The sequence below is a fragment of the Phoxinus phoxinus genome (genome assembly GCF_949152265.1).
Source record: "Phoxinus phoxinus genome assembly, chromosome: 1".
NCBI lineage: Eukaryota > Metazoa > Chordata > Actinopteri > Cypriniformes > Leuciscidae > Phoxinus > Phoxinus phoxinus.
The window spans coordinates 12,213,516-12,470,968 of record NC_136876.1 but is presented as its reverse complement, the minus strand read 5'-3'; the positions used below and the strand labels follow the sequence as shown (position 1 = coordinate 12,470,968).

The window sequence follows — 257,453 nt, the reverse complement described above, 5'->3', positions numbered from 1 at the left end:
AAAGCAAACACACTTTAGCTGTAAATTTCTGTTTTATTGCTACAATAGCAGGTGAGATGTCACAGAGCAGGGGTGATGATGATACTGATGGTGTGTGTGGTGGTGACTGTCTCTCATGTTTCCCTCGTTCAGGTCGCAGATGAATGACCTGCTGACTCTGATCACACGCTTACAGCAAAACGCTGATCAGGTGGAGAAGAACGTACTACTGACCGAAGAACTGCTGGCAGAGGCAAGATACACACACACTCACTCACTCACTCACTCATGTTACACATAGACACATAGACACAGACACACACACTCACGCACACTCTCAAATACACACTCACACACAGAGGCTCACACACACACTCACGCACATTCTCACACTCACGCACATTCTCAAATACACTCACACACAGACACAGATTCTCACGCACACTCTCACACTCATGCAGACTCTTATATACACACGCACACACAGACACAAGGCGCGTTACAATTTGCACAATTTAAAGATTAATGGAAACGCGGCTGCAGTCTCACAGACTTACACGCACACTCACACACAGACACACACTCACACACACTCAAACACACACATCAGTTAGTGATTTGTAGCAGTAAATGAAGAGGCATCTCATCGATCACATGTTCAGCATGGAGTGCCTCAAGGCTCAGTACTGGGACCGTTGCTGTTCACCCTGTTCACGTGAAAGGCGTATCAGAAGCACACACACACACTGACCGGCTCTGTGTGTGTTTGTTCCTCCTCTGATCAGGATGTGGAGAACGCGCGTAAAGGCTCTCCGCTGAAGCAGCAGGGTCGGGCCGCGGAGAACCTGTGTCAGGCCGAGATCTTGCTGAAGGATCTCTTCATGGACGTCAGCAAAGCCAAGAAACACCAGCACCCGCAGACCAGCGTGATCGAGCTTGAGTGAGTGACATCACTTCCTGCGCACACACACCACTGATACATCTGCATACCTATAGACTGAACACGTGATACGCATGTGCAAGTATCATGAGCCAGCGTTTTCACAGATTCGCGTTTTTTACGTTTACGCGGAGACGATAACGCTTTTCAAAAATTTTCAACGCTTGCACCTTGTAACCGATTTCAAAGTTTACGATCTTGAGCCGCCAAACACTGTTGTGCGGATAAACGGCCAGAACACATTAAAAGTTTTAATGCACTTTATTTAAATTAGGGTATTTTACTTAAATTTTCCTCAGTAGTGATGAGGAAGGAGATAAATATCTACAACATGAATAAAATACGTGTATTTTATAAAGGCATATTAATAAAATTATGCCCCATGATAAACCAAATTAATGAAATGTTGCATGATTATGGTTAAACGATCACAGAGATTTGAATCAATTCAATATTTTTAACTGTAGTATTAAATCTTTGAAATGCCAAGTCATTATCAAACATTATCATTTCAAATGAAGTAATTGTAAATCAGCGAAGTCAACTGTAGTAAAGTTAACACTTAATCGGCTCAAGGTCTCAGTCCTGATGTGGATCAGATGATCACTGGATTGATCTGACACACACTCCTCACACCCACAGTCGTCCTCGTGTTGTTTGCCGTGATCATGCTCTGTGTGGGGGAAAGTTATGTTTGAAAGTAATGCATTACGATATAGCGTTACTCCCCAAAAAAGTAACTATATGCGCTACTTAGTTACTTTTTATGAAAAGTAATGCGTTACATTACTTTTACGTTGCTCTTCCTCACCTGTTTTTTTAATAACAACAAAAAAAAAAGTTATATATTTGGCATATGTTAAGGCCCTGTCACCAAACGTGAAATGAACAAGCCTCAGGCTGAAGGAAATGCATATTTACGCCTGTACAGTAGAAACAAACAATAGGACGCAGGAGAAGGAAGTTTAACACCCTTATTTCTAAATCTAATTTAAAGTCATTTTTGCTTATTTAGAATGGTTGAATTAGATCATTGAAGCTCAGCAGCAAAGACATTGGTTAATAAAGTGAGATTAAATACATAAATATATATATATGTAATTTAATATAGTTAATTATAAAAGTTTTGCGTATAATTCTGAGATTGCATTTCACTGTTTTTATTCATTTTGAGGAATTCTGCATGTTTTCGCGCACGTGAGATGAGTAAATGCATGTTCACATTTAGTCTAGAACTACAATAAGCATCATGTTCACACACAGCACACACACTTTATTTCTCTCAACATGAGGACAGGAGAGCTGTCAGTCAATAAATGTGAAAAATTAACTTAGATATTTTGTTGTAAATTGAAAAAGTTTTCTGATTACGGTACGTAACTCAAGTTACTTGTAATGAGTTACACACAACACCGCTGATACGCGAGCACTGAGCAGTAACGTTGTGTGTGTGTGTGTGTGTGTGTGTCTGTAGTGTGAGTAATCTGCACGAGCGCTGGTCCAAACACTGCGGCACCTACAGGGATCTTTACGGGCAGCTTCACGAGCTCTACCTGCCACCCGGCGTCGACTGGATCAAACTACTGTCTGACAAACAGGTGACAAACACACACCGCTGACAAGTGCCATGAAGAGTGTGAAAACACAAGTCTGAAGTCACAGGAGAAGCTCCTGACGGTCCTTGAAGAACAGCGTCTGCTGATCTTCTGTAGAAAAACATCATGATCTGCTGCTTTAATGCTGGGTTCAGAGAAAGAGTAAAAAAAAAAGTGTAAATAAATCAAATTTAGTAAAAAATTTTGATTAAAGTAAATAAATAAAAAATTACATTAAAACAAAAACAATTACATAGATACTTAAATATTAAGAATAAGTATTTTTTTTAAATTATTTAAATAGATAAACATTACATTAAAACACAAACATATAAATGAGAAAAAAAAGAAAAAAAGAATAATAAATATATAATCTCAATTATATAATATAATCCAAATTTATTAAATTAAATGTATTTATATTACTTAAACTTGAATATTTATATTTATATTATACTTAAATAACAAAAAAATATTAAAATAAGTACAGATTACATTTAAACACAAATCAATAAAATATATAAATTAAATAATAAATAAGTAATACAAATTTAATTTAAACAAATACTTAAGAATTCAAATAAGCAAATTAAATAAGTAAAAAAGTAAAAAAAAGTAAAAAGTAAAACACAAACAAACAAATAAATAAATAAAAAATAAAAAAAAATAGTAAATTAATAAAAATTAGATTTAAAATAAATATTGAAAATAATGAATTAATTTAAATAAATGCTTATATTGGTTATTAATAAATAACTATTTAAATATTAGTTATTCATAAATAATGAAATAAATAAATTAAAATAAATAAACATTAAATGAAGGCACAATGAAACAAATAAATAAATGAGCTAAATACAAAAATTAAATACATAATTGTTTTTTTTTTTTTTTTTAAATAAAGAAGGAAAGAAAAATAAAGAAAGAAACATTAAAACAATAAATAAATGCATGCATACTTGCATAGAGTATACCAATACAGTACTATAGCTATACTTTATTCATCTCTGTTGTTGTGAGGAGTTTGTTATGGAGTGTGTGTTTGTAACACAGTGTGTGACGTCTGTGTGTTTCAGGCGTCGATCCAGGGACACGCTTACGGTCCGACTCTGTTTGATGTGGAGAAACAGATCGCAGGCCATAATATCCTGCATAAACAGATCGAGGCGTATCGCTCGGCCCTGGAGAGCAGCAACGTCAGTGTACACACACACACACTCTCACTCTAACCCACGCTCACACACACACACTCTCACTCTAACACACCCATGTACATGCACGGACGAACACTTACTCACTCACTCACACACACACACACACACACACACACACACACACACACACACCACACACACGCACACTCACTCTCTCTCACACACACACACACACAAACACTCGCACGCACACTCACTCACTCACTCTCACACACACACCCATACAAACACAAGTACATAAACACACATGCACTAACATTTAGACGCGCTGTGTACATTGCATTCATTTTACAAATTTTACATTCAAGGTTTTATTTGAAGTTCGTAAAGTTATTATAATATTATGTGTGAGTGTATGTGAATGTGCATTATGAAGGTTTTGAATGTGTCCTCCTCTGAACAGAAGAACTCGTCTGCCCTTCAGAAGCAGTACGCAAACCTACTGGTAAGACCTTCTCAAATCTAATAACATCAACACAAATGACAAAGGTTTATATTCGTACTGCACTGTAAAAGTAAAGCTCTGCACAGTTTAATTGAGGCTGTCGGTGTGTGTGTGTGTGTGTGTGTAGGAGGCGTCTGAGAAGCGCAGGCAGCATCTGTCGTCGCTGTATGACGTGATGCAGGGCTGCAGTAAAGAGCTGCTGTATCTGACGGAGCAGCAGCAGAAGATCAGCAGCAGAGACTGGAGTGAGCGCATGATGGACAGCGCAGGAGTGCGCATGGACTACGAGGTGAGATGCTGACATATACATAGACATATATATATATAGATATCTACAGTATATACATCTACAGTATACGGTAGATATCTAAAGTGTATATACATCCACAGTATATATTTCTACAGTATAGACATCTACACTATATATTTCTACAGTATAGACTTCTGGAGTATAGGCAACTACAGTACATACACCTACAGTATAGACAGTATATGGTAGTTAGTAGATTAGTAGTAGACTGGTAGTTAGTGGATTGGTTGTAGACTGGTAGTTAGTAGATTGGTAGTAGACTGGTAGCAAACTGTAAGTAGACTGGTAGTTAGTGGATTGGTTGTAGACTGGTAGTAAACTGTTAGTAGACTGGTAGTTAGTAGATTGGTAGAAGACTGGTAGTAGATTGGTAGTAAACTGGTAGTAAACTGGTAGTAGACTGGTAGTAGACTGGTAGTTAGTAGATTGGTAGTAGACTGATAGTTAGTAGATTGGTAGTAGACTGGTAGTTAGTAGATTGGTAGTAGATTGGTAGTAAACTGGTAGTAGACTGGTAGTAGACTGGTAGTTAGTAGATTGGTAGTAGACTGATAGTTAGTAGATTGGTAGTAGACTGGTAGTTAGTAGATTAGTAGTAGACTGGTAGTTAGTGGATTGGTTGTAGACTGGTAGTTAGTAGATTGGTAGTAGACTGGTAGTAAACTGTTAGTAGACTGGTAGTTAGTAGACTGGTAGTTAGTGGATTGGTTGTAGACTGGTAGTAAACTGTTAGTAGACTGGTAGTTAGTAGATTGGTAGAAGATTGGTAGTAGATTGGTAGTAGACTGGTAGTTAGTAGACTGATAGTTAGTAGATTGGTAGTAGACTGGTAGTTGGTGGATTGGTAGTAGACTGTTAGTGGGTTGGTTGTAGACTGGTAGTTAGTAGATTGGTAGTAAACTGTTAGTAGACTGGTAGTTAGTAGATTGGTAGTAGACTGGTGGTAGATTGGTAGTAGACTGGTAGTAGACTGGTAGTAGACTGGTAGTTAGTAGATTGGTAGTAGACTGATAGTTAGTAGATTGGTAGTAGACTGGTAGTTGGTAGATTTGTAGTAGACTGTTAGTGGATTGGTTGTAGACTGGTAGTAAACTGTTATTAGACTGGTAGTTAGTAGATTGGTAGTAGACTGGTAGTTAGTAGATTGGTAGTAGACTGGTAGTTAGTGGATTGTAGTAGACTGTTAGTGGATTGGTTGTAGACTGGTAGTAAACTGTTATTAGACTGGTAGTTAGTAGATTGGTAGTAGACTGGTAGTTAGTAGATTGGTAGTAGACTGGTAGTTAGTGGATTGTAGTAGACTGTTAGTGGATTGGTTGTAGACTGGTAGTTAGTAGATTGGTAGTTGACTGTTAGTAGATTGGTAGTAGACTGTTAGTAGACTGGTAGTTAGTAGATTGGTAGTTGACTGTTAGTAGACTGGTAGTTAGTAGATTAGTAGTTGACTGTTAGTAGACTGGTAGTTAGTAGATTAGTAGTTGACTGTTAGTAGACTGGTAGTTAGTAGATTGGTAGTAGACTGATAGTTAGTAGATTGGTAGTAGACTGGTAGTTGGTAGATTGGTAGTAGACTGTTAGTGGATTGGTTGTAGACTGGTAGTTAGTAGATTGGTAGTTGACTGTTAGTAGATTGGTAGTAGACTGTTAGTAGACTGGTAGTTAGTAGATTGGTAGTTGACTGTTAGTAGACTGGTAGTTAGTAGATTAGTAGTTGACTGTTAGTAGACTGGTAGTTAGTAGATTAGTAGTTGACTGTTAGTAGACTGGTAGTTAGTAGATTGGTAGTAGACTGATAGTTAGTAGATTGGTAGTAGACTGGTAGTTGGTAGATTGGTAGTAGACTGTTAGTGGATTGGTTGTAGACTGGTAGTTAGTAGATTGGTAGTTGACTGTTAGTAGATTGGTAGTAGACTGTTAGTAGACTGGTAGTTAGTAGATTGGTAGTTGACTGTTAGTAGACTGGTAGTTAGTAGATTAGTAGTTGACTGTTAGTAGACTGGTAGTTAGTAGATTAGTAGTTGACTGTTAGTAGACTGGTAGTTAGTAGATTGGTAGTAGACTGATAGTTAGTAGATTGGTAGTAGACTGGTAGTTGGTAGATTGGTAGTAGACTGTTAGTGGATTGGTTGTAGACTGGTAGTAAACTGTTAGTAGACTGGTAGTTAGTAGATTGGTAGTAGACTGGTAGTTAGTAGATTGGTAGTAGACTGGTAGTTAGTGGATTGGTAGTAGACTGTTAGTGGATTGGTTGTAGACTGGTAGTTAGTAGATTGGTAGTTGACTGTTAGTAGATTAGTAGTTGACTGTTAGTAGACTGGTAGTTAGTAGATTGGTAGTAGACAGTTAGTAGACTGTTAGTTAGTAGATTGGTAGTAGACTGTTAGTAGACTGGTAGTTAGTAGATTGGTAGTAGACTGTTAGTAGACTGGTAGTTAGTATATTAGTAGTTGACTGTTAGTAGACTGGTAGTTAGTAGATTGGCAGTAGACTGTTAGTAGACTGGTAGTTAGTAGATTGGTAGTAGACTGTTAGTAGACTGGTAGTTAGTAGATTAGTAGTTGACTGTTAGTAGACTGGTAGTTAGTATATTAGTAGTTGACTGTTAGTAGACTGGTAGTTAGTGTATTAGTAGTAGACTGTTAGTAGACTGGTAGTTAGTAGATTGGCAGTAGACTGTTAGTAGACTGGTAGTTAGTAGATTGGTAGTAGACTGTTAGTAGACTGGTAGTTAGTAGATTGGTAGTAGACTGATAGTTAGTAGATTGGTAGTAGACTGGTAGTTGGTAGATTGGTAGTAGACTGTTAGTGGATTGGTTGTAGACTGGTAGTAAACTGTTAGTAGACTGGTAGTTAGTAGATTGGTAGTAGACTGGTAGTTAGTAGATTGGTAGTAGACTGGTAGTTAGTGGATTGGTAGTAGACTGTTAGTGGATTGGTTGTAGACTGGTAGTTAGTAGATTGGTAGTTGACTGTTAGTAGATTAGTAGTTGACTGTTAGTAGACTGGTAGTTAGTAGATTGGTAGTAGACTGTTAGTAGACTGGTAGTTAGTAGATTAGTAGTTGACTGTTAGTAGACTGGTAGTTAGTATATTAGTAGTTGACTGTTAGTAGACTGGTAGTTAGTGTATTAGTAGTAGACTGTTAGTAGACTGGTAGTTAGTAGATTGGCAGTAGACTGTTAGTAGACTGGTAGTTAGTAGATTGGTAGTAGACTGTTAGTAGACTGGTAGTTAGTATATTGGTAGTAGACTGTTAGTAGACTGGTAGTTAGTAGATTAGTAGTTGACTGTTAGTAGACTGGTAGTTAGTATATTAGTAGTTGACTGTTAGTAGACTGGTAGTTAGTAGATTGGCAGTAGACTGTTAGTAGACTGGTAGTTAGTAGATTGGTAGTAGACTGGTAGTTAGTGGATTGGTAGTTAGTAGATTGGTAGTAGACTGTTAGTAGACTGGTAGTTAGTAGATTGGTAGTAGACTGTTAGTAGACTGGTAGTTAGTAGATTGGTAGTAGACTGTTAGTAGACTGGTAGTTAGTATATTAGTAGTTGACTGTTAGTAGACTGGTAGTTAGTAGATTGGTAGTAGACTGTTAGTAGACTGGTAGTTAGTAGATTGGTAGTAGACTGTTAGTAGACTGGTAGTTAGTAGATTGGTAGTAGACTGTTAGTAGACTGGTAGTTAGTAGATTGGCAGTAGACTGTTAGTAGACTGGTAGTTAGTAGATTGGTAGTTGACTGTTAGTAGACTGGTAGTTAGTAGATTGGTAGTTAGTAGACTGGTAGTAGACTGATAGTAAACTGGTAGTTAGTAGATTGGTAGGTTCGGGTTAGTAGAATAGAAGTTGACATGTAGTGCTGAAGTTACTGATAGTCTGTTGAGGGACCATCAGAATAAAGTGTTAGCAGATATTAAGCAGACAGTTTACTAATACTCTATTGATTGATAACTGACACGTAGACGCAAAGTTACTTATAGTTAGTAGAATATTTTTACTAACCTTTTATTTTAGTTAAAATATATCTTATTTAAAGTAACAAAAGCTTTTTAAATGGTTTCAGTTTTAGTTAACTATAATGACCTGGTTAGCAGCATGACTTCTAGTATATTCAGTTGTGATTGTCATTGTGTGGCGTCTCAGAAGTAATTGAAGTAAACAGTGATGATGATGGTTGATCTGGTCTTCACACGGATCCGTTGATGAATGTGTTTCAGAGGTTTAAGAACAACAGTCTGCTGGCGCACGAGAAGGAGGTGAGAAAACTCCAGGAGGAGACCAGAGCTCTCGTTCAGGACAAACACCCGGGAGCATCCGCTGTCCAGGTCTGCACTCACTCACTCGCTCGTTCGCCCGCTCACTCACTCACTCACTCACTCACTCGCTCACTTACACAATCACTCACTCACTCGCTCACTCACTTACACACTCACTCGCTCACTTACACAATCACTCGCTCACTTACACAATCACTCACTTACACAATCACTCACTCACTTACACAATCACTCACTTACTCACTCGCTCAATCACTCACTCGTTCGCTCACTTACACAATCACTCACTCACTTACACACTCACTCACTCGCTCACTTACTCGCTCACTCACTCACTCACTCACTCACTCGTTCACTTACACAATCACTCGCTCGCTCACTCACTCACTTACACAATCACTCACTTACTCACTCGCTCAATCACTCACTCGTTCGCTCACTTACACAATCACTCGCTCACTTACACACTCACTCACTCACTCGCTCACTTACTCACTCACTCACTCACTCACTTACACACTCACACACTTACTCACTCACTCACTCACTCACTTAAACACTCACTCACTTAAACACTCACTCACTCCCTCACACACTCACTCACTCTCTCTCTCTCACTCCCTCACACACGCTCTCACACACACACACACACACTTACTCATTCACTCATTTACTCCTTGACTAACTCACTCTTTCATCGCATTTATTTGCCAAATTAACATGATTTTTATGTGTGTTTCAGTCTTACAGCGCAGATGTATCGAGAGAGTGGCAGCGATTCCTCAATCTCTGTCTGTGTCAGGACGCACACCTGGATAATGTGGATGCATACAAGAAGGTGAGCAAACACACACACACACACGACTTAACAAAACCTCATGAGACATTGACAGACTCCAACATCAGGCGCAGGAGGTTCAGACGAGTGTTTATTGAAATGTTTGTGTGTGTATTTTAATCTCAGTATCAGCTGGAATTGGAGACGTTCACTGAGTCACTGAAGAGAATCAAATCCACCACTGAACCGTCAGAGCTGAAAAACATGAGCAACCATGAGATCCTGCTGCAACTGGAGGTGAACACACACACACACACACTCTCACTCACTCACTCACGCGCACACACACACACACTGTAAAAAGTTCACAGTCTAGTATATTTAATGTGTGTGTGTGTGCAGAGTGAGGAGATGTCGGTCTTGAGGAACGAGCAGCGTCTGTCTAATCTGAGGGATCTTTGCTCCAGCGTCGCTCCTCTACACCTGCGCCGCACCGCTGACACACACACCAGTGCCATCGCCCTGTGTGACTGGACCACTGAGAAGGTAACACACATCTTCAAAGACATTAACACTTTTATTCAGCAAGGACACATTCGACTGATCACAAGTGACCGTAAATAAGGCTTGAACACCACAAAGGAAGTCAGAATTTTAAAATGCTTTGGTCTTTTATAGTGCATACATTTAAATTGCTTACTTCTGCATATGGCAGTTCAGTAAAAACAAAAGTTAAATTACAAATAAGGGACGTAATCTCAAACAGGGTTCCTCCTGGAAAACCTGAAAAAATCAGGGAATTTCACATGTGTGTGTTTTTTCCCCCGGGCCTGGAAAAGTCATGTAGATCTAAAAAAAGTCATTGAAATGACTAAAGTCAATATAATTTGTTATGCTTTGTGCATGCTATTTAATAATTTAATTATTATAGAGAGGGAACAAAGCCTGACGCGGCTACATTGGCTCAACCAATGGCGTGCGTTTGGGGGCGGGACTATCCATTTGTCTGACCAATGACACCAATGTGGAAATGTTGGTGTGGAGAAAATCTCATATGTAAAGGTCATCCAGAAATCAGCTTGAATCTTCGTAAAGTCCATGACAATAACCTGTTCCTCTGCAGGACTCTGTGAAGAGAGGCGAGAAGGTGACGCTGGTCTCCAGTCCCAGAGACGAGCTCTGGCAGGTCAAATCCAGCTCGGGAGAGACCAAGCTCATCCCAGGAGTGTGTTTCCTGATCCCTCCGCCAGATTCAGATGCCATACACAAGGTGGACAGGTAACAAAGCACCTGAGATGCTCAGTTTTATATTGTCCTTGTGTTATTGGTTTAGTCATTTTGTTGTAAAGCACATTGGTCAACTCTGGTTGTAGTAAATAGTGCTGTATAAATAAAATTGCCATTGCCAGTTCTCTCCCGGCTGCTTCCCTTTTAAACATCCCTGTGTTTCCTGTCTTGTATTCAGTCTGAGCCGGGATTTCTCGGATCTGAAGAGGACGAGGTCGGCTCTGCTGGCCCAGGCGAGGACACCCGTTGAATTTGTGCAGTTCGTCAAACAAGGTCAATACAAACACAGTTTCAAAGCAGCTTTACATAAAATCCTGTCTTTATAATTAGGGTCCAATTCTCACTATTTGACTAGTTGCTTATTATCATGCACATTACTGGCTTATTGACTGTTTATTAGTACGGTTGTTCTCTCAGAATAACCCCCGACAGGGTGATGAGGACACCTTCCATCAGCCTGAAGGGGTTTATTCTGAAATAACAACCGGCTGGATGTACAATATCCCGCTTATTACACGGCTACTTGCCACATTAATAGTTAATAATTAGACACGAAATATTGATTGATTCAATGGGCGAAGCTGTGTTTGTATGAAACGAGAGAGAGCAAGTCCACGATACTGGATGGCATAATTAAATAACTGTACACAAAATATTGATTCGACTTAGTTTTAATAATTTATTAGCTCACTAAATGCAAAACTTCCACGAAGAAAAAACATTAGTAATGTGTTTCTGTTTTGAGAGGTTGTTATCTGGGAATAATAGATATAATATATCTGAGAAAAGATGGATATGCTTACAGTAGTTGTATAATCTGTTATTAATTCATTATCTGGTTATATAGAGAATTATGAAACCTATGAGTCTGTGATGATAATTTATAACTGTGTGATGTAGTGAAGCAGCTCGACCAGCTATACTTTGAGGAAAGATTATGATTATTATATTTCTGCACAATAAGACATTTATCATATTAAATTTGAGTCGTAAATTATGTTTTTGGTTCTTCTCCCAACAGTCGCGGTGGCCACCGTTCCCGACAGCGCGAAGGCCAGCATCATTGACGGCCGGCTGGACCAGATCTACTCAGACCTGCTGAAGTTAGAGAAAGACCTGCAGACCCGGATGAGATCTCCTTTAGATCGCGCCGCTCCCGTGGGAGACCTGTCCGCCAGAATCAGAGACCACGAGGTGAGAACCGCAAATAATGATCCAAACGCGGCTCTTATTAGGGCTAATCCACAATCATAATCCATATGACAGGCAAGGATCACAACCACAGGGTAGACAATCCAAACAATAACAGAGTCCAAGATACAGGAAAATACAGGAAACCAGGCAGAAGGTCAGAACCAAAAACACAGGAGACAAGAGAGAGCGCTCAGAAATGCAGTGTGACGCATACAAGACTTCGCAATGAGAGTGTGAAAACTCAAACGAGTTCATCACACACAGGTGGAAGTAAAGAGACCATGATGGGTCCAGGAAATGGGATATGGGAAGTGTAGTTAAAGGTGCTGTATGTAACTTTTTCACTCTACTGAAGCATAAAAATACCATAGTATGTTTGCAGATGTTTAGGAAACACTTCTACAGCCAGTTGTTTTACTTTGAAATGTGCGTTCAGTGTTGGAATTTCGTTTTTTGTTTTGATCTGTGTGATGCCAGTTTGCGGGAAAAACAGCGTATTCCAGCCAGCAAATAAACTAGGTCAGAGATCGCAGATTCCACACAACCGAAAAAGCTGCGGTATCATCTAGAAATCTCTATGAACGAGAGCATATTAAAACACGGATAAATCAACTCAACTTACGTCTCCTCGGCTTTTATTGTCAATTGCACTCGCTCCTGTTGCGTGTCCTCGGACTGGCGACCCGCGTGAGCGTCGAGTCCGAGGAGGAAGGGCGAGGGAAACAAGGATCTCTGATATTCTGAATTTGCAGTACCTATTTCGACCACTAGAAGTCATTCTTACAGACCGCTCCTTTAATGATGGGAAAGCAAATGAGAAGGGAGAACGCCATCTAGTGGAAACCAAGGGCACTCCAGCTGGTGGATGTATCAGAAACAAATGCACATCTCTCTCATGTGGATAAACCTGTTGGTATAAAACATTGACAGTTGTTTGGTTTGATCGCTCTAGAGTTTTGTCGTGACTCTGAAGAATCTGGAGGCAGAGAAATCATCGGCTCAGCGGGACATCCAGCCCCTGATATCCCAGAAACCCCTGGGGCCCACCACGTCCTCACTGCCTCTGAAACTGAGCAAAGTCAACAACAAGATCGAAGACATAACCGCCCTCTCTGATCTCTACAACAAGAAGTGAGAAAAAATGCCTTTTGCAGTAAATCACAGGAATTGACACAGCGTGGTTTTACATGGGATAAACATGGGATTATTTCCTCAGGGCCGCATCTTCCATGTTCCTGGAGAAGCAGATCAAGAAGGTGAACGCCGTGCTGACGGGGTTCGAGGATCAGCTGGCTGAAGACACCGGCCTGATGAACGAACCCAACGCCATCCGCCTCCACTCCAGAGAGCTGCAGGTACACACTCTTACACACACACCTTGCATTCAAGAACATTCAGAACTGGATGACAAACATTTGAATGGTAGTGTATTATACATGCTATACTCAGTCTTCTGATTCATTACAATAGATTTGGGTGATAAACAGACCAAATTAGAAATTTAAGTCATTTTTAACTCTTTCCCCGCCAGCGTTTTGTTGTTGTTGTTTTAAGTTGCCTGCCACTGCCAGAATTTTTTTCAATAATTGTCACAACATTTTCATAGCCCCCAGAATATTTTGTTGTATGATTATGCAATACATCAAAAGAAAGCACAGCCTCTGCTTTTAAACGAAAAAATATTTTATATGAGCTTGATGCCTTCTTTTTTCATCAACACTTGATTGTGGGTAAGTTTCATTAAAAAAGCAACAAAAAAAGCTGATAAAATACAACAATTTAACAATCGTTTTTAACTAGGCTACATCCAGATCAGATTCAGAACGATGATCAAAACATAGTTGGAGTAGATCGAGTCCATCAACATCCCTAATACTTCAAAGTCCTATATATCGTATATATATATATATATATATATATATATATATATTTCATTCAGTAACATTAGGCAGTTTCGATTTATATGCTATTTAATGTTGATGATCACGTTATTTTCACATTTGCATCTGCTTACATATGAGATCGCTTGTTTCTGCGTCGTCTTCTCCTGTGTTTTGATCAGGAGATTCAGTGCTCTTTCAGAAGATGTTATAGCGCCCCCTCCTGTATAACAGTGAAAACACTGAAAGCCGGAAAATTCAGTCAATGGCGGGGAAATAGTTACCCAAACATATTCCTTTTTAGATTTAGGGTCTGTTTACATCACACCGTGTTCAACTAAAAACGTAAAACTTTTTGTGCGTTTTGGCCGTTCACAAACGGTTTGGATATGGTACAACTTTCTAAACAATCCTTTATTCAAAACATTGTAATGATGTCTGTAATTGTTTTCTCCTTAGAAAATGAGTAAAGACGTTTCCTCCAAGAAAGACGACATTCAGCAGCTGAACCGTGAGTTGGAAGTCACAGAGCAAGTGTGCAGTTCTCTGCAGAAAGGCTTTCAGGAGTTCTGCCCTGATATACGCCACCAAGAGGCCGAGGTCAAGCGCTTGAGGAATCGCTACTCCACTATCAACAGCCAGCTGCAGCAGAGGTCATAGAGAGAGCCCTTTTCTTATTGTGTACTCTGTTTGTTTATTGTTTCCTTGGGGCAAGTGCAATGCCTCAGATTTGTGAACTCCATCCGCAAACTTTTTTCTTCACAGGGCAACTCTGTTGCAAGAGGCCGTCAATAAGAACCAGGAATTTCACAGCGGTGTCCAATCGCTCAGTGCTTTCCTCATCAATATGCCCGACAACAAGGTTCGGCCTGGTGAAAGTGTGTCGCAAGTCCGTGCCAAGCAAAGCTCTCAAATGGTCAGTATTAAGTTTTATTGCCACAAGTTTTAACATTTTTAATTAATTTCAATTTTTTTTTATACATATTAACTATATACAGCATTTGTAAATATTTTAAATTATAATGAATTATTTTAACTTTTTATTTATTATTATTATTATTAGTAGTAATAATATTAATAATAATACATTTTATTTAAATGTGCCTTTCATGGCACTCAAGGACACCTTACAAAATTCATAAAAAAGACATTAAACAATCAAACCAGTACCAGCAACAAACATTAAATCACGTAAAAGCCTGCCTGAACAAATACTTAGTAGTATCTTAAATATTTATCTTAAATTATTAATATTTATTATTATTATTATTTTGATATATCTTAAAGGTGATCTCATTTACTGTAATTGTTTTGATGTGAAAAAAGTGCAGACAACTATAATTAAGTTTTTAGTATGTTGACTCTTTTTTGCAATTCTATTTAGTGACACTAGTGGTGCCGAAATGACATGCATCACCTTTAAACATCTCATATACACTGGATTTTGGGAATTTAGTGAAATACTGTACCTACTCTGTACATTTGTTTTTGATTACAGAGAGCAGTTGAAGACATCAAGAGAAAGCAGGATGATGTAAACCGGATCGTCAAACTTTCTGGTGAACTGCAGAGTCTTCTTAATGTGAGTTGGCCATCTTCAACATGGTCACACCACTGCACATTTCAAATGTCAGTTGCATTAATGCAAATAGTCTATTGTTTCTGTGTCTCCAGGAGTATGAGATGAATTCTAACAAATACCGCAGTGCATTGGGAAAGCCAGAAATAAATTCAAAAAATCGTGATTACCTAACCTTGGCTGAAGTTGTGGAGAATAAGGTACTGTAGGCTGCTTTGCCATAATGACCAGGATATACTTATTGTTTACGTACATTTTCAAATATCTGTATAATTGATTACTTTTTAGGAAAGGGATGTTGTGAACCTTTACTCTGAAGTGTCAGCGCAGAATAATCAACTCCTGAATCAAGTGATCTTAGCCAAGGACCTCATCAACAAGGTACAGAAGCTTCAACATTCAATGGAATAAAAAAGTGAATGCTTCTTACAATATTTGCAATCTGAATGGTCACCTACATTTATTGGGTGTAAAGCTACCACAAACGTCTTTATTTAATCTGAATGAATCTTTATTTGTATCCCATGAACAGAATGAAGAAATTGTGAGCCATGTGGTGGTAAAGCAGCAACTGCAGTTTCAAAGTCAGCAGAAAAGCATGGACGAATTTGACGGCCTGAAGCGAGAGCTTACTGACGAGATGTCTCGCCGCACTCATGCTGAGAATGATCTAGAGACCTACAGGAAACGGATGATGTCCCTGAAGAGTCGGAGAGGTGTGGAGCGAGTGGAAGAAAGAGAAACTGTGCATTACTACCGTGATCCGAAGCTGGAGGCCGACTTGGAAATACTGAAGAGGAGGATAACCGAAGAGATCAATAAACGATCCGAAATGCACACACAAATTGAGATTGTCAACAAAAAGATTTTCACTCGTGAACACGAGGTTATCGAAGTGAAGCCCAAGCTGGTGACAAAGGTGTTTACAGAAATTGAGCGTGATCCCAAACTGGATTTGGAAATGGCAAGGATCAGGGAGCTCATACTCAAACTAAGGGAGGAAATTCGAGTGCACGAGAGTGAAACAGTTCATATGAGAACAGAAGTTACTGTACTGGAGTCCAAGATGCCTGTGGTAAAAGAGAGAAAGATCCTGAAAGAGGTTGTGAAGCTGGAAAAGGACCCGGAAATGCTGAAAACTGTGATTAACTTGAAGAACGATATCTCGGATGAGGCTATCAGATGCAAGAACCTGAACGATCAAATATTCCAATTTAGGAGTCAGATCAATAACCTGGAGAGGATTATTCCCACCATACAACCAAAAACTATCATCAAGGAGTTGAAGAGGGTGGAGCAGGATCCCAAACTCCTACAAGAGTCCAAGACCCTCCGTGTAAGCCTGGAAGAACTTATCCACGAGAACAGTATTTTGATAAATGAGTTCTCCAGCCTTCAGCACCGCTTCAGCCAAGTGGAGACCATGAGACAAACCGTAGAGTTTAATGAGATCATCAATGAGATCTACAGAATCGACCCTGAGACGGAGGTGGAACTGAGACGTCTGAAAAAGGAACTTCTCGAAATAAGCAGACGCCGTACTAGCCTTGAGAATGAGATGACCGTGATCATGGTGGACCTGAGGACTCTGCGTGCCGAAAAGCCCAAGATCGAAGTGAAGGAGGTAACTCGAGAGGTGGTGAAAGAAGAGAAGAGCCCTGAGATCGTCAAAGAACTTAAAAGGTTGAATGAGCAACTTACCATTTTGCGGACCAACTATGACACTACTATGAGTCGGGTGACTCGTCTGCGCAAGGACAGAGATGAGTGGAAGACTGAAAGATCAAAGGTGGAGACCAAAGTGGTGACCAAAGAATTGATCAAGTATGAAAATGACCCTCTACTGGAGAAGGAAGCTGAACGTCTCAGGAGGGATGTACGTGACGAAGTTCAGCGGCGCCGAACAGTGGAGGAGAATGTGTTTGACCTTCAAAACAAGTACATTGTGATGGAGAGACACAAACCAGAGGAAAGGGTCGTGGTCAAAGAAATTGTGCGCCTCCAGACAGATCCCAGTCAGATTCTGGCTCACGAGAGGTTAGTCAAGACTTTGGAAGAGACTGTCAAGTCTCGTCGACAGCTGGAACTAGAGGTGCAGCAGTTGAGATCTCTAGTCCTGGAACTGGAGAAAAAACTGGATCTTGTGGATCGGCAGAAGAAGATCCTGGTAGAGACAGAGCTGAGACAAATCAAGGCTAGAATCTATGAACTTGAGACTTGTCCAATGCCTGTTGAGGAAAAGATTGTTATTGAGGAGGTTTTGAAAGTTGAGAGAGACCCTATAATTGACAAACGAATCATTGAGTTTCGCACTCACATGGACAACGAGGGTACCAGCATTTCCCACCTGGAGAGAGATATTCGAAACCTCAAAATCAGGATAGAGTCCCTGACCAAAGAGAAATCTGTTGAGAGGATCATCCACAAGGAGATAATCAGGGTGGAGAAGGATCCAACGGTGGAGGCAGAGAGAGAAAGCCTTAGAGCCCAAGTAGCCCAGGTAAAGAATACCAGGGCCCTCAGAGACGAAGAACTTCTGCGGCTCAGCAACAAAATAACTCGAATTCAGACAACCAGAACAAATTTCTCTCAAGAAGAAATCACCTTGATTGCTTACAGGGATAAAATCAAGAAAGAGCAAAATGAACTTATCCAGGAGTTGAAAAGACTGGAGTCTCAAAAGCAGGAGATCTCCATAACTTTCCAGCAGCAATCCAAAATCTTGAGTGAGAAGAACCAAGTCAGCAGGCAAAAAAGCATCAAGATAGAGACTGATATCCAGCGCCTGGAGAGAGAAATCCTGGAGGTGAAAGAGCTAATCAACCTGCGGGAAAGTACTATCATAAATATCCAGAAAGAAGTAAAGGCATCGCAACTTACAGAGACAAACACCAGAGAGACCAACATCTCCACCAAAATCACCATTCTGGACCCAGAGACTGGCAAAGACATGTCACCCTACGACGCCTACGTCGAGGGTCTGATTGATCGCAATCAGTACATCCACCTCCAAGAGCTTGAGTGTAGTTGGGAGGAAATCACAACCACCGGTCCTGACGGTGAGACGATGCTTCTGCAGGATCGTAAAAGTGGAAAGCAGTACTCCGTCAAGACGGCCATGGAAAATGGCAGACTGACCCAGTACGACCTTCAGCGCTACAGGGAGAGCAAAATGTCCATTTCAGAGTTTGCTCTTTTGGTTGCAGGGGAGAAGAAATCCGCACCCTTCCCTACAACACAAACACAAATAAAAACTAATCAGACGCTCCCTCCACCAAGCCCCAGCTACAACTCCTCCACTCTGACCCGCCGCTTGTCCTCCAGCACCAGCAACTTGAACTCGCACTCTCAGCTGAACACCATTGGGGATGAACTCTACCCGATTTCTGGCATTCTAGACCTCACCACAGACAGCCGCATGTCTGTCCGAAGTGCCCTAACACGCAAACTGATTGATCAAGACACCGCGATGAGGCTTCTGGAAGCTCAGGCTTCCACTGGAGGTATTGTGGACCTGAACAAGAAGGACAAGATCTCCATTCACAAGGCGGCAGAGCGTGGATTGATCGATTCCAGCCATCTTAGTAAACTCCTGAGTGCCCAAAAGGCCTTTACTGGTTTTGAAGACCCTGTGTCCAAAGAGCGGATGTCAGTGGGAGAAGCTGGTCGCCGGGGATGGATCCCTAATGACAGCGCCTTGTGGTTTATGGAGGCGCAGCTGCTGACCGGAGGACTGGTAGACCCGAAACGAGCAGGTCGGATCGCCCTGCAGAATGCCGTTGAGGCAAAACTGATCGACGCATCCATGCTCAAGAAACTTCAGGATGATTCTGCCTTTTTGAAGAATGTTCTCGACCCCATCAAGAAGGAAAAGATCACGTATAAGGAGGCCATGGCTCGATGCAAGAGGGACCACAGCACAGGGCTGCTCCTGCTCCCAGCGGCCTCCAATGACGCCGTAGACGCTCCATCCTATTCCAGCTACAACTTCTCCAAAAAATAAAACCACAACACTCAACAATGATAACAGATTTAAGTGCTGTATAGCAAGGGACTTTTGATTCTAGGGTTTTTTCCATACCCATATATATAAGATAAATAATCTCTGGAGCCTTTTATGTCATGCAGAAGTGTTTATTTTTTTTTTCCTGTCTTTGTTTTTAACATGTTTTTTTTTAGTTACTTTTTATTTTCTGATTCATCTTGATGAATGGGCGGAATTGATTTTTGGACTTCATATACAATAAAAGATACTATTTCATACCTAAAGCGACTGTCTCTGGGATGTCTATGTATTTCTAACTAGGAAATGTGAATATCTACAGTAAAAATCTATCTCTGAAAGATAGAGATAAGTCTAGTTTACTTGATGTCGACACTCTACAGTGGAGTTTGTGAACACCTGAGGGTTTGCGAGGGAACTGCAGGGGGTTTGTGAGTTTAAGCTTAAAGCTCCAGTCCGTAACTTTTTTGGGTTAAAAATGATCAAAAATAATTTTGTGAGCAAAGTACATAACCAGCCAGTGTTCAAAGCTTGTTCCGCGGGAAATTCGAGCATGTCTTTGTGTCATTACGTCACATCTGTCCACACATAAAGAAGGTGTCTTGGCTAGTAGGCTATATTGCGTGTGAGGATGTTGGAGGTGGAAATTTATAGCCTTTTCTCACAGCACTTGATATAATCAAACTTATTAATTTGATAGCAGATCCAGAAAGGTTCAAACAACAATCACCAGTGACAACTGGAGATTCACCCGTTGTAAAATGCAATGACCCATTGATGTTGTTAACATAAAAAATTTGAGAACAAATTATCATTTGCACGGTTTGACTGATAAGCGATCGTTAGATTTAATCAGAGCGATTTACTGCAAGTAAAGATGGCGACAAAGAGGAAAAACTGTGGACTGCAGCTTTAATTAAATGATCATTACATTTTTTTTATTATAAAATCAGAATACAACACTTGCAAAAAAAAGGTGATGTAGTTAAACTGCACTTTATACATCAGAGAACCATTAAAAATATGCAAATGTTGTTAAATTATTAAAATATTACTTTCAAGTAAATATTTTAGGTTAAAGGGTTTCAGGAAAAAGTTTGGGAATTGAAGAGCTAAACACAATTTTGCTACATAATAAAAGATGAAGGCCTAAACACTACATATTTTCAATCAAGAAAATGCCAAGAAACATTAATTTCCATTCCGCTCTAATAATAATCCTCTATAAAATGTACAGTATTTTTACTGATTCACATTTATGAACTTAGACATAAGGACAACACATATACACATAAATGCACACACACAAATATGTTTACCATCTGAAGTTTTGTTAATATTGTGTATCTTTATTTTTTCATACAAATGTATGACTTGGAAAAATATATTACTTATATTTATATATATCTCAAGTATACAGAGAATGCAATTTTAATATCACAGTACAGTTTTATTACAAAGCACTTTTATTCCCAATGTTTCTGCTCTCCACCGAATCCCTTCTGGTCACATATTGTGCAAAAAACAAATGTCTCTAAACAGAACAACAAAATTATCGTCCATACACAAATCAACTACACATGTTAGCAAATGTCACACTAACACAAGTTGATCATCTAAACTGAATCTGTCCATTAGCCTGCATCTGGCTGGTCCACAAGGTTGTTACAAAAGGTTCAAGTTTGTGAGGAACAGAATGCTAATTTAAATAATCGGTCACTGAAAAACCCATATTGATACTTTGTAGGCTACTACTACTAAATATAATTTATGCAAATACTTGCACTTCTAACACCCAGAGCATAACTACCAGATGAATATTATCTTAAACTCAATTTCACAATGAAGTAAAACGGGTGATTTTAAGCTCAAGCTTTGAGCTTTGATTATGATTGGATGTTTATTTAATGTTTAAACCTTTAACCAATGACATCACCCAGGAAATGACATCATCCTAGAGGAGAAACAGCAGCAAAAACATTAGTAAGTGTTATTGTATTTGGTGTATTCTGTGATGGTATTAGTTGGTTAGTTTCTCTCTAAATGTTTTATCTTGTTTGCTAAAATTACATGAATCAGTTCAAATAATATCAACATTTCAAAAGATGGTTAAACTATGAAAATGACCATCAAGTTGACGTCCTCATGCAAGCGAATGAGCAATTTCTAACTTTAGCTCGTCCTGTTGATTTACTAGTTGGTTTGCAAATAAAATTGTAATGTAATAATAATAAATGTGTCTTTTAACTTATAGAAACAAATCAAATCTGTCAAACGTAGTTTTTTTTGGTCCGGTTTCACCATTGAAAGGACATTAAGCGACTGGCAAAAAATGCTACAATTTCAACAATACAACATATTTAGTATGAATTTAGTATGTCGTTGATGTAGTGTGACAAACAAAATGTCCCATTATTCTTTGTTTTAGCACAAGAGCAATAAAATACACAGATCAACCTTACACACATGATTTGTGCTTCATTTCGTTGCATTATATCACTAAAAACCTTCCTGTATTTGTCAATCAGAGAAAGAGAAATTCCCCAATGCATGCATTTCATTCTGACCAAAATCACATGAAAGCCACAAATGTCATTATTTATGATTTAGATTTTAAGCAGGATGTAATTTCCCATGGAGGACCTGAAGGCGGCACATGACAACGCTCTCTTAAATAATAACAAACATAAAACATTTGCTTTATCATAGAAAAATAAACATGAACAGCGATATCACATGTTCAACGTTGGCACTTCTGAAAATCAAGATTGGTGCATCGCAGCAGCGCAAACTCCAGCATTACACTAATGCTCGCGCAAACTCCAGCATTACACAGATGCTCGCGCAAACTCAAGCATTACACTGATGCTCGCGCAAACTCCAGCATTACACTGATGCTCGCGCAAACTCCAGCATTACACAGATGCTCGCGCAAACTCCAGCATTACACAGATGCTCGCGCAAACTCCAGCATTACACAGATGCTCGCGCAAACTTCAGCATTACACAGATGCTCGCGCAAACTCCAGCATTACACAGATGCGCGCGCAAACTCCAGCATTACACAGATGCTCGCGCAAACTCCAGCATTACACAGATGCTCGCGCAAACTCCAGCATTACACAGATGCTCGCGCAAACTCCAGCATTACACAGATGCTCGCGCAAACTCCAGCATTACACTGATGCTCGCGCAAACTCCAGCATTACACAGATGCTCGCGCAAACTCCAGCAATACACTGATGCTCGCGCAAACTCCAGCATTACACAGATGCTCGCGCAAACTCCAGCATTACACAGATGCTCGCGCAAACTCCAGCATTACACAGATGCTCGCGCATCAGAGACCGGGAATCTCACCAGGCCTCACCCCAAAAACAGAACCAATTATATATTATATTTGCTAAAGTTTATTTTTTGATTTCAAAAGTGATAAATACATCCCAGCAAACACAGGACGTCAATGTGACGTCAGGAAGACGTTGGACTCCAACTAATCCAACGTCAGTCAGACGTCATATTTTGGTTGAAAATGAAAGTCAGGTTGACGTCTAAACCCAACGTTTGTTTGACGTCAAGCTCCAACGTCAGACAGATGTTGGATTGTGGTTGGAATAAGCACCGCAAAAAAATGTGACATGTAGCCTATGGCAGCACATTAAATCTCTGAAGATCTCAGCAGAGGAGGAGTCAACAACTCAAACAGCATTACCAGCTTCACTTATTACTAACCAGATTTACTTTATTTAATTCCCGTTTTAATGAAATCAATAGTTGTATTTTAAAGTCACCATGATGGTGGTTAGCGTTTGCTTTAGTTGGACTCTTGATCCTTAAATTTTCTCGGGCTGCCAAAACTGTGTATATACAGCACATTTGTTATGGCAAAAAAGCTTAGAGGAAATAAAATCAGGTGATGTTGGATGTTCATTGATAATGATGAAATCATCAACATGTAATTGCCTGAATCACTGAATTTGTGTCTAATTTTTAATTTTATAGGACTTGTGCTTTTAGTGTTTTTTTTTTATTTTTACCATAGAAGCCATCTAATTTTACAGCTTGAGTGCAATATTGTTGATCAATTAATATAAAGGAACATCTTTAAAACATTTAGTACATTAATTTTTTTCCTCTACATTATTACTTAGCCATCAACAGTCAGTGTATGACTCTCAACAATGGTGACAATCAATGAAATGCTTCATGCTGCAGTGCATGCTGGGTACCACCAATCAAAACTCACCCATATCTCCCAGCATGCATTGCGGCATTAATAAATTATGCAGCTGGATTTTTTTGTAGCTTGTTTTATGCTCAGAGTTGATCTGATTATCAGGATATTTTGTTTGATTTTCACCATTGTTGAGATTCATACACTGTTTCTTGATGTCTGTGTGCAACTAAGTAATGCCATAGATTAAAAGTTTTTGTGCACTAAATAGTTTTTAAAAAGCAAGTATATTATTTGATAAACAACACTGCTAGATATGCCATATAACCAAATTAATTATATTGTGAATAAAACAAAATTAAAACCACAAGTCCTACATAATCTAAGCATTAAACACTTAAAAAGATCTGGGATTCAGCCAATTTCATTATGTCAATGTCGTCGTCATCATCTGATCTCACAGCTTTTTTAACTACAACAATTATGCTTTATAAACACACAGTTATAGCAGCCACACAAAATGTTATATCTTAGAATAAAGGGTCAAGAGCACAACTAAAGCAAACGCTAACCACCATCATGGTGACTTTAAAATACAAAATAATGATTTAATTTAACCAGATTTACTTTATTTAATTTCCGGTTTGTTTTAAGTGAAGCTGGTAATAAGTGTACGGCCATGCATTTCACCTTTTGGTTTGGTTTATTCCAACCAAAATTCAACAACTGTCCAACGTTGGAGCTTGACGTCAAAAAAACATTGGATTTAGACGTCAACCCAACTTTCATTTTCAACCAAAATCCAACGTCTGACCGACATTGGAGTCTATATCCTGTGCCTGCTGGGATATGTTAATTGCTTCGTTGTAAAAAAATTCAATGAGAATTTGCAGTTAAATGGTAAAAAAAAAGGTGTATGGTTGTCTTCATTTTCTTAATGCAAAATATTATTTATTTATTTAGATTTTTTAGGGTGAAATTTGACCTGGACACGTTTTCAGACGCACAAGCATCAGAGGTGAATTTCATGAAATCTGTTCAGCTCATATTTTAAGCTCATATTTTTAGATTAGATGTGGATATTTTGTATTGTGCAGTTTTGCCATAAAAATATGGTGTTTTGTATAAAGAAGAAGTCGATCATTAGAAGTGGATCTTTTGCATTGTGCATTTTTGCAAGAAGAATTCTGGGGTTTAATAAGTTTAACGATCATGAAAAGAACGTCACAATGTAAAAACAGTCCAAAAGACAATTTCTTTTGATTTTTGGGGTGAAATATGACCTGGACATGTTTTCAAATGCTCATATTTCACCCTAAAATATAAAAGCTAAGAAATTATGTTTCTTAATACGAAACGGTAATTTCTTTTGTTTTTGGGGTGAAAACAAACCTGTGACCTGGCCATGTTTACATGGGATTCCCTCAAAGTTACAATTCTTCAATAAAAAAAAGTTCAATGAATTTCAAGTTTAGCGGTCGGGGTTGTGCTTTAATAAGAGCGCTGGAGTTCAGAGGTCACGTGGCGATGAGTCGGGCCACCCCCCTGTGCACCTGTGCCTGAACGGGCCCGTACTCGACACGCTCCCCGTCCACCGTCATCACGCCGGCCGGGCTCAGCGGCTCCAGCCTCAGCGCTCGCGCCCGCCGGTACACCAGGTGTGGGCAGCCGAGGTCCAGGTGCGTCCCGCTCTGCATGGCCCGGAAGAGTCTCAGCAGGGCGGCCCGGGAGATCCCCGCCGTCACGTAGAACAGGTGCATCGTCCCGTCATCGGAGCGGGCGTCAGGGGCCGCCGTCAGATCCTCGCTCAGGTGCGACTGGAACATGGCGAGCACCAGCACGAACTCATGCTCCTCCACGACGGTCCAGTCCTGCGGGACGGGCTGGTCAAGCGGGGCCAGCAGGTGGTCGAGAAGCTGGTTTTCGCCGGAGTGTGTTTCCGGCTGGTTTTCGGCGGGTAGGAAGGCTAGTTTTCCCTGATAGACCCGTAGGGACGCCAGGCGCACCAGCGTTCCCAGGAGGAAGCGCAGATCTCCGATCTGCCGAAACTGCTCACTCTCGATGTCCACGTCGGCCACGAAGCCCCAGGCCAGCGAGAGGAAGGAGAAGAGGCGCGCGCCGGAGGACAGGCGGATGGAGATCAGGTCGAGCGCTGAGGTCTGGCCTTTACACAGCTGAAACCCACAGCTGGTCAGCAGATCCTCACCACACACCGGAGACGCTCTACAGACACAATATTAGTAACAATATTAATGCTCAATCAGACCTGTAACTCTATAATCAGAGGTCAGTGAGGTCTGTTAATAACATTCTGTCAGATATGACCCCTCTGTCATATGGAGTTCCTCAGGGTTCAGTTTTAGGTCCTCTCTTGTTTTTATTATATATGAGTCCGCTTGGTGAAATAATCAGAAATTTTAATAATGTGTCTTATCACTTTTATGCTGATGACATTCAGTTGTACTGCTCTTTTAATGATTCTGAGTTTGAAAAATTAACGGATTTATTGGAATGTCTGTCTTGCATTAAGTCTTGGTTATATAACAATTTTCTACAACTGAATACAAAAAAGACTGAAACTATGATCATTGCTCCAGAACAAAAAATATCGCAAATTAAACAACACCTCTGTTCCTTGGACTCCTCTGTCCAGACGAGCCTAAGAAACCTTGGTGTTCTGTTTGACCAATCGATGTCCCTGGATGGTCATTCTAGACAGTTGGTCAGAAACTGTTTTTATCAATTTTTGAAATATCTCTAAATTAAGAACAATGCTGCCCAAAACTAACATGGAGATGATCATTCATGCTTTTATTTCTTCACGGTTAGATTATTGTAATTCTCTTTTTACTTGTTTTAACAATTGTTCTCTGAGGCGTCTTCAACTGGTTCAAAATGCCGCAGCCAGGCTTTTAACAGGAACAAACAGAAGGGCACACATTACTCCTATTTTATTTACTCTCAACTGGCTTCCGGTAAAATACAGAATTGATTATAACATTTTTATTTTAACTTTTAAAGCACTACATGGACAGACGCCTCAATACATCACTGACATGTTGACCCCTTACTCTTCGTCTTGTATTCTTCGCTCCTCAGGTCAAAATCTCCTGATGGTACCTAAAACCCGCCTTAAAACTCGGGGAGATCGCTCCTTCCAGGCGACTGCTCCAAAAATGTGGAATGCCCTGTCCTTGTCGTTGCGTGTGGCTGTGGCCGATTCTATTGTTTCTTTTAAAAAGCAGCTGAAGACACTACTATTTAGACAAGCTTTTAGTTGATTGTGCTTTTATGTTTTATGTATTTATGTTAGTATGATGCTTTTTAAATGGTATACTTGTTACTTGTAAAGCACTTTGTGATTCTTTCTGTGATGGGTGCTAAATAAATAAAGTTTACTTACTTACTTACAGTGATGTTAATGGGTAGAAATGATGCCTTGTTGGCTGAGGCAATTTACACTAAAGGTGTTCACACCAAGGACGATAAAGATATCGCTCTAAAAATCGTTCTCAATATCCACACCACAGCTATAACGATAACAATACAGAGAAACGATATCTTTGAGATCACTTTCAGAACGATCACTTTTTTTCAGCTGTTGAACGATAAAACACTGACAGCCAATCAGAATCCATTCTAATTCAAGGACTCGCGCATTTAAAATGGCAGACGACATTGTAGAGAAAGTAATCGCCGATTAATCGCTGAATAAATGATAAGTATTATTAACGTTACCTCAGGTATCGACAACATTGTCTTGCTTCCTTTCAATTTGATGTGAAAAAGACTAGGGGCCCTATTTTGGCGATCTAAGGACATGGTCTAAAGCGAAGTGAATCCACTTTTGCTAGTTTAACGACGGGAAAAATGGTCTGCGCTCCCGGCGCGTGGTCTAAAAGGATTGTCTCTATTCTCTTAATGAGTAATGGGTGTGTTTGGGGCTTTACGTGCGTTAAACCAAGCAGGTTAAACCATGACGGAATTTGATAGTGGAAAGACTGAACGCTTCTCTAGCGAGGAAACGGATCTGCTCGTGCGCGAGGTTAAAGCAAGCAGATCATCTACGGGACAAGCCGGATTCCACCATATCTTTATGTACACACTATTACGGTAATCTTTTACATTGTAATCCTTTTATTTTTAATATATGGCATGTTTGTGTGCTGTGCTATGTGTGTAATAAGCAGAGTGTACGCGCGTTGTGGACCCGACTATAGGCGCACATTACTGACGCACTCTTTAAATAACAAACAAAATATTGCACCATTGACCACAACTGAAACCTAGTCTAGTTTATTTCAGTTCCTCAAAATAGCAACGCGCCATCAATGTGCCTGAACACACCTGGTTTTCAGACCAGCAGCCCATGGGCGAACAGATGGGCGCAAATGCATTTGCTATTTAAACAACGTGGCACAGGACGTGAAAATGATAACTGGGTCGGGCTGAAACTAGCAAAACACACTCACGCCTAGCGGCGCTGCATTGCGCCGGGTTTATGATAGGGGCCTAGGTGTTGTTTTCATTTTACTATTCACTGTTAGATTATTAGCTCGAGTACACTAGCTTCACTCAAAGCATAGCACAAGAAAGCATGATGAGGATATGTGTGGCAGAAAGATATAAATTGAGTTTTCCCGCCTTTTGCTGAACATTCCCCCTTTCCCTACTCCCTTTTCCCATCAGATCAGAAAGGCATCTATTTTTAATACAAATTAAGAAAATTGGAAATAAAGTGTCTAACGTGTGTTTAATAATAAATTTTATCGGTTAGTTTTATTGGTTAACATTTAATAATTGTAATAATATTATAATTTACACTGTTATTATTGTATACCGTTTAATGTACAACCCCACTGAGAGGCAAACAGTCTCTGCCACTATTTATAAGTATAAATAGCATCTAACTTCTATTTACACTTATTGCAAAGAAAATACTGCTATTTTTACAGTGTAAATAACATATTGTTAAGAAAATGCTGCTATTTTCACATATGTAAATAGAATATATTTACATAGCCTATTGTAAACGAATTACAAATATTGTATTTACGCTGCCTATTCATATACCATTTTAGAAGGCTATGTATTAACATTTTAAAACAACTTTTCAGATTTCATTTTAGTTTCAGTTTTACTCATTTTGTTTTGAGCTTTTTCCCTTCAAATATTTCTATTTAGCTTTCATTTAATTTTTAATCGTAGTCAATTTTAAAATGGTATTTTTTTAAAGTTGATTTTTTTTAAGCTGATTTCTGATCTAATATGTATATTTTATTTCAGCTTTATTTAAATTACCAACTTGTAACACTGAAATCAATGATTATGAAATTAAATATTGATATTTAACAGCATACTTTTACTAAAAGTAAAGTGAACCTTATAATATTAGTGTATGTCAAAACATTCCCCATAACAGTTATTTTAGTATTGTTTCTAGGAGCTATTGTAGACCTATTTATTAATAGTAGCCTATTAATTCATAATATTTTTTTATTTCAGTTTTAGTTAACAATAATAACACTACGGATCAGTGGCGGCTGGTGAAAAATATCTTAGGTGGGGCTGTCATATTCAGCCGGTTTCAATAGTCTGGTAACCATGGGAGTATTAGGCCTACTTTCTGCCCTTGGTATGTGTATTGTGCTTTGATGTTTATCGTGTTCTATTCCTTAACCCAGTCCCAGTGGTTCTCAAACTTTTTAGAGTTGTACCCCAAGAGGCTTCTGCGTACCCCCACTCTTCAGTCACACCTTTTTCAGTAAGGGACAATATTTGCCCCCCAAGTGCATTTTTACCTTTATAAAATAAATAATGCTTTGAATAAAAAAAAAAAAAGTTAAATGGATACATTTGCAATGATGGTAAAAACGAAGTGATGCTTTTAAATATTAATTTAAAACTGCCAGTAGGTGATGAGTCATCGAGTCATTCATTCAGTAACGAAGCAAGTGCTGTATTTATGAATTAATCATTGAATCATTGACTCTAAAGATTCGTTCACAATCATTGCTGTGTGCTGCAGTTCTGCTGTGGCTTTCATTGGAGCTATTAATTTATTGTAAAAATACTGACAACTGTTTTGAAAATGAACATCACTTAATATTAATATTTTGTTTGTTGAACTGTTGTATAAAATCAATGCCACTTTTGCAATCGTGTGGATCTTCAATGTGATCATCATTAAACACAGGAACTCACACAGGGTATGTCTATGTATCGAAGAGAGTTTGAATTATATCGATCTCCATGCACAGCCTGTCTATATTTGTTCTTCATGCTAGTAAGTGCTAACTTAAATCCCTACTTTTACAAAGGTAACATACATTGTTGAGAACGGCAGTATAGCGCGATTTGCTGAGGCAGCAATCTGTACGAGACCTGTCATACACGCTGCTTAAATGCAGACAGTTTTGACCGCAAAATATGAGGTAATTTTTCATGTATTTACAGCATTTAACCTGAGAGAAATGCATGCTCAGTTTAAATCTTATTTTAAGATGAGGTAACGTTAGTATTAACGTTAAAGGAACGGCAAAATTCAGCATTTTGTTCCCGCACCACCTTCTGTCACCTCACGGTTTGAGAACCACTGCCTTTACAATTACATATCTTTGTAAAGCAAAAAATAATAATAATATTACAAATAATTATTGTTAACCACCCAAACACAAACTTAACACAAACTGCATGATACCAGTGCTCTGTGAAAAAGTCAGTAATTATTTAATGCCATATTACAAGACTGAACTTAAACAAAAACAAACAAATTGCACAAAATTTCCATTTGCATTTGAAATTTAACTCAAAAAGTTTAGTTACTTTCTCAGACAGATCCCTCACTTCGGTAACTGTCCATGTTGGATATGTCCCTGTTGTTTTAAAAAGTAATCACGGAAAGCAAAACAAGGCATTAGCATGACGCATCCAGCTAGCCAGGCGATAGACTGCTGTCTGATCGAGATAGGCCATAGGCGCGCATGAGCGCGGGCGGGCACGCGCAGCTTGGGGCGCTAAAAGCGCCCATAGCTGACTAGATTTGAGCTCGCTGATTGGCTACACTTTATGTCAAACATGTATATTTTAAATCAGCAATTGGCTAAGCTGCTCCACAGACCCGCCTTTCTGGGGCGATTTCTCCAGCGCCCCAGAGCTGATGAGACGTGCACGCAGGAAGAGGAGACGTGTTGAAAAGGCAGACATTTTTAATTTCTATCATATTTTTCACATATACTGGGTGTATTTAATATCTTAAACACACAAATACTGACAATTTGTATGTATGATTTATGTATGTATTTACTTGTTTATTTAATGAGTGTGGCTCATAAACTGTGGTCTGGCTCATGGGGGGGCGGCGCCCTAGCGCCCTCTATTGGCCAGCCGCCCCTGCTACGGATAGTAGTCAGCATAATGACTGTGTGCAGTCATCCGTCATGATTTAGCCTATCACATTCATTTCTGTACTTTCTATGTTTCTTATAAATAATGTTGAAATTAATACATCGGAAAGTAGATCAACAAAGTTATTATTGACATATGCGCAGTTCTGATGTACTAATACAAATGATCATGAAGCATGAACACTGTGCTCCATTTAATCAAGCTGTGAAACGTTATTTATGCACAGTCTAATTAATCACCAATAGGTGGCGCTTGTGCTTGAATAATAAAAGTCCAAATGAATCATGTCCTGATGAATGTCTGCGGTCTGACTGATCTTCATGAATAGAAATGACTCTATTATTGTGAGGTTTGAGTCAGCGTTTGCTCCAGAGCGAGTATTTGACCGGTTATCACCAGCTTTATTCTCCTGAATCCAGCAAACATCAGCTCTCTGACTGGATGTAAGTCATTAGCGATTCATTAATGCTTTCGTTTATTCCCCTCTCTCAGCAGAACCGAACTCTTATTCTTCTGTCGAAAGAGTTGATGAGTTTAAACCCGCAGAGATCCAGCTCTCTCGCGCTGAAACACGAGGTTAATGACTGGAATAATGACTCTTCTCTCGGTAAAGACTGCTTGCGTGGCAAACTTTAAATTGAACAGCAGAAATCCTCCATCTGAACGAGCACAGCTCAGGATTACTATAATGGCGATTACTAAACCAAATGAAGCTCTGCATGAACACTGACCTTATGGTGCGTTCAAGTCATCGCGTAAAGATCGTGTTTACGAGTTGAGTTATGCCTGGTTCAGATTACACGATTTTAGCCCGATTTTGGCACGATTCGTTTGACGCAGGGTGTCGTGGGGATTCGTAAACGACAACGGGCGTCGGGACGCAAGATTTGATCGTTTCATCTCGTATAGTGTGTCATAGTGGGCGACAACCTACGTCGCGTCTGCGATGCTTCACGACATCACGACAAAAAGACTAGCATGTTTGATTTTTTTTCGGTCCTCCACGACGAGAGTGAGTGAGTGAGCGAGCGAGACAGAGTGTGTGCTAGTGAGTGTGTGTGCTAGGGTGACCACCTGGCTATATTGCTCTGTTGCAGGTCAGACCTGATTTCGCGGGACACGAGGGAGATAACTTACTATTATTATAGGTGAATAAATATTGATTTTATATTAACGTTAGATGTCTTTGCTAGCTTTATAAAAATGTTAGTCTATGACGGCGCTGACCGGCGCTGTGAACGTCACTAATAGCCTAATATAAAACTCATTTTAACAGCACGGGTCTATTCAATCTAAATAATTAAGTGAAAATAATAATCCAATCGCTAAAAAGCACATTTCCAAATAAACACAAATTCCATTAGGAAAGACTACAGATTAAATGCGTTCTTACCGGATTCAGTAGCCTATTTTTGTGTCTTTTCCATGCGTGATGGTGAAACTTCGGTGGCTACACAGCAATCTCCTTTTTTAGGGTCACCTGTAACTGGTTTTAACCATGTATATATTTTTTTCTCCCATTCCTTACGAACAAAGGCGCTTTTTCTTCTCGGGAGCTCCGGATAGATCCATTTTTCTATTGCAGAATTTTTTTTTTTTTCTCAGTGTTTGTTTTCCCGCTCTGGCTAGAACCAATAATAACGGCTGCGCACGTTCAGTGTTTTCTTATTAACTTTTTTTTTGTATAATTGTAATTTAAAAGGACGATTAAATAAAATGATGCAGACAAAATTAAAATGTGGGACACTGCTTATGACTTGCGGGACAAAGCTTCAAACTTCGGGACTGTCCCTCACCCCAGTGTGTGTGTGTGTGTATACCATAGGTGTATACGTGTGAGAGTGAGTGCGTGTGTGCTGTGTATATGACATAGTATATGTGCGAGTGAATGTCTGCGACGGCACGCGATGACTGGTCAGAAAGCAACGTGTAGTCTGACATGTTTCTTGTCCACGACACGACAAGATTTTAGGATTCAAAATCGTGTAATCTGACACAGTGACTATCGTAACCGACAAAAAAATCGTGTAATCTGAACCAGGCATTACGCCATATGTCGTAGCCTACATACGAGTGGGAAGCTCGGGATTTTCTTTAAAGGGATACTCCACTTTTTTTGGAAATAGGCTCATTTTACAACTCCCCCAGAGTTAAACAGTTGAGTTGTACCGTTTTCGAATCCATTCAGCCGAACTCCGGTTCTGACGGTACCACTTTTAGCATAGCTTAGCATAGATCATTGATTCTGATGGGACCATTAGCATTTCTTTCCAAATGACCAACGAGTTTCAATATTTTTCCTATTTAAAACTTGACTCTTCTGTAGTTAAACCGTGTACTAAGATCGATGGAAAATGAAAAGTTGCGATTTTCCAAGCCTATATGGCTAGGAACTACTCTCATCCCGGCGTAAGAATCAAGGAACTGTGCGGCCGTACCATGGGTGCAGTAGCGTAATGATATGACGAAGCACCTGAAAATAGTCCCCAGCTCGGTAACTTCCAACATGACCGGGACTAAGTTTGTGTAGTTTTTAGGTGGCAAATTAGGTTTCCTGTGCGATTAGCCATGGTTCTGTGCGTAGTAAAGGGCTGTGATAGTAAGGCGAAGGTATATTCTACCGTAATGTTACACCGAATACCAACGAACAAAAAGAAACTAAAAAATCAATGGTTGACTGCTCTGAACATTGATCTAAAAACGCCGATAGAATCTATCAAAAAATGGCGTGTTTGCTGAAAGCATTTTGGACCAGGTGACTATAAAGAAAACACGGACAGTAAGCGTCTAAAGGATACAGCCATCCCAACAATCTTCAATGTACAGACAGGTCCAAGTGCATCATCATCATCACCCATGGCTGTAAGTACCAGCGATGCGCGGGTCAATGTATAAACAACCCGCACCCGACCGACGTTTTCAACTAACCCGCCCGCAACTCGGACCGCAAAATAAATAAAGAAAATATTGTACCTGACCCGCGTTTTTTTAAAAAGTAGCTATAGTAATGCTCATCGCGTCATGGGCCATAGACGGAGGGGTGCGCATTTTTCTGAATGCTGTATGATATCGCCTAGTGTTTTTTAATAAAGGCTTGATTTATTCATTTATTTCGTTTCATTTTCTTAACAATTAAGATGCTGCATGTGTTTATCCAGTCTAATCGAAGTGCGTCTCTCCCCCGACTTTCCCAACAAAAATCCCGCCCCCTCTCAGCAAATACATAAAACTGACATTACTGAGCTATGCGTTTAAAAGTAGCCTATTAAAATGGCACAATGGCATTGCTCAGTTCAACGCGTTGGGAAATCGGGCATTTTGTCCCGCGTCAGCTTTTATTCAAAAGTTAATAACGCGCTCAACATTCAGGTAAATAAGGATTTCCCACTGCCATCTCTGACTGAGCTCGTGCGTCATCCTCGCGCAGTTATTCAGCCAATAAAGTGTACACCTATGTATTTCATAGAACATTGAGTCTAGTACTATATAAATTACAAAGGTTTAATTTGCATCTTTATTTCAAACGACCCGACCGACCGCGACACGAATATCATTAAAAATATTTTTGGATGAATCGTAACCGCGGGTAACCACTAACCACACCCGCTAATTTTGGATCAACCCGCCCGCGCATCACTGGAAGTACTGAATAACAATTTTACTTTTTGTAAAAGCACTGCCGTTGTTATCTTCCTGTGAAATGCAATCAGTGAGTGCTATAGGTTTCCTCGATCATTCGTCTTGTACAGTATAACGTTAGTAGTTTTGTTGTAGAGTTCTGGTGAGGTAGCGTATAACCCTTGTATGGTGTTCGGGTCTGTTTAGATGTTATCTAAATCGTCTCTCACTTAATGTCTCCATGCTACAAGGCACGCTCCCTGTGCAAGCAGGTTGTCACGTTGGTTTGTTGACGGCAAGTGCTTCGTCATATCATTACGCTGCTGCACCCATGGTACGGCCGCACAGTTCCTTGATTCTTACGCCGGAATGAGAGTAGTTCCTAGCCATATAGGCTTGGAAAATCGCAACTTTTCATTTTCCGTCGATCTTAGTACACGGTTTAACTACAGAAGAGTCAAGTTTTAAATAGGAAAAATATTGAAACTCGTTGGTCATTTGGAAAGAAATGCTAATGGTCCCATCAGAATCAATGATCTATGCTAAGCTATGCTAAAAGTGGTACCGTCAGAACCGGAGTTCGGCTGAATGGATTCGAAAACGGTAAAACTCAACTGTTTAACTCTGGGGGAGTTGTAAAATGAGCTTATTTCCAAAAAAAGTGGAGTATCCCTTTAAGCCTCGATCTGTAGGCTACGAGTTGTCAGTGAGAAACATGTCGGAATACCACAATACTTAAAGGTATTTAGCAGTGATATTGTCAGGCTTTTCTAAGTAAGCTAATTACACGCACACAGAATATGATACCATTATAATAGCAATGCAATATGTAACGATAAGTGCCTCCATAAATTAATTAAAATTTATAATTTTAATTATAAAATTATATAAACATCGAATGCCTCAAACCCACAGGCTACACATATGAAGTTTGTAATATACTTTTGGTTAAAATTCCTCAATGGTTGTGTAAAACAACACAAAAAAGCGTTTTACCTCCTCAAAAACCGCTCTGTTCACAGCGACCTGTTTCGGTGCATGTCTCTTTAAATGATAATGAGCAACTGCCGAAATATGCTAATACGGGACAGTCAGTGGTCGTGGGAGCATTATGACAAAACGCTTGATTATTGAATTTTGCATCCGATGACCCCTATAAGAGAAAGATTCTTCCAGTAACATTAATAGAACGTTCGTTTTAAGTTAGCCTATCTGGGCTGCGTTTCCCAAAAGCATCGTAAGCCTAAGTTGATCGTAGAACAATAGCCACCGATGGTCTAATAGGCTTACGATGCTTTTCGGGAAACTCAGCCCTGGTCTTTAATTATGTTCCCAAAAAACAACATTTTTACATTGTTCATGGAACATTTCTTTCTGAAACGTTTTAGTTGGACGTTTAGTTGTCTTAACATTTTTTAAATGTGACTACTTCATATGCTACTACTTGTTTCAGGATGTAGGCTACAGAGAAAAACGTTTTTAAAACATTTAAATTACAGGACGACTTGAACATTGAAGAAGAAACAGCAAACCACAACCAATCAATTCCACACGAACAAAATCAAGCCCCGCCCAACATTTGTTCTCGTTCCTTACGTCACAATAGGGAAGAAAATACCAGCGCAACTTCCGTTTCATGCCGACATTATATATAAATATTCTTCAACATTGAAATCTAATTCGATCTAATCGAATTATTCGATATCGAATTATTAAATGCATGCTCGGTTTTAATAATTTTACCCTTGCTTATCATTATTATATTATATTATATCATCTTTACCCTTATGCTGTCATCTAAGCTCACATACATTTTTATTCTATCTATAGGCCCATTGTTTTTATATTTATGTTCTATATATATATTTTATTTCATATATTATATGTAATCTATAAACATGCAATCTATAATCATTTAATAACACCGTTACATGGAATTTTTAGCAAATCTCAAAATTAATATGCATTATTTTTCTTCTTATTGTACATTATAATGCAGCATTTTAAATGGCGGGTTTATTTATTTATACACATTAGTGTGGAACTGTAACATCGGCCATTACTTGTCTGCATTTAATATTAGATTTCAGATTGAATACAAATGCTGAATGTGGTTGGTCCCTTCACATGTCAATCAGAGGGTTTGTGGGCGGGTCCTGGCTGAATGAATGAATCTGATTGGCTCTGAATGCTCACCGTGTGTAGTAATGGAGGGAAGCAGCCAGTGCGTTTCCAGAACCTCCAGGCAGGATTCCCAGAGGAGTCTGGATGGCCTTTTCCCAATCCTGCCTCTCCATTAGACCGTTCACCACCTAAAACACACACACACACACACACACACATGAGCTGGATGGCCAACACGCACACACACGCACACACACACACACACACACACACACGCACGCACACACACACCTCAAACAGCAGCCCGTCTCCAGACAGAATCACTAAAGCGTCCCACTGCGTCAGGTCGGCGTTCCTCACCAGATCTCGAGCGTGATTCGGGCGCTCTGTGTGGATCATACATCATATTTCAGTCCATGAGTCAGTTAATATACTTGAGTTAATGCACTTCATGAGCAGATCCTCTCTGCTACATTAAACACGTCTATTAGACCTGATGCTCCTGCAGAGAGAGATCTGGTAACATCCTTCACAAAGCACTCTTATTCTTCTATCATTGAGGGACTGGTAGAGCTTTTATTCATATTTTGAATAAGCTATATATTTTCTGGTTTCATTTTAGTTTAAGGTTTAGAATTTATTCATTTTTATTTTATTTTATTTTTTATAGCATTTGTTCGTTCAGTCTCAGTTTGAGCTTCAGTTGACATTTAAAGTAGCTAAGTAAAATATATATTTTTTAAATGGTTTTAGTTGACTATAGTAACCATCTCAACAGTAATACCATGGTACTCTTTGATGTAAACACTACTATTATGCTTTATATACAGTGTGTGTATATATATTATTATTATTATTTTTTAAATAACACTTTTATTGCATGAAATTGATCAAAGTTGGCAGTAAAAACATTTATAATGTTTCAAAAGATTTCTGTTTCATTCTGACAAATAAAATGTATCATGTTTTCCACAAAAATATTAACTGTTTTCAACACTGATAATAATCATAAATGGAGTAATGATGCTGAAAATTCAGCTTTGATCACAGGAATACATTACATTTTAACATATATTCATAGAAAACAGCTATTTTCAATTATATTAATATTTCACAATATTAACGTTTTACAGTATTTTTGATCAAATAAATGCAGTCTTGGTGAGCAGGAGAGACTTCTTTCAAAAATAGAAATACCTTACTGACTCCAATGATACATGTTTTTTTTTACTAAACCTGCCAAATACTTTTTGAATATCATTGGCTCTTATGCAACTTGCTTGTGATGTTCCTCATTTGTAAGTTGATTTGGATATAAGCATCTGCTAAATGAAAATATGTAAATGATACAGTCGTATATACTGTAGAAATTGATTTATGAGCTCAAGAAAAATGCATGAAACTCCTATAAAAGTATCACAGTGCAAGTAAGTCAGAAGTGTGTGTGTTTGTGTGTGTGTGTGTGTGTGTGTGTGTGTGTGTGTGTGTGTGTGTGTTTGCACTTTGCATTCTCTCAGCTTTAGGCATTTCTGAATCTTGACTTCTGCCTGACACACACACACACACACACCTGTGTCCTTCCCGAAACCTAAAAACCAAGAGGAGAAATGCTGGGTGTGGATCAAGCAGTGTGGGACGCCGGCAGTTGCCCCATAACAAAAACACATATTGCTTGGAAATAGTGACGGTTCTTTGATCATAATGCATATATTTGAACGTAAAATAAAACGATTAAAGACAACAAGGAGGATCACTGATATACTTTAAAATATATTTCAGCATTTTGTTAATCGCCGGCCTACTTCCCCTGAGTAACTTTACCCCAATCCGATCGCGGCTCTCCCGGTGTTAGTGTTATTCCACAAGATTTATGGATAATATATTTGATTTATAATTATTAGATTATTTTCACATTTCACTTACCCTGCTGTGCATGAACACAGCTGTTCCTCAATTTGTGTGGAATTTTTGTCGCCAAAAATGACTAATTATCTCCTTGGGAATGTCTGACACCGGTGCATACACACTGACGTGCCAGGCGTAGCAACAGTAACCAAGGAGGGCGGGGCTTATTCACAGCATAGTGACCCATGTTACTGATCACACGCGCGCGTTTACGTTCAAACAGCAAATATCTGCTTCACAGTGATGTCATAGAAGATCTCCTTTCAGAGATCAGTTCTTAAAAGAACCATGTTTTCTAAAGAATGTCATCTAAAGTATCTTTCCAATTCACCCTCTGCAGGGAGTTTGATTGACAGGCGATCTGACCAATCATAATCCGCCCTTTTTGTCGGACAAAGCAGTCAGGAGAGTTAGTAGATTAACATGGGAGGATTTGAACTTGAGAAGCGGAGTGTACTGACGCCTTTCCGCGGTTAAAACAACATTCCTTCTGATGTTCATTCATGTTTATTTGATGCTATAAATGAACTAGAAGGAAGAGATGATCGGTTCACGAGCGGCTTTAACTGATGCTCTACAGCGATCTGTCAGACTCATTAAAGAGCCACAAAACGGTATTTATTGTTTATATTTCTTTTTAAAAATGACCAAATGTAAAAGGTGAGACTGTTTAATATCAAAAGTAACCTGGTCTGTGTCTGTCAGCGTGTTGTCAGTCTCCTCTCTGCTCCGCGATGTATTGTTCACTGCGTGAGAACATGGTGTGGTGTGAGTGGCGTAGCTTGTCGGACATAGCAACAGTAACTAAGGGGGGGCGGGTCTTTGCGAACGGTCAATTAAGAACCTTTTGTGGAATGGAAAGATTCTATGGATATTAAAGATTCTTCATGGAACCATCGATGCCAATAAAGAACCTTCATTATATCACTATATAAGTTGGAACACAAAGGGCACAGAGAGAGTAAATCATGCACACAACAAACACACACACACACAAACACTGAACATTTGACTGATGGGTGTATAAATAGATCCATCAACAGCATCAACACACACACGATCAGTCGCAGCATCACTCAAACCCCCCCCCCCCCCCCCCCCCCCCTCTCTCTCTCTCTCTCTCTCTCTCTCTCTCTCTCTCTCTCTCTCTCTCTCTCTCTGGTTACTCTGAGTTCACAGTCTGACAGTGAAGCTCTTCATCTCTTGTCATTGAGTGTTTTTCACTCATATGTGACTAATAGTGTGTTTTATGTATAAGGCAACAAACTATAGTGATGCAGGAGCTTGTGTTTTACAAGTCTATAGACTCTAAAGATGAAGAAAACATACAAAACAACTTCAGCCCCACACAGATCAACCGCTGTCATAGTGGAGCCACAGTTTGAGGAGAATATTTTTAAAAACTTCAAATCATTGAGTAAAAAAAACACGTCATACTGTGTGGAACATCATGCTTTCTGTAGATCATCTAATGCCATTCATCTAAAGAGTGAATCAGTCTCTGAGAAATCTTCTCACACTCGTGTGTGTGTGTGTGTGTGTGTGTGTGTGTGTGTGTGTGTGTGTGTGTGTGTGTGTGTGTGTGTGTGTGTGTGTGTGTGTATGTGTGAGACACACCTGTGATGACGAGTGTGTGTGGTATATCTGCCTCAGTGAGCATCCGCTGAACGTGGCCGTTATAGAGAGCCATCGCTTGGCCACGCCCACTCTGAGGATTGACCAATACCATCACGCCACACGGGCGGCCGACCTCAGAGAACAACACACCTGAGAGAGAGGGAGAGAGAGAGAGAGTCTGACAAACACATTTACATTCAGAATAAAAAATAAAGTCACTATTATCGACAATAAAGTCGATTATAAAGTAAAACAAAAATGTTTTATAAAGTAAAACATAATAAAATAAAACAATCATACAATAAATCGAAAAATACAATAATATTAATTATAAAATAAGTAAATAAATAAATAAAGATTAATGTAACCATAGCAAATATTATTTATTTATATTATATCAAATAAAACACATTGAAACCATAGAAACCTATGTAATAATAATAACAATAAACATAAAATGTAATCATAGCAAATATAAAATAAAATATTATAGAATACAATACATTAAACTGTATTTCGCTTTCTCGTGGATGTTAATAACAAATGTGGTGCCAAAAGTGTAACCCGTTGTGTGTGTGTGTGTGTGTGTGTGTGTGTGTGTGTGTGTGTGTGTGTGTGTGTGCGTGTGTGCAGAATGAAACATTTAAAACATGTTTAACTGTTTTGAGTTCAAGACGAATATCCCACGTTTTTTTCTGAGTTCCGAGGAAAACACTTATTGTATAAATAAATGTAAAAACGCAAATTAGATTTATTTTTAAATTCGGTCCCACTTTATATTAAGTGGCTTTAAGTACTATGTACTTACATCGAAAAATAATTACAATGTACTTATTGTGTTCATGTTTTATTGTAAAACACTTTTGCTGCTATTGAGGTGTGATACGGTAAGGTTAGGGACAGGTGTGGTGGTATGGTTAAGTTTAAGGGTGGGTTAAGGTGTAAGGGAAGGGTCAACTGTGTAATTACAAATGTAATTAATTAATGTAATTATGTAAATGTGATTATTAAAAATGTAATTAATTAATTTCAATGTAAGTATATAGTGCTTAAAGCCACTTAATATAAAGTGGGACCTTAAATTCTTTTATTTTATTCACATTTTTCCTTTTCACGCATTATAGTGATTTCTCTATCAGATTGAGCTAACTAATTTCCTTTTCCTCTCGGTCTGGTTGTTTTGTCCTCGGTAGGTTGTAATTGGCTGTTGAGAACATGATTTTTAATCTGTTTAATAGGTTGTGTGTGTGATACACACCGTGAGAGTAAAGAGCGTGGCCTCAGGCAGGATCACACCCCAACAGCTAAACACACACACACAGATGCGTGTGTGTGTGTGTGTGTGTGTGTGTGTGTGTGTGTGTGTGTGTGTGTGTGTGTGTGTGTGTGTGTGTGTGTGTGTGTGTGTGTGTGTGTGTGTGTGTGTGTGTGTGTGTGTGTGTGTGTGTGTGTGTGTGTGTGTGTGTGTGTGTGTGTGTGTGTGTGTGTGTGTGTGTGTGTGTGTGTTACACCCAGCCGGATCAGCTGGACGGACCTGTTTCCCCGGGAGCGGTTTACACGCGGGACATTGTGAATATGTTATTATTTTTTAAGAATATTTTATTATTCTTGGCTGTGTCTGAAATCGCCCCTGATACCCTTTTATAGAAGGAACAGCCATTTGTAGTGATGTCTGAAACCATAGTGGACGTTATCGAGTGCACTCATTCAATCCCACAATGCACTGCAATAACGAGCGTACAACTGATGTACACTCGACGGCTATAATACCCATAATGCACTGGGAGACTCGAATTAATTCCCACGTCTAACCAGAAGATGGCGCCGCAGCCGAATCATTTATTAATTTTCCAAACCGATGGTCCAATGTGGGTACAGCGTAATACCATACAGGTATAAATACATTTTTACTTTATTTATTCAATTTGGTTAATTAAGGTTTATAGATAGTTTCCACAACATAGTTCAAGATAAAAACAAAAAAATTATCTTACTACTAGAGCTGCTAAGTTTCAAATGATTATTAAACAGCACAAACTATGCAAAGCGGCGCACTCGGTTTCTGAATTCCCTCGTTCTCATTCACTCCTTCAGGGGGACGATATTAGTGGAGTAATGGGGGGGGGGGGGGGGGGGGGGATAGTGAACGCATCGGGGTGAGTAGTGCTCCTTCAGGAGGAAGAAGCACCGCGAGACACAAACCCTCAGAAAGAAACACCTTAACTGTCACAAAAGGGTTGAGTGTCTCAAACGGGTTGTGGTTCTCTAGTTTCACCGGAGCACAAATGATTCATGATCAGGTTTGGTTGCCGCTCATCTATCGGGTTAAAGGAATATAAAGTTAAATAATAAAATAAAATAAATTAAACAAAATGTAAAAAATACAATAGAACACAATACATTAAAACTGTAGCAAAACCTTTCATTTTGAGCTGATTTATGAATACTAGCGCTGCCTCTGTAACTCATGCAAACTCAGTGAGTCAGTGACAATAAATCAATAACCATTTTTTTCTTACATTTAATTAAAAACCTACATTAATCAAATTAAACTCATTTGTTAATGGAACGTTCTTTGATTCTAATGTTATTCTTGACAAATGTGTGAGAGAAAAACATTTTTCTTGTATAAAATGATTTAAAAATAAATAAAAATGAATATTATAAATAAATTCAAAAACATAGATTAAAGGGGGTGGTAAAATGCCCTTTTCACAAGATGTAAAATAAATCTCTGATGTCCCCAGAGTGTGTGTGTGAAGTTTTAGCTCAAAATACCCCACAGATATTTTTATAAAGCATGTTAAAGTTCTCACTTTTTGAGGGTTTGCATGAATGTATGTTGCTGATGTGGAGTTAACGATCTTCAATTAACATATTCTGTTATGGTAATCTATAAATCGCTCGTATAGGAACTGTTGTGAGATGCACACAGAGGGACTTTCTATTGCATGTGAAAAGACGGATGCTAAAGTTTGAGCTGACTCACAAATGTGCTCGACTACAACAACTCTTCCTCTTCTCTTCTCAACATGCAGGACTACGTGTACCAGCCGTTTGTTGTAGTCCTTTTCTTTAATAGCAAATATCTCCCTTTGCTTTGAACTTTGAGCGTTGTAACTTTGAAGATGTTGTTTAAGCTCAAACAGCAACATTACACACTAACTAAAGTTAGAAAAGTGAAATCATACTCAACCACCTTATATAAAAATAAGAGTGCTGCCAAGTTGAATAATCGCTATTAATCGCACCTAACATAAAAGTGTTATAAATAAAAGTTTGTGTTCATGTAATATATGTGTATACAGTATATTTATAATTATATATACACAAACGCAGAGGTGGACAAAGTACACCACTTTCTTACTTGAGTGAAAGTACAGATACTACTAGTCAAGTATTACGCCGTTACAAGTAAAAGTTGTAAAGACCGATTTTAACTTAAGTAAAAGTACAGAAGTACTCGTTTTTAAAAGTACTTAAGTATAAAAGTAAATGTCAATGCATTGTTTTATTATTGTTGCATGTACTGTAATACGTACAGTACCGTATGCCTCTGAAACTATCCCTGCCTGCCTACTCTCATATCAATACATTTATTTCTATAACACAGTTCCTGTAGTGGGATTGAATAAATCACTCAAGAACGTCCACAATGGTTTCGGACAAACAAACGGCTGTTTCCAGTTTTTGGGCTTTTAGTATGAATATGTTAGCCTTACTGTTATAGTGTGCTCCAAAACAATGACAAAGTCACATTTAGAAGACCAAACCCAACGTTAAAAATTTAAATCATGTTGATGTCAGAATCCGATGTCAGATTGACGTTAATCTCCAACGTTGGACAGACGTTGTATTGTGGTTGAAAATCGGTTGACGTCAGAAACCAACATCAGTCGAGTTCTGGCGTCAACCAGACTTTAATTTCCAACCAAAATGCAACCCAAATCATCCCTGACGTTACTACTCTCTCTACTCAAGGCCCTTGACAGAAATGTAGTGGAGTAAAAAGTACGATATTTGTCTTTCAAATGTAGTGAAGTTAAAGTAAAAAGTTTCCAGAAAAAATAATACTCAAGTACAGTAGGCTACAGATACTCATAAAGTGTACTTAAGTACAGTAGCCTACTCAAGTAAATATACTTTGTTACTGTCGACCTCTGCACAAACGTTTATGTTATGCGATTAATCGATTTGACCGCACTAAAATAAAATAAAATATACAAGCATTTAAATAAACTTTTTTTTATTTTTTATAAATACATTTATAAATACAATAAAATCTTAAAAAACAGACTTTCTATAAAGACAATAAGATCCTGAAAGTCTTCTGTTTTGCAGGATTTTACCACATTTACGGGGGTTTAAAGCACTCTTCTTCACACAACTGTGGTTAAATCCCTGTAACGCCTGACTTGTTGCATTAGTAAACACAATCTCTCCGCTTCCTGTGGACCGAGTCTTCGCCAGCGGGAGGCGGTTGAACCCGAGCCGCATCCGAAACCCAGAACCCTGTAATGAGCTCCTGCGGGTCAGAGAAACCTGACGAACAACAGCGCTCTGTCACACACACACACACACCCGCTGCGCTCCTTCATATCAGTCAGTGATTAACATTCACTCAGCAGCTTCACACACACATAATTAGCACTTGAGCCTCTGACTGAAATTAAAGCGGTTCAGCGTCTCAACTCAAATAACCAGCAGAGACTTTCATGATGAGAACGCCACGTTTCTAAAGCCATGAGATACTTAGACACTGCCTATGGGGAACCAAGCTGCAGAAATGAAGTTCATTCATAATGAAGACATCGCTAGCATGAACTCATTAACATGTAATCACGGGTGTTTTGGGGGTTAAATGTGATTTATTCGAGGGCTATGCTACGGATCTGAACTATCTGGAGTCTTGTAAAGTTAAAACTTAACATCCAAAACCAAAGAGCCAAAAACGAGCATGTTTGCAATTCTACAAATAGACAGAGAGAGATGTGTGTGCGTGTGTGTGTGTGTGTGTGTGTGTGTGTGTGTGTGTGTGTGTGTGTGTGTGTGTGTGTGTGTGCGCGCGCGCTTTACATTTCTTACGCTGGTAAAGCAGAATCATAGCGGCTAAACTGTGAACATATGGTGAGATACGGAGGTGTGTGTGTGTGTGTGTGTGTGAAGACGCAAATGTAAGTAAACAAAACTAGAGGTTTTTTTGCATTTCATGGAAAGAGGGCTTCCTCTTGCGTACCTTAAAACGGCTAGATCTGCTTATTTTTCAACCCTATTAGAAGAAAGTAAACAAAGCCCTAGGTATTTATTTGGTATTTATTAAATCATCTAAATTGACAACGTGTATGTTAGACCCTATACCGACTAAGCTGCTGAAAGAGATGCTTCCAGAGGTCATAGATCCTCTTCTTAATATTTAATATTATATTAAATATTATCCTCTTCTTTGTCTCTAGGATACGTACCAAATTTTTTAAGCTGGCTATGATTAAACCGCTTGTTAAAAAAACAGCAACTTGATGCTACAAAACTAGTCAATTACAAGCCGATCTCTAATCTGCCATTTCTGTCGAAGATATTAGAAAAAGCAGTATCCTCACAACTGTGTTCCTTTCTTGAAAGAAATGATATCTGCGAGGATTTTCAGTCCGGATTTAGACCGTACCATAGTACCGAGACAGCTCTCGTTAAAGTCACAAATGATTTGCTCTTATCATCCGATCGTGGTTGTATCTCTCTATTAGTATTACTTGATCTTAGTGCTGCATTTGACACCATTGACCACAACATCCTTTTAAATAGACTCGAACATTATGTTGGCATTAGTGGAATTGCACTAGCATGGTTTAAATCATACTTATCTGACCGTTACACTTTGTACACTTTGTACAGTTGTACAGTTTTTTTACAGTTTGTACACTTCCCATAAATAAAGAAGGATAGTGTCTATGCTAATATTAGTCTCTCTGTTGATCCCGAGGTTCACCGCTGTCCGCCGTATCCGGATCTGATGAAGGACCTGCGCCTCGACATGACGACAACGCAGTCCTGAAGTGTCAACTCTCTCCCCTGTGAAGGATCCCTCCCTTCCCTTCATCTCTGTACAGATAAAACGTTGTTGGGATAATTCCGGTTCACATGGATATGCGGAAGCGATAAAAAAAATTCTGTATTATACATTTTTCAAGTTTTGTGCAAATGAGCGGCCGGATCGCATTAAGGGTTTTCTGTTAGAACGGTGTCGTGTTAGCGGCTAACCCTAATAGCGGTTAAGCTAATGATCTTTGCAACAGAAGTGAATCAATCAAACTAACTTTAGCTGGACTTTTTGATTTGATTTATTCAACAATAATCATAAACTTATACAATCATGCCAGAGGCAGTTCATATACATTTGAATACAATTTGCTGAGGATAAAATACACAAAAAAGCCTCAGGTTTATTTCCATTGTGGTCCTCTACTTGCATAAAATGAAACGAACAGTTCAGTGGGAATAAAATCAAAAGCAAGCAACTCACACCTTACAAATTCTTATGGGATCCTAATTGGAAAGACATTTTTTAACTTCTCTTCTAAAGGGCCATGCCTCTTGTAATTGTTTTAAATGATCAGGCAATTCATTCCAAGCAACTGCACTCGAGTATAAAAACGAATTCTTCCCAACTACACTTTTAAACCGGTACAAATATATATTATTTATCCTTGCCCTTGTAGAAATACAATGAACATCTCTCACAAAAACATAGTAGTCATACAAGTATTTAGGGACAGTTCTCTGAATTATTTTGTACACCATCATAATTTTAATAAACATTACTCTTTTATCCACTTTTAAAATACCCAATTCCCTGAAATGGTTATTATTAAGTTGCATACGAGGATGCAACCCCAGAACGATTCTGCACAACCTGTTCTGAGCAGTCTGTAATTTATTTTTAACATGTTTTTTAGAGCCACTATACCAAAAAGTTACTGCATAATAGAAATTAGGTTTCACTAATGCACCAGCTAACATTGTCATTGTTTGTTTATCTAAATAAGCAGCCTGTCTTGCTAAAAATTTTATTCGATTATTTATTTTCGATAAAGCTACAGCTGCCATACTATCTCCAGTCATTTTGTTATCAAGAATACATCCCAAAAATGTCACTTCTTGTTTAAAAGTAAAAAACTCATCTCCCACCCTTATTTCTGAATTGGGACATTTCTTCAGTTTTGCAGCAGAACCGAATAAAATAACCTCAGTTTTCCCTAAGTGCAAAAATAGCTTATTTTGAAAACACCACTTACAATAACAATGACAATAACTTTATTCTAGAGCGGCTGTAAAGCCAAAACAATCTCTGTTACTGTAATCTCCTATTTTCACTGTAAAGGTCCTTGCACACTGAGTCCGAAATTTCTGCACGTTTAAAAAATAAATATGCACTGCCTCTGAAATTTTCATCCGTCATAAAAAAATTCGGAACGGGTTACATTTTTTTGCGTTTTTCGCATCAGAGCCACCGAATGATGGATACGGAAAAACGCATGCGGAAATTTAGTCTGCAAGCAAGGACCTTAAAGCTGCTTTGAAACAATCTATATGGGTAAAAGTGCTACATAAACGAAGGTGTGTGTGTGTGTGTGTGTGTGTGTGTGTGTGTGTGTGTGTGTGTGTGTGTGTGTGTGTGTGTGTGTGTGTGTGTGTGTGTGTGTGTGTGTGTGTGTGTGTGTGTGTGTGTGTGTGTGTGTGTGTGTGTGTGTGTGTGTGTGTGTGTGTGTGTGTGTGTGTGTGTGTGAGAGAGTGTGTGTGTGAGTGTGAGAGAGTGTGTGATTACACACCTCTGTTGTGATGTGTAATGTGTCAGTAGAAACACCTGAAACTATTCACACAAAGCCACAAGCATTCAGAAACTCTCTGAATCTCACTAAACCTGTCAGGAACACGTCCAGGTCATATTTCACCAAAAACACAAAACACCACGAGCAACAGGAAGATGCAGAAGCGGTTACATTGGTTTGCATTGCAGCATTATTTTCATGCCAGCGAAACACTACTTGATCAGGAGTGACAGTAAAGACTGTCCTGGACTAATATACAGTAAATGAACTCGGTTTAATCTTCTCAGTTATACAGTGAGATTATAAAGTCACACTGTAAAAGCAGCTTCATCCACTGTGTGTGTAACATGTTCTTAGCGTGTTCTTGCGTGTCTTTGTGTGATGAATCTCATTGTGTGTGTGTGTGACAGTTGTTCATTCATTCATCCTTCAATGGTTTAAACGACAGTCTTTAGAGAGAACGAGTGCCAGACTTGTAGAAAAATGAAGCAAGAAGGCCATTCTTTGTGTTCAAGTCTTGCTGACCTTTTTTGTAGAAGATGGAGGAGGTGAAACATCCATCATAAATCATCATCTGGAAACTCCTGAAAAGGAGAATTACTGCCTTCTGAGAACGGCACAATGCAGGAGAGCCTGAACACGCGAGTGTTGGAGAGTTCAGCACTTCATTATCACTGACGCTTGACTGACACTCGTAATTAAAGCCTCGAGACCTCAGCTCGTTAATCAAATCAATATCTCAATATTAATTATGTGGGATACTCATAATAGCGTGTGTGTGTGTGTGTGCGTGCGTGCGTGTGCGTGCGTGCGCGTGTGTGTGTGTGTGTGTTGAATGCATCATTAAGCTGCATCAAATCAATGTGTCAGCAAAATAACTGCTTTTCATAAGTCCTTATGACTGATATACATTAAAATAAAATGATTATATATAAATACATTTGAAAAATGTAAATAAATAAATAATTAAAATAAAATAATAAATTTAAATTTAATTATTTTAAATAAAGGCTAAAATATTAATAAAATAAAATAATAATTAATATAATTTTTGGCCGTCACAGTATACAACACAACACAACACACACGCACACAATGATCAACACAGTCCGGCGTCTGTTTGTGTGTGTTTAGTGAGTGTTTATCTGTTGGGGTGTGATCCTGCCTGAGGCCTCGCTCTTTGCTCACGGTGTGTGTGTGTATATATATATAACCTTCGGTTAGTGTGATTTTACTGCATTTAAGCTGTTTTTAAACACTCACTTTATCACATAATATTCCTCCTGCATCACAGCAGTGTATTGGTGACACACCGTGAGCGGATGGATGGAGTGTGTTCTGGCTGGCGGGCTCATGGGTATCTGATCAGAAGCGGCCTGACAGCATCATGCCACACAGCCGAAAGGTCAAGGGGTCAAAGGTCACCGAGATGAAACACTAGAGGACCCTTCAGGCTTTCACATAAGAAGATATAGATCCACACACACACAAAGTGCACGTGTGCCTTAGGGGATTACCATGAGAGTCAGGCTTCAGTATTCACCATCTCTCTCTCTCTCTCGCTCTCGCTCTCTCTCTCTCTCTCTCTCTACTGAAACTGTATCTAATTCAACGCACGTTCAGTCAGTTCAGCGCTAATGAAACTCTCCTGAGTTCTGCATGACTGCAAATCATTAGAGAGTCCGTCTGATTTCCTTCTGAAATTACTGAATGTGAAAAGCCTTGGAAAGTCCATGGATGTGATATTTAAATGGCATGGAACATTTCAGTTGGTTCATAAGTTATGGGTCTATCTACTCATTATTTTACACACAATAACAGAATACACAGTTCTGCTCATGGATATCTAGCGTAGGCTAATTTATACACAAGGTTTCTGTTTTACCGCTGTTAGTTTTTGTTTCCTTTGTTCCTGGTCATTAGTTGTCATGGTTTCTAGAATGTTGTTGTCATAGCGACTCCTTGTTTAATTGATTTGATCCACCTGATCCTTGTTTAGCTCTTGTGTTACTGTGTTATTATAGCCCTCAGTTTGAGTCATTCTTTGTCCGTTCTCGTCGCTGTATAGTTTGGTTGTGTTTAATCCCTCGAGGAGTGTTTTAGATCTTGCTCATTTCGTCCATTACCCAAACAATAGCCTCTGCACGTGTTTTGGGGCCATTTCGAGAATATGTGAACTGGGTGCTATTTCACTGTGGATTCCCCTTCACCATCGGTGAGAGCGAGGACGATCTAAATCCACCAGCATCTGCAGTCGACCCAGCACACTCCTCTGAACCCACCATGAGCCTAAGTCCACCGCAGACACAGACCCCGAGCCTGAGGCCATGTCCATCCTGAAGTCAATACCCGCTGTTAAGTCTGACCAGGTGTGTGAGTCGGTTCCAATGTCTGTGGAGGGATTGTTAGTGGAGCTGGATGATGAAGAGTGATGTCCTGCCCATCCTCCAGCCTCGTAACTCTGCATTCCTCTGCCTGGATTAATGGATTCTCAGATTTCCTCATATTCCCAAGCCCTTCCTCCTTCACTTGCTCCAATTCTCCTCGACTCCATCAGTCCTGCCCAGCTCCCGTTCTGGGCTGTGTTTCCCAAAAGCATCGTTAGCCAACTATGGTCGCAAGTTCCATTGAACTCTATTGATAACAGAACTTGCGACCATAGTTGGCTTTGGGAAAAGCACCTCTGCTCGTCTCCGCCGGTCCCACCAAACTTTCAAGTCTCCTAGTCCCCGTCGGTCCCATCTGACTTCCTAGTCTCTGTCAGTCCCGCCCAGCTCCAGTTCTGCTTGTCTCCGCTCATCGGGCTTCCTTGTCTCCTCCAGTCTCTTCTCTCCTGGCTTCCAAGTCTCTGCTTCATCTCTGGTTTCTCCCAGCTAAAAGGCACTTTCGTTGCCCCACCCCAATTATTATTTGTTGCTGATGGACCGCCCAGCCTCCCATTCTCTCCTCCTCGATCGACTCCATCCAGTTCCTCGGCCATATCTTTGCCCCAGCTGCTCGGAAACACCTTGGGCTTCTCAGGTGTCAGCGCCCCCTTGGTATGAGGATTTGCTTGCTCCGCTTTGGGCCTCCAAGCCCATTACTCCACCTTGGCCAATTGACCAGTGGACTCCTCCTTGGGTCCTCGTTCCCTTGGCTCCACCCGGAACCATCGTCCTTCCGGTTTCACCGGGCTCCCTCGTTCCTCCAGCTCTGCCTGGGTCACTCATCACTCTGCCTCTGCCACGGACTTTCCTCCACCCCTTCGGTTCAGTAGTCCTCCTCCTTCTCTCCGGCTCCTCATCAGTCCTCACTTCCACCGGCTCCACCTCAGTCGTCTGACACCCTGGCTCCACCTCGGCTGTTCATCACCACCGTGGATCTGCCTTGGCCTCCTTGTCCTCTGATGTCGCTAGGTCTTTCTAGCTAAGCTAGCTAGGTCTTTCTGTCCGCTAGGTCATTGGACTCTGTCTGGGTCTCCACCTCTACCGGCTTCACCTCTGTTAGGTCGGCTCATGACATCACCCTGGCTTCTCCCTCCTTCGTCTTGGATCCTCCTCCTCCTGGCCTCGATCAAGATCATCCCATGGTCTCTTCCTCCGCCTACTCCCCCATGGACCAGTAGTTTTGTTTAGCCCCCCTTCCCACCACCAGAGTTTTGGCATCCCTCCCCCCACTTCGGTAATGTGATTGCATACGGTGCCTACTGTGGAAGGGTGTAAATGTTTTACCGGTGTTAGTTCTTGTTTCCTTTGTTCCTGTTCATTAATTGTCATGGAATGTTCTCATTTGTTGTCATAGCGACTCATTGTTTAATTGATTTGCTTCACCTGCTTCTTGTTTAGCTCTTGTGCTACTGTGTGTTTATAGCCCTCAGTTTGAGTCATTCTTAGTCCATTCTCTTCGCTTTATAATTTGGTTGCTTCTCCGTTATTATATTGCTTAAGTTGTTAATAAATATGACTGCTGCGATTAGATCCGGTGTCAGCTCTGCCTTTGCTGCAACCTGATTGTGACGGTTATTAGGTGGCTCAAATTAGGGCTGTAAACAAATCCAAAATAAAAGTTTGTGTTTACATAATATATGTGTGTGTATTGTGTATCATTATTTTGTATATATAAATACACACACATGCAAGTATATATTTGAGAAATATTTGCATGTATATACTACATATATATTTTTATATGATTTATATTATATATAAATAGAACTATTTTATATATAAATAACACATTTTTCTTAAATGTATACATGCATGTGTGTGTATTTATATATACAAAATAATTATACACAATACACGCACATATATTATGTAAACACAAACTTTTATTTTGGATTCGATTAATCACGATTAATCGTTTACAGCCCTACTGTAGCTCAAATATATTTCGTAAAGTCGGCCTATCTGTTTGATGTTAGTAACCTTGCAAACTTGGGCAAATCCATTTTTTCATCCTCTAAAGCATTCGTTGTGTCGACCTGCTACCTCATTAACAGACTTTTCCACACTGACTAATACAAAAACTCATAAAATCATCCATTTAGATTGCCGATCAGCAGATCATATTTCCAGTTTAGTGTGTGATATGGATCAGACAGTTAGTGAATACTGTGAGTGGAGGATGGAAAATGGATCACAAATTTCTTTTTTTACTTTTTAATGGAAAAAGACATTAGTGGACCTACGATGATTAAATAATGCACCATATGACCGCTTTAAAATTCTCCAATACTCCCACCCACTGATTACTGTAAACTTCTAGCACAACAGAAAACAGCACGACCCAAAACCCTCCCTCCACGAAAACAGAAACTGTTTACACTGCCATCATCTTTGTGCTTTAAGCATCGTGAAAGATTCTCACGAGAGTGTCTCGGGGCATCTCAGCTTTCAGAAAGAAGAATGAATCACGTTTCGCCATTATTTTCTGGTTCATAATACAGAGCTGGACATTTTCACATGTGACAGTTCTGTGCCATACAGGAGAAGAGGCTCATTTAAAATGCATGCATTCTGTTAAATAGTGTATTATCGTCTGCTCGGGATCACACATGCTGAAACAAGCTCATCAATTAAACATGTGAATGCAGAGTGACTGAGCCAGCGAGTAGTAATGCCACGCTGTGCCCGCAGCACACACACTGCACATGCCACTATCTGAGAGCCTCAAACGGATGAGGAGTGTGTTTTATAGGATATTCAGACGGCCTCTAACCTGTCAGTTTAATGCTCAGAGTCGCTATAAACCTGACAGCAACCGGCCAGGAAGCATGTATATGTGTGTATATATATATATATATCACCAAGGTTGCATTTATTTGATCAAAAATACAGTAAAATCAGCAATATTGTGAAAAATTATTACAATTTAAAAACATGCACAACTAGTAACTCAGAGTCGCTATAAACCTGACAGCAACCGCCCATATATAAGTATATATAGGCCTAATCACCAAGGCTGCATTTATTTGATCAAATATACAGTAAAATCAGCAATATTGTGAAATATTACAATTTAAAATAGTTGTTTTCTATGTGAATATATTGTAAAATGTATCAATATTTGAATTTTTCAGCATCATCAGTCTTGAGTGTCACATGACCCTTCAGAAATCATTCTAATATGATGATTTAATGATCAAGAAACATTTCTGATTATTATCAATGTTGAAAAGAGTTGCTGTTTGATTTGTTTGTGCAAATTGTGATGCATTATTTTCCCAAAATTGTTTGATTAATATATAGTTCTAAAGAGCAGCATTTATTTGATTAATATTTCTGATTAATAGATACTACGTTTAAATCACACAAACGCTGGCAAATCTATCATCCTGAAAAGTAAGTGTACTACTAAAAATACTAATAAAAGGTATTTATTTTAGTGCTGCAGGATTTACTTGTTTACATTGACACGTGGAACTTCAATATTTATTTATAATATCTAGAATGCTGATATCGTCGTCTTTAATTTGTATAAATAGCCTACCACCGGCTTGCATGGGCTGCAGAAATACTCAGAGCTACATAGAAATCTAAAGATAACAACCATCATAAATATGCACATACGTACATGAATATGCATTGTTATGAATTCTTTGATGTCAATGGAGGGATGTTTTTTGCTGCGAGGAGTTATTTGATTTGGCTCGTTCTTTTCATCCCTAGTTCACAAAAAAACGTGTTAACCAGAACTCTGAGTAACCACGATAACAGAGTCGTCACTGAAACGACCTCACGTGTGTGTGTGTGTGTGTGTGTGTGTGTGTGTGTGTGTGTGTGTGTGTGTGTGTGTGTGTGTGTGTGTGTGTGTGTGTGTGTGTGTGTGTGTGTGTGTGTGTGTGTGTGTGTGTGTGTGTGTGTGTGTGTGTGTGTGTGTGTGTGTGTGTGTGTGTGTGTGTGTGTGTCAGAAACAGAGGATCTGTCCTGAACGGGATCTGACAAAACTCACAGGAATAGTCTGTCCTATTTTTATGCGCTCAAAGATTTAAAGAGCTGAATTGTTAATGCACGACACAATTACAGTATCTATTGCCTAAATCGTGCCAGAACTTCTTTTTTTTCAACATGCATAAAACAACAGCCCACAGTTAATATTAGTGGTGTTTGCTCATGCAAAACTTGACTTTGTTTTGTTATTTATTTTTTCAGCAGTTTTCTGGTCCGGCAAGTGAAAACGGTGCGTCTGATCGGTTAGTAAAGTAACAGGACAACAACACACTTGATATAAGGAATCACTTTAACGCTGCAGGACCAACTTTTAAAAATGCTGGGTTGTTTCTACCCAATTTTGGGTCAAATATGGACAAACCCAGCCGTTGGGTTACATTTTAAAATTACATTTTTAACTCAACGTTTGGGTTTGTCCATATTTGACCCAAAATTGGGTAGAAACAACCCAGCATTTTTTAATGCAGACAGTATTATTTTGATTAACCCTATAAATATGAAATTTGATGCACAAATTTATAAAGCCTTTAAATGATCAACATGATCAAAACAAGCTGAAAAACCTGTTGCACTACATGCCTTCTGTCGTCCGATTAATAGTTCAGACTTTATTAGCGCGTAAAAGGCCTTTTCGTGTAACTGCACAAACGTCCACCGTGTCTTTCTGCGGTCAAATCTGCACTGATTTTTATAAAGTAAACATAAAGTAACTTTTGTATTGTTAGTAATATTTCAAGACGTGCTTTTAAGCAAACTTGATTCTCCATTCATAATTTTTTTGGTAGAAAAAAACACATTCAGAGATGTGAGTCTCAAATATGATCATCAGGCTTTTGAGGAACGTTTATTAGTTCATCTGTCAATCATCATTGTATGTTTTAAAACTACAGTGCTTTGATCATAAAACGAAGTAAATATCATCTTACTAAGACCTATTGACTAATATTTATATGCATTTTATGTTAGTATCTATACACTCTAAAAATGCTGGGTTGTTTTAACCCAATTTTGGGTCAAATATGTAACTTTGGATCAAAAATGCAATTTAAAAATGTAACCCAATGGCTGGGTTTGTCCATATTTGACCCAAAATTGGTTTAAAACAACCCAGCATTTTTTAGAGTGAGATCTAACTGATTCACTTTTTGTAAAAAAAAAAGTAATTATAATTATTCACCTAGGCTACATTAAAATTGCCTATTTTCCTCCTCAATTATATATTCTAACACTTGATGTGAAACACATGATATCCGATTAAAAACACACGCACACTTTTTAAAAGGCTCAATAAACTAGTTCTGTTATTTGATAAGCCAGGCTTTTAAACCCCCTCAGTGTTGGACAGATGGGGATGGACAGTCCCATATGAGGCACCTCATGCCCTCTCAGCATCTCTCCACCTGTCCATCACGAGCCAACGAAATCAATATTACCACCACAAGATCATATCTAGCTATATCAGATGTTATTTTGGCCTTACCTAACCATTCATGATCTGACCTAATAGCCAGAAGTAAAACTACGACATGAATGGCATGAACTACAGTATAACCGTGACCCAGCAGGTCAGACTGGTTCAGTATGTGATCATCTGTCACATTTTCCTCCTGGCAAACCGTCACACATTATCCTCACACGTTAAACAGGTGAGACCGCATGTGAATGTAAGGAACACAGCCAAGTATTTACCATAGTACTGATTGATTACCATGTTCACATAGCCTACTATTTGCATTGTAGTCTGTATTTCTAGCTACTTTTTATTAGTCACTGGCTAAAGCAAGTTCTAATTGGACCTATATAATGTTTACTAAAAGTGACAGTAACACAATGAACAACACACTGACTGATTTCAATGGTATTCACAAGGAAGTTCAAAACATATCATAAAGATGTACAAACACCTGGTTTTGTCATTAAGAGTTGAGTACGTTTGTCGATGTTATTGTTACAAAGTTTCACTCTATAAAAACCTCTTTATTGAGTGAAAGAGAGTTTAACTTATGAAGAGCGAAACACCAAAGTTAGTTTCTTACCGTGCGTGTTTCCCGTGCTGCGCGCGGTGTTGTTTCTGATGGCGCGCGCCCACCGTTCCGCCTCGCGCAGGTTCACGTCCTCCTCCTCCTCATCATCATCATCGTTATTATCCTCCGTATTGAGCACCAGCCGAAAGCGACGCTCGTCCCTCTGGCGAACCGGACTTGAAGACATCCACCGGCACCGGTACGGGTAGAAATACGCGCACAGATACGCGCCCTGGTCCTCGCGCTCGCCCCGGTGCGCGCGGCTCCCCAGGCAGTCGCGCAGGTCCAGGTGCTCGGATGAGGATGATGGGGGTGATGAAGGGGGGTTGATCCTCTGGACCGTGAGGCAGCTGTCCGACAGACTGAGCGCGTACGTGAGCCGCCCGGTGTCCGCGTCCGTAAACACCCCGTGCATGCGCGTATCCGCGGCGGGCCCGTTCCGCTGCTGACGCGACGCGTCCGGTTCATCCATCCCGCGACGGGACGGTGCTGCAGTGAGTGCGCGTGCAGTGCCGCGGGACGTTGTTTAAACACGTGCGCGCGCGTGTGTGCGTGTGTGAGAGTCAGAGAGAGAGTTCACAAATCTCTCCCTAGTGACAGAAAAGCGGCATGACATTAAATTTATGGAGGCAAAGGGCGTGACCGTGTGAAGAGTCTGAAGAGCACACACTCCTCCGTCACCAAAAAGTGCTCAGATTATGACGGTGATCTCGAAAGAATACCGTTGCCATAAAAAAAACGTATATTACTTTATAGTATTCAAAAAAATCACAAGTTTGTAAGGTTATTACGTTTACTTAGATATTCGCTCGGTTACTTAAAAAACAATAATACAATGAAAAACTTAAAATAGCCTATAAAATAAAGGTTAACTGAAATAAAATTAAATTACAAACATAACTTATTTAATTTATTTCGTTTGTTTTAACAAGAATTAGGCTAATACATAACTAAAACTTATATAAAAACGATATAGACGTAGCCTATGAAAAAACATAGGCTACTAAAATGACAAAAGCTTAATGACTGTAAGAATTATTTAAACTAACAACAACAAAAAACTTGCAAAAAATATAGGCCTATATAATTAACTGAAATTTAAACCTATAATCAAAAAAGCCTATAACAGTGCAGAAATTATACTAAAAGAAAATATATATTTTTAAACAGGTAATGCATAGTGCCATTTAAAAATAAATAAAATAATAATTATATATATATATACAATTCCAGAAACTTTCCATTAAGGGATTTTATAAAGCACAAAAAATCACATTGCATTGCTCTGGCCTAGTGAACTGTATCGAGCTACAACAAAGAAAGAGAGAAGAACAACTTTTGAACCTGATGATGATATTTATGTAAAATACTTTGTCCTCCAGATAACAGTTTCCTTCAGTTCAAATCTCGCCATACTGCGTCAGAGTGTTTTATGGTGATGATCACCTGTATATCATTGAACGGTGTTTGAAACCCAAACCACTGCTGGAGAAAACAATCATTAGTGTAATTGGACATCAGACTAACACCTCTAAATAATACACAGCAAAATCCCCAGTGTTAAATCAACACTGCTCGGAGCATATATGGTCCCACTCTACAGAGTGTTAAAATAACACTGAAGCAGTGTTAAAGTTAATGAGATAATTAAGTGATTAATCAAGTGATGATTGAACATTAATGATGAACACCTGCTCTTAACAAGCAGAATCACTGAAGGAAAGAGAAACACAAGAACTACAACTGACTTTTAGTCACAGCTTTAAATTAAATCAGCTGAAGATAAAAATAAGACATTAAATCTGTGAAGATCTCAACAGTGAACGATTAAACAACTCCACAAACAGCATTACCAGCTTCACTTATTACTAACCAGGACTGACTTTATTTCTGTCAAATGTCTACAGAAGTTTTATTGAGAATTAACAGAGGTTTAGATGTTGATGTTTTTGTCACCATTTAAAAATCACCATTATGGTGAACAGTGTTGCCTTTAGTTGTGCAATTTGATTCTTTTTTTATTATTTGAGTTCATGGTCATTGTAACAGTGTTTACCAAAACACACAAAGGTTGCAAAGAAAGCCAGCAACAAAGATGGTCAGGTGATAGGCCTATAGTTTTCAACAAGTACAAATATTAAAAAATGCTATCATTTACTGAAAATGGTTATTTGGTATTAATAGATTTTCAATAACATTCATTTATTTCTATAGATCAGTCATCAAGCTGAATCTTTATTTTTAAAATATTGGGAAAATAATCTTTGGACAAACACACAGACATCAAGAATCAAAGTATGAATCTCATTAATGGTGACATGCTTTATGCCGCAATGCATTATGGGAGGCACCATAGTATAAAAATCATGGCTCCCAGCATGCATTGCAGCATGAAGCATGTCACCATTGTTGAGATTCATACTCTGATTCTTGATGTCTGTCGTTTCTAATATAAAAATAATAATTTTCAAAAAAAATCTGAAATGTATATCAAATTTTTAATTCAGGATGACTGCTCTGTGTAAAAAAAATTACTTTTATTAATAACTAATAACAACTTTTGTTTTTTGTCAGGGATAAGATTAATGAATCTTTCATCTTTATAATAATGAAAACGATAACACCAGGACATGTAATATTTTTTGCTTCTTTTGTAACATATTATGAGTTTTGGTAAATATTGTTACAAAGAGCAAAATTGCACTTAAAATCTTATGAGTCAAACTGCCCAACTAAATGAAATACTGATCTCCATAATGGTGACCTTTTTTTAACATCGACGTCTAAACTTTTGTCCATAGACATATACCAGAAATAAAGTCAGTCTGGTTAGTAATAAGTGAAGCTGGTAATGCTGTTTGTGGAGTTGTTTAATCCTCCTCTGCAGAAATCTTTAGAGATTGAATGTCTTATTTTTATCTTCAGCTGATTTAATTTAAAGCTGCGACTAAAAGTCAGTTGTAGTTCTTGTGTTTCTCTGTTCTTCAGTGATTCTGCTTGTTAACAGCAGGTGTCCATCATTAATGTTCAATCATCACTTGATTAATCACTTAATTATCTCATTAACTTTAACACTGATTCAGTGTTATTTTAACACTCTGTAGAGTGGGACCATATATGCTCTGAGCAGTGTTGATTTAACACTGGGGATTTTGCTGTGTAGTAGCTGGTTGTCTCAGCGCGTTTAGTGCGAAACTGTGCGATCGCTTCCTTATGCTTCAGTCTGGAGTATTTGTCAGCATACATTGATCATGATGTAAAACAATGGTTTGGAAAGAAATCTGTGCATCAAAACAAGGTAGTGTTAACTCATAGGCTTCTTAAAGATTTTGTGTTCATTAAATTTAACAAACGAGGTAACCGGCGCAAAACCAATATTGATAAAAATGCCCCCTCAAAATTAAGATATGAGGCAAAATGTCCCTATGAGTTTTTGTTTTTAGTATTTATGACAGATATAGTGGTGTTTCCAGAATATCAGCACAAGTGCGAATAGCAATTGTGATAGTCTATTGATTTTACAACAGTTCAATAAACAAGAAGTTAATGTAAGCTGACTTTCATTTTAGTCTTGGACGAACCTGGTCTGGTTTTTGCTCTATTTCACAAATAAATAAATCAGCAGTCTCAAAGCAACTGATGGAGTCCACGTTTTAAAGGAATCGTTTGACTGAGTGACTGACTGAATGATTGAATGACTCGCTCACTCATTCAGAGAATGATTTGCCGCCACCTACTGGCAGTTTTAGTTTCATATTTTTTTTTCCATCGCTTAATTTTCTATATTTATATCTCGCACCTGCGGCTGATGAAAGCATACATGCTGCAAGAAAGACTGTCCGCACTTTCTTAGAAGTCAATAAGTTGTCGATAAGTTTTAAACGTCAGAATTGTGTAAAACATGTATGTAGCCTATGCGCCTTAATATTGTGTTAAATCACTTAAATCCCTGTTCTCCATTTTTCATTGCTTTGCTTTCATGGTCTTGTCTTTGTCAGATGACATCCAATAACATCAACTGTTTGTTTGAGACCGCCCCCAAATTGCCAAGGCCCCCAGCTTTAATGTTGTTTATATGTAGGCTATATGTGGAGTTTTTAATACGCTTTAAGACAAACCATGTGTAAATTCATAAGTCAACACCATTGCTGAGTATTTTCTCCTTTAAACTGCAGTGAACCAAAGACAGTCTCAAAAACACGGTTAGAAATCACTGGTGTTTCTGACGTCACAAACTACCTTGTAACCAATTAGATCAACGTGTGATCGTCAACACGAGTGGATCTCTGAGCTGAGTGAGTGGAGGCGGGGCTCATTTGCATATTCATAGAACTGTGAATTCTAAATGAGAAAGGTGTTACTACATTTAAGGAAAAAAAAAAGTTTAAATGTGTAATTTTGGTGATCGAAGAGTTAAAATGATTGACGGGGAATTTTTTGACACATTTTTAGAGTTATAAATTTAAATATTAGGCCTATAATTACAATTCAATTGCATGTGATATGTATGATTGTTAAATAATTACGTTTATTGACCTTTATTTTGTAAGATTCCCAGAAAAACACAGAGAGAGATCGCCTGCATATTTGTGGGTGGATTGTTGTTGTAAAAGTTGTGAATGATAGGCCTACATTGTGAAAACCTCCAAGCTATCTATTCCACTCACAATCTAGCGTTAGCTATTAGCATTCGCTGATGAATCTGTCACGACTTGAAGTTTAAAGTTTTCTGAGTCATCATTTCAGGTCAACACATTTTATTTAGGCTATATTAATGCCTAAGGTCAGTTATATCAGTAATGCATATAAAGCTCATGCTGTAGAAATACTCTGTAGGCTATATATGCTAATGCTAGCTATGCTGAGACAGTCACATCTTGTTGTGTTGTTGATAGCCTAAAAACAATGCGATAATCAAGTTAATTATAAATTACTTAGATATTCATGACTTAAACTTATATTCATATTGGTTATTCAGCACGTGAAGGTGAAATATATGGTTTATGCTTAATTGTATATTTGCCTATAGCCTATATAGTTTTTGACTGATTAGTGTAAATTGTAGCCCAAATTACAAAAAAGTCCAGACAAATGACAAATATTTTGACACATCTTTTAAAAAGGCAGGTTAATATATGGTTAATATATTTTAAGTTGCTTATCAATATAACTATATTGAGTTGTGTGTCTGTTATATGTTTTTATGTTACCTTCTGATTCTCTCATAGTGTTTTTTTTTTAAATATTGATATTGTGGTGAAACTGTTGCCAATTTTTACGTTGTGAACCTTTCATAGCCTAGCTGTTTTTGAATATTTTATATTGTGAAATTGTTTTCTCATTGTTTTATTTTATGCTTGTGAAGCATTTCGAGTTGCATTACATGTATGAAAAGTGCTAAACAAATAAATCTTTATTATTATTATTATTAGGCTATTATTATAAATGATTAATCAAATGTGTAGCCTATGTAAAATAAAGACTAGGCTATAGGCCCCAATAGATATTGTGACAAAATTACACAAGAAAAAGTCAAAACAAAGAAGTAGCCTAGTCAACATTTTGAAGTGGATCAAAAAAAGTTAATCAAAGTTCATGTATAACTTTGATGAAAGGTTTTTTGATCCATGTCAAATGTTGACTATATGTTGTATGCGTAGTAGCCTATATACACAAATGTTGCATATCTCTATTTCTCATGATCTTGACAAAAGCTTTTTTCTCGTGATCTTAGTTGAAAAATAAATTAAAAATAATAATAATGAATCTCCTTTTAGGCTTCCGTACCTTTGGATAGTTAAAAAAAACACACCTCTCCCGTTTTGAAAACGCCCCCAAATTTGGAAACGCCCCCTTTTCGTTCAGCACGGCCCACTTGTCACGTGGTCCGTGACGCGTCCGCTGTATAAAAGCGCTCGCTCCCTCTTCCTCGCTCTCTTCCTCACCGACTCCTCGTGGATCGCGAGCTCCTCCTCGGACACAAAGAAGAGTCTATCTCCATTTAAAAGTGTTCGTAATGAATCTCACGCGAAGAAGATGCGAGCACAGCACTTCCAGACCACCTTGATTAATCATTAATGTAAGTCTGATTACTAGGGATTCATTAATCGCACTAGGTTTATTCGTGCACGCGCGCTGCAGTAATGGCGGTCAGTGTTAAACTTAGCACGTTTGTCTTCCTGCAGGCCGAGTTTAATGTGACTAGATCTGGATTTTCTGGTGGCTGTCTCACTGTGATTATGCCAAGCAGTTCCCTGAATTGGTGGGTGTTGCTTTTTTTTTTTTTTTTTTTTTTAGTATTGAGCTTTTAAATAATCATTGGATTTACATATATAACATGTAATGTTCATATGTGAAGTTGAGCGTGTTCTGTGATGAGACAGGAAGTGCCGTCTGATGCGATAACTGACGATGGCAAAACCAAAATGATCCTGAGACACAATGTGCAGATATGAAGTTCATCATCACTGCTGATCCGCTGAATCTGATCACGTGATCTCTCTCTCTCTCCTCAGGTGATCGTCTGGATCTGATTCAGTGCTGAGCAGGTAAACACCTCTTCTCAATCCTCTCACTGTACACACACACACACACGTGTGTTCGGCTGAATCTTCCCAAGATGAAAACGCTGCATTGAAAGCGGGGTCGTGGCTTGTGGTATTTTGGGGTCCCACCCCCTTCCCCCCCATGTGCTCGAGTCCCGGCCCGGCTGGAGATGCCCTCTGAACTACCCTAAACTGATGGCCAAATATTCTGAGGAAACCAGAGCCGGTGTGAACCTGCTCCTGTGATCTCTTGTGAAACTCGTCTCACTCCGGTTTTCTCTTCACAGACGGAGCAGAAACACCACGAGATCCTGATTTTCCGGGATTCTCCGCCGGTATGTATCAATCAACAGGTATAGATCTCAATTCATTACTGGTTTGAAACTCTGGGAACTGTTATTAATGATTGTATTTGTAAAATGAGTTTGTCTCCTCTTGGCCTGAGTAATCCAAACTTTCCTTAAACAAAACTTGGGCTGTCACTGTTTTTGGTAATAGTTATATATATATATATATATATATATATATACATATATATGCAATAGCCTTTAAATAACAAAAAATACACGTATAATAACAGTGAGGATGTAATTGGTTCAAATAAAGTATCAAAAGCAAGTAATCAAATGGTTTTATTGAACGCTTTTAAAGTATGTAATGTGACATACTAACTATAAAATAAATCACCTTATGGACAATGCATGTAACAAATGCCTGCAGAGGGCGCCAGCGGACTGGTGTACGCTCTACAGCAGATCGAGTCCCAGATTACTATTGGCCAAATAACATTTTAATTAAAATGTCCACTTAATCTTTAATAGTTGGCCACCTTGCTATAAATACTGCGGCTGCTGTATTTTCTTGAACTGAGTTGGATGTTTTGTCCATGTTGTTCATTGCGATTTTCAAAAGTAGTAACCCTCGCTCTGTTCGCATAATTAGAAACATTGATGTATCTTCCTGTGTAGGTTTATTAATTATTTGTGTTATATATTTGGTGCAAATATTGTTCCCAGATGAGTGTTACAGGCAACCCAGACTCGCAGAGATGCCGTTTGAGACGCTCCACGTGTGTAAATCGTCACGTCAGACTTAATATGCGCTCTCAAATGCACGTTAATGGAAACCCAAACGCACATGTGGAGACTTGAGTTCATGTGGAGCAGCGTTTACTGTGAACCGATTCGCTGAAACTCGTAACATGCACGCATGTAAATGATTAAAGCGTCGCACTTCAGAGTTCATCTATGCGCTGCTGGTTTCAATCAAACCGCAGCCTTTGTGAATTCAGTTTCACAGTAGCACTGATATATTAAAGCATTTAAAATCTGAGTATCAGTGAAGCATTAAACGGTCTGATGCGGTTCGTGGATCCTCGTGCTTTGAATGCACCGCTTCCGGTGTGTTTCCAGATAATCCACACGCTAAACTGCTATCGAGGACTTGAATTAAACCAAGGAATTGTGACCGCCGTAAACTATCAAGCACTGCAATTTAATGAAATATTGAATATTATACAGACACTTAATACTTGTTATTGCATTTTAATAAACTGCACTTTCAGTTAAACATTAGCATTTGGTTTGTGAAAGGTGTTTTTACGCAGGTTTGGACTTGCGTTTAACAGCGTTCTGACCAGCAGGGTCGAGGCGTTGAAGTGCTTTGACTCAATTGAACCGTTTGCATTGGGTTCCTAAAGCGTTGTCTCCTGATCACTGGTGTACGTCAGTCACTCCATGTTCAAAAGTGTCGTGTTTATGTGAAGTTGAGCGTGTTCTGTGATGAGACAGGAAGTGCCGTCTGATGCGATAACTGACGATGGCAAAACCAAAATGATCCTGAGACACAATGTGCAGATATGAAGTTCATCATCACTGCTGAGCCGCTGAATCTGATCACGTGATCTCTCTCTCTCTCCTCAGGTGAGCGTCTGGATCTGATTCAGTGCTGAGCAGGTAAACACCTCTTCTCAATCCTCTCACTGTTCACACACACGTTCGGCTGAATCTTCCCAAGATGAAAACGCTGCATTGAAAGCGGGGTCGTGGCTTGTGGTATTTTGGGGTCCCACCCCCTTCCCCCCCATGTGCTCGAGTCCCGGCCCGGCTGGAGATGCCCTCTGAACTCCCCTAAACTGATGGCCAAATATTCTGAGGAAACCAGAGCCGGTGTGAACCTGCTCCTGTGATCTCTTGTGAAACTCGTCTCACTCCGATTTTCTCTTCACAGACGGAGCAGAAACGCCACGAGCTCCTGATTCTCCGGGATTCACAGCGGTGCGTATAAATCAACTACATTTATAGTAACGCGAGTTTTAAGACGTGTAGGTTAATGCTTTTCTGGGGGTCAGAATTAGTTCTGATGGTTTCTGGGATTAGCAAGGAACAAATCTGACCCAAGATCAGTGTTTAGATGTTCAAGCCTGTGATGAAACAAGTTATCCCTGTCTGAAAACAACATGTTGATTTATGGTAACCTGAGGCTTAATATAAAATGGAAGAGAACTTATTTTCCGGATGCTTCTTCCGATCGTCAAAGGCCAGCAGTCGGGGAACCTTCATGCAAAACGAGATCAAAGATGGAGACACCCCAGTGAAGCTTTTTGCACTTTTTCTATTTTAGTCCCAGTCACTTAAGAAGTTCTGCAATCAACGCAATAAAGAAAATCTGCAAATGACCCCCGAAACCTCACCCACGCTCAAAATAACTACTGGGTAATTTGCTAGTCAGAGAACAAAATTAGTTTTTTTTTTTTTGGCACATGCATTAAAGGAGAACTCCGGTACAAAATGAACCTTTGGTCTAATTGCACATTGTTACCTAGTCAACCGTTATCTGAGATGTGTTTTCATGATTATCGAATGTAAATAGTTTTATCTCTAAAAACAGTTCAGCCTTTAACGCTAGTATATAGGGCATTGAGTAATGACAAATAAAAGTCGCTTGTTAATACCACTAACAAGGCTCAAAATAGCCCCACACTAACTCGGCAGCATAATGAGGGTCTCTACCTTCAACCCGAAGCATTGAGAACTTTGACATTGTCCAGACAGTTTAATAAGAAGATATTTTATACAGTCAACTTCGCGTAGCCATCTTTGAAACAGACTCGATCTAGGAACGCCGATCCAAATGCGCTGAACTGTGTAGAATCTCACATGAACCAGAACCTGCTCCTGTGATCTCTTGTGAAACTCGTCTCACTCCGGTTTTCTCTTCACAGACGGAGCAGAAACGCCACGAGCTCCTGATTCTCCGGGATTCACAGCGGTACGTATCAATCAACAGTACATTTGTAGTGAAGTGAGTTTAAGACGTGTAGGTTAATGGTGTTCTGGGGTCAGAATTGGTTCTGATGGTTTCTGGGATTAGAAAGGAACAAATCTGACCCAAGATCAGTGTTTAGACGTTCAAGCCTGTGATGAAACAAGTTATCCCTGTCTGAAAACAACATGTTGATTTATGGTAACCTGAGGCTTAATATAAAATAGAGAACTTTTATTTTTATGTAGGCCTGTAATAAACTTGACTGTTTTCTCCCACTTTCTACAGAAATGCCCATCAGTGTCTGTGAGTGTTGGAGAGTGACGACAGACCATGAGAATAACTGAAACTTGCTTTATTTGAGAATAAACATTGTAAAAGATATGAAAATGCCTCCTGTCATGAGTTGAATGATGTTTTCTTCAGTGTGTCCAGGAAGTATTGCTCCTCCTGCAGGAAGTCTCGGTCCTGTTAGAGAAACCAGCAGAAACACTTAGTGCGTGTGTGTGGGATGTTGTCCGTTTAGGGTAATAATGGCTTTCAACTTAACTCAAATATTTCCCAATTATTGTACTGGTTTAGTGATTTGTGCTGATCTCTGCAATAACTGGATTTAAAGAAGCATTTTAGAGGTTAATTTGTTTTAATATATAATTTAGATTATCTTATTGCATTATAATTAATAAAGTGTTAACTTATTTACCCACAAAAAAAAGAATTTATTGCCAATTCACCTTCACAATTGTTTATTTTGAACATTGCAATAGCAGATTAGTATATATTGCATTTTGCTTCACTTTCATCATGTTATAAAATTTAGTTTGTAATTGAATACTAGACCACTATGCAGTCTATATATTTTCTATCTGGTTGATGTGCCACAAAAGCAGTTTCATGCATGTGGATTTGTACACTGCACATTTTGGCAAATTAAATAATGAATCTGGATATGTCATGCATATGTACTGTGGAAATGGTAAGAATAGGATGGTATTTCATTGTTCTGAATGCAACCTTAAAAGGACTGTGTCTAAGGTTTATGGGTAATAGTCAGAAATCACTCATCATGGCCAAAGAAATGATGGGCCTGATCAATACCCACTCTTGTGATCTTGGGTCACTTGAGAGTTGAGTATACATGACAGTAAGACTGTCTGATGTCTTTAAAATGCCAAATTGCAGTGTCCTAAACCCACACTCTCTAATACCACTTCGAGGACAAGTGTATCCCATCATGCATCATGTTCAGGAACTCGCATGCCTCGAAATCATGAGAAGTTGAGAAACATTCCACTGTTAAATTAATTAGATATTACATATTATTTGGTGGTAAAACAAAGTTTTGTACAACATTTGCAACTGCTTTTTTATTTAATTAAAATTGTGTCCTGTTAAATATTGGACTGCTGAACAGTGCGTGCATAGTCGTATTTTTTTTTTTTCAGGTGCATTTTGCCAATTCCAAACCACATGAATCTTTTAATACTACTATTAATTTAGTATTTGATCATTTATAATTAAGTGTTCATTGTCCACGCACTGTACATTTAGAAGTCTATCTTAAAATGCTAAGTACTAAAAAAAACAAAGCTCTGTAAACACTTGCATTTTTGCAACATTGAGTGTAGGGGTGGGCGATATGGCAAAAATATATCACGATTTTTTTCAGGAAAATCACGATTCACGATTTTATCACGATTCCTTTTCATGTTGGTTTTACTATTTTGCAAGTGACTGAGCATCACAGCCAAACTAATGTCCCTATTTTAAAAACAAAGCCTTAGGTAACAAAATATAAAATAAAAAAGAATGGCAGACATTTAGGCCAAAGTGGCGAAGATAAAAAATATTTGTCATTGTCTTTGTTATTAAAAATTAAGAACAAAGATACACATACACAACTTAATATACAAATAAAAAAAACAGTGCTTTATTTTTTCAGCTACAGGTGTATTTAACAGCATTGAAGAAAGTAATTAAATGAACAAATATGAAAATAAAACACAACTTAGACTTCACTGTATAAATTTTACATTGATTCTTATTAAAGCGTCTATTAAAGTTCTCAGTCAAGAGTGAGTGAGATGCTCTTTGTATTTTGTTGTTTTATTAACAGGGATAGTTCTCCCAAAAATTTAAAACTTTGACAAGGCAGATTTTTTCTATTGTTCTTTCACTTTAGACATAACCAACTTTATGTAAACCTTGTGTGTATTTGACAGTATTAGCGCAATAAGATAACTTAGTTCAGTAACGGGTGCTGTTAGACAGGCATGTGCGCGCGTCGGGTCTATTGCGCTCAGAAAAGCGCCCGTTAGAACAGCGCATCAGCAGCGAATGACATGTTTAACCGGCAAGGCTTTAAAGCACATGCAAATAATTCATTTTTATTAACTACAGTGTCCCGTTCCTCTGCATTTCATGTGGATATACGTCGCACTGTACAGCATGTTGAGACGGAGGCGCAAGAAATGCAAACTGATAAAATGGACGATCCTACGATATTTCTTCAAAAGCAGATCGTGGAGACATTTTAATCGCCCACGATCAAAAATCGTAATATCGCACACCCCTAATTGAGTGTGTCCCATCATTGGGTAATCAAAAGTTCGACACACATTTGCAGTCTTCACGCCTACTTGAACACTTGGGCCAAATACAGGAAATACGTCATGTAAGTAGACAAGTGGTCAAGTGCAAAGACAGCGAGTGTGGGTATTTGGACAGGCCCGCAGTTTAAACATCCGTCCTGGAACGCCGGGCTGTGTTTAACTCCACGTTTTTATGCCCTTCCCTCACCAACTCTCCTCCGTCTCGTTCACTTAGAGGTACATCATTGCTTACGTTACATGAGTGCCCATGTTATACCAAATTCTGTGACTGTATAGTTGCTGTATTAACCCAATCCTGACCCCATAGTCACTACAGCACCCACTACTGGTGGAAACCTGGCAATGGATCAAGTTGCATTGTGGTCTATGGATCTGCCTGAAGTGTACATGTTGAGCACTTCCCCTGGGGGAATCCCCTCCGCCATTTTGAAGTGTGTTCAACTTTGGGAAGTTTATGTGGACAGATCGATTGTGACCGAGGGAGCGAGTCACTTTAAGCAGCTCCATATCCCACAATTCAACTTGATTGTGACGTCACAGCAGATCGCACTTAACCGAAAGTGTAGAGAGAAGGGCATAAAAATGTGGAGTTGAACGCAGCCATGGTGTCTAACCAGCCGTGAGCCTCATTTACATCAATATGGTTCCTCTGTGTCGTGCGGATTCTGGTATTCCATTAGGATTATAATTATAATAGTGTATGGTTATCTTGGTGTGAACGAGCCTTCAGTGTGTGTGATGATTGATGAACCTCAGAGACTGATTCGACCAGTTCACCTGCCAGTATAATGATGATTACACACTCCGGCCACTGGGGAGTGTGACGAGCACTCGTCCGTCTGTAGAGATTACCAGAGGAACTGAAGGCGGCCATTTTGACTTGTTGAAAGTTGTAAGATGTGCTCACTAGTTTACACTAGCTCCGATTGACTTCATTTCACGTTGAAGTGGATTGGAAATGGCATTTAATCTGGATCAACTCGTCTGATCTACTGATCATTTCATTATTGGCTTCAAAATGGATGGGAAATATAGTGAGATCTTTCCTCTTTTATTTATTTATTCATTTATTTTTGCATATTTAACTTTAGCTATTTTTTTTTATTTCGCTATGCTTGCTGAACAGCCATTTGTAGTGGTGTCTGAAACCATAATGGACGCTATGGAGTGCACTCATTCAATCCCACAATGCACTGCAATAACGAGTGTACACTCGACAGCTAGAGAATACCCATAACACACTGTGAGAGCCATGCGAGGAATGATTTCCCGCGTCTCACCAGAAGACGGCGCCGCTGCTGACTCATCCATTCATTCATTTTCCAAACCGCTTGTCCAATGTGGGTACATTACTGAGTTATGAGTGTTTTGAGTTATTCATCATTACTGTATATAATATACCGGTAGCCTGTTTAGTGCCTCTTTAATGCTGTGGTCAGTTTGATGGTCTAGTGTCAGAGCGTGTCATAACTTGGGGAAACTGGGTATTAAGTGGCCGTGTTGTGACGTTCATGGGTGTCGTACGGTACCTTCTCAGCGGTGTGTTTGATGAGGGCGAGTCGGGCGTGTAGTTCGCCGGGCAGTGGGTCGACAGCGGCGTTCAGGTGTGTGCTGGCCAGCGCTGGAGAGAAATCTAACACACACACACACACACACGTGACTCACTGTCCGAGACGCTGAACGCCTGCAGGGAATGAACAGGGACAGTGTACCTGCGATGAGAGGCGCTGACGTCACTGGATTGACCGGAAGAGTGTGTCTCAGTCGCTCCATGTCTCTGTGATGATCCGTCATCCTCAAGCGCTCCTGAGAGGTCACATGATCAGAGTTACGGTACATCAGTGCAGATTTACCAGTAACAAGCTATATCTCCATTAATAGTGGTGTAGAGTGACCAAACGGTCACGGTGTCGGTCAAACATCTGCTAAATATCCTCTCAGTGAAGCACAATGTATTTTAATCAAGTAATATTGTTTAAATGATTCATTGATTCAAATCGCTGTATGACATGATCCTTTTTTATAGTGAAAATGTATTACAAAGCTGCTGCTCATCAGTGTTTAGGGTATTTTTATAGTTTTATTGGTGGTTTCATGTAAATTCATCTGTTCAATTTGAAACTATTACCTGATATTGTGCTATTTAAATATAGCTCTGATAAAGATATATTTATTTAAAAACATTATGCTCATCCTTAAATCTCCAGAATGCTGTGTTTTGTTAGTAGCTTGTGGAGGAGATCACAACTTTTAAAGGCAACCTGCCCTATAAAATCTGATTTATTGGTTTCCATTTTAATGTATTCTTTTTGAATGGTTAATTTTTTTTTTTTTCTTCAAATGAATTAATAATTTATTAAATTTTAACAGTAACAAGGCCATATGAAATCTTTTTTTATATAATCCACTCAAATTGTGTTGATTTTTTTCTGGGTTCTGTTTAACGATTTAATACAAACGTATGATCAAAAAAAGTGAAAATCAAATGATTTTGTAAAACGTTTAAAATTTTATAATCAATGAAAAAAAATTAACAATTACGTAACAATGACACATTGCATTCTTTCTTTTTTTGCAGAATAAAAAAAAATTGTAATATAAAATGTTTTTTATACATACAAATAAAATATGGATGAAGAAGTTTCTTGATTGCGTGACATTCCATAAAATGTCATAAAAGGTTACAATTTTACGATTATGACTTTATAAAGAATTCTGTGGCATTCCGTATTATACAGTAAATTCTATTTTTATGACTGGATTCATATATAAATAAAATAAATAGAGAAATATATATTTATATATATTAAAAAATATAAATAAAAAATGTATATATATTATAATTATAAAATAAATATAGAAATATATTTTTATATAAAAATAATATATATATAATATAGAATAAACATTAATTTTTTTATTAAAAAAGAAATATATGTAAATATTTATTTTAGAATTTTAAAATAAATATTGACACAAAAATATACATATTTTATATATTTATAAAAAAAATACTAATTTATATATATCAAATTATGAAATAAATATAGAAATACACATTTCTTTTTCATTCATAATTATAAATATCAATATAGAAATATGTCTATGTCTGTATGTTGCTGTTTTCTACGGTGTTTGACCTGCTGTAAGCTGTGCTCCTGCTGTCTGAGTCGCTCCAGCTGTGCATGAATGCTGCGCAGTCTGGCCTGATGTTCGGCCTCCAGCTGCCTGGCCTCTCTCAGCGCTCGCTCGCCCTCCTCGAAGCGCTCCGACGCCAGCTGCAAACACACCAGAGCAAACGCGTCAGAGTCACGTGATCAGGTGCGTCACACGCTGACCGCTTCAGTCTTCACCTTGCTGAACGCCTCCACTTCCTGAGCGCGTGTTTTGAGCCGCAGGGCCGTGGCGCTCAGCTTCTCCTTCTCTCTGTCCAGCTCCTGTCTCTCTTTCTCCACACCGTCTCTCTCTCTCTGCAGCGACTCCTCCTTCTGCTTCATCTCTCCGGCGCGCAGCTTCACATCCGCCTGCTCCTGAGGATTACAGAGGAAAACTGGGATTGATTGCTCCGCCTCGCCTCAAGCAACCCTGAATAAAACTTTTTCTTTAAAGGAACACTCCACTTTTTTAGGAAATAGGCTCATTTTCCAACTCCCCTAGAGTTAACCAGTTGAGTTTTACCGTTTTCGAATCCATTCAGCCGATCTCCGGGTCTGGCGGTAGCACTTTTAGCATAGCTTAGCATAGTCGTTGAATCTGATTAGACCGTTAGCATCTCTCTCAAAAAAATGACCAAAGAGTTTAAATAATTTTCCTATTTAAAACGTGACTCTTCTGTAGTTACATCGTGTACTAAGAAAATGAAAAGTTGCGATTTTCTAGGCCGATATGACTAGGAACTATACTATAGGAACTATTCTATACCCAGAAAGTAGTCCCCAGCTCGGTAACTTCCAACGTGACCGGCACTAAGAGAGAGAGAGATGCTAACGGTCTAATCCGATTCAATGACTATGCTAAGCTATGCTAAAAGTGCTACCGCCAGACCCGGAGATCGGCTGAATGGATTCGAAAACGGTAAAACTCAACAGGTTAACTCTAGGGGAGCTGGAAAATGAGCCTATTTCCAAACAAAAGTGGAGTGTGCCTTTAAGTCACCTGCATTAAAACGTAGAATGGTATGATTGACAGATAAACAAAAATGGTAATTGTGACTTTACATCTTCACAATTTAGACTCTTTTCAGAGAATTTTTACATTATTTTTAGGTCTGTCGATTTAACATGTTCATTTAAAGGTATAGCGGAGGATTTTCTTTTTTTCCGGGTGGGTAGCCTATACTATTGGTCCACCTAAGTGTCAATCATTCTGGTGATATGTTTACGTAAGGCCGTTCACACGCTGGCGTGCGCTAAAAGCACATGTTGGGCTTCCCACTGATGCCGCAGTCGCGAAGATTCTACTAGACAGGTAAAGTTTGTCACGCTATTTGGAGAAATCCATTTAAAATCACTGCTAGTAGGCGTTCCCTCTCGGGAGCAAATAGAGTGTTGCGCATGTGCATTTTTAAAAAAATTGGAGAGGGCGGGTCTTTTCTAAAATTAGGAAAGATCCTCCGCTATACCTTTAATTATTTATGGGGAAAAAAAAATGTTTTGTCATATGATAGTAAAGCAATATCACGCGAGTAACGACATGTACCGCCACCTACAGGCGGTTTTAGTTTCTTATTTAGAGATATATCATTTCATATTATTCCAACCATATTAATAGAAAACCCATTAAAGGGATAGGTCATCATTTACTCACTCTCATGGCTGTCAAAGTCTAAAAGTTTGTGTAGTAAATTCTGTTGAATCAAATACAAATTTTATTTTTTTCCTAAGGCTACTTTTTGTAATGTCTCATTTAACACAATAATGACTTTGAATTATGTTTTGGGGGTAATTTCTAAGACAAATTTGATATGTGATTAATTAATCACCACATCTTGTAATTAATTAGATTAAAAACATGAATAGCTTAGCCCTAATTATTATACATCACCTAATTCTAACTATGCAACAACGTTGCACTGCATGTTTTACGGTCAAAATTGCAAAACTCGAGTCACAGTTTTGAGAAAATAATAATAAAATAATTGCGACAAACTCATAACCACAAGGAAAAGGCCAGGTCCAAATTGTGAGATTTAGTTTTTAACTCAAAATAGCAAGATACAAAGTCAGAATTGTGAGTAATAAAGTATTATTGATTATAGTAAATAATAATAGTACTGAGATATATAATTATCAATTAAACTGTGCTGTTTGTGTTGTGTTTACATGTGAACATTAGCTTATTAAATAAAATCCATCATTACTTTTAGGTTCATATATTTAAAAACATCTGGTATTATTCTCTTCATTGTTGGTCATGATTAATATCAGCTGTGAAGCATGAACATGCACGTTGAGTGTTTGTCCTGTGCTGGGATCTGCTGATACAGTAGTTATAGTTAGTGATGGCAATTTCAAAACACTGCTTCATGAAGCTTCGAAGCCTTTACAAATCTTTTGTTCCGAATCAATGGTTCGGAGTGTGAATCAAACAAGCCAGAGTCGCGTGATTTCAGTAAACGAGTCTTCATTACGTCATAACTGTTTCGAAACACTACGAAATTTCAATGGTTCACCGCTGGGGGCGATGATCTCTGTCAACCCATGAATCATGAGGAGTCACTGAGAACCAGTGAACAAGTGTCTGTGGGTTTTACCTGATCTCTGATCAGTTTTATACATTTGTAGACGTTTTAATTAGACATTAGTATAAATAAAATGAATAATGGTAGTTAGAGTCTTATTGGCCTGTTTAGCTGAGCCATTCATAGAACAAACAAAGCAAACCCTGACAATTGATAAGATACACTTGATAATCTTATAAGATGATTTAGATAATTCCAATTGAAAGGTTTTACTTTTAATAAAAAAAATTGCAATAGATTTGTAAAAATGTGTTTTATGCATGTTTGGCCCGGGTTTTTGTTGCATTTACACTGTTCTGACCACTAGGGGTCACTGTGGAGACTGGTGTTTCGAAGCCTTGACACAATACGGCACATTTGCTTCAACTGTTTCGGTGTTTCACAAAGCCTCGATCAGCCCACCCCTAGTTATAGTTATAGTGTGTGAGGTTTAGTTGGTGAGTCTCACACACACACCTGTGCCATGCTGAGGATGGATCCCTCTCTGTGCGCGTCTCTCTCCATGAGGCGGCTGGCTTCTCTCTCGACCCGCTCCTGTCGAAGCTTCTCCTGCGTGTGAAACCTGCTCCACTCGGCCGCTAGTTTCCGCCGCTCTTCAGCGCAGTGTTGCATGACGGACTGCTGCTCCTCCAGCAGAGCGCTCTGTGTGTGTGTGTGTGAGAGAGAGAGAGAGAGAGAGAGAGAGAGAGAGAGACAGAGACACACACAGAGAGAGAGAGAGAGAGACAAAAGTTATCAAAATGATTCCAGTTCGCATGGATACGTGGAAACGACTAAAAATTCTGTATTATGAATTTTTAAAACCAGACAAGTAATTTGACAATGTCAATTTGTAAAGAAAGACTACACGCCTGCGCACATATATATTCAAACGCACCTACCTATAGACTTAACACGTAATACGCATGTGCAATAACCATCAAAACACGAAAAGAGGCTGTTCTTGTAAAATATTCACATTATTTTGTATTTCGAATTTAGAAACTAAATAATGTGAATGTTTGTACAATAAATCTGGTATAAATTATGTCGTTTTTTGTGTGAATGTGAAGGCGGGCTTGTCATGTCATTTTGTGCCTGACCTTTGCCCTCTCCAGCTCCTCTCTCTCCATGCTGAAGTGTTGCGTCATGGTCCGTCTCTCCTCCTCCAGTCCTCTCAGAGAGGATTCTGCTTTGGCCTGTTCTGACGTCACACGCCAGCGCTCCTAAACACACAAACCAGCGTAACATCATCATGAGCCGCTTTTCCCGTTCTTGTTGCTCGACCGTGCCGATCCGGCCCAGCCAGTATGGATGGATATGGTTTAATTTTCCACTGTGGGGCTGATGACAGAGCTCTCGAATTAAGCAGTTTACTGATGGTATGAGATGTAAATAACGACGCGTTATGAAGGATGATCAGATCCCAGACAGCAACATAGTTAGCCTGGGTTTCCCCAGACTGCCTTTGCGCAGCGCGATTTTATTCTCGCTGAAAGGCAGTCTGGAAACCATGGACCTGATTTTCGCCTCGTTTAGGGAACCAATCACAGAACGGGGAGGGAGCAGCAAGACGATGACGACATCTTTGCGACACAACTAAGCAGTTTGTTTATATCTATGGAGTCAACATGGCAGCAGACGCGAAGCTACCTTTTGATGCAGCCTTAGATATTGTTCTAAGTAGTTTAGATCGCAATTTTATTTAAAAAAAAGAGCAGCGTTTGGCGTTAAACCATTTCTCTACATACGTCATCTGGTATAATGGAAACGATTGGCTATGAGCTACGTACAGGCGCATTTGATAGACATTCTTAGCACCCAATAAACGGCGCCGGCGCATTCGTAAACCACGCCTCAAATACGAAAAAATGCACATGTGGTTCCCAGACCCAAGTCTCAACGAGAATTGGGTCTGGCGTTAGCCAGGCTACAACATAGTCTCGGCCCAGGAACATTAGGCTGCTGTCACTTTAAGAGCTGACGCACAGATCCACTGTTACACATGCTTTCTTTCTCAACGGTTTATGTTCACTTAAGAAACATAACTTGGAATCTACATGTACCACATGCGGTGCGGATCTGGGCCGACACTGTTGCGGTCTAGAATATTTATTTTAATTGTATTATTAACTTGTTTACATTGCTCAAATGTGCGCTTGTCCAGTTAAAGGGTAACTGTTACCAAAATTGAACCTAGGCTCTTTTTGTTGATCTACCCGAGTTAAACTTTCATGTAAAAACATAATTAGAATGAAACGCCATTTGCCCGTATTTTAGTTTTCGGTCAAAATGCCTTTTGAATGGGAGTGAATGGGACACTACAATGAGAGCATTAAAATCGCTGTTTTTAAAACACTAAGGAGGCTCGACCCAGCATGAAACTGTGCTTGAAGTATCACCAGCGGCTCTACACATGAACTCCAGCATTGACTACATTGTTTGTGTTCACAGAGTTTACTAAAAAGAAAGGTTTCGAACAACTCACTGTAGCTGTTATATGAGGATCCTTTTTCAAATACAGGGTCAATATTGATTTTCATTAACGACAAATCAACAAATTATCCGTGAATTTATATGGAAACTAAGCTTTAGGCGCTTTCCATCTTTACTCTCCTCATGTTACGTTGCATTCGGAGATCGACTTCTTTTGACTGACAGAATTCCAGCCCCCGGAAACACTAACTGATAAAGAGTCGTACAAAACCTTTCTTTTTAGTAAACTCTGTGTACACAAACAATGTAGTCAATGCTGGAGTTCATGTGTAGAGCCGCTGGTGATACTTCAAGCACAGTTTCATGTTGTGTCGAGCCGCCGTAGTGTTTTAAAAAATTGCGATTTTGATGCTATCATTGTAGTGCCCCATTCACTCACATTCAAAAGGCATTTTGACCGAAAATACGGTCAATCTTAAAAGTGGCGTTTCCATTCTAATTATGCTTTTACACGAAAGTTTAACTCAGGTAGATAAACAAAAAGAGCATAGGTTCAATTTTGGCAACAGTTCCCCTTTAAGTTATTTAGCCCGATGGTGGAAAAGCGACTATGTTAATCAGTCTGATGTTTTATTCATGTTCAGAGCATATACACTGAGTGTGTGTGAGTTTCTCCACCTTCTCCAGCTGTCTCTGCTGCTCGCCCAGCTGTGTGTCCATCTTGGCGATGACCTCTTTGAGACGTGACCTCTCGTCGCTCATCTCGCGCTGCTGCTGACTCAAGCGCTCCTGCAGCACTGAGAGCCACAAACACACATCAGCTCGCCTGCTTCACTCACATTTATGAGTTACGGCTAAAAATAGATGTGTGCGAACTCTAAGAGGTGTTCAGGAACATGCGTGCGAATATGAATTAGGTCCTCGCGGGTCTTTTACAACGTCTTAAATCCAGTTTTTTTCATATTTAACCCCTTAAGCGTTTTTTTTAAATAGACATGAAAATGCACATTCCGAACTTAATTGGTTGTAATTCAAGAATGCTTTGGAGTATAGATGTAAGATTGGCCTTGTTTTAAAGAAGACATTTGGCAGATTTGAAGTGAAATAAATTAAGAAAGTTAAACAGAAAAAAAGTTATAGAAGTTTGAGTTTATGAAAATGTACAATGTTAAAAATGTAATTATTCATATTTTATATAAAATATTTATTTTCAAAACCTGGAGGACTCTAAAAATGGAGAAAAAAAAATCAAAGCCAAAAATATGAACATGTTTCAAATTTTAGGTTGATATCTGAAAAAATAAGCTTTCAGTGAGATTTTGTTTGGGCGCAGTACCAAACTTTTCCACTAGTTGACATTACTGCCCATATAAGGGCGCTCCATTTCCATATGTTGTGTGAGTGATCTGAACCATTATTTTTTTTACAATTTTCATACAATTTATGAAGTAGACATCCTATTCAGAAGTAGTATTGGAAGTTTGGCAGATTTTGAAATGAATTCAACCTCTAAGAAACACAAAAAGATAACGTATGTGCATTATAGCTCGCTGCCACATCACAAATGGTGAATCTATAATTATTTTCTTTATATTTAAAACATTTTCAGACCTTTTTTTCTAAAAGAATTGAATGGATGCTATCTTTTGAACTCTTGGCATGAAAACAAACTGAGGTTTCTACCATTCTTTCATGATTTTTCATGTTCATCACTATTTCAAAATAAAGGTCTGAACACGCCTTAGGAGTATGAAAATCTTATTGTTGCAAATTGATAAATTACGGCTCCTCTGTAATCTATTTTGAAAATCAGTCACCAAATATGTAAACTAGAGATTCTAAGCTTTTAAATGATATATAGTTCATCAAGATTAGTGTAGGTTTAGGATATTACTGTTTTAAATATGTAATGACTGTGGGTAATGGCTGCAATATAAGGGGTAAAAAAAATATCTTAATGGTATAACAAAAGTGTAAATGATCATATTAGGAGGTCTTAAATTTGAGTGTAAAACAGGAATCACAATATGGTTTAATATGATAATTGAATTTCAAAAGGCGATGTTATCATTAAATAAATATGATCGGTGTGCATTCAAAGTGAACACATGGCACTGTTGTGTGGCTTCATAGGAGTTTACAATCACTGAAGACTGCAGATTTAATGCTAATAGATTGCTTATTGATTGAATTATGAGTGTTTTCTTCATGGCGTTTAGATTGAAATGTGTTGTAGATGGTTGAAAGAGTGAATGTTTTATCTCCTTCATATGTTTGAATGAGAACAGACATTTCAAAATAAGAGTCCCGGTGTGTTTCGGGCTTGTTTATAATTAAAAGTCCAGCATTATGAAGAACACAAATGTTTCTGGTTATTATTGGAAACAAAATAAACTGTATCTGGCATTTAATATATTTTTAGACACATAATTCCATAATTAAAATTTTTTGTATTCTAATAAAATAATTGTGTCTCCTCCTATCCCTTGATTATGGAAGCTTGTTGTTTGTGTTTATGCTGTAGGTTATGTGTAGCGTGTGTGTGTGTGTGTGCACAGATGCACCTCTGAGCTGCTGGTCTCTCTGTCTGGCTCCGAGCTCGAGCCCCTGAGCCGTGTGCTCATGAGAACTCTCCACACGAGACGACAGGTCACCCAGCCTGCGGGAGAACAGCTCCATCTGCTCGATGACGGCCGTCAGGGACCTGCACACACACACACATGAAGAGAGGCGTCTGACGGGCGGGCGAGAGTCTGCTCTGTGAGTGTGTGTGATCGCCGGCGGGCTTCACCTGGTCTGGGACGTGGCGCTGGTCACGGCGTCGATCTCCTCGTCCTTCAGCTTCTTCAGGTGCTGGATCTGCTCTTCGTGATCTCTCTTCATCTCCAGGATGGACTTCCTGTCACACACACGTCGAACAAACCAGCTCGTTTTATTTCTGTTACCATCATCAAGGACTTAAACGTTTGAGAAAAAGTTATTCTTTTATTTGATGAAAAGCTAATAATTAGATCAAAATTAATACAGTAATTAAAAACATTCAAAGTAAAAGAAAGATGAAAAGAAAAAGAAAAGATGATATTTTATGTTTATCTGCATGTCATGTGACCATTAACTGACATCAGAGAACCGACATTATGAATATTTTGTTAAATTATTGACAAATAAACGTAAAATTGGCAATCCCTGTGACAAAACAGCTTATAAATCATATAGAATGTGTTTTCTCTCTGTCTCGGTCCTGCTGACTGTGTGTGTGTGTCTGTGTGTGTGTGTATGTGCGTGTGTGTGTGTGTATGTGCGTCACCTCTGCAGGTCTCGGAGTCTCTCCACCTCTCGGTCTCGGTCCCGTTGACTCAGTGTGAGAGAGTGTGTGTGTGTGTGAGTGTGTGTGTCACCTCTGCAGGTCTCGGAGTCTCTCCACCTCTCGGTCTCGGTCCCGTTGACTCAGTGTGAGAGAGAGTGTGTGTGTGTGTGTGTGTGTGTGTGTGTGTGTATGTGCGTCACCTCTGCAGGTCTCGGAGTCTCTCCACCTCTCGGTCTCGGTCCTGTTGGCTCTGTGTGAGTCTGCGCTGGTGCTGGTTCTGAATCTCGACTCGCTCCTGCTCCGCCACACGTGCGACGGCCGCCAGTCTCTCCGCCAGATCCTCGTTCTCCTGACGCGAGCGCAACTCTCGCTGAGCAGACGATTCCTCCAGCAGCTTCACACGCGCTCTGAGGCCAGAACACAGGCGTGTAAAGAACCGCCACACTCTTTTAACACAGTGTGAGTGTGTGTGAGAGTGTATATAGTAAGTGTGAGAGTGAGTGAGAGAAAGAGAGAGAGAGTGTGTGTGAGAGTAGTGTATACAGTAAGTGTGAGAGTGAGTGTGTGTGAGTTTGAGTGAGTGAGAGTGTGTGACTGTGTGAGTGTGAGAGTGAGTGAGAAAGACAGAGATGTTCTCCATGATCTGTGTGTGTGTGTGTGCGTGCGGACGTACGTGCGTGTGTGTGTGTGTTTGTGTGTGTGTCTGTCTGTGAGTGAGTGTGTGTTACCTGTGCATGTTCTCCATGATCTCAGTGTCTTGTTTGTGTCTCTGCTGAACACTCTCTAACAGCATCTGATTCTGATCTCTCTCCAGCTGTGAGCTCCTCACCTGAACACACACACACACACGAAGGCTCAGCAGTTGCATTCTGTATTAACGCATTAGTTTCACCTTATTTTGCTTGAACCATAAACATCCTTCAGCTGAACCCCTTTAAACTAAAATATTTACTTGAAGCCTCCATGAGATTTTAATAATTTAACAACAAAATCACATGTTCTCTGATGTCAGTTAATTTAATTGTAATAGTTTTTGTGATTTAAGTAGTAAAATTTTCATTTAACCCGACCTGGTAATGCAGAGTAAAGTGTCTGCTAGTTTTTTTTTTGCTTTAATGTGTGTGTGTGTGTGTACCTGTGCCTCCAGCTGAATGATGCGTTTCTGCAGTGACGTCACGTCTGCGTGCTGATGGTCCGTGTCTGTTCTGTGTCTGTGTGCGTTCACGTCCAGAGAGCCGCTCAAACCCCACAGATGAGACTGAGCCAACTACACACACACACACCTTCATTAGTCTCCTGAATATGAATCCACGTCAGAGAGTGTTTAGTGTGTGTGTGTGTGTGTGTGTGTGTGTGTGTGTGTGTGTGTGTTTGACCTGTTGCTGTAAGAGCAGCTGCTGTAGGTTGTCTGCAGGCAGAGGTGTGTGTGTTTGGGTCACAGGTACAGCGCCCTCCGCTGCTGCAAACACTGAAACAACACACATTCACATCATACACTTTTTAGCACCACTAAGATATTCTACATTAACGTGCATTTTCATGATAATTAAGAAAAGATCCCTAAATTCTCATTTATGTAATGTGAAAACATTTTAATTACTGCTAATTTAATAGATGTTATTGTATAATCATGTTCTAGAAGTAAAAAGAGCAATTTCAAGCTAACTTACATTTATATTTACTAAAACTTTAGTGACTTTTTACAGACATGGCAATCTCAAAGTTCTCCATGACTGTCCTGTACAATTCATAAGAGTTTAATAATAATATCTGAGTGAGAGCAATGTTTGACTGTACCAGGTTTCTGTTGCGTTTCTGTGCTTGTGTTGTGTTGGATAGAGATGCCAGTGGACTCTCTGCTGGAAAACACACACACACTTAGTGCCGCATGAATCACATGACCGCAGCAGTGTTAGTGTGGACTGTACCTGTGCTCTGTGTTTGGGACGGGAGGCTCGTCCGCTCGTCTTCGTGAGGCGTTTGATTTAGAGCTGCAAACACATCACACATTACAGCAAACCTTTGCATCTTGATCCAGTTCATTCACACACAAACCCTCACCTGAGAGCCACGTCCACTTCCTCAACCGGACCCGACGCTACTTCCTGTTTCCTCTCTCTCTCCTCTGATTGGCTGACGGGCTGTGTTTTCCTGCGGCTCAGCGCTCCGGAGAGCCAGTCCTGGTCCTCGTCTCTCGAGGTGGTTTTAGGAGCTGAGGGCGCGGGCGCGGGCGCTGGGTCTGCGGGCGTCTCTTCTCGAGCCGGTAATGATGGAGACGCAGGAGTCTTCAGGCTCTCTGGAACAGGTTGTCTGGGTTCCTCCTTCATCTGTTCCTCTTCCTCATCCCGCTTCAGGCCGAGCCAGTCTGACCTGGGCCGGGCGGCGCGCGCCGAGGGTTTGGGTTTGTGTTCGGGCGAGTGAGCGCTCACGTCTTCAGTCGAGAATCTGACAACAAACACATGCTTTTTAGCTTTAATGAAACTGGTTCATGCAAATAAAATGAATCAATACAGTGATAAACCAACATACAGTCAAAATATGAAAAAAAGTTATTCAATCAATTGATTTTTCACTGGTTTTGTCCGTCCTTCTGTTAGACCGTCTCACTGATGAATTATGTTGAATATCTGTCAGATGTTGAATTTAACTACACAATTATACAATACACATTTAGCTCAACCAATCACCAAGCAATGCTGAATTTAGTTCAGTCTGTGCTGTAAAAAGGTCACATTAGCAATTAAAGAAAAAACACTTAAACATGGTCAGGTCAAAGTGTCTGAATTATTTTTGGTCCCAAATGTCTATAAATTTGACAGGTAGTCACTGTATGAAGAATTTCTGGATATAATATGTCATAGTTTACTTTATTTTGCTATCCTGACTTACATAAATAAATTATAGTGTCCTGCACCCACTAGTAAAAAAAATATTTAAAGCTACACCGTGTCATTTTTTAAGTTGATTCTTAGTAAAAACCACTTTGTTCTTTCAAAATGATATGTGCTCATTAATGTATAATTACTTCCACCAACTAATCAAGTATTCTCGTAAGCGTAGAATCTGCCGTTTATAATACATACGGTGAGCTGCTTGAATGGCGGAAGCCATGTTGCGCCTCCATCTTGAAAATACATTAGCCAAAGAGGGACATACCTGGAAATTCAAGCTTCGCCTTTCGCGTTTTTACACTCAGTGGCGCCGTGACGAATGCGAGCGGGAGATTACACGCGACTGCCGGCAGATTTGAGATAATACGGCCACCGTAGGAGTTAAAGCGCACTCGGAATGGGAGGGGCTAGAAAGTAATATTCAGTTGGTAGCCATATACAATTTCACAGCTAGATGGGAGTAATTCCTACACAGTGTAGCTTTAAAAATTATATCTGGTGTATGGGTAATTTTTGGTTTGACTGTATCGGCTGGTGTAAGCAACACCCCCCCTTGCCAATGGGATCAGAAAAATAATTCAAAGGGAAGACAAGATTATTTTTCTGACTTCCTATTAAGCATAAACTACCTTCATTTTATCAGTTTCTCAGAAAATAAGACTACTTATCTTGATTTAATAAGAAAACGAGACAAAGAGCAACACATTGTGCAGTTTAACGTCTCTGTGTCGCCTCACCTGACAGACTGTCTCCGGGACTGCCGTCCCTCTGGAGTGGGACCCATCGTGGGCTGATACGAGCCGAACGTGAAGTCCTCCTCGTCCATCAGAGGCGCTGCAGACAGCAGGACCAGCGGTCAGTGCTCCTTTATTCATTTCAACCATTTATTGATCACATTCATGCATTTGGCAGATGCTTTGATGCGAAGTGACTTGTTTCGCATTCATGTACACAATCCATGAGTTCATGCATTCAATGGGAATTGCTTGATATGATCTATAACTTCAGTGCAATTGTGTGTCTGGAGACATTAACCGTCTCTGGAGAGATCTGTGGCCTTTCCAGTAATCTGAGATCCTGACCTCTTCCCGTCGAGCTCTTCTCCGCTGGTTTCTCCGTCTTCTCCCCCGTCACGGGTCTCTCCAGCAGACGAGGAGACGTCCCTCGGCCCAAGATCTCGTCCAGTTTGGTGCGAGCTCTCAGAGGAGGATCACTGGTGAGGAGGACAGACACACTGACATCAGACGCTCGCTTCTCAGTTCACACAGTCACAAACAGCAGAGAAGTAGGAGCAGTGTATACCTTAATCTAAACAAGAAACCATTTCAGGTTCATGCCTTTTCTATTTCTTAACTATGTTTTTTGTAAGATTATATAAGACAAACATTGTCTTTAAATGTTAATAAATTTAATTATGCCATCTCAAGATAAATTAATATTTTTAATGGTTTTGCACTCAAACTGACTGACTGCCTACAAAGTGAATATATATATATATATATATATATATATATATATATATATATAATTATTTTCTTTTTTTATAAAAATAAAACAATTTAATAAAATAGTTAAAATTGCTTAAGCAATGGAAAAAGTGTCACTGGTTATAGAATGAAAATAAAATAAAATGTACTTAGGCAATGGAAAAAGCAGCACTGGCTATTGAAAGAGACTAAAATAAAATAAATTAAAATAATGTAATATAAATAAAATAAAATTACAATGGAAAAAGCGCCACTGATTATAGAATGCGGTTCTGGTTCTTGAATGACCCCCAAAATAAATAAATAAATAATGATATAATGTTAATAATAATAATAATGTTTGATTTTCTGATTATTTGGATTATATATAACAGAAGTACTTAATAGTGATAATAATATTATTCATATTAGTAGTAGTTGTTGTATTAATATAAGTATTAAATACTTTTCTGTTATATATAATCCAAACATTTAGAAATGTACAAACAAAAATGGAAAAAGCAACACTCATTATTGAACGAACCTCAAAATATTTTCTGTTTGCTTGGATTATATATAATAAAAATGTATTTAATATTAATGATTGTTAATGATTTTGAATGATTTGTTATTATTATTTGCTCAATCTATACTAACAGGGTTGTTGTTTATGATTGTCCCCAGTGTCTTGAATTGTATTATTTTGATGAGGAAAGCAGCACTTTTTAGAGATTTCATCCAAAGTGAGGAAAAACTCCCAGGATTCAACAGGACACACTCTACCTCTCTTTTTTCACTGTCGGCCCGTTTCCACTTGACTTGTGTGGTTCTCCGAAGCCCAGAGCGTCCATCAGATCGTCTTCATCGCCAAACGTCAGATCGTCCCTCTTCCTCTCTGTTTTCTGAGCAACGACGGGTGAGGAAGAGCGCGGCGGCTCGCTTTTCTTCATCGTCTTCGGCTTGTGCTCCAGATCGTCCAATAAATCATCCAGCGAACTGTCCATGTCACCTGTGAAACGTGAAGAACGGGTTCTCAGTGGTTCATCTCACAGAGCTTCGTGTAAAAGCGCTGTTGGGATACCTTCATCATCAGGAGGAGGAAGAGGAGGATCAACACCCCCACCTTCATCATCTGACCCACATGTGCAGCAGGAAAATGGAGCAAATGGAGAAAATCAAAACCCTCATGAAGCCTGTAAACGCTGTCAGGCAGCCGTGGCTTCTGCTCTTACCCAGAAAGCTGAACTTCTTGTAAGCTCTCGCTGTGGAGGCCGGAGCCGAGCTGGGCTTTTTCACCGCTTCTTCTGTAAAAACACATGAAGCGATTTAAAAACAATCAGTCGCATCACGTGTTCAAATCTCACCGTGAGGAAACGCACCTGTGGTTTTGCTCTTGTCTCCTCCTTTAATAAATTCTTTCCTCTGGACCGGAGCTGAGCTCGGCTTCTTCTTCGAGCTGAACAGATCCGCGTCCATGTCGTCTATGTCCTGGAGTGAACAAAACCCGGAGTTCACACGTTTGATGACGTCACAGCTCATATTTCGGCCAATCAGAAAGCAGCTTGGTTTACCTTCATGCCGTCCAGCAGAGCGGCAGGATCGGCCTCAGAAACATCAGAGACCTGAGACACACACACACACACATTTTTTTTACATTGTGTTTATTTTTTGCTCGTAACTTTAAGTCCAGTAAAACATAAAAGGTTGCCACCATATTTTTTAAATACTGGCAACCACAGCTGTACTACAAAAACTAAAACTGAAATTAAAAAAATACATCAAATTATATATACATATAAAAAAAACAGATGAATGCAATAAAATGACCAAAACAAAATCACTAAAACTTTCAAATGAAAATGGAAAATACTTTAACTTTCGATAAAAGTTTAAATTTAGTATTGAAACCATAAAAAACATGTTCTTTGCATTAACTGAAATATTTGACCAAGCTTATTTTATTTTACTTTCCAAGGCAGCATTTCACATTTTCGTTTAGTTTAACTCGAAGTACTAAAGTAACCAAAACTGAAATAAAAATTAATAAAAAAAGTTATGCATTACTTTCCATAAAAATGTATTAGTTACTTTTTTAAAGGTAGTAACGCAATGTTGTAATGCATTACTTTTAAAAGTAACTTTCCCCAACACCACACGTATTAAAAAACAAATCTAATAAAAATGACAAAAAAATACGCACAACAAAATGAAAATAGAAAATACACAAACAAAAACTAATCCAACATTGTATTAAACACAATAATAATATATCAATGATGCTACAAGAACACTGAGTAAGTTAATCTAGACTTTCATCTGATCGATCTATCTAGAAATGAGCTGTCTGTATTATTCATTCATAATGCATTTATTAGTTTAAAGGGCACCTATTATGGAATTTTGAAATGTACCTTTCATGTAGTGTGTAACATAGATCTAAGTGAACAAAAACATCCTGCAAAGTTTGAAATATGAAAGTGCACCGTATATAAAGTTATTGTCTTTCAAAAGTGAGAGTCGACTCTGAGTCATTTTTATGAATCGTTAGAAGACCGAAGCTTTTTCTCTGACTAGATGACGTCAACTTGTCAAGTTATTTGAATACGATACGCCCACTTATTGTGCTCCAAGGCCAGCAGGGAAAGCGTCATGGCGACGAGACGCTGTGTTCTGAAGTGCGGCTCAAAAGCAAACTTTTTTCATCTGCCCGAGGAGGAGCATTTGAAGACTAAGTGGCTACAATTCACTATACCACAGAAGTACACTGTAAAAAATAAAACATAGATTTCATTTATATTTAATTAATTAAAATGAGGCAACAGATTACAAGCAATATTATTAATTAAATTTTACAAATTAGAATTGAGTAATAATTAATTAAATTAATTCCTTAAATGTTACACTGTAAAAAATAAAACATAGATGTTATTTATATTTAATTAATAAAAATGAGGCAACAGATTACAAGCAATATTATTAATTAAATTTTACAAATTAGAATTGAGTAATAATTAATCAAATTAATTCCTTAAATGTTACACTGTAAAAAATAAAACATAGATTTAATTTAAATTTAATTAATTAAAATGAGGCAACAGATTACAAGCAATATTATTAATTAAATTTTACAAATTAGAATTGAGTAATAATTAATCAAATTAATTCCTTAAATGTTAACCATTTAAAATGAGTAAAATTTACAAAATGTATGTTATTGCCAACATTGAAGACACCTGATGTTAACAAGCAGAATCACTGAAGGAGAAAACCATAATTAAAGTCACCATTATGGAGATGAGTGTGTGTTTTAGTTGGGCTCTTCACCCTTAAATTATTAACTTTAAGTTTTTGTTTGGCTGCTGTACGTGAGTTATAACAGCCAGATGAACAAACGGTGATCTGATGATGTTGGTTGTGTTTTAACATAATCATTATTTCACAATCATTTGACCTGAATCACTGAACTCGAATGGAGTACAATTTGTGACCTAAGTTAACTTTATTAACTATAGAAGTACTGGCCTTGTACACCATAATATTTTTATCTTTTACAATGTAATTCAAATAATTTCTAAAAAGTTTCTCTTGTACAAAAAACAAACAAACAGACATCATGAATCAGCCTGTGAATCTCAACAATGGTGACATTTATAAAGCATGTTGCAGTGCATTCTGGTTTGTACCAATCACAACTCATTCATGGCTCCCATCATGTATTGCTGCATGAATAAATAATGAGCTCAGAGGTTGTCACCATTGCTGAGATTCATACGCTAAATCTTGATGTCTGTGTGCGCCTAAAAAAAAAACAGATATATTTTTTATTATTATTAATTTGATCATTTGGATTCCATTGAAAAGGATAATAATATTATGCAGCTAGAATTAATAAAATAAATTTAACTCATAAATTGGACTCTACATGAGATCAGTGATTCAAGTCAAATGATTGAGAAATTATGAAACACAACCAACACCATCAGATCAACATTTCTTTTTGTTCATCTGGCTGTTATAACTCATGTACAGCAGCCACACAAAACTTAAAGTTATTATTTTAAGGGTCAAGAGCCCAACTAAAACACACACTCATCTCCATAATGGTGACTTTAATTATGGTTTTCTCCTTCCGTGATTCTGCTTGTTAACATCAGGTGTCTTCAATGTTGGCAATAACATATATTTTGTAAATTTTACTCATTTTAAATGGTTAACATTTAAGGAATTAATTTGATTAATTATTACTCAATTCTAATTTGTAAAATTTAATTAATAATATTGCTTGTAATCTGTTGCCTCATTTTAATTAATTAAATTTAAATGAAATCTATGTTTTATTTTTTACAGTGTATAGTCCGAGCCTTGTGCTTTGTTCGCGTCATTTTGAAGATGATTGCTTTTTAAATGCACTCAAACTTGGATTCGCGAGCCGGCTGATATTGAAGGAAGGTTCAGTTCCAAGTGTATTTGCATCAGCTTCCTCCTCCGTATCACAACCTGTAAGTGTTATTAATAATTGTTGCTTTTATGTTTTATGTAGCATGCTTAATAATTATTTTGTTTGTTGTGTAAGCACCGTTTAGCTTCTAGGTCTTCAATGACAATTGTATTGAGATATGTGAAGTGTTTGTCGTTGTTTTCGGAGTTGTCTAAAGAATAGAGTAATACCTCGTAGTAACGTAACTGCATTTTTTTTTTTGTAAAAACGTTATGTTTATGCATCGGGCTAACGCAAACAAAGACTGATTGTGCTTTTACAATATGAACTCTGGGCTATGCTCGCTAACATAACATTAAATTCTTTATCTTATTTTTCGTTTTTTACTACAAACTATAAAGCAGTGGACTATAATCATTATTATAATACAATTTAATTGATAAAAGCATCATTGTACTCCGTGTTAAAAATAAGTATTATCTCTGTAAACACTGCTGGGTCATCTGACCAATCAACGCAGATTAGCGTCGCGCAAAGGAGGGGTTTGAAAAACGAGTCGTTGAACGAATCATTTGGGAGTCGGTGAGCAAATCAGGTAAAAATAAATGCATATTATACGAAAACAAAAGTGTTTTTTGTCATTGCATGCATGTAAAACTGTTGTTGGGGACTCCCACAACAACATTAGGAACATTTTAAATGTCATAATAGGTGCCCTTTAATACGTCTAATAGTAAATTTTACACTAATAATTTTGGGTTACTTTATTATAATGACATTGAAATTACACATTTAAGTACTTAGCAATATTAATTAACTACATGCACTTACTATAGAGTTAAGTTTAGGTTTGTTTTAGGGTTAGTTGCATGTAATTATGCTTAATTTATAGTTATTACTACAGTAACCACATGTAACGTGTAACAAGGACACTGTAAAATAAAGCGTTACCTAAATTTTCTTTCTTTTAATTGTACAGCATTTAAGTTTACTCTGTAGTTTTTGAAGTGCTTTATCAATATGACGAGTGTGTAAAGGTGTTTGATCCGCAGCTCGTGTCTCACCTCCTCGTCTTTCTCAGCCTCTTCTGCCAGTTTACTGAAGAAATCATCGTCCAGCAGCGACCTGAACACAAACACAGCAGCTTTACGTGCCGTTACACAGGTGACGGACTCTCTCTGTGTCTCAGGTCATCTCTCACACTGTTGAGACTCATACTAGATGCTCTGTGGTGCACTATAGCAGCTCAGATGAAGCTCAATGATCATCACACACACACACACACACCTCTTCCCGCTGCGTGACGTGAGGACGGCCGAGGGTCTGCTGGACACGAGCGCTGGCGATCGCACCTTCACCGGACCTTCATCATCATCACCGCCCAGCAGATCTCCTAACACGTCATCTATAGAGCCTGAGAGGAAACACCACAGCTCACACAACAATCAAACAGAAGAGAGAAACACACACACACACCGGCTGAACCGAACTCACCTCTCAGACCCTTCTTCTGCTTTGAAGTCTGAAAAAAGATGAAGATGAGATACATGTTATACTACATTACTATCATTTTATTATTGTGCTGTATTAAATCTCAGAATATCACATGACCCAGGATTGTATAAATTGTTTTAGAACAATGATTTACAATACACTATATATTACATACACTGTATATTTAAATAGCATAGCATTAAATAGAAACAACGTTTAATTATAAGATGTCCAACATAATTACATATATACTGTTAATAAATTAACACTTATTTATTTATTACAGATTTAGTAATTAACAGATTAAACCCTATGTGGATTAAATGGTTAAGCTTTATTTGTTACAGTGTAATTATACATTTAAATACTGAGTAATAATAATTAACTACACGTACTTACTATAGGGGATTAGGTTTAGTTCCATGTAATTCATTACAAATATGATAATTTATTATTGTAATTACTATAATAACAACATGTAACTTGTGTAACAGTGAAATAGTGTTACCGATCGACCCTTTAATCTCTGTTACGAGCCTAGATCTGTAACCACCGTCGCCACGTGTTTGTTTAGTTGTACAGTGCTGTAGTATTATATTGTATTTATTACTTTTTCGTTTTACGTGTATATTGTGTTTTATATACGTAAGAGAGCTGATGTTTACCATATCTGATTCCCAGAAGGAGAAACGGAGTGTTTATGGTGAAATCTGTGCGCGTGCCCGTTACCAATAGAAACGGGACCGCAACCTCAACAAAAGCACGAGCGCTGAGACCCAGATCAGCTGATCGTCGATCAAACTTCAAATCCTGCCCTGGAGCCGATGGAGACCCGCTTCCGTCGCTGGTTCTGGTTCTGTCTGGATGATTAGGATCCAGATCTGAGGATCAAAGTGTAAAAATTAAATCCTGTCTGTGTTCTGGACGAAACGAGCTTTAGTGTTGATGAATCAGTTCCTCAGAGTCAAAGATCGTGAATATATCCGACCAGAACCGACACATAAAGCCGCACTTTAATTCTAGAGAAAGATTTATGAATAAAACACTATTATTTGTGTAATTCTGGAAACACTGATCATTCCGTGTGAGCTCTACGGGTTTGAAATTCCGTGACGGACTTCCTGTTTACAATAGGTCATTGTGGGTAGTGTAGTCCACGTGCACGCGCCAGTCAGTTCACGCAGTATAATGTTTCTGTCGTTACCATTAAAATCAGTGATTTTAATAACTACAGTGATATACAGGGTAAACTTATAGAATATTGGTTGCTTTTAAGAGTAAACAAAACAACGGGAAGTTATGAGAGTCACGAGAAGAAAATAGTTCTTGATTTACATCAATCATACGGAAATGGGATTTTAAAAGGCTATTAGTAAAATATCTGATATGAGGTTTGACCATTTAACTATTTAAATTCAATAATTTTTTAGGCTATTAAAAACCTCAATTAAAAATCACAGTTATTTATAAGTCCAGAATGGCGAGACCAAAATTAGACTTCAACAGAACATCTGAGCTTCTTGATATGACCTTTGTAAAATCTCTAAATCTTCTTTTCTAAAGACTGGGTTATCTGGCCTTTTTACTCGCAGTTCTACACAATTCTTTTGCATAACATTGCAATAACATCTCAACATATCGTCATATGTCATGATCATATGGACAATATGTTGAGATGTTGTTAGACTCAAATAAAGACACATGGGATTCATGCTACAATCAATCAATCAATCAATCAATCAATCAAAACTAACTTTGACAATAACTTTATTCTAGAGCTGTAAAGCCAAAACAATCTCTGTTACTGTAATTTCCTATTATGTAAAGCTATGAATATATATTTGGTGCAAATCACCTGAACGCCTGTGACAGTGGATAGTTGTAGAGAATATAGCCACATGTGTGAATCATTTGAAGTCACAGAGATAAAAGTTTTAATAGTTGCAAACTTGTAGACTTTTTTTCTCTTCCACAAACACAACACAACAGTTACAGAAAAATGTCCAAGTCACATTTGTTGATGCGGGTGTGTGAATGCGTTTTGCACCATATTCACTGCAGCAACTGTAGCAAAAGCTTACGAGTTTCTTAATTTGTGATGTGTAGAATAGGATTTGTGCACCTGCAATGACGAATTTGAGGTGTTGTGTTTGTGGAACAGAAAAAAGTCTACAAGTTTGCAACTCTTAAAACATTTCTCTCTGACTTCAAATTGACTGATATTTGTGGCTATTCTCTACAAATTCCACAGTCACAGGCGCTCAGTTGATTTGCACCAAATATACCTAAATAATATCTACACTGAATCAAAACATATATGTCTTGTTTGTTGTAATCTTTTTATGATCACATTTCATCACACTTCTTTGCTTGCACTCTTCCTTCGATGTCCACTCCTCCCGCCACAGGAAGTGCGGTGTTGAACCGTTTAAAACTTTGTTTCAGGAGCGAAAGTGAAAGCATCGATCGACGCGCGACTGCTTCATCTTCACACAATGCCTGTAACAACAACTTGGTCGTTCATTCACAGCAGACAGCTGAAGTGTTTTGCGTGATTTTGTGTTAAAACCAATCTCACCAAATGCGTCTATATAGCACGCAGTGTGTTTATCGTGTATTATATACGCGAAAATGAGTTTTTACGTGCATAGTATACGCATGGATAGCACATGGTTGGGTTTAGGGTGGGGTAGGGTGCGTGTGTATTATACGCTTGGGTAGGATTAGTGGTGTGGGGTGCGTGTGTATATCACGAAATTAAGTGCGTATCATATGCACGCGCAAAACTGCGTAGCCTATCATATCCACACAGCAAAATCCCCAGTGTTAAATCAACACTGCTCAGAGCATATATGGTCCCACTCTACAGAGTGTTAAAATAACACTGAATCAGTGTTAAAGTTAATGAGATAATTAAGTGATTAATCAAGTGATGATTGAACATTAATGATGGACACCTGCTGTTAACAAGCAGAATCACTGAAGAACAGAGAAACACAAGAACTACAACTGACTTTTAGTCGCAGCTTTAAATTAAATCAGCTGAAGATAAAAATAAGACATTCAATCTCTAAAGATTTCTGCAGAGGAGGATTAAACAACTCCACAAACAGCATTACCAGCTTCACTTATTACTAACCAGACTGACTTTATTTCTGGTATATGTCTATGGACAAAAGTTTAGACGTCGATGTTAAAAAAAGGTCACCATTATGGAGATCAGTATTTCATTTAGTTGGGCAGTTTGACTCATAAGATTTTAAGTGCAATTTTGCTCTTTGTAACAATATTTACCAAAACTCATAATATGTTACAAAAGAAGCAAAAAATATTACATGTCCTGGTGTTATCGTTTTCATTATTATAAAGATGAAAGATTCATTAATCTTATCCCTGACAAAAAACAAAAGTTGTTATTAGTTATTAATAAAAGTAATTTTTTTTTTACACAGAGCAGTCATCCTGAATTAAAAATTTTATATACATTTCAGATTTTTTTTGAAAATTATTATTTTTATATTAGAAACGACAGACATCAAGAATCAGAGTATGAATCTCAACAATGGTGACATGCTTCATGCTGCAATGCATGCTGGGAGCCATGATTTTTATACTATGGTGCCTCCCATAATGCATTGCGGCATAAAGCATGTCACCATTAATGAGATTCATACTTTGATTCTTGATGTCTGTGTGTTTGTCCAAAGATTATTTTCCCAATATTTTAAAAATAAAGATTCAGCTTGATGACTGATCTATAGAAATAAATGAATGTTATTGAAAATCTATTAATACCAAATAACCATTTTCAGTAAATGATAGCATTTTTTAATATTTGTACTTGTTGAAAACTATAGGCCTATCACCTGACCATCTTTGTTGCTGGCTTTCTTTGCAACCTTTGTGTGTTTTGGTAAACACTGTTACAATGACCATGAACTCAAATAATAAAAAAAGAATCAAATTGCACAACTAAATGCAACACTGTTCACCATAATGGTGATTTTTAAATGGTGACAAAAACATCAACATCTAAACCTCTGTTAATTCTCAATAAAACTTCTGTAGACATTTGACAGAAATAAAGTCAGTCCTGGTTAGTAATAAGTGAAGCTGGTAATGCTGTTTGTGGAGTTGTTTAATCGTTCACTGTTGAGATCTTCACAGATTTAATGTCTTATTTTTATCTTCAGCTGATTTAATTTAAAGCTGTGACTAAAAGTCAGTTGTAGTTCTTGTGTTTCTCTTTCCTTCAGTGATTCTGCTTGTTAAGAGCAGGTGTTCATCATTAATGTTCAATCATCACTTGATTAATCACTTAATTATCTCATTAACTTTAACACTGCTTCAGTGTTATTTTAACACTCTGTAGAGTGGGACCATATATGCTCCGAGCAGTGTTGATTTAACACTGGGGATTTTGCTGTGCACGTAAAAACTCATTTTCGCGTAAAATTGCACGATAAACACACTGCGTGCTATAGAGACGCATTTGGGTGAGAACAGGCTGGTTAAAACATGTACATACATAAATGCATGCTCGCGGCAGCACTATTTATGATCTGTGACGGTAAGTATCCTATCCATTTACGTACATATTAAGGCTATACTTGTTTAAAACTTTTAAGATGACAGGTAGGCTACTGTATACGTTTGCCAAATACAGAATGGATCGCGGAACATAGCCTTTTGACATATGGGGACTTCAAACGTAACCTTCATTTATCTCACTCTGGGTTTTTTTCTATGTTGTTTTTAGGGTTTTTAGTGAAAGGTCCCTCTGGTCCTCTGGTTGTTGCTCTGGGATCTTCAGTGGTTTTGCCCTGTTATGTTGATAAACCTTTACCATTGAAAGGACTGAAGATGATTTGGATACGAACAGATGACAATACTCTTGTGCATGTGTACCAAGATTATGAGAGTCGACCAGACGCCCAGTATCAGGATTATCACGACAGAGCTCATTTCTTCACTGATCAAATCAAACATGGAAACTTCTCCCTCAAACTGGACAATGTGAGAGCTGAAGATAAGGGTTTTTACAGATGTAAAGTTTACACTGAGCAGGAATCTGAGGAAACCCTGGTGCAAATTAAAGCAGTTGGTGAGTGAAAATCTCTGGCCAACATTTTGAAATGAATTTTACTTTATTGTGTGTTTTGATATTTTATGCGTTCTTTCAGAGTATCTGAGTGTATCCGGATCAGATGATCCCGTATCTGCGTTTGTGGGTGAAGACGTCACTCTGAACTGCTCTGTGCGCTCCCACATCCCAACTGAACACATTGAGCGGGTCTCATGGAGGAAGACGGGTGAAGATGTAAACATCCTGGTTTTTGAGAAGAATAAAACTCTACCAGTGGACGAGCGATACAGAGACAGAGTTGAGTTCTTCACCGATGAAATGCGCAAAGGAAACTTCTCTCTCAGTCTGAAGAGTGTCAGGACCGAGGATAAAGGGGTTTACATCTGTCACGTGATCGCTGGCAATTTTTCATCCAATGCGACTGTGGTACTGGAGCAACTGGGTGAGCAAAACACAGCCTGCACTGATACACGAGTTTAAGCAAATTTAGTTATCTCAAGATTTTCAATTACATGCTCAGTGCTATTTTAATGTGTTCATTTCTGATGTGCCTCATGTGATTTGCTGGATGGTAATATCGACTCATACCAATAATGGTGTGCATGTACACAAATAGGCTTTTCCAAAATGTTGTGAGCAGATAGTTACAATGTAGTGCCACAACGCTTCTGTAATTTAAAAACATTTTTTAAGCAAGAGCCAACCAATCATTAAATGCATACTTGTCTCCAAAAATAATAGGCTTTGCACAGTCTGAAAAACTGTGATTACTGAGTTTACTGGTAAAACATTTACTGGGTCATTCTGTGTTAAACCAACCAACTTTCAGAAAGTTCGCCTGCTAAAATGATTTTGTTTTTGTCAAGAAACTCTAAATGGCACAGGCTGATCCTTAACTCGGGGTACGTTTACACGACAATGATGTACTAAAAATGGAAAAGATTTTCCTTTGCATTTTTTGTTGCAACGTTGTCAAAACGATCCTCGTTCACCCGGATCCACAAAAACGACTAAGAGGCGCTGTCAGGCCAGTAGATGGCGCTGTCACTTTGTAAAGAAACACTATAGGCACCTAAAGACTGAACATGTGAAGCCAAGTTCATACTACAGGATTTAAGCCCGATTTGCAAATCGTTGAGCTCGCCGACAGGTCGGGGTTTTATCGCGTGCAAATCACGGGGGACTAGCGGCCGATGAACGCGCGCCAATCTGTTAGTATGAAAGAGCCAACAACGCATCAAAGACGCTCGCAGACGCGTCGCCGAGCCCAGAAAAATATAGCATGCTAGATATCCGGAGCTGTCGCACGACTCAACCACATGTGGTGTCATGAGCTACAGCCAATCAGAGCAAGGCATGGGTTGAGGTCACCGGGAAAATACGCGTTTTTATTTTCAGAGCAAATCATCGCGCAAACAGTATGCAGCACTAATTATTGTCTGACGTCCACATTCAAACAAAGACTCGCGTGTTGTGTTCTTCTTCGTCTTCTTCGCTGGGTAGTGGCGCGCGTGCTGTTTCGCGTCATTTCCGGTTCGTTTTATCGCGTGATTTTTCATGACATAACGTGGTTTGTAGACAAGATATAATCGTTGGGTGACAGAGTTGTTGTCAACTCGTGTAGTGCGTTACCTCGATCACGTTGTGTCGTGTGGTGTGAACAGCTCAACAACTTGAACACTCCTGATTTCACAGAGAGCAAGTCATGTAGTGTGAACCGCACAGTTCAGCCCGACGTTTTAAAATCCTGTAGTGTGAACTTGCCTTAACACACATGCGCATGACGTCACTATTTTTAGAAATTACCTTTTCGTAGTCTACGACGATACTGGTATCGTTTAAAAAACATGCACTTTGAAACCCGTTTTCAAAAGTTCGCTTTTGCAGGCCCCCAAAACGCAGTTGTCGTGTAAATGAACGGCCAAAACGCATACAAAGTTTTCTGTTCAGTTGTAACAGTTTACAGCGCACTTTCAGAAATCCCCTGAAATGATATAACTCAGCCTGTTGGGGGCAGGTGTGTGTTTTCTGTGGGACGGTGCTGTGGGCAAAGGCAAACACACTAAACCCACAAGCCTACAGATGGTTTGCTCTTTTGATGGGCTTTTAATGTTTTTGTCTGAAGAAATACTAGCATAAATAATGATGAAAGCAAAAATATTAAATGCATTTCATGACACTTGCATATAATACATTCTGCGATTGGTAACGCTTGACAAGATGATCGTAAACATTACCATTTACATTCTGTATCGTGAATTACTGAATATCTTTCACACATTTATCCATCTTGGTTAATTTCAAATTCAAAAGTTAATTGGACTAAAAGTGATTCTGAAAGAAATAAGCGCCAACTGTTTCTAGTGCAACTTTCCCACACATCTCATTGACAGATAAACCACTTTTGTTTTGGTGTTAATGTGGTGGAAAAGACACAATATGTGGAGGATGGACAGAATATGCTGATTAAATCACTTTGAGGAAGAAGAGATAGAAGTATTGCACAAGCTAACTATATATTCCTTATTCCTATAATGTTTGTTGGACTCTCAAACATCCAGACATTGCATTTATGTGAATAAATAAAGGTGCGTTTCTAGTTTCAATGTTGTTTGTTCTTCAGAAGTTCCTCTTTAAATACAAGAAGTATTCGCTGAATGCACACTCACCCACATTTAGTTTTCAACCACATTGAAATCTCTATAACCAAACCATATAGGACATAAAATAAAAAAAAGACATGTGTAAAAATAAAATAGTGATGCCACCTTTCTAAAGTCACCTTTGGCTCTAAATCTCATGGAAAAGTGTAATTATGACCTTGCAGTAATTTAGTTGTAACTCTGTTTCACAGGTTTCTCTGTGTTACACATACTTGTGTTCATTCTCTGTATCGTTGCATCTGGGTCTGCATTGCTGCTGTCATCTCTATGGTATCAAATCCACAAATTACAAAAGACAAGTATGTTTGCACAAACAAAATATTCTTGTTTATTTGTTAATAGGTACGTATACCGGTACTTTGTATGAAAGTATAATTGAATTGCACTAATATATGCTAAATAATTATTTCAACAATTGACTGAAATTGAGTTATTGTGTGTGTACTTCTCTCTAGATGCGGCCCTGCTTCTTCAGATCTCTTCAGTCTTTGTGCCAAACCTCATTATGTTTTTTGCCTTCTGGTTCTGGGGTGTCGTTGAAGGTGAGTATTGCACTGGCAGTGATTATGTATCTAATAATATAGCAGATGAGGAAGCTAGCATTGTTTAGTCATGCCAGTTTTGTAGAACAGAGTAAAACTGAACCATGGGATGATGTGGTCACGATTAGATCTTGTGTTTTTTCTTTTCCTAAGGATTTCTGAGTGAGACTGTTGCGTGTTGTGCTCATTATTTGCTGAGGCCTCTTCTGCTGTTATGGGTTTCTCCACATTCAGAACATTTCCCAGGTTTGTCCATTTTAAACCATTTTTAGTTCAGACCAGAAAGGCATTTATTTCCAATAAAAATGAAGAAAAAATTTAAATAAAGTGTCTAACGTGTGTTTAATAATAAACTGTTTATCGGTTAGGTGTAGGGAGGGCTTTATTGTCCCATTCATTTAATAATTTCAATAAAAATAATAATTTAAACACTGTTATTATTACATAACGTTTAATAGGGATACACCGATATACAAATTTGGCAGATACGATAACCGATAATTCTTTACACTTGAAAAGCAGATAGCCGATATTGGCCGATAAATTTACTCTTTATATAATTTTTGAGAGCCTGATTACAAAAACAAAAGTTTTCAAAAGTTGTGGGTCACAAACACACAATTATATTGTTCTCATTATAATTTTATGTAGCCGATATGACAATCTCGCACTGCACATACTGCTGTATTTTCCTTTTTTAAAAGTGATTCCAATCATATTTCAAGCAATTCAAACCCCTCATGTTGAACAGTGCGCATCTGAAGTGTGTCAGCTGAGGGAAATTATCTAATATTTATCGGCTCTAATATATCGGCCAAATTTTCTTATCGGGCCGATAACATTAAAAATGAAGATATATCGGCAGATACCGATACGGTGACCGATATATCGTACATCACTACCGTTTAATATACAACAACACTGAAAATAACTGTATCTGCAACCATTTATAAGTATCTAACTACTATTTACATTTATTGCAAAGAAAATACTGCTATTTTTACATAGTGTAAATAGAATATGTCAGTATTTTCACAGTGTAAATTGCAGCTATCGCTATTTGCACTTACTTCAAATATAGCCGCTGCCCATACATTTTTTTAATTATTATACAAGTATTCATAAAAATGAAATTATTAAATGAAAAGTCAATATGATGTCTTTACATGTCATAATTATGACTTACTAAGTCAAAATTGTGAGATAAAAAAATCATAATTATGAGATAAAAAGTTGAAATTATGACATGAATAGTCAATTATGAGCTAGTCAAAATTGACTAGTAAGTCAAATTTATAATATTCTAAGTTTTAAATAAAGACTTAAAAAGTTGTTCTTCTGAAATAAAGTCAAACTTGTGACATGAATCAAAAGTATGAAATACTAATTTGAAGTTATGACATAAACGGTCTAAATCATGAAATAAAGTCATAATTATGAGAAGTCATAATTTTGACGTTACTACAACTTTTTGTCATAATTTCAATTTAGTCATAATAATTCATTAGTAAATAGTTAATTAATTCATACTGTTTTTATAATATACCACAAAACATTTAGGTGCGAATAGTATCTGCCACTCTACACGTGTATGAATAGCATCTAACAACTATTTAGTCCAAATAAAATACGTCTATTTTCATTTAGTGTAAAATATCCTCTGCCTTTTTAGTTTATAAAATGAGTTAATTTGATGATTTTCAGAATTGACAGAGCAGCTTTTCTGGGCAAAAGAACAGAAAATAAATGTTTCCAAACGTGTTTATTTCTATTTTCCATTTAAATAGTTTTTGACTAAGAGTTTTTCTGTTTCGCAGGCGACCGTAAAACAGCAATGCACTGCATTGTTCATCTACAATATTCCCTCTTTGCAAACGTTGTTTATTCAGGTTGGCAAATTTATTGGACCGCTCATAATATTATCAAAGTGATATTAATAATCTCATTAACAAAACTCGAAACATTTCACTGCAAGTTAAGATCACTCTTTCTTTGTCCCAGTTCTTTTTCAGTCTTTCTGGAAAAAAAGTCTGAGTTACGAACAATCTGATCGAGTCCTGATAACAATCCTCTTTGCAATAATGATCCTGATATGCATCACGAACATCGTTTTCTGTAAGTATTTCTGTATCATATCACTTTATTCAAACTCTCATTAGAGAAATCTCAGCATTATGCATCCTTCATTGACACAGGAGGTTACTTCACTGCTGGGTTATTCTTATTGAGGATTTGTTCATTCAACCTCAAATTGTATTGTTTAGCCCGGTGTATTTCTCAGTACCTGTTGTTTTACTGTTTGTACATGATTATTTTGAATGAATATTAATCCTCCTATTGTTTGATACAGTACTGGCTGAACTGATTAGAAATAAAGAAGGCCGCATGCGTGCTGTGTTAGACCTTGTGTCTGATATCGGCCATGATGTTCTTCCTCCATTACAACTCATCTTCCTCTTCTACGCTTTTGGAGCTGCCAGCGGAGGTGAGCCGTTTTTAGACGTGCCTGAACTAGCCTACTAAATGATAGCCCATTTTTTGTATGTTTTATTGCTTATTCATTGCTAGAAAATGAATAAAAGGTAAAAGCTGAATTTAGTTTGAATTTTTTTTAAGGCTAAGCACCTCACTACTAATAGTTTAGTTGTGTTGTCTGTTTGTTTCTTAATCTCTGTGTTGTGTCTCGTCTACAGCACTTTTTGTTGTTGGAGTTTTTCCCCTGTTCCTAACTTTGACCAGATATAACTGGAAAGATACATGCGTGGAAAAACTGGAATGTAAGTATTTGATGAATCGTGTTTCAACTGCATCAATAACTGAGCATAGATAAATCATCAAGAAAAATTAATCTATCTTAATCTGTAATGAATAGCACCGTCTTTAATGATTTTAAAGGGGTCATGAACTGGCTTTAAAAAAAAAATATATTGTTGTCTGAGGTCAACTTATGACATTCGCTTGGTTTTTACATTCAAAAACATCAAAATGAATAAGTAATCGGCTATTTTCTTCCCTGGTTTTGAGCCTAGCTCCTGAAACGCTCGGTTTTTATGGGCGTGCCGCATTGAAGACTTGGAAATAAACGCCCACTGCTATGATCGGATAACAGTTTTGCATATTATAATGAGTTGTGTAATGCGCGAGTCGGTGGGCGGGGCTAAACAGGTGGCGTCGATCTTCTTCTGCGGAGGCGGTGCTTGATACCTTTTGACGTCAAAGATCCCCACTTTGAAAAACATGTCGTTCGCTGAGTCTGGTGTCAATACAAGCTTTTATTGGACTAACAGGGAAGTTTTCAGCTTTGAAACTCACAGGATATTCTTATAGTATGATGACCTCTTATATGTCAAAAGCTTTCTCAGTTCATCACCCCTTTAAATGACTTGCTGATGAATAAGAGTATGAGTTGTTTACTGAGCATTTGCTGTTAGGTCTGAGATAAACCGAAATCATATTATTCCGCCATTTTAAAATGTAATAAATAAACGTTCTCACATTTTCAGGTTTGCGCTCGGCCAGGAGAGCAGCGTGGCTAATTTTCATGATAGTGGTGAACACAATAATGGTCTATTCGTACCTCATAGCACTGAAAAAAGAAAAAGGTACAATAAAGGCCCCCAATTACATTAAAATGTAAAACTAATGTTGATACTGTTGTAAAGTGTTAATGTTTTTTTCCAGATTGTGAAGGATGGGTGTGCGTAGCTGCGTTTCTTCAAGTTCTCTGGGGAATTGTGGTCCTCAAACACTCATTTGGTGACCTAGGTACAGTATTGATTAATTTAATAGCTTCTATTTGTTGTACTATGTTTATTTATTTTTTTAAATGGCTGCAACCTTTTTATTTCATATTTATTTCTGCCTTACAGATCTTCCTTTTAGAAATATTGTGCACGTTATCGGATCAGTGGTTATTGTTCTAGTGAACTCGTTTGCATTGATGACCGAGCTGATCATGAAAATGGGTGAGTTATCGTAACCAGTTAACGTCACACTGGAGACTGAGAGAAGAAGTCTTTTCCCCAGCAAAACTGTAATGTGAATCAGAGTTCAGTCTGTAATAACAGAAGTATAAACAAGGCAATATTTACGATCTTTTGAATGTGTGTTATACCATCTCCACATTTTATAAGACTGACATCACAGCATGTTGATGAGATTTGAGTGATTATTTTTTTCACACTTTAGTTTTTTTCAGGGCGCTTCTCTAGAATTTGTGAAATATTAAAGCAAGTGCAATGATATCACAGAACAAGCATCCTTTACAAATAGAGAAGTTTGTGTGGTTTGGCCTCGATATACTCACAGCGAAGTTCTTTTCCGTTCTTCGCTTTGGGGTGAACATGAAGTTCGAAAAACGTGAGCAGCGATATACTGTTAGTGAGCATGATCCAACGCCGACACTTCTGAGAGCGACGTTTAGATGAATAATTGTGCGCTTTCCTCTCAATAACAAAATAAACATACAACAAAAATAACAGTGGTGAGAAAACATCAGTTAAGAAAGCATCTGATCTGATCTTAGTGATGTTTGCACCAGATCTACAATTCAGCACTCCAGTCAAGTCAGAGCCACGCCCACCTATTACATCATCACCACTGACCAGTGGTAGTACGAAGGTGTTTACCAGCTGAAGCAAACTTTTCCGGAAAGTGTTTCGAACTCCAAACAAACTTCGTTTCGACCTGATTTTGTTTGGAATGACGTCAAATCAGTTCGTTCTTTGATTTCGCTTGAAGTATATCAGGGCCTTTACACGTCAAAGAAGGCGGGGCCTCAGAGCCACACCCACCTATTACATCATCACCGCACGGACCAATGGTAGTTCGTAGGCGTGTACTAGCCAGGGGTGCGTTTCCCAAAAGCCTTGTTGGCCAACTATGATCAGTAGAGAACTTGTGACCATCGGCATTGGGAAAAGAGCGGGAAGCTGTTTCGAACTCCCCAAACAAACTTCGTTTGGTCTGATTGGGTTCAAAATGACGCCTCAGCACTGCAGTTCGTTCTTCAAATTCGTTTGAAGTATATCGGGGCCTTTAAAGTGATCAAACTTGGTATTTACTCTGTAACATTTTAATTTCACAGTTAATGGTGAGCGTGCGATGGGGGATCTGAGGAAAGTTGTCTTTTCCTCTGAATGCATCTTTGCCTCATTTGTGCTGCTGTTAATCATTCTCGAACCCTGTGAGTATAAACTAAACCACTAGTGTAAATAACATTGAAATCTAACCGGCTGATCTTTAGTCTCTGTATGTGCTTCTTTTTTTTTCTTTTTTTTTTCAATTTGTTGTTTTTATGCATTTATTTACTACTTCAGCCACGTGTTTTCCTGAAAATAATTGCACACACACTATTGTTGTGTTGCTCTTCTCCAATCACTCATTAATGATCCACATCTAGTCTGCTGACTGCTCACTTCAGCCCAAACCTTGAGTCTGCTCTAATGCCTGCGCTTTTGGTCGCCAAACACATTTATTAAAGACACAGAGATTTGTTGGTATTGCTTATGGCCTGTACTGATTGTGAACACCTGTGTTAATCTCGAACAAAGGGTTTTCAAATTTCATCAACATTAAAAAAGAATACTTTGTCACATTTTTGTTACAAAAAAAAAATGACTGTCTGTTTTCAAACAGGTTTCTCAAACCGCTATTTTGTACTGCAAAACTCAATTAAACAGACCCAGTGTCTTTAAAGCACCTGATTAACACTAAACCAAGAAGAAGCCAAAATGACGTTCTTCAACATAAAAAAAAATAGTAATTTTTGAAGGTGTATTTGAATTATTTGTGCTTTCTTTTCTAAATCCATGTATCAGCTAGTCTAATGCTTTAGTTGAGAATGATCAATTTCACACTGATTCACTAAATATATTTCCCCCCTTTTTTCAGTCATTAAAAAAGTTCAGCAGCGTTTTCAGGTTAGTAATACACACACATTATATATATATATATATATTTAAAGTTTCATATAATATTTAAGATATATTTGATATTGATTGATATATTATGAGATTTGTCTTTTCCCGAACACAGAATCCAGCCAGCAGATCGCCGCAGAATCACTCTTCTCAGGTGAATTTCTCATTTAATCTTGTATTTCTTTGAGATTTGTCACTAACCTGCATTATAGATGAAATTATTCTGATGCGGCTGAACTTTTAGGTTCTCCTGACAAGTAGCTTATAAGCAACAGATAACCAATGAATTAGTTTTAGTATTTATACTGCCAAAAATAGTTTTTCATCCATAGTATTTTTGTCTTGTTTTCCTTTACAAATATCTAAACATATACTCAAATCAAGATACATTTACTCCAGAATCAAAATGACTCTTGTTCTCTGAAAATTTGATCAAAATGAATTGAGTTTAAGCTTAAATGAGGAAAAATATCTGCCAAAGGGAAAACAAGATTATTTTTCTGACCCCATTGAGAGATATTTTCTCTTTTAAGTGTAAAGTCACTTAATTTTTATCATTTTTCTCAGAAAACGGCACTCATCTCATGTGATTTGGCTTCTTGTTTAGATATTTGTACTGGAAATCAGGACAGAAATACTGAGGAAGACATTAATTTAATTTAATTCACAGATGGTCTGTGAATTATTATCATTTGTGTCAGACTGACTTCTGATAATCCTGATGGAAAAGCCCAGAAAGCTGTTGGAAACAGGGAGTTTCAGCCTCACACAGAACTTTTTGTTACCTTTTTAGCTTTATTTTAATAAACTGGTTTCTGGGATGCCAGATTAAAAGCGTCACAATCAAGCGTTTGTAATTTCATCTAAGCAAACAACTTTCTTTTGAATAAAGCTGTCATTTGGATATTGTTTAACTCATGTGTCTCCTCCTGAACACAGAATGAGGCCGTGTCTGATGAACCGCCACATAACACATCAAACCAGGACCAGGACGCAGGATCGTTTGAGTTGAGACCGATGTTAGAGACTCAAGAACAAGAGGCTGATGGGAGACAGAGAGACACAGCCTGATTCTGTCCAACAATCATTACAATGAGTGAATCTGACAGATACTGTATATCCACTGTTTACTCCTCAAACATTCAGTGGTCATGCCGAGGGATCAGCTTTAAAATGCCTGAATGTCCTTGCTTTTCAAAAAGATATAAAATCAAGTATTATTTATTGTAAAAAGAAGCACAAACTCACTTTACAATCCTAACACTTGACAGACAGAAGCTTTATGCTTAAAGTGAATTATAATTCACCCAAAAATGATTATTCTGGCATCATTTACTCACCAAACCTGCACGAGTTTTTCATCTATTGAACACAAGAAGATACTTTGAAGAATGCTGGTAAGACATTGACTTTCATAATAAGAAAGAAATAGCATGGAAGTCAATTACTGTCAGCTATTTTATATTTGTATAATCTTATATACTTTATATTTATACAATATTGAATTCATACTGTACAGTGTTGTCTTGATAAGTTGCTATCATGGATGGCATGGATATGTCTCATGGTTGGGGTTTTCCTCGTGTCACTCTTATTAATATCCCTTCTGCTCTTTATTTGAGTGTTACTCATTAACCTGCAGACCACATTTCTGAACACGGAATCGGCTCGGTTAATATGTAAATATTATATACAGAAATCCAAGAATGTGCCATTGTTGAAGTTTACTTTCAGTAAATGCTGGACTGGAGCAAAAGTTTTGAGTTGTGATTGTGTTTATAGCACATTAAACTCAACGAGATCTCTACTGTATATGTATGTGTGTATATAGAGAGAGAGATTTGTTTATTTTTATTTTACATAATGAATTGTATTTAAGTTTGTTGCAAATGTTGCAAATTTACCAATGGTGCAAAATTGAATGGGTTTTTTTTGTCGCACAAATAAATTACATCAACAGTTTCATTGTGTTAACTTGCATTAGTTCACAGATTGTGTGTTTGTTTGAATCTGTTGGTGTTTTTGCACTTTTACACTGAACTGATGCTGAAGATAAGTGAGTTCATTTCTGTTATAAAGAGTCTATTTGCATATATGAATTTGCATAACATACTATCGAAGTCATAATGATTCATAATAAATGTTTTTATTTTAATTCCTCAGTGAATGGCGAGCGTACAGTGGGCGATGTAAGTATTATCTTATTTAATCTGAAAGACTCGTTGCTGATTTGCATCTAGTGTATAGCATCTAGTATAACAACTGTTGTTTAGTACAATACAATGTTGTCACTGAGATACTATTATAGTTTCTCATAAATAAGATTGGCAACTAGCTGAATTAAAATAAGTTTTATATAAATTTTATTTTAGTTAATGTTCTTTTAGCTAAAAAAATCATAAACAACGTTTTAATGACCTCTAAACGGTATACTTGCATACATTTATAGATACATATCCAATTTAAAAGAGGTTTCTGAAAACTCAATTCAGAATAAATAATAAGTCTAAACATACGGTATAAATTGTAATGTGTGACACCTTTAATATTGTGCTAAACATCTTCTTTTGTGTTTTACAGAGAAACTTTCTGAAAAGTCATTAAGCAAATTCATGGTGCCATCTTTCTGCTAGAATATACACAGAATATATATATAATCCACAGAATAACAGGAATGCAGTGAGTAAAGCCACACGACTGTAACGCTGTATAGCTGAGGATCTGGACAGGTGTGTGTCCTGTGCTGGCTGATCAGAGAGCAGTGTTACAGTGTTCAGGCCAGTGTTTCCTCAGCTCGGTGTTCATGTAGTAATAGATCCATGTGATGAAGGGAAACACAGTGATTCCCACAGCAGTGCAGATCCTCACCGAGCCGACAGCGCCTCTACAGGACACACACATGAAGGGTCACAACAGACAACACAGGTCAGTCTTATAAAGGAAAAGAACGGTGTTAAACACCATCTCTGAACATTCAAATATAAAACTTTATCAGATGGTTTACAGTACCTTCCTGAATGTCTGCACAGCAGAAGCCAGAAAACCACCAGCAGGAGTCCACCACATTCCCTAGAGACGAGATTACACCCGTGATGAAGCTTTATTTTGGGGGGAATTATTCCTTTATTTCAAAGCCATCATGTTGTTGCAAACCGGTATAACTTTTATTATTATATTTAGAAGAAGACTGTCAAGCTCCAAATTAGATAGATAGATAGATAGATAGATAGATAGATAGATAGATAGATAGATAGATAGATAGATAGATAGATGACAGACAGATGGATGATAGATGAAAGACGGATGGATGCTGGATGGATAGATGACAGACAGATAGATAGACGACATGAATTGATGATAGATAGGTGACAGACGGATGGACAGTAGATAAAAAAAAGGATGGATGGATGAAAGATGGATGGATAGATGACAGACGGATGGATGATGGATGGATAGATGACAGATAGACAGACATACAGATGGATATATGATAGATAGATGAAAAACGGATGGATGGATGGATGATAGATGGATGGATGACAGACAGATTGATGGATAGATAGATAGATAAAGATACATTGCCACAGGTGTATAAAACCAAGCAGCTTCCCATGCAGTCTGCATTTAAAAAAAAAAAAAAAAAGGGTAGTTCTGAAGAGTTCAAGAGTGGTACTGTGATAGGATTGCACCTTTGCAATTAGTCAGCAGCAATTTCATTCCTGCTAGATATTCCATGGTTAACTGTAACCAAGCGGGGTCATCGAGCACTGATGCACATGTGCGTAAAGATTTCCATCACTGCTGATTCCAGCGCTTCAGAGTTCAAAAGATCCACTGGCGTGAATATCAGCACAAAACCTGTGCGGCGGGAGCTTCGTGGAGTGGGTTTCCATGCAAGCACAATGCCAAGCGTCTGATGAAGTGATGCAAAGCACGTCGCCACTGGACTCTGGATCCGTAGAAATGAGTTCAGTGGAGGGACGGATAATGACTCTCTGTTTGCCAGTCTGATGGGAGAGTCTGTAGAGATAATGGCATGAGGCTGTGGGTTAGGCCTCTTACTCCCAGTGAAGGGAAATCTGAATGCTTCAGCAAAACCAGGACATTCTGGACAAGGCTATGCTTGCAGGTTTGCGGGAACAGTTTGGGAAGGTCCTTCTCTATTCACTGTGCTCCAGTCCACAAAGCAAGATCCATAAAGACATGCATGGATGAGTTTGGTGGCCCAGACCTCGACCCCATCCAAAAGCTTTGGGATGAATTGGGACGGAGACTGCGAGCCAGACGTTCTCATGGGCAAAAATTCCCACAAAAACACTCCAAAATCTTGTGGAAAACTGTCTCAGAGGCTCCATATTAATGTCTATCTATAATGCAATGTCATTAGAGTCGCTGTTGTTAAATACTAAAATACTTTTAGTCCATATAGTGTAGATAGATGGACCGAAAAATACCATAAAGTTACATTCATAAATCCATGTTCATTCATACTTTTATGTTCCGCAGCAGAAGAAAGAAACTCATACAACTTTGGAACGACATGAGGGTGAGCAAAAGATGAGAGTGAACATGAAATTAACTTTTACTTTAAGACAAACAAAAATTAAGTTTAAATAATAAATATCTTTATTATGCTTTTCTGTTGTTACCTTCCTTCTTCTTGCTGGAAAATGTCTGTAATTCCCTCCTTACAAAGTTTCCAGCCCAGAATGACTCCAAACGTAGAGGCTATAAGCACATGCAAATCTGCGATTCTCCTCCATAATAATGACTCTGGAAAAGACCCAGACCCAGATGTTTTTATTCACTGAAAATCTCGCATTCAACATGTTATAGTAATATATTCACAATAATATTTTCTGGAAGTTGCGCATGCGACACCACATTACACTATACACAAGTAAATTGTCAGTAAATAACCACTTAAATCTTGATTGAGGAAAACAAAATGTGTTTCTGGTGACTTGAGGGTGAGTATAAAATATTTTTTCCAATATATATTTTTTGACCAATGAAATGTATTTCTGCTTCACTGCACTAGAGGGCAGCATCGCGTCTTATTGTGATCAGTAAAAAAAACTGTTTACCTGTTATTTGTTGATGACAGCAAATCGAAAAACATAATCCAGCTGGAATAGCATAACCAACCTGCAAAATTATTATGAAAACACCCACATTAAAACATTTGTTTGTTTAATAGAAGTAGCTATAACATGTTTCTCGGTTAAAGTGAAATTCTTACCATCCACAAAACGGCATCTGGATCATTTATCTGACACAAACAAGAAGTGAATCTGATACTTAAATGACCATCTTTATTACATTAATCAAGGTTTATATTTAAAGATAATCTGCAGTTAAAACCATTATTTACCTGCACGTAAGTTGCCAACGAGAAAAACAGTGACATGAATAAATTACAAACTCTCCAGACGAGCTGAGAAGACGAAACACTGATCGTGTTCGTCATTGTTTATTAATTGCAATGAATTTATCGCAACATTTCTCTGAAACTAAACACATTTGAACTTTGTATCATTTCCAGGATATGACGCGCAGCGGTGCTCGTAGAGCATTGTGGGAAATGTAGTTTACATCACACTGCATCAGACTCGACTCATTTAACTTCAGGACAGGTAAGGTTTCAGTTTCAGTCATTTAATAAGGTCAATATATATATATATATATATATATATATATATATATGTTTTCGCATTGAACTAGTAGCCTAATATATAGCCTAAAAATAGCTTCAATTTTTGATTTCACCAGCCTAGCCTATTTCTAAAATTAAAAAGTTAAAAAAAGTTGTTGATTAAGAATAGCTGGTACTTCTACTTGCGTAAAAAAATTGTTTCTTTGTTCTTTTTACTCATAGGCCTAAATTCATATTACTTTTAAAATGTAGCTGTTAATATTCTTGGGGTTTATGATGACTGTAAGTTTTCTGAATATTTGAAAAATGAAATCTTCTGTCTTGTAATGTAATAGATCACCAGCAGATGGAGACTCCAGCTCTCTTTGTCTTTTACAGCAAGAACAAAAGCCACTTAATGAAAGTTTTAAAGGACATTCTGACCATTTTATTAGTGTGTAAACTCTTAAGGAATTATTTTTAGACATTGATTGTATGTTATAACAATAAGATGTATTTTTGAGAAGATACAAATATGTAAACATTGCATTTTTTACATTTGGAGTTTTGTACTAACAAAATGTGCATAGCCTTCTTAAATAGGCTACTAAAGTAAGCAAAAACACTGCATCACATGACATTATATGGTGAGACTCGATTACAGACGTTAAGCGGCACTTGATTTTTCAGATTTAGTTTTATATTTCACATAGAAAATAAAAAGGAAGGGTGCTTTAGGAATGTTTTAGAGATTTACCTGTGTAAGGTCTGATTTCACACACCAGACCCCGGTGTCACATTCCACTGTTTGCTTCAATAGAGAGTTAAGGGGGGGATTTGTGTTGTGAAGACACTCATAAAAACACAAAGGACCCCTGCGTCTGCTTAAACACACACACACACACACACACACACACACACACACACACACACACACACACACACACACACACACACACACACACACACACACACACACACACACACTTAGATTATCCCAAACATGATTCAGCAGTTTTATTTCAAAACCCATAGAAGGGAAAGCACAATATTTGAACACAATGGTCTGTGCGCTGAATAATAATGCTTGTGATGATTTGAGGTGTGTCATGTTGTGAATTTGCATGAATTACATGTCAATCACAGAACACCTGCGGGTTCCATTCATGAATTATGCATGTCTATTTAGTCTATTATTAACAGACCCTGCCGTTCTGCATTTCTATCTGTTCAGTGTTATACAGCAGGACAACATTAAAACCTCTCTTGAGAAACATATTACACACTCTTACAAATAAAGCTTCCAGAAGTTGTTTCTTTGCAGTGATGCCATAGAAGAACCATTTCTGGTTCCCCAAAGAACCCTTCAGTTCTTAAAATAAATGTTTTTTTCTTAGTGTGAAGAACATTTTGAAATTCAAAGAATCTTTTATGGAATGGAAAGATTTCAGATGTTAAAGGTTCTTAAAGGTGCTATAAGCGATGTCACACATTTTTTTAGGCCAAATTTTTTTTTGTCACATACAGCAAACATCCCCTCACTATCCGCTGGCTGCCTGTCCTCTGAACACACTGTAAAAAAATGTGGTCTCTGTAGACAGCTCAGTCTCACCAAACGGCAACAAAAACAAACTGGGCCAACCCGCACCACGAAACATAACAAAAAGTGTTCCAGCCAATAGCCGACAAGAAGGATTTGGGGGTGGGGTTTGGGTGGTTACCCCTCATTTACACTGCATACGTGTGCGGCGCATCACGGCTCCGACATGGTTTTATTCCGTCCTCCACGCGGTGACAACTCACACCAGGAGCATTTCAGAAGCGAAGCGACTGGATGCGCGAGACCACGTGATTTGCCTGTCCGACGTGTTTTTTCTTGATTTTTGGGTTTCTACCTTACAGTCAATGGTTTCTACCAAGGATATATTGGTGTGCAATACAATTGGGAGTCTGCAAAGGGTGTTTATTTTGAAATTGACAGGGTTTTCTTACTTTTATTTTGTATTTCCGGTGCGACTTGGACGCGCGTCCGTCAAAAATAGACTAGGCGCCTATATTTAGTGAAGCGGCGCGGAGAGAATGGGTGCGATCAGCTCCGGTAGCCGTGTCGCAGCCGTAATGCGCCGCACACGTATGCAGTGTAAATGAGGGGTTAGTGCGTGAATGAGGAGGAGGGAGGGTCTAGCTAGCCTCCATTTTGTTTGACAATACTTCGAACGTCAACAAGAAGTGACGTCACCCAACATCGCTTAGAGCACCTTTAAGCGAACAATCGATGCCAATCAAGAGCCTTTGTTTTTAAGAGTGAACCATGTCATATTTAGATCATAACTCATCTTATCGAGTGCAAACGTTTAAAACATGGAAAAATTAGTACGCAAATTTACCCTGAATTAATCACTAGTGGGGACCAAATGTTGTTTTGCAGTTGCAAGACCTTTGTCTCAAAATATATTCAATAATCGCTACTTAAATCTACAACATTTTTCATCAACTTTACGTTGCTGTCTGCGATCGTGTCAAGGATCAGACAAATTTCCATGTGCATCTAGAAAAGCGGATGTTTTGGAAAGTGCTGCGGCAAGTTATTCAGTTTTTCAGTTTTTCTGCCATCTAGTGGTTTAGAGGAAAATAAAATCAAAGGTGCCTTTTACCCCTGTGCGCCTGCAGCCCCGTTGTAAAAAAGTAGAAAGTACAACCTCTGTTGGGCCTTTTTGACAGTGGAGTCAATAGAGGCTTTCGAACTGGGTAGTTCTGGGAACTTAGTTGTAGGAACTATCCACCAGGGTGGTTCCCCAAGAACCGATGGTTCCCATAGGAACATTTTCCTGGTTGCATTCGCACCGCCAGTAGGAACTCTGAAGTGACGCAAATCATTGTTGTTGTGACTTTTATTTTGACGGCACGGTGGACCTTTATAATTACAATATGTCAATAGAGTTGGTGGAGTCAATTCTCCGTGTTCATTAGTTTACGATCTGTCTAAGGTTACATGTACATGGTTATTTTGAAAAACGGAGACATTTCCCTTCGAAAGCCTCTGAAAACGATTCTTTCTAGAAGTCCGGCCAGAGTGGAGATTTTGGAAAATTTTGTTTGCACGTTTGCATGTAAACTGAGAAAACAGAGTTTTAGGCAGCCGACGTCACAGTATGAGACTATTTTCTGGATTCTGATTGGCTAACTTGGGCTTGAGCTTCCCGTTACACTGCCACCTACAGGTTTGGCATGCTCTTGACGGCATATACACGGGTTCGTGTAATGAACACTTTTCTGAAAACTGACAGGTGTACACAATGTTATTTTCGAAAACGGAGAGGCGTGAAATGTCCGTTTATGAAAATAGCCGTCCACGTGTAAACGTAGCCTAACAGTCCTGTCTAATACGTTATTAGATAGAACTGTTATACAAAGAAAGTTAGTAGCGTATGCCGTGTGGTTGATGTCCAGTGTCGCGCTGAGCAGAAATACATTATCATGTTTCGCTAGGTCCACTCAAAGTTGTGTTGGATTTTCTCCTCAACGTTAAGGTTAAGAGGTCCATTTATCACTGTTGTCCATGTTCGTAGAGTTAGTTGGAGTAAATATGTAGGTTATAATCTGTGTGCCTTTTTAAAAATGGCGGGTGCTTGTGTTTCGCGTGCATTTGGCCAATCCGCGAACACTAACGTCACGGATAGTTCCTGTAGACCTTATGTAGCCCCGCCCCTTTTCAGCGCTGCGCTCATTGTCTTTTGTCTTCCGGTCTGTATTTTCACAGCGATCTCACGCATTTAGGAATGAACGACTCGTTTTAAAATCTTCCCAGTCTACTGATATTTGTTAAGACATCTGCTTTAAACATTACAATCCTTATGATAACTTTCGTTAACTTTCCATTAAGTAATTCCACTTCAAAAGCAAATTACTCATGGACAGCGATGCCATAGAGATATACAGAGCGACCGCAAAAAGAGAAGTTCAAAGACAATATTCTAAAGATGGAGTCGCCCTGGTTACTCTGGCGCATAAGGTCTATAGTGCTGGGTTAGACCGACTCTGAAGTACGAGCCAAAGTAGTTCCTCCAAAAGGAGCTCCTAGAACTAAAATCGTTCCTAGTTCCTTCGGTGCGAACACGCCTAAACCCGGGAACCTCCGCCAATAGTTCTAGGAACTGTGAAAAGGTGCGAAAGCCCCTGATGTGATTGTCCCACTTCAGATCCTGAGAGATGGTGGTGTCCAGAATCCTGATGCGGACTGGGAATAATGCTCTTGTTTCGCTGATAGTCCACGATCATCTCCACTGTCTTGAGTGTGTTCAGCTCCAGGTTGTTGTGACTGCATCAGACAGCCAGCTCTTTAACCCCCTGTCTGTAAGAAGACTCATCGCCGTCCTGGACGAGGCCGATGACTGTGGTGTCGCCTGCAGACTCCAGGAGCTCGACAGAGGAGGAGGTGCAGTCACTTGTGTAGAGAGAGAAGAGCAATGTCATGTGTCTCTCTAATGACTTCATGACCACAGATGTTTGGCTTTCTTTATCTACTGTTGTTTCCTAACAACCTTCCTGAATCTGAAGTTCAGGCTGAGGAGCAGTAGGATGGAGGAGTTGATGGTTGTGTGGAGAGACGAGAGGTGTGAGAACTGGCTTTAAACCCGCAGTAAAACTCGTTCAGGTTCAGCCAGTTGCTGATTCTCCACAGTGCTGGGATGGGGACGGCGTCTTGTAGACGGTGATGGCTTTTTCAGGCCCTTCCACACGGATGCAGGGTCATTAGCTGAAAACCAGGAGATCCTGATGGTGCAAGGTGGGAGTTTTCATCTCCATCTGTGTGTCTTTAGAGATTTTTCTGTGTTTCAGATCATAAACACACACTGAATGAAACTCGATCTGCGTCTCGTGTGAGTCGACGTATTCGTCTGTGGAATCTGAGCTTTCCCACTATTGTGAGACACCTGGGATTGAATGCAGAGGAATGCATATAGAGCAGATGTTTGGAGCGGGACGGTGAGGTTCGGGTTTCCTTCAAGAGTGCAGCTGTGTTTTCTGATTCTCTCCCGGGAGAGTTTGAGTCGGTCAGAACTTCAATCATAAATAATCAGCAGAGCATGAACTCTGAGGAATAATCCTCCTGTCCAGTGTTGTTAAAACATCCGGTTTTCACAATCCATGTCTTCAATTATTGCGTACACTGTTAGCCCTTACCGGGTTTTTTTACAGTAAAATACTGGCAACACTGTTGCCAGTAATTTACTGTTATTTGTACAGTTATTTACTGTATTATACAGTTCGTTACTGTAAAATGCACTAAATTAAAATTTGACTTAAAACTAATTTCACTTGCAGAAACCGACTGCCTTAAATTGACCAACTGTAATTTAAATGTGTAAAACTAAAATGTGTAATGCATTAATAATGTGAGAAAAGAGTTAAGAACTTCCATTAGAAACCATTAAAAAACTTAAGTACATAAAAAGATTTCCACTGAACCAGCAATTACATTCTGTTAAATAAAGCAACATGCGGCGTATCATCGATGTTTCTAGATCTTCTGCTGGACTGAAGCACAGGCTCTACTCTTCAGCACAATGGTGACCCAAAAAACTACATTTTACAGTAAACTACTGGCAACAGTGTTGCCAGTATAAACCTGTTTTATAACTTACAGTTTATTACTGTTAAAATACATTTTGTGGGTGTGTCTTTTTATCTTACACTGTTAACCCTTTCAACCCCACAGGAACATCCGCACTACAAAGAGTAAAAAGTAACTGACGCAGTGTTGCAGTGAGATCATTAAGATCATTAAGTGAATATGTAAGTGATTGCTGAGCATTAGTGATGAACACCTGCTGTTAACAAGCAGAATCACTGAAGGAAAGAGGAACACAAGAACAGAAAATAGAGAAACACAAGAACTACAACTGACTTCCAGCCATAACACATTATTACACGTATTATTAACCAGTTTGACTTTATTTCTGTCATCCATCAACAGAAGTAGTTATTGAGATGTTTAATTGAAAATGTTTGATTTGAAGTTACCATTATAGAGATCAGTGTTTGCTTTAGTTGGGTCGCTGATGCCAACACATTATTTTTCTCTTGCTGCTTGAGGTGTGTTTTTGCAAGTCACACTTGTGCACACACACAGTTCGTGAATGATTGTGGTTATATTCACTATCATGACAAAATCATTATGTGACCTGTCAATTGACTAAGAAGTTAGTTCTCACTCATTCAGAGTTTAATTCTCAATCAAAAGTGTTACGTTACCACCACTGTGAAACAACAGCAACAATGACTAATTTAATTATAACACAAGCATTACCTAAAACAACAGAGCTACACTGTCTTGTAGAAACACAGAAATATCACAAATTAGAACATGCATCTCAACAATGGTAGGAATATATATATGTTTAATTATTATTCATGCAGCAGAGCATGCTGGGAGTTTTATACTATCCTGGTACCCAGCATGCATTGCAACATGAAACTTTTGATCATCACCATTGTTGAGATTCATATGATGATTGTTGATGTCTGTGTGTGTCAGAGTCAAGCACGAGTTAATACAATTTTAATGCACTATATAATTTCAAAAAATTTCAGTTGACCTGATTTCAGAAATATTGCTGTATTTCATGTTGTAGATTATCAGATATATGGTATTAAACCAGAAATTCACAGCTCACATGTATTAAAAAGTAATAAATCATGTATGATTTTGAAATCACAAAACCAAAAACTCCTGATCAACTTCCCCTTGACTTTTCTTGCTGTAACAAATGTGCTTTATAAACTCACTGTTACAGCAGCCGAAAAGAGATGAATGAACGAAGTCTTTGAGTTAAGGTACAAGAGACCAACTAAAGCAAATACGGATCTCCATCATGGTGACAACAAACTTTATTATTAACTAAATCCCTGTTCATTCTCAACAAGAACTTGAAATAAATAATGCTAAACTGGTTTCACACTCAGTGTGGCTGGAAGTCAGTTGTAGTTCTTGTGTTTCTCTTTTTTCTGTTCTTGTTTCTCTGTCCTTCAGTGATTCTGCTTATCAGGTGTTCATCAGTGTCTCAATTCACTCACTTCTTTTCATTCAAGTGGACTATATTAGTGAACTAATGTAGGGAATAGTGAATGAGGGTATAGGGTGTGATTGGGAACACAGCCTCTGAGTGTCGACTTTGATTGCTGTTAATTCACAGTATATTCCTGTAGGTATATTCCTGTATATTACTGTTTTAATGGAAAATGGTATGATATTGTAAGAATTTGGGCTTTTTCTACAGTAAGGTCTAACAGTGTAGTATCTCAACATTAACATTTCATCCCATAATTATGACATCATTTTGACTCATAACTTTTTTTATCTAATTATTACTAATCTCATAATTATGATTTTGTCATATAATTATGACTTAGTATCTCAAAATGATTTTTTTTTCGACATAATTATGGCTTATCTCATCACTGTTTACTGTCATAATTTTTATCTCTTTATCTCATAATTATGACTTTGTCTTATAATTATGGATTACACTGTAAAAAATAAAACATAGATTTCATTTATATTTAATTAATTAAAATGAGGCAACAGATTACAAGCAATATTATTAATTAAATTTTACAAATTAGAATTGAGTAATAATTAATCAAATTAATTCCTTAAATGTTACACTGTAAAAAATAAAACATAGATGTTATTTATATTTAATTAATAAAAATGAGGCAACAGATTACAAGCAATATTATTAATTAAATTTAACAAATTAGAATTGAGTAATAATTAATCAAATTAATTCCTTAAATGTTACACTGTAAAAAATAAAACATAGATTTAATTTAAATTTAATTAATTAAAATGAGGCAACAGATTACAAGCAATATTATTAATTAAATTTTACAAATTAGAATTGAGTAATAATTAATCAAATTAATTCCTTAAATGTTAACCATTTAAAATGAGTAAATTTTACAAAATATATGTTATTGCCAACATTGAAGACACCTGATGTTAACAAGCAGAATCACTGAAGGAGAAAACCATAATTAAAGTCACCATTATGGAGATGAGTGTGTGTTTTAGTTGGGCTCTTCACCCTTAATTTATTAACTTTAAGTTTTTGTTTGGCTGCTGTACATGAGTTATAACAGCCAGATGAACAAACGGTGATCTGATGATGTTGGTTGTGTTTTAACATAATCATTATTTCACAATCATTTGACCTGAATCACTGAACTCAAATGGAGTACAATTTGTGACTTAAGTTAACTTTGTTAACTATAGAAGTACTGGCCTTGTACACCATAATATTTTTATCTTTTACAATGTAATTCAAATAATTTCTAAAAAGTTTCTCTTGTACAAAAAACAAACAAACAGACATCATGAATCAGCCTGTGCATCTCAACAATGGTGACATTTATAAAGCATGTTGCAGTGCATTCTGGTTTGTACCAATCACAACTCATTCATGGCTCCCATCATGTATTGCTGCATGAATAAATAATGAGCTCAGAGGTTGTCACCATTGCTGAGATTCATACGCTAAATCTTGATGTCTGTGCGCCTAAAAAAAAAAATCACATATATTTTTTATTATTATTAATTGGATCATTTGGATTTCATTGAAAAGGATAATAATATTATGCAGCTAGAATTAATAAAATAAATTTAACTCATAAATTGGACTCTACATGAGATCAGTGATTCAAGTCAAATGATTGTGAAATTATGAAACACAACCAACACCATCAGATCAACATTTCTTTTTGTTCATCTGGCTGTTATAACTCACGTTCAACAGCCAAACAAAACTTAAAGTTATTATTTTAAGGGTGAAGAGCCCAACTAAAACACACACTGATCTCCATAATGGTGACTTTAATTATGGTTTTCTCCTTCAGTGATTCTGCTTGTTAACATCAGGTGTCTTCAATGTTGGCAATAACATATATTTTGTAAATTTTACTCATTTTAAATGGTTAACATTTAAGGAATTAATTTGATTAATTATTACTCAATTCTAATTTGTTAAATTTAATTAATAATATTGCTTGTAATCTGTTGCCTCATTTTTATTAATTAAATTTAAATAAAATCTATGTTTTATTTTTTACAGTGTAGTATCTCAAAATTACAATTTTGTTCTGATAATTATAACTTATCTAATCATTTTGACTGTCATGATTTTGACTTTTTATCTCAGAATTATTATGATCTATAATTTCGACTGTCATAATTTCGACTTTTTATCTCATGACTGTCTTATAATTATAGCTTAGTATCAATTTCATTTTTTTCATGACTTATCTCATTATTTTGACTCACAATTTCAACTTTTTATCTTATAATTATGGCTTTGTCTTATTATTATGGTTTAGTATATCAAAAAAAAAATGTCCTCATAATTATTAATATCGAAATTGAGGTCAAAAGACATAATTATGGCATAAAAAGTCTAAATGAATACAAAAGACAAAATGTAGATGTCATAATTATGAACTTTTTGTCTCAATCATTATGGGTTAGTATCTCATAAATATGACTTACCAAAGAAATATATATTTTTTTTCTTATGTATCAAAAATGGGTTTCCAGAAGACTATAAGCGGCTCAAGAGACGTAACCAAAACTCTCCATTAAGTGTCATTACTAAGATTAAGATATGACTATGAAACTATTAAACTATATAAGACTATGAAAAATTATTGATTCAGCACATAGTCAAAAACGTGATATAAAATATGCATTTCATGAATATATTGTGTTAATTTCAGTAATTTTGTGCTTGCATTCATTAGACATCGGCCGTTGATTGATTGACCATTGCTTGAAACTACAGTGTACTGAGCTGAAGAACTGACCGTGTGTGTGTGTGTGTGTGTGTGTGTGTGTTTGCTGAAGCGAGGTAAATACACACTCTCATCCACAGAAAGAGCCCACATGTGAAGGCATCAATGTTTCATGCACTAAACTGCCTCCTCCAGAGTCGAGCTTCATTAAACTCTTTCAATAACGAACTCTTTCCTCGTCTTGCGTCTCGTCTCAGTGAATAACATCGATCAGGAAGGGTCCTGATGAAGATGAAGATGATGATGGTCTCTGCTGGTCCAGTCCTGCATGCAGCTGATGGACGCTTGTTGTGTATGAATGATTTACAGGACGTTCTCAGCACTTACAGCTATAAAATGGAGCAGGGCATCCCGTCCTGAAGCTCTTGAAAGCACTTTTGAAAAAAAAAGAAAAAAAAAAAGTTCTTCTTGTGTCCAGCTCAGAAATCCTCACTGTGATGCGAATGGAGTCGCCACACAAAACCCATTTCATCTCTGTGAGTTCTCTGTGTTTTCAGCGCGCTGCGCGCTTGTCGTCTTGTATCCGATCTGACAATGCTCTTAAATATTTCAGGGTGACCATTTACTTTGTGAAAGTGCGCCTGAGAAGATCCTCACAGGCTGAACCGAGTTCCTTCCACAGCTCGCAGTCCCAGTCGGTTGAGCGAATTTTCCCATAGTTATTTACTTGACGCCGTCGCATCGTTCTCACGTGGCATTTCCGTTGTCCCGTTCACTTCTGGCTGTCTGGAGATATGGGAAGAAAACAATAAGCATGTAATAAGCTCTGTTTCCAGATCCCTATAAATGGCATTTTAGTGCATCAGGACAGTCTGCTCTAAAACATGATGCTACTTTATAAGATTTTCTTCTTCTAAAGCACAATCACATGCGTTTTTCACAGTGAAAGCAATTCAGAATGCACTACATTGAGCTTCCGGTGACAAAAAAAACAAACATCCAAAATGGTGGACGATTGTGTTTGGTTAATTGTTATGCTCTTTTGAGGAGCACATTGATAGTTTATTGATAGAACATTATAATTCTGTTGGAATCATACGTTTTGCTTCTTCACGTGAGAGGAGCATGATTTATTTTGACATGCTGCCTATGTAGTGTGTTTCAAATCAGTCACTTATTAGGGTCCATGTGGGCTAGAATGCTTCCTTTAGAAGCTATCTGTCTATATAGTTATTAATATATATTTTAAGTTTTTTAAAATATATAAGTATTACATTTTTTTGAAGTATTTTACAATTCAAATATTAATATTAATAGACTTAATATATTATAATATACTATATTTTATATGTAATGTTTAATATAGGCTATATATATAATTCATATATTATATGCATATATTTGTCTAATTAATATCAAATATGTATTAATACATTCGATTTTTTTTTTTTAATGTTTACCTCCTGCACTAAAAGCATTGTTGTTTTTACGCATTTTATGTCCCCTTACAAGATTTGAACATTTGGATATTAATATAATTCATATATTATAATATATGCATATATTTGTATAATCAATATCAAATATGTATTAATACATACATAATAATTATAAAAAAAATTGTATGTGTACCTCCTGCACTAAAAGCATTGTTGTTTTTAAGCCTTTAATAGCCCCCATTTTGCAAGAATTTGATCATATTTGCACTGTTAGCCCTTACTGTAGAAAAAGCCCAAGTTCTTACAATATTATACCATTTTCCATTAAAACAGTAATATACAGGAATATACCTACAGGAATATACTGTGAATTAACAGCGCTCAAAGTCGACACTCAGAGGCTGTGTTCCCAATCACACCCTATACCCTCATTCACTATTCCCTACATTAGTTTACTAATATAGTCCACTTGACAGAGTGAATGAAAAGAAGTGAGTGAATTGAGACACTGATGAACTCCTGATAAGCAGAATCACTGAAGGACAGAGAAACAAGAACAGAAAAAAGAGAAACACAAGAAATACAACTGACTTCCAGCCACACTGAGTGTGAAACCAGTTTAACATTATTTATTTCAAGTTATTGTTGAGAATGAACAGGGATTTAGTTAATAATAAAGTTGTTGTCACCATGATGGAGATCAGTATTTGCTTTAGTTGGTATCTTGTACCTTGACTTAAAAACTTTTTCCAGTCTTCTCTGTCTGGTTGTTGTAACAATGAGTTTATAAAGCTCATTTGTTACAGCAAGAAAAAGTCTAGGGAAGTTGATCAGGTGTTTACATTTTTAGGTTTTTTGGTGATGTCATAATCATTCATGAGTTTTTGCTCTTTTTTGTATGGAAGCTATGAATTTATGGGTTTAATACCATATATCTGATAATCTACAACATGAATACCACCAGCAAGATTTCTTTAATCAGGTCAACTGAATAATTTATAAATCATATAGTGCATTAAAATTTTATTATCTCCTGTTTGTCTCAGGCACACACAGACATCAACAATCAGCGTATGAATCTCAAAAATGGTGATGATCAAAAGTTTCATGTCGCAATGCATGCTGGGTACCAGGATAGTACAAAACTCCCAGCATGCTCTGCTGCATGAATAAAAAAATTAAAAAAAACATTCCCACCATTGTTGAGATGCATGTTCTAATTTGTGATATCTCTGTGTTTCTTCAATACAGTTTAGCTCTGTTGTTTTAGGTTATGCTTGTGTTATAATTAAATTAGTCATTGTTGCTGTTTTTTCACAGTGATGGTAACATAACACTTTTGATTGACAATAAACTCTGTATGAGTGAGAATTAACTACTTAGTGAATGGACAGGCTATTTAGTGATTTTGCCATGATAGTGAATATAACCGCAATCATTCACAAACTGTGTGTGTTCACAAGTGTGACTTGCAAACACACAGTTCAAGCAGCAAGAGAAAACATAATGTTGTGGCATCAGCGACCCAACTAAAGCAAACACTGATCTCTATAATGGTAACTTCAAATCAAACATTTTAAATTAAACATCTCAATAACAACTTCTGTAGATGTATGACAGAAATAAAGTCAAACTGGTTAATAATACATGTAATAATGTGTTATGGCTGGAAGTCAGTTGTAGTTCTTGTGTTTCTCTATTTTCTGTTCTTGTGTTCCTCTTTCCTTCAGTGATTCTGCTTGTTAACAGCAGGTGTTCATCACTAATGCTCAACAATCACTTACATATTCACTTAATTATCTCACTGCGTCAATGTTACTTTTTACTCTTTGTAGTGTGGATTTTCCTGTGGGGTTGAAAGGGTTAACAGTGTAAGATAAAAAGACACACCCACGAAAAGTATTTAAACAGTAATAAACTGTAAGTTATAAAACAGGTTTATACTGGCAACACTGTTGCCAGTAGTTTACTGTAAAATGTAGTTTTTTGGGTCACCATTGTGCTGAAGAGTAGAGCCTGTGCTTCAGTCCAGCAGAAGATCTAAAAAAACGGTTGATATGCTGCATGTTGCTTTATTTAACAGGCGGTGACTGTGTAGTTGCTGGTCAAGTGGAAATCTTTTTATGTACTTAAGTTTTTTAGTGGTTTCTAATGAAAGTTCTTAACTCTTTTCTCACATTATTAATGCATTACACATTTTAGTTAATACATTTAAATGACAGTTGGTCAATTATGGCAGTCAGTTTCTGCAAGTGAAATTAGTTTTAACTCGAGTTTTAATTTAGTGCATTTTACAGTAACAAACGGTATATTACAGTAAAATACTGTAGATTACAGTAAAGAACTGTACAATTAACAGTAAATTACTGGCAACAGTGTTGCCAGTATTTTACTGTAAAAAACCCCGGTAAGGTCTAACAGTGTGTCTCTTATTTTACAATTTTAAGTGATGTTATTAAGAAGAAAAGATAATTGCATGAAATTAACTGTTTGACTAAAGAAGACAAATGTGCAATTTTCCCTTAACCTGAATCACCGGACTACATTAGGTTACACAAATCTCAGTAGTTCTTAAGGGCCAGATTAGGCAGACATGGCCCCCTTTACATAACAACAGCAGATTTGAACACCATCACCTGTGCCATATTTTGTTCTGATCTTACAGAGAACGCTGTGGACTCACGGTTTGACGCGGTTGGTGAACATCCGTCGCAGCATGAGAGCGATGGTGCTCAGGACCATGATGGTGGTGCACATGACTGCTGTACTGCAGTGAAACTCAGCGGACACAAAAACAACCCTCGGGATTCTCACCGGGCAGAGGAAGTACACAGGGGTCACACACACACTTTCACCATGCCCTGCGCGTGAGCGAGATTATGTGTCTGGATTAGCGCTAATCTCAGCCAGTATGAGTCGTGTCGGGGGGGGGATGTCGGAGCCTGCTGTTGATCGAGCGCTGATACAGCAGATTACATGATCACAACAAGACCAAAACACTCTACACATGCAACAAAACCACAGCAACATGCAGAAATATAGTCTTTACATTTCTCTGTGTTGATAGAGTGTTGCTAGGAGGTTGCTAGGGTGTATTGGGTGGCTGCAAAGTGTTTCTAGAAGGTTGTTAGGGTATTTTGGGTTGCTAGGTTGGTTTTGATGGCTGCCAGAATGTTGCTAGGAGATTCTTGGTGTGGTTTGGGTTGTTAGGTGTGTTACTAGGAGGTTGCTAGGGTATTTTGGATGAATTCCAGAGTGTTGCTAGGAGGTTGCTAGGGTGTATTGGGTGGCTGCAAAGTGTTTCTAGAAGGTTGTTAGGGTATTTTGGGTTGCTAGGTTGGTTTTGATGGCTGCCAGAATGTTGCTAGGAGATTCTTGGTGTGGTTTGGGTTGTTAGGTGTGTTACTAGGAGGTTGCTAGGGTATTTTGGATGAATTCCAGAGTGTTGCTAGGAGGTTGCTAGGGTGTATTGGGTGGCTGCAAAGTGTTTCTAGAAGGTTGTTAGGGTGTTTTGGGTTGCTAGGTTGGTTTTGATGGCTGCCAGAATGTTGCCAGGAGGTTCTTGGTGTGGTTTGGGTTGTTAGGTGTGTTAATAGGAGGTTGCTAGGGTATTTTGGATGAATGCCAGAGTGTTGCTAGGAGGTTGTTAGGGTGATTTGGGTTGCTAGGAAGTCGCTAGGGTGTTTGGGGTGTTTGGGGTGGTTGCCACAATGTTGCTAGGAGGTTCCTATGATGTTTTGGATGTAGATACGGTGTTTTGGTGGCTGTCAAAGTGTTTCTATGAAGTTAGGAGTGTTAGGAGATTATTGGTCAAGTCCAGTCCCCTTTATTTATATAGTGTTTTAATACAGATTGTTTCAAAGGCAACTTTGGGTTGCTAGGAGGTTGTTAGGGTGTTTTGGGTGGTTGCTAAGTTGTTTTGGGTGCCTGTCAAAGTGTTTCTAGTAAGTTGCTGGAAGGTTCTAAGTTTGGTTTGGATTGCTATGGTGTTTGAGGTGGTTGCCAGAGTGTTGCTAGGAGGTTCCTGTGTTGTTTTGGATTGCTAGGGTGTATTGGGTGGCTGCCAGAGTGTTGCTAGGAGGTTGTTAGGGTATTTTAGGTTGCTATGAGGTTGTTATGGTTGTTAGGGTGTTTGAAGTTGTTGCCACAGTTTTGCTAGTAGGTTCCTATGATGTTTGAAATGGCTAGTAGGTTGCTAAGGTGTTTAGGTTGGCTGCTAGAGTGTTGCTCAGAGGTTGTTAGGGTGTTTTGGGTTGCTAGGAGGTCGCTAGGGTGTTTGGGGTGGCTGCCACAAGTGCTGCTAGGAGGTTATACAATGTTTTGGGTTGCCAGGTTGTCTTGGTGGCTGTCAAATTGTTTCTAGGTGGTTTGGGTTGCTAGAAGGTTGCTAGGGTGGTTTGTGTGGCTGTCAAAGTGTTTCTAAGAGGTTATTGGTGTGGTTTGGGTTGCTTGGGGGGGGGGGGGTGCTATGGTGTTTGGGGTGGTTGTCAGAGTGTTGCTAGGAGGTTCCTATGATATTTCGGATTGCTAATGGGTTGCTAGGGGGGTTTAGGTGGCTGTCAAAGTGTAGAAAGTTGCTTGGAGGTTCCAAGTGTGCTTTGGGTTGCTAGGGTGTTTTGGTTGCTAGTATGTAGCTGGGGTATTTTTGGGAGCCTTTCAAAGTGTTTCTAGGAAGTTGCTTAGAGCTTCCTATTGTGTTTTGGGTTGCAAGGGTCTTCTGGATGACTGCTAGAGTGTTTCTAGGAAGTTGCTATGGTGATTAAGGTGTGTGTCAGAGTGTTGCTAGGAAGTTGCTAGGGGTGTTGGTTTCTAGGGTGTTGCTAGGGTGTTCTGGGTTGCAAGGGTCTTCTGAATGGCTGCCATAGTGTTGGTAGGAAGTTGCTATGGTGATTTAGGTGGCTGTCAGAGTGTTGATAAGTTGCTGGGGGTTTGGTTGCTAGGAGGTTACTAGGAAGTTGCTAGGGGGGGGGGTTGCTAGGAGGTTGCTAGGGTGTTTTGAGTGGCTGCCAAGTTGTTGACATGGAATTCATTGGGATTTTTATGCGAATAATAATCAGTGTTTCTAGGAAGTTTCTATGTTCCTATGATGTTTTGGATTGCAGGTTGCTAGGGTGTTTGGGGTTGCTAGGGCGTTTGGGGTTGCTAGGGTGTTTGGGGTTGCCAGGGTGTTTGGGGTTGCTAGGGTGTTTGGGGTTGCCAGGGTGTTTGGGGTTGCCAGGGTGTTTGGGGTTGCTAGGGTGTTTGGGGTTGCCAGGGTCTTTGGGGTTGCCAGGGTGTTTGGGGTTGCTAGGGTGTTTGGGGTTGCCAGGGTGTTTGGGGTTGCTAGGGTGTTTGGGGTTGCCAGGGTGTTTGGGGTTGCTAGGGTGTTTGGGGTTGCCAGGGTGTTTGGGGTTGCTAGGGTGTTTGGGGTTGCTAGGGTGTTTGGGGTTGCCAGGGTGTTTGGGGTTGCCAGGGTGTTTGGGGTTGCCAGGGTGTTTCGGGCGGCTGCCAGAGTCTTTATATGTGGAAAGGTATTTGTTTATGCAGATAATACTTTTGATCACTTTATGGTGTCACCAAAAAATATGATCCAGATGCAGCTCACATGTAGGGAGCTTCACCAAAATAGAATTGTTTCCTTCCTGAGTCAAATAAGAAAGATATGCAGAATTATATATATATTTTTGTCTTTTATCAGCAGTTTCTCAGCCGGAGAATGTCCTAATGTAATTTATATTTTATACAAATTGTTTTAAAGAAGTGTTCTATCACACAATACCTACCCTCTGACTCTCCTTACTGTAGTTTTGGAGTTATGAGGCTTTAATTGTGTGTGTGACAACAACTCTAGAAACACCTTCAGGGCTTAAAGGGTTAAGCAACCGCAATCACTCACAAACTCTGAAGACAGCGTTGAGATCATGTTCAGTGTGCTACGTGACCGATTTCACGGGATCGGGGATAAAGTGAACTGCACATTCATCAAACATGATGTAAATTGTGCTGAGTCACAGTACGTCTCAGCGATGTGATCGTGACTGTGACTCATGAAGCAGCGCAGATCGATCACATGATCAGATGTGTCTGTGTGTCGTTCCTTTATCTGCTTCATCTGAACGACAATAACCTTCAAACCAGAGCGCCTGTAGACCCTGCAGGAAGGAGAGATCACACACACCGGAGATTCCTGCGTTCCTCCTGACTCACCTGAGCTTCAATAACGTCTCAAACTGACCTCGGATTCGCCAACACACCCAAATCTGCCCTCAGAGATCTCAACACATTTCTCTTCTAATGATCTGAGCTGCTCTCCATGTTCATTTTAAAGCTCTGATGAGGATGATTGTTGACCCAACTGTTGTTATTTCTCAGGATTATCTGAGGCAGTTTTGCTGAGTCAGCGTGTGTCACATGTTTGCTCAACGACTGGTGTAGTGAACAGAGTTTTTAAAATCATTATTCTTCTAATATGCTGAATAAGGAATCAAACACACCTGAAGATAATTCTCCACATGGTCCTGAATGTGCTTGTGTGGTTCGGGTGTGTTTAAGGGGGTTGCAGCTCAAATCTGCAGTACAGTCTCTGTTGTTTTAGCTTATTATTCATTCATTTTTTATATTTTATAATAGCCTATAGTAGTTTTGTTATGTGCTTTTGTCATTTTTTTAACACTTTGTTGTTGTTTTATAGGCTAGTATATCGTATGTAAAAAGATATTTCTATCTCTAAAGCAACACTCTTTAAATTTTATGTTTTAGCAATAATTGTATTTTATTTAAAATAAAATAACAAGAAAACATTTCAAATTGTTGCTTTGCAAATTGTTTTTTTTTGTTTGTATGTGTGATGTTCTCTCTCTCTCTCACACACACACACACACACACACACACACACACACACACACACACACACACACACACACACACACACACTAAATATGGAAGTTCCACAGCTGGGAGTTTTAGGAATTGTATGTTCATGAAGCGGGGAAGAATGTGGCGTGTGTGAAGAGGTTTCCACTGGAGTGTGTGAGCAGCGGGTGGTCGGACTCAGATCTGTCCATCTCAAAGTGTTTGTGTGTTTTGAGTTACTTACAGATTTCAGATGCTGCAGGCCATTTCTACATCTGTGTAAACACACACACACACACACACACACACACACACACACACACACAGAGAGAGAGACACACACACACACACACACACACACACACTCTCTGTCTGTACACACACTCTCACTCTATGTCTGTACACACACACACACACACACACACAATCTCTATCTGTAGTACTCTCTCTCTCTCTCTCTCTCTCTCTCTCTCTCTCTCTCTCTCACACACACACACACACTGTCTGTAGTACACACACTCTCTCTCTCTCTCTCTCACACACACACACACACACACACACACTCAAACTAACACACACACACACACACACAATCTCTCTCTCTCTCTCTCTCTCTCTCTCACACACACACACACACACACACGTTTATAATGACATTTGTCCCACTGAGATCCGCTGATTTATCCGGCTCGTGGTTTATCTCTCTCTCTAACGCTCCTCTTATCACTCCGCTCTTGATAATGAAGTTTTCTGTCTTCCTTTGTAAAGTTTGTTGAGGTCAGAGGCTGAATGTGTGTGTGATTGGAGCCGTTCCTGTGGTTCGCAGTGGATTATCACACACACGGACACACGCTGCAGGTGAACACACTGATAAAATGACTGAATTTAATAGAGATGTAATCACGTTCAGCTCACAGTAAACAGTGTTTGCTTTCAAAACTTCAACATGGTAACCATGGCATCCGCCACAACACCACGTGTGCTGCAGTTCACGAACTTCCTGTGAAAACAATACATGTTTGGGGGCTTTCCGTGCATATCTGTCGCAAATCAAATCAATAAAATTAAAATATTAAAATAAAAAATAAAATGATACAAAATACAATTATACATTTAAATATTTATTTATATAATAATAATAATACAAGTAAAAATTTTAATGTTAAAATTGTAATAAAAATAATATATGTTATTAAAATATGATGTGTATAATACAGTTCATTTTTTTATATTAAATATATTTGTATATAATATTACAAATTAAAATGGTTACAGTTTAATAATAATCTAATAATAATAATAAAACTAAGATTTGAAGAGTAACATTTTAATAAAATATTAATAATATATTCAAATATTAAATACAAATTAAAATGTTAACATTTTAATAATAATAATAATAAAAGTAAAAATTTAAATGTTAGCATTTTAATTACATATCTAATTAAAATATGATGTATATGTAATACATAAAAAAACACGAATGAATAAATATATAGATTTATATATAATATATAATAATATTACAAATTAAAATTGTAACATTTTAATAAAATTATTCCAATATATATATATATATATATATATATAAATATATATATATATTACAACTTAAATAAAATTACAAATCTATTAATTAAAAATCAGACTTTAAACTATTGTTGGTTTCCAAAAAAAGTGTATGACCAAAAAAATAAAGTGCGAGACTCTTTAATGTTTCAGAGTTTATTTCTGAATCAGTGATTATATCACAGATACAAAACATTTGGAGAAGTACAAAAACAAAAGAGTTGATCTGCTTGAACAGTCCTTGTTATTCAGTTTTTTACACAGAGGAAAAGCACTCGTCTCTTTCAAAAACATCCGCTGCAGATGAACTGGATATTTATCTGAAACCTCCAGCAGAGTTTATTTAGACGACTGCGAGATGTTTCATCAGAAATGCACATTTTTGTATCTGACGGAGGTGGTGTTTGTGTACGAGGCCACGGTTTATCTGGAGTATGTGTAAATATTTACCGGGAGCCGGACGGCCGAGAGCTTGAGATCTCTGCACTGATTTATGCGAGTGTTTGTTATCGGAGCTGAATAACAGTTGCTAGGGATCTGACATCGATAAAGTCCAGATAAAATAGCATGTAGGGTCCATAAACATTTATAAAGTTCACTCTCTCTCTCTCTGTGTTCTTTAGTTTCATGGTGTTTTGGTTCCTGATCATTATTAGTCCTCCAGGTTGTTCATTAATTCCTGCACCTGTTGTGTTTCACCTTCATTACTCCACCTGTGTATTCAAGCCCTCAGTTTCCATTGGTCGTGTGTTAGTTTGCTCCTGCATGTTACTTTGTGGATTAATCAAGAAGAGATGCACCGATATGAAAATTTTGACCGATACCGATAACCGATATTTCTTTATATTTGAAATCCGATAACCGATATATTGGCCGATAAATCCAAATCCAAGTTTTTACATCATTTTTGAGAGCCTGATTACAAAACAAAAGTCTCACCATTAAAAGCCACGTCCCAAGCACACAATTATAATGTTCATATTATTATTTTATGTAGCCGATATGACTGCACATGTTGCGCTTTACGGTATTTTCGGTTTGTGAAGTGATTCCAATCATATTTCAAGCAATTCAAAAACCATCATGTTGAACATCTGAAGTGTCTCAGATGAAGGAAATAATACATTATTTATCGGCTTTAATATAGCGGACACATTTTCTTATCGGGCCGATACCGATAACATTATAAATGATACCGATATGGTGACCGATATATATCGTGCATCCCTAATAAAGAAGTGTTTGTTTGGATTCTCCTGCGTCGTGCGATTACAACAGCCACTATACGTGACACTCTGATTAAAATGGTTTACAGCTGTTTATATTCTACACTTGTCCTCTTTTTCTTCCAATATTTCGAATATAGAAACGAATCACATATACATGTCAAATCTGCAGTAATCTTTGGTGTGATTTGTATGATTCTGCATGAATTCTCTCCGTCACTTTGCAGAGTTTTTGATGGATTCCCAGTCGACTTCAGCGTAGACTTTGTTTATCTGCCAGTACAGGACGCCCATGAGTTTAGACCACGCCCCCTGCACCGAGGCCGGACTGAAGGATTGTGGGAAAGCTTCCACCAGCACCTCCAGGATCACTCCGGCCAGAATCTGCAGAAATGAGTTTGGGGTCAGTAAAGCGATTCATACTTTTATCCAGCAAGAACACATGATTAAATATGAATCAGCACAACTGTTTTCAACACTGATAATAATCAGAAATGTTTCTTGAGCATCAAATCATCATATTAGAAATGATTTCTGAAGGATCATGTGACACTGAAGACTGGAGTAATGATGCTGAAAATTCAGCTTTGATCACAGGAATAAATTATATTTTAACATATATTCACATAGAAAACAAATATTTTAAATTGTAATAATATTTCACAATATTACTGTATTTTTTACTAAATCAATGCGTTTAAATAAATACAGCGTAAATATATTTTAGTATAAAAAATCCCCTAAAAATACAAATTATTGAATAAAAAAACATGATCAAACTAAAATATAGTACATTCATTTCATTGACAAAAAAAAAAAAAAAAAAAAACACACGCAAAGAGCACCAGAGAACATTATGTGAGTAGATAACTAGATTAGCAACAACTCCCCTGATTGGAAGTGTCTGGTAATCCTGAAGACCTTACTATAAAAATAAAAAAAATTGTTGTTTCAACGTACAATAAGTTTTTGTGGTCATTTCATTTTAAGTTTAGTCAACTTGAAATGTGAATTTGTACTAAGTGACAACTTGGATATTTGAGTTGACTAAACTTACTTACGAATACTTACTTTTTTAAGTTGAAACCACTTTTTTACAGTGTGGATCAGATGTTTTAATTAGGGTTTGGAGCTAAACTATTGGAGTTTGAGACCACTGTTATAATGAGAGTTAGTTGACATGTAAATGCAAAGTTACTCATAGTTAGCATGCCTAAAGTGGATATCGAAATAAAGTGTTACCCTTCTTTCAAAAACATTTACAAATCTTCCCGAACCCAGAGTTGAAGCATCCTGCCGTTTGTTTCCTCATACTCACTTTGAAGTAAACGGGATCCACCTTGTGTCTGAGCGCGTGTGATTTGCCCATCTGGCTGAAGACGGTGCTGAGTTTGTCTGCGTCGCGCAGGTTTTCCACCAGCGAGTTGAGGGTGGTCATGACCCGCACGGCGTGTTTCTTCAGCTGGACGCTCTGCCGCATCTCCTCGGGATCCTGCATGTCGCGGAACTGGCTGAAGTACTGCTTCGCCGACGGGAAGTTCCCGAAGAACCTGGAGGAAACACATTTAGTTATGTTTACAACAAACATTTCCTTTCATCTGGACCTGCCATACGATTAAAAGAGGGCATACTATGCCCCTTTTTAAAGTCTTGATGTTGTTTTTGGGCTCTACTAGAACAGGTTTTCAGGCTTGAATGTTCAAAAAACACATTATTTTCCTCATATTCTCCATTGTTGCAGCGTCTCTCTTCCCAGTCTGTCAGTAACGCTCTGTTTAGTTCCTGTCTCTATGAATCCCCTCCTTCTGAAAAGCACACTGTGCTCTGATTGGTCGGCTGGATCAGTGTGTTGTGATTGGTCAACTGTTTTGAGTGTGTTTGGAAAAAGTCCCGCCCCTAATTACCAAACTGCCAGTTTCAACACACTACAAACTAACTCAACCAGGCCCCGCCCCTTTATTCTGCGTATTAATTATTTAAATGAGGAATATTGTGACGTGTTCGTTCCCGGGAGAAACTCAAGACTACATTGGAGGCGTTTCAGGGAGTTCAGAAATACTGACTCTGATGTATAGAGAAGAACTCCCGCTGGAGGGACTTTATAACTTTACAGAGTTTATTCATGCTCAAACCGCAACATTACACACTGAAGAAAGATGAACATGTACAAAAAGCTTAATAGGTCCTCTTAAAGTGATAGATCACCCAAAGATGATCATTCTGTCATCGTTTACTCGTTTACCTGTAGGATTATCTTTCTTTCTTCTAAATGTTTTTCTTGTTCATACAATATAGTCAATGGGCAATTTTATTTAGTTCCCAATGTTCGTCAAAATATCACCTTTTATGTTCCACAGATGAAAGAAATTCATACAGGCGTGATTTTTGGCTGAACTGCCCCTTTAAGAGACCCCAATAAAATGATCATGTTTCATTGAATTAAAAATATCCTTTTGTATTATTGCCCTTTCTAGCACTTCTAATCAGACTGGAAGAAAAGATCCTCGTCATCATGTGATCAAAATTAGGTTTGCAAATCTTCATTAATTTATGATCGTTTATGCATTTGATTGACTATAATAATCTCTATGGCTAGCTCTGTGGACCATAAAACGGTTAAAAGCCAAAACCAAGTTGTGTTGGTTTAAAATGTTAGATACATTTAAAGATTAAAGATTTTATTTAATTGTGATCAAATGTTTGTTGAGAAGAATGTTAAATATATTTGACTTGAATAAAACCTAGTTAATTTTTCAGTGTAGGCCTACATTTAGATATTTTAAATAAATGAAAATAACAAATGTAGCATGTAGTGGATGATATTTTTTTTTTTCCTGTTTTAACAGGAAATGCATCATGGGTCAACATACATCAACCGTTTCAGGTTACAGATAAACTTATAAAAAGTAAACTGAGGAGAGCTGTGTGTGTATGTGTGTGTGTGCGTGCGTGCATGCGTGTGTGTGTGTGTGTGTGTGTGTGTGTGTGTGTGTGTGTGGGAGAAAGTGTGTTCGGACCCAGCTGGACAGATAACCGTTCCTGAGATAATATTTAACCAACATTGCTGAAATTCCCCTCCACTTGACAAATATTGCAATAAAACTCAGGGAATGGCTTTTTTTTTTTTAACACAGCTTTGTAATGAATGAGTTCAGAAGCAGTTAAAGGGAGGTTTAGCACGCTTGACCCTATAGTGTGTGTGACTACCGTTGTGTTTGTGTTCCTCTCGTCCAGCAGAAGCAGCTCAAACACTCTTTAATGTTTAATGTTTCTGGCTGTATAAATATGATTCTGTGTTTCACCGAAACACGTCGATCTCTCTCTTCATCACATTCAGGTGTGTGTTTCTGCCTTGACTTGATAGTTTAGTATTATGTATTTAGTATTATATGTATTAATATTTCAAATAGACAGTAATAAGTCACTTTATGGTTAAATTATTAATATTACTTAAGTTTTGCATATCAATACATGCTGACATCCTAAATAATGTATTACATTTTTTTAAATAATAAAATGTTTTTGCAACAAAATTTATAGTAACCAGATGTTTGACACTGCTGATGCCGAGTGTTATGGATGGTTGCCAGGGTGTTGCCATGCAGTCACTACGGTGTTCCTATTGGTTGTTAGCATGTTGTTATGCGGTTGCTAGGCAGTTCTGAGTGTTTGCAAGGTGGTTGCTTACTAAAAAAGAATATGTAAGCATGAGCTAACAGTTCTGTGTCGATAAAGAGCGGCAGATAAAAGAGATAAATGTATAATTCAACTCCAAACATTTCTAAATATAAGGATCTGAAACATCACTAATATTCCCAGTGTTACTGTACTGACCTCTAGTCTGCAACGCTATTGTAAGTGTTTGTTCCGATGTAACACACTTCAGACGCTGGTCACTCGAAGGTCTCTGATCATGTATTTTCATCTACAGGCCTCAAACATGATGGCTTATTTCCCCATAAGAGGCTGATCGTAAATCCTGCAATCCTGAAGTTTAAGATGTCCTCAGGGAGCGAGTTTCAACACCACTGCTGAACTGTGCGACGGCCCGCAGGAGTGTTTGTTATGATTGTGTGCGTAACGGCACGTCCCGTCCTTTTAAAAACACAGACTGCTGTGTCGTCTTGCCTTCAATTTCATATAAAGTGAATTAATATGTCTTAACCTGCATTATCTGACGCTCGCAGCGTATCCCACATGTCTGAAATCCCTGTTACTAATGTAAGCGGTTAAACGTCTGACATCCGATCATCCTGAACACCAGAACAAGAGTGGACTGGTTTAAAAACTTTAAAACATTTCAGAAAACACCAAATGATTTCATAGGAGAGTCGTTTCAAGTTGCTCAACAAAAGGGAGCATTGAGATGTTATGATTTCATGTTGGCTTCCAGATTTCAGACTCCTGCATCAAATTTGCTTGATCTGATAAAGAAAAGTATTTTTGTGTGTGTTTTTACAGCCGTTCCTCTACCAGAGTGGCTCTAATGTTGATCTTACGAGTCCCACCGGCCTCTTCAACTGTATTTCACCTCAGATATGATCCTTAAATCAAACCGCAACAGGACAGGAAGATCCGTCCCCTTAATGAGACACGGAGACGAGTAAATGCCCACAGAAGAGACTCATCCTCGCATGTCGAAGTCAAACAGCAGATAAAGGGAGCCGGTGTCTGCTCTGTCCTCCTAATGTGTGTCGTAACTCATGTTTGAGTACACCAGCTCTTAACCTCTGCCATGTGTCAGCGGCTGGACGACCAACAAAGGCACTTCAAATCCCCTGGAAACGTTCAAACGATCATGGGGATCATAAACAGAGCTCGAGTTATGAAGACACTCAGTCCATATAAGACACCTTTAAAAAGCTAGATCACCCAGTCAGATCATTACAGATCACACTGGACTTGGGTTCGACGTGTGTGTGGACTGTACGATGATGACACCTATTGAATACGACGCAAGTAATAGAAGAATAAAACGTTGTCAGTATGAATCACACTTTTATTGGGAATTGTGTTTTTATGTGGGACGTAGGACCACCGTTTAGGAGCCATGAACACAGAAGTCACCATGATTGGTCATCTTTCATCTGGGACAGCCCACAATCGTACAGTGTACATGGCGTAAGGCATGTTTATAAAAGCTACTTAAATGTCCTAATTGAACTAAGGCCTAATCCTGGCTTAATTTAAACCTGTGAAACTAGGCCTTAATGTCATTATGCAAGTGTAGTTTAAATCATATGGTTTAACACCGTGTCCTAACCAGACGCGATGCGATAAGATTCAGCGACAAATAATTAGTCTGTCCACACTAGACGCGACGTGACTGAGAGATGCGTAAAAAGCAATCAAAACCCACAGCCAATCAGAACAGCGTGTGGGCGGCGGGCTCTCGCGGCGAGTGCACAGCACCAGAGTAATCTTGACGGCAATCGCAAGAAAATGGATAAGTAGCCTAGGCTACATAATCATTCACAAATATTACACCATTTAAACAGTATTCAAATACATAGGCTACTGAGTTACTAAAACCATCTTTGTCAAATATGTTTCTTCACAGTTTGAACATTCTTGTTTCCATTTGTTTAATTTCAAGATCTGAGGTGAGTTATCCATTGTTGCTTTTACAGCTGCAAAGCTGGAGCACTAAATGATATTCAAAGTCACATTACACGCTTTTAACATTAAATAAAGCACATAAACAGTGCCTGAGATTATCATTGCCTCACTTTGTGTTTGTTGTCCAAAGCCGCGACGTCGCAGAAAAGTAGAAACCGTTTCTAAAATCGTTGCGTGTCGCTGTCGCGGCTGGTTAGGACAAAAACTCTGATTAACATGGAAAATATGCTTTTATCACGTGTCGTGTGTAGTTAGGACACGGTGTAATTTGGTTTTATCTAGATTTGTCAATTTCTCTGTTTGTGTTATACAGAAAAAAATACTAACAAATGAGTTTGTTATTTGAGTAGGCCTAGTATTTATATGCTGTTTTAGTTAAAGTTTGATTTGTCTTTTTTTAACCTTTTCTGTAAGTTACTAATAGACATTTGCCTTTATTGTGATATAGGATAGAGTGGACATGAAGCGAGGCGGGACCGGATCGGGAAAGCTCCAAGAGCCGAGATTCGAACTCGTGTCGCCCAAAGCGCAACAGCGGCATAAGTCAGCGCGCTGCCCACTAGGCTATCAGTGCTGACTTTTATTTCAGTTTTAGTACTTCACCTTTTCTAATTCTAACTTTTCTAATGTTCGCTTACATTTTTTTTTTTACATAATATTCATATTTTATTAAAAAAAAATTATTTGATCATTCATCATTTTAGTCAACAATACCAACACTGTTTGTTGTTATCGCACAGTGAGTTAAGGCCTGTTAATTATAACGATAACTATAGCGTTGTAGTTATAATTATCATCTGTTGGTGTAGACATTAATATAGTCAGTTTCATTATTGTTAGTATGTCGTTATTTCTTGTTGGTGTGGACGCTAATATCATAGTTATCGTTGTTGGTGTGAATTAGTCTTAAATGATAACAGTTTTATTTGAATGCATTTTATTTTGGGGTGAATTATCCCTTTAAGACACACCGTTTCTAGTTTTTTGTCAGGTTTGTCAGGTCACACAACTAGTTTGGTAATAAAAAGACTGTAATATGATCCTGTATTTCATATTGTACAAGCAACATGAGATGTGATGTGACGAGTAACACTTAGACATTTTGATAGTTTGTCTGAACATTCCAATTGTCTTGCCTTCTCCTTTGTCTCACACTTTCTTAGCTGTTGCCGCTTAGTGTGCACACTTCATGACTGCTTATGTGAGGTGTTTTTGCCGTTTGCAACTACTTCTTGGCTGCAATCTGGTGCTTTTTGTCACCAACTACAGTCACGGACATGAAAGGGTGTCTTCTAGAGCTTCCGCGTGCGCTGGGCTTTATATAAAAGTTGATAACATCTGATTTATTCCACTGACCTGCTAAATTAAAGCATCACGGAGCTTCTCGTGTGAACGGTCTGAGACGTCCGTTTAAAGCACGTCCCCTCTGAGAAATAAGTCTAATTTCACGAGCTGAAAGAGTTTAATTATAAATCTTTATTGCAGCCCTTCAGGTGTGATCTCAGAGAAGATGTGAGCCGTTATCTTTAGAGCGAAATGACGGCAGACATCCACCACAGTCTTTAAACACGGTTATAGATGAGCACAGGTCAGGAATGAAGAAATATGAAATATGAGCTCACGTGATCGAGGCTTTCATGAGGAAAAACTTCACACTACGCCAATGAATGATCCGCTCAAATTCCTGAACATTAGAAGAACACCAGGATGTTCTTAACAAGAAGGAACGTGAGATGTAATAAAGTACAAATATGATGAGCAATAAAAGTCGTTAAATCATAAATATATTAATCTGCTATTTTTTGGGTGTGGTACTTGCACTGGTAGATCTACTGTCATGCAAACTGAGGTTAGTAGGTTTTATAATATATTGATTCGCTTTAATCGATTGCACTTTCTTTTGTTTAATGTTCATGATTTATTTATTCCAGCTGTATTATAAATGATCTTGAACTCTTTCGCGGTATTACAATCTTTTATAGTCGTGCCAGTAGATCTAGAAGAGATATTTCCGGTACATTGAATCAGTCTCTGATGAACTGATTTGAAATGAAATAACAAACTATCGTGACTCAATAGATTCAGTTTCAGATATCTGGCCTGAATTCTCTTTGATTTGCTATTTTTTTAGCTCGACATCTCTCTGTTGCTCACAAATGCATGTTAGTTTACTGAACTTTCTGCTTTTGATCGTGTCTGAACATCCAAACACACTTTTAATCACAGAGAAGTGCTGTTCAAGATTAATGTCCTGGGATTCCTGATTCAATTTGTGATTCGCTCTGATACACTGAGATTGGGTTGGGAATGAGAGTTGTGAGGACATCCTCAAACATAAACACAATGCATAAAATAAATATGGATAGTATGTAGATAGTATGGTAGAATCAACATTAGCTCTAATTTAATTAATGAAAACACGTGTGTGTGTGTGTGTGTGTGTGTGTGTGTGTGTGTGTGAGAAGAGTAGCTGGAGATCCCAACAAGGTCAGTATGTTCATCAAACCCCAGCAGTCACACCTCAGCGTTACCCACAATCCCCCTGCACCCAATTGAACTTATTTTCTTTCCATACAACATTAGTCTTTATTTATGGCAACATAAGCAGCGCCAGTGGGATTCGTTTTCACTTTTATGTTATGTCGCCATAGAGCGCTGGTCCTCCTGGAGTCACCTGACCACAGGGCCGGATTAAGAGTTCGGAGGCCCCTGCAGGGCACAATGTCTTGTAGTTTGTCCAAGGACATTTGAATTTGGCATTAAAGGGGGGGTACAATGGTGTTTCATGTATTCAGAGTTGTTTACAGTGTTAAAGAGATGGATTCTCATGCTAATAATGGCCAAAGTTTGAAAAGTTATTTTGAACGAATAACAGAGAATTTCTGTGCTGAAAATCATACTTCCGGGTTGCAACACGTTTCGGCTGGTTTTTTTCTATCGTAGATCTAATGACGTAGACCAGAGTGGAACTCCTTATATGAGCATTGCTCTCGGAAAAGCGCGTTCACGCACACGTCGACCAGAGGAGAGAAAGACCGCGCTCATCGACACGCTACTACCGGAAATCATCATCAGCAGCGCTAAATAGGAATGGTTGATGTCAAGAATGTCTCCAAAAAAGTGTGTTTTGGTATGTGAGGGAAAGTTTACCTTGTTCAGCTTCCCAACGAACCCAGTGTTACTGGAACAGTGGATGCAGTTTGTATTTCCGGGACAGCAAAGGAGTTCGGCAAGTGCGGTTTTGTGTTCTGGTCATTTCAGTGACGAATGTTTTATTAACAAGGCCCAGGCCGTCGCTGGATTTGCAAACCGGTTGCAATTAAAACCTGGCGCGGTCCCAGTGATAAAACACCCCATTCATGTAAGTACAACGGTATCACGCGCTCCCGCTTGACTCTATAGCTCCGCCCACGCCCAGAATCAAGGACCTCGGCTTTTTCCGGATAGAATCGGAAAGCTGTATTTTTATTTTATAAATATGATGAAACTAAAGACTTTTTGGAGATATGAAGGATGCACTATTACTCTATAGGTACTCAAGATTAACATGAGATTGACTGAAACTAAGTATTATACCCCCCCTTTAACAATTTTACTGACTTAAAAGTACTATGCTGGAGTAAAGTTCATAAATGATCGTTCTTTCCCATAGGAAAACTATGTTGGGTGGACCTCTGTCCCTCTAGGGTGGTTTTCGGTTTTAAGGCGGATTCGAACTCGTGTTGAACGCGTCAGAAACTGCTTTCAAGCACCTCACGCCGTACGACCTATTTAGCTATTTAGTGGCAGGCTTTTTGCTAAATATACGCTCCGTTATCGGAAATGTAAAAAATTATATATATTTTTTTTTTCTTCCCCTCGCTTGGACCCCAAGTGCGCATGGGCCCCTGGGCCCGTGCCCATAATGCCGATTGGGAAATCCGGGCTTGCCTGACCATCAGTGTTTTCATCACCAAGGATGGTTCACCACACGCTTTTGGGAGGGATTGAACCAGCAAACTTCAGATGACCAGCTCTGGACCTCTACAGCACACGTGGAAACGACTCGACTCTTCGAAAGCTGAAAGGTTTGTGTGAGAGTTTATCATCATCAGCTGAGTATGAAAACAATAGAGATCGATGGAATTGCTCTGTGTGCTTCTTTAACTCTTACTGTGGGAATACCGTACTTTGAAACACACCATGCTACTGTACTAAACGATTGCCATTCAAATAATACCTTGAAAAAAACATGGTGTTACCATGGTATATTCAACCATGAAAACACAGTAGGCTACACGTTCAAAAAACAAAAACAAGACACACATCATGTACTACAATGGTGCATATCAAAAACTATGGTATAACTATAGTAACTGTCCTAACATCCATAGTATTACCATGGTTTTTGATATGCACCATGTTAGTACATGATTTTCTTTTAAACATATACCATCGTAATACAGTGTTCCTGAACATTTACCATGATAATACCACTGTGTTTGGGCATTTATAATTGGTAATTCTGTGTAATTGGTAAAATGTACAAATTGTAACTTAAATCAAGCGTAGCGTCAGTTCTGGCAGGGCATGTTAGTCAAGCTTGCATCAGCTGACTCTCAGCTGATCCACGTCTACCTATAGGAATACAACGCAATGAAAGGCTCATTATGCGGGTCATTGTCTTCTCAGGTGTGTGAACCACTCATTATTCATGATGGTGTTGGATCATTCACGCCCCTGCGCATATTGCATTTCCAAACAAAAAGTGTCTAGCAAAATTTAAATCAATGTATTGTTTTACGTGATTGATTAGGCAGGATGATTTTCAGATCATTTTGAAGCAAGAACTCTAGGCGACCACATCCATTAATCAAAAGTCTTGTGGACACATATGTAGTATGTGTTTTGTGGCCTTATTTCAGAAATGTTAGTTTTTAGTTTTTTTTTCAATAACCATGCATAAACATTATTCTCTCAAAAATACAAACATGTACATCATGTTGCTCACATATTATGATAGCCCTGTTTGTGATAAATAGAGTTTAATTACACCTTTAATATGTTTATAAGCAACTGAAAAAAAGCACAAATGTCAGGGCATGTCAGAACATCTCAATCTCAACATCTCAACACCTTATATATATATATCATTCAAATTCAAATAAATCATTGCACCCCTATTGTGCATTTTTCAGACTATGGCATAACCGTGGTAAATGTTAAGCAACAGGGCTGAGCAAATATGGGCAGAACTCTTTACTGCCTAGTAGAAAAGTATACATGTGGATTAAACGTGGCACAATGGCCTTCATCCTCACAGTGTGCTAATGCCTATCTAGTGCAAGGGGTTAGATATGCAGATTGAGGACTGTTGGGACACTCCAGCCACGGGATGGTTCTGTCGTTTACACCTCAATGATGCACATGTGTTTTCCACTATATACTATTTATCAACTATTGTGTTCTAACATGTAACTATGCCATGTTTGGTCTCATCTGAAAGCTTATAAACTGAACTGAACGGTGGTGAACTTAACAAAGATATGAAAGTATCATAATGTGGTACTATTGCTTAAACATGCATTGAGGAGAATATGTTACTTCTTGGTTCTTGCCATCTTTGGTTTTCCGGTCAGCTGGTCAATCTTTCCTTTTATTACTGATAATGTTGAAAGCTAAAGTGATTGTAACTTTCGTTATCTAAACGTTCAGGTTAAATCCTACGTTGTCCTATCAGTTCCTATCAGAATAACAACAACTATAATGGAGTCAGATTAACTATAATGGAGTCAGATTAACTATAATGGAGTCAGATTAACTATAATGGAGTCAGATAAATAACTCAATTATGCACGTCATCCTTCAACTGATTTTTTTCCCTCTTCCGATTATTGGTTCAAAATAGCAGCGTAAGCTTCCAGCCTTACACAACCATAGTATTTACTATGATACAAGTTAAAAATAGTTTATTTGACCAATAATACAGAATTACCAATTATAAATGCCAAAACACAGTGGTATTATCATGGTAAATGTTCAAGAATACTGTAATATCATGGTATGTTAAAAAAACAATGGTACATGCTCAAGAAAGGCAAAACCATGGACCATGGTAATACTACGGATGTTTGGACATTTACCATAGTTATACATGTTCAAAATAAAACACTACAGCTATGTCATTTACCATTCATAACCATGGTAAATCCAAGCACCTTTAGTATTACCATAGTACAAGTTGGCATTACCATGGTACATTTCCAAACACTACAGAATTACAAGTTATAAATGCCAAAACACAGTGGTATTATCATGGCAAATGTTCAAAAACATGGTATCATCATGGTAAATGTTCAAATAAAATGATAATTCCATGGTCTATATCAAAAACAATGCCATACCTGTGGTAAACTGTCCAAAGAAACATAGTATTACCTTGGTACATGTTAAAAAAAAATCACTGTACCACCATTGAGCATTTTGCAAACTATGGCACAACCATGATACATGTTCTAACAACTAGTATTACAAGTTGGTACATTTCCAAAAACTACAGAATTACAAATTAAATGCCAAAACACAGTGGTATTATCATGGAAAATGTTAAAAAACATGCTGGTACCATAGTAAATGTTCAAATAAAATAATACTTCCATGGTCTAGCATAACTATGGTAAAATGTTCACACAAAAAAACATAGTATTACCTTGGTAAATGTTCAAGACATGGTGGGTAAACGTCCAAAAACTACATTATCACCATGGGACAAGTCCAAACCAATGCGGTATTACATTAATTTGGATACATGTCCAAAAGCCTTGGAATAAGCCAACTCTGGTGCATGTTCAAACAGTCACAGTGATAACACAGCACTTTCTGTGAATGACGGACGGATGAAGGCGTACCTGATGAGCACAGCGACTCCAGCGTTCTCTCGGTTCTCGTAGACGGGTCTCCACGTGTCCTGGATCACACACACGTCGTCCTCCGTGAGAGCCTCGGGACTCAGTGTGAGCTCCACTCCTCCGTCTCCCTCCATCCAGACGCTCGCTGAGAAACACTTGAGAGAGAGAGAGAGAGAGAGATGTGTTTTCTCCTCCCGCTGAGCTCTTTAGTCTGCCTGTCTCTTCAAGAGTCTGATGAAGAGTTTCTGCTGAATGAAGGAGATCCTCCCACCCTCGACCCTTTATCTCTCTCTCACTCTCTCTCTCACTCACTCACACACTAGTGTTTTTTTCCTCTTAACTCACAATCACACCTTCCCCCCCCCCCTCCTTCAGTTTGCTTGATTTTTCTCACACTCCTGCATCCGTCGCTTGCCCGCCCACAGGAAAGACATTTGTTTCTCCTGGGCAGAGAGGAGATTAGATGAAGAGCAAACAGAGGCTTTTGCTTCTCAGATGTTTCAATCCCCTGTAGAGTTTCGACTCAAATAACAAAGCCTGCAAACGCATTGTTCTGTGGTGTTTTGCCTGGTTGAATATACTGGTAAAACATCGAAACAGCCTTAAAACAAGATTCTGAGAATCAAAAGTTCTTCCAAAAAAACGTTTTTATTTCGTTCCAGATCTGTTGGATTTTCTTTCTTCTGTGGAACACAAAATTGTAGTCAATGTAGTCCAGTTTTTTTGGCGGGGATTTCAATGTTCTTCCAAACATAATTTGTGTTGCACAGAAGAAAAGTCTTAAATTTCCAGGTATGGATGGATGAAGTGTTTCTCTATGGCGTTTATCTCGTCTCTGAGGGCTTTGTAAGAGTCCACTGCTTTTGAACAAGATCTGCAAGTGAATTGAATTTAGTTGAAAAGGTGCAGAAAGAACATTTCTCATCACATGATCCACATTCATTCACTCTCTAGCACTCTAAAAAATGCTGAGTTGTTTTAACCCAATTTTGGGTCAAATATGGACAAAAACCCAAAAGAAAGTTAAAGAATTAAAGAAAGTAATTCCTTCGTTTTAATCTTGAGCAAACACGCGCACTTTGAGAGCAAACGGACCTTACATCAACACAACTGTGTGTGTGTGTCAGAGCTCAGATGAACAGCTGCTCATCCACGAGACTGTTTTATTACTCAGCTGTTGCTCTTTTATCAGCTTAACAGCGCTTTCTGTGACGATTTATTGGAGTACAAACATTGTCTCAGATGTTTCTCCTTAAAGTGCCATCAGGAGGAATACAAACGGGCTTAAATGAGTCAATGGTTGAGTATAGAGCTGTAAAACGAGATCAGAAATGTTTGAGTTCGTGTGTACTGAGTTAGCATGATGAAGCTGTTTCTTTAGTGTTTATGAGCTTTTAACTATAGACCGGTGGGTTAGAGGTGGGTGTGTGTACGTGCATATGTGTGTGTGTGTGTGTGTCACAGCAGGTCATACAGACTCTTCACACACTTTTACTCTGATGTAATCAAAGAGGGAGGGAGAGAACTCAGATCCTGAGTTCAACAGGACAAAAAGACGAACGGACGGAATAGACAGACAGATAGATAGATTGATTTGAAGGTTTAGTCAGATGTTGCTCATTTCTGGAGAACGCCACACACACACACACACACACACACACAGCAGGTGTTCACAGATCAGACGTTTTAGTCTTCTTGTGTGTTTTGTGGGGTCGTCGGGTCAGTTTGACACCTATCTATCTATCTATCTATCTATCTATCTATCTATCTATCTATCTATCTATCTATCTATCTATCTATCTATCTATCTATCTATCTATCTATCTATCTATCTATCTATCTATCTATCTATCTACGGTCAGATGATGTGTGTCACACACAGGCAATGTTAACAAAATGTCCAAAACACTGTCATTGTAAACCACGGTATTATTTGCTTTATATTGCAGTCATCCAAAACCATTGATATACTGCTGTTCAAAAGTGTTTGGTTGGTAAGATCTTCTTTAGTGTCTTTTCTGCTCAACAAGGCTGCGATTATTTGGTTCAAAAATACAGTAATACTGTGAAATATTATTACAATTTGAAAATATCTGTTTTCTATATGATAAAATGTAATTTATTCCTATGATTAAGGCTGAATATTCAGCATCATTCCTCCAGTCTTCAGTGTCACATGATCCTTCAGAAATCACTATTATGATGATTTGATGCTCAAGAAAACAGTTGTGCTTTTTTTTGTGGAAAACATGATACATATTTATTTTCAGGATTCTTTGATGGATAGGAAAATGTTGTAACATCATACGTTCTTTACTGTCACCTTTGACGAATTTAATGTCCTGGATGAATATAAAATGTTAATTTCATTTTTTTTTTTTATCTTACACCAAGATTTGAACAAATTAGATTTTTTAATAAAAGATAAATTATAATTTCATTAAATCCCCTTTGATATGAAAAAGCAATACAATTATAAGGTCTTCATCTCAATCTGAACTGCTTATGAATATCATCACTGAACATAAACACCTCAGAGAGAAATGTTGCATGAGATCATTGTAGAAAAACTCACTCAAATGTAACTCTGGCCAAAATATTTCACATACATCACATATCATTTGTGAGGGCCCTGCTTCACTGAAACATGAGTGTGTGTGGGTGTATAAGGTCAGGAATAATGAAAGGCAGATGTGTGTTTGTTGAAGACACATCCCAGCCCTGAAGCATGTGATCCATTATTACAGATTCTTTACAGTATTTATAATAATCCTTCCTTTCATACTCCGCGTCTGAAGAGCAATTATACAGTCAGTCATATTTATGCTGAATAGCTGGTTGTACAGCATGTCCTCCCGGTGTCTGTGTGGGATTCCTCCGGTGCACCCCACAAACCAAAGACACGCAGCATAAGCCAACTCTAATAAGGATAAAGTGGTGTGGATGATGGATGGATAGACGGATGTTGTTGTACTTTGCCATTACATTTAAGTGCACTTGGCGGAACAAACTGAAAGATGTTTAGTTATAATTGTATTTGCGTTTTGTAAAATATTAGGTCCGCTTACAGCTATGTTTGAGTGGATTCAATGCCTCGGCCTGTAAATGTCAATTGTTCATGTAAAACCGTCTTTGAGGCTTCAATTTGCTGCTTCTGCTGCCCTCTGGTGGAAGCTGAATGCAGTTACACATGAGAGACATGTGCTGCGTCTCAATTCGCCTACTTATACTACGCCCTAAGAGAATGTGTGACAGCTTTCCATTAAACCGCTATGGTATTGGTAGAGCAAGTAATTAACGCGTATAAACTCAGATGTAAGATGCAAACAATGTATTTTATTTATTGTGCTCTAATTAATAAACGTTGCTTCCAATATTGTGGTGTCTCATTCTTTGTAGTTCAAGCGTACTAATGTTAAGTCCATACCTTGCAAATACAGCGCAGAAACATTGTCCATATTCCATATGCCCTTGAACAAGCACCATTAAACTCAATCCAACACATCACAATCATAACCACGGTCAGCATGGTATTCAACAAAGTACATGGCTTAACACGGTCAAAATACTGTGCTTCCCCAATAGAGAGCCTAAGTCCCTCCCCTTCCGGTCGACCACCATGGGACCTTATTTCGGAAAAATATTGTATGGTAGTCAATGGCGAGAGACAACAAATATTTTGATCTCGTTTGAATTGTGCCCTGATTTACACATATGATGTTTGTCAATTTAAAAGATACATTTTAAAGTCAAGAAAGTCGCAGTTTGATGTAAAACTGTTGAGCTGTAAGACTGTGAAAATACGTAATTACTAAGACTACAAACCCAGAAGGCGCACATGCGACGTCATACCTTTTCTCTCAATGAATGAAGCTAACTTTACTGAAGCTAACGTCTGTCATTTTTTCTATAGTCTTACATTATAATCGTAACGTTACGCCGTCATGCCTGACTCGTGTTTTGAGCCAGAATACACACATACGAGCAACGGATCTTGTGACGTAGGCTACATAGTGTGAGACGAGAGATGTAGTTCATCGAGCGATTTTCACATACAACTAAACGTTACTCTTCTGTTTTATGACAAACTGCGACTTTCTTGACTTTCATATTTACCTTTTAAATTGACAAACATCATATGTGTAGTTCAGGGGACAGTTCAGACGGAATAAAAAGATAAGTTATCTCTCGCCATTGACTTCCATACATATTTTTTCCGAAATAAGGTCCCATGAGCCGGAAGCGGAGGGGCGGGACTTAGGCTCTCTATACACTTGTTGTCTAATTACCCATGTGCTCCTAATATATCAATGTCAGAGCGCCACCCAATGGACAAATATGTGATTGCATTAAAATGTCTCTTACACACCGGCCCCAATTGCTGATGGCAGGAAGACATAACAATTACAGAAAACATATACAGACATTATTAATCTTGTAATCACAAAACCATTGTCACCTCAATCATTTAACTCCAATAAAGGCAGATCTTTCCAACAGGTCGTTCCAAAACACTACCTTTAGTTTTAATCTCTACTGTGCGTACTAAATCTATACCATATGGAAAAGTTTAATTTATGTCTATGGTGGATATAGTAGCGTTGCAATTCCTTTCATTACCAGTAGTTCCTTCCTTTTTAAAACATGGCCTATTCAGCAGTTCTCTCAGCGTGATCATCCAAGCAACTGCAGTAAATAGTAATACAGTAATTGAATTTGGTGTACATTGTAGGATAACAATAGCTTCTGTATGATATCTTGGCTTTGATTCCGGATCTGAATTTTCCTTTAACAATGCAAAGGCCTCAATTGGCTGATCTAAAGGGTTTCTTAAAAGAGCATCCAATGATTCTTTAAAATCCACTTCATCAGAATCAAACGGCTCATCTTCCCTTTCTTCTTCCTTGACCATTTGAACGACCACACCTGACCTTATCAGAATGTCTTCATCAACTTCAACCAGTTCCTTTTGTGTCTCAACCTGGTCTTGGATTGATCCTTTTCACCTTGGGTTCTTGTTCAGAAGCTTCTGACTCTACAAGTGATTCATTCCTGTGCTGCTTCCTTGTCAAACAGGCGATCTTCCGGTGTATCCTGATACTTAGCTGACTTGTCCATTATTTTCACAAGCCTCACTTGCTCTCGTCTCTTTCTTATCCGCTATTGTTTTCATTGTTTAGACTGAATTTGAAGCAATTCCTCAAGTCTTCCAGTGGCCAGTAACGGAAGGTGTGCCAGTATCATTCCTGCTCCTCTCTAAAGTTATTAACAACCCAGCCCAATAGGGTTCTAATGGCATAGGGTCCATTACCAGCTATTTATTACCTCCCATGGCAAAGTCAATCTGGTTAGTAAGTAAAGCTAATAGCTCCAGTAAGCACATGTACGTCTCTAAAGTGGATTTACATAAACCATATGCATCTTAAAGACGCTTATTTTAAATGTCTATTTACATCTGTCAGGAAAATCTTCTATAAGTATTGCAGATGAGCACACATCACAACATGATGTTACAAATAAAATCTAAATCTAAAATAAAAATCTATTTAAATATTAAGTTAGAGTTTATTTTAATTATTGTAATTTCAGAGATATTACAACACTTTTCTGATTCTTGATTTCTGTGCATTTGCTGCAGAGCTTTTGTGGTGGAGCAGAGGATGCAAGGAAAGATGATGGCGGCATTTGTTGGGAAATAAGGATTTTACCAAAATATAAAGGAAGGTCATTTTGTTACTTTTAATACAGAAATCAAATGACATTGTGCTATTAAAATGACTGCTTTTGTATAGTTTTTGTGCATTTTTGTAGGATCTAAAATGTCTGCAGACTGGTGTGAGCACTGCAAAAAACACAACTTGAAAAAAGTTGAAATGACTGATTTTGTTGTGTTGGTTCAGCAAAAATCCATATTGTAAAAACCTTGTACAACAAAAAAAAACTTAGTACTAATTTCCCCCAGCTTTTTCTTGTTGATTCAACTTTTGTAAATAACAGTTATACGAACTGAAAATAAGTTGTCTGTGATACCAAAAAACAACGTTTAGTTGAGTCAACTTGACATTATTTGGTTTCTGGAGAGATGCAACTATTCTGTAACAAATAGTTGAGCCAATTCAAAAACATTGTCTATTGGAAACAGAAGTCCAGATGAGAGTCCAGTTAAGAATAAGGTTCAGAAGTAGATTTTTTTATTGAAAATGTTTGGTCACCATTTTGGTGATGCGCGTTTCCTTGAGTTGGGCAGTTTGACTCTTGACTTTTATGTGAGTTTATGGTCTTTGTAACAGCGTTAACAAAACACATATTTTTATGCAAAGAAAGCCATGAACAAAAATGGATAGCTGATCTAGAGAACAGCATCATAAAGGAGAATAGTTCACTATTCTTATTTGTGAAAAGTGATTATTTGTGAATAATATATTAGATCTGCTATCAAAATTTTAATGTAATAGGTCATATATTCTAAATTTTGATTTTTAACTACATTGTGATTTTTTTTTTTTTAGAAACACACACAGACATCAGGAATCAGCATATGAATCTCAACAATTGTGACATGCTTCATGCCGCAATGCATGCTGGGAGCCATGATTTTAATACTATGTTGGCTCCCAGCATGCATTGCGGCATGAAGCATGTCACCATTGTTGAGATTCATATGCTGATTCCTGATGTCTGTGTGTGTGTAAAAATAAATGTTCCCCTTATAATGTATTTAAAATCAGAATTCAGAATCTCTGATCTGCTGCAAAACATTTTTGCTGGTAAAATATTAATAAAAATCTATTTTGTTCTGAAATACGATTAGTGACTTATTCTAGTTTATTAGGCTGAAATCTTGATCATCTTGGTTTCTTTTTAGCAACAAATTATGTGTTTTGCTAAACAATGTTACAAAGACCACAAACTCACAAAAAAAGCCAAGAGTCAAACTGCCCAACCAAAGGAAACGCTCATCACCAAAAATGGTGATGACCAAATGATTTAGACAATTTTTTTTTAATTGGCTCAACTACAAAAGATTTGTTACAGAATGCATCTCTCCAGAAAACAAATAATGTCAAGTTGACTTAACTAAACGTTTTTGGTATCACAGACAACTTATTGTCAGTTCGTATAACTGTTATTTACAAATGTTGAGTCAACAAGAAAAAGCTAAGGGAAATTAGTACCAAGATTTTTTAGTTTTTGTTCAAGCTTAATTTTTTTTAAAGTATCTTTTTACATGAAACTGTATTCATGCTTGTTTTATTAAATTATATAATTTTGACTATAAAACAAGTAAAATAATTAAGTATTTGTCAGCATTTATAAATATTTTAAGTTTTCATTCTGAGGTAATATACATTTTTAAGGAATTATAATTTTTTGAGTGTAAAATCAACAGTTTTCTCCAAAGGCGAGATCTTCCATCAGCTGCCCGTCTCCTTTGTACAGACATTACAAACGCTGTAGACAACCTAGTCGAGTTACTGATGTTATGAAGAGTTAGTGCACCTGTCGCTCATATCATTTTTTATTGCAGAACTTATAGTTACATAAGATCAGGGAAAGACCATAGTTGTATCTTTAACAATGAACAATCATAATGGCAAAAAACAAACAAAAAAAAAACATAAAGATCATGGGTTTGTGAACATCATAACATGAGATTGTATACACAGGAAAAAAGAACAATGACAAGGTTAAATATCTTTAAATAGTTCTTCATAATACATAAAACATTTTTTGTTTGTTTTGTTATTTATAAGCCTAAAGGATGAAACGAGAGGTCAATTTAACAAGAAAAAGAGGAAAACATAAAGGAGATTTAAGCCACTTTTGCTTGTGGGTAATGTTTTTGGATAGAAAATAAAGAAATTAACAAAATATTCAAGAGATGATGATTTTCGGTTCTCTTAATAAAAAATTATATTGTTAAGGATAAAACTGTGGGTCACATTAGTAAGGTTTAAAATATAAGAGCCTAAATCAACCCTAAATGTATTCACAAAATAAATGGGCAGCAGTTTCTTCAACAAGACCACAAAATGAGCAAGTTTAATCAATATCAAGATATTTACAGTTAGATTAATTATACGTGTTGTTAATATCTTTTAAATGGTTGCGCTTGTGATAACACCAACATGGCAGATGTCCGGTTCACATTCATACTTATCAAGATCAGGCTATACCTACTCTTTTAGCGCTCGTTAAGTAAGTACTGAAATTAAGTATTGAGTATGCGGTTTCAAACGCAGCCTCCATGACAGTATTTCTGAAAAATACTATAGTACTCTTCTCTCTTGTTCTCAACATATATTACAGGATCATTGGCTTCCCTGAACATTTTGTGTTGGTCAGTGATCATCATGTTTGCTCTCTTACAGATGGAAAGAACCAAATCCCTGAAGAATTCATTCTTGAACACATATTTCACTGATCCTTCCTCATGTTCTATTACTCTTGCCTTGATGTAACATGTGAGTTCTTGAATGCAGCTCTTGTTGTAGCCCATCTTTGAAATGTTAAATGACTGAATTAATGTGTCTGTATGCTGAGAAACGTCTGTGACTAATGCTCTTATTTGAACTTCATCCTCTTTAGATAGAAAACTGTAAGCAAATTTCTCTGCTGATCTATAGACATTTGTTAAAAGTCCACGTGATTTTTTTACCTTTACATAATCTGAATAACTGGCCACAGAGAAAACATCTCTGCTCTCCTTCCAGTGGTCTACAGAAACACTTCCATAGGTGTCACTGAAGATCTCTCTCACATCTCTCATTATATCAATGTCTTTGATTTCAGGAGTATCTGACTTGATCTTATTCACACACTGTTCCCAAAACAAATCAAACTCTTTCTTCTGTGTTTTTTTATCTTTAGCTTTGAGTTTTAAGGCAAGTTCTTTGCTCTTTTCAAAGATTGAAAGATTGTTTTCTTGATGTTTCCATTTTTTTTCTTGGTCTCGCTGCTGAAGAATCTCGTTTAATTTCCTCTTTGTTTCTCTCATAATGTTTTCCTGAAGCTCATTGATTTTGATTTCAAATGATGTTTTCCACTGAATCAGTATATATTTATCTTTGTCTTTCTCAAAGAATTCTGACATTGATTTCTCCACTTCTTCTCTTGTCTTCTTCAGTTCTTCTTGAAGATCAGTTTCCTTAACTTCATGAATTGCTTCATTTTCTATTTGGTTGTGCAGTTTGATCTCAGTTTCCAGCATGGTTTTGCGAAGCCTCCAGGACCACTTGCTGTATTCGGTCTCCAGTTTCTTATAGGCTGAAATCTCCAGAGAATTTCTGAAGCTGAAGACAAACTGTTCATTCAGTAAAGCCTCCCAGAGATCTTTAATACGGTCTTTTAAGTCTGTCAGCATCATCCCATGTGACTTTGATGCATTGGTTTGAATAGTTTCCTTTAGCTCTTGAATGTTCTCGCAGTAGTTTGGGTTTGGTGGGGCCATCGGTGGGCTTCCTTCCCAGAGCTGAGCAAAATACTTCACATCTTTCTGAACATCAAATCTAATGACATCACTGAAACATTCTGCGTCATAGTCTTCCTCTTTAGCAGCGAGTTTTGTCATCTCATCCAGTGTCTCCTGTAGTCGTCTCTTTCCCTCCATGTTTTTCTCTCCAGCTGTGACGTCTGAGACGTTCTGATGCACAAACACACACCTGGGAGACAGATTTACCTCCTTCATCCTCAGGAAGGCCTGAACAACAGACTGAAGAACATCCTGCATCTCAGATAGGTTTTCTCCAAAAATGTTGATCAAAGTCAGATTACCAAGACCAAAAACAAATGTGGCCAGTTCATTGTCATGATGTCTTGTTGATCTTCCAGCCAGTTCTGAAGCATAAAGACCCTCAGTATCAACAACCAGAATATAGTCAAAGTTCATTTGTGTTTTCATCTCGTCTGAGACTCTGACCAGCTGCATGAAAGCTCCTCTGGTTGTTCTGCCAGCACTCACGGCAAACTGGAGTCCAAACATGGCGTTCAGCATTGTGGATTTCCCAGAGCTCTGAATCCCTAAAACTGACAGCACAAAGACTCTCTGGTCTCCCAGTTTCTGGATGAGTGCATCTAGAACAGCAGAGATCCAGACCATAGGAACATGAGCAGCATCTCCATCCATCAGCTCCAGTGGAAATCCAGAGATCATCATCTCTGCTGCAAGACTCGGGAGAGAAGAGAAGTGAAACTGCAGATCTTTCTTGTTCTTCTTCACAGATGAACATGATTCATAGATCTGACTGATCTCCCTCATGATGTGCTCCAATCCAAAGGCTGCAGCTTGAAGATCCTCAGATATCCTCTCAAGTTCTGTTTGTTCAGCTTTGAATTGTTCAGGTTTTACGTTGTTCTCTTTCAGTTTTAAAACTGTTGACCATTTTTTATCATATTTATGATGAAGAGCAGAAAGGTCAGCAGATGTATGTTCATCCATGAAGACTCTTAGCCATTTGAGAAAAAACATCTTTTCACGTTCAAAATGTGAGTTCATTGTTTTATGAAAGCGGGTCATAAACTCACTGATATCACATTCATGCTGCTGTTCACGGATTTTCTTCATTTCTGTTTTTATTCTACTTATTTCCATTTCTATATTATCTCCTTGAGGTCGATGTAGTTCTTTGTTCTTCTGACACCACTGATGCCACAGTTTCCCCTGATGAGGCAGAAATGATTTTTTGATTTCTGTCAGATCTTTCTTCTCCAGTAAAGTCATCATCTGCTGTGCTGCTTCTCTTCCTCTCCTGCAGTCTTCATCATCTTCCTCATCTACTCTGATGTCTGAGTGTTTGGACACATCTTCAAGTCTGAAAGTGGAAGATGATTCTGAGAGACAATCATTTATTGCTCTTTTGAGTTCTTCAGAGACATCTGACTGATTTCTGTCCTTCAGACCGATTTTGAATTTCCCTTTCTTCATCATCATTACAGTAGAATCATCCTCCGTAAAAAGACAAATAAGTGGCTTTCTCTTTCTGAACAGGTTTTGGATTATTGCTGCATGTCTGTCATTCCTGTCCAGTCCTGGTAGAAGAACAACATTGACTGAGGCCATTTCAGTGAGGATCTGCAGCTGTTTCTCATGATCTCCTGCATCACCGTGTAGATTACAGAACGCAACACAGTCAGCGAATTTATCCGTGTTTTTCCCAGAGGGGCAGAACCAGGCGATCTCCACCACTCCGTCCATCAGGACTCTGGTTCTGCTGCTGCCTGGGCAGTTCCTGTGGAAGAACGTGTTGTGTTTCTCATTGATCAGACTGTTCATCAGCTGAGACTTGGATGAAGACACAGAGCCAAACCTGAAGAAAGACACCATTGGAGTTTCTGCCTTGTAGACTGGCTGGGTTTGACTAATGGTTTCATTGTTGGTGTTTCTCATCTTCCAGCTCTTGTTGATTTGTCTGAATGTCCAGAGAGGAAACTCAATCTGTTGTGTGAATGGATCAGGAACAAGCATAGGCAGAGCGTACTGACACTGGGACAGTTTAGTGACCAGCATCTGCTTCAGGAAACCATCAGCACAATGAAACACGGCCATCTGAACATCCATTGAGTGGATTTGATCTGATTGGCTAGATCCTGTGTTTGACAAAGAGATGTTTTGAAGAACATAATCAAAAATATCACCCTCATCTTCAGATGAGTCATTGGTCTCTTTAACATTAATGTATCTTGCTCTGTAATCCATCATCAGTAGTTTTTGTATGAAAGTCTGAATCAGTTCCTCTTCAGCACAAGACTCATGTGACTGTAATGCATGTGCAGTTATCTGAAGAACATCTGTGGCCCTCAGTTTATTGTTTCTGTGAAGATGAAGTCTGCGATATAGATGCTCTATTTTTTCTCTTTCTGTCTTTTCCTGTTGTAATTGTTGATCTGGACTGACTCCTGCTCCAATATCCTTGTTTTCTCTCTGTTTAATAGACAAAACATCACAACATTTATTTTATCCATGCACAGCAAAATCCCCAGTGTTAAATTAACACTGCTCAGTGTTTATATGAGTCCCCAGCTAACAGACTTTTGTTATAAGAACGTTCTCCAAACGTTCAGTGTTGGTTCCGGGAATGTGAAAATGTCCAGTTTTCTTGACGTTAGAGGAGCGTGTTTTAAAAGGTACACAGCAAAAAACTGTGATTAATTGAGTGATAATTGAGCCTAATCTCTGATTTAAATTAATATTATTGATTATAGCATCACAGTGAATCTACATCATAAGATCCAGTGACGATTATAAAGAAAACGCTGAAAACCATATGCAATCAGAGAGCTGCTGTAATCAACAATATAAACATAAGTTTAGTGACTCAGGTCAAATTATGATTATTTTCAATCCAACATACCTGATAACATGAACAGGGTCCTTACATGACAACAAGATGTGTTTAGCAACTTAGCCATTGTTTAAATTCACCTAAATAGTGTTTTAGACGGCTAGCTGTCTCGCGCTGAAGTCCCGTGGGAACTCCCGTTGTAGCCGGAAAAGGTAAATAGAAGTGTGCAGGTGGGAGGAGCGTCGTGTGTGTGAAGAGTGATGATCGGAGTTGCTCACAAATGAAGAAGAAATGGTTCGTAATGTAACTATGGAGAATATAGAATATTTTGAACACATGGAAGAGGCTTTTGAGTTTGATGGTCGTCCTTATTTATTCGAACCCAAGTATACAGACGAAGAACTAGCCTCACACTCTTCAGTCAACAATACCTTTTTCCGGCTACAACGGGAGTTCCCACGGGACTTCAGCGCGAGACTACAGCTAGCCGTCTAAAACACTATTTAGGTGAATTTAAACAATGGCTAAGTTGCTAAACACATCTTGTTGTCATGTAAGGACCCTGTTCATGTTGGACAGACATTTTAATTGCATTTTGTGTCTGTTAAGAGGCACAAAAACACTCTTTATGAATATGCCCCCATAACTGCCATTTTAGCTGAGTGGGAGCTCTGGGGCCTCATTTATAACCGTTGCGTACGCACAAAACGGGGCTGAAAACATGCGTACGCCAGTTCCTGCGCAAAACGTGGGATTTATAAAGAAAAACTTGACGTGAAAATATGCGCACCTCCAAGCAAACTCTGACCCATGCGTACGCACATTTTGAAGACAAAGCAGTTTGGCGACACTGATGGTGAGTTGAGGAATTGACTGCGGATAAAGGGAATTGACCGTTCGCAAAAGCCACGCCCCTTAGTTATTGTTACTACGCCCGTCAAACAATTGAGAACCATAGCCATGGCTGGGTTGAGATCCATACATTAAGTGATTGGTTTTGGAGTAATGCAGCAGACATATCCTCCAGTGCACGACAGAAATATAGACAGAATAGCGCACGGGAGCACATGCACAAAACAGTTTTGTAAAATTATATATCAATCATTTTTATTTGATCATATATCATTTTACAAAACTGTTTTGCGCATGTGCTCCCTCGCGCGCTATTTCAGTCACAACACTGCAATCAGAGGACGCGCTGAAACCATCAACTCTCGACGCTGTTCTCTTCATTCATAACTCAGCCGACTGAGAAGGATATATTTGTGTAAATAGTTGTGCAACTGCGCGAACTTTGTTTTGAAGTTTAATGTTTGAGTTCCAGAGGAATTTGTGACTGCAGTGTTCCTGTTCAACCACATCAAAGTTTCGTAATTAGTAAGTCCGTGCTTTTTCTCTTTTTTTTCCTCTTGTTTGCTGACTGATGAGGGGCAGCAGTGCCGCAGTGAAACGGTGTTTGTACATGTAGCCTATTTTTTAATTATAGTTGCAAACAATCATAAAATACAGCAAGTTTTAAGCCCGTGCAGACCTCACTGCCATAGGCGCATCGTTTCACTATCTTGCTGAAATCGCAATGTTTGACGGAGGTCCTTCTCCTTAGTTACAGTTGCTGAGCTAGGATTGGACGAGAACCGTTCGAGGGCGGGGTTTTGCGAACGGTCAATTAACCCTTTGCAAAATGGCAAAATTAAGTTTGACATATTTCAATATTTACAAGTTGCTCATAGGTCCCAGTTACAACAAAAAATACAAACTAGAAAAAAAAGTTTGTTGAGACAAACTTTAAGCTGGCTTGAGAAAGCCGGACCAGAGAGTTTGAAGAAGTTTAAAGTAGTTTGATGTGTAAAGTAGGTTAAAGTTTGATAGATAGATAGATTAGTAAGAAAGAAAGAAAGAAAGAAAGAAAGATAGATAGATAGATTAGTAAGAAAGAAAGATAAGTTAGTTTGAAAGATAGATAGATAGATAGATAGATAGATAGATAGATAGATAGATAGATAGATAGATAGATAGATAGATAGATAGATAGATAGATTTAGAATGGTAGTGTAATTGAGTCTAGGGCTTCAGGGAGTTTAGATTTGAGTTTTTGGCTTGTACACTAATGGCCCAACCTTGTCTTGGCTCAATTTGAGCACTCTGTAATGTAAGTCTATGGGATTTTTATGATTTTTTATATACATTTTTAAGAAAACTGAAAGTCAAATCAGTTTGAAAAGATACAACACACCAAGTCAGAACAGTCTGAAGGTCTGACCCGAGTTTGGAGTTTGTAGAGTTAAAGCTCTTGGAGGAGTTACAGTTGAAAATTTTTGTGTCAGAAGAATAACATTAAATCACCATTATGGGTGCTAAAGATACATACATGCATGTTTAGTTTAAAGACATAAAAGGAACTATATGCTGAAAGTACGTAAATTTAATTTCTTTCACTTCCATTCTTAAATGGATGTAGGCCTATCACTCATTATGGTTTAAAAAACACAAATTTCCTTGCTCCTTTAATATATGCATGGCTAATGAGGTAATTTGCATTGTCTATATATGGTTGAATGTGGGCGGAGAAAGGGCGGTAAATGTTTTTTTTTTGCGTACGCAAATTATCAGGTAGGCTGTGATTTATAAAGTGAAAATTGCGTGCAGATGTGCGTACGCACGGTTTTATAAATCAGATTTTTTTTTTGCGTACGCCATTTTTGGCTTTTGTGCGTGCGTACACTTTTAGTAAGGTTCCTACGCACAGTTTTATAAATGAGGCCCCTGGGCATTAGCGGTAGCAGCTCCGTGTTGCAAGCACCAATCCGGTTCGGGTTTTCTTCTATAGACAGTACTCACAAAGGTATAACGATCAAGATTAACTTAAAAATTGCCCGGAGTTCTCCTTTAAGTGATTAATTGAGTTATGATTGAGCATTATTGAAGACACCTGATGTTAACAAACAGAATCACTGAAGGAGAAAATCGTAATTGGTATGTTACCATTATGGAGATCAGTGTGTGTTTTATTTGGGCTCTTGACCCTTATATCATCAACTAGAGTTCTTTGTTTGGCTATTATATGTGAGATATTACAGCCAGATGCTCAAATAGAAAAGGTGATATTGATGGTGTTGGTTGTGTTTTAAAATAATTTCACAATCATTTAACCTGAATCACTGAACTCATATAGAGCCCAATTTTATGAGTTACATTTACCTCCTTAATTAAAGCAGTCCTTTAAAAGCATAATGTTTTTAACTTTTACAATGTAATCCTAATATTGCTTCAAAGATATACACATGCACAACTGTTTTGTTTATTTGACATCAAGAATCAGCCTGTGAGTCTCAACAATGGTGACAATTATAAAGCATGTTGCAGTGCATTCTGGATGCCACCAATCAAATCTCATTCATGGCTCCCATCATGCATTTCTGCATGAATAAATAATGAGCTTATGATCAGAGGTGATTTGACTCTCCGCTTTTTCTTGATCTCTGTGTGTGCCTACCTGAAATACTTTTACGAAGGTTTTTTTTTTTTTGTAATTGATTTGATAATTTGGATTTAATTAAAAAGACTACAAAAGGCATACTCTACAAGGACAGTGCTATGAGGTGCCCCTAGGGACATTATTCAGAATTACCATGCATGTACTTTTCCTCTCACATACACATATGAAACCAAATTCATTCACATACTATAATGAAATGATCACACACATACAAGTGAAATGCTTTTACACACACAACTGAAACGCTCTCATACATACAACTGAAAATAGTACGCTCACACACACACAACTGAAATGCTCTCATACATACAACTGAAAATATTATGCTAACACACACACACAACTGAAACGCTCACACACACGCAACTGAAACGCTCACACACACACACAACTGAAATGCTCTCATACATACAACTGAAAATATTATGCTCACACACACACAACTGAAACGCTCACACACACACAACTGAAATGCTCACACATGCAACTGAAATGCTCACACACATACACTGAAAACCCTACACTGTAAACCCAGATTTTGTTCCTAATTAAACTTACGAGTGATCATTACTTATTCTTTTATGTTTAGTAAAACCCTGCTATCATTACTAAACAACATTAGTTGATTGTACTATTTAGCTGAAAGATTCATTGCACTAATCAGGTTTAGCAGAGATAACTTAGTATGTTTAGTTTCATAAGGAAGGGGAAGGGGCTAAAACCTGCCTGGTCACGTGAAAAGACCCGCGTCTAACGTGCGTCCAAGGCGGTACGAGCACAGGCCTTGGCAGCAGGCGGTATTGAGAATTAACAGAGGTTTAGATGTTGATGAATTATTGTTTAATTTGTAGTCACCATAATGGTGACAAGTGTTGGCTTTAGTTGGGCCCTTGACATTTAAACATTAGTTATTCTCTGGCTGCTTTACCTGTGTGTTTAAAAGGCACAATTTGTATAGCAAAAAATCCCAGAGTAAAGTGATCCAGTGACTATGACTGCATATTGATGTTGTCATCAATTAAGATTGTAAGTCAGTAGCACCTCCTGTCATCTAGAGTTTAATCTATTATTGTCTGGATCTTTCCATATGATTGATATGAAAGACCTGTGATTTTTTTCACCAAGAAATCCAACAGAATTGTTATAATTTGAACAGTTGAAAAAAAAACATTATGTAGATTTTTTTTTTAAATGCCATGTTATTTTGTCACACATAGACATCAACAATCAGCATATGAATCTCAACAATGGTGACACTCAAATGAAAAGTTTAGTTTCAGCTTGTGTAAAAAGTTAGGGTTCCATGTTAATACAACTCAACATGTTTAGTTTCAGCTTGTGTAAAAAACTAAAGTGGTATAGGGCAACGGGTTTCCACGCGATTTGCGAGTAAAGTCAACTAATTCGGGTTAAGAGTGGAAATTAACACTAAGTTAAGTGAACTTTATTGTCTAAGTACATTAAAAAATCATCAAGTTTGGTGAACTAAACAATTTAAGTCAAGTCTACATAAGCACCAAGTTAAGTAAACTTAAATATGCACGTTTTGGGAGACCCCATTACTCAATTAAATTGAGGGAACGAGTTTACTCAAATCAATTGAGTTCAATCAACTTATTAGGGTTTTCAGTGTTGATTGAACTCAACTTAGTGTTAATGTATGGGGTTATTATTGTTGCAATATTCCAAGGGACCGTTCGGTATTTATGGAATGGGCCACCGGAGGAAAATAGGGGAGGGTCATGCCTTTTTATTCTTTGTTGAGGGGAGGGTCATCCAACTTTTTTTAGTCTAGGGGGAGGGTCACCCAACTTTTGTATTCATGAAAACAACAAACTTTCAAAGTGGCTAGTTTTGTGCATATTTTTCCATGTAGCTCTCTCAGTCTCGGTCCCCCCATAGCTAGCAGATGGGTCTGACCCAACAAAAATCAGACGCGAAAGATCAAGTCCAGTTTGGCGCTGTTTGTTTGACAGTGCGCGCGCGCTCAGAAATAGTGAATCATGTCAGAACAGAACGCCAATGAAATGCTTACCCGGCAAAGCTTTAAAGCTTGAGCAAATAATCAACTTTTGTGATTGCGAATCACAAGCAGTGTCCTGTGAGTGTAACTCTACCGCTGCATGTGATATGTAGCCTACGTCGAGTTTACAGGGACTGAGGCTGATGGAATGTGCGCTGTAGCACTACCATATTTCTTCAAAAGCAGATCGTGGAGACATTAAATCATCCACGATCAAAAATTGTGATATCGCACAAGTATAAAACAACTGTTATGTCTGAAAACAAACACAAATAACGCGTGCTACATTGGGGCTGTTTACACCTGGCCACTTGCATGCGTTTTCTCAGATCGGATAGCTATCTGATTTATCAAAACGATTCCATTTACACCTGGTGTGGTCGCATAAATGCGTTTTTGCAAAACGGATTTAAATCCTATCTTCAATTCTTCAAATAGTTTGCACGTTGGCTCATCTGCAGTGATGCGTGTTGCAGTGTTTTATATATAATAACCTATATACGATTTTTTTGTTAATATATCTTCATTAGATATATTATTATACAAAATTAAAAAAGTAGTCAAGAACACAGACCATCTAACAGAACATTTGAACAACATTATGTGCTTATTTTTTTAATTAACGAAATGTCAATCTTTATAACAGAAGATAACACAATACAACAATCTTCAAGATACAGTAAATCTTCAAATGTGTAACAGATTGTCACCTTAAAAACAGTCATTTGCGTGGTGGAACAAGTAATGTTAAATAGAATTATAGTTAGCATCTTAATTTAATCTTTGTTCTATTATTTTATTAGTTCATTAACTAATTGTTAATTCAACAAATTTAATGTAAAGAGCTGGATAATTATTACTAATTAAATAATGTCAAATATAGTAAATGTATAGTTGCCATATAGCCATAGAAATATTTGACTACGTCGCACGTTAATTTCTGCTTAAATACTGCATGGAGGGATATAGCCCATTCTGTAATCTTGCCGCAAAAGCAGGCTGGCTAATGATAATAATGTCTTTAAAAATAACGATGCATTTTAATTGTTTATTAATAAACTATTTTTTTAAATCAGTGTCCGCTGCAATCTCCATACATATCCGCTGTAAAGTGCGCCTAAGAGAAATGCATCTTTCATACGGATTACATAATCAGATGATATTTGCTTTCGATTAGATTTTTTTTCGTTTAAAAGTGGACATATCAAGCTTTATATAGATATTTTTCTCATATATTTGAGGCTAGTGTGACCGAGCGTTTAGACAGGGTTCGCCTAACACTTCAGAAATAAGAAAACAATAAACGATAACCGTTTGGAACTCTTCTCCACTTTATTATAACACAGATCACCAACTCCAAAAGAAACCCGCGACACTCCAGTACAAGTGCGCGCATGACCCATGCCAATCTACGGCAAGCCCCGAGGGGAAAAATACATACACACATATACTGTACAACGAGCGCCAGTACATCAAGAATTAGTGCATCATAACAGAGTCCAACAAAGTCTGTTACATACGTCCCCCCCTCACAAAATAAACGTCCCCGTTTATGTTTCAGAATAACAACATCAACCGTCAAAAACAATAAACAGCCGTGTACAATGAAACACAAAACAGAGTACATAGCACATTATTTTTACTGCAACAAGCCTATTAATAGAACAGGTTTTTTTTTTTTTTTTTTTGACAGTTATAACAGGCTCTACAATAGAACAAATTCAAACTTGCACTCTTCCATACCCATAGGTATACAGGCACTTCAATATAAAACAAAATCCTTCAAATGGCCCGGAGGTCTATGAACTCTCCCAGTCCTACTCATGTTTCGCTCAGACCCCTTAACTGAATATGGTGAATCAGAAGAACCACTCATATCTTTCCGGGGAGAAACACATTCCTCTCCATCAGAATCTCCTGACTCCAGGGAAAGAGACTCAGGCTGTGAGTCCGGAGCATTGGACAATGTCTGGTTCTGTGACACAAGAGAAACATGCAATGTGTAAGGCCGCACCCTATTGTAATGTACGACCTGCGCCCTCTCACCAAAGTCAAAAGGGTCTACAATACGATAAGTCAGTCCCTGTTCCCCACATGAATCCATGACTTGAACTATTTTATACGGTCCCTTCCAATGGGGTGCCAGTTTCATGCGGCTCTCTACTGGGTTGTGGAGCCACATCATGGCACCTACATCATAGAGCTGGTGACGCAATCCAACATCATGGTACAGTTTTTGACGGTCGTGAGCTGCCTCACTGTGCATCCGTGCACTGCTAAAGGCAGAGTTCAGTTTTGTCAGCAATTTCGAAACAAACTCAGCATGTGATGGTGACATCTGAGAGACAAGAGCACGGGTGGGTAACAGTAAATCAGCAGGGACCCGTGCTTCCCGACCGTGGGTCAAGAAGTAAGGTGTAAAACGAGTGCTGGAGTGAGTCGTTGTGTTGTAAGCAAAAGCCACATGCTTCACATAATCGTCCCATTCCCCTCCATATGTCAAAAGAGTCTTAGCCAGTTGATCAATCAGGGTCCGATTAAATCTTTCAACCATACCGTCCGACTGCGGATGGTAGGGAGTGGTGCGTGTCTTTTTAATGCCCAGCAGATGACAGAGATTCTGAACCACCTCCGACTCAAACTGACGACCCTGGTCCGAATGCAAAGTCTCTGGAACACCATGAATCAGAACAAAGTCCTCAAACAGACAACGTGCTACTGTCTGTGCTGACTGATTAAGCAAAGCATACAGGTTGACAAATTTGGTGAAGTAGTCCTCGACAACCAACACATACCGGTTTCCTTTTGAAGTCACAGGCAGCTCCAAGATGTCCATAGCCACTCTTTCAAATGGCCGTACTGAATGGGACCCACCCATAGGTGCACAGTGGGCTGGAACCGGACCGCGCCGTGTCTGACATGCCTTGCACTGCTCACACCATGCTTTGATGTCCCTGTACATAGAAGGCCAGTAACAAAATTGTCTCGCCCGTTCCCATACACGCTCCGAAGAAAAATGGGCAGAAGCTGGGGCCCCATGCAGCTGCAAAAGAATGTCCGATATTAGAATAGAGGGTACAACCATTTGGACAACAGGGCCACTTGTGAGGGGACAGAAAACTGAGCGGCATAACAGTCCATCAATAATAGAAAGACGGTTGAATTCAGTCCAAAGCTTCCGTAAGCACTGAGAAGCTTCTTGTATTTTCCGCCTGGATGGTCTTTGGGATTGCATCACCCAGCTCAACACAGTATTAATATCAGGGTCAGCATGCTGCATTGCCCTAATGTCTGATAAGCTGTGTGACAAAACATTCATGGAAGACATGCTGTCTGAATTGTCATGCGAGTTGACAGCAGTCGCATCTCCTGCCGAATCAGTGACTTCAGAGGAACATGGAATGGTATCCATTTGACTAGAACTCACCACATTCACTTCCAGTACCTCTTTAATACTGGCCTCTGCCTCGTTAGGGCCAGGTGTCTCAGGGCGGCGAGAAAGCGCGTCCGCATTCTTATGGTTTTTTCCATCTTTGTGTACAATGACCCAATTCAATGGATCAAGCTCCAGAATCCACCTCCCTCTTCTTCCTGTTGGATCATCATCAATGGACATACGCCGAAGTGCCAAGAGTGGTCGATGGTCTGTGATAATGGTAAATGAGGCAAGTCCAATGTAATGCTTGAATTCCCTTACTGCCCACACGATAGCCCACAACTCACGATCAAATGTGGACCAACGCCTCTGTGTGGAATTCAATGCCCGGCTGGCGTATGCGACTACATGTTCGAGTCCATCTCTATCCTGGGCAAGAACTGCACCGACGGCCAGGTTGGATGCATCAGTGTAGATTTTAAAAGGCACACTGAAGTCAGGCATTACCACTACAGGATCAGATGACAACACACTTTTCAAAAGGTTAAATGATTTGTCGCACTCAGCATTCCACACAAAGGGCACATTTTTCCCTACTAGATGGTTTAGTGGAGCCGCGAGTTTAGGAAAATCCTTGACGAATCGTCTGTAATAGGAACACAGTCCCACAAATGCTCTCACCTCAGAAGGAGAATGGGGAATTGGCCAGTTCAAGACTTTCTCAGTGTTCTTTGGATCAGGATGAAGACCTTCTCGAGAAACGACATGGCCAAGAAAGACCACGTGATCTCTGGCAAGGTGACATTTGCCTGGATTTAGTCTCAAGCCAGCAGATTGTATTCTTGAGAACACCTCTTTCAGGCTAGCCAGGTGTTCTTCAAAAGTTTTGTTATAAATTAAAATGTCATCGAGATATACCATGCAGATGTGCCACGGGAGCCCTCTGAGGACAAGCTCCATCAATCGTTGAAATGTGGCGGGGGCGTTGGATAGGCCCATCGGCATGGACCGCCACTGATAGAGGCTCTGTCCCGTTGTAAAGGCCGTCTTTTCTCGGTCCTCTTCAGCAACTTCCACCTGCCAGTAACCGTTTAATCTAGCGTGCTGAACCACTTTGCACCCGATAACGCATCCAGTGTGTCATCCACACGGGGTAGAGGATGAGAGTCTTTAATAGTTGCACTGTTTAATCGCCTGTAGTCTACACAAAAACGCCATGTGCCACACTTCTTTTTCACCAAAACAACTGGTGACGCCCAGGGACTACAGCTCTCCTCAATGACGCCATCTTCTAACAGGCCAGCCACTTGTTTCTCTATCTCAGCACGTTTTTCAGGGGATGCACGATATGCACGCTGTTTGATAGGAGTCTGCTCACCAGTTCTGATGTGATGTTTTACTAGTGTACATCTACTGGAATTCCGTTTGGAGGAGCTGAAGATGTCATTGTATTCCAACAGCAATGCTGAAAGCGCAGCTCTCTCAGATTCAGAAATAGGTGACTCATCCAATGACACAGGAGGCGCGACCCTGGAAAAGGTCGCTCCAGCTATGTTAACAGGAGCATGAAACAGCTGAACATCTGAGTCATCAACTGTGTAAAACTCACCCAGGTGCATACCTTGTTTCAATGAAATGTCCTGTCCAGTAGGATTCAAAACCCGAGCTTTTGTCAGTCCGTTGTGAACCATGGCAACTGTGTGAGCAACCACTAGACCGGAAGAATCCGCCACATTAGGTTCCAGATAGCCAACAAAGTCACTCGCCAAATGGGCTGCGTTGGGTGTACACACTTTAACTGCCACAACTGACTCACTGAGGGGTGGCAAGTTCATAGCGGTGGCCAGCGACACATTGCAGCACAGTGGAACAAAATCTTTGCTGGTAAGGAGAGGAACTGAGATGTCCCACAGTTGTAGCTTAGCATGGCCTAGGTCCAGTAAAGCATGGTTCCTCAACAAAAAGTCACAGCCCAGCAACACAGTCTGTGTGGTTTCTCTTACCACATGAAATACATGCTGCCACGACTCAGTTCCCAGCTGAAATGTTATTGTGATGGTGCCGAGTGTATCTAGCATTTGTCCATTCACAGCACGGGCTGACACATAGTCCTTTTTCAGTGGCCGATTACGAAGTGTTGGAATTGACATACGGAAATCGGCACTCATGAGAGATACACTGGAACCAGAGTCCACTAACATCTGAACCTCCACACCTTCAATTACTCCTCTCACATACGACACCAGCTCCTGGCTAGCATCCACAATCACATTGATGTCTTTTGAAATTGAGTCACCATCATCAACATTGTCCATTACAGGGCCCACAGGCAGCATAGCTGGTGTTTGGGCCGCAACATCAGCTAAAGTCCGTTTCCCGGCCCATTGCGGCGCTCCACTCCGCCAGGAGACATGAAACGCACTCCCCGCTTTCTTGAGTCATCCTCATAGCTGTTCCATCTGCGAGGACCGGGGCTAGGGCTGCGTCTGGCAGGGGACTGAGCAGAGTATGAGTCTTTATAACCACGAACATCCATACCTGATGTACGCTCATCGAAGTGTTGGAACGATTTCCTCTCAGGTGAACGGCCCCTCCGCGCGCTGTCAAAGACACGTGACTGGCATCCACGGCCCCCACAGACACACTGGCACATTCCACTCGACTGAGAGCGGCCTCCATTCCACTCATCCATTGCTCTAGGACTCACACTGGATTTCAGTCTTTGGTTTTCATCACCCAAGCGCCTCAGTTCCATTCTCATATCTCTCATTTCTTCTGTCAATCTATCCACTGCTCTGTATAGTCCTCCATTATCAGTCACAGAGTGAACAGCAGCCACTGCACCACCATCATTATTACCATATGCACCATTAACAGGCATGTAATCAGTCTTTATTGAGTCTCTGGCATTTTCGCACCGACCTGCAATTATCACGGCCTCCTCCAAATCTGTTGCTCCCTGTTCATGGCATTTAGCTCTGAGCACAGGATCCAAACCGGCCAAGAAACGACGAAACTTTTCCTCTCTTTGGGCCTTGTCGCCATATTCAGGAAAAGCCTCGTCCACTAACCTGCTCATCTCAGCCGCATACACCTCCAAACTCTCCCGCGGAGCACGAGGGCGGGCTGATAAACTGGCTCTGAAGCGATCCATAAACTGCCTCTGGCCGAAAGCTTCCTTTAGTCTTTCCTTTACAGCTGTATAGTCAGCCTGAACAGTTTGAGGAAGGCTGTCCCACAGAAGAAATGCTGCGTTGCTTAAACGTGTCGGCAGAATCCTCACTAGCTCATAATTAACCGACGCAGGACCATCTCCCTCTGTGAGCGCTCTGACGGCGACCTCGAACTGCTGTGCCCAGCACAGAAAGCTCTGCTTCTCGTCACCAGAGAACGGCGGCGGTAGCTCGATTTTCACGTGCCTGTTGATCTTGTCGCGGTCCCGTCTCGAATAGAAATCATCATCGCCTTTACACCACATGATGGCCGCGTCGACGTTGAACCCGCGCGTGCTAAACTCAGTTAATAACTTTCCACTGTAAACTAACTAGTTAAACACCCGTCGTAACACTGGACCACGTAAACGCAAATAAATCAAAACAACACCGCTGCCACCAATGTGACCGAGCGTTTAGACAGGGTTCGCCTAACACTTCAGAAATAAGAAAACAATAAACGATAACCATTTGGAACTCTTCTCCACTTTATTATAACACAGATCACCAACTCCAAAAGAAACCCGCGACACTCCAGTACAAGTGCGCGCATGACCCATGCCAATCTACGGCAAGCCCCGAGGGGAAAAATACATACACACATATACTGTACAACGAGCGCCAGTACATCAAGAATTAGTGCATCATAACAGATTCCAACAAAGTCTGTTACACTAGTATGCTATATCCTACGATATGTTTCTGCTTCTTTCTTTTTTTGACGCGCTACAGTTCACGGAGACCATGAAAGCGCGCCCTGATTGTTTTATTTTATTTTACAAAAGCAAAACGTTTTCTTGTTATTGTGAGTTTACACAAATAAAATTATTGCGACTGATGCATTATTATTTTCTGTATGGCCAGAAAAATAGTATTTTAAGTTGTTTCCACTGTTGATAGGAAAATGCAAATCGCATCGGCGCCTCCATGTCATGCAGTGCGCGCTCCACACTGCGCACACACACTTGGTTATGCGCCTAAGAATAGCGAACAATTATCTAGGTTAACGTTAGAGTGAGCGGCGATGCCATACGGATAATCCTCATGTTTAACAAATCAAATCATGCAGTTTCTACCGCGAGTCAGCGCTGCGCCAGTTTGAAAAAGGGGGGCGTGCAGGAGTCTTTTAATGAACGTTTGGTGTAAGTCTAGGCATAGAGATATCTGAACATCTTTGCCAAGCGCAAACCAGTACAGAAGTAATCAATAAATGATCGGGGAGGGTCATCCCTTTTTTCACAATCATTTTGGAGGGTCATAGAAATTTTTTTGCTGGCGAAGGGAGGGTCAAGTCTTTTTTGATTATAGATCTCAAAACTCCTCCGGTGGCCCCTTAAATAAATAACGAACAGTCCCCAAATAAATAGATTAATATTCACAAATAAATGTAAAGAGATTCACAAAAATTTATCGAATGCACAAATGAATAGATTAAGATCCACAAATAAATGTAAAGAGTTTCACAAAAAATTATAAAATTCACAAATAAATAAAATGAGATTTGCAAATAAATAAAACATTTACAAATGTTTTATTATTTTACAAACACAACTCTGCCTGGCATTTATTTGTGAATCGGTTCCTGTGCATTTGTAAATCGCTGCACACATTTGTGAATCGGTTCCTGTGCATTTGTGAATCCCCTCACGCATTTGTGGATTTTGAAACACTTCTAGCGCAGACGTGCAGAGAAATCCACAAATAGGTGGACTCCACCCACCGCCTACTCAAGCCAATCAGATAACGGCCACATCGAGCTGGCCAATCGTAGCACGTTATTGCTTCAACCAATCACGTTTGGCTTTACACTCGGGGCGGGAAGTGGGAACTGATTCTTGCATCAATGAAAGGAGCACTGGAGCGCAGTAGTAGCGCTGAACTGTGTGTGGTAAAAACACTCTGTTTTCAAAAGATTGTTGGAGTTTAAGGCCTCTTTATATTTCCATCAGGATACACTCAGGGAATTATGATAATCAGAGATCCCGAGCATCATGAACAGTCTCTACACCGGCAAGAGGCGCGACACAGCGCGTCAAAAGCAAATAGGCACTGCGTCTATTCACTGCTGCCGCTGCAGTTTCAAATAATGTAAAACTAGCATGTTTGAAATGTTAACACACATTCCCTATGTGACGTCTGCTTAGCTTTATATGCATAATCGTGCTCTTAACGGCTCTGATCGTTGCCTACTTATTGACAAGTGCTGGTTACTTAAATCATATTTCGTGATAGTGTAACTTACTGGACGCGGGGCAGTCATTAGCCGCGTTTCCATTACCCTTCAAATTGCGCAAATTGAAATTGCGAATTGAAAATACGCTCAATGGAAACACGTCAATTTCGCAAAAACTCTCGTTTATCGCAAAAAAGTTTTTACGCTCGTATGAGGTGGTTTTTCAGCCAATTCGAAAAAGGAATATTTCGCAAAACTGCAATGGAAACAGTTTTTGCGCATTTACAGTCACTTGACTTAGAAGACGTTTAGGCTACATATTTAGATGGCGCTTTTATCCAAAAAAGGAACAAAGCAATTCGTCAAATGTCATTCATAATACGGGTTAGACAATAATAATACAGAGCTGAGATTATCACAAATAAACACAATATTTTGACGCATATCTAAGGGTATGTGTGGAGTGTGGAGCGCGCACTACATGGCACGGAGGCGCGGGCGTGAACACTTGCATTTTCCTATTAACAGTGAAACAACTTAATATAGCCTACTCTATAATTTCTGGTCATACAGAAAATAATAATACATTATTTGTAACTACTTTTATTTGTGTAAACAATAACAAGAAAATGTTGTGCTTTTGTAAAATAAAATAAAACAATGAGGCGCGTTTTCATGATCTCCCTGAACTGGAGCGCGAGAACTGAAACAAAATATAGCCTATGTAGCTAAAGCTTGAAATGTCCACTTTAAAACGAACAAATTCGAATCGAAAGCTAATACATTTTGTTCTGATTAAGTAATCTGTATGAAAGGTGCATTTCTCTCTAAAAGAGCATCTGCTTAACAGCGGAGATGGAGATGTTTTTAGCCGAGTTAGAAAACAATAGTTTAATAATATTAATGGCTCTTTTTATTCAGCACTGCGGGAAAATGTCAATTCCAGGTTCTAATTTGGCCTTAGAAAACCAGTAAAATCAACAAGTTTTCCATATTAATTTGTGAATATTTTACATGTTTAATAAAGGGGAAAAAAGTCATTAAACAAACATCTGAAAATTCATCAATATTTACTTTTTTGCGCAGCAGTGTGTGTAGCCAGTTCAAATTAAAATTGTGGTGTTCAACTTTGCGTTTTAAAAAGACAACCGTTTATTTTTAGTTTTTCAGGAAAAAACGAATGGACACAAAAGTAGCCTACATGGATCGTTTGGAATAGGAGACAGAGTTCTTTATTAAATTCATAAAAGAAACAATAATTAGCCTATAGGAATACTGGATTCTAAACTTCAAAGAAATGCCACAATCAAAACCTCAGCGCAGAAATGAGGAGAAACACCCAGAAACTCCTCATATATCGTTTGGAATATAAGGGTCTTTCCCTGCCATTAATGCTTGGATAACACGTACGTCTCCCTCCATTAATAATAATAATGTCTAATGCGGCTGTGAGATTATATAAACCAACGTCCGCTGCCGTGATTTTTGGAATGACTTTATCGCGAGAGAAAAAAGGACGTTTTAGTCGCATAACATCGGTTAATGGAAACGCCGTCATTTCGCAATAGTTTTGTATCGATATTTAGATAAAAGCGCAAAACATTTGCGCAAATCTGTAATGGAAACGCGGCTACTGATAGTAAACGGATGCCCGCACTTCTGATGTAGCGGCTACTTCACGCAATTAGGACATATGTTTTTGCACATTCGCTTTGCCCAGTGTAGATTGCCTCGCACAGGGTAGACACGATGCATGACATTATACGATTTTGCCTTTTAAAGCACAATCGCAGTGACAAATAGCAATAGGATATAAATAAATGTAATGTAGAATACCAAATATAAGCCCAAATGTATAAATACAAAAACATTTGTCCTAATTGCGTGAAGTAGCCGCTACATCAGAAGTGCGGGCATCCGTTTACTATCAATGACTGCCCCGCGTCCAGTACACTATCACGAAATATGATTTAAGTAACCAGCACTAGTCAATAAGTAGGCAACGATCAGAGCCGTTAAGAGCACGATTATGCATATAAAGCTAAGCAGACGTCACATAGGGAATGTGTGTTAACATTTCAAACATGCTAGTTTTACATGATTTGAAACTGCAGCGGCAGCAGTGAACAGACAGTGCCTATTTGGCGACAGTGGCTCAGTGGTTCATGTAGATTGTCTACAAACCGGAAGGTTGGTGGTTCAATCCCCGGTTCCACCTGACCAAGTGTCGAGGTGTCCATGAGCAAGACACCTAACCCCAGCTGCTCCCGACGAGCTGGATCGCCTTGCATGGCTGACACCGCCGTCGGTGTATGAATGAGTGAGTGAATGGGTGAATGTGAGGCAATATTGTAAAGCGCTTTGGTGGCCATTGGGTCTGTGAAAGCGCTATATAAATGCAGTCCATTTACCATTTACCATTTATTTGCTTTTGACGCGCTGTGTCGCGCCTCTTGCCGGTGTAGAGACTGTTCATGATGCTCGGGATCTCTGATTATCATAATTCCCTGAGTGTATCCTGATGGAAATATAAAGAGGCCTTAAACTCCAACAATCTTTTGAAAACAGAGTGTTTTTACCACACACAGTTCAGCGCTACTACTGCGCTCCAGTGCTCCTTTCATTGATGCAAGAATCAGTTCTCACTTCCCGCCCCGAGTGTAAAGCCAAACGTGATTGGTTGAAGCAATAACGTGCTACGATTGGCCAGCTCGATGTGGCCGTTATCTGATTGGCTTGAGTAGGCGGTGGGTGGAGTCCACCTATTTGTGGATTTCTCTGCACGTCTGCGCTAGAAGTGTTTCAAAATCCACAAATGCGTGAGGGGATTCACAAATGCACAGGAACCGATTCACAAATGTGTGCAGCGATTTACAAATGCACAGGAACCGATTCACAAATAAATGCCAGGCAGAGTTGTGTTTGTAAAATAATAAAACATTTGTAAATGTTTTATTTATTTGCAAATCTCATTTTATTTATTTGTGAATTTTATAATTTTTTCTTAATCTATTCATTTGTGCATTCGATACATTTTTGTGAATCTCTTTACATTTATTTGTGAATATTAATCTATTTATTTGGAATATTGCAACAATAATAACCCCATATGTGTGTGAGCCTAATATTTTCAGTTGTATGTATGAGAGCGTTTCAGTTGTGTGTGTGTGAGCATTTCAGTTGTGTGTGTGAGCGTACTATTTTCAGTTATGAGAGCGTTTCAGTTGTGTGTGTGTGAGCATTTCAGTTGTGTGTGTGAGCCTAATATTTTCAGTTGTATGTATGAGAGCGTTTCAGTTGTGTGTGTAAAAGCATTTCACTTGTATGTGTGTGATCATTTCATTATAGTATGTGAATGAATTTGGTTTCATATGTGTATGTGAGAGGAAAAGTACATGCATGGTAATTCTGAATAATGTCCCTAGGGGCACCTCATACAGTGCTGCTATAATCCATAATGGTAACTTGAAATTATGCTCTCAATGAGTGCAGTGCTTCAGGCCAACTACTGATTATGTTAAAACACAACAAACACTGTCAGATTACCTTTTCTCTTTGTTAATCTGACTGTTATAATTGAATTACAGCAGCCAAACAATATCTAAAGTTAATCAAGTAAGGGTCAAGAGCCCAACTAAACTTAACACCGATCTCCATAATGGTGACCATTTTACATTAATTTTCTCCTTCAGTGATTCTGCTTGTCAACATCAGGTGTCTTCAATAATGCTCAATCATAACTCAATTAATCACTTAATAATCTCATTAACTTTAACACTGCTTCAGTGTTCATTTAACACTCTGAGTGTGGACTCATATAAACACTGAGTAGTGTTAATTTAATACTGGGGATTTTGCTGTGCAGTGTTTGCAGTACTAATTTAATCGGAACTGTCATTTAATTTGACTTTTACATCTTAGAATTATTTAATCATAGTGAATATGCACTAAGAAAGTCATCAGCAAAGTGATATATCATAAAAACATTATTATCAGAATCCCTAAATTCACACTCACCTGAACTGAATTACTTGTTTCATTGCAGATATTTTCCCCCTCGTCCTTCTCTCTTTCATATCTATCTCTCCGCTCTCGGTTTACATCTGGTAATGACAGTAATCATGGATGATCTGATCACAAGTTTTCAGCCAAGACATATAGCTTTTTATACCTGGTTTTAACACATCTCTGATTTTGACTAGCCATTGACCAATACAGAATTATGTTTTAATTATGTTTTTTACCATGACAAAACATAAAACTTTTTAAATTGTGCAATTTTCCTTATGTTTAATAGAATTGAATAAATTCAAGTAATAACAATGTGAACAATGCCAACGTTCTCTCAAACTTTTGAACAATTATTCTTAGTAACGTTAATAGAATGTTTGTACGTCATCGGGTCTTTAAAAATGTTCTACAAGATTAGCACAAAAAAGTTATTACTTAATCTAACATGGCTGTTTATTTGTAATTAAGCATAATTTAAATATTTTCTCACTTACATGTTTCTTCAGCACAAACCAGGTGCCGTCCATCATTCATTTTCACAATGTCCTCAAACGTCTGCAGAAGATCATCAGGAGAGCTGCTTCTCTGAAAACTGAAGTGTCTATTGAAGCATCTCAGAATGATTTTCTGTAGGATGTCATTGGTTTCAGTTGGCTCTTGTGTCGTGAGCACCATGGTGTGTTGATAAACCCGCTCAGAGAAAGAGTCCAGCACCTTCTCCACACACTCTTGATCTTCTGCTGAACACTGCTCATGTTTGAGGAGCAGAACGATCACATGCGGTCCTGGATCAGACAGATACACACACTCTCTCACTGTCTGTGTGATGTGACGGAGTGACAGATGTGTCTGGAGCAGCTGATGACTGTTGATGACGGTCACATGTCTGTCCTTCAGTCTTCCTCCGATTCTCTCTATAACATCTGGAGGAGCTTCACTGTCAAACGCTGCTCGTCCCAACAGGAAGTTTCCAACTCGACTGTTTTCTGACACACTCTTCCCCAGCAGGACAATCCTCACTGCAAAGAGTAAAATCGATTCTCAGATAGCTCACTGAAACACGTGATATATAACGTTATGATCACAGAATAAAAAAGCAAGAGGCATATTTGAGGTTAATTTTTTTTCTTAAGTTTTGAAAGGGATAAAATGCCCATCATTTTCACACACTCTTCATCACTTCATAAATGTGTTCCTCTATTTAAAGACTTACTGTCAGGAGGTGGCTCTTTGCTCCATCTTTTCTTGAGATGAGGATGGGCAACAACCTCTGTATAAAACAAAAGTATTTCATTATATTTGACTCTCGTCATAGTAATGCACAGCACAGTAATTTCACAGCTTCTCATACTTTTGCTATGACTGTACGTGTTGCTTGTAAGAATCGTTTAAAGATGTTGTACAATCTTTAAACGATTCTTACAAGCAGCAACATAGTCTTAGCAAAAGTGTGAGAAGCTGTGAAATCAGATTAGAGATTACAGTAAAAAAAAGTGTACAATTAAAGTGTGTATGTCAGGTTAAATTTTTAATTTTGATTAACACAAAATAGTGAGGGGAAATACACGTTTGACAAGTTGATGTATTGTTTTGTATGTTTTTCGATTCCTAAAGGCAGAATATAAGATGAAAAAGTTCGTTATTTTCAGTCCTCCCTTAAAACTGCTCCTCATTCCAAACGAATCGTTTGACGTCATAACAGGGAGACATCTCCTCAGGTCGCTGAGCTGTGTTGATAATTGCACGAGTGATAGAGCGAGAGAATTAGTGATTAGGACATTTATTTAGTTATTTAGTTAGTTATTTAAGTTAGGTCGTTAGTATACGCAGGCGTATTTTCACGATGGTGAATTACTGCGTTTGTGCTGGGTGCAAAAACACCGTTAAAACCGGTCACAGAGTCCACTGTGTTCCATGCATAGACAGTATATAAGATGGACACAGCGACCCCATAGACTTCAACGGAGAAAAGTGAAGCCCATTTGAAGCACTCACTTCCTGATCGCCAGGCGAAATGCGCAGGCTCAAACTGAGCTTGAACACGTGAGCAACGTGTCTGACAGCTGTCAGTCTTCTAGTAGCTGTGCGGAGAGAAATCTGAATCATTCCCTTCCGAATCTCGCAGAGACGGAGAGCGTGAGCATTAGCTGTCCATGAGCTAGCAGTAGGAGCAACTTTATCACTCTCTGTGGGCTACTCCCTTCACTTTATCGGACTTAATGCCTCCACGTCCCCCCGATTGCCTGCGAGCTTCTCCGCCGGTCTATACGGTAATTTCTCTACAGTGCGACAGAGAGTCGCGTGAGTTATGACGCAATCGTTAGCCTATTTTTACAAAAACGGCTTCTACGGGGCCATAACGTAAGGTACAAGGTAATGGAGCCTTTTATACATTGTCGAGTTTCTTTAGAAATAAATAATGGACAAATGGAGTCTTTGGACGCCTCAGATGTAAAGTTATTCGCTGTCAAAGTGACGCAAAAATGAATGGGAGTCAATGGAATGCTAACAGCAGGTGAAGTTCTGCTACAATGGCGGCGCCCGCGGAGGCTTCAGTTTCCGGCGGATGGATTACCCCCTTGGTTCCATGCCTGGGTCAACTTTATTCGGAGCAAACGCGCCGACTTCAGTGCTGCTTCGGTATCCAAGACTTCGGTCATTTGCAGCGCCCATTTCACTGAGAAGGACTACGCGGTTGGAGATCTCATGAGTTATAAAATGGGATTTAAAACCCGAGTGAGACTGGCAGCTGATGCGGTGCCTACGGTGTATGCTACTGTAGTAGAAGCACGTCGATCGCGCCCCTCTCTCTCCCTCTCCCTCTCTCTCTCTCTCACACACACACACACACACACACACACACACACACACACACACACACACACACACACACACACACACACACACACACACACACACACACACACACACACACACACACACCAACCAACCAACATATTCCAGCATTGCAATATTGACATCGATCGCAGCCTGTTCATTATAGCCACGGAGCTTCAGAGCTAAGGCGGAGCTACAGATTAGGTGTCCCTAAATAACCCGCGTATCTAACAGTAGTTCCGCATTAATTAATTTGCACGCGAGTTAAAAAATTTTTTTTTAATATATACTGTGTATTCTCCGTGTATATTCATGCACTGAACCGTGACACCCGTACCGTTTCGGTTCAATACGAATACATACCGTTACGCCTATACTTACCAGACACCTGACCAACTATCCACTGGTTCTTCTTCACACCAGATATTTATGTTTCTTCGATATGAATTATTTACATTTCTGTTTGCTCCTCATCAGTCTCCCGCCTGGGAGGCTCAAAATTGTATGGCTGTGGGCCATCGTATAGGTTTGAGGGGGATTTTGGATCTCCTCAGACTCAAAACTCTCCATACTTGAATAGAACTTTGTTGGCACGTCTCCCTTGTATGACGTCACAGCTCAGCTGCGTTTTAAAAATATGATCTTGACAGAAATGGCTATAAATCTTATTGCAGGGCAGTTACAGTAATAATTTTAATGCTAATTACATTTTCACTCAGACATCTAACCCTTATTTAATATATCTAAAAAAAAAATTTAACCTGACATACACACTTTAACAGTAAATTTGACCATTAATTTACAGTGTGTGTCTTTTTATCTTATAGCTTTAATCTTCAGAGTTAAATGAACACTGCTCAGTGTGCACACTACAGAGTGAACCGGTGCTGGTGCTTCACATTAAAAATAAGTGGTCATCATTATGGCGATCAGTGTTTGCTTTGGTTGGGCAGTTTGAATTGATTTTTCAAATATATTTTTTCTCTGGCTACTGTTACTGTGTTTGTTATGACAAAAACAGCAAGAAAGAATATGATCACATGATGTTGGTGGTTATGACATCATCATGTAGTATTCTGATTTACTGATCTTATTATTGTATTCGTTTTATTAATGTCATATTCTTGTTTATTGAGGCTCTGTGATTTTACAGCATGAGATCCAACAGTGTTTTCTGTTAAACATCTACTACTCCTAAATCATTTGAGACACAGACAGACAAAAATCTGCATATGAATCTCAACAATGGTGGCATGATTTAGACAGCATTGCATGCTGGGAGCCATAGATTTGTTTTCTATAGTGCACCCAGAATGCATTGCAGCATGAAAATCACATCACCGTTGTTGAGATGATTTCCGAAGAATAAAAAAAAAAAGCGGGGAAAGGTAAGAAAAGCATTTCTTAAATGGGGGGGTTCCCTTACAAAAAACTGCATAAAATTAAGAAAAATTTATGCTGGTTTTTGTAAGGGAACCCCCTCATTTAAAAAAAATCTAGAAGGGAAATTTTGATGAATAGAAGAGAATTTGGTTTATTAAGTATTAGCAGGAGGAGTTGTTAAGCCTGTTCCTTTAAATTGATTTTGTTTAAGATTCTAACCGAACTGAATCAGCCCGAAGCAGTGTGGTGGCAGAGTTGTATTAGAATTGTTGGTTCTAAAGTAACTGAAACAAAGTGCTTAAGTGTAAAGGTTCTAAAGTAACTGAAACTTGGTGTTGATCTCTTATAATTCTGTTAAGATTCTAAAGTAATTGAATCAACCCTAAAGTAGTGTGGTTACAGAAACAAATAATTTTCAGAGTAACTGAAACAAATTTGTATGTTTCTAATATACTTGAAACTGATTGTGAAGTAGTTCGTAAAAATGAAAACATAGATTTTATTTATATCTAATTAATAAAAATGAGGCAACAGATTACAAGCAATTTTATTAATTAAATTTAACAAATTAGAATTGAGTAATAATTAATCAAATTAATTCCTTAAATGTTACACTGTAAAAAATAAAACATAGATTTTATTTATATTTAATTAATAAAAATGAGGCAACAGATTACAAGCAATATTATTAATTAAATTTAACAAATTAGAATTGAGTAATAATTAATCAAATTAATTCCTTAAATGTTACACTGTAAAAAATAAAACATAGATTTTATTTATATTTAATTAATAAAAATGAGGCAACAGATTACAAGCAATATTATTAATTAAATTTAACAAATTAGAATTGAGTAATAATTAATCAAATTAATTCCTTAAATCTTAACCATTTAAAATGAGTAAAATTTACAAAATATATGTTATTGCCAACATTGAAGACACCTGATGTTAACAAGCAGAATCACTGAAGGAGAAAACGTACTCGGTTACTAACGTAACCTCGGTTCTCTCTAGGAGAGGGAACGAGTACTGCGTCGAATCGACGCTGCGGGAAAGATATTTCTTTGTCGAGATTGAAGCCCAAAAATTAATCCTTAATTTTGTAATATGTAAAACGCTTTTCTGTAGCATACAACCCTAGGCGGAGCAATACAGCTCGCCCATTGGCTGCTCCGCCAGAAAAGCACAGCCTATGCGAGGCCAGTGACGCTGACCAATGAGGGCGCTTCGCGCCCTTCTGCGTCATCTCCCGCCGAAACAGGCGTGGCCTAGGTCTATAAATACCAAGCATAGCTGCTTCCACTCCGATTTTTGTCACAGAAGCGACACATCGTGGGCATGCACGGCATGAGACGCAGTACTCGTTCCCTCTCCTAGAGAGAACCGAGGTTACGTTAGTAACCGAGTACGTTCTCTTACGTAGAGTTCTCTCCTACTGCGTCGAATCGACGCTGCGGGAACCCCTGTAAGACGCCGTGCGTGCTCTTGGACCGACCCAGACACCCGAGGGCGCGCGCACGCGCCCCGGCATGCCAGAGCCTACACCAAGAGTATACAGGGAGAGCGGCTAGGATAGCATCATCCCTTTATAATAGGGCCCCTAAGGGCATAATAACATATATATGTAAATAATAGATATATATGGGGGGGTAAATAGCATGCTCATGGGACACATTGTCGGTGAGTGATGCTTAAACATTAGTGACCTGGGCCGCAGTGCGGGGCAGGAACACTATACCTGGTCTTAGACCGAGAGCAGTTTAGCCTGCAACGCAGGAACCTCTAGGTTATAGAACCTTATAAATGTAGACGGGGAGGCCCAGCCTGCCGCCATACAAATATCATGCAAAGAGATTCCGCTATACCAAGCCCACGACGAGGCCATGCCTCTCGTAGAATGTGCTCTGATGCCCAGGGGGCATTCCAAACCTCTAGATGCGTAGGCTAGCGCAATGGCATCCACTACCCATCGAGATAGGCTCTGTTTCGTCGCAGCACGCCCTTTAGAGCGCCCACTGAACGAAACGAAGAGCTGCTCCGTCTGTCGAAAAACAGCGGAGCGGGACACGTAAGCTCTTAATGCCCTGACCGGGCAAAGGAAGCTATTTCCGTCCTCAGAGGCCGGCAGAGCCGACAGGGAGATGACCTGAGCCCTGAACGGTGTGTTGAGGGACTTAGGTACATACCCGTGCTTCGGTTTCAACACGACTATAGGTCGTTGGGCCCGAACTCCATACAAGAGGCTCTTACTGAGAGCGCTTGCAGATCCCCCACACGCTTCACTGAAGCGAGAGCCAAAAGAAACATGGTCTTGAGAGACAGATGTTTCATGTCAACTGAGTGAATAGGCTCGAAAGGGGCCCCTTTCATAGCGTTTAACACTGTAGAAAGGTCCCAAACGGGGACTGAGGGAGGCCTTGGAGGATTTAACCTTCTGGCTCCTCTAAGGAAACGTACCACCAGGTCGTTTCTGCCCAGTGCATGGCCAAGCGTCGGATTGACGAACGCTGATATGGCTGCCACATAGACTTTGAGCGTGGATGGGGTCCTACCCTTATCCAACAGCTCCTGCAGGAAGGAGAGAACCTCCGTTTCACCGCACTGAAGAGGTGATAGACCTTGGTCTGAACACCAGTCAGAGAACACCGACCATTTGGAAGCGTAGAGCCGTCTAGTAGACGGGGACCTAGCCTGCTCGATCGTGTCTAACACTCCTCTTGGGAGTTTAGCGGGTACCCGTTTATGGCCCACACATGAAGGGACCATAGCTCTGGGTGAGGATGCAAAATCGAGCCCCTGGCCTGCGAGAGGAGGTCCCTCCTCACCGGGATCGGCCACGGAGCAGTACTCTTGAGCTGCATCAAGACTGGGAACCAGGGTTGATTCGTCCAGTATGGTGCGACAAGAAGCACTGAGCATCCGCTTTTCCTGATTCGCTCGAGCACTTGGGGCAGGAGCGAGACAGGGGGAAAAGCATAGAGCGGACGGCGGGGCCAGACTCTGGCGAGCGCGTTCGTGCTCTTTGAAAAGAATTCCGGGCAGTGAGCGTTTTCCTGGTTTGCAAACAGGTCTATCTCCGCTCTGCCGAACGTTTTCCACAGCAGACGCACTGTCTGTGTGTGTAGGGACCATTCTCCTGTCGGAACATTGTTCCGTGAGAGTCTGTCTGGTCCTACATTCAGGCGACCAGGCACATGGATCGCTCTCAGCGAGCGCAGGTTGTGCTGGGCCCATACCAGTATGCGTTCCGTCAGCCTGTAAAGGTTTCGGGATCTCACGCCACCCTGGCGGTTTATATAGGCTACTACCGACGTGTTGTCCGAACGGACTAGGACGTGGTGTCCTTTTATCCGAGGACAGAAGCGCCTCAGCGCTAAGTCCACTGCCATCATTTCTAGGCAGTTTATGTGCGGTAGTTCGACTCGTTTTGCCCATTGGCCAAAAAACGGTCTGCCTTCGAGCAGTGCTCCCCAGCCTGAGGTGGACGCGTCCGTGGACACCACCTTCAGGCTCGAAGAAGTCCCCAGGCTTACACCTGACCGGTACCAGTCTGACGCTCTCCATGGTGTCAGGGCTGAAACGCATTCCTGATTGACCTTGAGGCGATAACGACCGTGGACCCATGCTCGGCGCGGTACACGCGCTTTTAGCCAGAACTACAGTGGGCGCATGCGCAGCAGGCCCAACTGTAGAGCTGTCGATGCTGCGGCCATGAGGCCTAGCATTTTCTGAAATCTCTTGAGCGGCACTATGTGGCCGCTGCGGAAGGATTTCGCCATCCGCAGGGAATTTCGCCTGCGTTGTGATGACAGTCGAGCTGTCATAGACAGCGAGTTCAGCTCCAGTCCTAAAAAGGAGATCCTTTGACTGGGAAACAGTGAACTTTTCTCCCAATTGACTCTCAGACCCAAGCACTCGAGGTGATCGAGAATTAGGGTCTTGTGGCGGATGAGTTCTGAAGGTGATTGAGCTAGAATCAGCCAATCGTCCAAATAATTCAGAATTCGAATGCCGCGGAGTCTCAGGGGTGCCAGCGCCGCGTCCATGCACACTGTAAATGTACGAGGTGCTAGAGACAGGCCGAATGGCAGGACTGTGTACTGATATGCCTGGCCCTCGAAGGCGAATCTCAAAAATCGCCTGTGACGTGACGCAATTTGTATGTGAAAATACGCGTCTTTCAGATCTATTGCCATAAACCAGTCTCCTCTGCGAACCTGCGCGAGGATGGCTCTGGTCGTGAGCATTCTGAACTTTCGCTTTGTCAGCGCTTTGTTCAGATGCCTGAGATCTAAAATGGGTCTGAGACCCCCGTCTTTTTTCGGTACCAGAAAATATCTGCTGTACAGACCCCCTTCGCTCTGAGCTTGAGATAAAGGCTCTATGGCCCCTTTGCTCAATAGCTTCGCTATTTCGGCTCGAAGTAGATGTGCTACTTCTGTTTTTACCGTAGTTTCGACTTTCTCCGTGAAACGGGGAGGGCGTCGATGAAACTGTAGCGAATAGCCTCTTTTTATAGTCTCTAGCACCCATTCTGAGACCCCGGGAAGTCTTTCCCATGCATCTGCACGTGTGACTAGGGGTTGAATGTAATCTGGGCCCTGGTCGCGAAATGGCGGCGACACGAGAGCAACCGTGTGCTGTGACATGGACGCCGTGGCGTGTGAGGCGGGGGGCATGTTTAACACAGTATGCATCCCGCGCGCGCTCGGCTCTCTGTGTCGAGAGAGAGCGCGCGGGACGAGTCCCGTAGGGCTCGATATGTTTGTGAATAAACGTGGGCGCTTGGTGGCGGGCACATTTATAACACCGGGGACACTGTGTTTGTGTACTGACTTGACCGTTCGTTAGTTTCGTTTTTACAGAAACCGCGGAACGTGCAGTGTGTAGTGGTTGTGGGCACTGGATAGTGGGCACGCTCACTACATGCAAAGCACAATCGGCATGAGCCGATTTTATGTGTGCAAACCCTGTGTTGAACGGGGCTGTGCTTGTGTGAATGAATGGGCACTGGGTGGGCATTGCAGTTACACACATTACACCATCGGCCTTGGCCGGAACACCAGAAATTAAACTCTTTTTTAGATTTATCTGGGTCGCCGTGAAAACGGCGTTTGTGTGCAGGCAAACGGGCTTTACGGCCGGTTTGTTGGCTGCTAAATACACTGGTACAAACACGGAACTTAGGGCTGTACAAGCGAAAATCTTTGGTGGAAGTCCGGCCGCAGCGGGACCCGAACACCGTCTTTTTCCTAGCAGGGCTAGGATGGCGCCGAGGCCTCGGGCTTGAGTGAAATCTTGGGCCGAGGACCACGCGGTGGCGGGCGGCGTCCGGCGGAGCGAGACCGTGGTCTCTCTCGGGCCTGTTGCTGCTGGGCCGGTGCGGCGGGCGCGGGGCGCTGCTGAGTTCGGGCAGGCGGCTGTTTAGGGCGGCCTGTTACGGAACTGGAGCGCTTTGGCAGAAAATGTCTCATGGCCTGCGAAGTTTTCTGTACCTCGGCGAATCGGTCCGCGAAGTCCTTCACGGAGGATCCGAAGAGGCCCGTCGGTGAAATGGGAGCGTCGAGGAACGCAGAGCGCTCTGACTCCGCCATTTCAGAGAGAGTCAGCCACAAATGTCTCTCGGAAACAGTAGCTGAGGCCATAATCCTGCCGATGGCGTGTGCGGCGGACTTTGTAGCGCGAAGAGCTAGGTCTGTGGCGCTACGTAAGTCCGGAACACTGATCGCGCCCGGGCCTTCCTCGTCTAGCTTGCAGAGGAAGTTAGCCTGGTGGATTTGGAGCACCGCCATGGTGTGCAGCGCCGATGCAGCTTGTCCGGCGGCGGAATACACGCGGCCGTTCAGAGCTGACGATGTGCGGCAAGCTTTCGATGGTAGGACTCCCTTAGCCCGCCGTCCAGCAGAGGGTGGGCAAAGGTGAGTCGCTACAGCCTCCTCGACCGGAGGGAGAGCGTGGTAGCCTCTGTCTCGAGCACCGTCCACTACGGAGAATGCTGGCGAGGCAGAAGTACGCACTCTGGCTGAAAAAGGCGCCTTCCACGATTTCGCTACCTCTTCGTGAAGCTCAGGAAGAAATGGTGCGTGTCTGGAGGGGGGCGCAGCGCGGTCTCCAGAGAGGAAGCGGCCATCCAGCCGGTTGAGTGCAGGTTGTTCGGGCGTCGACCACTCGAGGCCGAGGCTCCACTCGAGGCCGAGGCTCGACACGGCCTGTGTGAGCAGACGCATCAGCTCTGTCTCGATGCTGATCTTCCCTCCTCGACGTTCCGGAACGGCGGGGGAGGGGAGGTCCACAGAGCTCGCCCATCCCTCGCTCTCCGAAGCGAGAAGCGAACAGCAGTCGTCATCCCCCTCAGATACAGCTTGCTGGTCGTCCTCCATAACGGACAAAGCGGCGTGCTGCGGCTGTTGTCCGTCGGTGAGCGACTCGAGCGAAACGTTGAGAGGAGCTAGCGGCGGCGGCGGCGGCGAGCTCCTCGTGGAGGGAGGTTCCGGGACCCGCTGAGCGCGGCGCTTCTTACGGCGCGGCGCTACAGGGGGCGGTTGAGCAGCTTCAGCGAAAGATGCCAGGCGAGTCCGCAGAGTCGCGATTGGCATCATGTCGCAGTGATGGCAGCCGCCATCACCGAGAGCGATAGCTGCATGTTCCTCGCCCAAGCAGGAAACACATAGTTCGTGGTGGTCCCCGTCGATGAGCGCGGCTCGGCAGGAGCCGCAGGAAACGCGAGACATCTTTAAAAAGACACTCGTTGCTCTTTTGTGAGGAAAAAATGTGTGACGCAGTAGGCGAACACACACACAAAACACACACAAAGACTGAAAGGATATTCCACGCCGGAGAAGCGCAGCAGGGAACGGCGGCTGAAGGCGGCGATGACCAGCGGCTTCAGGTAAGGGCTCGTCCTGCTGAGGTGCTGTGTCAGACGGCTGTGGTGGCTCGAATCCGGTCCAACGATGCGTGTAGCTTCGTGAAGTAAAGAAAATCGGAGTGGAAGCAGCTATGCTTGGTATTTATAGACCTAGGCCACGCCTGTTTCGCCGGGAGATGACGCAGAAGGGCGCGAAGCGCCCTCATTGGTCAGCGTCACTGGCCTCGCATAGGCTGTGCTTTTCTGGCGGAGCAGCCAATGGGCGAGCTGTATTGCTCCGCCTAGGGTTGTATGCTACAGAAAAGCGTTTTACATATTACAAAATTAAGGATTAATTTTTGGGCTTCAATCTCGACAAAGAAATATCTTTCCCGCAGCGTCGATTCGACGCAGTAGGAGAGAACTCTACGTAAGAGAACCATAATTAAAGTCACCATTATGGAGATGAGTGTGTGTTTTAGTTGGGCTCTTCACCCTTAAATTATTAACTTTAAGTTTTTGTTTGGCTGCTGTACATGAGTTATAACAGCCAGATGAACAAACGGTGATCTGATGGTGTTGGTTGTGTTTTAACATAATCATTATTTCACAAACATTTGACCTGAATCACTGAACTCAAATGGAGTACAATTTGTGACTTAAGTTAACTTTATTAACTATAGAAGTACTGACCTTGTACACCATAATATTTTTAACTTTTACAATGTAATTCAAATAATTTCTAAAAAGTTTCTCCTGTACAATAAACAAACAAACAGACATCATGAATCTGCCTGTGCATCTCAACAATGGTGACATTTATAAAGCATGTTGCAGTGCATTCTGGTTTGCACCAATCACAACTCATTCATGGCTCCCATCATGCATTGCTGCATGAATAAATAATGAGCTTATGATCAGAGGTTGTCACCATTGCTGAGATTCATACGCTAAATCTTGATGTCTGTGTGCGCCTAAAAAAAACCACATATATATTTTTTATTATTATTAATTTGATCATTTGAATTTCATTAAAAAGGATAATAATATTATGCAGCTAGAATTAATAAAAAAAATTTAACTCATAAATTGGACTCTACATGAGATCAGTGATTCAAGTCAAATGATTGTGAAATTATGAAACACAACCGACACCATCAGATCAACGTTTATTTTTGTTCATCTGGCTGTTATAACTCATGTACAGCAGCCAAACAAAACTTAAAGTTATTTATTTAAGGGTGAAGAGCCCAACTAAAACACACACTGATCTCCATAATGGTGACTTTAATTATGGTTTTCTCCTTCAGTGATTCTGCTTGTTAACATCAGGTGTCTTCAATGTTGGCAATAACATATATTTTGTAAATTTTACTAATTTTAAATGGTTAACATTTAAGGAATTAATTTGATTAATTATTACTCAATTCTAATTTGTTAAATTTAATTAATAATATTGCTTGTAATCTGTTGCCTCATTTTTATTAATTAAATTTAAATAAAATCTATGTTTTATTTTTTACAGTGTACCCTTGTGAAAAAGAAGTGTGCTTAATTGTATTAAAAGCTTATTTTTTGTGTGCTTAAAATCATAAAAGTATACTTTTTGAAAAGTGCACTTGCAGATAATATAATTAAAATTAAAATTAAAGACCACTTAAGTGTACTTAAAGGGAACGCACTTTAATGACAATATTTCTTAACACACTTAAGTGCACTTTTTACAAATGCACTTTGTAATAATATCTAATTAAGTTTTAGTTAAACAATGTACACTTTCATCACAACAATATTTATAAATCCACTTAAGTGCACTTTTTACAAATGCACTTTTTAATAATGTCTAATTAAGCTTAACTTTAAAGTAAGGCTACACTTTCATGACAATGGGTGCTTCTCAATTCTTATAGCGAGACGACCACAATGCAACCTGAGAAAAGTAATATAACCATTCCAATGACTCCGAAGCTGTTCGGTTAAGATAAAAAAAGCTGCATAGTTCACCTTTAAGTGCACTTTTTCAAAATGCACTTTGTTTAACTTAAAGTAAGTACACTTTCATGACAATATTAACACACTTAAACACAGCAAAGTTAAACAAATCTAAGCAAAATTAATTTGCATTTAAATTCAGTTAAAATACATTTAATTTAAATTAGACTACACTACACTACATTAGTGAATGAGTCAAGTTATGTGACAGCAACATTATGACATCTTGACGTCAAATAAATATTGAATTGACATCAAATGCCAACAAAGCATGATATCAAAATAACATCAAAATGACATCAGCAGAGGTCAAAATCTTGACATCGACACTTTGACGTCAATATGACTTTAATTTTTTACCTATTTCGTGACGTCATATTGATGTTAAATTGACATCAAATGCCCACTGGGTTACAGAGTCTAACAACACAATGAGTTAGAACAACTTTAACCTGTTAGCCTTCAGCGCCACTTTTGAAAAATCCCCAGAAATTGCATTCTCAACCGAAAACAGATTCAGTTCATTGACGCTTTGTCCTAAAAGCACAAGCATGATCTCATTTGAAAGCTGACACCTGGCACTTTATTGGAAATGTAGAATGAATTATTGTCATAATGAAAAAAAAAATTATGAATAGCTTCAAAGTTGTGTAAGTTATTAGAAATTTATTTTTATGAAACATCTTCATGAAAATTAAATTGAAGTTGGCCCGTCAGCACTCTAGAAATGCACTCCAGCTAAAGACACATGTCTGACCATGTTATATTTAAAATTTGAAGGTGATAAGTCTAAAACTCTGTATTTTGTTAAATGTTTTTCAAGATCATCTCAAATGACTTTATTTTGAATTGACTCTAAAATGCAAACTTGTGTTTATTGTCATCTATTAGCATCTATTCAGTCTATTGTCTCTATTGTTTTGTGGTGCAAACGAGACCCATTCAGTGACAGTCTCTCCTGCTCACATTTACACCTCTCCAGCCTGCTTATGGCCATAAATATGCTTTTCCTTTGTCTCCATTATAATGCCTAACGACTGGCTATTCACGGTTTTTCACCCCCTAATTTCTTTCATAATCTTCACTTCACATTTGAAACTGTATCAAATGCCTTTCTTAAATAAAGAAATATTTCAGTAAGCATTCCGATTTAGAAAAAAATCATAAAAAATAACAGCTAGATGGCAGGTGCAACTAGAGAGCTAGCTAGCATGTTAGCTTAGCACACCATCAATACACGACAATTTATGAGATTAAAACCATGTGTGTGCTCCAAACTTACTTTATAGCGCAAGTCGAGTGTTTTAAATAATCTTCTATGATCTTATTTGGCTTCAGAAAAGAAAATCAGACAGAACATATATTATGTTATGGTATTCTGCACAATGCTAAAGTCTATATCGATTAGCATTACATTATAAATATAATCTATTATTATAAAAATACCTGACATGACTCGAAGAACACAGGTAAATCAAATATCATTGCAATCATGTTTATTGTCTTCAAAACATCTTTATCTGCATGTTACAGCGATCTCTGATAGCGTTGTTTATGTGAGTGACGTCCTGGAAGGTCACAGGTTATGGTTCTTCTTCGTGAGTGCACTGTGCACCATATTTGGAAAAATTCTGTGCAAATGGCGCCCTCAGTCTGCTGTATGGATTGAAAACACAGTACATCAGAGTATCCAGCGCTCTTTATGTTTAGATCGACGCATTTGGATATAAATTCAATAAATATTATTCCTGTCTATAGAAATATGATGTAAACCTATGAGAATCTATCAATATTTCTCCAAATCTGCACATTTTTGAGCCAAAAGCCCTGAGGGACGTTGTTTTGTCACGCGTTCTCATGACAACACGGGAGTTTTTTTTGAATGGACGCGGCTGATGCTCATAATTCATATTAAAGGTATCGACTCATTTTTTCAATACATAAATCCTGACACAAATTAAGACATAACTGTCACTATAAGTTTCTCAGAATACAATAGTGGTCAAATACTGAAACGTGAGACTTATATCTTTTTAATGATGTATAGTTTGTCAAGGTAATAACATTAAATCTGATAGTAACTTTGAACTATATAAAAAAAAAACGCTTCAGTGCGTCCTCGCTCTGGTGAAGGCTAACAGTTAACTTGAAATGAAAAAGCTGAAATAACATGTGATTCGTGAGGAAAGGAAACTGAAGCTGCGCAATCAGGAAGAGAACGCCACGTTTGAGAGATGAGACGTTTTACTGCAATAATGAGTCAAGTAAGTATATCTTACACAGCAAAATCCCCAGTGTTAAATTAACACTGCTCAGTGTTTATATGAGTCCACACCAATAAATCAATAAATCAATGAATCAATCACTTAATTATCTCATTAACTTTAACACTCTTGAGTCTGGAGCCAAATAAACTGGAGTTTTTGCTGTGTGAGTTCATGGGTGGAATAAACATATGGCAGGACTTTTACTTTCTGACCCCTGGACTTTCCACCTCTGACTACAACTGACTTCCAGCCACACAAGTGTGAAACCAGTTTCACATTATTTATTTGACACATGTACAAAAGTTATTGTTGAGAATGAACAGGGATTTAGTTAATAATAAAGTTTGTTGTCACCATGATGGAGATCAGTATTTGCTTTAGTTGGTCTCTTGTACCTTTACTTTTTACCATTGATCCCTCTCTGACTGTTGTAACAGTAAGTTAATAAAACAAATTTGTTATGGCAAGAAAATATCAAGGGGAAGTATATTAGGTGTTTTTGTGTTGATGTCATAATCTTCCATGAGTGAGTTTCTGCTCTTATTTGTATGTAAGCTATGAATTTATGGGTATAATACCATATATCTGATAATCTACAACATGAAATCCAGCAATATTTCTGTAATCAGGTCTTCTGAAGAATATTTAAATCATACAGTGGATAAAATTTTTTATTAACTCCGGCTTGACTCAGGCACACACAGACATCAACAATCAGCGTATGAATCTCAACAATGGTGACAATCAAAAGTTTCATGTCGCAATAAATGCTGGGTTCCAGGATAGTATAACACTCCCAGCATGCACTGCTGGATGAATAATAATAATAATAAAAAATATTGCCACCATTGTTGAGATTCATGTGCTAATTTGTGATATCTCTGTGTTTCTACAAGACAGTGTAGCTGTGTTATTTTTGGTTATGCATGTTTAAAAAATTGTATTAATATTTCTTTATTTTATTTACTTGCTGTGATTTCAATAGGGCTACTAGTAAATGGTGAAATTAACAAAGATTAATAAATGCTGTAGAAGTGCAGTTTATTAATAGTTAATGTTAATTAATGTAGTTAACTAGAGTTTAATACATTTAACTTTATTGTAAAGTATTACCGATTTGTTATACACCGATTTAGACGTCTGGGGGCCTCATTTATAAAACTGTGCGTAGGATCCTTACTAAAAGTGTACGTGTGCCCGAAAGCCAAAAATGGCGTGCGCAAAAAAATATTCAGACTTATAAAACCGTGCGTACGCCAGAACCTGCGCAGAGTTCACTTTATAAATCCCAGTCAGCGGAAGACTGTGCGCACATGCGTCTCCTCCCCGAAATAACCATATATGGAGCTTACAACGCCTAGTTTTACTATGCATATCCTCATCTGCATATCATTTGCATATGATTATTCATCCACGTGATAACATGTTTAACGGTAAGACATTAGGAAAATATGAAATACGGATGTGCCGTCACATTACATTAATAAAAATCATTTAGTAGCCTATCCTTGCCTTGTTCTTGAATAAATAAATCAACTAGTGTAAAATACATTTCAGAGAAAGTTTTTCTCAATCTTTTCCACCGACCAAATAGTATTTTTAATTGATTTATTTGAATGGAAACAGATAGACCTTGTTGTGCATTATATTTGCACAATCTGCTATTATCATGATAAGCAATTATCTCTGTATAGCTAAAATATTAAAACACAGCATGCCAAAGGAAAAGTGTTCAAAAGCACTGCATCCACAACAAATATTTATAGGCTATGTATTGAATCTCTCTCTCCCGTCAGTGACCCGTCATTCTTCTCCTTTCACTCAGCAGCGTCTGTAAAGTGAAGCAGGACAACATCCCACCAGTGCTTGTTTCGTATTCTTATCCACAGACGACTGGTTTTGGGTATTTTTACAGTGTCATAAGCAGCGGCACAACGCTTCATATGCTCATTGTCTCCAAATTAGGACCACAAATTGATAAATTAAGTCTGCTGTTTAAAAAAAATAAAACAGGGGAACTCTGTATATTCGTGCAGTGTGCGCCATGTCAAAAAATATATTCTGATTTGAAGCTTGTGACATATAAACGTGCTGTATGACACAAATAATTTGATTAACAATTTAACATTCTAGGAACGTTGATTTGTAACATTCCAATAACATAAAAATGACTAGTTTCGTGAATGTTAATACATGAAGCCTGAAACATTCTTTCAATCATTCAAACACCAGCTGAACAAGCACTGAAAGAGAGAGAAATAAGAACACAAACTACAGCTTTACTCAGACAGATGAACTGAAGATAAAATACAGTAAATCTCTCAAGATATCAGCAGAGGAGGAATACACAACTCCACAAACAGCATTACCAGCTTCACTTATTACTAACCAGACTGACTTTATTCCTGTCAGACGTCTACAGAAGTTCTTTCTGATAACTAATCTGTGTGATGTTGGTTTGTTATTGATAACAATCATAGTCATAGATTCAGTATTCAGTCAGAGGTGTTATTAACTTCTTGCAGTATGAGTAACAGCAGTCCAATAATCATTTATGAAGGATTTTAAATGCATAATAAGACAAACATTTTAAATGCATAATAAGATTTATGCAAATGAATAATAACATTTTAACTACTTTGTCAAATGGACACAAAGAGATATCAAGAATCAGCTTATGAATCTCCAAAAACGGTAACGATCAAAATGCTGCAATGCATATTTGGTATAGTGTCTTTGTGTGCACTTTGACCTCATTCTGGCCATATATGAGCAAACAGTAAGTGCGCTGTGGGGTTACACTTTTAGCTCAGTGTGAGATAAAATAAAATAAACCCAATACATAAAAACCACAAGTCACATCCGGACAACAGTGGTTATTAACTTTTGATCGAAATTACGTCCCTACTAAATTCTACGTCCTTGCAATTATATACTCCAACATCGGTACAATTGACTTGACTTGACTTGACTTGACATCAGAAAATATTTCAGCTTCCCAACAATTAAGTATTTTATAAACGAGTTGAAAACGAGTTGAAAAAAATGAAAGTGAAACTAACTGACAGCTCATAACGTTAATAAACACATTTAGAATGATTCTAAACTCGTCTTTTAGTATTTAATCTCACAGTTACGTTTCATATAGCAAACATGTAACATATTTACCTGTACAGTCCATAATGTTAAGAAATAAATGTCCGTGCTGACCGCAACTACAGCAAGAAAAAAGGCAGTACGGTATAGAGAGCCCTCCCCTCTCTATACAGTCCCTCCCATCCGCTTCCGGCTCATCATGGAGTACAGAAACTAACCACTAGGTGTCAGTAGCATTACACTTACCGGCAGAGTATGCAGACAGAGAGTTAGAAGACTACATGTGTTGTTGCTGTTCCTGCTAGCGACCTGAAAGTGAATAAAAGATAAGTTTTATTACAAAACGTTTCTTTACTGAAATAAGAAACATTACACTCTCCTCACAAACCCATCAACCAGACTGGGCCAACAAGGACTCGTTAAGTAAGATCTGGGGTTCGAGCCTTATGACACCCAAAGCGAAACGCGCAAGTGATTAGACAATAGGCTTGTTTGAGATGCGCCTCGCCTCGCCTGAATTGTATGCGAGAGTAGGCGGCTGAAGCGAGGGGAGGAGTGAAAAAAGTGCAGGCAAGCCGGACAGTTTTCTCTTCTCACAGTGGATCTGACACCTGTGAGATCAAAGATGGATATCGCGGGATTCACGGGATTCACGCTCGTGCACAGTGTTGCTAATAAACTGGATGTAATTTAAGTTCTGTTGCTTAAATATGAAAATAAATATAATGAACAAGACACCCAAATCACTTGTTAGGCTATATAATCCCATTCCAAATACGTGTTTATCAATCTTTTTTTTTTCTTTAATACATGTGTTTATATATATATATATATTAATTACATAATCACATAATCCATATAGAGATCGCACTGTCAGAGAGTTTGGGAATATTCACAGATCATTTATACACATAAAACATGATATCAGAGTTTTAATATCAAACATTTTAAAAGAGAACATTACATCATGGTTGTTTAAACCAATGAGCATTAAGCTGTGTCGTCAGCAAGTCGTTTCCCATCATGCTTTTGATCCGCTGCGCTCGACTGCAGAATCCGACAGGTGTGCCTTGCGCTCGCGAGAGATTTTTGACATACGTCAGCATGACATCAGAGCCAGGCGGAACGCAGTCGGACACATTTCTAACCGGCATGCATCTCGCGGTGATCACCGGTGATCGGTTCTGCGCAGATTTTGCTCATCTCAAACAAGCCTAAAGTGAGGCTTCATCTGTCATCGCCAATACACACCCCGATACGGGGTTTCAATAGAAATTGCGTCGTATAGTAGGCTACGCGTTACGCACATCGAAGCTTCAGTGTCATACGTAACATCACTACTGTGACGTGTGACCTGATTATGAGTTGTGACTATTGTTTGGATATTATGCTCAGATCGTTTAATAAAGACCCGCTTGTGGAATCCACACATTTCACAACACCACATCACACCAAAGAAGCGTCATAATCACAGAGGTCAAACAACATCAATCAATCTTTAGTTGCCATGCTAAATATATAATACATCTCACTAATATATCATTCATATTTTTCACAGGATCTATTAACAACAGAACAAACGGTATATTTTCTGTCTGTTATTTGGTTCACAACAGGCTAAAGATTTATTTTAATATATTTATATGTCATCATGAAGATACAGTTTTGTTGAGTCTTGCTGAGCTCTTTCCACTCATGTTAATATGAAGGGGGGAGAAGAGATGTTGATGCAGTCATTGCCACTTCCTGGAGAAGTCTCATTGCCACTTCCTTTTTGCGTGTCATTTTCTTTTTTCACAAGATGACTTATTTTCTCCAGCCAACCTTCAGCTCTGTTGCCATGTCTGGGCAGAAATCCCCAACTCAAGAAAAAACTGCTGCCTTGGTAAAAACAGTGGCATTGTACAACAGAGATATACACATAACAATATGAAACACAACGGTAAGTCATGCACTCTAAAATGAAGACATTTCAGACACAATATGATCAGATATTTGGTTTATTTTTGCTTCATCAATGAAAATAGTTACAGTGTTGTGTGATTCAGCGAACCTTCCAGTGCTGTTTTAAATATATAAAACCTGCATAACTCATTTACTGATTGCATATAGTTCTTATCTATAGGCAAAATGTTAAAATTATACGTAGCCTACAGCTGTTTGTGAATTTTTCAGTTATACCCAAATAAGTAGTACGGTAAGCTGTAGCTTTAATGTGTGCTATTGAAACATCTGGCATCTTTCTGAGAAGATTTTTTTCTTTCACACCAACCCCTCCCTAAAGGAGAAGGAGGAAACAAAGAACATACTTCAGGATCATTGACATGGGGTAAATATAACAGATATTACTCTTTCAGCTTTCATTTATGTTTACTTTTATTTATTTAGTATTAATTGTATCCAAAGCGGAGAACAACAAAGTGACCACTGATCAAAGATTACAAAGTGAACTACACACATTTTACAGCAGAGGAAAGGGTAAGAAAATGGCTGATTTTAAAAACTTTCTGAAGTACTGTAAATGAACAATATTATCATATGTAATAAGCAATATTACATGTACCATAAATGTACCAATAATTAGCATATTTTAGTTTTTGAGGTTTAGCTAATTTTGCTTGTATTTGGTTTCACTGTTATTTTAATCAGACTAGAGTAAAACAATACCAGGAAGGCTTACACAAACTGGGGCGTATTCACAGAAACATCTTAAGGCTAAAAGTAGCTCCTGTAGCTTGCATATTTAGGAGAAACTCCTAAAAAAAGAATGGATATAAAATAAAAAATAATAAACACGAAACTCTTATTTAATTGCTACAACACGTATAGGCCTACAGACTCATTTGTACAAATTGCAGCACATTCATTTAATTCTCAATTTTGCACACGTAATTAGAAAGGCATTTGTTTGTGCATCGTAAAACATATCTGCAACAATTATCAAGTTCTCGGATAATTGTGCATATATTTGTTAATCATTATGATACTAAATAAAGTATGATCATAATAAAGTAGGCTATAGCCATGTACAAAAAATCAGATGAGCCCAGAATATGAACGCAGCGTTTTTAATTACACTGCATTTTCCTCCCATAGAAAACCATTATAAAAACGCTTAATGCAGATTAGAATGTCCCCTTATTATGTCGAAATAACGAGTTATGTCAAAATAACAGATATTATGTCGAAATAACGACTTATTATGTTGAAATAATGACTTAATATCTCGAAATAAGATACGTTTTTGTTTTTTGACCATGCGGTTCAGGGCTTCCATAGAATACAGCCTGAATATAATTGCTTCCAGAAATTATTTTTGGGGGTGCTATTGGGGTGCTTTGGTCTGTCTTGAAGGTGCTGAAGCACCAGCACATTTATAATGGATAACTAATTACTGTTATTTTCAAAGTAACCTTCCTAACACTGTATGTACCAACAATGTATGTGAGATTCAACACATTCTTTCTGTTGTGTGACTGTGTGGAATTTATTTGAATTGCCATGAATTTAATTCCACTTCCTGTCATTCCAATTCCAATTTAACTTCCTGTGGGGTGGAGTCAGTTCAATTCAAATTCAAATTCATGAATTGAATGGAATCCAATTCTGAAATTCTGAATTTTGCACAAGCCTGACTGGAGGATATCTGATTATCAAGAACGGGCTTCAGTTTACTGGAGATCATACTCTTCCGCTTTACCTCAAGCTATTCGTTTTAGAGGTTTCTTTTTCGATAACATTAATGCATCATAATCTAGCAGTGTTATTTTTTCTAGTCATATGTTCATGTTTTCTTAGACATGTTTTCATGTCATATTTTTATTTGTCGAAAAAAAAAGAAACGTGAAGTCCACACACTGAAAATTGATACTCCAAATTAATTTATTTAGCACAATGTTTCGACCATCAGGTCTTCATCAGGCACAATTCGACCTGATGGTCGAAACGTTGATCTAATAAATTCATTTGGAGTATCAATTTTCAGTGTGTGGACTTCACGCTTCTTTTTTTCGTTTATGTTACTTTGTTGTCCTGCACCTGAGCCCAATCTGGGTGTTTGGGATGTGCACACTAGTTTTGTGTTTTTGATATTTTTATTTGTCAACATTCATTTTCGTAACACTCTTTCATGTAACATTTCGTAAAATTGAATGACGGACACGCCCCTTCCCCTCGCACATGCCCCTCCCCCAGAGTGCTCGAGTACTCGTTTTTTGAGACCTGGCTGTCGATGATCAGAATGAGAAATTTACAAAAATGCCCATCCATACTCCGTATGCATGTCCTTCTCTGTGGTCTGATGCAGGCTTGGCAAAATTCAGAATTTCAGAATTGGCCTCCATTCAATTCATGAATTGGAATTTGAATCACATTTGTTGACTTTCATATTGTTCAATAGTGTTGTAATTCTATAAGTCATTAATTACAGAAAAATCAGTAATTTGTCAGTTATAAAACAGATATGTTCTCCTTAAAGACCTGCAATTGCTATTAAAGCACCGTCTTACAGAAAGTCAAGAGCTAAAGCAAACACTGATCTACATAATGGTGACCTCAAACGAAACAATTTCAATAAGACATCAACATCTAAACCTCTGTTAATTCTCAATAAGAACTTCTGTAGATGTCTGACAGAAATAAAGTCAGTCTGGTTAGTAATCCCAATTTCCCAATTACATTTTACCAGTGAACACTTTGATCTCTCCATATGATCACAATGTGAGTCACAGTGAGCTAAAAGTGTAACCTCACAGTGTTTGCTCATATCATGTCCACAATGTGAATCACCCCAGCTAGAAATGTTATTGGACGTGGACCCCACCAATGCTCAGACGTAAATGAAAATGAAAATTGGCTTGACGTCTACACATTTGTTTGATGTCAGATTCCAACGACATTAAACAACTCCACAAACAGCATTACCATCTTAATTTATTACTAACCAGATTTACTTATGTCATATGTGTACTAATGTCCTTATTGAGATTAATAGAGGTTAAGATGTTGATGATTTATTGAAAATAAAATAGTTTAGTCTGTGATTTGGTTGTGCAGTTTGACTCTTAATGTATTATATTTTTTTTTCTGGCTGCTGTAACGGTTTGTTATGGCAAGAACATTAAATTGAGTGTTAACTAATGACTGTTAGTAGAAAAAATGTTTTTTAGAAAGTGTTATCCTACCTTTTAGGAGAAGATTCTGGTAATAAAACTGCTAAATGACTACAGTAAATGTAAATGTAAAACTAAAATTAGCTGAAAATATTACATAACTTAATGCTCTAAAAACATTCATAGAACAATGACATTTCTAGCTAGGATGAGCACGGTGCGGTGTGAGGATACACTTTTAAATCACTGTGAACGCACATTGCTTAAGTTGTGACTACATGGTGTGACCAATGTGAGATCAAATTATTGATCTGTGGTCTTTTTCCTGAAAGTCATGTCATTTGCTGGAAAGCGACAGTAGTCCTCGTCCTTTCTGATTGGCTGACATGGATCTTGTGTAACATGAATAGGCTGGTATTTAAGCCCACACTGTAGTGGCATAAGAGTACAGCAAAATCATTCAAGAAAGCAAGACACGTCTCCTGTATAATATCCAGCAAAAAACTCAGTTTGCTGTTTGGAACACAGATTTCCACAGGTTTGACTTTTTTACATTTGCATGTATTGTTATTTCACTTTTATTTAAACCCAACTAATCATTTCTAATTCATGGGACAATGTGGTAATGTTAGTCCTATTGAAACATTAGAGTGTCTTGGTTAGTGAGAATGTATTTTTTATGTTATGTTTTATGTCTCACGCAGGTTATAGGTGAATTAGGGATGTGCTAAATTGTGAAAGCGCTTAACCTGGTTTAATGCACTAAGAATTTTTTAACTGTGATGTAGGCTATTACTTCAGACTGTCTAGATATCCTATCTTGCACCCAGCGCAATTGACTTTGTACACCGATGCATGTATCATTCCTATTTTGCACCCGACGCACAGCGGACTTTTCCCTCCACAGACGCATGTCGGTAAATTAGGGAATAAACTTGCGCTCGGGGGGGTTCAGCGAAAAAACGTTCCCTGGTGCTATTTTGCAGTTTAACAAAACAATTCCGCCACAGACCAGGAAAAATATTGTCTAAAGTCGCTGGCGCGTAATTCAAATGATATTTTAAGGGCGCATGCGGTGTGTGCACAACACGCATTCACTTTGCTTCTCTCATCTACACAGACGCAGCAGTTCCCATTTTTGAAAACCGCAACAGCAACAACCAACGGCACGGGGGTGCCCTCTAGTGGCCATCAGGTATTGTAAGATCAACTCAAATACATTACACTGATGTACTGTGTTTTCAATACACACTGGCAGCCTGAGGGCGCCCTATGCACATTTAGTCCATATATGGAACACATGAAGAAGAGCCATATCATGTGACATTCCAGGAACTCTGACATAAACGAGGCTCACAGAGATCTGTTGCTGTTTCTCAATGTCAAGGATACTTCCTTGGCAGGACTGGTCCTTCCAAGTCATTTCCTTCAGAGGCAAGGCGAGGCTCCTCTTTAGCATTCGGAGAACACGTAGATGGATCATTGTGTCATTACGTCAGTGAAAAGGTCCGCTTTCAGCGCAGAAATGGAAGTGCTACTGGTTGCTGGACAGTTATTTATAAAAGAAATGCCGGTGACGGCAACCAAGCTAACAATTGTTAAATGACAGTTTGACAACCGCTAGCTTGTAAAGTATCTAGCTAATTATCAATACCGTAGTAATTTGTACTGGAATTTAAACGTTAAACTTTACTTATATGTACGGTTATAACAAATGTATGGTAACGTAAATATACTTACATTTGAAAGCATATAGCACCGTTAAATATCGCTCCGATTTCGCTACCGTCCGACATGTTTTATTTTTTGAACAAGATAGCAAAGCTGCGCGCATAGGATTGTGGGTGATTTGGGAGTGCGAAGGATACACATATGCATCCTTTCTTGTTTATAAAAAAATTTTCGAACGAAGGACTCATGGTTCCTTCACATGCTATGGTAATTATAGTAAATACCAAAAGCCGACGTGGAAAATGCACATGAACACCCCCTCATGTTGTATTTTCCACTGGGCAGCTCGTAGAATATTTTGATGCACGAGTTGCTGAGATGAGATAACCTTTGACCTTTTCAAAATGGCGGAGAGCAACGCTAGAGTCGTGAATAAGCATTGTACAAAACTAAACGTTTTTTGCTACTGTTAGCGGAGAGTTTTTGTAGCCTATACAATGTTGTGTCATTAACAATTGTAATATAATGCGTTAACACTCAGTGTCAGTTTTAAAAATACCGTTATATACCGAAAAATATACAGCATATTATTTACTGTTTGAGTTTTGATAAATCATCTTCTTGCTGTAGCAGATGAGTTGCAGCCTAACAGGTTAATGCTATTTAGGTGAACTCTTAGTGGTAAGATACAATGTTTTGTGAAGATGGCCCCTGATTTGTAGACTTTTATATTAGTTGCCAAAATGGACCACACTAGATTGAATAGCTTTTAAACTGACCTTTATATATTAATATTTAATATATTTATTTTCTTTTTCCTCTTTAAATATATTTCCTCTATGCCTCAAGTAATTTGACTGCAACATATAATAACGTACTCTGTTACCTAACGTAACCTCGGTTCTCTCTAGAAGAGGGAACGAGTACTGCGTAATGAAATTACGCACCGGGTAAAGTCATCTTTGCTCGAGATATGAAGCCAAAAATGTATCCTTAAATTTGTATGGTCAACGCAGTGCAGCAGCAGGCAGACTCTCAGTCTCACTCTCAGCTTTGCCGGCATCGGGCAGCGAGGTCGACGCGAACCTCCTTTGCCCTGTCAGAGCGCTGATAATCTACATCACGCGCTCCACCGCCTTCAGGCGCTCGGAGCAGCTTTTCGTTTCGTTTGGTGGGCGCACCAAGGGTCTCGCCGCCTCGAAACACAGCCTATCCAGATGGATAGTGGACGTTATTGCTGCGGCTTACACGTCAAAAGACCTGCAATCCCCTCTGGGCGTCAGGGCTCACTCCACCAGAGGCATGGCCTCTTCGTGGGCTTGGTCCAGTGGGATTTCTATTCATGACATTTGTGCGGCGGCAGGCTGGGCCTCCCCCTCTACATTTATTAGATTGTATAACCTGGAAGTTCCCGCCCTGCAGGCTAGACTTCTTTCAGTCTAAAAGTCTCTAACGACTGCCCTGGTCGAGCTGCGCTATAAGGGTCGATGAGTTCAGTATAGACCGGCGGTGCCACTCTGTATGTATATCCCCTTTGGTGTGCTTATGTATATGTGCGAGCCCACTCTGTTGGCCGCCTGTTTCTCACTTATCTGTGTCCCCCGGGGCATTTCCCCCTGGGATTAATGTAGTGAATGCTTGACGCGCACGGCGTTGACAAGGGGTTCCCGGTGCGTAATTTCATTACGCAGTACGAGAGAACCTCTTGTAACAGAACGTACTCGGTTACCTAACGTAACCTCGGTTCTCTCTAGAAGAGGGAACGAGTACTGCGTTCCCTGCCGTGGTCGCGCCCCGAGCTCAATTCGCTTCAGGCGATGAAAAACCAGTGTTAGCAGCCTCTGAGCCGCCTTTTATACGCTTAGCCACCCCCATTCTGGCGGGTTATGACGTGACGTCACGCCCGGCTCAGTGGTAGGCTGCTGCAGTTGCCGCAAGGCAGCCAATGAGCGCGCAAGACAGCCTGCTCTAGGTCTGCCTGCTGCTGCACTGCGTTGACAATATATACAAATTTAAGGATACATTTTTGGCTTCATATCTCGAGCAAAGATGACTTTACCCGGTGCGTAATTTCATTACGCAGTACAAGAGAACCTCTCGTAAGAGAACTATACCTAGAATACATGGGAAAATAAGCTTAATTTATATATTTTTTGTAATGAGACAGAACTTTAAACAAAGGGTTAAAACAGTCTCTATTGCTGCAAATATTATAATAAATGAGTCGAACTGTTGGACACACATATCAATTCACCAATTATGTGCTAAATGTGTGTATATTACCTGCCTTCTTTCTCTCTTGTTTAGTTTAAATAATAATAAATAGTTTAAAAGTTATGGAACGGTTCTCTAATTACTTTTTATTTGTATGAAACTCCAGATGGCACATGTATACCCATAAACAACACATGAATTCTGTTCCTGTCTGAACTCTGCAGTAAGTCAATCATTAATGGTTTTAATTATTATTATTATTGTACAAGATTATTATTATACAAGAATCATAATTTATGTTACACAAAACCATGTTTTTATGCACTTTTTTTTATCAGAAGAGTTTCTGGTTCCATTATGGAAACACCAGGACATTCTGAGGTAAGTGGCACCAGAAAGGCCAATATTTGTATGTGCATCATCTTAGCACTCCATAAGATAATACATATTTAAAGAACCAAGCTAGGATCAATGCCACATTACTTTAGATGCTGATTTTCTTTCAGAAAAATAAAGGCAAGATGGCGGTTTCATCTAGACGTCCAGTGGACATCAGTGACTGGAGCAGTGATCATGTGAAACAATGGATGCTGGAGATAAACGTGGACGAAAAAGATGCAGACATTTTGTACGATCAGGGAATTAATGGAGATGCTCTTCTCAAAATACAGCAGGCTTATTTCTTAATTCAAAAGCTATCAAATAATGCAATAGAATCGATTTTTCAACACAAAGATCTTCAGAAACAAAAGATTCAGCAGCAGAATGACATGGTGACTCGTAACTTGAAGCCTTACCCTTTCAACAGTTTTAATGCTGCTCACTGGTACATAGAAAACAGCAATCTAGACGTAACTGAAACCGGTCCTATAGACCTCATACAACCATGCCATGAATTCAAAGCCTTCATCAACACAAAAGAAGAAAAGTACAGAATGAAAAAATACACATATGAGGTGGTTCGATTCGCAGCAGCTTGTTTGAACAGCCGTACAAATGGCACCATTCATTTCGGAGTGGCAGACAAACCACATGGACAAATTCTGGGTATTAGCGTCCCAAAAACAGATGATTTTGATGAACAACAGAAACATGCAATTAAAAGACATTTCAAATTGGAAAGGCAGGTTGAAATAGCAATGAGTTGCATTAGACCACCTCGATTTGTTGAAGTTCTCAAAGCTGACATGGCATTTGCAGGAAAATATGTTATCGAGGTAGATGTAGAGCCGTCTTTCAAATACTGCCAAGACTTTCCCTTTAACACATATGATATAGACAAAAGTGAAGATGAGAAGCAAGAGCCCACAGCTGAAGGGAAGAAGAAGACTAAGAAGGAGAGGAAAAGTGATGAGTCTTTTTTTATAAGAGACGGCAGCAGCAGCAGGAATCTTATTACAGCTAAATCCTCAAAGGAGTATGACGATTATATTGCAGACATACCACACAAGAGCCAGTTGAGGAAGGACGCTGAAGAAAAGCATCTCTCTGTAGTGAAAAACAGTGCGCACGGCTCTGAACTGTGTGAGATGATAACAGGAGGGACCCATTCTATGGACAGGTCATACTTTGCATGGTACATTGTGGTGGCTAACAAGTCTCATCCTGCTCAGCTGGAAAACCTGGATTTCCTTCTTCACATGAAGAATATAGTGGCTGTTCTGGATTTTGATCCACAATCCACTGAGAACGGCTTGAATAAGATGTTCAATGTTCATTTACCAGCATTCATAAGGTGCGTTTTCCGTAATGGACGTATTAATGAGAAAAACCCCTCTGATGCTGATAACTGGTTGACTGAGAATGGAGCTTCAGTGCGTGATGTTGTTTCTTTCATGTGCCAAAATGTGGTGCCTCGCAAGAAACTTCTTGTCACATTCTTGCTGTTTAGTCAGGTGAGCGACCCCAAAGACCCTTTGCTTGAAACCTTCAATATGTTTTTACAGGAGCTCAAGGGACAAAAACAAATCTTATGCATCAGTGACAATGAAACAACATACACCAACTGGAAGAAACTCATTAAGGGCCGGCATAATGTTGACATCGAAAGATGCATTTATGAGCTAAGTTTTGCTGAGGTCAATGGCACCATCCTCAGTCTGTGGTCAGAGAATCGCAAATCAATGCGGTTTCTGCCTTGTGGTGGTGGCAGTAATGTTGTACTATCAAAGAAAACTGAGGAATCCTTAGATCTGCTGAGTGTTCTTTGTGTGAACCAGTGTGAAGGAGGAGATGAGGACAAACATCTACATGAGGAGAACTTTTACAAGGGTGGAAAGGTGTCTTGGTGGAACTTCTACTTCTCAGAACAGCCCGGGACATTGTCAGTCATCAAACGTGACAAATTAGACTACATTGTCAACACTATGATTCCAAACATACAGAATCAGAAGAGAGCTTGTGTGTTTTTCAACATCTACCATCCTCCAGGCTGGGGTGGCACTACGTTAGCCATGCATGTCTTATGGACACTGAAGGATAAATACCGTTGTGCAGTGCTGAAGGAAACAACACATGATTATTCTACCGTAGCCGAACAGGTTGTGCAGCTACTAACATATGAGACAAAAGAGAAACCTACACGACTTCCCGTTTTGCTCATGATCAACGAATTCCAAGACATTGGCAATGTACTAACACTCCAACATCAAATTGAGGAGGAATATTGGAACCAGAATTTTGTTTCAAAATCTCCACAAGTCATTATAGTCAGCTGCATGAGAGTTGAATCCTGTGAACAGTTTGAAGGAACTGGCAATGCAGTTTTCATTCCAAGCTATTTATCTGAGAAGGAACTGGAACTATTTGGGGAGAAGATGGAGGAGTTTAAGAAGACCAACACAAACACTGAAACATTTTATGTGTCCATGATGCTGAACAACTTTTCATCTAAGTATATTCAGGGTATTGTGAAAAATACCCTGAAGGGCTTCAACTTCGAAGACAAACAAGCTCAACTTTTTGCTGTTCTTGTCCTCCTGCATGTCTACTGCAAGAATGCATTGCTTTCTGTCTCTTCGTGTGAAGAGTTTCTTGGTCTGCAAACAAATGCTGACTCCTGTAAGGTCGAAGATGCATTTGGGAAGTTTTCCTCTCTTTTGAAAAGATGCACAGTTGATTCCAAAGTGACCTTCGAAGGCATGATGGTGATTCACTCAAGTGTAGCTCAACACTGTTTGGAAGAGCTTTCAACTTCTCATGGAGTGTCAAAGGCACAAATCACTAACCTTCTGCTCACAACAGACTTATTTTATGAGTACGCTCTGGGGAAACAAAAATTAATGCAGGATGTTCACAGCATGTTGGTGAAGAGGCAATATTCAGCTAAGGCTGAAGACTCACTTTTTTCACCTCTTATCCAAGATATAATGACTCCAGAGATGCCAGGGATAGTAGAGACTGTTCTCCTCAATGCAGCAAAGTTTCTCAGAAAGGATGCAGTAATATTCCAGCTCCTCGCCAGGTACTATTACATCAAAAAACAGGATTTTACCAAGGCCATGGTTTGGGCAAAGAAGGCCAAAGATCACTCAAGGGAGGACTCCTACATATGTGATACAGTATCACAGGTACTTCTGTCTGAGCTCAAGCATGCTTTTGATGAAGACAGAGATGATCCCATCAAGTCAGAAAGTCTTGATCGGTATCTTACATTGGCTGAGTCTGCAGCAGAAGCTTGCAAAGAAACACAACAAACTGCAGACAAGGAGGCTGCATCTCGATTGCAAAGACAAAATGATTATAATACTTACAATACTGCTGGCCATCTCGGTGAACTTCAAACTGCAGTTACCGTCTTACAAATACTGCAAAGAACAACACTAAACTCAGATTTCACTCCCAACAATTGCCTTACTCAAGTCTTGTTGGGTAAAATTACCATTGAGGATTTGTCAAGAGAGAACCCTGAACTCAAGCAATATTGTGATGTATTTCAAAAGCATAAGTGCTTTCTTCTTCAACTAAAAGACACAATGAAGCAGCATTTTGATTTTTTCACAATTTTTTTTGTCAACTTAGTTCCTTTTTTTGCAGAGAAAGACAAACAAAAAGAACTGACAAAGCCCAAGGTTTCCAGGTACTTTCAACAGTACACTGACCTCTTTTGTCAAATAAATTGGAGTGAGCTGATGATCAACAATGAGCTCATAAACCAAACGGTTAAACCTGAGCAGACACGTGAATGTCTGGAGAGGAACAAGGGTGATTCCTATAGCGGCCTTCTAGAATATTTGAATAAGAAAGACTCTGCATCAACTCTTGAAGAGATCATCCAGCAGTATAAATTCATTCTGAATCTCAAGAAAGAGGACAGAAACTTGGACACTGTCAACTTTATATATGCCAATGTAATTCTTTCTAACATCAACCATGAATCTCGGTGCATCACACCCTACCAAGACCTTTGTGACCTTTGTAAAACAATCACTCACGCCGGTGAGATCCTGCCATTGCACTACATCACAGTTTTGTTGTTATGGCAAGAGGAGAACAGTGCACTACCAACATTTGTGTCACAAATTAAGGAGTCATACACAAAAGAGCTGAAACCTGTGTCTAATGGAAAGAGAGCAGCAGTTCATTTTTACCTTGGGAAGGACAAAGGTTATGGTGGCCTGATTTCCCACAGGAATATTAACAGCTGGTTAGGATCATGGCAGAACATCACTACTCAGTGGAATAGTAAAAGAATATGGAAGCAAGTGAGAGACATTAAGAAGCTTCGCAGAGTTTCTGGTGAAATCCGCAACAATTTGATCTGGGTTGCAGATGTGAATGTTTGGGTTGATCCAATGTTCAGAAGCCAGTTGAGCAAAGCATCTGGCACAAGAGTGACATTCTTCATTGGATTCTCAATGAATGGACCAGTTGCACTTGACATAGACTTTGAGTCAGAAGGTTCACAATCCTGATCTAATGGATCTGACTCACCAAAGTCCTGCAGTTGTTCCTAGACATTACAGTAGCTTGCTTGATTATCTTACACATAATTTTTCAATCATTTTTTAGTAATTAATCTAGCATGTTTTTGGACTTTATTTGTTTTGATATGAATTTCAGAAAAGCAATGTGAGAGGTTACTGGGAGTCTGGCCAATGCCAGTAATGCAACGACTTCCAGAGAAAACACCTGTGTTGTACTTCATTAATATTGGGATTTATTAATTTTTATATCTTGATATATACATAATTTACCCATATATATTCTTTATATTTCATTTACTTCATTTGTATGGCTTGTTTTATAACTTTGTTCAATAAATAACTATATTTAGCCTCATTCTGTCTTTGTGCAAGTATTGTTAGTATTCTCTGTAAATGCTGGAATAATTAGGGAATAATTACTATAATTAGAGTAGTTTGGTAAGTCACTGACTAATTACAGGTGAGATGAGAGCACAAATCACAAAATATTTATTAGTCATTAAAACGTATTCAGATTTAGCATATTAATGATGCAATCACCTCATAAATCATGACACACTGCTCTAGCACAGGAAAGTGCATAAGTTCAAGTGCATGCTTTTAAAATGAAAAAGTATTGGTATCAGTATCGGCGATACTGGCCATGTATTTACTTGGTATCGAATCGATACCGAAGTTTGCAGTGTCGCTCACCCCTAATAAACACAGAGTTGGAACAGCCAGAGAAAAATTAATATATAAAAGAAAGGGGTCAATAGTCCAACTAAAGCAAACACTGATGATCACCATAATGGTGACATTCCATAAAACATTACCATCTAAACTTCTGTAAATCTAAATGAGAACGTGTGTAGATGTTTGACAGAAATAAAGTCAAACTGGTAATAGTAAGTGCAATAATGTGTAATGACTCGAAGTCAGTTGTGGTTCTTGTGTTTCTTTTTTTTCTGTTCTTCTTGTTTCTCTTTCCTTCAGTGATTCTGCTTATTAACATCAGGTGTCATCACCACTAATGGCCAATCATCACTTAATCATCTCATTACCTTTAACACTGCTTCAGTGTTAATTGTAACACCCTGTAGTGTGGACACATATGTACACTGAGCAGTGTTAATTTAACACTGGGGATTTTGCTGTGAGTCTTCAGTGTCACATGATCCTTCAGAAATCATTAATATGATGTTTTGATGATCAAGAAAACAGTTGCTGATTCATTTTTTTTTTTTGTGGAAAACATGATACTTATTATTTTCAGGATTCTTTCATGGATAGGAAAATGTTTTAACATCATAAGGTCTTTACTGTCACCTTTGACAAATTAAATGTCCTGGATGAATATAAATGTTAATTACATTTTTTTTTTAAATCTTACCCCAAGATTTGAACAAATTAGATTTTTTGATAAAAGATAAATTATAATTTCATTAAATCCCCTTAGATATGAAAAAGCAACATCTGAGCAATACAATTATAAGGTCTTCATCTCAATCTGAACTAATATCATCACTGAACATAAACACCTCAGAGAGAGATGTTGTCATGAATCTGGTATCCTTTTCTTTCTCTCTCTTCTGGTTATACACACATACACAGACACACAGACACACTTTACCATACTCTCCTTCTCTCTACCTCAGCTGTTTCTTGTTGCAATCAGCCTTCGCGCTAATTCTTTCACCTGTTCTCTATTTCCTCTGATTGTGTGTCTGCTACTTCTAGCTTTCCCTTTTCCCTGCTTCTTTGCCAGATTATTTCGTGAAATTTCCTTGCAAGAGGTTTTGTTTTGTCTGTGCCCTGTCTGGATCTGGTCTGTACTTATTGCTACACAGTGTTTGCTGATGATTTGTTTACTCTGCCCAGTTTACCTGCTGCTGTCGTCGGCTTGCCAGAGCTTTCTATCCGCCAGCTGTAAGCCGTATCCTCTCTGAGAGACCTGAGACTTGACGCCGCCAGACCTGGTTCCTCTGCTGTGCTCATTCTCTTCAAGAAGTTATTTTGTTATTTGTCTGATCGTCCGTATTGACGGCTGTTTCTGTTATTATCTACAAGAAGAGGTTTTCTGTTCACCTGGGGCCTGTTTCAATAAGGAGGTTCAACCAACTCTGAGTTAAAACTTGAACTCTGAGTTGACTTACCCTGAGATGGGAAACTCTGAGTTTTCGGTTTCAGATCAGCTGAAATTAGTTAGTTCAATCAACTCTAAGTTGACTGACTCAGAGTTAAGCACGTCACGTGCACCACAACTATAAAAAGCCATTATCAATGGAGCGCAGATATCATGAGTCACCATGGCAACAGCGCCAGACAAAAAGAGGAATTACTGTTATACAGTGTTGGGTGCAGTGTTGGTCAAGTTACTTAAAAAAAGTAATTAGTTATAGTTACTAGTTACTTCTCACAAAAAGTAACTCCGTTAGTAACTGAGTTATATCATTACAAAAGTAACTAATTACCAGGCAAAGTAACTATTGAAAAAAAACTTAAAAAAAGAAAGAAAATTTTAAATATGTGAAATATCTTGGATACCCCCAATATTAATGTTAAATGAATGAAATGGACACTAGAACAAATTATTATTATAAAACATTGATGGTTTAGAACTTTTAATATTTATTGCACAGACCACAACTGGCCAACAAATCCAAAAATAAATTACCGGTATGCTTCTTAAGAAATGTACCAAAAATAAGTAATAAAAAATATACATACACATACACTCTTTGTAGTGCAAACTAAAATGATAAAGCTTACAACTGGTAGACATAGGCTACTAGCCTACTTGAAGTATTTTCTTCCTCACAAATGTAAACAGTTTAACTAAAAGTGTTCTCAATATAATATTAAACAATGTACCAACACAATTAATAATAATAATAATAAAATCTAATATTTTGGGGGTTTATTTGTATAACCTACAGAGAACGTCATCATCAGAGGTTTTTTAAGCCAAATTCTAGTCGTGTTTGCCGCACGTGTTCACAACCGGTCAAACAAAGATGTTTTCTTTGAACGTTCCCTGCTGGTTATTTTGGAGTTTTATTTTATAACCATGTAAACTAATTAAAACGTTGCAGATGATAAACTATATTATGCTCGGACATAGGCCTACTCGGTCTCTCTCGCGAACTGTCGAGCGCGCTCTCGGATGGACACACTCCGGTCTCTCTCGCGAACTGTCGAGCGCGCTCTCGGATGGACACACTCCGGTCTCTCTCGCGAACTGTTTTGTCCAGTCCGGCGCCTCGAAACACACACACACACACCAGAGAAAAGAGTTTGCAGTGGCGGAGAAAAGAGCCCGATCGGATGAAAACCGCTTCAGTGAACTCAATTATAGTAACGGCGCATTTTATTGTCAGTAACGGTAACTGCGTTATTACGGAGGAAACAGTAATTAGTTAGATTACTCGTTACTGAAAAAAATAACGCCGTTAGTAACGCCGTTTATTTATAACGCCGTTATTCCCATCACTGGTTGGGTGTAATTAATTACCAAGTAATCTAAATATTGTAATTTAATTAAAGGGATTACTCTTAATTCTACTTTCATTTAAAATAAAATCTGATATAATTACATTAAATAGGCTACTGCATAGACTATAGAACAATTCTGTGTAAAACAATAGTGGATTTAACATACATTTTTAAAAGGTATATTTTTAATGTAACCTTCTCCCTCTACACACTTTGGTCAATTCAAGAATAATTCATGCAATTGAATTGTGTTAATTTGAAAGCATTACAAATGCAATGTCTTGTCTCTCCTTGTGTTTTTCAAGTGGTTGAGGTTGATATGGGATTTAGTAATTAATAATAAGTAGATCAATACTTTCTAAAGATAGTAATTATTACATTAATCTAATTACACTGTTGAAGATGTCATTTGCAGCTAGTAATTAATAACTAGTTTAGAGTAACTTACCCAACGGTTATAATATCAGGTGAAACTGGAAGAACAGTTATTCAACCTAATTTTAATTTTCATGAAGGCTAGGTGCAATCCTGTAGGCATTAAAAGATTGTGGCAGCAGCTGAAAATAAAAAATATAAAAACATAATTCAATCAGGTAAGGCTTGAGCATATCATGGGTGTAGGCTACCTGACTTTACAAACTTTTGACATATTAAATAACTAAATAGCATCCAGTGTCTAGCAGTGCAGCAGCATTTTTGGCTGAGGGAATTCCTTCATCAGAGCCAGTCACTCCCGAAGATTCAAGGGCCTTCATAAAATGTAAGACGTCTACATATGTGTTATTTTTTATATAGGGCATTTTAAATATTTCCATTTATTTGACTTTTGGTTGGGTTTTTCGTTGGTCCCAACAGATTCTGATAATAATATCTAATATCTGTCTTTTGGAGCCTCCTTTCCCAACAGAACCCCAGGCAGTTGTACGTAGCCGACTCAATACACCAGAAATTATGACAAATAGTAGGCCTATTATAAAGTGTACTCGACCAAATGCTCATCTTCACCGGACGATGGGGATGAAACAGTTTCTGCTGCCATAGAGAGGCCTACAGAGGTAATGTTAATATTATGCGTCTACAGATCAGACAATCTACACATTCACATTTGTATGTGGAGTAGCCTATAGAATCTAAGTTTATATCTAAGTATAAACAGACATTCTTATATTTCCCCCTAGTGTGTGGAAGAACAGCAGGAGGACGGTCCATCAACTTCTGGTGCACAGATGAACACACTGCAGTGATTTTCAGTATGCCACTGTTTAATTCTCTAGAATTTGTTCAGAACTACATGATGTAATCTACTGTATTTTCAGTTGCCAGTTAAGGAGTTATATAGACTTCATCTTATTAATAAATAAATAAAACAGCGTAAAAAACAGCAATAAATAAATGTACAGAAAGAATGAATGAAGTGTTTAAACACCGCTTCCTCTTTAAAAAAGGGGAGGAGACCGCAAGAAACTCTGGGTTTACCGAAGAAAACCTGCTCCCGACCAGGTTAGGTTCACAGAGTAAGTTGCCATGGTAACTGACTCTGAGTATAAGTTACCCCTCTTTCAGAAACGGGCTTGACTTACTCTGCTTTCTCGTGTTTGATATACCTCCCATTCTGAAACAGAAAACCCAGAGTTTCCCTCATGTTTTCACTTAACCTCCTTTCTGAAACAGGCCCCAGGACTTTGCTCTTTCATTATTAAAATACATTATATTGCATTTCGCTTTTGGGTTCTTTCTCACCTGTCATAACAGATGTTGCATGAGATCATTGTAGAAAAACTCACTCAAATGTAACTCTGGCCAAAATATTTCACATACATATTTCCTGCGTGACCTGTAAAGTCACGTCCACAAACCTCTTGCGTATTGTTTGGTCACACCACAAGGTGTCACTGTGGCCTCAGAGCTTCAGCACTGCCACTCTGAGCTCAATTGCTATGTCTGAGGTAAAACACGCCCCCTTCATTAGCATACAGAGCAATACATGTATAAATAAATGTAAACATAAATACATATAAATAAATGCGAAAATAAATAAAAGTGGAAATAAATGTGGAAAAATATATAATTATACATAAATAAAAGTAGCCTATAAATAGTCATTTATTTTTGTTTTGTTTTACATTTCTTCGCATATTTTTTATATATATTTTATTTTATTATTATTTTCTTTTCATTTCTGCAAGTTTGGTCCTCCATAACAAACCAAAGACACGCAGCATAAGCCAACTCTAATAAGGATCAAGTTAAATGAACCCATTCGTTCAAAACGCGGATTATTCAGTAACGAATCACCACTATCAGTTTCAGAGATTGTTTCTGCTGTGGTTTCATTTTGGAATTTTCACCGGCGAAATAAACCAAAACGTAACTCTCAATGTTAACTTATTGGTAATTTATTGTTGCATAACATATATCACATTAGCAATTGTGCTGATATTTGTGGAAAACTGCGCTTTTACTTGTGTGATATGTTTATTTTATATTATGTAATATTACAATAAGACAAAAACTCATCGGGGGAAAAATGCCCATGTACCTTGGATATATAGAGCATCACAGTCCCGCCCACAGCCGGTGCCGGAAGTAAAAATTCAATACAATTTCTCCATAGACAGTTGGGGTATGAGCCATAAAAACGTAACCATACATGGTAGACTTAAAACCAGCTACGGCTGTACTAAGCGATTGTATATGCTCATATAAACGCCAAAAGTTCATGGGGCACTAACCTTGTTTTGAGATAAATGCCTTTTATTCGCGATGTCTTGGATAAGTACTTCATTACCCACAATCCTGAACAATCCCACAATCCCACAATCCCACAGTGATGCATCTGATTGGTGGAAGTTGTGTAAACCATATGTATAGAAAGGCTAGATAGCTTACCGGCGCTGAGAGCCAATGGGACGTCACACGGCGGCCATCTTAGGACAGGACCGCTCGTCCAGTTATAACATTAAAGTCTATTGTGCATGTAGTGCTGAAATAACTATATTTTGCTCAATTTTCAACTGATTTTCAAACGGCTTGGTGTGTCATAAACGTCAGGGATGTGGCTATTTAACTGCATCCTCAAAACGTGAAGCTACAATTTAAACATCGGCATCAGCACAAATCATAGCCACGTTAATAAGGTTTGTAATAAACCAAACCGTTTGTAAATCCGTCAAGAATTCAGCAAGTTACGAGCATTTTAGTTGGCGTATGTCACTCACCTTCCGTCCACAGCAGCAGGGAGCAGCAGCGCAGTCTCCTGACCTAAGATGGCCGCCAAGTGACGACACAGCTGACTCCGCCTTGAGCCATCTAGCCTTTCTATACATGTCTATGGTGTAAACCCCGCGAAGGTCCGTGAAAAAACAGAGCGTTGCCATGGAAGCAGGATTCTATCCGTAGAGACGGAACGAACAGTTTTCTTTAGCGGAAGCCATATAAATAGTTTTTAAATCAATAAATTCCTTTTTAAATTAATATTTTGTGTCAAATTATAGATTTATTTGGTAGGCAGCCATGTAATAAGCGGGATAATGTATAGCGAGGCGGTTGTTATAGCGAATACAACTCCCTTCAGGCTCCGCTTCGCGTCATTATCCCTTACTTATCGTTCACTTAGCTAGGCTACTGTAGCCTTCATATGGTATGAGTCATATCAAGCATTTTATGATGCCACTGTCAAAACAATATTTAGCCTAGGCATACCTCTTCATGCATTTACTGAACATTTGTGTAATAATTCATGGCAAGTTAATAAACTGAATATGATGGTCCAAGAGCAGACCATGCACCGGTCCATGCATCAGACCGGTGGCGCTGTGCACTTTCTGGTTTGTTGACCATCACTTTTTAATTTTCACTTGTTGTGGATATTAAGAAAATACTAAATAAGAAAATAAATAATGTTATTACAATTAAGGATGAACTATAACTTCATGAAAATGAGCATGGACCTCAACCTGTCCTGTCAGCAGAGTGTCATAAAGGGCTTTGAAATAAACACACAAACTACACACTGACTGAACACACGTGTGTTGACTGAGCGGTGATTTGCAGTCAGGTACAAAGTACTGCACCATGTTGCTAACGTTATCGTTAACCGCTTTCACACACGCACACAATATAAAATACACGATGATAAATATAAAATTCAATACACAATACCTATATAAAACACTATTATTTTTATTTACACGATTACTACTGAAATAACTGCTATTAACTACACATTCACTATAAAATTCACTTTAAAAGGCTCTTTCGCGGTTGTGGCTTCAGTCGACTTCAGTGAGGCGCGGTGGTTTATGGGACGAGTTCCTTCGCTCGTAAATGAAAATATGTACACAGTCTTGTACCTTTGCCTTTTTTTGGATTTTCTCTTCGTTTTTTCACTCGAAATGATATGTTGTATGCTTATGAGTTCAGCCGTAGCTGGTTATCCTCAGACATGCTCTAAAACTCATTAGATACGGATTTTTCCAAAAGTCAATGGGAGAAATGAATGGGAAATTTACTTCCGGTGTTGTGCCGAATTTCGACCCCCTGCCAAATTATTACCCCTCTCGTTGAAGTCAGTACCTGATAGCCTAATCCTAACCCCACCCCTAATCCTAACCCCTCCCCCACAACTAATCCTACACCTACCAATGCTAGGGGGGTAATAATTTGGCGGGGGTCGAAATTCGGCACAACACCGGCACCAAAGCTCTCTCGGGCTGTGGGCGGGACTGTGATGCTCTATTGGACCTTGATGTTCGTCAAAAAAACAGTTTCTGCCGGGGATTTTTACGCGGGTGGGAGAAAAACTCTCATTCTGGATTCAGACTGAAATAAAATCACCGACTATATTAGCCCCTATAAATAGTGAAAATACCTTACGACTCCACGAGAAACAATTACCATCAATTGCTTGCTTAGGCCTACCTTCTTCAACGTATAAAACACGCGGATCGGTGACGGCGCAGGAGGGTGAAGTTCCCTGTGGGCTGCTGCTGCACTCGGGGTGTTCCACGGGCACGGGTGAAACTGAACCAAAGTAGCTATTTAGTTTAGGAATTTTTGCATCCCTTTTCTGCCTTTCGAGTTTGTTTTTCTTTTTTTGTGCACCACTATTACTTTTTTTCATCCTTTTTGAACTCCAGCGAGCGATTTATGTTCTACGTGAAAGCCGACGAAAAATAGGCGTTTCCCAAAGTCATAGCGCAATTATTGTAGAATTAATTTGATTGGGCGGTGAATTATATCAATCAGGCACATTTTCCAATAACTTCTTGTTATTTTATTATACACAAATCAACCACCTATGATTTGACAATCTCATTTCCTCAAGCCATGCAATCACGGGCCCCCTAATCCCGCGGGGCCTGGGGCTTTAGCCCCACCTAGCCCTTATTTTAATCCGGCCCTCTGTCCCCATAATGATCCCTACTGCTAAATACCAGAGAATGTCTAATAAGGGGAGAAGGTTCACTCTCGCTACACTTCCGGCTTCTGACTGGTTGCAGTTCCACTCTGATTCCATATGAGGGCGCTCACAGGACGAGTGCAGAATGAATGGAGGTCTATGGAGCTATACCCCTCAAAATCCACTTTTCTCAAGATATAATTTTTTGTCTAGTAATTTGAATGTTGTATTCGAAAGGAGATGCAAAGAAATTGCACATTGCTGGGTGTTCGATTTTTTAGAGTCACTTATTTGCTTTAAAAAGTCTTTCAAAATGTCAATGACGTCATACACATCGTACGACCAGAGATACTGCTTTACGGCAATCCTTCAGTCACTTTGGTGCTTTCGCGCTCTGCACTTTCTTTTCTCTCGAGGCATCGCCAGCACAGCTGACACAGGTAAATACACGGGCTAGAAGAGTTTCTGCTAGAATACATTCTGTTCCCGCTTCAGATACCACGATGCCATCAAGCGGTATCTCTGGTCGTAACCAGTCCTTCACTGACCAATCAGCGTTCATTAGCAGAATGCTAGCGTGTTATGGGCAACAACAACTCAACCTGTAAGAAATCGAAAGCACATAAGTACTCGTTCATTCAATTTTCGACCTATAACCCATGTTGAACTTGCCAAACCTACAATCAAATCTGAGATTTCTCAACGGCAATCGGCTGAAAGGGACAAATTTAGCCGTCTAGCCCCATAGACTCCCATTCATTTTGCACTCGGGGGCGATCGCCCCCAGTGGAACTCTGGTGGAACTACAACCAAAATTCGGTACAATAGGACTTAATAGGGAGTGAACAGGCTCTCCGTAGACGGGCTCTGTAAATACTGAACAATGTTTTATTAAAAATGCAGAAATGTATCTGTGAAGAGTGAAGGCATCCCAACTCCGAGGTTTGTGACCCATGATTAGGGATCTCTGACTTCAGTGTTGGTACTGTTATTGCACCTGATTCTGTTCTATTCTATTCTATTCTATAAAACATCGCCCAAAGCAACCCATTCGCTATTAAAAAAGAAACAAACACTTTTTAAACTTTAGATGTACTTTTATTTTGTAATCCTACAAGGCTCGTACTGCTAGTGACTTTTATTTTGTAATCTTTAGAGGCGTCTAAATCAAGGACCTCCACACAGGCAGCTGATGATACTGCCGGCTGATGCACTATTCATTTAATAAATAAATAAAGCAGTATTTTGTCGCGGCCCACAGTTTCGGATGGAACAGAGGATGATTGTTTTTATCATTCTCAGTTTAATTTGACGAATGTCTGTGGTATCTAAGGGGGAGATGTGTGGATTTATGCAGTCAGAGCTTTAAATGAGGATCATGGCGTTTCCGGAGGGAGAATCACTCGAATCCTGGCTCAGTACGTGCACTATTATCATTTGCATCTCACAATAGATGTAAATAATATTATTGTTGTGTGTGTTCGCTGCAATGCATCAGTAGCGGCTCGTCTGACGCGCTTGTTTGGCTTTTTCCGCGGAATTTAGAAACATACTATGACGAAGGTCTGCTCATGAAAATTAATTTTATCATATTGACGTTGCCTGGTAACCTTCTCAGGGCGTCCAATCACAAAGCCTACATAATACATAAGAGCGGAGACTTCTTCACCATAGTAGGATTCGTTAATTCGCCAGCGCCCACTTACCAGCGGATGCCTTCCAGCCAATCAGATACGGACACTGTACGAACGTCACGCCTCTGAATTAATATTCATGAGCCAAGCCTTTCTTATAGTATGATTAATAAATTCATAGAGTGCGTGTTGACTGTCATATCTGGCGATCCTGCGGTCAGATTAAAGTGCAAAGTCTGTGTTTGGCTTCATGTAAAATGAGTTCAGACCCAGAGCATTATGATTTATTACAGCCGAATTAATTATTAATTATCCATTTAACTGATGATTTTATCCAGTTTGTCAAATAGTACACTAACCATGATAATACAATGCTTTTTGGATTTACAGCTGGGATTATTAATTATCCATTTAACTGATGATGTCATCCAATAGTACATTAACAATGATAATATAATGCTTTTTTGCACATGCATCATGAACATAAATACAATGGTACCGTACTGATATTATATAATATATAGCACTTTTCTTTACATTGCTGATGGTAATATTGATATGCATCGCTGTGATTGTCCCTCACACTGTTGTGCCAGTGTTTCACAGACACAGAGCTCAACGAGACCGATTGTTTGGACCTTACGAATGTGTGTGTTCTCCACAGACAAAGCCACACACCCCACCAACCGGCAGGAGGACTGGGAATATATTATCGGGTTTTGTGACCAGATCAATAAGGAGTTGGAAGGGTAAGCCCTTGTAATCCAACATGACTGAAAACTACAGATCTTCTGCTCTTTCTGATTGTCTGTGTGTGTGTGTGTGTGTGTGTGTGTGTGTGTGTGTGTGTGTGTGTTTATAGTCCTCAGATAGCTGTGAGACTCCTCGTTCACAAAATCTACTCTCAAGAATGGGAAGCGCTTCAAGCTCTGACTGTGAGTGATGTTTAATGCTAACCCACCATCACTGCTCTAGCATGAGTCTGTTCATGGATAATAAGATGTGTGTGTGTGTGTCTCTGCAGGTACTAGAGGCGTGTATGAAGAACTGTGGGCGAAGATTTCACAACGAAATAGCCAGATATAGGTTTTTAAATGAGCTGATTAAAGTGGTGTCACCCAGGGTTAGTGGTTTTTCTATGATGAGTTATGTTTGTTGACCCAGATGTTAGCAGCCTGGTTCCCTCGACAAAATCCCAATTGGATTTTTCCATTGGCTTTTGGGTTATTGCTGAAAAGAAGCTCTGAGACCAACACAAGTTTATGATTCTTACACGTTTGGTTCGTCATGCAAATCTTCACACACTTGTATGAATTTTGAAGCCTAAAAGCTAAGCGTACGCTATAAACGAACTACACCACGTCACCATCATTAAACTCTCAACAACATTTCCACTAAAGTTCTTAGTTATAATAGTTTGCAAGAGCGCGATTATAAACAACTAGTGAGTAGATGAGTTTACCTGTTCGGCTGATGTTTAAAATGTTACAGACAACTTCTATATTCACATTTTTTTTTTAATCACAAGGGGAATTACTGATGTATAGGTGTGTCACATTATATCGCAATACAAAAATGCATCAATATGTATTGTGGATAGTGACGATATGTATTGTGTATAAATCACCCAAAATGACCATTTCTGTGTGAGAAATTTTTTTTTAGTGAGTTTTTAGTGTCAGTTCTACATTAAACTACTATATAATGTTGAATATAATGTGTAACAATGCAATGAGGGAATATTTGTGGGTCCTGATAATGCCAAATGTGCAAAAATATTCGTCTAAAATAATTCTGTGTTTTCAGCTTCAGAATCATGAATATTGTTATTCTGGTGTCTCTATTGTCCTGTGCGTTGGGTTTCCAGCACCAAGTCCAAGACTATTCATTCACACACACAATGTTACACCAAATTTAGCATTTTAATCAACGGTTTATTTTTTGTTAACCTTTTATCATATGTCTTGGAGTATCGCAATAATATCATGAGTTCAATATCGTGATATGTATCGAATCATGACATGAGGGTATCGTTATTTATGTTGGGGAACAAAACGTGAGAAGATCTTAAGCTTATGTTCACCGCAGACCGTATTTCAGGCATTAAACCAAAAACCCATTCAGAAAACCATTTGACTTTAGGACGATGGAACCAGAAGTGTAAAAAATGTGATATTATTTTAGTTTTTTATGGCTCATTCCTGTGCACGTATAATACGAAACACGTGTTAAAAGCAGTGTGTGTGTGTGTTGCAGTACATGGGGAACAGTGTTTCTGAGAAGGTGAAGAATAAGATCATTGAGATGCTGTACAGTTGGACGGTGGCGTTTCCCAACGAGTCCAAGATCGCGGACGCGTACCAGGCGCTCAAGAAGCAAGGTGAGACTCTGCTCAACTCAACTTCACTTCTAGAGCACTTTCGAAAACCACAATGGACACCAAAGTGCTGTACATAAAACTGACAAAAATAAACAATTTTACACAATTCTATGGACAGACATTCTGGGGTCTGTCATGAGCGGTTGTCTGATTGATGGTGTGTGTGTGTGTGTGTGTGTGTGATGATTTCTTCAGGGCTCGTGATGACTGACCCAGAACTGACGGTGGACAAAACCCTGATCCCGTCGCCTCCCTCTCGGCCCAAAAACCCTGTGTTTGACAACGAGGACATGGGGAAGGTGAGACTGAGGCTGATGGAGTCATTTCCTCAAAACGCATCAAGCCGAGGCATGCGAGAGTTTAAGTAAATGTATATAAAAAGCCTTGATTTCATTATGGCTTAGGCAATCAAAAACAGTTTTGAAATAACCGCACACCGACGCGTTGTGGCTAATGTACTTTTGAGCCGCAATTAGTTAGTCGTGTGATCATCTGATTACGTAATATAGAATAGTCACAATAGAGAAGATATTATTAGACAAATAGCAAAGACATATCTCACCAAAACATAATTTAACCAAAAAACAACAAAAAAAAAAACAGGAAATAATATAACAATGCACTAAAGTGTAACAAAACAGAATTAACAATGTATTCCAATTACTTAGGATAACTTTTTTTATTAATTATTACAAGTACAACATCACACAAGATATCAATGAAATATACAAAATTTTAAATCATGTACCCAGAATCAACAATGTATTAACAGTTCAATGATGCAACTAGAAAACAACAACAATCAAGGAAACCGTAAAGTCAAATAAAAATCATTTCCGTTTCTGCAACATTTGATGTGATTTCCCTTTATGAAACTACAGAAATGACTTTGTGCTCTTCTGTGATTTGATGGCAGTTGTTGGCTGAACTTCTGAGGAGCAAAAACCCAGAAGATCTCCAGGAGGCGAACAGGCTCATCAAAAACATGGTGAAAGAGGTGAGAGAGAGAGAGAGAGAGAGAGAGAGAGAGAGAGAGAGAGAGAGAGAGAGAGAGAGAGAGAGACAGAGAGAGAGAGAGAGAGAGAGAGAGAGAGAGAGAGAGAGAGAGAGAGAGAGAGAGAGAGAGAGAGAGAGAGAGAGAGAGAGAGAGAGAGAGAGAGAGAGAGAGAGAGAGAGAGAGAGAGAGAGAGAGAGAGAGAGAGAGAGAGAGAAGTGATGCTGTTCTGATATATAAAGAGCTCCAGTTTATTTCCCTCTTTACACTGATCAGTCATTCATGGTTATTGTTAATGCTATTAAGGGTATAAATGAATTTAAGGCGAGACACTACGGGTGAATAGGGTACAATTTTAAAATAATAGATAACTCTGATATAGAGAAGAACTCCCGCTGGAGGGACTTTATAACTTTACAGTTTATTCATGCTCAAACCGCAACATTACACACTGAAGAAAGATGAACATGAACAAAAAGCATAATAGGTCCTCTTTAAAGCAGACCTCGTGATAATGTGCTCATGCCTGATGTGATGGACTGAATCTGTGTTGCAGGATGAAGCCCGAGTGCAGAAAATGAGCAAGCGCATCCACACGCTGGAGGAGGTGAACATCAACGTCAAGCTCCTGGGGGAGATGCTGAGTCAGTACGACAGGGACCGGTCGTCAGACGCCGACCGCGAGCTCATCAAGGTCAGACCACGAGCACGACACACAGCGTTTAGACATGAGCAGGCCAAGTGCGCTTTTAAAGAAATGACACGTAACTAATACTAAAGAAGATTTCCTGAGCATCAGGAGGTTGAGCTAGTGGATCTCCATCAGCTTAGCCTCCATATTTTTCTACTATTTGTGCTGCAAAGCTGCTTGTTTTGCCTTAAATATTGTTTACCATTTTTAATTTAGTGATTCTAGAAGTTTACATAACTGTATTGTCTTCAATAAAAATAATAGTTAGTGGGGGGGAAATACACATGATTTTAGTTTATATCTTTTTATTTATTTATATTATTTTAATGTTTTATCAATAAAATAATAATGGAAATACTCATCCTGCGGCCTCAACTCAGCAACTGGCTGCCTGGTTGAGAACCGCTGGTCTAGTAACTCTATCCAGCTAGTCTAAGCTGGTCTACTAGGTTGAACCCAGACCAACTGGCTGGTTTCCCAGCAGATCAACCACCTAAACTTTAACCAGTTAGAAACCTCACCATTTAGATTTGTTCTTGTGGCCACAGTTTACTCTGCTGGGACTGGGCTTAGTGCACTAGTAGAGTAGAGTAGAACAGTAGAGTAGAACAGTAGAGTAGAACGGTAGATAGAGTAGAACAGTAGAGTAGAACAGTAGAGTAGAACAGTAGAGTAGAACAGTAGAGTAGAACAGTAGAGTAGAACAGTAGAGTAGAGCGGTAGAGTAGAGTAGAACGGTAGAGTAGAACAGTAGAGTAGAACAGTAGAGTAGAACGGTAGATAGAGTAGAACAGTAGAGTAGAACAGTAGAGTAGAACAGTAGAGTAGAACAGTAGAGTAGAACAGTAGAGTAGAACAGTAGAGTAGAACAGTAGAGTAGAACAGTAGAGTAGAACACAGTAGAGTAGAACACAGTAGAGTAGAACACAGTAGAGTAGAACAGTTGAGTAGAACAGTAGAGTAGAACAGTAGAGTAGAACAGTAGAGTAGAACAGTAGAGTAGAACAGTAGAGTAGAACACAGTAGAGTAGAACACAGTAGAGTAGAACACAGTAGAGTAGAACACAGTAGAGTAGAACAGTTGAGTAGAACAGTAGAGTAGAACAGTAGAGTAGAACAGTAGAGTAGAACAGTAGAGTAGAACAGTAGAGTAGAACAGTAGAGTAGAACAGTAGAGTAGAACACTCTACCGTTCTACTCTACTGTTCTACTCTACCGTTCTACTCTACTCTACCGCTCTACTCTACCGTTCTACTCTACTGTTCTACTCTACCGTTCTACTCTACTCTACCGCTCTACTCTACCGTTCTACTCTACTGTTCTACTCTACCGTTCTACTCTACTCTACCGCTCTACTCTACCATTCTACTCTACTGTTCTACTCTATCGTTCTACTCTACTGTTCTACTCTACTGTTCTACTCTACCGTTCTACTCTACTCTACCGTTCTACTCTACTCTACCGCTCTACTCTACCGTTCTACTCTACTGTTCTACTCTACCGTTCTACTCTACCGTTCTACTCTACTGTTCTACTCTACCGTTCTACTCTACTCTACCGTTCTACTCTACCGTTCTACTCTACTGTTCTACTCTACTGTTCTACTCTACTGTTCTACTCTACTGTTCTACTCTACCGTTCTACTCTACTGTTCTACTCTACCGTTCTACTCTACTGTTCTACTCTACCGCTCTACTCTACCGTTCTACTCTACCGTTCTACTCTACTCTACCGTTCTACTCTACTCTACCGTTCTACTCTACTGTTCTACTCTACCGTTCTACTCTACTCTACCGCTCTACTCTACCATTCTACTCTACTGTTCTACTCTACCGCTCTACTCTACCATTCTACTCTACTGTTCTACTCTACCGTTCTACTCTACTGTTCTACTCTACTGTTCTACTCTACCGTTCTACTCTACTCTACCGTTCTACTCTACCGTTCTACTCTACCGTTCTACTCTACTGTTCTACTCTACTGTTCTACTCTACCGTTCTACTCTACCGTTCTACTCTACTGTTCTACTCTACTGTTCTACTCTACGGTAGAGTAGAGTAGAACGGGAGAGTAGAACAGTAGAGTAGAACGGTAGAGTAGAGCGGTAGAGTAGAGTAGAACGGTAGAGTAGAACAGTAGAGTAGAACGGTAGAGTAGAACGGTAGAGTAGAACAGTAGAGTAGAACAGTAGAGTAGAGCGGTAGAGTAGAGTAGAACGGTAGAGTAGAACAGTAGAGTAGAACAGTAGAGTAGAACGGTAGAGTAGAACAGTAGAGTAGAATGGTAGAGTAGAGCGGTAGAGTAGAGTAGAACGGTAGAGTAGAACAGTAGAGTAGAACGGTAGAGTAGAGCGGTAGAGTAGAGTAGAACGGTAGAGTAGAACAGTAGAGTAGAACGGTAGAGTAGAGCGGTAGAGTAGAGTAGAACGGTAGAGTAGAACAGTAGAGTAGAACGGTAGAGTAGAACGGTAGAGTAGAACAGTAGAGTAGAACAGTAGAGTAGAACAGTAGAGTAGAACAGTAGAGTAGAACAGTAGAGTAGAGCGGTAGAGTAGAGTAGAACGGTAGAGTAGAACAGTAGAGTAGAACGGTAGAGTAGAGCGGTAGAGTAGAGTAGAACGGCAATGGCGCCACCAGGGGGTGGCCAGGGGTGGCCGTGGCCACCCCTGGCTGACTCCTGGCCACCCCACTGGCCACCCCAATGGCCAGTAAAAAATTTAGTAGCATCAGTTATGCATTTCATCCCTAATGCACAGCCAGGCAGGCAAGCTGATCTAGACTTTCGATCGCACACAGTAGCCCTCCCCTCCCCCTCCCCTCCGTACATGCCGCTGTTGCGCGCTCAGACAGCAACAGCTCAGCGCGTGCCCGTCGGTCAACAATTTTAAAAGAAGTTAAGAAAGAAGACGAAGACTACCGGTAAGTAAATAAGTAAAAAATATTCTTTAGTAAAAGAAGACGGAGAATTATGTGTCGTGACGTGCTTTTTAAGTGCCAAATGGTTACAGTAGGCTATACTGTTACAACAGCTTTTTGATGCGTCTTTGACATGTTTTGACAAGAGTTACCTAGCTAACGTCGTTAGCTGGTGCATGTATATGTGTAACAGAGTTTAAATAATGCTGTTAAATTCATGCATTAATTGGGAAAACTCGACATTGGCTGTTGCATCACTGGCATTTGTGTGCGTGATATTGCGGGCGGAGCTACGTCACCACCAGCAGAGTCTCACATCTCTCGTGCTGGGAAGTCGCATCAATAAGAGCTGCGTCATAATAACAGAGTTTAGATTGTTTTCAAGTGCAAGGTTGGACTTTATAATCTACACACAAGTTTACTTCATGTGTGTGTTAGTTCCTAGTTTTGTCAGTCGAGTCATAGGCTATGTGTTATTTGCAATGATGAAATGGAGTGTGTGTATTATTATTAACCTGCTTGTGAACTCTGTTTATTTCATTTAAGAAATTCATGCAACGTGATGCACTGTCCGTTAAATATAACACAATAAACCAAAGTATATCAGTAGGAGTTTCCTTAAGTCTTTCTGATAGTTTTCTTCAGGCCGGTTTACCCATACGGAAATGTAATATATGTACATAGCCTAGGTATATGAAATATATCCACATATATAAAATATATATACCCATATATATGCCCATATATAAAACCTATTAGAAAATGGAACAATTGACATATAAAACCAGCCCATATATTTGATGTATGTATAATAGTGTTTTTTTACATACATGTCACATATATAATTATCAGTTTTCAAATAGAATTTGTGGAGTATTTGTTTTGTTTTTATGAGCTGGTCAAGAAGAGGTAAAATAATAATAAATAATACATTTTATTTATAAAAGATTCGAAAATGAGATAGAAATTGAAATTAAATGTGGATATGTAGACTTGATCTGTAGACTTGAAATAAATAGTAAATAGTTTGGCACATATAAATTAAACATATCGGTGACATATATGGTCAAAACATACAGTATTATATAAATAATAATCATATACATCATATTAATATATGTCAATATACTCATTTAATATGGCAAATTTATATATGTTAAAAACCTATATCAACATATATGTAGAGATATGTATATATGATAGCAATATATTGTCTTATATTTAACATATATGACGGCGTCACTAGCGATATAGGGATATGTCATATATTACATTTCCGTATGGGTTACTACAACAGTAGAATACAATTCTGAAATTATGGTTTATAGTTTTGGTGTGCCACCCCAAGATTTTAAGTGGCCCCATCTGGCCACCCCTATGAAACATTTCTGGAGGCGCCACTGTAGAACGGTAGAGTAGAACGGTAGAGTAGAACAGTAGAGTAGAACAGTAGAGTAGAACGGTAGAGTAGAGCGGTAGAGTAGAGTAGAACGGTAGAGTAGAACGGTAGAGTAGAACAGTAGAGTAGAACACAGTAGAGTAGAACACAGTAGAGTAGAACAAGTAGAGTAGAACACAGTAGAGTAGAACACAGTAGAGTAGAACACAGTAGAGTAGAACACAGTAGAGTAGAACACAGTAGAGTAGAACACAGTAGAGTAGAACAGTAGAGTAGAACAGTAGAGTAGAGGGGAATAGAATAGAACGGAGTAGAGGGGAATATGATCAGGTCTGCTGGAATTAGTTTCCGTTTCATGTCATTCTTAAACTCAAAACAGCAACTTTTGGTTGCCAGCCACAAATGTGCGCAGTCCGTCAGTCGTCCGTTATTGGTTGAACATCGTATTTCACAGAAGTCACATGACACTAGTGAAATAACTGTGAAGTGTGTTTCATGTGTGTTTAAAGGTTGATTTCTCAGTGGTGTACTGTATCATCACAGCAGTTTCCTGTCTGTACTGTTAGAGCTTGTATAATTAGGTCGATGTAACCATGACAACAGCGCTCACATGTGACCTGGCGTCTGTGTCCAGGAGCTGTACGAGCGCTGTGACAAACTCCGCCGCACCGCGTTCAAACTGGCCACGGAAGCGGAGGACAACGACTCCAGTCTGGGTAAACCACGCGACGCTCCGCTTTGAATGACGGATTGTTTATTTGAAATGTTCATTATGTGTCTGCTCACTGTAGGGGATATTCTCAAGGCGAACGATGATCTGTCCAGAGTAATCGGCTCTTATAAACGAGTCGTCGACGGACAGGCGGACGAGGGCGAGGGTGAAGATCTCAGACCGGCCGCTAGTGAAGGTGACCTCAGTTTATTTGTCGATCTTCCCTCAACTGAGATATTTTGATAATCCAGAACATCTCATTTTCTTCCGACAGTTTTTCGGTTACATTTTATTTTAAGGTGTCATTGTTACAGTGTAATTATACATTACAGTACTGAGTAATATTAATTAGCTACATGTACTTACTATAGGGTTAGGATTTGATTAAGGGTTAGTTGCATGTAATTATGCTCAATTTACTGTTATTACTATGGTAAGTACATGTAACATGTGTAACAAGGACACTGTAAAGTAAAGTGCTACCGATGTTTCTTGTTCCCCAGTATGCGAGACCACAGGCACATTGATTGATCTGGCTGGAGTGGATGAGCCTTCCTCTCCCCCGACCGGCCCTTCTCCTCCTCTTCCTCTCCCTCCTCAGATCCCGTCCACCAATCACACGGCCTCCTCCATCCCTGTGCTCCCGCCTCCTCCTCGCCGATTGGCCGGCAGTCAGAAGAGCAGCCCCAATCACAGGCCTCCTGAGCAGCAGACCTCCCTCTCCCTGCTGGACGACGAACTCTTGTCTCTCGGTGATACATCTCTCTTATATAGTTGTGAGACTGTCTGGTGATGTGTAATAAAGGAATAGGCCATGAGAGGTCATGTGATGCAGTGGGTTTACCGTGGTTTTACACTGGATCCCACATAACGGTGGTGAAATCACTACAGTAATATGATAAAAATGTATTTGACACTTAAATAAATAAATAATATTATTAAAAATAAAAGTATTGTTCTTATTACTAATGTTTTAAAACATTTAGAAAACTATTATTAAAATAATTATTAATACAAATATTATTGTTATTAAAAAGTACATACAGTTTTGAAAACAATGTTTAGTAAACAAAAGTTATAATTGTACTTTAATATAGTTATTATTATTTATAAAAAAAATGTTGTGAAAATGTATAATTAATCATATTAAATCTAAAATATTTAGTTATTAAAGTCTATGAAAAGTTTTGAAAATAACATTCAATAAATAATAATAATTATTATTATTTATAATTAAAGTGTAAAGTAGAACATTTAAATTTTTTATAATTGTTATTAATAATACAACAATTACAAATATTATTGTTATTACAAATATGTAAATAAATAATGTTCATTAAAAATGTAGTGTATGATTAAAATTTATATATTTAATAATTATGCATTAATAAATAGTAATAATAATAATCATCCATTATATGCTTTTAAATGTCTTCCATCATGCCAGTTTTATTAATATTTTGAATTAGCTAGTTTCCGTATTTTCAGTTAAATTTTTGTTGTAATTTTTAATTTCATTTTATTTCAGTTTTAGTTATTTTACTGCATCAAGTTAAACTAAATGAAAATATGAAAGGGTTCTCCGGCAACTAGCTGAAATAAAATAAGTTTAATGTTGTTTATATGTAATATTTCATTTCAGTGTTATTTTTCTGCCTGTAAATGTTGTTATTGTTTTCTCAGGCCTGAATGATCCGCCCTCTGTGCCGAACAGACCACAGCTGGATGAACTCTCTGCTCAGTGGACGTCCCTACAGGTCGGACACACTAAATCATTCAGCCTGAGAGACGCTGAATATTAATAATCCTGAGAGGGGAGACTGAATCTGTGATTTCTGTTGTCCTCTTGCTGTCAGGCTCCTGATGCGGACCTGGACCTGTTTGGGAGCATCTCGGCCCCGAGTGCCGGCTTCCCCACATCACACACACCGGCTGTCAGTCAGGGAATGCAGGATCTCTCCATGCTGGACTTTGGAGGTGGAAAGAGGTATGATTCTGCTCTGACACTGCACCTCAAACCAGCCTGAAGGCCCATCCACGCCAAGAGCGATAACTACCGTATTTTCTGGACTATAAGTCGCACCTTTTTTTCTTCTTCATAGTTTGGCTGGTCCTGCGACTTATAGTCAGGTGCGACTTATATATCAAAATTAATTCATACTGACTGAGATGAACCAAGAGAAAACATTACCGTCTACAGCTGGGAGAGGGCGCTCTAGTTAGCGGAGTTGTTCAGAAGCGACAACGAGGAAGAATTCAGTGTTGTGTGAGGAGATCGGGTGCTTGGTGAACTTGCTTACCGGTAACTTGTTGGACTCGCTGGTTTATGTTAATTTAGCCTATTCTGCCTCCCAGGTATATGTTCTTTATGCTATTGTGTCGCTGAATAACTGTTAATGTGTTACGCTAACATACCAGACACCTATTCAGCCTGTTGTTCTGTGTGCTATTGTGTAGTTGAATAACTTGCCTTTCCAGATTAAATGTCTGTTCTTGGTCTTGGATTTTGTGAAATAAATTTCTAAATAAATGCGACTTATAGTCCGGTGCCACTTATAAATATTTTTTTCCTCTTCATGACGCATTTTTTTGACTGATGCGACTTATACTATGGAGCGACTTATAGTCCGGAAAATACCGTATAACGGTAACTATATTTGCGTCCCCACCAACGAACGATAACGGCCTGTTTATTATTATCGCACTGTGTTTCAAAGTGTTTACAGCGTCATTGAAGATGTTTTTGCTGTTGTTACTTGAAACTCTCACAGATGATGTGGTCGTGGAGCGCCCTCAGGTGACCGTTATGATTACATTCGAATGAATACGCTACCTACAGATGATTAACTAATATTATTAAATCATCCACTAAATTATCATCTCTTCCTTACAGTTTAACGAAATAAAGGTATGGTAAAATGCCCTTTTCACAAGATGTAAAATAAATCTCTGATGTCCCCAGAGTGTGTGTGTGAAGTCTTAGCACAAAATACCCCACAGATATGTTTATATAGCATGTTAAAGTTGTCACTTTTTAAGGATTTGCAAAAACGCACCGTTGAGTCTGGCCCTTTAAATGCAAATGAGCTGCTGCAGAGGGTCGGGGTTTCAAGAGCTCGTGTGTGTTAGCAGCTGCGATTACCTCACACAGACACACGCACACACACTAAACTGACAGAAACTGTTCTGCCTTTAATGTTAAAACGGAGTTAGACAAAGATGGAGACTCAAGAAGAAGATTTATGTTGCTGATGTGGAGTTAACTATCTTCAATTAGCATATTCTGTCATGATAATCTATAAATCGCTCGTATAGGAACTGTTGTGAGATGCACACAGAGAGACTTTCTATTGCATGTGAAAAGATGGATGCTGAAGTTTGAGCTGAGTCACAAATGTGCTCGACTACAACAACTCTTCCTCTTCATGTGTCTTCCTTCAGTGTTTCAGGTCTGAGTGGTATCGCTGGAGGAACCTTTGGTCTTTCTGGAGGCTTCATGGGCTCGGCGGGCTCTAACCCGTTCATGAGCGCGGCGGGTCCCTCGTCTCCTGCTGTGGCTCGGGCTCAGGCCGGGACGGGCGGCTCGGCTCCGGGCAGCCCCTTCTTTCAGCCCTTCTCGTCCCACTCGCCCCAGAGCAGCCCGGCGAGGAGCGCAGAGCCCAGCCTGGCCAGCCTGCACGTCCCGCTTGAGGCCATCCGACCCAGTGAGTGACCGACCCGCTCAAGCAGACCCAACGCACGAGCTACTGATTCAAAAGTGATGAGCGGTTTACACCGACAGAAAAGTGTATTGATATCCTGAAAATTGGAGAACTTTTCTTTCTTTTTTACATTTTTCTTATTACATCTTTGATCATTTCCATTATACATATATACAGTATATTGTGTATTTATAATGAGCATTGTTCTACATATGATCTCTACTTATTATAGAGATGTACACATACTCAGCACAATTTTACACACACCCTTCACACAATTTTACACACACACTTCACATAACTACATGTACATCCTACTTTCTGTTTTGTGTTTTGTAGTGATGGTATCATCTAATTTTGTTTTGTCTTATGTTCTGCTTAAAAAAAAATAAAAAAAGAGGAAATAAAAATGAATAATAATAAATATGTGGTTGAAAACCGTCACAATGCAAACAAAATTATAACTACCGTAATTAAAACATGAATTATCCTATATAAGCATCTATATTATAGGCTTGATATTTTTTTTTTACTTGATTCAATTCACATTTATTTGTATAGCGCTCCACTAGTCCACTTTACAACTTAGAGTCTGTTATCAGAGGCATCTGTCTAAGTTATGTATTTCAGAAATTTACAATATACAAATCACAGTTAGCTAAACATTTATTAATTTAAACAATGTAATAATTTAAGGCAGAAACAATGAGCTCATTGAAGTAATGAATGCTTGTTTGTTAACAAATTATGAAAAATACCATATATACTATACGCACACACACACACACACACACACACACACACACACACACACACACACACACACACACACACACACACACACACAGGTGAAACTAGAAAAAAATTAATATTGTGCAAAAGTTATAATTTTGATGATTATGGCTTACAGCTTATGAAAACCCCAAATTCAAAATCTCAGAAAATAAGAATATTACATGAAATCAATAAAAAAAAAAAAGGATTTTAAATACAGAAATGTCGGCCCTTTGAAAAGTATAATCATGCATATGTATATAGTTATATTTACTAGTTTCACCTTTTAATTTGACACTTATCATGAACTTTTGCATGATAAGTGTGTGTGTGTATATACAGTGCTATGCATAAGTTTAGACACCCATGCTAAAGTTGAATAAAAAGAGGAATAAAAAATCATCTTTTGGAAATTGAACTTAATGCATTAATTAAAAAAAATAGGAAAAATCCAACCTTTAAGGACACCAATTTTCTTTGTGAATGAATAATGTATCGTAAATAAATAAATGTTCTTCCTTAAAATACAGGGTGCATAAGTTTGGACAACCCTATGTTAAATTCCCATAGAGGCAGGCAGATTTTTATTTTTAAAGGCTAGTTACTTCATGGATCCAGGATACTCTGCATCCTGATAAAGTTCCCTTGACCTCTGGAATTAAAATATCCCCACATCATCACATAGCCTTCACCATACCTGGAGATTGGCATGGAGTACTTTCCATAAGATCATCTCTCAATGCAAATCAAACCAGCTGTTAGGCGAACTGAAATAAAACCATGCCAATCTCCAGGTATGGTGAAGGCTATGTGATGATGTGGGGCTATTTTAATCCCAAAGGCCAAGGGAACTTTATCAGGATGCAGAGTATCCTGGATCCATGAAGTAACTGGCCTTTAAAAATAAAAATCTGCCTGCCTCTATGGGAATTTAACATAGGGGTGTCCAAACTTATGCACCCTGTATTTTAAGGAAGAACATTTATTTATTTACGATACATTATTCATTCACAAAGAAAATTGGTGTCCTTAAAGGTTGGATTTTTCCTATTTTTTTTAAATTAATGCATTAAGTTCAATTTCCAAAAGATGATTTTTTATTCCTCTTTTTAGTCAACTTTAGCATGGGTGTCTAAACTTATGCATAGCACTGTATATATATATACATATAATAATATACATTTTATCATTATAAGTATAAATATATATGATATAACACTATCTCAAAGCATAATATTAATCTATTATTTCATTGGTTTTTGATATCATCATAATGTATTATTTCGTTGTATTGATTTTGGGGGTGAAATGTGATTCCGTGGTTCTGAGATTGGCCCAGATGTCCAGCATTTGCCTCTTGCTGTCCTCAGGTAAAGTCTTACCTGTGACGGTGTACGATAAGGACGGAGTTCGTGTTCTTCTGCACTTCGCGATGGACTGTCCGCCGTGTCGCCCGGACGTCCTGGTGATCGTGGTGTCGCTGCTCAACACGGCGCCGTTACCCGTGAGGAACGTATTACTGCAAGCAGCCGTCCCAAAGGTACGAGCTCCTCATCTGCAGACACAGAGCGGGTCACACCAGTCAGTCGTCTCAAGCGGTTCGGTGATTCAGTTGAACCCATTCACAAAGTTAAAGGTGCAGTGCGTGATGTTTAGCGGCATCTAGTGGTGAGGTTGCAAACTGCACCCAACAGAAGTTACGGTGGCCGTCAGGAAGTGATGTCGTCGTCTGAGACAGCAGAGAGTAGCCAGTTAAACAAATGAGGTTTATTTACAGAGATAAATTAAGGTTTACTTAATTATTCAGTAAAACTATATGTTATTGCGAATATTATTGTTACTTGTTCATCATTGTGTCAGTGTTTTATTCGCTGCTTCTTTGCACGAAGAACAACATAGTGACGAAACGCGTTTGTCCGTTCAGGGCCACTGTAGAAACATGTCGATGTAAGGGGACCCGTGGTGTGTGTAGATAGAAATGTCTCATTCTAAGTTAATAAAAACATAACTGCTTAAAGTTTACGTTTTTGTGTGTGTGTGTGTGTGTGTGTGTGTGTGTGTGTGTGTGTGTGTGTGTCAGTCTATGCGAGTGAAGCTTCAGCCTCCGTCAGGCACAGAGATCGCGCCCTTTAACCCCATCCAGCCCCCCGCCTCCATCACTCAGGTCATGCTGCTCGCCAACCCACTGAAGGTCAGAGGTCACACACACATAATACCTTGTTCTATTAAAACAATTTACAATAAAAATTCCAATAAAATGTCATTAATTTTTCTTTAATTATTTATAAAAAATAGTTAATTTAGTTTTTATTAAAAATAAAGTGGAATAAATAATTATTTTAAATTTATTAATTCTGTATAAAAATAAATATATATTATTTATAATATTGTTGTTATTATTACAAATAAGGAGGAACAAATATTTTTTTTGTATTTAATTAAAAATAAATCAAATATATTTTAAAAAGTCTTTTCAAAATGATTTTTTTAAATTAATTTTTATAATGCTTTTTTTAATTACTGTTATTAAAGGGGTATAAATAATAATATTTTTTGTATTTAATAAAAAAGAAAAATCCAATATCTTGGAAATAAATATTTTTTAAATTATTTTTTAAAGATTATTATTTAAAATCTTGTTATTGTTATTATTATAAAAAATAAGGGGGGATAAATAATAATGTCTTTGTATTTACTTTTTTTAAAGTATTTTAAAATAATTGTTTTTAAATTATTATTTAAAACACTGTTGTTGTTGTTGTTGTTGTTATTATCATAAAAGTTAAGTAAAAGAGCTTTCCTGTAGCTCAGTGGTAAGAGCATTGCGTTAACAACGCAAGGTTGATCCCAGGGGATTGCACATACTAATGTATAAAAGTATAGGATAATGCAATGTAAGTCGCTTTGGATAAAAGCGTCTGCCAAATGCATAAATGTAAATGTAAATGTAAAATAAGGGGGAATAAATAATTTTTATAAAAAAATTTTTTTTTTATTATTAAAATGATATATATTATTTATAATATTGTTATTGTTGTTATTAATATAAACGAATAAAGGGAGATACATATATTTAATAAAAAAAACTGAATAAAATTACATCTTAAATAAATAATTAAAAAAATATTTAATTAAATAAAAATGAAAAAAAATGTTTTTTTATTTGACTATTTATTATTTTTACTATATAATTATTTTTAGAATATTGTTGTTGTTTCTGTAATTATATTTTAAAAAAAATAGTGGGAATAAATAATTAAACAATCAAAAATGTGACACCACTTCATAAGTGTGTGTGTGTGTGTGTGTGTGTGTGTGTTCCAGGAGCGTGTGCGTTTGCGCTACAAGCTGACGTATCTGCTGGGCGAGCGCCAGTACTCGGAGGTGGGAGAGCTGGATCAGTTTCCTCCGGCGGACAGATGGGGATCCCTCTAGATAAACCCTAAACCTTCATTCCCAATATCCCGTTCATTTGTGCTGCTGGTTTATGTTCAATCAGTGTTTTACTGTAGCGCCGTGAAGCTGCACTTGATGCTTGATGTTTTCCGCCAAAATTCAAGCTGGATATGATCATAATAACGCGCCGTCGGTGACACACATGATGTCCTGAAGCGGACGCACGCGCTTCAGAGATTGACCGTTTGTGTGCGTCACTCACAGCAGTTCACCATGCTAATCACAGTTCCCATCACAATACCATAGTAAAACAGCAACTGACTCGCACTCTCAATAAATAGGGTACTAAGTTATTGTAATAAAATGAAATAAGTAACAAAGTAAAGATCCACACACCGGCAAAGCTTATATAAAGCTTACATAAATGTATTAGTGTAACGTTTCGGGCCTTAGGAAGGGCCGTGAAAGGCCCGAAACGTTACATTAATAAATGTATGTAAATGTGAGCTTTGTCGATGTGCGAATCTTTACTTTGTTACTTGTATTATATTCGATCCAGCACCCGTACTGAACTTGGATGTGCGTGAATAAACCACTTCATATGCAATAAAATGAAATAACACATATTTATCTTTCATTTCTGTGAAATTACGATCTGTGGTCGATCGATTGAAAGCATCCCTAGTTATAAAGTCAGAATTGCAAGATAAATAGTCCGAATTTTAAGATAAATGTCGCAATTACCTTTTAAAATGTTTTGTTCAGTGGCGGAAACAAGCTTCCATACTTCTTTACTTTGTTACCAGTATTATTTTTAGTATCCTTGAAATACTATTATTATTAAATATTTTGAATTAGTTTTTATTTTTGTATTTTCCATTTTCATTTTAGTTGTTTTGTTTTTATCATTTTTATTAATTATTGTTTTTTAAAATCTGTTTATAGTTTTTATAATTCTTTTTTTTAAGTTTTAGTTACTTTTAGTACATTGTTAAACTAAACAAAACAAAAAAATTATGTTGCTATGGCAACTAGCTGAAATAAAATGTTTGTATTTATTTATTATTATTTCATGTAACAAGTTTTTTTTAATGGTTTTAGTTTGTTAACTATAATTACCCTACTTGTTAATAACCATTGTGCTTTTTTATTATTATTTTACATATATTTAATTTTCAATTTCATGTTTTTTTTAGGTTTATCTAACGTTTATTTAACGCTAATATAATATGTACTTGTTGAGAATACAACAAAATTGATCTTTTTCAAGCACTATTTTGAGCTAACGGTAATAACTGTGGTATTTTGGTGTAAACTGTGGTGCATCATGGGAAGTTCAGATGGTGTCACGTGACCTCGCCGCCGTCCGTGGAGTGTATTTAACCGTGATTTTACTCAGTTCTACGTGTTCTTACGCGCCTCAAAACAAACAAGCCGTTTCTAGAAGACTCATCCGCTACAAACTTCAGCTCTTGAATCATGAAGCATCGGAACGAATGTAATGAAACGAGTTTACATCAAGAGTAGCACAATGACGCTTGTTCATCTTGAGTTTGTTTATCTGCCTATGTGATAGTTCAACACTGTTTCTGGTTTTATTAATTGCTGCTACAGAAACGTTTGGACTCAAGTTTCAGCATTACAGTCTGTCTTACAGCATTTATTGACAATATTAGATTTGTTTATTTGACCCTCATCCTTCCATCGCACTTTGTAACGCATCTTTCCCTCGCGGGTCAAAATGACCCGAAAGCCCTAAAATTATACTTTTTTTTTTTTCTTTTTCAGAAAGGTTATTTTATTTCATTTTTATATTTTTTCAAAAATATTTTTTAATGCAATTTTTTGTCATTTATTTTTTATTTACCTTGAAATTAGCATATTTAATCGATAAATAAATAACATTTTAAGCACATTCCTCACATTCTTTCAACTTATATTCAAAATAACTCATAATTTCATGCATAACCCTTTTAATTAATCTCAAAATATCTTACATTTGAGTTTGTTCGAGTTTGAGTTTATTCACAAATACCACAGCATTGCAATAATAATACAGTCGTAGTTGTACATTCATTTGGGTAAATGCGAATGGGTCCCCCAATGAAGCTACAAAAGCTTATAATTTGGGGCCCATAATTTACATAAAGTAAAGTATTTCAAGTAAGGCAACAGTCATCACCAATAACCAAATGATTGATGAAAGTGCACGCAAAACGCACTTTCATACATATAATACATACCTACACATACACTCATGCACATACAATCATACTCATACATCCCAGTACTCCATGAGAAATACATTTTATACTAAATATAGGTTAATAAATAATATTTTTTAAATTGTTTCTTAAAGTTGGGTTTCTTAACATTGGGTGTCTGCCGACCTCTTGTGGATCAGTTTCTCTTCGGTATGCATTCAGATACACATCTAGACATTACAATATATCTTTTCTTTTAAGTTTGAGCATTTTTAGGTTTTTCTATGTGTCCTGAAGCACTCCTTTCATTCCTATGGGGGTCAAATTGACCCGCGAGGGACGGATTTGTTACTTTTTTACATTTAATCTAGGATGAGGGTAATCATGACATATTTACATGGTGTTTTTGCCTGCAGGTTATGATGAGATGAAGATCTTGATTGAGGACGAACTGCATTTTGAGTTAATAATAATGAGTTTATCATAAGTCTGTCAGATTGTAGATGTGTGTGTGTGTGTGTGTGTGTTTGGTCGGTCCTCTGAGCGTTTCACGTGGTTTAAGCAGAGAGAGAGAGAGCATGTTACTTCATCTGACAAGGCCTCGTGTGATTTTAGACGCTAATTTAGTCCCAAAGAAACCCTAATGTGTCTGACTAGAAGAACTGGACAGCTGCTCCTCTAATATGTGCAAACCGTACAATTCATTACGATCATGTGTTTTAGACATCAGCAACTGAGTGAATGTCACACAGAAATCATATATTTAGTCATATTTCACCCGCAAAAAAAAAACATTTTAGTGGTCCTAAAACAGACTTAATTTGGCAAAACATGTGATTTTGGGGGTGAAATATGACCCAGAGACATGTTTGAGATTAATCTGATTCATAACTGAATCTGGTCGTGTGTTTGAACGCATTAATCTGTGTTTCTCTGCTGATTATGACTGATGTGTTTCAGTGAGATGAAGGTTTGAGAGCTTCATTGTGCATCAGCATCAAAGCCTTTCCAGTATTTCAGAGGAACCTCGTGTGAATATTAATGAATCATTGTGTCTCTGTTAAAGAGTCGAAGCTTCATCTGGTCTGATGATGTTGATGACGAGGTTTAAGGAGGATTCATGAAAGTATGTGGGAAAAAATGTTGAACTTATGAAACATTATAATGGTTGATAATGATGCACTGCTCTGGTGTTTAATAATGATTTCATCATGTGTAACGTTACTGCGCCATTAAAGACTTCAAATGGATTGACCAGCACACGTTTCTAGTGGTTTTTACATGTTTCCTGTTGGATTGGATTTAATTAGCCTACAAATTATTTTTCACCATCTGTCATATAGAGCCAATTTTCACCATCCCGCTCACTTTCTGATGTCCTGACCTAACTTACCTTTATGACTGTTTAATTGAGAAAAACGTCACAAGAAAAGTGAAACGTTGATTTTAAAGTCTTATTAACCAATATGAACTGCATTTGTAAAGTAGACGGCTTAATTATATGATAAGAACTGAAGCTGGTCTGAGATGTAGAGTTATATATTTATTAGTCAAGAAATTAAGTGAGAAGTTTGAGGGTCTCTAACCTTCCTTTCCTGTGGTAAACGACAGATTTGATTTCACGCTGCTTGATGGTTTCCTTATCGCTGAATCACGACGTTTTGTGGAGTGGTGTACAGTATCTGTACAGGTCACAAGTCTCACAACTGAACTTTAAATGTCCGTTCACGCATATAACGATAACTATTTTAGCGTTACATCAGCGGACGATAACGGCCTTTTTCCCCCTAAGCTAGCGCTTCAGGGTTACGTCATTGCAGCGCGCGCTTTTAAGAAGGAATGATTCTGATTGGCTGTATCCTTCATCACTCTCAAAGTGATTTCAGCGATATTCTTCCTCTGTATGGTTATTGTAATCAAAACCTCTACTTTCTTGGAAATTATTATAAAATGTAATATTTCATAATGATAAATTGCTGATTATATTTATAGCCTATATAACATTATATATAAAAATTGTGGTTGTTTTAGTGTGAATGGGACCTAAATCGACCTACATGCAGAATAAACCATTACTTACAAATCAGTCAAGGTTTCTTGCACCATAAATTACAGTTGTAGTGTGATATTTTTCACCTGCATATGATTGTTTAAATTAAATAGGCTCCTTGAGTTGCTGTACCTCAAATTCTAATTCAAACGAGCACAACAATTTAATTTACCCTCTGAAGGGTTGGGGTCAATATATATATATATATTAGGGCTGTAAAAAGATTAATCGCGATTAATCGCATCCAAAATAAAAGTTTGTGTTTGCATAATATATGTGTGTGTACTGTGTATAATTATTATGTATAAATACACACACATTCATGTATATATTTAAGAAAATTTGCATTTATATACTGTATATACATTTATATAATTTATATTATATATAAATATAACCAATCTTTCTTAAATATATACATTATTGTGTGTTTTTATATATATAATTATTCAGTACACACACATACATTATACAAACACAAACTTTTATTTTGGATGCGATTAATCGTGATTCATCTTTTGACAGCCCTAATATATATATATATATATATATATATATATATATATATATATATCCTTCGGAGTACTTCCTATAACAATTAATAATCAAGAAGAAGCATTTCTTATATAATACTTTTTTTAAAATATTCCATGAATGATTCACATATACTTTTAACCACAAGTTGCTGTGAGTGTTTAACCGGCTTCTTCTAGGTGCAGTCTGATGTCTGTGACCGATCTTTGTTGACCTGAAAGAGGGCCTGGAGAGAACAGGCGACAACAATCTTGACTAATGGTGGCTTACTCTCACATCTATCTAAGATATGTTTTCGATTTTATGGACTCTTAGCCAATCAGAAGTAGCTAACCTGTAAGCAATGATGTAATTCATGCCCTTGGAAATGGTATAACTGGTGTGAGATTTTGTAGAGTCTGGCCTGCGACCTCCTCAGGAGACTCTGACGCTCAGCTCTACCGATGAAACTGCAAACTATTCTTCAGTAAATGTTTCTCTGTTGGATTGAACCTCACGACTCCTAGTCTTCTTTCATCATATCTGGTTCTGGGTCTTTAAGCTGTTACCCCCTAACACCTCACAAAGTCACAAGACCTTTATATGAAGACACAATAAATCAATCTTTTTTGCAAATACTGGAAAAGTTTTTATAAAAGACATGACATTTTTTAATCCAAGTTTTTTTGAATTATGTACAGGACACACACACAAAAAAAAAAACAGCTTTAAATGTTAATTCAATGATCAGATGAATTTATGTTTCTATCGTTCCCTCTTTCACGATGGCCATGGCGAGGTTACGGGCCAGAGACAGTCGCAAGAGCTCCGTCTTCGTGGACTCGATATCATCATCCTAAAAACACACAGAGGACACACAGCTTAGAAACATCTTCATTTACAGCTATACATTATAACGGGCAGCTCGTGTGCTTCTGGACGAGCAGTACCTGGTCCGTCTGCTTTGGCTCTTTGGTTCCCGAGTTCAGTTCCTCCAGACAGGACATGAGCTCATACGTCTGATCCACGGAGAAGATCACCTTTACATGCAGGAAAACAGAGCGATTCAAACCATATGCCAAACACACTATTATGGGTTTAGCTAATATGTTCATATTTATATTTATGCATTTGGCAGTCGCTTTTATCCTTGCATTCAAGACAAATATTTAATCAGGTGATAGTACAGACCAAGAGCTGAAAAGTGAAGCCAAAGCGTCTCGATCCCCGTATTAACTTATTTTTAACTTAGTTAATCATTTGATGCTATAAAAACGGGAATGTGACGTCATGATTGACAGCTGTGATTGACAGCTTCTCTAGAAAAAGTCACTGAGGCACCAACAGACTTTTTTTTTTTTTTTTTTTCGGGAGGAGCTTCAACTTTAATTTCTACATGTCCATAACTGTTTATTTCACACAGTACATTTTGTATTAACCGTTTCTGCGGGAGTGAGGGCGGGACCTTGATATCGCGGCTTTACTTCCTGCTCACTACTGCGCAGAAGCGGGTCCCAAATCTGCGCAAGATGTCAGCGCCATATATTAGGACTTTGGCGACTTCACTTTTCACCAATGGAAGAGAGTGAACAGGCGTCGCCCATCTTTTTTTACAGTCTATGGTACAGACGGACAGAACTAGATAATGTTATTTTCATCCTTCCCTCGCACTTTGTAACAAATCCTTCCCTTGCGGGTCAAAATGACCCGAAGCCCTAAAATTATACTTAATCTTTTTTAAAAGAGCTTATTTCCTTGTGATAATATTTTTTCCATTTTAAATGCAATTTTTTTGGGCGATTTCTTTATTTTATTTACCTTCAAATTACTATATTTTATCAATAAATAAGTAAGTAAAGCACATTCCTCACATTCTTTCCACTTAAATTCAAAATAACTCATGCATAACTTCATGCATAACCCTTTTAATTCAGCTCAAAATAGCTTACATTGGGTGTCTTTGCCGAAAATAATAATGATATGACTCTAATGCCACTAATGGCCTTAAAGCTATATGGAGCAAATAAGCTCTTCCTCTGGATCCTAAAGTCAGTTTCTCTTCAGTATGCATTCAGATACTCATGTAGACATTATAAACTAATTTTTTGGTAAAGTTTTAGCATTTTTAGTTAGAAATTTGAGCATTTTTAGGTTTTTCTAGGTGTACTAAAGCATTCCTCGCATTCCTAACTGGGTCAAATTGACCCGTGAGGGATGGATGTGTTACTTTTTTAAATTTCAACCACAAAACTCATCGAATCCAATCTTTTTTTTATCTCTTTTTTTTTGTGTATTCGTTGTTCAAGTGTGACAAAAGTCCTAGGGTCTTGGACCCCTTTGATGAACACTCAATTATAAAAATAAAAAAAAACGTTTCGGATCAAAATGACCCGAGGGAATAGCACTCTCTCTCCTAAGGTTACGGGTTAGTGTAAAGCATGAGGTGTGTGTGTGTGACCTCTTTCTGCTCCAGCAGTGGCAGTGCGTCGGTCAGCAGGGTCATCCACAGGCTGCGCGGGGCGATCTTAGCCGTCATGAGGGACAGGAGGAGTCTGGCCGCCTCAGTGAAGCGGTTCTCACCGTAAAGCCTGTGAAACTCACGGTACTTTCCTAAACACACACACACACACGGTCATACATCTCATGGACTAAACACCTTCTTAAAGACAACATGAAACGGCATTAGTAATCGTTTTTAAATCTGTGAAGTGACATCGTTCAGAGTGAAACAGGATATCTGACAAAAAAAACATGGACTTCATTGGAACTGAATGGGTGCTTCATAATAGAATGAGTCAGAGATGAATGTGCATTTGCTGAAAACAATAACTTATAAATTGCTTTAGCTATTGGTCAGTATTAATACATGAAGAGAAAGTTATTAGATGAACCCTTCAGAGTTAGTGCAGGAAAGCCGAAGTGAAAGCTGTGATAAATGGATGTGAGAAAAACCCAGCGGACTGAAACATGACACGCTGAATTACAGCAGCTCTACAGATTAATCACGTAGATGTGGTCGGTCATGTTGTACCTAGAAACGTCAGTCTGTCGCTGAGCAGCATGGCAGGACCCAGATTATCCAACAAATCCAGATCTGTGAAAAAGCCTTTGTTACTGTAATCCTGAAGAAACCTGCGCAAAACACACGGGAAGAAGTGTTAGGAGAAAAAGAGCAATATCATAATTATATTTTATATGTATATATATATTATTTTTTTTGTTTATTCTGATATATTATATGTAGCATTACGATAATTTAGTCTATTTTAGAACATTACAGTAATGGTAATTTGAAGTGCTTACAGGTTAAAAAGACAACATAATAACTTATGTATATTGGCAGGAGTGTGTCGGATGGACTGATAGATAGATGACCATTTATTATCAGTCTGACAGAGGACCGATGTATGGATGGATAAGAAGGATAAGAGATGGATTATAGATAAGATGGATGGATGAGAATGATAGACGGACGGATGGACAGATAGATAGATAGATAGATAGATAGATAGATAGATAGATAGATAGATAGATAGATAGATAGATAGATAGATAGATAGATAGATAGATAGATAGATAGATAGATAAGATGGGCAGATACAGACAGACGGACAGATAGACAGATAGATAGATAGATAGATAGATAGATAGATAGATAGATAGATAGATAGATAGATAGATAGATAGATAGATAGATAGATAGATAAGATGGGCAGATACAGACAGACGGACGGATGGACAGATAGATAGATAGATAGATAAGATGGTTAGATACAGACAGACGGACAGATAGATAGATAGATTAGATGGTTAGATACAGACAGACGGACAGATAGATAGATAGATAGATAGATAGATAGATAGATAGATAGATAGATAGATAGATAGATAGATAGATAGATAGATAAGATGGGTAGATACAGACAGACGGACAGATCGATAGATAGATAAGATGGGTAGATACAGACAGACGGACAGATAGATAGATAGATAGATAGATAAAGACAGACAGACAGACAGACAGACAGACAGACAGACAGACAGATAGATCGATAGATAGATAGACAGACAGATAGATAGACAGACAGACAGATAGATAGACAGACAAGACAGATAGATAGATAAAGACAGACAGATCGATAGATAGATAGACAGACAGATAGACAGACAGATAGATAGACAGACAGACAGATAGACAGACAGACAAGACAGATAGATAGACAGACACAGACAGATAGATAGATAGACAGACAGACAGACAGACAGACAGACAGACAGACAGACAGACAGACAGACAGACAGACAGACAGACAGACAGACAGACAGACAGACAGACAGACAGATAGATAGATAGATAGATAGATAGATAGATAGATAGATAGATAGATAGATAGATAGATAGACAGACACAGACAGATAGATAGACAGATAGACAGATAGATAGATAGATAGATAGATAGATAGATAGATAGATAGATAGATAGATAGATAGATAGACAGACACAGACAGATAGATAGACAGATAGATAGACAGTAACCTCTCAGAGATGAGTGTGGCGAAGGCAGCGTCTTTAGCTCTGATGCTCCAGGACAGAGCAGATCCCAGTCTGTTGTTCCTCAGAGCTCGTTTAGCCATGATCTTACAGATACTGCGCACTGCAACACACACACACACACACTTCATCAATGTCATTTAATAGACTCTTCCTGGAAAAGAGCAGCCCGTTTAGTCAGATAGAGGATCACAGTGTTTCGTGACGGTCATCAGTCGAGCTCAGTGTTGGAGTCGCTCACCCTGTTCACTCATCTGCCGATCCTCACAGATGCGCAGGACTTTAATGGCCTTGCGTTCGGTGTCCAGTGGGACTCTCTCGATCTGCAGCTCCAGATACACACGACCGAACTCAGGACAGTGATCGAAATAATCCACCGCCAGCTGCCACAGACTAACACACACACACACACACACATGAGAAACACATAATTTCTGAGCATCAAATCATCATATTTGAATGATTTCTGAAGGATCATGTGACACTGAAGACTGAAAATTCAGCTTTGATCACAGGAATAAATTATATTTTAACTTCTATTCGCATAGAAAACATTTTAAATTGTAATAAAATTTCACAATATTCATGTTTTTACTGTATTTCTGATTAAACAAATGCAGCCTTGATGAGCAGAAGAGACTTCTTTAATTGTAACACTGAAAAAGGCATTTTCTAAAAAGCTGCTTTGAAACAACATGTACTGTGAGAAGCGCTATATAAATACACTTGAATTGTGAAGTGTGACCTGGACATGAGATAAATAATGTGTTTAATCACCTGTGATGTGTGAAGAGACCCGAGGCGTACTCCAACACCAGAAACTCACGCAGATTAGACCCAAAACTACGAACACACAGACCCAGAACAGCGTTACACACATCACATCCAACAAAACCTTCTCAAAGAGACGCAAGAATCTGTACTTTAAAGTAGGGCTGGGCGATATGGCTAAAAAAAAAATAACACGATATTTTTTTTTTATATCAGACTCGATATCGATAATTATCGATAAATGTCAAATCTTTATTTATTTCAAGTTTAAAGACAGATTTTTACTCCTAAGTGAAAGCTGTAGAAACCAGAGCATTGTGTTTTTAAACTACTCTTTATCATGACAAACACTTGCCAAACAGGTGAACATTCACAAATCCGAGGTAGAACATTCAAACATTTGTAATTTTTCATTAACAAAATAAATATCTTTATTTCAGTAGTATTAGCTTGAGTTAGGATGCAGATTTACTATATATACAATTTATGTTCATTAACAAAAACAGTAACATCTGTTAAAAAAAAGTAACAACATTATTTTTATTTGGTAAATGTAATATTCTTTAGTTTTATTAAAATTAACCATTGGTCATCCAGCATCATGCATTTAGATCATGATAACCACAGATAAAATGTAACTATGGTTTCTTTATGAAAACCAGTAGCCTAAATACATTATTAAAAACTGTAATTATATTCCATTAGTCCTTTAATACATCGTCTACATTAATAATATTATACAATTCAATATATATATCCCACATTTCATGGTGCAGTTAATATTACTAGGCTAACGTTACAGTAACGTTAAATCCGTGGTAAATGATGGGAATGTGTAACGTTAGACGGAGAAGCTTCTGACTGTATCGCTGCGCACAGTGCTTCTCCTGTTCGTCAGCGCTGCTTCATCTGCCTTTAAACTGGTTTAAATCACTGAGACATTTGTGTTCCTCGCTGAATTCAAGCGCTTCTCACTGGATCTCATGACCGAGACCGATCAGAGTAAACGCGTCTACTCGAGTGAACTCGCGCTGCGCTGCCGTTTGGACTTTGAGCTGAGCGGATAAACGGTCCGTGTGGCGCGCGCGGTTCAAATGAGATTCGTTCCGCTTTTGGCGCAAAAACATTATCGAACATTTATCGAACTCTTGATATCGTTTTATCGAGAAAAATTATATCGCGATAATTATCGTTATCGTTTTATCGCCCAGCCCTACTTTAAAGACACCATAACAGAGCTCATTTACATACAGGAGCGAGGGTGGAAATCACTAAAATATGACTTTTTATGTGCAAACAAATCTTAACAGCCATTATAAGTGTAGTACAAATGTTCTTCTCTCGGTTTTGAACGCATGATCTGATGTGAGATCATTTACATAAAGGAGCGAGGGCGTAAAATGATCATATAAACACTCAAATATGACTTCTTGTGTGCCAAAAACAGATTGTAAGTGTAATGAAAGCATGTGTGATGTGAGATACGCACTGGAGGTTGTGTGACTGCAGCAGTTTGCAGTGATCCAGCAGGTCCGTCAGATGAGCCACAAACCACCAGTTGTTGAGCGCGATGCTGTGGAAACATCACATGTGAGTGTGTGTGAGGGTCTGTTCAGATGAACGTGTGTGTGTGTGCTGAGAGAGCGCTGACGCACCTGCAGTCTTTGATCACCTGATGCAGGTCGAACTCAAACGCAGACAGCAGGATGATGTCCAGAGGCTCGGGAGACGCCCGCGGACCCAGAAACATGTTCATACTCGACTGACACACACACACACACACACACACACACACACAGTCAGCTGGGGTTTATACACTCACACACTCATTTATAAACACCGTGAGCTGCTGCCCATTGTCAGGAGAAATGTATTGTTCTCTTCTAAACAAAAATAATCTCATAAAGATCTAAATTATAAGAAAAGATATAATAAAAAGATACAGAATTAGAGCAGCTTTCATAAGGTGACAAAAACATATTCTCAGTGGTTTGTATGATATCTAGCAGCTTTACTCGTGTGTGTGTGTGTGTTGCATGCAGGGTTATTATAACCAAAATAAATAAAACACAGAAACATAAGCCTGCTTTTAGGATACCACTGTAATGAGAATATGTAGTGCTTGACTGTTGTGAAAATGTATTTATAGATTCAAATAAATAATTTTTTTAATGCAAAAATATAATTTCTTAATTTTCTTTTATGATGAAGCATGACCTGGACATGATTTATTCGTTTTTAATATTATACATGGGTTATTATAGTTAACTAAAACCATTACAAACTTTGTTACTTGAAATAAAATAAGCTTTAGCTGAAAAGAACATTTCTAATTTTCATTTTGTTTAACTGAAACTGAAATAACTATATAGATTTTTTTTTAAAGAACTAGTAAAAATTACAAAAACAACAGAATCACTAAAACTAATTAAAATATTAAATTATAAATAGCCACAGAACTGTAATAGTGTAGGCCTGTCATGATCGTGGATTTTGTGCTAACGATTAATTGTCATACAAATAACGGCAATTAACAATTTAATTATGTTTTGTTCATTTCACTTAAAGTGTAAAGCCATGCATGTTATTTTTTATTTGGAATAATATAATATAATATAATATAATACATTATTATATTATATTAATATATTGTATTGTATTATTATATTATATTGTATTGTATTATTATATTGTGGAAATTGCAGTTATTACATTATATTATATTAATAAGATAATATAATATATCATAAGATCATATAGGCCCCATTTAACTAACTTTAATGCTGTAAAAATTTATAATATTTATATATTAATAAATGAAAATAAATATGTGAAAATAAATATTTATATAATATTATAAAATATAATAACCCTAATATAACCTTAATTTCATATGAAGGAAGACCTTTGATATTTGTGTGCTTTCTAATAGGTATTATATATATATATATTTATTATTATTTTTTTCATTTTTTATTTTTTCATTCTTTACTCCCTGCTGGATTCTGACTCTCTCTCCACACTGGAGAAGGAGAATCAATATCACACACGTGATGGCATTTCTTTAAGCACTTACATTTCCCTTATTTAGATGGTAAAATGTGGCTGAAATCTAAACTCCACAATTATTGCGTGTATCTCAAATAATAGAGATTGCACTGAATAACCACGATGATGCGCTCACTCAATAACCGTGCCTGTCCCATGACTGTGAAGGAACACTACCTGTGCGTAGTAGTGCAGGTCGGGCGGTTTGATGCTGGGGTGTGTGAACAGCAGCCGCGTCACCAGAAAGTGATACCAGGTGCTCAGCAGCTCCTTCTGCTCCAGCAGAGCGTCTTCATCGCCCACCAGGATCTGACACACACACACACACGCACGATCAGGGTGAGCATGATACCTGATCACGAGTCACCAGAGGTCACGACCCCTCACCTTGCAGATGGTCTCCAGGTGACGGTTGCTAGCGAAGGTGTTGTCCTGGAGACTGCGGTCACACTCCTCGTGCCAGTTCCTCCATTTCATATCAAACTCGGTCAGCGTTTGAGTTCCTGTGGGCTGAACACACACACACACACACACACACACACACACACACACAACGTGATTATTTTATGGTGACACTGTTTTATAAAAGCAAAAAGCCCTTAAGGTGGTGGTTACAGTGATTTTACTATAGTTAACCGTCAGGTACTCTTCATTGGTCGATCAAAAATTACCACAATTTTATTTATTTTTTATGTAGTACAAAATTGTACTATATTTTAGTTCATTACTATTTTTAATTTAATATTTTGTATTTTTAGGGGTAGATTTTATAGTTATAGATTTGATTGTAGTTATAATCCATTTATTCACTTATTGAGCATAGAAACCTGAAAATTACATTTCCAAACTAAAACGGTCATAACTCTTGAATATTTTAGGGCACAGACTTAAAGTTTGGTTTATTTTTAAAGACGACACTTGGTATATTATTGCTGAAGTGAAAAGAGTAAAAAACAAATGTTCAAAAATATTATTTACAATTTTTATACGAAATACATAATTTCAGAAAAATACATTTTACTCTACAACTGTGAGAAAATCAAAGCCATAAATCTAAACAAACGGTCTTACAAATTTGAGCTTGATATCTTTAGATATTGATTGGCCGCAGTACCAAACGTGTCCACTAGACCGTTTGAGAATTCGTCTCCCATTCATTTCCAATGTGCGAACAATACAAGCGACTATACAAGAGTGACTGTGTTTTTCAGGACCATCTAACTTTTCACATCATGTCCATGATTTTTTTTTTTGTGTGTGTGTTCACACAGCAAGTGCCAAAACCTTTACCAAGTGTCGTAACAAGTTAAAAACAAGTTTTTGACCCAACAGCACAGAGGGTTACTGAGTCCGTCATGCAATTCATGCTAAGTCTTAACTATGACATAACTTTGACTTTTATATCATAATTATGACTCAGTATGACATAATTGTGACTTTGCGTCATAAGACCAAAATCAAGTTTTTTTTCTTATGTGGTGGAAATGGGCTTTTTATTTGCTTATATTCAAAACTGATTGGTCTCGTATCCAACTTTAACATGGCCTGTTTGAATATGCAGTGTGTAAATGATGATGCCAGAAGCGTGTTGTGTGCTGATGTGTGTACGTACGTTAAACACGGGCATGTTCTGTAGCAGGAGGTCCATGCGTCTGAACACAGAGCTGCTTTCGGCCCGCAGAGACGCCTGCTTGGACAGAACCTGCCGGGCTTCATCCATCCGGCCCTGCAGCACTAAACTGATCACCTGCACACACACACACACACACACACACACGTGAGGATGCCAGCGGTGATGTGTGGAGCATCTGGAGGTCAGAGGTCATGCGCTTCATACCACGTCCCAGTAGGCCTGGTGTCGGGTGGGGCTCTCGCTCTGCAACACTTCTCTCGCTCTGGAGTCCACGTCCGACTTGTGCAGACGCACCCAGTCCAGCAGGTGCAGCAGCAGAGATCCGGCTACACAACACAACACACTCATTACCAGCAGCAGAGATCCGGCTACACAACACAACACACACTCATTACCAGCAGCAGAGATCCGGCTACACAACACAACACACACTCATTACCAGCAGCAGAGATCCGGCTACACAACACAACACACACTCATTACCAGCAGCAGAGATCCGGCTACACAACACAACACACTCGTCATGACCAGCAGAGATCCGGCTACACAACACAACACACTCATTACCAGCAGCAGAGATCCGGCTACACAACACAACACAACACACACATTACCAGCAGCAGAGATCCAGCTACACAACACAACACAACACACACATTACCAGCAGCAGAGATCCGGCTACACAACACAACACACTCGTCATGACCAGCAGAGATCCGGCTACACAACACAACACAACACACTCGTCATGACCAGCAGAGATCCGGCTACACAACACAACACACTCATTACCAGCAGCAGAGATCCGGCTACACAACACAACACACACTCATTACCAGCAGCAGAGATCCAGCTACACAACACAACACAACACACACATTACCAGCAGCAGAGATCCGGCTACACAACACATTACCAGCAGCAGAGATCCAGCTACACAACACAACACAACACACACATTACCAGCAGCAGAGATCCGGCTACACAACACAACACACTCGTCATGACCAGCAGAGATCCGGCTACACAACACAACACACACGTCATGACCAGCAGAGATCCGGCTACACAACACAACACACTCATTACCAGCAGCAGAGATCCGGCTACACACCACAACACACACTCATTACCAGCAGCAGAGATCCGGCTACACAACACAACACACACTCATTACCAGCAGCAGAGATCCGGCTACACAACACAACACACTCATTACCAGCAGCAGAGATCCGGCTACACAACACAACACACACTCATTACCAGCAGCAGAGATCCGGCTACACAACACAACACACACTCATTACCAGCAGCAGAGATCCGGCTACACAACACAACACACACTCATTACCAGCAGCAGAGATCCGGCTACACAACACAACACACTCGTCATGACCAGCAGAGATCCGGCTACACAACACAACACACTCATTACCAGCAGCAGAGATCCGGCTACACAACACAACACAACACACACATTACCAGCAGCAGAGATCCAGCTACACAACACAACACAACACACACATTACCAGCAGCAGAGATCCGGCTACACAACACAACACACTCGTCATGACCAGCAGAGATCCGGCTACACAACACAACACAACACACTCGTCATGACCAGCAGAGATCCGGCTACACAACACAACACACTCATTACCAGCAGCAGAGATCCGGCTACACAACACAACACACACTCATTACCAGCAGCAGAGATCCAGCTACACAACACAACACAACACACACATTACCAGCAGCAGAGATCCAGCTACACAACACAACACAACACACACATTACCAGCAGCAGAGATCCGGCTACACAACACAACACACTCGTCATGACCAGCAGAGATCCGGCTACACAACACATTACCAGCAGCAGAGATCCGGCTACACAACACAACACACTCGTCATTACCAGCAGCAGAGATCCGGCTACACAACACATTACCAGCAGCAGAGATCCAGCTACACAACACAACACAACACACACATTACCAGCAGCAGAGATCCGGCTACACAACACAACACACTCGTCATGACCAGCAGAGATCCGGCTACACAACACAACACACACGTCATGACCAGCAGAGATCCGGCTACACAACACAACACACTCATTACCAGCAGCAGAGATCCGGCTACACACCACAACACACACTCATTACCAGCAGCAGAGATCCGGCTACACAACACAACACACACTCATTACCAGCAGCAGAGATCCGGCTACACAACACAACACACTCATTACCAGCAGCAGAGATCCGGCTACACAACACAACACACACTCATTACCAGCAGCAGAGATCCGGCTACACAACACAACACACACTCATTACCAGCAGCAGAGATCCGGCTACACAACACAACACACACTCATTACCAGCAGCAGAGATCCGGCTACACAACACAACACACACTCATTACCAGCAGCAGAGATCCGGCTACACAACACAACACACACTCATTACCAGCAGCAGAGATCCGGCTACACAACACAACACACTCGTCATGACCAGCAGAGATCCGGCTACACAACACAACACACACTCATTACCAGCAGCAGAGATCCGGCTACACAACACAACACACACATTACCAGCAGCAGAGATCCGGCTACACAACACAACACACTCGTCATGACCAGCAGAGATCCGGCTACACAACACAACACACTCGTCATGACCAGCAGAGATCCGGCTACACAACACAACACACTCATTACCAGCAGCAGAGATCCGGCTACACAACACAACACACACTCATTACCAGCAGCAGAGATCCAGCTACACAACACAACACACACTCATCACTACCAGCAGCAGAGATCCAGCTACACAACACAACACAACACACACATTACCAGCAGCAGAGATCCGGCTACACAACACAACACAACACACACATTACCAGCAGCAGAGATCCGGCTACACAACACAACACACACTCATTACCAGCAGCAGAGATCCGGCTACACAACACAACACACTCGTCATGACCAGCAGAGATCCGGCTACACAACACAACACACACTCATTACCAGCAGCAGAGATCCGGCTACACACCACAACACAACACACTCGTCATGACCAGCAGAGAAACTTCAGGATCAGACGGTCCGTTTGAATAGAGCCAGTTAGGCCACGCCCACCGCCAGGGGGGCGCAATCCAACCGTCTCCATTGAGTTTGCATTGTGAGAAGCTGCATCCTTTCTGACTTACAGCAGCTTTTAAACATTGTGTTGTTTGTTATGTGACAAGGTGTACAGCAAACAAGCTAAAAAAAACAGAAGTTTTTATAAACTGTCGTCGACCCCCAAAAAACGAGCGACAGGATAGCTTAGCTTACAGAAATATTATATATATAACACTGACATTTGGATATTTGACTTACCAGTGATAAAATGTTTACTGCACACACAGTGTATTTTTCGTGCATACCGAGTGTCAGGATCCCACCATTCTTCCAGCTGATGCTTCACATCTTATTGCCGGTATCATTTTCCGTGTCCTTAAACGCTTGTTTTTTGGGGGTTGAAAGCTTATAAAAACTTAGTTCTGTTTTTTTTAGCTTGTTTGCTGTACACCAGGGGTCACCAGTTTGGCATCGGGACAAAAAACAATTGCGCCACTAGATGGCGGGCTAGAACATAGTCAAAGGAGAATTAATTAAATTAATTTTGCCTTTACCGGCTTTTAGAAACCGTTATGGACAGAGATCTTTTTTTCATGTGCTCACTAAAACCTGGAATGAGATCCCACAGCACATCAGGACTATCACGTCAAGAAGACTATTTAAAATAACATTTGCTCGACATTTAATGGACAGGTATATCTGTGACCATTGAGATGGCTCTATAGCCCCTCCTGTTGCCCAATATCTTGGTTTTGTGTGTCTGTTGTTGTCTTTAGCTGTCTAGTGTGTGAGCTTTGTTGTGTATGTGGTTTTATGTTCTGCAGAGCAGGAACCTGCTGAAAATCAGTTTTATACTGAGCCAGGCCCGATTGTGCTTAATCTTTTCCTGTTTTAAAAATATAAATAAAATACAAATAAAATAGATGAAAAAAATTCAACTAGAATTGCCTGTGACAAACTGTTAGTGTCTTTTGTAACTGGTAGTGAGCTGTTGTTACTCTGTGATCAATCCTGTAGTAAGACAGTCATTAACAAAAAGCCACATTTGTGTGGTGGTGTCCAGGTTTTACACTGGATACATTTATACACTGGATACTCTTAAACCGTTTTATTTCCTTATTTCCATATTGTGAATAATAAATGTGCATCATTTTAATGAGCTTGTTACACAATGGAGCCTAACTTATTGTAATAATTATTTGACATAGCCTACTTTAACACTTAGAATTATTCCTAGGCATCCTCACATACTAAACTGCACTCTTTAAATGGTTTGCGTGCTGGAGGTCGTGTGCAGAGTGATGTTAACATTTAAGCTGGTGAGAGAATATGGCACTATCAAAGAGTATTAAGAGGAAAGTTGACCGCGAAAACAGGGCATACAAAGCCGATAATCATCCTACCTAGTTTCGTGAACGCAATATGCGGTGTCTTATCTGCAACGAGGTTGTCGCTGTTTGCAAAGAATATAATATTAGAGAGTTTCATGACGGCTATTTTAGAGGCGTGTGTAATGATCCACGGACTCTTTTGAATGTCTTTCAGAACTTTTCAAATTAAAAGCTCTCAATTCATCTCAAAGTAAAACATTGCTGTAAAAACGTTCTCGTTAGGGGTGTAACGGTACATGTATTCGTACCGGACCGTTTCGGTATAGGACTTTCGGTACGGTTCACATGTGCACCGAATGCAATCTATCACGTAAACTAGGCAAGTTTTGTGTGCGGAACATACGTCAATTCCGAGTTTCCACACAAACATATTAAGTGTCGGAAGTCTCCGCGTTGCACTGATTAAATCCTCTTATACTGTCTATGATTAAATCTGATTAATCGTTTTTGTGATTCAAATACATGTAAAATATTACAATATAATATTACATTGTTTATGTTGCTGTGACAACGAAACACGTGCAAGCGCGCCTGTGTTAAGAGCGCTGATGCGCTCATCTGTGGACATTTCCGAATGCCTTTCTGTTAAAAGCGGGCTTTCCACACAAACAAACGTACATGTGTCATTAGTATGAGAAAAAAAATTGGACTTTAACTCTCGGGTCGGGCTCGGACATAAATATCGCATAAATAAAGATCAAAACATACACGGCACACTCGCTTTAGCCCAGCCTCTCGCTAGCTAGCATCACGGCCAATATTGGTTTGAGAGTATTTTATTTAGTGGAGAACTATTTTATTTCTTCTTTTTTTATTTTATATATTTTTTATTTATTAGCCTAACGTTATATTTTATTAAAAAGTGTGTTTAAAAAAGTGTAAACAAATTGTTAAAAAAAAGTTTATAGTAAACAACCAGCAGTTTAATGTTTTGCATTTCTTTCCCTTACTGTACCGAAAATGAACCGAACCGTGACTTTAAAACCGAGGTACGTACCGAACCGTGATTTTTGCGTACCGTTACACCCCTAGTTCTCATACTTTTATTTTGAAGGCAACATTTTAAGTTTTTGAATTTTTGATTGGGAGTAACTGTTGCTGTCATGACAGATCTATTTCCAGTGTTATTGCTGGCGGACCAGTTTTGGCCTGTTGCCGACCCCTGCTGTACACCTTGTCACATAGCAGCGCTTAGACATTGTTTTGTGTTTTGTTAGAAGTCATAAATGACAAGGATGCTGCTTCTCGCAATGCAAATTCAATCAAGATGGTTGGATAGGTGGGCGTGGTTTTCACATTATGACACGCGTCACTCTGTCTCAATCTGAGCACCGAAATGATTATACACATCTGTACCTGGAGATGCGTCGATGAACAGCACCTCACACAGGTTCCAGATCAGCTCGATGGCCAAGAGAATAGACACCTGCAGGCATCAGGTCAACAATAACAGGACATGTGTCAGTGAGAGAGAATATTCCCTTTGAAAATCACTGATTTTATCCATCACGGTTTGATTAGATCATAATAATGAAAATACTGTTCAGAGGCAGAGCGAGATGGTATTTTTTTATATTAAAAATAAAGACATTTTTACTTTTAGAAACACTGGTTTCATTTTTAATCAATTTATAATTATTAAAATTAGTATTCAGAATGAGTACATATTAAGTTTTTATTGTTGTAGTCTAATGAAATTTTTTTTTTATATAAAATAAAGCACATTAAATAATTAGAAAATGTGTGTTGTTTTAGTAATATTAATATACTATTACATTATATAATAGTGTATTAATATTGCTAAAGTAACACATTTATATTTATTTTTGTTTTATTTTATAAAGATAAATTAATCATTAGATTACAAAATATCAATAAATACTTATATTTTTTGTAATGCAATGATTACTTTATCTTTATAAAAAAAGGAATATAAAATTAGAAGATTAGTGTTTAGTTATATTAATATACTATTATAGTATTTATTTACATTTCAAAATAATTTTTCAATTTTCAGCTTTAACTAAAGTTATAACCATTTCTTTTTTATATTTGTCTTTGTCCTTTTTTTATATTTCCATTATTTTTTTTATTAATTTCTATTTAAATTTTAGTATTATAGTCATTTTATTTCAGTTAGTTACCAATGCAACATTTCTAATTTTCTCATCTAATATTTATATGTTATTTCAATTAACAAAAAAGTTTTTTTTTAATAGTTTCAGTTAGAATGAAACTACTATCGAAATACTGGTTCCGCACATCATTTATCAGACAACTAAACATTAAAATAAAACAATCTGCACTGGCCATGAGTTTCTGTCTCAGTCGATTCATGTTCGATGTGATCGTCAGCATGTACCTGATCTCCATACTGTGACGCTACTGTCCCCTCTTGTGCTGAAACTGGGGAGAGAAACAGAGCGTGATCAGTTGATCAAACACATCATCCTCCTCGGCGGTGAGTCACGTGACCGCTTACCTGCGTTCTGCTGAAGTTCCTCCATACAGGCTCTGATCACAGACCTGTAGTTCTTACTGATGCTCACGAACCTGCAGGAAACAATGACAGATCACAAACACAAACACACACCAGGAGGACACACTCTGCGTGCGACGTTTGAGGTCTCAGGACTTACTGCGTCTTCTTGTTTTTGCTCGGGACGTCCTCTTTGATTTTCTGCAGCCCCACGAAGATGAGATGGGACTCGTTGAAGAGCTTACGCAGGATGGGAGAGCAGATATCTTCATCTTTCCTCACGATGTGGACGAACGGAGAGCCCGCAGACTTCGGTCCTGAGCAGGAACACACACCATTGACATGTTTTAATGATGCCTCTTTCACACACACACACACACACACACACACACACACACACACACACACACACACACACACTCTTTCCAGAATCAAGTGTGGATGTTAGTAGTAATACCTTGTAGTTTATAGTTTGTCTCATAGACTAACAGATCTCCAGGACCCCATTCAAAACCCAAGTGCCTCTGATGAAATCCAGCGCCGGGAATCAACTGCAAGAAAATAAATGGAGTATATGAACAACAAACAGCACTACCAAGATAATCATCCAGTAATATATAAGACTAAGCCAGTTTATATCAGTTTATACAATACATAATACCATGGTAGCCTAACGTTACTTATGATAATTTAGTTCCATAGTGTATATACCTACTTATTGAAATCTATGAAGTAAGATGGTATATGCTAATTTAGTAATACTACCTTCAGATACCATGGTAACCTCACATGTGTATTCTTCACGTAACGTTATACTTGTATCGTATATTAATAATCATATACACTGAAGAACCTGTATAAATCAGCACGTACCGTGGGACTGGGCTCCACGTCCACCTCCTCCATCATCCGGAGATATTAAATCCTCCTGAATAACAGTGAAAAATATGACTTTAAACAGCTTTATGATCTGAACAACATTCAATACGTTCAGCGCTCAGAATCGAGCGCCATGAGCATGAAGGACCCCTGAAGCCAGCGCGGTTAGTACGACGCACTGAACGCCTGAGTAAAACACGAATCGACAATTAAATATAAATTATGCACTGTTTATATTTGTTTCAAATTATATGGTTGTTGTTATTATAAGGAAATTATTTCAGAATTAGCAGTAGTGTTTAATAACAATACACATGTGTGTCATATTTTCATAAAGATGAAGAATAAAGGAGTAAAAATAAGACTTTAGTTTTTTTTAATATTTACAAATCGCATGTGCTGTTGTTCTCTAAAGGATTTTCAGTCG

At 38.6% G+C, this 257,453-nt stretch overlaps 10 protein-coding genes and 2 long non-coding RNA genes across 20 annotated transcripts in view; 5 read left to right on the top strand and 7 right to left on the bottom strand.

The window, feature by feature from the left end:
• The window catches only part of evplb (envoplakin b), a 23,953-nt gene extending 4,216 nt beyond the window's left edge, over positions 1-19,737 (top strand). Inside the window, exons 2-22 of the mRNA XM_079617369.1 lie at positions 133-232; positions 765-919; positions 2,394-2,517; positions 3,591-3,710; positions 4,132-4,173; positions 4,301-4,462; positions 8,697-8,804; positions 9,499-9,594; positions 9,721-9,831; positions 9,937-10,080; positions 10,658-10,812; positions 11,000-11,094; positions 11,843-12,015; positions 12,968-13,146; positions 13,232-13,370; positions 14,355-14,548; positions 14,661-14,811; positions 15,394-15,477; positions 15,570-15,674; positions 15,763-15,855; positions 16,007-19,737. Coding sequence (XP_079473495.1) covers positions 133-232; positions 765-919; positions 2,394-2,517; positions 3,591-3,710; positions 4,132-4,173; positions 4,301-4,462; positions 8,697-8,804; positions 9,499-9,594; positions 9,721-9,831; positions 9,937-10,080; positions 10,658-10,812; positions 11,000-11,094; positions 11,843-12,015; positions 12,968-13,146; positions 13,232-13,370; positions 14,355-14,548; positions 14,661-14,811; positions 15,394-15,477; positions 15,570-15,674; positions 15,763-15,855; positions 16,007-19,477 — 6,001 coding nt within the window. The 3' untranslated portion in view covers positions 19,478-19,737. The remainder of the gene's footprint in view (positions 1-132; positions 233-764; positions 920-2,393; positions 2,518-3,590; positions 3,711-4,131; positions 4,174-4,300; positions 4,463-8,696; positions 8,805-9,498; positions 9,595-9,720; positions 9,832-9,936; positions 10,081-10,657; positions 10,813-10,999; positions 11,095-11,842; positions 12,016-12,967; positions 13,147-13,231; positions 13,371-14,354; positions 14,549-14,660; positions 14,812-15,393; positions 15,478-15,569; positions 15,675-15,762; positions 15,856-16,006) is intronic.
• Positions 19,738-24,621: 4,884 nt separating this feature from the next.
• On the bottom strand, positions 24,622-58,024 carry sphk1 (sphingosine kinase 1). The gene is made up of 6 exons (XM_079617581.1): positions 57,945-58,024; positions 56,613-57,190; positions 40,323-40,472; positions 37,092-37,186; positions 36,873-36,988; positions 24,622-25,874 (listed from the first exon to the last, which is right to left on the bottom strand). The coding sequence occupies exons 2-6, from the start codon at positions 57,070-57,072 to the stop codon at positions 25,169-25,171; spliced, it is 1,527 nt and encodes a 508-aa protein (XP_079473707.1). The 5' UTR covers positions 57,073-57,190; positions 57,945-58,024; the 3' UTR covers positions 24,622-25,168.
• Positions 58,025-62,540: 4,516 nt separating this feature from the next.
• On the top strand, positions 62,541-66,817 carry LOC307001361. The gene is made up of 6 exons (XR_013798214.1): positions 62,541-62,679; positions 62,786-62,862; positions 65,068-65,100; positions 65,375-65,421; positions 66,369-66,415; positions 66,698-66,817. It is a non-coding gene; the product is annotated as an uncharacterized lncRNA (long non-coding RNA).
• On the bottom strand, positions 66,703-91,904 carry fbf1 (Fas binding factor 1). 6 transcript variants are annotated; one of them, XM_079617463.1, is made up of 28 exons: positions 91,438-91,904; positions 90,773-90,800; positions 90,566-90,692; positions 90,343-90,403; positions 86,412-86,462; positions 86,220-86,328; positions 86,073-86,144; positions 85,922-85,972; positions 85,624-85,849; positions 84,457-84,587; positions 84,112-84,208; positions 82,545-82,928; positions 82,412-82,474; positions 82,281-82,339; positions 81,860-81,951; positions 81,619-81,750; positions 81,212-81,312; positions 80,684-80,890; positions 79,968-80,075; positions 79,741-79,880; positions 77,855-77,973; positions 75,844-75,966; positions 75,218-75,403; positions 72,375-72,551; positions 72,162-72,299; positions 70,734-70,827; positions 70,551-70,654; positions 66,703-66,877 (listed from the first exon to the last, which is right to left on the bottom strand). In XM_079617463.1, the coding sequence occupies exons 1-28, from the start codon at positions 91,438-91,440 to the stop codon at positions 66,809-66,811; spliced, it is 3,252 nt and encodes a 1,083-aa protein (XP_079473589.1). In that variant the 5' UTR covers positions 91,441-91,904; the 3' UTR covers positions 66,703-66,808. The 6 variants fall into 6 exon arrangements, with proteins under 6 accessions (XP_079473589.1, XP_079473588.1, XP_079473586.1 ...); XM_079617462.1 differs by having other exon boundaries at positions 82,281-82,342; positions 91,438-91,577; XM_079617460.1 differs by having other exon boundaries at positions 82,281-82,342; positions 82,412-82,478; positions 82,546-82,928; positions 91,438-91,577.
• Positions 91,905-93,210: 1,306 nt separating this feature from the next.
• On the top strand, positions 93,211-106,946 carry LOC307001262 (uncharacterized protein). Of its 2 annotated transcripts, none has more exons than XM_079617524.1 (18): positions 93,211-93,331; positions 95,279-95,342; positions 95,532-95,876; positions 95,956-96,300; positions 98,713-98,820; positions 98,977-99,063; positions 99,217-99,309; positions 100,881-100,952; positions 101,065-101,178; positions 101,414-101,548; positions 101,757-101,840; positions 102,567-102,665; positions 102,745-102,828; positions 102,933-103,028; positions 104,150-104,248; positions 104,956-104,984; positions 105,100-105,138; positions 105,924-106,946. In XM_079617524.1, the coding sequence occupies exons 2-18, from the start codon at positions 95,291-95,293 to the stop codon at positions 106,053-106,055; spliced, it is 2,013 nt and encodes a 670-aa protein (XP_079473650.1). In that variant the 5' UTR covers positions 93,211-93,331; positions 95,279-95,290; the 3' UTR covers positions 106,056-106,946. The 2 variants fall into 2 exon arrangements, with proteins under 2 accessions (XP_079473650.1, XP_079473651.1); XM_079617525.1 differs by having other exon boundaries at positions 93,259-93,341; positions 95,291-95,342.
• A 165-nt stretch (positions 106,947-107,111) lies between these two features.
• On the bottom strand, positions 107,112-110,551 carry tmem220 (transmembrane protein 220). Its single transcript, XM_079617722.1, has 6 exons — positions 110,359-110,551; positions 110,227-110,256; positions 110,072-110,132; positions 109,634-109,757; positions 107,994-108,053; positions 107,112-107,868 (listed from the first exon to the last, which is right to left on the bottom strand). Exons 1-6 carry the CDS (start codon positions 110,452-110,454, stop codon positions 107,736-107,738), a joined length of 504 nt encoding a protein of 167 aa, XP_079473848.1. The 5' UTR covers positions 110,455-110,551; the 3' UTR covers positions 107,112-107,735.
• Positions 110,552-111,376: 825 nt separating this feature from the next.
• On the bottom strand, positions 111,377-124,667 carry LOC307001369. Its single transcript, XR_013798216.1, has 3 exons — positions 124,528-124,667; positions 120,534-121,191; positions 111,377-111,500 (listed from the first exon to the last, which is right to left on the bottom strand). It is a non-coding gene; the product is annotated as an uncharacterized lncRNA (long non-coding RNA).
• Positions 124,668-130,384: 5,717 nt separating this feature from the next.
• Positions 130,385-144,241, bottom strand: cygb1 (cytoglobin 1). The gene is made up of 3 exons (XM_079617695.1): positions 143,977-144,241; positions 132,789-133,020; positions 130,385-131,854 (listed from the first exon to the last, which is right to left on the bottom strand). Exons 1-3 carry the CDS (start codon positions 144,108-144,110, stop codon positions 131,687-131,689), a joined length of 534 nt encoding a protein of 177 aa, XP_079473821.1. The 5' UTR covers positions 144,111-144,241; the 3' UTR covers positions 130,385-131,686.
• Positions 144,242-151,484: 7,243 nt separating this feature from the next.
• LOC307001204 (interferon-induced very large GTPase 1-like) lies at positions 151,485-193,145 on the bottom strand. The gene is made up of 5 exons (XM_079617423.1): positions 193,047-193,145; positions 175,762-175,818; positions 175,043-175,567; positions 174,555-174,640; positions 151,485-155,896 (listed from the first exon to the last, which is right to left on the bottom strand). Exons 1-5 carry the CDS (start codon positions 193,057-193,059, stop codon positions 152,210-152,212), a joined length of 4,368 nt encoding a protein of 1,455 aa, XP_079473549.1. The 5' UTR covers positions 193,060-193,145; the 3' UTR covers positions 151,485-152,209.
• A 2,076-nt stretch (positions 193,146-195,221) lies between these two features.
• On the top strand, positions 195,222-209,360 carry LOC307002696 (sterile alpha motif domain-containing protein 9-like). Of its 3 annotated transcripts, XM_079620559.1 has the most exons (6): positions 195,222-195,303; positions 195,381-195,452; positions 199,206-199,280; positions 202,137-202,193; positions 202,309-202,351; positions 202,477-209,360. In XM_079620559.1, exons 5-6 carry the CDS (start codon positions 202,328-202,330, stop codon positions 206,881-206,883), a joined length of 4,431 nt encoding a protein of 1,476 aa, XP_079476685.1. In that variant the 5' UTR covers positions 195,222-195,303; positions 195,381-195,452; positions 199,206-199,280; positions 202,137-202,193; positions 202,309-202,327; the 3' UTR covers positions 206,884-209,360. The 3 variants fall into 3 exon arrangements, with proteins under 3 accessions (XP_079476685.1, XP_079476687.1, XP_079476686.1); XM_079620561.1 differs by lacking the exon at positions 195,381-195,452; XM_079620560.1 differs by having other exon boundaries at positions 195,268-195,452.
• A 7,564-nt stretch (positions 209,361-216,924) lies between these two features.
• Positions 216,925-237,829, top strand: gga3b (golgi associated, gamma adaptin ear containing, ARF binding protein 3b). The gene is made up of 17 exons (XM_079608489.1): positions 216,925-217,188; positions 218,069-218,153; positions 218,267-218,339; positions 218,429-218,527; positions 219,661-219,784; positions 219,980-220,083; positions 220,701-220,781; positions 221,335-221,472; positions 226,418-226,499; positions 226,575-226,691; positions 226,999-227,247; positions 228,179-228,252; positions 228,352-228,482; positions 229,937-230,199; positions 232,341-232,510; positions 233,051-233,161; positions 234,295-237,829. Exons 1-17 carry the CDS (start codon positions 217,140-217,142, stop codon positions 234,403-234,405), a joined length of 2,061 nt encoding a protein of 686 aa, XP_079464615.1. The 5' UTR covers positions 216,925-217,139; the 3' UTR covers positions 234,406-237,829.
• A 1,765-nt stretch (positions 237,830-239,594) lies between these two features.
• On the bottom strand, positions 239,595-257,233 carry nup85 (nucleoporin 85). The gene is made up of 19 exons (XM_079606561.1): positions 257,021-257,233; positions 256,605-256,698; positions 256,308-256,464; positions 256,151-256,221; positions 256,031-256,074; positions 255,025-255,094; positions 249,343-249,464; positions 249,118-249,252; positions 247,893-248,015; positions 247,683-247,814; positions 246,113-246,219; positions 245,947-246,030; positions 244,464-244,529; positions 243,928-244,079; positions 243,672-243,789; positions 242,165-242,265; positions 241,592-241,743; positions 240,084-240,173; positions 239,595-239,989 (listed from the first exon to the last, which is right to left on the bottom strand). The coding sequence occupies exons 1-19, from the start codon at positions 257,054-257,056 to the stop codon at positions 239,891-239,893; spliced, it is 1,953 nt and encodes a 650-aa protein (XP_079462687.1). The 5' UTR covers positions 257,057-257,233; the 3' UTR covers positions 239,595-239,890.
• Positions 257,234-257,453: the final 220 nt, after the last annotated feature.

Bases quoted from the DNA above. Each gene is read 5' to 3' on its own strand.
- cygb1 (XM_079617695.1), bottom strand. From the start codon at position 144,110: ATGGAGGGAGACGGAGGAGTGGAGCTCACACTGAGTCCCGAGGCTCTC. The intron at 133,021-143,976 runs GTACGCCTTCAT...TGTTTCCTCCAG, and splicing joins GGAGTCGCTGTGCTCATCAG to GTTCTTCGGGAACTTCCCGT. The intron at 131,855-132,788 runs GTGAGTATGAGG...TCATTTCTGCAG, and splicing joins TGGATCCCGTTTACTTCAAA to ATTCTGGCCGGAGTGATCCT.
- sphk1 (XM_079617581.1), bottom strand. From the start codon at position 57,072: ATGGATGAACCGGACGCGTCGCGTCAGCAGCGGAACGGGCCCGCCGCG. The intron at 37,187-40,322 runs GTGTGTCTCACA...TGATCCACACAG, and splicing joins ACACACACTCGTCATCACAG to AGCGCCCGAATCACGCTCGA. The intron at 36,989-37,091 runs GTGTGTGTGTGC...TGTGTGTTTTAG, and splicing joins GAGACGGGCTGCTGTTTGAG to GTGGTGAACGGTCTAATGGA.
- LOC307001262 (XM_079617524.1), top strand. From the start codon at position 95,291: ATGTACATACATAAATGCATGCTCGCGGCAGCACTATTTATGATCTGT. The intron at 95,343-95,531 runs GTAAGTATCCTA...TGTTGTTTTTAG, and splicing joins ACTATTTATGATCTGTGACG to GGTTTTTAGTGAAAGGTCCC. The intron at 101,841-102,566 runs GTAAGTATTTGA...TCACATTTTCAG, and splicing joins ATGCGTGGAAAAACTGGAAT to GTTTGCGCTCGGCCAGGAGA.
- gga3b (XM_079608489.1), top strand. From the start codon at position 217,140: ATGAGGATCATGGCGTTTCCGGAGGGAGAATCACTCGAATCCTGGCTC. The intron at 227,248-228,178 runs GTGATACATCTC...TTGTTTTCTCAG, and splicing joins CGACGAACTCTTGTCTCTCG to GCCTGAATGATCCGCCCTCT. The intron at 228,483-229,936 runs GTATGATTCTGC...GTCTTCCTTCAG, and splicing joins GACTTTGGAGGTGGAAAGAG to TGTTTCAGGTCTGAGTGGTA.
- nup85 (XM_079606561.1), bottom strand. From the start codon at position 257,056: ATGATGGAGGAGGTGGACGTGGAGCCCAGTCCCACG. The intron at 249,465-255,024 runs GTACAGATGTGT...TGTGTTGTGTAG, and splicing joins GTTCATCGACGCATCTCCAG to CCGGATCTCTGCTGCTGCAC. The intron at 241,744-242,164 runs GTACAACATGAC...GTGTGTGTTTAG, and splicing joins CGACAGACTGACGTTTCTAG to GAAAGTACCGTGAGTTTCAC.
- LOC307001204 (XM_079617423.1), bottom strand. The intron at 175,568-175,761 runs GTAAGTCTTTAA...TACTCTTTGCAG, and splicing joins CAAAGAGCCACCTCCTGACA to TGAGGATTGTCCTGCTGGGG. The intron at 174,641-175,042 runs GTAAGTGAGAAA...TGTCATTACCAG, and splicing joins GGTTTGTGCTGAAGAAACAT to ATGTAAACCGAGAGCGGAGA.
- LOC307002696 (XM_079620561.1), top strand. From the start codon at position 202,328: ATGGAAACACCAGGACATTCTGAG. The intron at 202,352-202,476 runs GTAAGTGGCACC...ATTTTCTTTCAG, and splicing joins AAACACCAGGACATTCTGAG to AAAAATAAAGGCAAGATGGC.
- fbf1 (XM_079617460.1), bottom strand. The intron at 90,404-90,565 runs GTGTGTGTGTGT...GTTTGTGTTCAG, and splicing joins ACGTCACGCAGCGGGAAGAG to GTCGCTGCTGGACGATGATT. The intron at 79,881-79,967 runs GTGAAGCCCGCC...GTGTGTGTGCAG, and splicing joins AGCGCCACGTCCCAGACCAG to GTCCCTGACGGCCGTCATCG.
- tmem220 (XM_079617722.1), bottom strand. From the start codon at position 110,454: ATGACGAACACGATCAGTGTTTCGTCTTCTCAGCTCGTCTGGAGAGTT. The intron at 110,257-110,358 runs GTAAATAATGGT...TGTTTGTGTCAG, and splicing joins CGTTGGCAACTTACGTGCAG to ATAAATGATCCAGATGCCGT. The intron at 108,054-109,633 runs GTAACAACAGAA...TCTCGTCTCTAG, and splicing joins TTCCAGCAAGAAGAAGGAAG to GGAATGTGGTGGACTCCTGC.